The sequence below is a fragment of the Atractosteus spatula genome, chromosome 13 (assembly GCF_055471065.1).
Source record: "Atractosteus spatula isolate fAtrSpa1 chromosome 13, fAtrSpa1.hap1, whole genome shotgun sequence".
Taxonomy (NCBI): Eukaryota; Metazoa; Chordata; class Actinopteri; order Semionotiformes; family Lepisosteidae; genus Atractosteus; species Atractosteus spatula.
In genome coordinates, this window is record NC_142718.1 from 40,417,593 (window position 1) to 40,621,592 (window position 204,000).

At 41.1% G+C, this 204,000-nt stretch overlaps 2 protein-coding genes across 2 annotated transcripts; one reads left to right on the plus strand and one right to left on the minus strand.

Moving 5' to 3' along the window:
* The first annotated feature begins 30,763 nt into the window (after window positions 1-30,763).
* mgat5 (alpha-1,6-mannosylglycoprotein 6-beta-N-acetylglucosaminyltransferase) lies at window positions 30,764-133,953 on the plus strand. Its single transcript, XM_088930244.1, has 17 exons — window positions 30,764-30,911; window positions 52,881-53,312; window positions 66,550-66,729; window positions 85,796-85,872; window positions 88,958-89,047; window positions 90,206-90,277; window positions 91,250-91,411; window positions 92,208-92,377; window positions 94,876-95,010; window positions 98,212-98,345; window positions 108,620-108,753; window positions 119,884-120,033; window positions 124,104-124,250; window positions 125,092-125,208; window positions 126,182-126,256; window positions 128,215-128,372; window positions 130,550-133,953. The coding sequence occupies exons 2-17, from the start codon at window positions 53,072-53,074 to the stop codon at window positions 130,746-130,748; spliced, it is 2,241 nt and encodes a 746-aa protein (XP_088786370.1). The 5' UTR covers window positions 30,764-30,911; window positions 52,881-53,071; the 3' UTR covers window positions 130,749-133,953.
* Window positions 133,884-203,325, minus strand: LOC148822431 (transmembrane protein 163a). The gene is made up of 8 exons (XM_088930245.1): window positions 202,595-203,325; window positions 196,158-196,277; window positions 162,307-162,350; window positions 161,188-161,279; window positions 150,640-150,736; window positions 143,401-143,512; window positions 139,364-139,505; window positions 133,884-138,116 (listed from the first exon to the last, which is right to left on the minus strand). Exons 1-8 carry the CDS (start codon window positions 202,794-202,796, stop codon window positions 138,056-138,058), a joined length of 870 nt encoding a protein of 289 aa, XP_088786371.1. The 5' UTR covers window positions 202,797-203,325; the 3' UTR covers window positions 133,884-138,055.
* Window positions 203,326-204,000: the final 675 nt, after the last annotated feature.

The window sequence follows — 204,000 nt, forward strand, 5'->3', positions numbered from 1 at the left end:
CCCTCCAGCGGCAAACACACACTCTCTTCGATCGGCGCCCTCCACCCCGACACAATTCCACCGTGAGCTACTAACAAGCCGATTAGTCAATTTAAGAAACTTTGTGATCAATTAGGACTGAAAGCGCTCTTCAGCTTCGGAGGGCCGGAGCTCTCTGGATGGAACAGGTGACGTGCTCGAGTCATCAACAGCTCACAGGTGCTGCCAATCTTGAAAAGCAGGTGGACACCCCTGCTCTAGGTTAATTGAAGTGTAGAAATTGTCCCTCTGTGCTCTTGAATGTGCCCTGCAATGGAATGACATCCTGTCCAACCTGCCATGTATTATGGAAGAGGTTATCATGACCCTTACAAGCAATGAGCAGGTTTCTGATGATGGACTCATTGCACAGCAGGAAAATCTGAAACCCACTTTTCGGGAAGCTGTATTTTTATTACCTCTAGCACACAGAATAGCAAATGTACTCAGCCTTTTTCAAGACATATTTTCTATTTTACTTTTAAATTGGTTTTTTTTTTTACTTCTAAACAATACTTATTTTCAGAATAAAAAATGACAGGGCTAGTAAAAATACAAGCTTGCTATAATTATTTTCACAGTTGTCACCAGTATTGTTTTTTAAGCATATTGTAAGCAATCAGTTGTTAAAATGTTAAAATGTGTTGTAGCTACATCACGTAGCTGATTTTGGGTGGAGCACCTCAAATGAAACTTCCTCCGTGTCCAAAATGAAAGACACTTGTGAGATATTTATACAATTAGTGTCATGCAATGGATTGTGAGTAAAGTAGTTACATTTCAGTCAAGAAAGACACCAATTAAAAAACTCTTTCACAGACTGAAAGAAGAAAAACTATTTTACCAAATTGAATGATTAATTATTAAAATATATTGATTACGTCCATTGATCTGAGATCTCTTACTAGATCAATACTGACCTTAAAGAAAAATGTTTGCTCATAACAGTCCACACACCTTAGGATCATGAACCACCAGCTGGAATAGTCCGGGATCCCTGCTGTTCTACAACTAAAAATAAATGAGAGCAACCAATCCAGACTCGAGCTTAGAGTCTGTTGTTATTACTGTTATTATATGCTCAGCAGTCCAAGCTAGGTTCATTAATGTCCTGTGTAAAACGTTATGACTATTTTTCAGCAGTGTGAAAGAATATAGCAGTTGCAGAGAGTGTCTATGATGGTACAAAGACAGGGCAAAGTTCCGTGTCCTGTGACTTACAGCAGCTGAATACAAGTGTTGTCAATGAAGGCCTGTGCTCAGAGTACATACAGATGGGGAAAACAAGAACTGGGGTCAGTTATTTGTGACTAAGTGGTTGTGTTGAAAACTGTGGTTTTGACAAAAATAGAAAGCCTTTTGGATCAGAATATCCAACTAAAGAGAAGGTAAAGCCAGTGTCCTTTCCTTTCTGTGAGTAGGTTTGTAGTTTGATAGCTGAGAATATAATAAGATGTGGACATGTGGCAGTCTGGTGGATTTGGTAGTAAGCAATTAATTGATCTCATCCAGCTGTTCCTTGAGAGGAACCAGGGTTTCAGGTTTTACAGCGTGGCTGGGCAGCTTGTTCCAAATACCCACAACCTGTGGCAAAGGAGTGCCTCCTCTTCTTGGTTTTAAATGCACTTACTGTACATGCCGTTTCCAGGAGTGCCCTGTGGTTCATATTTCATTGTTTGGACTGACTCGAGAGGAATTTGAATATTGTAAAAAGACCCCTTATTGGTAGGATGGCACAGCTGTACAGTATACGGCTCAGTTAGGATTCAGACAGGTGTAGTTAGTCCTCCAAAAGAAGGAGTAAAGCTTTCCCTATGGTATTACTGGCCTGTTTTCACGAGCTATGACACGTGGTTGGGAGTTTTTCAGAAATCTTATTGGTGATGAAACACTGGAACCTTTTTTACACAGTAAAGCACAAACTTGTCCATGTGATGGACACGCCAGAAAGAGCACTGCTGTGGAGAGCAGCAGCTTCACAGCATGTACGGACAAGGCTCTTGTACATCTTCCATTTCTAAATGATTGTTAAATACAGGACTTATTGTAGAACAGGAATTACTATAGAATAGAAAAAGCCATACAGGTATCATGTAGTAAAAGTCCTATTGCTATTTTTTCATCGTTTTGTCTTTGACACATACCTGAACAGTGTTGCTGTACACTCCTTCCATGTTTTCAATTATGTAAACTCTTGTCCAACATATAATTTAGCTGGGAAATAGTGTCGCCCAGATCTGTCTCGCTTTCGTTAAGAGTAAAAACAGCTCCCACTCATTTTCTTACATTAGCAATAAATGTCATTTATAAACTGTTATCAAAACATCTGTTGGCCTACGTCAGTGCAGAAGAATGACATTTACTAGCTTTCCGTGATCTTACCTTTATTATACTGATCTTGACCCTCTGTAAAGAGGAAAAATAGAAAATCTAGTAATTACTTCTTTCAGCATTAAAGCTTAAAAAGCATTATTAGAAAAATATTTTTTTCGGTGACTTGTAAAGTCAAAAGATTTATTTTCTATGTGTGGGCACTTTTGAAATCCAGACTGTCACTAATTTTTGCAGCTGCAATATAAAACAGACTTCAAACTTTCCTGCTTTTTCACTTCCAGAGCCTGAAAGGGGGCTGCTCCATCATGTTACAGTCCCAGGGTGCCAGATTGCGGGGTGCTGCAGACAAGCCTCCGGAGTGGCATTCAGCCAGGCCTCTGGGGTGAATCACTGCACTCTTACTAAATGGGTTTTGAAATGCAGGTCATGAAGGGATGTCGACGATAAAGTTCAACTTTCTCTGAGCTGCCTTAAGTCTCGCAATCATTGACATAATTTCCTAAATTTAAAAATGTAAATACCATATGCAAGCCTTGGCTCCCTCGATAGGTCTTCAGCATCCCTCGTCCACCCCTGCTCCTCCTGTGCAGCTGTCCCTTGGTCACCCCTCTCTCTGCAGGGGGTCCCGGCCCCCTTGTTTTACAGCCAGGGGCCCAGTGCTCAGCCAAGCTGGTCAAGCCGAATCTGACCATGATTAAACTCTCAATAAATACCTTTCAATACACTTAATTCTCAGGTGCTGCTATTCCCTGTGAGCAGGGCCCAGAGGTCCAACCTGCAGCATGGTGCTGCCTTGACACTCGCTGTACTGGGGCATTGGTTTCAAAGGGAACAGCAACACCTACTGGTCGAACGTGTATGTGACAAGAAGCCCGGCGGACAGGGAAGGAACACAAGGGGTGGGAGATGGACCCCATGCGCCAAGCTCCTCTGCCAGGCACAGCTGGGCTCTGCTGTTTCCAGAGGAGCAGACTTCAGCAGACTCCCCACTCCTTCATCCACCCACTGGCTCTGGGTTCCGAATCCTCCGCCACTCTGGGATTCCGACATCCTGCCAGGTAGTTCTGCGAGATCAAAACTGCGAAGATAATTGCGTTTCCAGCTTTGATCAATGCGCTCTCCTTACTCCAATGTAAATTCATGAAAGTGCTCCAAAACAGCTGTTGAATGAGCAAATGTCTTTAGGGGGTGTTTTGTTTTTCCTCCTTTTTTATTACTGCCTGGCTTCATTTTTGCTTTTTTATTGTTATTAATTTAATTTTATTTTTGTGTAATCAGGATATTCAACTATGATTAACATTTTTCTCAGACTCATTTATTTTTTGTCAAGATGAACACGTGTGTGCCTGTCGAGAGGGAACTAAAGGTCAGCATGTCCAGCAAACTGTCCCATTAGTTTAAACATATCAAGAACTTAAATGTTACTAAAGGATAAATCGGTCCATATTGATAATACTGAAAGCTGTGCAAACAGATTTATTACACCTAACTAAATACTGTTAAAGCAATAACAAAAGAAATCATATTTGTGTAAGAATAAAAAATGGAAAAAGTGGAGTAATATGTTATTGCAAGAGATTTTTTCTTGTCCAAATAGAAAAGCCGTGAGTTGTCTTGAAACCATACAGTGCCCTTTCTCAAAATCTGTCTAAAATGTTTTTAGAAAGGGTGCGTCTGACTGCAGTGTTCAGGGGTTTACAAATGCTGTGGAAAGTAATTGCATTTTGAGTTTGAAAACAAGTTTCCCTTGAAATGGTTGGTTGGATTTCATTGTCTTGCAGTTGGATTATAATGAAATGATTTGATGCAATCTGGTGTTGAAGAGAGGAATGTGATGAAAAAAGTCTCCAAGGGCCCAGTTCCCTTCTCAAACTCTTACATTGATACTATGTAACTACTGTTACATACTACTACTGTTGATCTTTTAGAAATACATTTCAGGTCATTTGCAAAAGCCTTTGATTCATACTGGATTGCATTTAAAGCAAAAAAATGTTTTCATTGTCTCTCTGATCTCATCTCATCGGCTGTGAGAAACTAACCTCTTTCCACTGTTTTTTTTCCCCTCGGGTTTCTACTCAGTTTATATCTGAATTCCTGACACCTCGAGAGCAGGCTGGAGGTGTTGGGTTATTTAAGGAATATCTTAGTGCTTTGTGGATTCCATGTTGAATGGTGTGGGCTTAAATGGCTCATTTCTGAAAATAAAAAAAAAATACTTTGAAATGCAAAGGTTTCAAAGTGTACATGTTTTACGTGCTCTGGTGTAGATATGGAGAGAACAGACAGCAGTTGTATGAGATACACCCTGAGTCTGTTTATTTATCCTTCTTTCAGAATAGGTGTTCCAGGTCAAGCTTTGCACAGTGGAATTTTAATTTGCTCATTTGATGAAGCTAAGAGACTGAAATGAATTGAATTAGAAAATAAGAACAGGGACAGAGAGAGTACTGCATTTCTCAGCATCCCTGCTTAATTCTCTTTTTCTTTTTGAATTGAATTATTTTGAAAAAAGTGTGCTTCTGTCATTCTAAATTAGAATTTTGCTTTACAAAAAAGATTTCCAATATGTAAAATACATTAATAAAATACATAGTTAGCAGGAGGTAATACAGTATTTAAAAATGCTTTAGACATAATTCGGTGTTCTCCTTTTTAAGCGTTTGTCTTTTACAAACATTAATCTTACCTCAAAAACTATAGTCCAAATGGAGCTGATTATTAATTCTTTTGTTTTTTTTCAGGTGTTGTGACCAAACTCTGGTGTGTCATTAGTTTTCAGTATATTAAAAGTAGTCCTAAAAGGCAGTTCTTACCTGCGCTGGTAATAGGGACTGCTATGTCTGCTGGATTTTATTTAAATGGGCCCACAATCACCTATAACTTATTTGCATGCTTGTTTAGACTATATGGTGTTATTGAACAGGAGTACAGGTCAGATCCTGATCTTGCACTTCCACTGGCCTGTGTATGAATCTCCCAGGCTGCACCAGGCCCTGCACACATCTTTTCTAGCACTCGGCGTTTCACTTCATTGCAGATGGACCTGTTTCACATTTGGTGCTGCCGGGATCTTACCTTTATCGTGTCCATCTCTTACAAGCGAGGACCGGATTCCCTCTCTTGCCTCTTTAGCCTTTTCAACCTCAACCCTCCGCCACCAATAAGCGGTTCTTGTACTGCCACCTGTGCTTTTCTTTCACTCATTCCTGATGTTGTTAAGCCTTCCAGAAATCCCAAACAACTACGGCAGTTCGCTCGCCCCCTTTTTTTATTTTCTTTTTTTTCTAAGTTTATGCTTGAGCATTCAACTCACCACACCTGTGGCCCCACCCTATTTCTGCTCCACACTCCCCTGTCCTTCTTTTCGCTGTCCACTGCAGGAGCCCCCAGTCTCTGACTCCCTCTCTGCCCCCTGGCTGCAAGCGCATGGTGTCAGTCTGCGCCAGGTCCAGGCATCCTCATTCATCCCCACGGTGTTCCTAGCTCTTGGGCCTAGGCTGTTACAGTCCTGAGTTCCCTCCCCCATTTGCCCCCTCCCCCATTAGGGTGGGGTCCAACTGGTCTGTGTCAGCCCTCGACTCTTCTCCCTTCCTGGCTGCCCCATAGCCGGGGTTTTTTTTGGGCTGGTTTCCTTCTCTTTTTGGGGGTTTAGGGAATTTTTCTGGGGGATGCGACAGAGCTGATTTCCACTGAGCAGTGCCGTTTCCACAACCAGACGAGTTAAAGGCAACATGTTAAGTATTTCTTTATATTTATCAGCTAATTTCGTCATTACTAGAACCTGGCCCAACAACTGAATGGCTTACTTGTTTCTGCACCAAAAGTGTGGGAGTAGCCCATCAGCATACAGGACTTTAGGCAATTTCTCCTCAGCTTGCTTATCTTTATTTCTGACTAAACAGCCGTCAGCAGCTGATTCATTTGTGTCGAGCAGGGCACAACAGGGCGGAATGTGTGTCAGGCACTACCTTTCCCTTTCTACTTACTGTACGTGCAATTGGTTACAGCTCGGCTAACACACCTGAATGAGGATAGGTGTCACGGTCTTCGTCCCTGCTCTAGGGGGCGCTCCTACCCTTTTTTTATTTATGTTTAGTTTAAGTACCTTCACCTGCGTCTTGTCCCCCTTTTTGTTATTTAATCCCAGCGTCTCCGTGGTTCAGCTCAGCTCTGGAAGACGGATGTCTGAAGGCCCACCTATCCGCTGGGTTCAGGAGTGGCCCCAGGGCAAGGCCTCATCCCCAGACGTCCTGACCTCTGAGTCCGGGGCTTGGAGCGCCAAGTCCCGTTATGTTTTTATCTTCTGTGTTCCTGATCCCGGTTCCCCGTTCCAGTTGTTAACTGTCTTTGTCTCAGATGGACCTCCTGGCATTGGACATTGGCCTGCGCCCGAACTACCCCATTGGACGTCCCTTGGATTTGAAACCTGCTCCCTGTCCCCAAGCTCCGGATCGCCACTGTCCCCACCCCCTGTCTCTCGACCCCACCTTCCCCGATGTGCTTCTCCAGACACTTCCGGATTATACCGTCTCGCACAGGGTCTTTTACAACACACTTCGCAGGAGTCAGACCTGGCTCTCGTGACAAGAGGTCTCAGTAATCGACCCAGGAGAGATACCAGTTACAGTTACGAGTCCCGATTATAAGAGCTGAAAGAAAATAAAAAAAAAACTAAAATAGAAAATGGAAAGCAATTTCCCTGCAGTTCAGAACTTGGCTGGATCAGAAACCAAAAGACATAGTGGTTCCCCTGGACCAGCATTTCGTAGCCCTCTCTCTGTGTGGGAAGAGTGTGACACAGACACACTGGACTGCAGCCTTCTGTGTGTATGAGGAGTGTTGAACATTCCACTTACATAACAAAATTTTATATAATTTATACAGTGACAAATGTTTTCACGCCATCAACAATTAATCATTCAGCTCACTGTGTGTTTCGTCTTCCCGTGTGAGCTAGTAAGTCAATTCAATCAGAAATGAAAACATATTAGCAGAGCGATGTGTTTTGTGTTACAGTAGCTCTGCAACTATTGAAAGTAAAATGACAAATCCTTCTAAGCTTCAAAGCGCTTGTTTTTAATCTCTTAAGTTAATTCTCATTACATGATTGTCGTGTTTCTTGTACTGTTACATATCTTTTGTTGGAGAGAAGAAAGGAGCGAAAAAGAAACTTCATCTCCTAGGGAAATTCTGAGGAGAGAAAACTGCAGCTTCATTAACACAAGTACATACAGAACTCTCTTTACATCACTGATGAAAGTATGCTGTTTTTCAAAGAAAGCTTGGAACCTGCATTTCTGAGATCAATGAGTTAAGTAACTGTCAAATAAAATGGAAAATTTTAGGAAAGACATGCAGCGAAAAAAACACCTTTCAATTTCAAGGTTTTCTTCATTCTTCAGCGTTTCTTTTGAGCACCTGCCTAAAAGGAAAATGATTAGATTTTTCTAAACAGGTCCAGTATCAAGCAATAGTGCTATCATCAGCTTTTAGTTTTTTTCATCATTTTACAGTTGAAGTAAAGTGTCAAGCTCACCCCTGTTTACTTAAACACAATCTGCTTATAGGTGTGAAAGGTAATGCCTTCAACAGATCAAAACACAGAAATGAATTGCTCTCATCCACAGAGCATGAACTAAACAAGAACATGATTGCGTTTACACACAATAGTTAATTTGTGAGCAATGTTGCCTTCTAGATTAGTATATTGCATTAAACTGTATATGCAATAATGTTGTCCCATGCAAAGTAGCATTGAGTTTAACAACAGCAACACACTCCTCTTTTTGAAAAAAAAAATAAATGAAAGGAGCATATGTTCTGGCTTTTGTATACATGAGGTACAACATCGTGTTGGCAAGCATTCCCAGGTTAACTGCGTATTGTTGTCTACTGTGACAAGTAGAAATTACACGGCTTTCTAAACATATTATTCTTGATGTACTGTAAGGCTGCATGTACTGTACATGGGTTCTAGCCTACTGTTTAAACATTGAACGGAATGCATTCACGATGACTTGATTGTAAGACTTACACCAACTGTTACTGTTGGGAACAGTCAAGGCCAAGCCAACAATGTACAAACATCTGTATATAACAGGTTGTGCCGTCCTGTAATTATTATTCTGTTTGTTTGGCATTCCCCCATCTCTTTACCTTCATGTCTGTGCAACCGGACACACAAATACTGTTTCTTCTCTCTTCAAAATTCACTTCTCCGGAATTTGGCTATGTTCAGATGTATTTGATGTCAGCATACTGTAGTCTAAAAGCTTTGAGGTTTTTGTGCTTAAAGATTTAACGACTGACCGGCAATCACAGTAACAGTAAGACTGCGGTAGGAACTAAGTCTGACTGTATAAGTCTCAGATAAACAAGATCTATTTTTTTCTCCGTAGTATACAGAGTAACAGAAATAAACATTCTTTACATGCTAAATCAGCAGCTCCATGTGAGTCATGAGCAGTGACTCAGCCCTGTCTTATCCGGTCAGTGGATTTGTAGTGCTTATCAGACCCCACTGCTGCCTCTCAAAACAGCAAAGAGACGCAGCAGAACGGTAACAAGGTCAGCTGCTCTTTGTAGCCGTCCTAAAAAAGCGACACAGTAACTGAAAACCTCGTCATCTAATTAAATATGCAGCTTGATTTTTATCCTGTTTCAGATCTGTCTTGCCTCCTTTTCGCAGTTTTTTCTAGATTTTGTTAAAAAGCAATAGACTATAATGTGTCACTGCTGCTTCTCACCTTCCTCAATAAGAAAATAATAAATGAATCCTGTGCAATCCTTAGCCACATATTGTAAGAACGCCCACTAGAGAAGATAATCACAATGATTTCACTAATCAAGATCAAGCGAATACGATTACAATAATTCATTAACACAAATCCTTATGCAAACTGCCCTTGATAATGTTTGTCATTCATTATTATGAATGGCACTGCATTGCATTATTCCAAAATTATATTCACCACGCACTTCAAACTCAGAAGTTAAAGGCATTTCATTATGAATTTCATTTCTACACTACACAATCTGCTCACATGTGGTGTCGGCAATTGTAAACGTACTGTACAGGCCATAAAGTGCAGACAGTGCACTTCAGAGAAAAACAATCATTACTGTGTGCCTTGTGTGGCAAAGTTTTGTTAAAGCTGTAATTAATTTATGAACTCTTAAAAAAATCACCAACACCTACATGTTTTTCCATTATTGGAACATGATCATTTAAGCAATTAGACAAGAACAAGAAATCAGCTTAAGTAAATGTTTTCACTCTTGCCAGCTGAACACTTTTTGACCAGAATATGTCTCTCAATGTGTTTCTGAAAGAGGAAGCATGACTTTCTTGGATAATCTCCTGGATGTCTTTTTGGATAACAGATTTTTTGTTTTTTGTTTTTTGCCACTATTAAAATATTTCTGGCACAAATTACAAAGTAATCAGAGATCGTTTCCACTGCCATCGTTTTAAAGGTGATGTTAAGGTACAATTATTATTTTATTAAAACATTTAGGGCACGTTCTCAAAATATTTTATTCCTTTAAGACATTATAAATCCTTCACTTTAAATATGTTGCTTACACAAATTATTTTATCTTTTATGTTGATACTGTTACAAATAGGAGGGATAGGAAAACAGAGCAATAGACATAAACCTGCCTGCCCTCTGCAACAGAAAAGAGTTAAATCTCTGTCTCTGTACATCCCATGCTACAAGATGAATGGGATGAATATCTCCCAATTCTAAAAATGCATTCACTATTCAGGAGAGGCTGTTTTTAACCTAAGGATTCTGTGTACATGAAATCAGAGTTTCACAAAGGTGACAGAATGGTGAGCTCTCTTAACAAGGTTTAAATACTTAACTCGAATCTGGTCTCAAAGGGTGATTGGAACAAGGACTCCTCCCGCCTGGCACTGTCTCTTCTCTCCCTCCCTTGTGTTTTACTGTCCTTTCTCCTGTGCCCTCTCCCCACCTGCCTGCTTTATATCCTGCTCCTTTGACTGTTGAATCATTTATCCAGAACTTAATTAACCATGTTAAACCAAATGATTCCTTTAATCAGTTTGTCTCATGCCCAGTGCAACTCAGTAAACATCTCAGTTCCTTTCTTGCTATGGACCTCCTGAAAGTTTTAAATGTTGACGCTAGCCAGGTGTTAACTCTTGATTCTTAAGACACCTCAATAGCCACTTGAATTTCACATCACAGTTCTTGACCCCCAGTGATGCATTAATGATTATAATACAGTACACAAAGTACCCAATGAAACTGATCTTGTATTTACAGTCCAGCCGATATGAACTATGTGCTGCCCAAGACATACTAAAGCACAGGTCACAATGGGGATAAATGCAATACTATCTCAAATAAACAAGATTTTTTTTTTTGTTCGTGGCACAAACAAGCTTGTGTTGTATTCCATTTTTTCAGGTGGGCTGGAGTAAATGAAACGAGGACAGGGGCAGTTATCCATCAGTTAAGGATCCTGGATTTCAGTGCACTGACGGGATGCAGGTGATTCAAACCTCTTTTGAATACGAAGCGCACCACAAGAATGTTTCTTGGATCACCTCCTGTGCTTAACTCGTCTGCCTCACGAAGACTGGCCTATTATCCAGGGCTGCAGATTTAAACTGAAGGAGGGACACAAAAAGGCTAGGTTTAATGTTTCCGTTGTTTTCCTGCTTCTACTGAAAGGAGATCTAATTTAAGAGGATTTCAGATTATTTACCTCTTTGGATATGGGCAGACAATTAAAACAGTTGGGGAACTGCTGAAACATGTTAATCGCAGTCACGTTCCCGGACTCCTACAGCTCAATAGCACAATTTTTATTTAGAGGCGATTTGCTAATTGATTACGCATGGCATGTTTGTTGTACCGTGGAACACAAAATTAGTCTCCGTTTAATTACTTACAGCTGCACCAATTAATGAATACAAACGGTGACCGCTTCCTTTGTGATGAGTTCAATTTCAGGAGACGCTTTTCTGCCGTACTCCACTGCTGCTAAAAATGACACAGAGGTCGCAGAAGTGTACATGAAAAAAATTCAGATGTGCCAAGCAGAGGTGACCAACCCTGGACTCGGAGGTTTGTGTTCCAGTTTTCTGGTTGGTAGCAGATTTGGAAACTTGTTTTCAGCTGTTAAAATGCCAAATGTGAATTGTAATTGGTGTCAACTCTGTAACAAATAATGAGTTTCAGAACTGTCTTTGTTGGTGTTGGTGTGTGCTGCCAGAAATGTGACCAACTGGAGCTCTGTTGAAGGAAAACGCTCAATAAGGGCATGTTTGATAGTGTCACAATCTGCTAGTTTCTCACAGAGACAGGTGGGGGTTCACCAATTGATCAACTAGTAAGAGCTGTCAAGTCATAAATGACATCAAGCTACACTATTGTTTAGATTAGTCTTTCCGGTTCTAAGAGCATTCTAATCTATGGCAGTGTGAGAAGGAGATCATTATATTGGTAAGAGAACTGGAGGAGGGTCCATGTTTTGAGAAATACGAGCAAGCATGTTTCTGAAACCGAAACCCTGAAACCCTTACTAGGAAGTAGATAATCTTCTGGAGCCGGATGTCAACAAGTGTCTCTTCAGAATGTCACTGCTGCTTCACAGCTCTTGCCTCCTTCGCTTTAGAGTTTGACTCTGGACGGTGTGGAGCTTGCACGCTCCCTGCACGTCCAGCAGGCCTTTCTCCTGGTTCTCTGGTTTCCTTTTACAATCTACAGACATGCTGACAAGGCTGTCTGGTGTGTCCGAATTGCACCACGTGCCTGTGTCAAGTGTGTACATAGCTGGCTGTCCTGTTCAGGATGTACTCCCGCACTGTAACAGGTGGCCCTGACCTGTTTCAGGATTAAGGGACTTTCTGATGATGGATGGAGGTATCACTTTGTAGGGAAGAAAAGTATGGGAGCTGTTTGATAAAACCTTTTCAGCCCAGTTCTTTTGATCTCTTGCCTTGGAACAGCAAGACCTCCTATTCGTACCTCTGAACGTCTTTCTGTTCCTTTCAAACAGAGCAGGAAGAATTGTGCCAATCAGCCTCAGTTGTGCACCTGTGTTGTGAAGCATTAACCCCTATCCTGGGGAAACATGAGAACAGCGCTCATGTAACAGGCCAGCACCCTTATCACTCATAATGACTTGAATAATATGCAATGAAATATAATAATATTTCCACTCTGTGTGGATATTATTAAGATGGGAACATATATCTTGTTTTATGTAGAAATGTGAATTTCCTTACACATACTGTACATGCTCCTCAAATGACGAATTTAATTGCTGCCTAAATTCAGGTTTATGCAAGTCTGGTCTCTTCCAGAACATTTCAAGACAAGCCATTATTATGAAAAGTACATGTCGAAGAACATCTTTGACATGATGCATTAATTCTGTTGCAAAATGCCTTCCTGATTAAATTATTTATAAATTGTAAAATGTCATTTTTAAAGAGAAAGCTTTGTAAATTTTTTCCTTCAGATTTTGAATATTGAATATATCATCCTAATCAGTTCTGCATGTGTGCTGGGTATGTGTTTAGATGTCTTCACATAATTAAACAAAATGAAAATCATACAAAAAGAAAACTAGCAAGCTGAGCTCTCTAGTAATTATGTGTTGACACCAAAACCACAAGGTATCATTTTATGTCAGCATGTTCCCTGCCATTCTGTGCTGTGACTGAACTTAAACCCCTGTTTCTTTTACTTGCATAAAATCTCTCAGTTCTAATTACTATGGTATTTCTAGCTGACACCCACAAAAAGCAGAAATGAGAACAGACAACATGTTTTTGTGGGTTTCCTGTACTCGCTCTCTTGTTATTGAGACTTTTGAATCAGATGTGATTATCTGACTCAATCTACAGCGAAGCATGAACAGGAATCACAAAAATATCCAGCTGCTACTCATGATTAATGTGTCTTTTTTAAATTACTCTAATATGTCAATTACCCACAACCCTCAACCACACAAACGCCAACAAACACCCTTACTTTTTAATCCAGCGCTCTGCCCTTGTTCATTTCATAAGATTCTTTACATAGCCAGGGGCATACAAATGTGCAGCAATTAACAAGCAGAATCTTCATTCTGTGTAAAACATGACAGAAACTGTATATCTACAGTGGTAGCAGAACAACTGGTCTGCTACCTGACCAAAGTCATTGGTCAAGGGACAAGGGTTCAACAAGAAGAAGCCACTGTTTAAAGAGGCTACTCTGAGAAAGCAGATTCAGAATGCAATGAAGTAATCACACAGACATTTTTGAATACTTTGAGTCAAGCAATTAGGCCTGGCAGGGTGGAAATAGAACAAGGTAAACCAGAGGATTAAGAGGACTTACTGTAACTACACAAATGGACCCAATTCATATCAAGGAACTAGTAATAGGTTTATTCCATGCTGAAAAAAAGAAGAAAGAGAACACAACGTTTCAGCCGTGTAACACCTGAAGAAGGCTCCACGGCCGAAACGTTGTGTTCTCTTTCTTCTTTTTTTCAGCATGGAATAAACCTATTACTTGTTCCTTTGCAGCCTACGCATGCTGACGCAGCTCCCCACCTCAATTAATATCAAGATTAGCATTTTAAAGCTGTTTTTTTTTTCTCTGAAGCAAAAATAAATTATTGTAATTCCATGAAAAGATGAAGTAAATTCTTCTACAGTAAATATCAGTTACTCTTCTTAGCAGAATAAAGTAGTCTTATCAACACTGTTAAGCTGACGTGCTTTCTTTCATGAGAGCCTAGACAATGTTAATTTTATCATTTGTAATAGAATAAACACAGCAAAGCAAGAGTTCAAAAACCCATTTCAAACAAGAGTTAATGGTGGTAATTTAGCCTTCTCAATGCAATGCTCACGGATTGCATCTGCATGACTCATTGATTCCTGTTAAACTTCCAGCAGCCCCACAATGAAGTAATGGATGAACTCAAATTAAAAGTAAAAGATGAGCACAAAAAGCTTTGCTTTTCACACAAGACATTTTTTTTCATGACAGTGGCACAAGGTGTGCAGTCAGCCCTGACATTTGTTTGTTTGAATCAGGAATTCAGAATACTATTACCATTCTCATTTCAAAGATGGCGATTAATTGTGTTTTGCATGGCTCCATCAGGAAGTAGATAATTTAGGCTGACAAGCACATTCTTTAACTGAACTGAGATTTTTCCGTTCACTAATGAAGTTCAGGTAGTGCTTTTCCTAACGCCTTGATTCTGGCCACGTGTCTGTGTGTATGTAATGGCCCAGCTCTAAGACTAGTGCTAAACTACTCCAGCTCAGAATGAGGCAACGTGAGAGGCACCAGGTCTCAGTGCACCACAGTCAGCTTGAACCCTCAGCTAACTGCAGGCCCAGGCAAAAGGCGAATCTCTATCAGGGTGATGTACAGTAAGTAGAATATTCATGGTTTCATCTACACACACCCCCCGAATAAGCTCATTTTCCTGATCTTTCCTAATACTGTTTTCAGAAGAGCATATTGAAGATCTGCACTCCCGTACAAAACATCTGCCCTTCCTGTGGTTGCTATCAACAAATGTGCAAAGACTCCTGTGGGCTGTGGGCACTACAATACAGTACTCTTCTCATAACCCATTCATAACCCATGTAAGGAGCTGAGACATGAAAAAAATAACGTATACATTTTTATGCATGCTATAAAAAAGAAGATCCTCAAAAAAGCCCAAACCGATCAGTCTGCAGATAGTTCAGTCTCTGCTATTGAGCTCCGCCCATTAGCTGCTGTACCAGAAGATGGACACTGGTTGTTGTCTTGCCAGTTCACTGAAACGGACACCCTGTCTTCTTTCAGGAAACGGCTGGGTGAGACAGGAGATCAATCAGCCATTAGCAACGGGCCAAATGGCCCTCCTGTCGTTCACAGCCTCTCGCTGTCACGATCGTCATCCCTCTTCCAGAGGGCGCTCCTGTCCTTTTGTGTTTTAGTTTCGTTATCACGCGCACCCGCCCCCTGTTTGCCGATTACTGTTTAAGTGTGGCGAGTCCGTGGCTCTCGGATCAGTATCTGGAAGACAGACGCCTGGAAGCCAGCCTACCAGCAGGTCCAGGAGTGACCCGATGGCATGGGCTTCAGAACGGCGTCCTGACCATCTGGGTCCGGGGCTCTGAGCGCCTGGCCTCGTCATCCTTTTAACCTCTGTGTTCCCGATCGAGTTCCCCCTTCCAGGGGATTTTAATCGTCCTTGTCTTGGATGGACCTCCCGGTTCTGGATTATGGACTGCGCCCGTTTTTGGACGGTGTTGGACTTGTTTGCCTGCGCCATGCCCCCAGAGCACCTGATCACAGCCGCCACGCCCCCCTGTCTGTCAACCCGTTCTGCTCCTGCCATGTTTCCCCTGATGTCCAACTCCAGTCACTTCCAGGTTTTACCGTCTGCGTAGGGTCCTAAACAACACATTGGGGAGTCAGAACCAGCTCCCCGTACACTGGTGTTTTTCATTCACCAGTTAAGAAGCACAGCCATCTGATTCAGTGGCTGTATGCCAGCAGCACTATCTCTCTCAGCTCCCTGCGCTCTTATTAAACACTTAAACTGGCTGCAGGATTTAATTTCTTGCATTTTATGTGAACCTGCATGTTGTCAGTATTTCTGTTAAAGGCACCTTATGATTGAAGGATTCTTCAATCCTGGGGGTGTTTGGGGGGGGGGGGGGGACACAGACCAATGCACTTGACCTCATATTCATCACCCATATGACATCATAATACAACATGTCATCCCTCATATTATATAAGAATATGCAGCATCACTCATATGACATCATAATATATACAGTATATGTACCGTTAATTATATTATATAATAATATTTAATCACTCATATTATACTGATATCTTCACCTGAATGACCAATGCCCTGTGGCAGTGGAAATGGCAATAAAAACTGTTTGCTGATTTTTAAGTGATTTTTTTTTTCTTGGCTCAAAATAACCAAAGTCCCAAATTTATTTCTACTCCTTGTTTCCATAGTAACACTCCTCTAATCTCCTGGCATTCAGAGCTTGTTGTTAAAACTGGTTTTAGAGGTACTTAGTTTTAGTTTTTTTACATACAGTAAGTAAAAAAAAGAGATGGATTTGTCAACAATTATTGCTGTATTTACTCCTACAACCTGGTGCTGCATTTAACAGTTTATAACCATAATTGGTTGTATAACCAAAATGGAGTTACGTAAGTATTAATTTGAGAGGCATAATTACTTATGGGAATGTTAAATTCATTATATGATTCATATGAAAGACTGAATTAACACAAAAAGCATTCAATAAACAAAGGCAGTTTTCATGCCTTTCAAAGATTTTTTTAACTTTTTTGAAAAAACACCAAATGTTAATTGTTCATTATAGGTTGTGAGCACGTTTCTCTCATCAGTTTTTTCATAAAAGAAAACTAATAAATAAAAATGAATATAAACTTATAAATAAGGTAAAATCACATAATACTGTCAGCCTGTTGTGAGAAGTCGCCAGTGGGCTGGTGTATCATGTCCTGAAAAACACAGAAACAGGGGATGAGGGACTCAGTGCTGCTCTTGTGTGCAAGTCTAATGTAATGAGGATAAACTACAGTGCATGCTCTTAGATCTAACTCAGCACTTATTACAAAGAACACGCCAAAGAGCTGCTCTGCTGCAAGAGAAGTTCAAAGAAAAGGCAGTTATACCAGGAAATCAACTCATTTGGAGCCTAATGGTACAGCAGAAACCAGAGGGTGGGCAAACCTTTACAAGTTACAGAATTGCTAAGAATCTGGAAGCCCTGGTTTGAACACATTGGACAAAAGGTCAAGAAAAAGGAGATCAGGTGTTTCTAACTCACAGTTACAGAAAGAAAATAAAGCTTGAAAATGATATTCCACATAGGTACAGTATATTGAGCTTTCTTCCAGGGCTCCGGAGAGGGAAGAAATATTAATTGAACTAGCATTTTTAGAATTGGGAACAGGAGCTAATACACGGTTATAATATTGTGCAGCATTCTCACCTCCTAATAGCCATCACAGTTGTCTAAAATTATTTATTTTCCATATAAAGAAAAACTATTTTATTTAACATATAATTACAATCACAATCATTTTCATAGAAAATAAACTTCTATTAGCAGGCTTTATAGTTTGATTTTTTCTTTCTTTTAAGACTTAAACTGTGCCTAAAATCCCAAGCCTACAGACATTCGTCATTTAACGATCTTATGAGGTGGATGATCCGTAATTAATGCTCTGTTTGAACTGGCACACTTTCATTAACTTGGCAGTCTTGAAAATAATAAGAAATAACAGTGAGAAAAGATAAGCTTTCCCTTTCTGTCAGCAGAGATTTTCTTTTTGAGCACTAATGAAACTTGGGCCCTTATTAGTTCACGCAAAAGGTTACTGAAAATTAAAAGTTCCCGAAAGTGGGACCTTGAAAATCCCAGTAGAAAGACTTAATTACAAAACTGATGCAAGATAATGTAATATAAACCAACTAATTCATTATTTGCATTTATAGAGCGCTTTTTACCCCAGAGGGTCTCAAGGCATGTCCCATATAAAAATCATTTCTTATGTTCTTATTGGCAATGAACGTTGATTTTGAAAGAGCTCATCAGTGAGGGTGAAAACAGCTTTTCGGTTTTTATGGTTTAGTGTTTTCCCATCTTGACTTCGGCCATTAAGACCGTGAGAAAGTGACCTACAGTACAGTAAGTGCAAGCCTCCCTGTAGCTCTTGTCCTGTGTGAGCATCAGCGATAGACTTGAAGGTCAAGTAGCTCTAATTTAAAGCAAGCAATAAATATACTCTGGCAAGCTAGAATGAAGCACAGGGATTGTAGGGAGACAAGCTTAGAATAAAGTATTAAAAATGTCCAACTTAAAAAGTTATTCTTTACTTTCATTGCAAATATTAAAAATGAAATTGTGTTAGCTTTGTTCAGAAATCTAAATGTGAGGGAGAGGTGAATCCTATATTAAAGCTAATGTGGGACTTACTGTGTTTTGTATTGCAGTAACAACGAGTGTCTGTATCTTGTTTGTCCTAATCCTATGGTGTCCTGTATTAAAGAAATTGAGCTGGCAGGACCGAAATGCATTGTATGCGCTTTGTGTTCTCTACAGAGGCACGCTTACAGGATCTTCATTTAAAGATGATCACATTGCATTTCGAGCAAAATTCCAATGAAAAATATTACATTTCTACATTTATCAGCCTTGATACCAGAACAGTTTTAGAAGGCTAACATTCTTGTTATGCATTACTTATACACTGTCATTTACAAAAATAGTATAAAGTGCTTATATAGTCAAATACAGAAGATCACAAAGTCAATTAAACATGAAGTCTCTAGCATTAGCTACAGTAAAAGATTTCATTATTCTCAGTATGGTTGCCTTTAAGAAGACATATCAATGCAATGAAAAAAAAACCTGATTCACAGAAAGTCACATTAGACTGATTGTAGAGTTGTTGCTTGTCATTATGAATTTATTTTAGTGTATCTAAAAAAAACACATTGAAATAAGGTATTTGAATAGTCTGCCATACAGAAACGTTGAATGCAGTTTTTTCTATTACAGATTAGACAGTATGATAAAAAGTGAAATTAATTATGAAGGTTCTGTCAATACAACTGTTGTAGTCCCTGAGGCTCAGTTTGACTTCTTCACCTCTTGGGAGTCATGTACAATCAGAGAAAGTGGTACTAAGTGAAATCCCTTCCTTATACTGTAGCACTTTTCATGTATATTATCTTCAGAATTGAACAGTTACTCTGCAGAGACAGCTCAGAGGCTTGGAGAGGCAGAGCAATCACAATTCTAACGACCTTCCACAAACTCCCTGTGTTGTTATGTGTTAAAAGGTCCTTCATATCCAGAGCACTACAGAAAACTTTCTTCCTGAGTGGACTGATTCTACCACCAGCATTTCTAGTATATGAAAAGCAGATTTCTATACTATATAAAAGCCTGCTCTTTTGTTTCAGTTGACAATATTCATGCATGCAGGAATCCCACTTAGTAAAATGTGCACCTGCTTCTACTAAAGAGCTGTGTTTGTGTTGTGAGTTTATGTTTGAGTAGCTGGGGGGTAGCACCTGATATGGAGAAACAAAAAGTTACCAAAAAGCTTAATATTCAGGATGAAGATGTTCTGCTTTCAGACAATAACTACAACAACTTTTACATTACCTAAAACTGTGAATGTTCCCACACAATCAATTTGAACATTTCGGTGTTTCAAAAATGTAGAAAGGTAATTGAGCACAAGCATGGCATCAGGGGAGACATCTGGCTAGCTCTTGTTCTGAATCAAATCCCCACACCGGTGTGCCCTGACAGCAGTCTTCCCATTCCTACCAGCGACCATAGCACTTGGCATGTCGGCTCTGTTAGCAATAATGAGACCACTAATGGCTTCAATTGCATTACAAAACAAAAACAGCAGAAAACCAGTTGTTCGTTGTGTGAAACAAATTCACATGTACCACTTTATATAATAATGTCAGGTGTTCTCGATGTTTTCATCCATCCAAATAATAAAAGTCCATCAATCAACAGTGTACAAATACAATATTAACCAATATTCTGCCTGGCCTTTCACGAACTTGACTGAGTAGTCCAAAGTGGATTTTTTATTTTTAGCAGACACTGACTGCAAAAAGTTTTCTTACCACCCTTTAAAAGCACAGCGTTCATTTGATGAAAGTGTGAGAATCAGGAGGCCTTGTTAAAACATGTGATGTTGGATGTTGTGGTGCAAGAGTCTGGCTTCTTCCTCCTTTACCTTCAGAACAAAATGTGTCTGGACTCCTAGCTCTCCAAATCCCCAGGTTTTAGTTCTGATGTTCATGTGAATGCCAGAGATTTTCTAAAGTGCTGATACTGGGCCAAGAACCTTCTGTTCTGTACAATAACATTGCCCAGTCCCTTCATATATATATATTCCAAATGCAGAGAAGCTTAAGAGAAATTGGATCAAGCAGATGTTTTTTTCAATTAATCTATTTACAGAGTTTATTTATTGTGTTCATGCCTTTTCATCCTGTAAGACTATTTCACTGTTCCCAATACAGTATATAGGATGTGAAAAGCCACTCAGATTGTTACAGAGAGGAAGGCGTGGAATGTGTGCTAACCACTGATAAGTGCATAGAAGATCCTACTCATGGAGAAGTCATGTAACAGAATATCCTACCCTAAACTGAAAATCCAGCTTCTTAAATGTTTCCAATTTTCGGTACATTGGTATGTTAAGTTCTGGCATGATTAACAGATAGAGGGCAAAACCTAAAGGATTTTTGGTGGATATGCTGTATCTACAGAAAATGTTTTTCATGGGAGCTCTAACAGCAAGTATCAGAAGAAAGTAAAAGCCAACGTGCAGAATGAATAACCTAAAAATCTATTTTTTATAACTACATTGAAATAAACTGAAGTTATAAAAATGTATCCAAACATTCTGAGAAATCTGCAGTGACAGTACAGAACATAGTATAAAATATTCCATCAAAGGCTCTCCTGTGAATGTTTGTCTTCAACTATCCTCAAAGCGATTTGCTTTTTCAAACATTTTTCTTTATTTATGTGGCTCTTGTAAATCAGAAGTTCATTGTTTCTGGATTTAAATTTCCTTTTTACTTATCACTATGCCTCGACAGGTTTTGCTGGCTTTGTTAAAACTCATAATTGGGCAATATTAATGCATGGGGTTTTGTTAAGCTGCTGAAGTGGCTACAGCCTGTAAATAAATAGGTTTTCCTGATGCTCTGCTATGTTTGGTATTTTCACCCTTTCACACTTAACAAGTTGTCAGTTAAAATGAGGGACATATCAACAAGTCACTGCCCCCAATAATAAATTCAGCTTCATCAATCAATATATGTATAACAGAAGGATAAACATATTAAGAACGTAGGATTTAATTACAAACAAGAAGAGGTCATTCAGCACATTTAGCGTGTTTGATAGTTAATTGTCCAAAGGATCTCATCCAGCCATTTCTTGAAAGAACCAGGGTATCAGCTTCAACAACATGGCTGGGTACCTTGTCCCACACTCCCATGAAACTGTCTCTCTTCCAGATAACACCGTTGTGAGCAGACACGCACACCAACACTACTGTTTTGAGAGCCAGCATCATGATGAAACAGGGAGCTGCGCCATTCAATGAGCAGAGTTCTGCTTCTGCTCAGGGTTAGAATGCGTCAAGCCTGTGGGCCTTACCTGATGTTTTGTTTTAGGATTATTTTCCCATTAAGTAATGAATGTAATCAGATTAAAACTAAGGCCAGCCTTTGCCTGGATCAGCTTTAGAGTGATGTGTGGCTTTTGCTCTAAATAAGAGGGATATGGACCTGAAAGTCATTGTTTTCACAAAAAGTGAAGTAGTAGCATTAAAAGCAACCTGTAACAACACGCTCAGAAATCTGTCTCCTTGGTCGATTCCTTAGAAACAAAGAGTACGCCTCTTGTTTGTGTTTTTTTTCTTTCTGTTGCAAGCGTGAACCGTTTTTATAGACCAAATAAATATCCAGTGTGGTGAAGACTGTTTGTTCTATCTGGAACCCGATATTTGAAAAGAGTTAATGATCATTTACAGTGGCGTTGCTGTGCTTGGCCTTATGTGAGGCACTAACTGCTACACCTTGTATCAACAGATATTACAGACAGAAAGTAGTGCTGAAATGAAAAAAAAAATTAAAGAAATTCCGCTTTAATAAATAAGGCCTTCTAATTCATCTAATAGTCTACCACTCAGCATATTTGCTTTAGAAATGCGTGGATGGTTAATCGATCAAAAAAAACCCCAGAGGCTTAATTTATCCTTGGTACCCAACGTTTAAATACCAGCAATGCATAATTCTGTAAACAAATAAATATTTAATACTACACTCATTAAATACATGTGGAGCAAGCTGAGTTATAACTAAACAAAACTGGTTTCAGATCTTCAAAATATTTATCTCTTAAGGACAACTTAAGGGGTGCAGTGAAAAAAAATATAAATTGTGTCTTAAATCTAGGAAAAGGAAAGTTATCAAATCAAAAGACATCTGATCTTATCGTACATCAGACCTTCCCTTTGTAAGGATACCAGGTGTGGAGTGCTTCATGAAGATGGATCTCTACTTCTCTTTAATCATCTGCAGTGGGCAGTTTGGTTAGGTGTGCTTTATACTTAGAGCAGAGCTCTCAGATTCAGTTCCCAAAGCACCTACTGTAGTGGTTGCTAGTGTTTGATCTGACATGTTTTCAGTCACATAACTCTTGGCTCAGAGTTTTACAGAACTTCCACGCTCCGCATGCTGAGGAACCCGAGGTTAGTTAAATTATAACAGTTGGTATTTTAAAAACTGAGGGAGCAGAGGACTAGTGATGGTCCTGCAATTTAATGAATCAGATGACTGACAATAAAATCTAAGTAGAGCCCAGAGAGTTGGGTTTTTTTTTACACAGCACAATAATGACCCAAGCTGATCACAGGTTAGATAACATTCTAAATTTGAATCTGTTCTTTCAGGGATATTTTACTTCTGACCTTCTCCCTTGGTCATTGTGGCACACTGAAACTGAAATAGGAGCGACTATCATCTTCTAAGATTAAAAGAGACTAGGGTGATAACTATGGTGTGCATCTTTATTCCATTTTTAATTGATTTTATTGGGAATTAAGTCTACCTGATATTTAAAAGTATCTCATGTATCATCTTAACTTGGTATTAAGGTAGAAAATATTCAATATACTAATATTTTTATCTAATATACCTAACAGACATCTGCCTAGCTCGGCTGACAGAAAATAACTTTTCCTTGATCCCCTTTTACATACAAGAGCTCACTGCCCCAGGCCTGTTATTAAATCAGGGGTGCATTGAGTGGGAACTATCTGTGGTTGTGCTCATTCTCATTAAAACTCTGGGCTCTTTCAAATATTACAGATACCTGTGAAACAGACACTTTCAAAATAAAGTGTTCAATAATTTCAAAGTGAAATTAAGGACTTTGATCCTTCCTCCTGTTACTGTTCAAACACTGAAAGTAGTTTTATAATAATAGTGCATAATCTTCAGTTTTTCCAGATTTGTGCCATTATAAGTTATTACAGATGGAAAGTACCCACACTATATACAACTCATTTAGATGTTCATTATTTTAAAAAGTGTGAGTGGGGAGCTGTCAGCTTGCGCTATCTGAAAAGGAACAAGTAAAGATTAATCCTACACTGAAATACTTTTTCTCTACTTTTCAGTGTGAAATTAACCTTTACTTGTTCCATTATTTAAATAAAATCATTACTGTCGTTCATTCATCAAACAAAACATGACTTGTCTTTTTATAGGAGCTCCAATGAACATCGACACCTGGCGTAAAACTTCTGAAGCAGTATTCTGCATGTATCTGTGACCCTCTAGATGAGCCTATCTGTGATCTTTCTGTCACTGGTTCGTCAGTCCGCGTTTCATATTTTAAGATATGGTTCTGTTAAGGGAGGCATTTAAAGTGCAAGTCTGACCTTATGTCTCAATTTCTGTTAAACTGAATTCTCAGTTTTCTTCTAACCCTGTTTTTTTATCCTCCTCTATCTCTATAATTGCTCGTTCAGCAATGTTCCCGCATAACTATTCCATCTATTATGAGGAAGCCAGTCATCCTGGTGAATGTCTCAGCAAGCCAGGAGCCGTCCCAGAATGCTCTGGGCAAGCATCAAAGCACATGATCTCCCTCTGGATGGGTCGCTCGTCCATCACAGGGCCACAGGGAGAGGGAGAGCTCAGAGTAACCCATCAAATGAGCCAGCATGTCTTGGAAGATGGGAAGAACACGGAGCACGTGGTAAAATCCAAGTGAACCTGAAAAGAGCATGCAAATTCCACACCGGCAGATTCAAAAGCTGGAATCAAACCCAAGACTCTGGAGCTGTGAAGCAGTAGTGCCACCATACCCCCCTGGTTCACTTTGAACAAATAAAAGCAAGAGTGGAAATAGACATATACTGTATGTGAATGTTTCTACAGTACCTTGTGTATAAATCCAGTTATGTCACACAAACAAGACCTCTTCACACTTGGACTCTCATTCCAGGTGTGACTTGATAAATGATGTGCTGGCACAAAAGCCACAGCATGCTCATGAAAGCGAAAACAATCTTAGTTTATTCCATAATAATGCCTCCCTGGCACACTGTGTACAGCCCTTGAAGGTTTTGCCTCTGTTTTGATCTAATGTTTTTCTTCTAAATTGGAGCAATTTTAGCCTAATTTCCAGTAACCCTGTCTTTCCGCTGCCTGCTCTCCAGGTGATGTAGATTTGTTTCAAAGTGCTGAAATAAGACGGAATAGGATGCATTCAAGTATGACTGCTACATATGTCTTCAGACATTCACTTTCATCAGCTGGTTACGTAATTTGCATTGTAATGAGGATTTTGTATTAATCAGAGATCTGTCAACCCCTTATTCACGAGTCCCGGAGGAAGGCAAGTTCTCCGCAATGAGAGTGGTGCGGCATGCTGTGCTTGCAGTACTATAGACACAATATACACGGTCCATTTTGAACAAGTGCACAGCTTCAGAATCAAACTACTGTATATGCAGAAGTATTTGGGGATAAATGGTTAAGGTGATGCACACGGGGGATATTCACAGGCACCACATCTGTCACCTTGGAGGAAACAGCCTGGTGGCTCCGAGTCTTCCATTAAAAAAAGAATCTGACTTTTGCTGCGCAGCAGTGGTTTGAGGTTTGGAACTCTGGAAGAGTAACTGGAAGGCTGTGGATTCAAATCCCAGATGCCACACCGCTGTTGCACCCTGGAGCAAGGTACTTCTTTAAAATATCCCGGGACATCTCAAGACGCCACAGAGGAGCGGGACTGGGCTCTTTCTTTCTGTAGGACAGCCCAGGCAGCATGCTGAGTCTTTTCTTAATGGAGCATTGTGTGGCACATATCACCACAAAGACGCATGGGTATCAGGTTAGTTCAGTATTACAAACCTTAGCACTACTTCGATACCCAACGACCTCGTGGGGCACCATTAAAACACATCAGTATTTTTAAATGAAGAAATTGACTGGGAAGACCAATGACCTAATGTTTCTCTTCAGTGCTCTTCAGCTTCATTTTTCAGGATGCAGGTGTCCATGTTTTCCACTAGATGGCAACATAGTCTCATATAAAAGAGTATCCTCTGCTCTTGTTACAGGCTTTCCACACAGCCAGCGACAGGACAGCAACATGTTACACGTAAGGGACGTTACTCTGTGTTACAGTCACTGATGTTTTAGCCTGTGGTGTAGAGTAGTTACTCTAAAACTCCGATCCAGATAGTCCTTTTAACAGAGCTCTGGTTCTTAAGCCCTGAACAGTACTCAGACTGTGGGCTCAGATGATCTCTAGTTTAATTTAACAAATAATGGGTTTAATTGGTTTCTTACTTTTTGATCTATTTCTCTGTGAAAAGTTCTTAACAGGTGATCGATTAATGGCATCCACACAGCTTGGAATGGCACTGAATCAAAAGCTCTCAAAATTAAACATTGTTGTTTAGTTTTGACTCAGTCCGAATGCTCACAGATGCTTTCCAGCCCTGAAGAACGGGGGTTCTGAAACCCAGAATCTGATACAATGACAATGCATAATTACACACCCTATCCAAGATCAGAACAGTTTGCCGTATTTTGGAGTTTGGAATATGGGAAATATATGTTTGAATGTCGGCTAGCCTAAAGTGGTCACGAGCTCTGCTGCAATGAAAACAACCGGACACAGGGGTCATGAAAGTTTGCTGTTTGACATTCGCTGTTTTGGCCAACCTTCTGCATAGCCTGTGGATATTCTTCCTCCAAAACGCTTTCTTGCTCTTCCACTTTATTGCAACATAGGTTGGTAAAGTGTTTCGGGAGTAACCCTTGTTTGTGTGGGTTTATACTTAAGAATTAAAAATGACAAAAATACTACACTGGTGTTCTCTCATAAAACATTCTGGAACAGTGGGTCACTAATCCCACAAGGGGGCGCCATACCTATTCGGTGATGAGTGCCGTGATGCTGGGAGCATCACACTCACACTCACTCCCCGCCCTCACACTCACTCTCACTCCCTGCCCTCACACTCACACTCACTCCCCGCCCTCACACTCACACTCACTCCCCGCCCTCACACTCACTCTCACTCCCCGCCCTCACACTTACTCTCACTCCCTGCCCTCACTCTCACTCCCTGCCCTCACACTCACTCTCACTCCCTGCCCTCACTCTCACTCCCCGCCCTCACACTCACTCTCACTCCCTGCCCTCACACTCACTCTCACATTCACACTCACTCTCACTCCCTGCCCTCACTCTCACTCCCTGCCCTCACACTCACTCTCACTCCCTGCCCTCACTCTCACTCCCTGCCCTCACACTCACACTCACTCCTTGCCCTCACACTCACTCCCTGCCCTCACTCTCACTCCCTGCCCTCACACTCACTCCCCGCCCTCACACTCACTCTCACTCCCTGCCCTCACTCTCACTCCCTGCTCTCACTCTCACTCCCTGCCCTCACACTCACACACTCCTTGCCCTCACCCTCACTCTCACTCCCCGCCCTCACACTCACTCTCACTCCCTGCCCTCACACTCACTCCTTGCCCTCACACTCACTCTCACTCCCTGCCCTCACTCTCACTCCCTGCCCTCACACTCACTCTCACATTCACACTCACTCTCACTCCCTGCCCTCACTCTCACTCCCTGCCCTCACACTCACTCTCACTCCCTGCCCTCACTCTCACTCCCCGCCCTCACACTCACACTCACTCCCCACCCTCACACTCACTCTCACTCCCTGCCCTCACACTCACTCCCCGCCCTCACACTCACTCTCACTCCCTGCCCTCACACTCACTCCCTGCCCTCACCCTCACTCTCACTCCCCGCCCTCACACTCACTCTCACTCCCTGCCCTCACACTCACTCCTTGCCCTCACACTCACTCCCTGCCCTCACTCTCACTCCCTGCCCTCACACTCACTCTCACATTCACACTCACTCTCACTCCCTGCCCTCACTCTCACTCCCTGCCCTCACACTCACTCTCACATTCGCTCTCACTGCCTGCCCTCACACTCACTCTCACTCCCTGCCCTCACACTTACTCCCTGCTCTCACATTCACTCTCTGCCCTCACTCTCACTCCCTGCCCTCACTCTCTCACTCCCTGCCCTCACTCTCACTCCCTGCTCTCACTCTCACTCCTTGCCCTCACTCTCACTTTCACTCCCTGCTCTCACACTCACTCCCTGCCCTCACTCTCACTCCCTGCCCTCACTCTCACTCCCTGCCCTCACACTCACTCTCACACTCACTCTCACAGACACCCGGGGGAACGAGTGACACTGATGAATATACCAAGAGATAAGGATCCCAAAATCCTCCATAATCAAGAAACACGGGTCTATCTGTTTTTATCTCAACCATAGGCGGTTTTGTTTTTGCAATTGAGTGCTAACAAGCGATGGGGAGAGAAGGAATATTCCCAAAGAATAATATACCGTACCTATTCAAAACTCATTATATTATCACCCTTGATCATTTCAATCATTATTTAATTCCTCAGGTGGCAGGGTTGTGCGGTGGTCAGCTGTGCTGGGGTCCTGCGTTCAGTTCTGGACCTGGGTGCTCTCTGTGTGGAGCTTGTATGTTCTTCTGGGGTTCCTCCATGTGCACTGGACTCCTCCCACAGTCCAGAGTCACGCTTGGTAATGCAGGGGGTGTAAAGAGTCACAGCGCAGCCCAGTGACGGTCTGAGCTGAGTTTAATCTGAGATGAAAACAGCCGTTTCCAGAGAACACCGAAGGACACAAGGTGTGTTTCCCACAGTGCCCTGAATAACAACAGTGTCACAGAATGTTTTATAGTCCACGTCCAGCCACAGACATCCTGTGTTATTACCATGAGTGGGTGTTTGAGTGACCATTACCAAAACGCTTCCACTTATGGTCCAGTGGTTATCCCTGATAACGTGATCACCCGCCTTCCGGGTACTCCCGAGATGTCACGTACAACGGCAGGTCTGTTTAAAATTCACTCAGACCTGGTCAAGGATAATGACCCCAGGCCAGAGTCAGATTTCTACACAGGGTGATTGACTCCTGGGAAAAGTGGCCCGGGTGTGAGTGTGTGCTTGTGCCTGTGTGTGCGCCGCGCGAGGGACTGGCATCCTGGTGTTGCTGGGCAGGACAGGCTCAGACCCCTGCGTACTGGATAAAGTGGTTTAGCAAAATGACACTCTGTAGTTTCAGCAGTAGACTTGTCTTTGGTGGTTTTTAATTGTAGAAACAAACGTGTCCCCGGTGTCTTGCAGTGACCTGTTTCCCTCACTTAGAAGGGCAGCACCTCGGCTCTGACTGTGAGCCGCTTCAGGACTCTTTCCAGCTCCTGGTCCCACTTCAAGGTGCCTGCTTATGCTTACAGGACTGCGGTGCCTTGTACAAGAAATCAGATTCTTGCACAGTTTTCACATTTTGCTGCTTTGAAACTTGCAGTCATTACAATTTCAAGCAGCAGGTAATATTTGTTAAGCAGTATATACAATTTACCACCCGCATTCAAGCCAGACATGTTCAGAAAAAGAAGCAGACAGATAATTCATATAACAGAAAAGGTCATGACTGGATACTGTAGATATCCACACATTTTGCTGTAGCAAGCCTAGCCTAGAATTTAGATGTACAAAACTACCTTGGCAAGCCCAAACGTTAAATTGATTATTGGACATTGTGCAATCTCCAAGCTACCTGAGAGATATTGAGCAAATATGCCAAGAACAGACAAATATAACCAGTCTGGTAAGACAAGTTGGTAGAGACCTAGCCAGTAATTCCTTCCAATGGAGCTTATTACCGAATATTGAAGTAACGAGTCTGCATGCTTATGCAATCAAGATATTTCAGTTTTGTTGTCTTTTTTTTTTTTACTTTTACTGTAACTTACTCTTCGAAATCTTCAAATCTTCAAACTCTTCCGTTTGAGCATTCAGGTTTTGAGTCATGTTTAGAAAATGGGTATGCATACTTCTAAATTTCAGACAAGGAGACACCCTAAGAAGGGCCTGATTTTTTTTTGGTAAGACACAGTAGAACTGCCTGTAAACCTTTTACTACGAATCGGACCATAGGACTATCAATTTTAGTCCAGTCCCTTCACAGGCTTGCTGTTCAGGCAGTATGACATACAGTACCTTCCAGAGGTCTCACGGTGCCACAACGTTTTAAACAGCAGTTTCAATTTATGTTTCACATATTAATGTGGAAGACGAAGTTTTGCTCCGATGGCGAGCGAACCACGCCATCTGCAAGGAAACCTCTCCGAAACACTTCTTCGGATGCGGGTGAGAAACACGGCGTTTCTCTCCACAGGCTGTCGGGTTTGTAGCGCATGAAAAACGTGCAGCCCTGACCGCCACTCATCAGTGACCTTTGCAAAACGATCGCAAGGGCTTCCTTCATGGTCAGAGGTGGTAACGTTTGCGCCATTGAATACAGAAGGAAATTAATATTTTACATTAAGGGTTAGAAAACAAACACGAGAACACAGCCAAAGTAAAGGAAATGCTAATGCAATGTAACTAATACTAATATATCAGTATTACTTATACTAATGTAATAATACTAGCTAAAACTGTGAATAAATTACAGTATTAAAATGCTCGGCAGAGGGCAATACACAACCGTGTCCAGTGTCACAGTAGATATACAACAGGGGAGGTGGCGTGAAAGAGAAGAACACTATTATCGTCAGGTTTTTTTGTTTTAAAAAAAACCAATTCTGTAATTTGTTGTTGTTTTTCTTTTTGTCCTCCGGAGAAAATGACTTCACCCGTGTTTTGGATCGGAAGTTTGCATTAGGGTCCTCGGTGATGAAAAGCGCTTCGACAAACAGAACCGACGGTTTTTCTCCCCGCTGAAGTTGCGGACCATCTGTGACAGGGACTACCGCAACCGGCCACCTAACCCTCCCACGGCTGCCCCGTGTGGATACCAACAACAGCGACGACCGCGGCGTTTCCGTCACTTTCCTATTGTTTTTTTTTCTAGTGACGCAAAACGCTAACGAAAAAGAACAACAACCAACCACTGCGACTGGACGATTAAATCATCGTTTATTCCGGTGCGTTTATTAAACGCGTATTATTCCCACACAGGTACTGCCGTGGTCTGTTTCTGTGGCCAAAAAAAAAAGCGTGAAGATTTAGCAGCAGCAGCAGCAGCAGCAGCAGCAGCGGCGGATGGTCTCCACCGGGGGAGCCCCCGCTGTCGTTTCGTTTTTGTGCGCGGGTGGCACCACCGCGACGGTCCCTAGCCGGTTTCCGTGTGTCACCGCGGCTGCTGCGGAGAGGGCGGCCGCTCGGTCTAGCGGAGCAGGAGCCTCTCTAACTTCCTTCGGCGTGTTTTTGTTTTGTGTGTGTGTGTGTGGGGGGGCCTCCGGGCTCCGGGATCCGGACGGGCGTGGGGTTTCAGGACTGAACCTGCTTGCCGGACAGGTAGGTCCCGGTTGTCGGACGGCTGTCCTTTCCTCTCTCCCCCCTTACTCCCACCACCTCTCCCTAACCCTGGCTCCGTGAATAGGAGAGACGCAGTGTTTGCGCCCACCCCGTTCATACAGCCCCGTCGGTGCGCTGCGGGGCTCTCAATTGAAGGCAGGGAATTCACTACGACGAGATCCACGCCGGATGCCGTCTTATTTTTTTTTAACTATTATTTGTTTTGTTTTTTTAAAAAAGGGCAGACGTTAACAGGAGGGCGGTCTGGTTGGGATTGAGCGGTCTGTGTGTCCGCCTGGGCGTCTGTGATCTCCTTGGCTGTCTAGCTGTTGGCTCTGCTAATCCTTGAGCGCTAGTTTCACCTCAGCCGCGATGTTGCCATTGAAGTGACGGGGGTGTGTGTGTGTGTGATACAGTGTGTCACACCGGCCGATTGAAGGTCGGTGTTACTTAATAACATCTCGGCGATCATTTCACCCCGGTCCGAGGGGACGGTCTGCTCCTTGTGCGCGATGCGTGCTGCACCTGTGCTCATGTCCAAAAAAAAAAGCCGTAAGTGTGAAAATAAAGTGATATACGGTTCGTTGTTTTTTTTTTAATTTTACCGACCGACAGCCGGCGTGTGTCATGCAGCGAGAGAAACCTCTCCCCGTCTTTACTTTGTGTAGCGAACCCGTCGTCTACTGAACGTTGGTCTCCCCCTTCCTCATCGGTAACTTCAAAACTTTTCACGCTGAAAGATGAGCTTTTCGGTATTGTCTTTCCGCCCTCCCCGTGGGACATGTCCGCGGTGCATCCAGGGTTCGGGGTGAGCAGAGGCCTCGCTAACCGGGGTTGCTGAGTTTATTCCGGTTGTTGTTCAGGTTTTTATGGAGAATCGTTGTTTATAAATACGGGGATAATAGAAAAATAAATTATGTCAAATAATTCAGAAGACACGTGTTGTCAGATTTGGTGATCAATGACGTGCGTTTTGGGTGCTTTGTGGATGTAGTGCACGAAGGCTAATTAATAGTGTTTGAGATGTATAGGTAGATTTATGTGTGAATAGTTATACATGTGTGGGTGTGTATGTACTGTAGAGTGTCTGTGTACTGTCCTGTGAGTAGTAAGACTTTACCTTCGTGTTCTGAATCCAGCGAGTTTTATTTTAATTTTTTTTCTGGCCTTGCTTGCCAGGGTGGGATTTACCTTACAGATCTTTTTCGGGTTGTAGCTTCACTTGTTGAGTAATTCTGCTCTGGAAAGCGGAATATGGGAAGACCTTACCATACCCCTGACTGAGGTCTCGCCCTCCAGCTCCCCAGCACCAGGGCCTGCTACATAGCTCTGTTGCTTAACACTCTGTGGGATAAGAAGACAGCAGTTGTCTTCAAAGGGAGACCAAACCTGTATCATGTGCTGAATTCCTTTGCAGGTTTCTGGGTGCCGAAATGCAGACTTTCTAGATACAGATGTAGAATGTAGCCATGTCAAAACTTAAGCAGTATCGCCATAAGAGGTGGCAAGCCTCAGCACTTAAAACACTTAAAAAAAAATGATAAAATATCGATTTTGTTTTATTTATTAGGGCAGCCTTCTGCTTATTTGCAAATGACAGGAACCGTTCCCTTAACTCTGGATTGCACTGTGGGTGGGGGAAAAACAAGCATTTGCCTATTTAAAACTTGAGTCGGTCAAATGTCATTGAAAAGGTTTCCTGTTAGATGTCAAAGCATGATCGTGCTAAAGGCGTTTGAACCAACGAAGGCCTTTAAACCACAGTATAAGAAAGTTTTGTTAGGGTTGTAATAGTTTCCGAATTTGCTTTGTTTGACAGCGACATGTCAATATCATGGCAGTAAATAAGTGCTTGTGTTTTAAAATATTTTTGCTATAACTTATTCACACACATTTGCTGTTGAACTAGATTAAATTAGTTTATTCCATCCGTCCTTTTTGTCAGACTGCTTCTTCCATTTCAGAGTCACAGGTGACTGGTTTAACAAAGTGAAAGGTACAGCACTATTAAACAGGATCCTAAACTCTGATTGTGAAGGCTGTTGCTGTTATAGGACCCTTGTGCTTGGTAGTGTAGAGGTAAGTTGTCTCTGAGTTCCAATTTCATGACAGAACTCTGTTCCAGTGATCCTGATTCACTGTATGATCATGACCTTTTACTGTATATCACTTGGTTTAAGGCTGACATCCAGACATTTCTAAGGAGGCCTACATTTGCCTCATAGTTGATCAGTTTGTTTGATTTGTTTGAGGCATAGTTGTATCGTTAGAAATCATTCACTTCATTTATAGTATGTTCTGTATACTATATTTGGGCAGCATGGTGGCACACTGATAAGCATTGCTTCCTTGCAGTGCTGGGGTCCTGCGTTCAGCTCAGGCCCTGGGGTGCTCTCGGCGTGGAGTTTCGGTTCTCCTCCCGTGCTCACGTGGGTTTGCTCCCACTGTCCTGAGACGTAGTGGTACTGTAGGTCAGTTTGTTTCTGGAAAAACTGGCACGGGTGGGAGCGTGCTTGTGTTTTCTCTGTGATGGACTGGCATCCCATCATGGGTGGATCCTGTCCTGCTTGATGGGATAGGTTCCGGCTCGCCCACAACGCGGCGTGATTAAAGAGGCTGGAATATGGCTGGCTGGATGGATAATATTATTTTATCAGTTTAGTTTGCATAAAGATCTCCATTTATTACCGGTTTCATTATTGCAGTAGCTAACTGCTGAATAGTGAAAATATAAGGCATGAATGTATTTTACTGTTTCTGATTTATTTAAAATTAAGGTGTACTTTACGAGTCTGACATAAGTACAGTAGACATGCTTTGTTTTATTAAGATAGAAATAGTGAAAATATAAGGCATGAATGTATTTTACTGTTTCTGATTTATTTAAAATTAAGGTGTACTTTACGAGTCTGACATAAGTACAGTAGACATGCTTTGTTTTATTAAGATAGAAACAGTTGGTCTTATCAGGGAGGTGACTAGGACTGCCTGGGTTCAGAAATTGAATTTCTGAGTCTTAATGATTATTGCTCTTTTGTGCTGTGTGCTGATGAGTCTTCGAGTGCCAGAGAGTTTATATTTAAAAAACGCATCTCTTCCTCTTCTAGATGTAAAGGTGGGGAAAAAAAGAATTTGTTTTTATGTAAAAAAGCCGGGCTGAGCTGAAATGAGTTGCATTGAAACACAAGTAGTCTGCAGGTGATGTGGAAACTCAAAGTGGGCGATGCATCACGCGTTACTGGTTTTATTGTTTCACTCTCAGCTGTGCCTCTGCTTTCAAGGAAGTTCACATTGCTTTTTTTCTAAAATGTTTTTTTTTCTTTTGTGAAGAACTTATAATAGCAGAGTTGTGCATTGCCATTTTCATGTCCATTCGACACTTGCACAATACAGAAGTGCATGTTTTTATGAAGAAAAAGCCTTTTTATAAAAATAATTTTTTTTGTGTTCAGCAGGAAGATGTTTCTCAAGGTTGGGCTTCACTCGTTCGATTTTGTACTCCCTCTCCCTGTAACAGGAAACTGTTGTGCTCGTTTCGTAAGAGGAGTTTGTTCACAGTAAATAGGTGCCCAGTACTGCGGGAGCAGACATGATACTTTTATTTGCGGAAGGGTGTTAACATTACAGCAGTTTTTTTTATGAATTCATATTTGTCAGCTTTATTTAGAATTTTTTCCAGTGTTATTTGTCACTTTCATTCAATTGTCACTTTCCTGAAATGTGCTGAACAGTTAACCTTCAGATAATCTTCACCTAGACCCTCTGGGCTGATAATGTAGTGTGTTTTATGACATTTTAAAACAATGTTAGGTGATTTATTGACCAGTTAAAATGGTGACTTTCTCCTGGTAGTCATCCTCTTAATCAAGGCTTTTTGACTCTGCGCAATGGAAAGGGAAAGGCATACAGTTCCTTAATGCCTGAGTTGTGTACCACCACTGTTTGCAGTGAATTAATTTTGTGCCAAACAGATGTCAAATGCTGTAAGAGAGGAGTGACAGTATGATTAAATCTGTAGCAGTATAAGACATGAGAGGCCATTGGGAATGTTGTTGGAGTACCTGGAAATGTGCTGCAGAGTTATTTGAGAACTCAGAGCATATTTGAGAATATTTATTCAATGAAAGGACCTGTAAAAAACAGTTACAATTGGTACTTAAAAATGAATGCATTTTGGCAAATATTTGGAAGTCTACAGTTAATGAACATATCTTTGTTTTTATTGCATTAAAGACTTAAACAGTATGCAGATATCATGGTCACAGCGCACATATATATAAACACCCTGGTGGCAAGGTACTTTTTACAGGGATTAAAAAATGAAATTGTCTAATTATGTTTCCCAATTTTAGTCTGAGAACCAAAAAACATCAGAGCAGTGCCGTGCGAGAGTAACTGAAGGATGTAGCTGAGAGATCACAGGTGCTGTCTAAGCAAATGAGTATTGAGCAAGTGCTGAAAAGTGGTCAGGGAACTAGCAGATTGGTTTAGACAAAGAGAGGTGATAATGAGGGTGTTTAATTGGACAGGTGTAGCAATAGGGAGCCAGTGGAAAGACTGCAGTATTGTAAAATAGCATGAGAAAAGCAAGGAACAAAAATGACAAGGTACTCGGCAACATTTTAGATGAGCTTGATAGGTGGATAGCATTGGTAGGGATAGGGTTTTTGTAAACTCTATGTGGGAGGAAATGAAAGAACCCAGGGGGGACATTTAGCGAGAAAACAGTAGGGGACCCAGGAATGAGCCGTGGGGAACACCAGTGGAGAGATCGTAAGAAGTGCAGTGCACTCGTTGCATGTAGATGTGACAGGTATGGTCAGCTAGGAAGCAGAACCAGAAAGGAGCACAGCCAAATTCCCTGCAAGTTTTGAGGAAGAAATGGTGAGAGGCTTCTGTGTAAAAGGAAGACTGGATTTCAAGTCCAAACACTCATTGACTTTCTTTTATGAGTCATTTCGCTGGAGATTTTGTTTTCATTTTTTACAGTTTCACAGTATTTGCACTAGAGGTCTTAAATCCAGTTTCCTCTAAAATGTTTGAATTAACTATGTTCAGTAAAGAGTCTATTTTATCTTCTAAAGAATGTTCCAAAACACAACGTGTTAATTGTGAATGGTCCAAGTCACCTAAGAAATAGAAATAAACCTGCACAAGACATGCCTTTACATGCTTGCTTTCTAAAGTGGTCTTAAGAGGAATGGGCAATTGAAATACTCCATCTGATAGATGTAGCTACAGCACATAGAGGAACAATTTCAATGTCTTTGGGAGAGAAATCCGAAAGGAATGTATTGTGCCTTTAGGAATCAAATAGAAAAAATAATTTTTACTAAATTCCAGGATTCAAAACATATTACAGGCTTTGTTGTGAAATAAACCACAGATACTTGTCTCATTGTGTATTGTGTGTGCCCTGTGATTTAACAACAAAACAGAAATATTTTGACACATCTCTCTTTGTTCTGAAAGTACACACACACTGTACATGGCACAGTGGTATAAACAAAAACAAACCTGTGTCTGTTAAAAGAGAGGCTTAGTTTGATTATTGTTTTTTCAAAATGTCCTGTTTTGAGGGATCAGGTTTATTCTTGCGTCCGAGTGCATTGTAGCTGCGAGTCTCCAACTCGCACTGACACTTCTTGACTTCTCATCGTACAGTAGCTGTTGTCTGCTGTGAGGCCTCAAGGAGTAAATTCTTGCTTTGAAAGAATCGACAGCGATGGCTTAACTCATAATGTGGCAGTGTAATTACACTACTGGGGTGCAGCTTTGATCCACTTTTTATTTCATAAAGAAGTCTTTCAAGTTCTTGATCTACAGCATCAAGGGGATTATAAATCTGCTTGAGAGGAGTTTTACTCCAGTGGCACGTTCATCTGGCAAGAAATCGTTTGGCTGCATCGCTAGGCACGGAGAAAGATGATGGAGGGAATGGCGCAGTGAGGTTGATGGATGCTCTCCAAGGCAGCAGAACACTAAGTCATTCAGTGATTAAAAGAGTCGAAGCATTTCTGTCTAGTTGACACGGCTGTGTTAAATAGTGCTTGAAGCTCTAAAAAGGAGTAAAAACGCGGTGCCTTCTGGTCCCTTTGGTTACCTTTCAGAGGTTTCTCTGACTGCGCTCAGCAATGAAACAGAACTCTGGCGGATGCTCTGCTCACCGTGCTGAGCTGAGTCAGTGGACAGCAGCGAGAGAGAGAATCTGTTTAGAAAAATGGTAGCGAAGCATGTGTGATTTGTGATTCTGATTACATTTGGAGAGACGAGACCTACTGTACTGTGCAGGTCGATCGATCTGCTTGGCGGCCAACACTCCTGTGCGTGAAATATGGACACCAGCACAAGGAGGGCCTGGTTTTCACTTCCTATCCTTCTACCTAAAAAGGATTTCATTTTTGCTGTGCCATTTGCTTAGGGCAGAAGACATTCAGGGCTGCCCTGTGGTTTAGTCTGGCAAGTGATTGAATCAGTAACCCACTCAAAATCTTCCTAAAATTACAGGTGTTTCTGGTTCAGAGCAGCTTCCAGAATGGGTTGTCCCAGATCAGTAATACATGCTGATTCGAAAAGGAAGGGAAATAATTATGGGTTATTTATTGCCTACAATCCACTGTGTAAATAATGATTACAGTAGTTATTGAATGAGTCAGTATTCTTTTATGCAGAAGGTCATGTTTAATTTTGAGTAATTGTTCCTAATGTGGAATTAAAATGCTCAGTTCCCACCTGAAAGCGTATTCACTAGTATTAGCATTACTATATACATATCAGTCAGTACCTGTCTTGTTAATTAATTATTTAACTTTAGCATCAAGATGCTAATACGACAGTGAAATTTCTGAATTGCTTCAAGAGGTCAAGTCATGAGCCTGGTTCTCTTCAATTGCTGATAAAGGACATGATCACATAACACCTTGCCTGGGATTGAGTCTAGGTGGGGGGGGAGTCCATCTTGTGCTTCAAGGTTTCATGCCTCCACAGTGTCCCAGCTTGTGTCCTGTGCCTGTCAGGGTGTGCTGTGTGAAGGCTCGTCAGGATGGCCCAGGGATTAAGAGGTTAATTGTAATGGGCAGGTGGATGTCTGTTGTAACTTGAACTATCACCCCTGTATTTACATAGAAGCACAGGTACTGAAGACAGGGGAAAAAGCAGTAAATCTGTACAAAGTGGAGGAAAATTAACCTAAACTGTCAGAAGTACTAGAATAAACAAGTGTTTTGGGCAAGTGTGTGATCTGACACATTCCAAGTATTCAGTGTGCTTGAAAAGATTTTAGTTCAGTTTATATTCAGTTTCATTACACAAAAGGTTGTGATTTATTTTGTTAAGAATGTACAGTAGTTGCAATGACAGTACAGTCTATTCATTTTTGAAAGATACGAGGGTTTGCGTTCTTAGGCATTTAGTTGTTGTTGTTTTTTATACTCCAAGTCTTCTTAAGCCATTTAATAGAATGGTGTTTATGAAGCTTTGGGCTGCTGGCTTTTGAAAATGGCAGTATTGGTATCAGCCTGGAGACATCAATGTTGTTCAACCTCTGGCAAGTACTTTGTTTCTGTAGATTGCAGGGCCGTTAGGTTGTAAAGTCTTGGATCAACAATGTGCAGTCTTATGTAGCCACTGTCACTAGACCACAGGATTGCTGTTGAAATTCACATGGAAATTAGAACAACCGAAATAACCTCTGCTTTCTTTTCCAAACCTCAGAACCGATCTAAACAATACTTACATAATCAATGCATCAAAAACGGGTTAATTATAACACTGACAAAGCAATGAGGGAAATTTACTGCCATTCTGCAAATGATGGGTTTAAAAGTAAAGGCATTACATCCACTGTACAATACTTCAGCATGTCCAATCATGTAATTAAAATAGTTCAATCTAAAACAAAAGGACTATGAAAAATGCTGATGTAGAGTCAGAGACTTGAGTCCCTGATAGTAATTCACAGGAGACAAAGCCACATGGATCTCTCCGAAGGCGAACTCGGAAGATATGGCAGTGCTGGGGAAGGGTGGGTGGGGCTCCTGACTCCCACCAGGAAGGGCAGCTCCTGGGTGAGGCTGCTGCAGTTGTATCCATGAAGACTTCGCTCGAATCAGCCCTCCTGATTAAATGAGTCTCCAGGTCATCATTGTAAATGGTAGATTCTCAGCCTATTTACCGAGTCAAATCCTATAGCTACAGTATATCTATATCTGCATTGTGAGGTTTCAGGTTTGAAGCCAGGTTAGTCAGACTCTCCTGAGTCAGTAGAGTATGTCTTTGGTGGTCAGTTATGCATGTCCCACGTTACTGGAACTCTGTCCTGTTCCTTTTTTGCTGTTGCTTGGATAATGCTGTGTTTTTAGTAGCTTTTCTTCTCAATTAATCTAATTAAACAATTTGAATGAGTTATAGTCATTGCAATTAATATAAGAAGCTATTAATCACTCTCACTTGGTGATTGTTTTAACTCATGTTTATCAATGGTACAATGGGTTTTTCTCTTTAAATAGCAATCTTACAGGTCTTAAATTTGTTAGAGTTTGTTGTAAATGGTTTAAATGTGACATGGCTTTCTATACTTTGCAACCGTTCTTTACTTTGGAATTAATTAAAAGGGTACTGCACGTCGCTCAGCATACCATGAATGGTTTCTTGAAATGAAAGCTTTTTCTTGGCTTTGAAGAACCAGACACATCTCCTTTCTGTGCTTATAATAACACGCACGTTTAAATTGTGTGTTCCTCAAAATTAAAGGCATCATTTAAAAGTACACTTAAATACGTTTCAGCATGCGCTCATCATAAGGTACACACAACACAACCAGCCCTGTAATCTTGGAGGCAGAGATTTGCCTGTAAAACATTTGCAGTGAAACAGATAAACCATCAGCGCTGTTATTTTTCTGCTGTTCTTCAAACCAGGGAGACTGCAAACAAGACCTGCAGCATGGTGTTTCTCCAGATTACTAAATACGCCTGTAGAGTTAATGAATATGAAGTGTGTCGTGTTTTTAGATAAGCTGACAATCAGTGCAGTAAATAAGTTGGTTTGTTTTGCATTTGCCTTACCTTTGGGATTACATTTTTTCTCCCCATAGTAAAAATTAAAAGCTACTTTTACTGGCTCTGGGGATTTTAAGCAGAAGGCTTCTCTGTTACAGTAGGGATAACTGGCCTGTTGTGGCAGCCAAGTGTTCATAGAGACATCGCTTTTCCGATACCTTGATGTGCCTCTCGGAGTGAAGGAAAATTCACCAGGCATTGGATTGTTCCCACTAATGGGGAACGTGAGCTGGGTCTAGACTGCTGTGAGACAGGTTAGTTTTCCCTGCAGCTGATGTGTCATTTCAGTGGTCATCCTGCTGCGTGCGAGAGAACCCGCAGGGTCCCACACTGGCTGCCTGCGCTTGGCTGAGAGCCAGGGGTGTGAGGCTGCAGTCTGTGGGATTATGCCTCCAGGTCAGGAGTACCTGCAGCCCTCCTCGCTGGCGATAGGCGCTTCTGATCTTGGGTTTTTGAAATGAAGTGATCACCAGGAGCATTGCAGCGAACTATTTCTGCTCCGCTGAATACTGAAGCAGATCGCCAACACTGTCCTGTCCTGCCTTAAGCATGTTCGTTCTGAGAAAATGAAGAGCTGACCTCACACTGAGATCAATTATTTATTTACGTTGTGTAACAAACGTCTGTGTAAATGTATCCCAGTATCAGGGCTTTTCATTATGTGGTCAAAGCAGCCGGAGGCTGCATAACGTCTGATCTATATTTTAAATTTACAGCCTGGTCAGAAGGATATATACTGTGTATCATGGCCTGACGGTGGGTGTTATACTGTAGGTAGCCATTATAACAGTCAATTCTAGTATAATTTAACTATGATGGGTCAAACAGATGCTGGGTTACATAAGGCAACTTAAAGATCATTTGTTTTTTAAAATTACTTGCTTATTTGATAAATACTTGAAAAGTGATCCTAATCTTTAAAAAAAGCCATTTAGAGTAGATGTCTCCCCAGACTGGACACCTGGGCTTGTCAGGTATGTTTGTATACTGTATATTGCTCTTGTATAGTGGATTTGTCCAGGCTGATTGTCCTCCTTCAGAGTACCAACAGCACTTCATTTGCAGGGGAGAACGGAACTGGCCTTTTCTTTACAGCTGTGTACTCCTGTTGCTGTCTGTGAGCAGGATCTGTAAGAACAGTTCAGCTGCCATTAGAGCTACTGTACTTACAGTAAATAACCGTCAGGACTGTGGATTAAAGAGCCACTGTAAAAATACGTATAAATCCTGTAACTGAAATATTTAAAGCAGTAATATCACAGAGGTACAGTATTCATTGCATTTTTGTTTGCAAGCTGCTCACATGTAGCTGTGGTTAAGACAAAGCAACACAATTCAGGTGCTCTTCTCCTGCTTCTTGCTTCGGTGTGCGCAGCGCAGTAGTCGATGGACCATGCTGAAGGCGCGTTGTGTTGTGTAGCACAAACTCTTCCCCTCGAGGAAATCCGCATGTGGGGTTAATAGGGTTCACACGGAGCCTGTGACAGATTAATAGCTAAATTCCCAGGGCTCGGTTCACTGGGCACAAGCCCTACAGGGAAACTGTTTCACAATGGCAACCATCATAAAAGCTGAGAAAAGTCAGTGTGATGTGAAATAATAGTCCCCTTTGGAAAAGAGAAGGAGAAGAAATAACAGTTCCTCTTAGACAGTATTAGGGGTTGTTAAGTAATTGAGAGCCTAATATTTAAACTGAACAAAAGCACCTAAAATGCAGGATTAGATTAGTTTGTAAATTCTGAAAGGGAAAAATGTTTTCCCAGTGATGTAGTTTTAGATGAAGTCAATTGAAGGCAATGATGACATTCTTAGAGGGGGGAAAAAAGGCAGGGGGATTTCAGATTCCTTCCTAATGGGCGTTAATGCTGTGCTTTTCCTGTTAGTGCTGCTGATCTCCAGTAAATGGGGGCTGTGTGGTGAGCGTGGTAGACAGGCAGACGTGACAGTCACGTGTCTGAAGCGCGCCCACAGATATTAGAGCTTGGTGCAGTGCGCGGCACTTCTCAGACCTCTGTGGTCTTCCCCTCGGCACATACTCAGCCCTGTACGCGAGAAGAGAGCAGGTCTGTTAGACAGGGCTGAAAGTTGTACAGGTTAAAAAAAGTACAGGTTTTAAAAACATACTGTGCAAAGCACAGTAAAGTGAACATAGACTCCACAAAGAACTGTATGGTTCAGAGAGTGACTTTTGAAAAAAAGATTTCTCCAGCAGATTTCTCAGCCAGCTCTTTAAAGGTCAGTGCCCACTTTAGCGTCCCTCTCACTCACTGATGAGTCGGGTGATCAGCTGTGCAAGTACTGTAGGTACAGGGTAAATTGACTCAATAAGTCCCACTATGATTAAAAGTAACCAGAAACTATTTTACCAAACTAAATGTGTTACTGAAATGAAAAATGATTGGATTTTAAGCAGCTTCTGCTTTGATCTTGCATAATATGGGAGGGAGCTGTCTTTTGAGTGATATCACTTTAGACGTTTTTACTGCTTTCATTGAGGAGTGAACAAAACACAAAAATACATTAATGGTGTTACTCTGTTTAAACAATGGAGCCACTGTTAGCCTATCCTTTCTGTTGTTTGAAAACAAAAACAAGCTTCTGTGCTGGTTACCTGAAATAGAAGTATACCAGGAACCTTTCACATTTATGATTTTCTGCATGAATGTCTTAAGAATGTTTCTTGGCAACTTTGCTGATAAAGGATGTTTAAAGAAAACTGCACTCGAGTGCAAACTATATTGTGTGTACATAGCATGAGTGTGCTAACTAGGCAGTGCTCCCAGGGGATGCCTCTTGTTGCCAGGTCATCCTTTCTGTGTGTGTTTGTGAGACGGTGATGATGGTACAGCAAGCTGCTGGCCACCATCTTGGCCTTCTTGTTGGGCTCAGGCCAACATCCAAAAGAGAGGAAATTTTGTCTTTGGTGTCACCATAGAAAACGGCAAAAAAATTAACACAACATGAAATAAATGCACATTAAAAACAAACAATAGACCTAGACATGCAAAGTTGAGGAGTTTTCATGTTGTTAATTAAATATTTAAGGACTGATAGCTGTACTATTACACAATGAAATGGAGCTGGCAGCCCTAATAAAACCAATGTTCAAACTTTGTTTACTTTCATCTCAAATCCCATGATATTACGGGTGTTTTATTGCATGAAGCTTCATGATATCGTTCCAACGATCAGTGGAATATAAAACAATAACAAGAAAAACGTAGGCCGCTTTTTTCCCCTGGAATTTTCTTGTAATATGTCACAATGAAATATTGCACCACTAGAAAACCGATGTTTATAGAACAGTTGGTTTCTTCTTTAAATTGAGTGTGAGTAAAAAACGAATGTGCAAGGAATTCTGAACACTGTTGCCTCACTGGTTTTCCTATATTCACTGCAGTGGGTGCAGGGTGGATGTTGAGCTTTAGAAACTAAGTTGCAACAGTACGTACCTGAAGGACTACAAGTCTGTGAAGAAGAGATTAAAGCAGAGTGTAAGTGGGTAAGCAATTAAAAAATGATAGAAGTGTAGAATTTAAATCAAGCGATGCTATGTTGAAATTCTGTAACACAGTAGTTAGGCCTTATTTACATTATTGTGTACAATTTTGGTAATTGTGTTATAGAAAAAATATTGCTCCTGTGATACCAGTCCAGAGAAGAGCGTGTGATAACCCTTGCCCGGGTTTTGTCAAACCCCTGAGACAGTGTCAGTACAAGGCAAAGAATCTAAAAGTGGAAACTTTTTTGCTTTTCTTACAAAATGGAAGAAAGTAAATGTAAACCATAGGGGATCAATGAGTTTTTCAGAGGATAAGAAAAATGACTCTGAGATTGTTAAAACTGTTTGAGGGGCCTTTGAATGTCAGCTGTGGGCATAGCAGAATATATCTATTAACGAAATCAAATGTGGTTTAACAGTTGTGCGTATATCTCAAACTCAAAATGCAAGTCTTCTTGAACTCTAGCTGGTAGAAACAGTTCCGAAGCTAAGTGTTTCCGGTAGAGATGCTCTGGAAAAAGATGCTTTTGAATGTGTTAGTGTTCGATATAACCTGTAGTGAAGGGGGCTTTATGGTTTTTTTAACTCTTTTCAGAGCAGTTAAGAAATTCAGTTCAAATTCAAAAGTGATTCTAAAAGGTGGTTGTTCTGTTAAACATCTCAGTTTTTGGAATCTTTAATTCTGTAAGTACAGTATAGGTGCACATGACAAAATTATGTCAACATGATGCATATGAATGCAAATATAGAGACCTTGAAGATATCTTGCTGTCTGCTGTGTGCTTTGCTTGTTTTTGCAACGATGTTAGATGGATGTCTTTGATCACCTCAGGAGAGATCTGCAGTTTCAGTCTCATTTTAGTAAATACAAAGGGCACACAGCACCAAAAAATGGCAGGTTTGTTAAGGCTCACAGATTGGTCATTAAGCTGATCCTTCGTTCTGGTTGTGTATCTCTCTCACATCTTTCAGTAGATTGGCATTGCTCATTTTTTGTCTGCATTAAACCTGAAATGCTAAGGAAAATATAATCAGAAGCTCCATCTTAAATATCTTATACCCCTGAGAGCTTCATTGCCATTACTTTATATCATATTCTATATCCGAGAGAAGCTTAATGAAACTGCTCTTTTTCCAAGCAGTTTACCTACTTACAGGATTTGTTTGTCTGTCTTGGATGGCATTTTTTATTTGCACATCTTTCCTAATCATCAGACAAATACAGCAGCGTTTGTATTTGTCACAGACACAATAATTGCCTTTCCCTGAACTAACAGAATAAATAAACGCCCATGTACTGACTGGATGTCCTCTTGTTGTGTTGTGGGAAAATGTTTGTGCACCCTTTTATTTTTTCCATGAATAAATTATTTGCATCTATTGTCTTTTTTCCTGCAGTTGTTCTTAAAAAAAGATGTATACACTGTGGTCTGTTTAATCAGTGTTGTAAAGAAAATATCTTAGTCCATATTTGTGCCAAATCTGCAATGTGATGTTGAATGGATAATATTTTATGTTCCATTGTTTGGAGTCTGTGTTGGTAAGAAGCTGTGTACATCTTAAACTCTGTAGCTGGGAAAACCCATTTAGGGGTCTGGTGATCTGGTGATCGTGTATTTATAACATATTACATATTTAATAATCTCCCATCTTCATGAGTTGATTACTTATGAGTAGTGTTACTAGTGAAATGACAGTGATAGGAAGTTAGGTAGAAATAGGGAGGAGGCAGTTCAGCATTGTCTTTAAATCTAGTTACTGCTTTTAATCTGTACTCTTTTTTTGTAATTACTTCTCTTGTCAAAAAGTCCTTTTTTCTCCTGCAAATTGCAAAATTGCAGTAATTTAGTTTGACGTAAAATCTTGATCAGTAATGTTAAGAGTGTCAAAGCCACTATGATTATGCCTGATTTGTGCTTGAAGAAAAATATATTCTATAAAAAGAAACATGACCCATTTATGTAGGAGTGCAAGTGAAGATAAGCCTTTTCTACAGATCCTGATTCTCTTTACATATTGAGGCACGTGTTCTAAAGAATTTATGTAACAGCAGGCCAGAGCTTTATTCTGTGCATTTGCCCTTTATTTTCATATGATATCCCTAAACAATTTCTCATAATGCTGCGGGTTTAGATAGCTTTTTTTCACATTAATAGTAATATTACGATGTCACTCTTCTGAATACCACATTATGGGTCTCTGCAAGATTTTTTCAGTAGATGTATCATTGATATATCCCTAGTTTCTTTAGGTTTTTGACCACTCTAAATTATTGGTGTTCGTATTTGTGGAATTCCTCATTGCTAGGGCCCTTTTGTCAGGAAGTGAATACTGTAGAATGTACTTCAAAATGCACTCATTACTCACTCAGTTGGCAGGTACGCTAATAAGCAGCCTTTTCTATTTTCAACTGTTTTTCTGTTTTAAACTATAAAGTTGATTATCAACTGGCAATCGGAAGTCTTTGCCCCTGCAGATTAATACTGTTTCATGATTGAGGAGAGACTTAAGTTCTGATTTGCCCTGTGGGAAAATGTGGGAAAAGTGCATTTAATTTAATATAGAATGAGCAGTGTACTTCCTTTCTGCCCATATTATTTTTAGGAAAATTCTAAAATATACATGCCTGTGATAGTGAGTGATCTTCATAAACTAATATCTTCATAAATAATAATAATTATAATTTCTCTTAATCAAATTTCCCCCAGCAAATTACAATGTTTTTTTTAAAGATAAGCCACTCCCCTTAGCAGTAGAGTGGAGAACTGGAAGCAGTCTGGGTCTTCAGTCCATGTCTTTAAGTCTCTTTAAAAATGCTATTTGAATTGTTCACCTTGTTGGCATGTATAGAAGAGTAAATCTTAAGGCCAAGGTTTCTGAAGTGTTTGACCAATGATGTGCTCAGAGGGAGGCTGGCTTTCTTAATGGCAGGAACGCAGACTTGGGCCAATTGAGTTCATGGCCTGATAAAGCACCAAAATCATTAACAATAGTTAGCAGCTCTGGCAAGGGTTGAGAGACACGATCTACATATAACAGTATACATTTGCATGGAGCAATATGCAGAGTTGAGTATTATTAACTGCAACAGGAGCAGAAGTAGTGGATTGATAACTGTCAGAGCTACAGAGCCATTGGTGAAGAGTCAGTGCATAAAATGATCTTATTGATGAAACCTAATCTCAGGCGTGTAGAACTCAGACCTGACTCGAGCCAGTAAGCAGCAGCACAGAGCAGTATTCCTATAGCAGAGTACTGAGGTGACCCATTCCAAAACTAGAATATGGGGACTGACCTTTGCTAGTAGACCCTCCTCTTGCATCCCCACCCTTTGTCGAACCCCTTGACAACGCCACCCCTTACATTCATCAAAATACTCCCCGATAGATTAGCCCTTTGGGTCTGGCCGGCTCCTCTGTCCCCCTGTAGAACAGGGGCTTCTTCCCCTCCTGTGCACCCTTTCAGTGTCAGAGCTGAGCCCACGCTGCAAAGGTTTCATCCTGATCGATCCTCTGCCTTGATGACTCCCTGCACCCTGTGCACTGAAGCTTTTACCGTTTAGCTGAGCATGTTCAGGCTCTCGTTTTGTGCTCATTGCTCGCCCAGGAGACCGTCCGGATTCGATACGAGCTGGCGACTAGCTGCCACCTGGCCATTCAGGTGCTCCGCCCTTGCCCCAGGCGCAGAGCTCACTGCCGTCCCCTCCGCTCGTGGGAGCTGCCCCTGCTGATCTGTAGGCTGCTGCCTCCAGTTCTGGGCTTTCTTCTTGCTTTGGAGAAGAAATGGGGAGCGGGTCCAGTTTCCTTCCCTCCGCTGCCATCCCCAGAGCCCGCAGAAACAAACAAACCAGCCTACCAAGATAAAAAGACCCAGGGTGCAAGAGCAATGTGAAAGGGTTTGTGTCAGGAGCATGGGCGTCAGTCTGCCACAGCGGAAGCTCGTCACGTGGTCTCCCTGGGTGGACATCTTGACACATCCAGTCCAGGGAGATGGAAGAGCACGGGTGACCACAGGAGGGGGACTTGAGGATTCATGACAAGCTTGTGGTGTAGAACTGAAGTTCAGAATGAAGTGTGTTGAGCTGTGAGCAAACTTACTCTTTTAACAGTTCATCCACCAAACTCATTTTCCTGGAAGGCTAAAGAAGGACGAATTGGTTTCGGACACTTTCAGAGTTGTGTTGTTGTAAGCGCTCCCGGTAGGTGTACTGTCTAGGCTGAGGTAAGCTGCAGTAAGCGTTGTTTTGTCACCGTGGTGAAAATGCTGCTGCAGTGTTTTGCCGTGGTGCTGATAACCAAGGAGGTGTTTTCAGGAGCAGTGTTGACTGTGACCTGCCGAAGATGCTCAGGATCGGCTCTTGTCTGCATTCCTGTCAAAACAACAGAATGACAGTCTCTCGTGGCATGAAGTGGAATTCATTAGCAGTGCTAGTGTCTTCGGAATTGATTCTGCCTTTCATATTTTACATGTTTCCTTCAGGTTTGCTTGCTGGTTGGGGTTGGGTAATGGAGTGGGGGTGAAATTAGATGAGACCGTGTACCAGGTTTCACTGTTTTTCTCTGAGCACTTAATCTTCGCCAGCCAGACCATTTTTAGTCATGTTGTATATTTCTTTTACTTTTACATCTCACCTCCAGCTGTATTTTATCATAGAATTACATATTCACTTAATGAACTTGCACCTTTCCAGAGTATAGAAATGGTTCTTATTTTGTTTCACTCCAGAAGTCTCATGAAGAGCAGGCAGTTTGAAAGATGGGATAGGTGACATATTAGACCTGGAAGACCACAATAATCTCAAAGATACAATAAAAAAGTTCTATCCCATTGTTTAAATTGAACGTGTTTTGGATGTTTATTCTTGATTTTTGTCTACACAGTGCACCTTTTTTGACTTCTATCTCAGACATGACCGTACAGCAGAACTTTCCCAGGCCACTGAAGTCAATGTCACTAGTTTTATATAATCAACCATGTCATTTTCCTGAAGGCTTGAATTGCACTCCACAACTTCCTCCTGTTCCTGGGTTTGTTGTAGGTGCTTGCCTGGTCTGTTCTTTCTGTTTGTTCATTCTAATTATTGGATTAGAAAGCTGATAAAAGAGAGCAGAAGAAAATGCGGTGTCTCAGATGAATTATTCTCTTTGTGTCTGTACTTCAGCTCATGAGAATAGACACTGAAATGAGAGGGAGTGTAATGGTTTCAGACTACATCTGAAAAGGGGTAATTGCTTCAGTTACAGACTCAAGCTGTACAGTAGCAACTTGCTCTGAGCTCTTGGTTATGAAGAGAAGGATTTTGATGATTTACGATTGTTTCCCGAGACTCTTCTGGTAATGAACTTTGTTGCTTCCTTCCCCTCAGGGAAGTATAAAAAAATACGAAAATTTCATTCCAGAGGTTTTTGTACTCTTTGGACGATGCACAGTACTAGTTTAGCTCTGAGGATGAAGTTTCTTTAGTGTGTGATAATTACAGCTGATCAGGAGTGTCTCTGGTTTAAGTCTGTTGCATCCTGCTCCTGTGTGGCAGTGGACAGTCATGTGCTGTGCACAAAATTAAACATTAATGCATTAATGTAAGGTTGTTTAGAGGTATTAAATGAAGAGGCTTTTAAATTATTCAGATCTGCAAATGTTGTTCAGCACCTAGGTGTGAAGATCCTGGAGGTCTGGTTGCAGTAAAGCATCATGGGGAAATGTAAGGGAAATGCCAAGTTGTGAACAGCTATTATAAGTTAAGAAATTTAGGCTAATTCTTTTAAAAACAGCCATGTTACAGACAACAGCAAAACAAACTTGATCTTGGTATGTTCTTTGGAAATTGTCAGGGAAGTCGGACAAAACAATTTGATACAGTATTATTATCCTGTTTTTTTAGCTTTATACATTTGATAGAGCTATCATGCCACTCAGTCTATAAGGCTATAATGCTTTTTGTGCAGTCTTTAAATGCTAGCAGTAAAAAAAACATGCCAGTGTTGTGATGTGGGTGTTATAGCACTGCGGCTTGACAATTTATATGTCATTACCTCCCATATCTATATCATATAAAACATGATCTCTGTCTCTTGTGGACTTTTAAGTCAAGGCGGCGTATAACACTGTAGTCCAGTTATGGAAATCCAAAGCACCAGTGATATGAGAGCATTTATACAGCACTTTTCATCCCATATCAGACTACTTTACTCATTCAGTAGGAAGGGACCTATTTTACCCACCTCTGTAGTGCCCCCACCTGGGTGATGGGTATCAAATATTATGCACCAGCAGCCTCACTATACAGCAGATCAGCTGGAATAGTGAGAAATTGCTTCACAAAGTAGAACACACAACCCAAGTCTTGAGGGATTAGTCATTGTCCTGGAGAAAGGGATGAGCTGAAGGCTGGAGTCTCACTGTTGCAGGATGAGATGTCATCTTGACATCATGACAGCAGGTTGGATTGGCTACAGTCGCTGTCTTGGCAGCAGAAAGGAACCAGGTGAAGCCTCTTAAAAAAGATTGATTAATTGCTGAGAGACGATTTGTTCCAAAAGGTTTAACCGATGATCTCAAAGTCTTTCAAGCTGAAGGATTGTGCTGTATAAACATGCTTTTTTCTCAATTAAAAATATGTGAAAGGAAGAAAGCTTGTCTCTCTCTCTGCTGAATGCATAAAGGGGAGACTGGTGCTGCATGAGAAAGGGTTTTGCAGAAATGAATTAGTCTTAGTCCCTTTCAGGGTTTCAGGGTTGACCCCAGAAACATGAATACAGGGTACATATTTTAGTGGCTAAAGAATTATTAACATAAGTTAACAAATGCAGACAGTATTCTTTCAGAGTTATAAATTAAGCAATAGTTCTTGGCTCAATTCCCAAGCTCTTTTGAGTAACCTCAAGGATGAGACTGGCAGCAGTTACAGTAGGACTGGTGTCCAGGAGCATTAGTAACTGAGCTGACAGACAAGACATGTAGTTACCCTGTGAACAAAAGCTGAAGAAAGATGTTGAAAAAGCAAGCCACAAGCATGCCCCAGTTCTTTAGACTCCTTCCACCAGAGCCAGAGAGTGTGTGCTCTGCAGTCGACACTGTCTAATCAAGGGCAGTGTTAATTGTGAAGGCCAGATATTCCCAATTTCCTTATAAATGCGAAACAGTCTTTTTTTTCTGTTGAGAATTTCCTGGTTGGTTTGGCAATTTGTGGGTTTACCATCGTTCAGACTGAGACATTTCCTCCAGGAGTGAAGTGCAGTTGTTTCGCTATCTGGGTGATGGTTTCGGGGAGGAGGCTGGGAGGGCGCCGGGTTAACTGTTTGAAACAGGAGAGCAGTTGGTGTTGGCTTGTCGGCACTTCTCAGGAAATTAGAGAGACCGCTACGTGGGTGTGACTGAGAGTTCGCAAGTGTTATTTCTTCATCTAACTTAGCTGGATAAGTACAATGAATAAAACTCTACACAGCTCTTCCCCTGATGTTGTGTGTTTGGTTCAGTTAGGTACAAATGGCAAATGTACATTGTTTTCACCAGATTAACAATACTGGGCTTTTCTTTTCCCCCGTTTCATAGGTTGGGCCAAGAATTCTATGAAAGCAAATTATTTTTAAAGTGAAGAGAACTATTTTTCAAATATCATTAATTCTACAACCCTGAGGCATGATTCCATTTCAATACCCATCTTTTTCATTTTTGCTTTTGCTGATGTCACTCTTTATTTCTCTCCTGAGCTTCACCACAGATCACAGGTGAACAGATATGTGCAATACCCGTGCCTCAGGAAAGGGAGGTGCAGCCACTCGTGCTGAAGAACATGTCACGGGTTTGCATAAAATAAGCTTTTATATGTTTTTATCTTGCAATCTGTTGTCTACCGTCTTAATTTAGGTTAGAACTCTCTTGCTCGTAAAGGGAAATGCCCTGTCCTCACATTGCCCTGCTTCTGCTTGGTGATAAGGTGAAAGGTATTTCCTGCTTTTGTGCTGAACAAAAGCAGAACGTAGTGCTGTAGCTCCCCAGCGATGTGATACTGCTGTCTACAGGATATTCAGATCATATCATTTGCTTTGGGAAAGGAACATTAAGATGCGATTATTTTCTCAGAAATGGAGACGGAAAAACAAGTTCTTGGGCAGGACGGTATCGTCACATGGTGCAGCGCGTGTCAGCTGCTGATTTTGACGACTTGCGCAGACATTCTCTGTGCATGCGGGCCACATGTCGGATTCGCCATTCCGAGGAAACAGTAGGATTTCAAGTTTTCTGTGTACACACTTACAATTTCCAGCTAACCATAAGCAGTCCCGCTCCTCAGCTTTCCATCTCTGCTGCAATGTTTTCAGTTTTAAGAAACCACTGAAGGAAATAACTTTCATGACTTAAAATAATATGTCTTTTACTAGGTTTTACCAGATGGAGCCTTTCTAAATGTTGGCCTGTTAGTGCTCTCCCTTGAGTTCAGCAACATTTTACTTTTTACTTTTCCTTTCTAAATGGTGGACTGTTCTTAACAGGCTGTTTTTTTGTTTATAATAGCTTCCAGGGCTCCAACAGCACTGTAGATAATTCTGTGGAGAAAGCATGCCTGAGCAGGTGGGAGGCTGGCAAGGATTTTAAAAGAAAGGCCCAGATTTGCAGAGCAGAAAGGGTGTACTAGGAATTCCATAGCTTCTTCCTGATAAAAGTATTAGCCACAGCATTTCCGTGACCGTCGGTTCTGGGCACTCCGCTCAAAGTGCTTCACGGGTCTTCGGGACTCCCTTCCACCACCACCAGTGTGCGGCCCCACCTGGATGAGGGGCAAATATACTCCCCACACACCAGCTCTCAGCGGGGAGGAGAGCAGAGTGATGAGGCCAGTTCAGAGATGGGGATTATTAGGAGGCCATGATTGGTAAAGGCCAATTAGAAATGTGTCCAGGACACCAGGGTAACACCCCTACTCTTTCCGTGAAACGTCCTGGATTTTAAATGACCACAGAGAGTCAGGACCTCGGTTTTACATCTCATCTGAAGGACAGTGCCTTTTTACAGTGTAGTGTCCCCGTCACTATACTGGGGCATCAGGACCCACACAGACTGCAGGGTGAGCGCCCCCTGCTGGCCCCACTAACACCTCTTCCAGCAGCAGCCTTAGTTTTTCCCAGGAGGTCTCCAGGTACTGACCAGGCTCACACTGCTGGGCTTCAGTGGGGCTGCCAGCTGCGAGTTGCAGAGTGAAATGGCTGCTGGCTTATTCAAGCAGAGGGCTGCGCTGCATCTTCGAATTATATTTTGTGTACAGGAAGTAGCTTCCTGCTATTCGGAGATGAGTGTTTGTTCTAATTTCTTTTTTTTGGTGTGCTGGTCTAGCTTAATCACAGGTGTCTTATTGATTTGCTTAACTAGACTCATTATTAAGATGTTTTTCCCCCGCTCTCTTTTCTTCAGCAGAATGAAGACTTGGAGGCGATCTGAGTGCCAGATGGGGCGGACTGCGAATTCCGTGATTCAGTGAGAAACCCTCGTGGCGAGAAGCACTGTCGATCCTGCAGGACACGCGAGATATGAGCTGGCACGCCTCTCCGGCGCCCTGTCCATTTTAACTTTTCCGTGTCTTTGCACCTGCTCGACTCTCAGCCATGGGCTCTGTGTACTTGTGGAAGCTGTCCTCCCAGAAGCTGGGGTTTTTCCTGGTGACTTTCGGCTTCATCTGGGGCATGATGCTCCTGCACTTCACCATCCAGCAGCGCACGCAGCACGAGAGCAGCACCGTGCTCCGGGAGCAGATCCTGGACCTCAGCAAGCGCTACATCAAGGCCCTGGCGGAGGAAAACCAGAACGTGGTCGACGGGCCCTACGTTGGGACGATGACCGCGTACGGTGAGCGGTTTCATGCTCGTTTTTTATTTGATTTGATTTTGTTAGCAGGTGTTTACAAGGTTAGTATCATTAACGTAAGGTTGGTGCCTGCGAACATTAATGAAAACCAGATGGATTGCATTTAGAGTGGGGTGTATTGTTATTCAGTATCTGTTTTTGGCTGATGCTTTTATATTTTTGTTTCCTTTTATGATTTATGCCCATTTATACAGCCGAATATTTTACTGCATCAATCTTAGTGAAGTCCCTTGCTCCAGGGTACAACAGCCCTGCCTCAGGTTTAAACCTGCGGCTGTTAGGTTACCAGTCCACAACCCTAACCACAACCTCGCAAGAAGACAGTCCAGTGGTAGGTATTAGAAGTCAGTCAAAGTGGGTATTTGTCTTTATCTGGCAAATGATTCTCATCCAACACAGCTAACATCGGAGTCCGGGGACATCATTCCTGCTCACTTACAGTGCCTTGCGAAAGTATTCGGCCCCCTTGAACTTTTCAACCTTTTGCCACATTTCAGGCTTCAAACATAAAGATATAAATTTTTTATTTTATGTGAAGAATCACCAACAAGTGGGACACAATTGTGAAGTGGAACGAAATCTATTGGATTTTTGAAACTTTTTTAACTAATAAAAAAATGAAAAGTGGGGCGTGCAAAATTATTCGGCCCCCTTGCGTTAATACTTTGTAGAGCCACCTTTTGCTGCGATTACAGCTGCAAGTCGCTTGGGGTATGTCTCTATCAGTTTTGCACATCGAGAGACTGAAATTCTTGCCCATTCTTCCTTGCAAAACAGCTCGAGCTCAGTGAGGTTGGATGGAGAGCGTTTGTGAACAGCAGTTTTCAGCTCTTTCCACAGATTCTCGATTGGATTCAGGTCTGGACTTTGACTTGGCCATTCAAACACCTGGATACGTTTATTTGTGAACCATTCCTTTGTAGATTTTGCTGTATGTTTGGGATCATTGTCTTGTTGGAAGATAAATCTCCGTCCCAGTTTCAGGTCTTTTGCAGACTCCAACAGGTTTTCATCCAGAATGGTCCTGTATTTGGCTGCATCCATCTTCCCCTCAATTTTAACCATCTTCCCTGTCCCTGCTGAAGAAAAGCAGGCCCAAACCATGATGCTGCCACCACCATGTTTGACAGTGGGGATGGTGTGTTGAGGGTGATGAGCTGTGTTGCTTTTTACGCCAAACATATCGTTTTGCATTGTGGCCAAAAAGTTCGATTTTGGTTTCATCTGACCAGAGCACCTTCTTCCACATGTTTGGGGTGTCTCCCAGGTGGCTTGTGGCAAACTTTAGACGAGACTTTTTATGGATATCTTTGAGAAATGGCTTTCTTCTTGCCACTCTTCCATAAAGGCCAGATTTGTGCAGTGTAAGACTGATTGTTGTCCTATGGACAGACTCTCCCACCTCAGCTGTAGTTCTCTGCAGTTCATCCAGAGTGATCATGGGCCTCTTGGCTGCATCTCTGATCAGTCTTCTCCTTGTCTGAGCTGAAAGTTTAGAGGGACGGCCAGGTCTTGGTAGATTTGCAGTGGTCTGATACTCATTCCATTTCAAGATGATCGCTTGCACAGTGCTCCTTGGGATGTTTGAAGCTTGGGAAATCTTTTTGTATCCAAATCCGGCTTTAAACTTCTCCACAACAGTATTACGGACCTGCCTGGTGTGTTCCTTGGTCTTCATGATGCTCTCTGCGCTTTCAACAGAACCTTGAGACTATCACAGAGCAGGTGCATTTATACAGAGACTTGATTACACACAGGTGGATTCTATTTATCACCATCAGTCATTTAGGACAACATTGGATCATTCAGAGATCCTCGCTGAACTTCTGGAGTAAGTTTGCTGCACTGAAAGTAAAGGGGCCGAATAATTTTGCACGCCCCACTTTTCATTTTTTTATTAGTTAAAAAAGTTTCAAAAATCCAATAGATTTCGTTCCACTTCACAATTGTGTCCCACTTGTTGGTGATTCTTCACATAAAATAAAAAATTTATATCTTTATGTTTGAAGCCTGAAATGTGGCAAAAGGTTGAAAAGTTCAAGGGGGCCGAATACTTTCGCAAGGCACTGTATTTATTAGTGAGGTATACTGCAGCAGTCTTTGTGATATACCTTGCTCGGGGGTACAACAGCAGCAAGGCCGTACTCAGGATTCGAACCCTCTGCCTTCAGGGTTACCACAGGCTGCTGCCTCAATTGCACAGTTCTGCCCACTCTGTGCAGGCTGTCATCCACTTTATGATGGCATCTGCATGATATTGTTCTGGCCTTTCATCCAGACAGAGGATTTATGAGACACACACCCCTCAAGGAGAAGAAATTCCTGCCAGTCAGTGTCATCACCTTCTCCTAAGGGACAGATTGTTTTTCCGTTTGGATAAATGCCTCTCAAGGACACAGAAGAGACCTGGAATGTGTGGTGCACCTTAGAGACTCATGTAATTCATTTTCTTGCCCTTGTTCAGCATACTTATTAAGAGGCACTTCAGTCGTCTATAATCAGAGTGGGTTTATGCCGACGAAAGCAAAGCGCTGTTCTGCTCCTGTACAGTTGTTTTCACATTTTGTAAGAACAGTTGGAAAGCTCCGCAGTTCATGAGAAACTGAACGGGCAGGTCTGTATCTTTCCATAATGAAATGAAAATAGCAATTCACTCGAAAGAATCCCCGAGCAAATCGGGCATTTCAAATTAATATTTCATGGAGATACAAACACCTGAATCTGACTTGAATAAAAAATGCAATTGTTGCTCTTTTAGAGCAGTTTGAAGGTAACTGGGAGAATGATTAGAAAATGCAACCTAGTACTTGTTAACAATGTTAATTGAACAAATGTAGGATGCTGATGCTTCAAAGCAAAACACAGTGACCAGGCAAGATTAAGTACTCCGAGGGCTGTACTCTTGCGAAACACTCTTGATGCCTTGACGGAGCTCATGGGACTGTCATGTCTTCTGCATGTGACCTCTGCTGCAAGTTTTATTGAATTTAAATTCTAGCCAGGTAAGCTAAAGGCTTAGACGCAGACCTGCTGCTTGAACCCCCACAGGGCCCAAAATACAACTGCAGGGGAGGCACTTGTCAAGCCGCCCTTGAGTGTATTTTAAAATGCCTTGGGGTCTTGGAGGCCTGCATTCAGAAAATTCTATTTCAGTACTTACAGATGCTAAACTTTGTAAAAAAAAAAACAACCTTAGCTTATCTTTCAGTCTCTGAAAATGACCAAAAAGTTAATTTTGCTGCCGAAATGCTTTGTCAGATGTTCCACACAGTACCGGTGAATAAATTGTAGGTCATTTTGGTCTTTGCCAATGACAATGACTTCCAAGATCTCTTTATTTAAGGCCATCAGAGACCAGCTATTAAATGTTTGATGTACTTTGGAGAAGTAGTTAGAACTGAGAAAAGGAGGCTCCTCTGTGCACAAAGCCTTGCTCTGGATCAAGCTGTCCTGCTATGTGGTCAAAGCAGATATCATGGTTTCTTTGAAGAAATGGCTGGATTAGGGCCTTGGATACATAAGCTACTGGCAACCAAATGAGCTAAATAAGACTTAATGGTCTCCTCTTGATTGTAATCTTTCTTATGCTCCCATCAGCACATTCTTAAATTATGCTAATAGTATACTCACAATGATACTTGGAGAAAGCCTACACAAGGGACTAGGAACTCCTAGTTCTCCTGCATTCCTTGGAGCAGAGTGAGGGTATGCATAAAATAATACAAAAAAGAGCCGGGTGGTTCCTATTGAGACTGCAAGTCCTAGAATGGGCAAAGACTGTCATCCATTTCTGCCAGAATCCATTTATCACTCTGAAGAGGAACCGAGAGGGAGAATTACCTGTAAGGAGTTTATGATTACAAAAAGTTAGAGAGTGGAGATGCGATGTTTAAAGTACATCTTATAATTAATTAAATTATCAGCCTTTTTACTGATATAGTTATCTCTGTTTTTAGATTTGAGTATATTTAAACCCAGTTCTAGCACGGATGCATCTGTTTCTGGGATTATTACACTTCAGGAAATAAATGACACTCATCTGGAATGAAAACAGACAGCATTAATTTCTTCCATATGTGCACTGTAGTTCTTTTCATCCCAGTGGATCCTGAAGCACTTTATTTACACTTCTATTTTTATAATTACTGTACTGTCCAAAAGTGTTGGGATAGCAATTTTAGTTTCTGATCATGATAATTAAAATGAATGATAAGTATAATTACATTTTTTGTGTTACATCACGCATAACAGTATTTGAAAATATTGGAACAAGAACACCACCTTCTCTGTGAAGCATGGTGGAGGTAGTGACATGCAAGGCTACATGAGTTTTATTTTGTTTTCTAATGTGATGAGCCCTGATGAAAATGAAGGGGATCTGTACATCCTCTTGGCCAGCATGTGTCGAAGTCCAGCGTGATGGACTGTGTTCAACAAAGACATTTGAGCACTGTTGACTGGACACACTCTGTTAAGGTGTTATACTCATTAATTAAAATATGATGCAACATAGTGTGACATTTAGTACTGTTGATTTAAAGTGATTTTTTTTCCAATCTGTTTTGTTCCTTCTGTGCAAGTGTAGACGGCATGTTTGAGTTTCTGGCTGTTTCCTCTGTGCATTCGCTGACGGGCTGCAACGTTGCCCATGCAAGAAAGTTTCACAAACGTCTTTCTTTAACACAGCTGTTTGAAACTGTTAATCCCAAGGTGAAGGCCATCTTATTTCCTGTAGCCACAAACTGTACTGCCATGGTGGGATCGCATGCTTTCAGCAAAATTACTATCCCTGAACACAATTCCTTCGTTAAAGCCTGACAGTGAAATATCTGGAGCAGTCAGGTAGGAAAATATAGGGTCCATCTTTTTCCCCATCAAGTTTACCATCCTTTATATGATATTTTCATTAAAATAAATGGCACTGTCATCTCTGTTTCATGAAGTTTTTCATCCCTTTAATTTTTTCACTTAGTGTAGTTTGTCAGATTTTAAACATTATATTTGACATTCATCCAGCTTTAACCTAAAGAAACAGAGAATCGCTACACATTTACTGATGTGGTCATACATCACCGATAGCACGGCTCTGTCTTAAGCTTTTATTCGACAGTGGTGTTTCATTTGCTGCATTGCAGGTTTTTTAATGTACTGCGCTTTGCTTTGCTCAGACGGGGAAAATCGGCAACAGGACACTGCTAACAATTACAGAATCTGTTCCTCCGAGGAGTGTTATCGTCATCTTCTTGCAGTCGGAATAATTGCAAAAAATATAAAAGCTAACTGCAGCATAGGAATCGATAACCAATTAATGCAGTTGATAACCAGGTCTGCTTCCCTATCAGAATCTGGCATAGGCAGGTAACTTGTATATAATATATATATTATATAATATAGTATTATATGGTTTTGATAGAGTAGTTTACTTGATTTAATCTCTTCTGTTTGTATAAAAAATTGCTTTGCACTTTGGGTTTGAAAAGAAAGGCCAAGATTAGTTAAATGCTTTTCCATTTCGTTCATGTGGGAAGTCACTCGCTGTTGAATAGTTTAGTATTATCATACGGATGGCCTTTGATTACTGCAGACTCAGTCATCCATCTACTTTCTGATTTAACCCACAAAAAATAAGAATTTTAAACAGTGTGTCTCTCTGCCATTTTGGACTTCACGGGGCTGTTGAAAACACATGGGCTCATGAGAATGAAGCACTTAAGATCGACCTGTCGGCTTCAGTAAAATCTGGCATACCATATACAGTGGAGAGCACGGAAATGAGTTTTAGTTAAAAATTACTGCAGGAGACTTTGCAGTAGTCTAGTTATCTCCACAAACTGTGCTCCTGGCGCCAAGTGGAGAGGGCATTGATTTATTGCATTTGTGGTCAAGTGCTAAAACAAGACAGTGAAATCCAATGTACAGTATGACCACATTATTAGAATTAGAATGATAATTATTGATCATCATTGCTATTCATACTGTAAATATACCTGTTCTGTTAACTGAGAAAGCTCATTAAGAACACGAGATTATTGATTATAGGTAGAGTGAAGAGCCCAGATGGTTGGGATTTAACTAACAGGGTGATACTGTTTTAACAGACTGTATTGTATTCATGGATAACATAGAAAATGCTGTAAATCAAGATAAATATAGGCTACACATAGCCCATATAAACTAAAAATACAGAGATATCGCACAAGAAGAATGTAGTAAAAAGGACTCTTGTAATTGGAAAACATCTGTTCAAGAGTTTTGTAGAAACCTTTAACAAGGGGGTTGGTTGCTTATCTTTGCAAGTCTTTGTCAGAGCAGTGTCATTCCCAGCATTTTCGATCGGAAGAAATCAAGTCTTTCCCTCCTCTTGTGATCACTAGCGGCAACAGGCTTGCTTCATTGTTTCCTGATCGGGAATAATGATATAATTAACGAACTGCAATTATCCAGGCTTTAGTTACAGTGCGAATTATCTAGTGAAAACCATGAAATTAGTTTATTCAAGAGAAATTGAAGTGTTTAGAAGAAATTCTGTGTTGAGCCATGAGAAATGTGCTTTTTAGTGATGCTGGAAAAATACAGTAAGTAGCTTATAAAACAATTATATTTCTAAACTTGGCTCTGCTTATACTGCAAAGCAAGGAATATCTAATACAATTAATACAATACAATAAATCATATTGTATTTTATAGTCATTTTCACATGAAATAAAGCAGTGCAGCAGTATAGTAATTTATTTTATTTTGAAGAACTACCTTACTTGTGAGATGTAAGAACCCCAAGGCCTTGTATCATGGTCTGTTATCTGATCTAATTGTAGTATGATAGGAAATGCTCTATGCTTCTCCAATCTGCGGAGGAGTGGCTCATTAACTGAGCTCGCCACAGGCTTCCTTTCCACTGTTAGAGTTCCTGTCTCGGTGTTTCATTTCCACAACATTAAAAGCCCAGGCCTTGCGCAGGCATGTTCGTGGAGTTTTTGTGGAGGTGGGGGTCTCCCAATTTTATTTTGACTCTGAGGGCCCAAGGACTCAAGATCTGTTTTATGACATCCCCTCCACTACTTAAAAAACTCACCCATGACCAGAAGTCAGACCATCAGCACACAATCCACAGCCTCTGCTTTGCAAACTACTGAACCTTCTATTTTTAACCAGAAAAAATAAAAGATATCTCTAGAGACTGTGGCCTTGATGCATTAAATACTTTTATGATATTTCAGCTATAAGATGTTAAAAGTTAACTCTTTTATATGTTGCATATTTTACAATTTTATATGTTGCATATTTTAATCAGGAGGAATCACAGGTTCAAATATTCTCAAACAATGGTAGGAAAAGATCAGATTGTTCTTGATATGAAATGGATAGATAAACATAAAACCCAGCTACAGACTGTTGTGGAAGAACAGAAAGTAAGAAAGCTAATAGTGCAACAAAAAAGGCACAGTCAGACAGCATCGTTGTACCTGGATATCTAAACTCTATCCTGTTTTCAGTTTGTGTGTGGAAATAAATTCTTCTGCCTATTTCCAGTTATATTGAACCCAGAAATGTGTGGTACTGTAAGATGCACAGCGCTAATAAAGACACTGATCAAGCTTGAATTCAGAAGCATAAAAATATGGATTTCTTGGGATTAGAAAATGAATGATTCCCCATCGTCACTTTCATTCAGCGCAAGTCACTAGTGTTAGGATTTGTTCAAGCTACGGTGATGAGCTATAGTACTGGAATAATGTTGTAAATTATCAACTTTCCACAAAACATGTAGTATATTGCAGCCGAGACTGAGAACCACTACAAGAGATATAAAAAAATTAAGGCATTTTAATAACGATATATTCTAGAAAAGTTTAAAGAAATTTGACAACATGCTTGGTGTGAAAATGTTCTGCCAGCCATCTCTTAGTGTACATTTGTGGTTTAATGCTGCTTAGTTGTCCATAGGAGTCTCTGAAGAAATATTACATAGAGATAGTTGGAGCTTGATCTTATTATCTGCAGTCTTACAACATTTTTTTTCTTGGATGCACCATTAATGTTATTCGTCATCTTATTGGGGAAACTTGCCTGAGCTCATTAAATGTGATAACAATACAATATTTTAGGAGGTCCAGTATATCTGTATGCATTCTTATTTTATGTGGCTTTTAGTCCGAGACCCACTGGCCAGCTAACACAAGCCCTTGTTAACAGCAATTCCACATTTCTCTCAAAAGCTTTGATTTGGTTATGGAGTAACTAGGTTTTTACAGCGCTGCTGAAAGGGTGCAGTGTGGTTATTTCACATATTCAAACATTGTTGCACCACAGAACTGTACTTCTGACATTTCCATTGTGTCTGTTTTTAGAAGATCTTGCTTGGGGGATGCTTTTCCCACTTTATTAAGATGTGTATCAGAATCCCAAGCTAACAAGGGAATGGTGATTTAAATGGTTTCTGTCTTAATGTTGTTTAAACAGTGCTTGCGTCCCATGAGGTCTTCAGAGTTGCATTATTGTAGGTTTTCAGTAGTAAGCTGAAAATGTCTTATGATGATGCTACAACGTGACTTGGTTAGACTGCTAAGATCTTCTTGTCTACCATATCACTAAAATAAATTGTACGGCAAGGCTCTATGGCCTGGGGTTTGCATGTTCAACTCAAGTGATTAGGCCACTCGCACGCTGTGATGAGGAGCTCACGGGAGATGGCACACGCTTACCCCAAGGGTCCCCTTGAGTGGGTGAGGTGAAGGCGGCAGGAGGAAGCTTTGATTAATGTGCACATGTGAACAAGTGAACAAATGAACCACTGTAGCTGGTTGAGCGAGTGTGAATCTGCAGTGTTATCAGTAATAATGTGTTTCTGATAACAATTGTCTGCTGCCTCTGAGGCATAAAGTGGTGCAATTTACTTTTCATCCTCATGTTGGAAAGAGAAACGGATGAACTGACAGTGTCTCCTTCACAAACCTGAATGGTGCAGGATATTGAAGTGTTGAGTGTGGTCAGTGGTATGAAGGAAGAGATGCAATGGGAAATCTATATTTATATACAAATACATCATGCATGAATTGAGTATTTCTGTTCATGCATTTGACGTGTGATGTCCAGGCAAGCATGGACTATTTTAAAATTTTGGAAGTAACTTCATGATTCTGTTTTAGCGACACAGGAAATGGTCATTAGTGCACAGTACAGTACATAGGTTGTCTCAGATTTGTTTTGAATGATGTGCAGTGTATTCACACACCAGCCTGGCTTGTTTATAGCTCATTCATTTACCGCATAGAATCTGAAAGGATAATGTGGCTACTCTGAAAGGGATTTGGCACTACCTGTTCGGTGCCTCAGAAATGCCCAGAAGAACGGTGATTGCCAAGTATCGGTCAGTCCATTTAGAGAGGACACAATGTGTCAGCACTAGACGCTGTGCTGATTCCATCATAGAGTACCTCAGTATTCTCTCTGTGCCGCTGTTCCAGATTTAAAGCCTCTGTGGTTACAGTGTAGTTCATATACTGTAGGCCATTATGTGTCTTAACTAAAAATGCGATGTGAATTCCTGTGAAATTTAACCCACATTGACAATAACGCCATTCTTCAATACTGTGAGCCTCAGTGACTGCTGTAATTGGTACCCATTGATGCCCTTAGTTAGCAGAAGCTTTCCTAGTAGCACTGTAGTGCACTCCTCTGCTACTGTACGATGCTAATGATTTGTACTGTGGTACGTGTTCATTCAGGAACATTTAAATCTTTCAGTACGTTTTGCTAGGTTCTGTGCTTTATCTAAGTATCGGTGTAAGTCGTGCTTGTGTAATTTCACTGGTCTAGGTTAATATGTTTACTACACATAACCATTCACCTGATTTTCATTTTTATCTATTTCAGATGCGTAGGTTGCCTGTCTCAAACACTAACTACCTTTTCCCTTTAAAAGAAGCATTTACCTGAGTCTGTGCCACCAGCCTTTCTAGTTTTTGTAACCAGTTTTTTAGATTTCAGCAGGAATGCGAGTGCACTGGAAGTGGATCCCCATGAGAGAGAGTGTCAGTAGGTTGTACAAAGAGCAGATGTAGGGAAGCAACATGTCTGTGTCCTGTTTGCCACATCCTGTAGAGCATCTCTCCCGTTTAATAGAGGCTGTGGGTGGGTCTGAACTCCCTCTCACTGATGACATTAGTTTGTGCCCTGGCAGTATCTTGACATTTCCAACTCATTTCTGCTGTTTCCGCTTGCTGCTCCATGCAACTGTGTAGGTTCCCATGATGACTGCTTCATACAATATCTCTTACATTTCCTCTTTCAATGACTTTGTTTGCTTTACTTGTCAGTGAGGAATTCTGATCACATTTCTGAATTGGGAATTAAAAGTTCAGAATGAAACAATAGGGCGTCGTAGTATACATAACATATATACATAAACAGTGTTTTGCTCCTTATCTTGGAGCTTGTGATGTTTGGTGTACATCATGTTTTAACTTCAGTTGTTCATCTGTATTGAAATTTCCATAAAACTGTATAAGTGCATTTGAATAGACATCTTTATTTTTTCAGAAGGTTCACCTTTAATTGTATTTATTTGCATTTCCTCGGTGGAGGCACACTGTGGAACTAGTCATAGGTGAAAAGCAAAGGTGCATGAGTTAGATAGAGGAGACCTTACAGGCACATTATTACCTGCAATAGTAGGTGGGTGGCTGTGGTACCAATTACTGTAGGCATGCTTAATGCAGAGAAGAGTGTAGTATATCAAGAGGTGCATTTACCATCATATCATCAAAACACTGGACTGTAGCAATAAGGTTCAATTGAGAAATGCTTAAATGTTAAAAAAAACTGCAGAAGCTAGTACTTCAGTATACTGTATGAAATTTACAGCACCAACCCTAGCATTTAAAGTACGCACTCGAGCATAAAACATTCATCACAGAAAATACGTGCATTTTAAGGCTCTCTGTGAGTGCATAATGTTTAAAATGTGCTGTACGGGGACCTATTATAGGAAAGGCACTGAATATGGTATTGACCCGACTTGGTGATTAGAATATTAGCCAAAAAATATAACATGTTGGTGAACTTTGCAGTAACACGTTTTCCATTGCGAGCATATTTGTAGCATATTTCCCATCTTCTAGGACGAAGTTCAGCATCTGTATTTAACGGGATCGTCAGGCCAAATACATTTTAAAGCAATGATCTGCACAGTACCACAGAAGCTAATTAACTACTTTTTGGTATTTTAATATTTTAAGTGCCTGGTGCAATAGCTAAAAATGAATCATTGTGGAGTTGTAACATTTCTTTGAATGTGGATGAAGAACCGGAATATTATTTTAGCTGGTTTTAATATTTGTGTACATGATGAATGCAGCATGACTTTGAGGTGAAAAACAAAGTGAATAAAGTTGATGATAAAAGTCAGACCTATGTAAGGTCATAGGAAGCTGTAATTGTTAATTGTTATGGTATGTTACCTCATTCCAGTAATATACTGTACACGGTGTATCACCTTGAGGTCATTGCGGTTCATGGTTGTTGCACTCATCACAATGCAAAGAGGGCATCAAGTAAATTGAGTTCCCATGCTGAATAAACTGCATTCCAGATACTCACGCTGTCAGGTGTATTGGTGTATGCCAGTCAGATTTAATCCTTTATCTTATCGGGTAAATCATGCAAGAATAAATTCTCATTTACAATTTGCAATGATTTTCCCATTTAACCCCTATACTGAAGTGTGTTGTTGTCCCACCTGCCATGAGTCCAGAGCCCACAGCTTGTACTCCACATTTGATTATGATTATAGTACTTGTTCCCCCTTTTCCATTCTGCTGTAAATTTATTGACAAATATGTTCACTGAGGTAGCAGCAAATTCTTTTGCCAACCTCTCAAACTTGAAAAGTGCACAACTACTTTTACATTTTGCTATATGCAGGCTTCTGAGCAAAAATCTTTATACTGTACGAGCCACTTACGTTGTGCGCTCCAAAGTCATGACGCCTGGTCACATACAGTCTAGCAGAACAGCAGGGGAGTTGTAAAGTGTAATCTCCTGAAATCTGAAGTTTAGTTAAGGAAGCTGATTATAAGGCAGAGTACTAACATAAACCCTTTCTACTTGAATGTCACATAATAACTCACTTAGGGGAGGTAATATTCTTGCATCTCTACTACAACTAAACTGTTGCAATCTTCTCCTCAGCATGTTTTAATGTCCATGTATATTTTATGAAGATGTGCATTTAACTTCTCTGTCTCATCAAAGAGTGATTTGGGCTTTGCAGTCCCTTTGGGCAGAAGGTATCATTAATTGGACTTTATCCAGGAATGTGAGAGTTTTGGAGAACAATTGCACATCTCCTAGGGGAGGAGAGCACAGATAATCTCAGCTGGGGTTTGGTGCCAGGGGAGGAGGGAATTGATGCTAATGTGTTCTCTGAAGGTTGTCTTTGCCACCAATGCATGCAACATCTCCTGTACTAGTATTTGTTTAAACATGGGGGGGGGGGATCTCTGTTTGAAGTAATAGAAAAACATGAATTGAAACAAGAATATTCTTTAATGTAATTTTTTAAGGGGTTTTACATTGCTAGTGGAAAAACGCTCTGCAGTATGTACGCAAAACAATTTCATGATTAATGTTCTTTTGTTGAAACATTAATCGGTTTGCTGCAAAGGAACAAGTCCGGGTTGATTTCGCACTGGAAAGCAGGCAGAGTGAGTGTTTCAGCTGTTGAGCCTCACAGCCGAAGGAGGGTGTGGACGTGACCTTTACTTGTTCCTTTGCTGCCAATGCTGATGTAGGTCTTCACTGGACATCTTCACGCACCAGTTTGACCAGAATACCTACTGTAGTAGCAAAACCCACAAAGGTTTGAAACACCATGCTCTTGTGTGTGAATCTCCATTTCGTCATCTTAAAAAAGGGTTCCTAACTTTTTACAGTCAACTATGTAAAGCAAATGAGTAAATTTAACAATTATTTTAATGATTCAAAATCACTTTTTTTCCTAAATGCACTTCAGTTTAAGTCAATAACAATAGTTATTATATAAAAATGAAATGGGATTGTCTACACCTACAGTGAGTTATAATTACTGCTTAAGAACATCAGCAGTTCACATCTTCCTTGTTACAATGTCCAGTCTAAAACTAAAAGAGGCCGATTAAATGCTGATCATGTCAGGCTGACGGTTTCTTTTGTGCTTCCTCTTGTTGTTGTTTTCTTCAAGATTTGAAGAAGACCTTGGCTGTTCTCCTGGACAACATCTTGCTCCGGCTGGGCAAGCTTGAGGCCAAGGTGGAGAACATCGTTTACAACGGCACGGGGGGCAACCTGACGAACGGCACCTCCGCCGCCGGAGCCGGAGCCGGAGCCGGCGCTGGGAACGCAGAGAAGGTGAACGTGGCAGGTAGGTGCTGCGTCTCGCCTCCGACAAACAGCCCCAGGACTCTTTCCATGCAGCTAAGGGCATATACAGTAGGTTTTATTCCACTAATGAACATTTCTGTTACTTCATTGCGCTGTGGTAGTTCCAGAAGCAGTTCCAGAAAAGTGGGATGTGTACAGTATATTGCTAGAAAACCTGCAATTGTGAAGGCTCGAATTATCAGCTCAAATACCGTGTAGATACAGTACGTCTTTCAGCCTGTTAGCAATGCAACAGTAATTGAAGCAGACATACACACACACACCTGGTGTGTGGATTTAGAGTCATTTCTTTCACTGTAGGTAAAAGCCAAGCGTCTCTAAAGCTTAAATGTAGAATTCCGCGTTCTGAAGTGGTGTCTCTGTAGGTGCCCTTTTTATTTTTGCAGTTGCTTCAATGTACAGTAATTGCTTTCCTTTGACTCTGTTTTGATTGTTGCATTTCACACAGTTTCAGATGGATCTGTCTCCCATAGTGTCTGTGGCTCTGTCTGGGGTTTGTAGGCATCAGTGACCTACTGTATAGCAGGGCAGCTTGCAAGCAAAGATAAAGACTAAGGGAGCTGGCTCCAGCTGTGCTCAGATCAGCTATTATTAGTTTTAGTCCAAGCCTGGGAAAAACATGTTGGAAAAAATAGTTATTAAAACAGGGTATGTCCTTTCAAATTCTAAATAAAAGTAAAATGACGTACGGCTCTTTGTTCATTAAGATATGATAGATGACCTTTAGGTCCCAATTCATGTGGAGTTTGCATATTCTCTTCGTGTGTGCTGGGTTTTCTCCCGGTGCTCCGGTTCCCTTCCAGCTTCCAAACACATCCTGGTTGGGTTATTTGGTGTTTTTAAGTTGTCTGTGTGTGTGGTGACCTGCACAGGGTAGCACCATAGGTTTCTGAGATAGGATTCAGGCTGCCACAGCCATCACCAGGAATAAAGGGCTTTCTGAGAGTGGAGAGGTGGATTCCATATTTGAGCATAATTTACCAAACTTCTGGTCAACTTCTGTTTAAGATTATTAACCTGCAGGAACAGTATGACACAGCATCGTGGGTTTTTTATGAATTTATGCCTGATAATATAAATCTTGATTTGTTTGTTGTGTTCATTATGACAGATTTGCAAGTCTGCTTAATAAGTTACTAGATTAAGGTAGGTTAGCCACATAATAATTCATAAAAGATCTCTGTTTCCTCTGTTTTTTTAAACTTGTGTGTGATTATAATATTTCACAGCTTACGTTGGAAGGTTCAGATTAAAATTAATCTGTGAGTCAGCAGTAAAAGTTGATGAAATGCATTTTTTTTAAACTATTGTCAATCTCAGAAAGCTACAGTATTGAATGTTGACAGATTTTTTAAAATCAGAATTAGCCCAAGTAATGTGCTGTAATTTCTTGTAAGCTTTTGAAGTTAATATCCCCTAAACTCTTCTGGTATTTGCCGCAAGGCTTCCAGAACATGAATTAGTGGCTAGACTAGTATTTTGGATCTGAGTTAGAGTAAGATGGGGCAAAGTACCAGCCCTACAGCGAGTTCCTCCTTGCTGTATGACATGTTCGTTCTTGCCACTTCCAGCGGTTCCATAGATCAAAATTGGTAGATTGCAATACAAAACCCTCGCCTTCACTGGTAGGCCAGAATCAGGTTATGACAGGCGCTTTGAATCCGTCTTCCAACGTTAAGTCCAAGTGTCTAATGAGAGACAGAAATTATAGTCAGTGGCTTTTTATATTAGCTTCTAACAAGTTAGGCCCTGCCAGCTCGTAGTCATCAATCCTCTCAGAGCAAGCAGCTGGTTCTGAGCTCTACAAGGTAATAATTCAAACAGCAGCTGCTCAGCTGTTGGGTCTGCTCTATACTTCGACGAGGAGCTTGCAAACACCAGACTTGGATCTTAGCACCGCTCACAGCTCCTGCATTTCAGCCAGGATTTTAAGAGGAGTGGCTACATTTCGACCACTCGTAATGTTGCAACTTTCTTCACTGATTCTGAAGCACAGGAGGGAGGATTTGGGAGAGAAAAGGGTTATGAGTAGACACACTTGATTATTTGTCTCATCTGTACCGTGCACAGAGCTGATTGAAAATCATGATTTCTTTTTGTATTTGCATTCTTTTTTTTCCCTTTATTGTAATTTTTACAGTGTTGTGTATTTAGGAGTGCTTCACTTGTCTTTTTTTTTCTGCCATTATTAGGTAAATTATTTTATCAGTGTGCTGTATTTATAACAGTACAATAATTGTTAAGACTACTTAGAAATGTTAGAAATTCCTTTTTTTTTTAACGGCGATTCTTGAATATTATTCATTGTCTGAGTGAATATGTTTGAGGGGGATCTGTGACTCCTGAACAAATAGCAGAGACGTGTTGTCTGTTGGTGGGATTATATCAAAATACACCTAGCGCAGAAATGTTTTTCTTACCAGCAGAGCTTGGCATGATGTTGATTACCAGTGTGTGTTTGTAGCCTGCACATCATTTGAATATTAAACGGTATGCATGCCTATGGCGTCTCTTTCCTCCAGGCCTCTACCCACTCTGTCAGCCCAGGCATGTGACGAAAGAGCAGGTTTGCTGCCTCACCACTTCTGTGTTTTACAGACGTCGAGGTGCTATATGGTGTTTTATCTCCCCCATTTTTGCAATCTGAGTTGTATGAGTAATGAATAGTATTTGCGTTTAAAAAGCCCCCCTAAGAAATCCTGGAGCCCTGTGCTGTGAGAGAGCTAATGTTATCAAATTTCTTTGCTGTACATTTGAAGCACTGTGGCTTGAGTGTGTCCTGACCTGAATACTGGCTGCAGTTGGAATGATTGATAATTTTAAGGTGAAGGAAATGAAATTCCTTTGTGTTCAGAGGCTTGAAACACACCACTTAATTCCTCTACATTGAGATGGATTGTTTTCCATAAAAGCTGTTAATGTCTGGAGATGTGAAAAATAAAAGCTCCAGAGAGAGAGGGAGAGAACCTCTCAGCAATGCCAGCTGAGCACGAACAAGCCTAAGCTCCTGTTCCTGCCTTCATTGTTTACCCCCCTCCCTTCTCCACATGACTTCACTTGCAGCAGCTCCTGGTGGGGCATTCTCAGCCCCGTGCTCACAGCCAGGCCACATCCCTGTTGGACGAGGGCTGGTGTTTTTGAGTGCTGCCTTTTGCACGCCTGAAGAGATTACACTCCTATGATTGGTGAATCTTCCTGAAGATGTGATATGACTGGATGGTGACCACTGCAGCTGTAGGTTTCCCCGCATAAAGCTGTCTCCCTCTCAGTAGATTGGAAAGACAGAAGAAATTACACATCAAAGGCATGAAGGAGGAAGTGGTTTGGGCGGTGTCTCAGGCTCTACTGACTGCTAATGACAGACAGTTTTGAAGATAATTTAAAAAAATATTCAGCTTTCTATCAATTTTCTCAATCCAATGTTACTGTAACTTAATACTGTATCTTGGAGTGTTGTAAAGACCTTCATGAAAGATCTCTATAATCTTAAATCAACCCTAGTGAGTGAACACAAATGTCTTTTGTCCACAGTATTAGCATGGGAGGGATTGCACACTGTGCTAAATCAGAGTGACTTCTTGATGTGATAGAGCTGCCGTTTCATTTGTTGCTGGAATAGAATGTGTTAGACTTTCTTATCTCTTGGTCAGTCATTTGATTCAGTCTATGATGTGAGCTCTTCTACAAGTCTGCTGTTGGTTTTTCTGTTCCATGCTGACGATGGTCTCCTCTCTTGACGGAGGAACTCAGGGTGAAGGCAGAGCTTGTTCTAGCAGTACTGTGTATGGACATGTACGTAGAAGAATAAATCATGATTTTCTTTCAGAACAGGGTTAGTACCAAATACAAGGACAAAGGTACAGAGTAAAAGGAAGGGGAAAAAAGCCTTAAACTCCATTTAAAATGTAAACAGTACTTTAGTATTAAGATGGGCCTTTGTCCATTGAGGAACCTGAACAAGCACCTCACAACTTAAACCTCAAACAACAGTTTATTTTGTGGTAATATATGTTATAAGCAGTGCCTACATTAAGCATGTGTACTTTTAAAATGTCAAAATATTTTGTTGAGAATGTTTCCTTTCATTTAAATAGGATTAGAAAGGTTTCATCCTGCCGAAAACACTACATTTTAAATTACTGTAGTTATTACTGCAGTGTGCATTTTTGCTCTTTTATAAAAAGGGATTCCGACAAATGCTTTGAACTGTTACACACAGGCACCAAGCAGTGCCATGCCTTTGTGACTGTGCCTTAGTTTACAGTAGTCAGGCAAGGCAGCCTCATCATGGTCTCGGGTGGTTTCGGGTGGCTCTCCTGCCCGACACACCAGCACACACTGCTCTATTGTACAGAGAGGCGGTGAAGGAGGTTTGTGGCTCGCTGACTGACAGACAAGTCTGTAATGTGAGAATGCTGGATTGCAACCAAAGGTCATTTCAGAGGATTTAATCTCCTTGAAAGAACTCGGTATCTGTAAGGTACTATCTAACCTTTTATTTGAAAGCACTTGATGTGGATTAAGGCCTATTGATCTGAAGAAAGCCCGGCAGGTTGTGTCCGGTGGAGAGCAGAATGTTAACATCGCACTGCCCACGGTCGCCAGATCAACAACAGTGATGCTGGGGCTGGTGCTCAGCTGGAGACCATCTGTTTAAGTTTGAATCTAATACATATTTTAATCTGTCTCAACATTCAGTGTGGTTGCCTGGTTTGGTAACCTTAATACGTATGCTGTAATAAACAGACTGAGCAAGGTTGTGAAGGTAGCCAGCAAAATTATTGGTGTACAACAACTACAACATTCAGACATCTACGTCAAACAAATAGTGCAGAAGGCCAATATAATCACTGACTGTCATCAGTCTACCATCAGAGTACCCCCTGCACACTGAATTTGTACTCCTTCCATCTGGCCGTTGATTAAGACTGCCTAGATTCAACAAAGTCATCCTTTATTCCCACAGCTATCGACCAGTTTGGACTTTTGACTGTACATTTACCTTATCTGTACACAGTATAGATTTATTTTCTTTCTCACCATACACCTATTAAATGTATTGTGTAAAGTATTATGTCTGTTAAATGTATTGTGTTATGACTTTACCTGCCTGTAAAGCACATTTCCCATCTGGGACAATAAAGTAAGTACAGTATGTACATTAAAAATAAATACCGTGTTGTAAGGTCTGATAAACTAATTTTGTCACGCATTGTTGAGAGCAAAGTGATAAGCTTAGTTCTTTTCTGCTTGATACTTCATTTCTTCACTGATTTGTGGTGGATGCTGCTCGCTGAAAGAGCTGGCACATTCCCCCTGCCCCACTCCGGTGGAAGATGCTGGCATCATCCTGTAAATCAGCCGTGCAGAGGACTGCAGGTGGAAGGGTGGTCAGTAGTGGTGAATGCTCTGCGAGATGTTCAGCGATACACGGCAAGACTCTGGAACGAAACCTTAATGCAAAGCTCTCCGGGGGTATTAAGGTTAATCGGAATTAAGGTACTTAATTCCGATTGCTGTTGTTAGATGCCCTCATGTAGTTTGTGGTAGTAAAGGAGAATTGGTTAAGGAGTAAGAAAACCCTGGGGCAGCTTTCTGCACTCCCAGAAATCAAATTTTTTAATAGACTTTCTTTTCACTTTTTGCAGTCACTTGTGTTTAAGCATGAACACGATCAACAAGAGATCTAGTCTTAAAACTAGTAAAGACCACTACTTAAAAAAACTCGCAAAACAATTCAAGTGGATTTCACCAGTCCTCTGAAATGTTAGAAATACTAAAAGCTGAGGGATGCATGTGTACTGACATCCAAGGGGTGAGTGTAGTACAAGGTCTGAGAGTATTAAACTCTTCCTGTGCTGTACCACTGCTGATTAAGGATGTTTCTGTAACCTGCCTCCATCAGGAGGCCATGGGGTTGAGGTGGTGTTTCAGATCATCAAGTGCACAAAAACTGTTGAGTGAAATGAACACATAAAAGAGAATGAAGAAAGGGTTAGACAGAAAGAGACAATATTCTGCATATTACTGGAACGGCACATTGAGGTAGCTTTTATACTGTATGTGTCCCTGAGATTAACAGTGCAGAAGCTTGCGGCTTCATGAACATTGTGAAATGAGCAGTAGATAATGAAAGAATTATCGGGATGTGTGGCAAAGGTGTGTTTGCATGTATTATAAGTAAAGGTGCCTGTGTAGGTTTGAAGATGTGCGTGTGTGGGGTAAAATGGTCTTCCCATGCTTTTAATCTCTGTTGCTTCCTTCTTTCAACACGTCAAGGAACTGGCTGAGCCATACACGTTTAAATATTTTGACTGTGAGCGGTTAGTCCAGCCCTGTTGCTGTAAGTGATGCCTACGTTGAAATTGTTTTAGTTAGTCGAGGGTTAGAGAATGTGCAAGAATGTTTGATGTTTTTAGTATTTTGAAAGCTTTTGAAAGCAGAGCGCACTGGATATGTGCAGATCTCATGCACCGTTTTACACTTCAGTGCTGCAGTGTATATTTGGGGGGAGTGTATTGTTTTATGCATATCTTTTATGGCACTTATGAAGTTCAGAAGACAAGATGTCCTTCAAATTTCTCTTTTTTTTAAGAGATTTTTGTCTGATTGTGGGTGATCGTATTTCATGATGTTGAAGCAGTTTTCTGAGTGGGATTTGATGTTTTTCTGGTCGAACACCTGCTACCATGCATTTTATTTTCCCTCTTCATTTTCCAGTTATATTCTGTGTTGCAGCTGTTGTCTGGAATCATGGGTCCACAGATTTCAGGGAGCAAAGAGACAACGTGTGCTTCGGTTTACTGCCGTTATCATGTTACCTTGAGCCAAAACCCCTTGCGTAATTTGAAAATGTTATTTAAAAAAATGGACACGTTATTAATACCAATTGGGTAGAAGTGCACCAGAAAAGACACCTGAGCGACAAGTCCCAAATAAACCTTCTGCTTAATATTTTATTCCAAACCTAAGTGTTCACATTGAAGGCTTTAAATGGGGGGGAAAGGCTGCAGTGAAAGTCTGCAAAAACTAAAGAGAAGAAACTGAGACATGCTGAGTTCGTAGGTGCTCAGGCATGTGAAGTCTGTGGTTTTTCGCAGCAGTTACTACCACGAGCCGTTCTGGGTAAGTCTTTAACAACTCGTCAAACACGTTGGAGCCATTTTTGTTCATTTTTCACGGCAGATTTGCTCAAGCTCTCTCAAGCTGCCTGGGGATCACTTACAGTATGAGCAGTTTGAGCAGTTTGTAAGTATTTCCAGACATTCTCAATAGCATTCAAGTCTGTGACTGGACCACTCAAGGAACTCCCTTTCTTACTCTTAAGCTACTGCAGTGTAGCTTTGGCCTTGTGATTTGGATCATTGTCCTAAGACAAGGGGAATTTCTGTCACAAATGTAGATCTGAAGCAGGTTATCCTCTTAATATTTGCTGGTGCAAATGGTGATCTTGACAAGCTTATGAGAGAAGCAGAACTCTAACATAATGCTGCCATAACCATGACATAAAGGATGTTGTAGACTGAGTGATGCTCTATGTTGAATTTGCGTCAGATGTGACACTTTGCATGTAGACCAAGAAGTTCCTATTTTTGTCTTATTTGATGATAAGACCTTTTACCACGTTTACAGTATCTCTGGGGTTCTTTGACCTCATGAAGGATTTGAAATGCTTTTTTTTTCCCAATTCTTTAAAAAAAAACCTTTGTCGAGTGACCTGGATATTGTTGACTCGTGCAAATTCTCTCATTCACTGAGAGAATTCACTGAACTCTTCAACTTTTTATCCTTTTCAAAGTCGCCATTGGCTTCATAATGGCATCCCTAACTAGTTATTGTGAGGGGACAGACTGATCTAGACAGTGTCTTGGGTGTCCTTCACTACTCAATGATCAACTTCACCGTATTCAAAGAGATATTAAGGGTCTTTGAAAAGTTTTCATACCCTTCTCTCGACGTGTGATTTTATATATCTTTATCCCTGAGTTGTTTTTAAAGGTTCTTGGTCTGCCTGAGGGTTTGCTTGAAGTTCACTACCTGACTGAGGAACCTTACAGGTCACGTTAGAAAAGTTACAGTGCGGGGAGACCGTTTGCAACACCTAGCCTGTTTGAGAGGTGATGGTTCATTTGAGGCTCTCAGCCAGCCATGTCTTCAGAGAACCCAGGGTTCAGATTAAACAACATGACTAGCAGCTTATTTCACACTCCCACAACCTTTATATAGATACAGTGTAGGTGCCCTTGTCCTGAAATCATGTGAACCACTGTTACGGCACAAAGGCCGGTTAACTAGCCGTTTAGGCACGTTTTTGCACCTAAATTAATTTAGATCTGCCACAGTGCAAGTCTGAACAGCAATCAAGACTTTTCCATCTGTCTCGTCTCTGAAGTTTCCTTTTTCCTTTTCGTTTTTTGGTTTGAAGGTGCAAAGCAGGTTGTGTATGTGACACCTATTATTTGATTTGCTACTTCAGAGTGTTGTGACTGCAGACTCTAAAGCAAAAACAATTGTGAAAACCGTGCCAGGATCTGAATGCTTCTGCAAGGCAGTGAGTGAGGCGTTCACTTGGATGGCTGGCTGGCGAGGGCAGCTAGAGGGGTGCCCATCTCACCTGCTCTTGAAGATCTGGCTGTGGAACCAGTTGCAAGAGACCAGTGTTTTTAAACCAACACCATAGTGGTGTGCTGAGGAAATATTTAATAATCAGCCATGGATTATTTTATTAATCTGTAGAGACTAAATAGTGTTTATCATCTTGCTACTTGTAGAATTCCTGTCTGGGTAATTCATCTGATCTCTGGTTTCAAGTAGCTCTTGTGAGTTTAGTACTTAGACTAGTCTGCCATAAATTTCATAATGTACAAGTAACTACAGCATGTTGAACAATTGCAGATTTAAAATCTTCTCTGGGGTTCACAGAGCGTTTGTTTTTTATGATGCTTTCTTCTATTTTATGTGAAGTTGTGTACTTTATTGATGGTCCCTTAGTACGTGGTTCTTGGACAGCAGCAAATCTTCTCCTGTAATTGTAAAAACAACTGTGGTTTTTTGCAAAAGTCAGTGGGTTTCAAGTAAAAAAAAGTATTTTAGCACACAAAAATAGAGAGTAAATGGTTTTACTTTTGAAACTGAAAAGTTTGTTAAAGAATCTTTCTCAAAAACTACTGAAACATACATCTAATGCTAGAAGGTAAACCTGCTAAAAGGCAGCACTATAATATCTATGTCCAAATTCCTTGTACAGGACTTTTACAAACAAAAGCTCCAGTGCAGCTTTAACATTAACCATGAAGGTAAGACATGTACTTGAGAATAGACGTACAGAAAAGAATTAGAATAGAGAAAAGGTGAGTTTGTTACAGCTGTACACAGGAAGGAAATAACAGCTGCTGGCAATGTGGCATTTAATGCAAGTTTTACAGTATATTACTGTTGAACTGGATTGCACGTCTTCCTGGGATGTTGTCTAATTTTATGACACTAAGGCAAAAATAGGAGGCTTGTTCTGCCTATAGCTAACTACAAGAACATTTTAAAGGGGATGTAATATACAAAATCTGTGTGTTAATGTGTGTAACTGAATACCCCCAAAAATCTATACATTAAAATGATCGCAAGAGCTCGATTACCTATTCTTGCTGTATTCTAGCTCTATACCCCTGCTGTCAATTGTAGACTGATCTTCCATGACGTTCTGAAAGCACAAAGCAGTCCTCGGGATACTTCGCTTAATTTTAAACACTTTTAATTTAAAATGATTTTTTTATTAACTAGAACTTTAAAAAGTATATATGAATGATACATTTTTATTTTTTAACACTGATTCATCTTCCCTGTGAGCTCTGTGACAAGGGAAAGTGCCCAAAGAGCTCCATAGAAATGAGCGTTTGATAACTAATCTGATTACATCTCAAATCTAATTGCATCATTGAATAGTTGAGTAGTAAGAAGAAATAAAAAGTGTTTTATGGACAGTGTTTAAAAGGAGGGTTCCAGTGCCTTTGTCTGCCACCAGGCATTTACAAGTAATGTGAGGTCTTACCAGTGAGGCTTGGATTATCCATTAAGTTTATGCATTAAATTTGGGTAACTGCAATAATCCATTATAAAATTGTAGTTATCTGTTATCTGTGAGGCTGGTCGGAAGGACTGAAAAACATGACAGACACACCATTGTTGTGCCCTGTTAACCATGAATATGAATGTCCACACTCCACGTGTGCCGACCGATAACAGGTGTAGTTTTACTTCAGCTCAGTTTGTTCTCTGCCTTGTTTGCTGATAACGGACGCATTAACTCCAATGTGAAAAATAGCAGTGGGATTTAAATGATTTTTGAGAGCTGCAGTATTTATCCTGTGTCTGCTGCCATTCAGGCCATTAGCATAAAATTTGTAGTATGAGAGTGTTGCAGTTTCTCTTCATCCAGAACCTTAATTGTGTTGTGAAGCCGGCAGTCCTTATCCATTACTCTGTTTTCACAAGCATAGTGTTCTCGCCTCTTACATTAGAGCTTTATTTAGCAAGAAGAGAAATTGAATTGCTTTTGCATGAGTCTATATATGCTGTGAGTATGTCAGTGCTGGCGTGGAAAATAAGATTGTGTAGTTTGAGACTAATGGCATTCTTGAGCTATGCCAATATAACACACAGAAATCAGAAGCTTTTCTAGCCTCTCTGAGATTCATAGGACTATGCAGGAATGCAGAACCTTTGCAAACCTAGGATTATTTGCTAAACACTGCCCCACCCATTAAAAAGTGTCTTTATTGGTTTTACCTAATTTTGTGCGAGTTCTATGTACATTGAATTTCTTTTTGTAATCATTATTTAAAACCAATTACAGGTTCATGGAACAGAAATAGTAAGCATATTGTTTTTTAATATCCAAAGCATTAGTTAATTAAAACATACGTTACACAATTTGATTGTAATCCATAAAGCTTTTAACTTTGTATTTTTCCTAGTAACAATACTTAAGGCACAAATTGCTATGACAGTCTTTGGTTAAAACGTTACTTATCTGGTTTCAAGGTACGACAGTACCTAGTTACTTACACTTAACTGCTTTTTTGTTAACAGTTATAAAAACTAAAGCCTAACTAAAGTTTTATTCTGTGGCTTTTGAAAATTGATTTGTTACTATGCTTTTCTATTCTGTGACTCTGTTACACATTTTGTTACCTGAAATCATGTGATCCAGGGTTTTGAACATACAGTACAGTAATTGTAGGTTACATATTTAGTATGTTGAATGTCATGAAAACCACTCACATACAAGATTATATTTTTTATGATTATTTTAAATTTGGTGGTGTAGATTATTTGCAGAATAGGCTTGTTTTCATGTCTGTTTTCATTAGTAAATGAATGAGTCAGTCTTGATCACGTTTATGTTGTATATGTGAGAGCAAAGTACTCACAGCATTACAGTACAGAAACACCATGTCCATACCCTTCTCCCAAGCTAAAGTACTTTTCCAGGCCATCTTTATTTGGACTGATGCTGAATTGGTAATTTTCCGGTCTTATTAATGCACGCCTGAAGGTCTCTGCTTGGATGCCTCATGCCCAGGATTGGAAAGCGATACTGGAAATGAGATGTGAATGGCCCGGGCCACCTGAGGTTGTGCTATTTGCAAGGCCATTGAGCTGTATTTGCTTTGGGAGTGGCAGAGCTGTGAGGAAATAATAATTGAGGTTCTAGGTGTAGCACAGAGCAGCACTGGAGACATTCAGGAGCAGAATCTGCTCAGGTAGAGCTTGAAAAAGAGCAATTATCTGGCCTTCTGTGAGATTTTCACATCCCCCTAATGATGTTCTAACAGGCTTTATTGTCATCACCTTATGTAAAGGACTAAGTACTTTAATTTTTTTGTTGTTTGGTCTTGATGAGATTCACAGAGTTCAAATGTTTTGCTTTGGTATGATTTTGCTGAGTAACTGAGAATGTCAAAGGATTGCTTTACTCTCCTGGAAGCAGAGATCTAGTGTTCAGGTATAAAAAGAGGTATTACAGCTTTATTATTCAGCAGTCTATACCGACTCAGCCTTACACATGTGTACACAGGTGACAATCTGATCTGTCAGAGCTGAGGAGCTGCATTCAATTTCATGCTATCCATTGCTAATTGTGGTGGCTTTTATATTATTTTCTTATGGTGTTGTTGTGAGATCAGATAATATGTGTTTTTATTAGGTGGTCATTTAGGGATATGTGGTTTCAGCAGCTTCTCTTGCAGGCTGACATGTTTTGTCTTGCTCTCTTAAACCACACACCCGTTTTAGCAGAGAGAGAGACTTTGGTAGACCCCTCTATTTCTTTCAAGTCTGTGCTTTCTCTGTTGTGAGTAATCCTCCTTTTATCTCACCCCCCACCCCACCTCTCTCACCTCCTCCTTTAATCACCACTCTGGGTACAGCTCTCAATTCTCCATCGGAGTTCGGCCCAGCCCTCTCGGAAACGCACAAGGCGACAAGGTTACCCCAAACAGAACAAAAGAAAAATGAAGAAATCCACCATCTGCCATTTTTTTAGTATACTAGAACCATTGTTAAAGACCGGGCAGCGTATCTTCTTCTCAGTTTGCACTTTCCATGACCCCCATGCGAGCCGAGCAGTGCAGGCGAAGCGGTTCTCTCTCCGCACCTGTGCTGCTCTGGGCTTTGGACCTTCCTAGGGAACCTGGCGAAGGCAGTAACAGCTGTGGCCCTGGCCATAGCCTCAGTCCGTGTCCAGTAAACTCCCAGGGGAGATGTCTGGCTTTGAGAATTCACACCTCCTCCTTCAGGGTCAGCTCTTCTGGCTCTGGCTCTGGCTCTGGGTCCTTGAAGAGCTGCTCGTGGTGTAGTTGTCTCTCTTCTTTTCATGGCAAACGCCACGAGCTTTATGATAAGTCGGAGTGAGCAAAGGAACAAGATTATTCCACGCTGCAAGACAGTGGTTTCTGGATTTTGGGATACCCTCCCCCCCCCCCTCTAATTTTTAGTCCAAGCTTCAGTTCTATTTCACATTTATGAATTGGACCAATGTCAAATAGACATCTTCTTCTGGGACAGGATCTGTAGTTGACTCAGAACTTGTCAAATCTAAACTGCAGGAAAACATTCCTGAGCAACTCATTCTAAACAGTAAGTCAGACGCTCCTGATTGCGTTGTTAGATTATCATCTGAATCTAATAATTACATTGAGTTAGCCTCATTCTTTCTAAACATTCCATGCTGAGCTTTGCCTCCTTTGTGTTCAGTTTAAGCTTTGTAGTTTTGTGTCACCAGAATTTCATTATAAAGTCTTTTTCCTTGCAGTATTTACTAAATTGCAATGAAATACATCTGATGTATTGTTCCCATACTGGAGTGGAGCACATCATGTGTTTTTTTCATGCCATCCAGTCAGTCTTTATCCTCTATTTCACACAGTCTGGTTGTCCAAATGCCCAGAAACCTGAAGCAGGACGTTACAGTCTCCATCTGTGTGGCAGAGGATGGTACTTAACATGGCAGAGGATTAAGCACTGGATTTTATAAAGTCCAATTTAATCGAGGAGGTGTAGCTGTGAAAAATAAAAAATGTCATAAAATTATCAGTAAGGAACATTTGTAGCTTGGGCCAAGCACACTACAATAAAATGAAAGCTGTTAATCTGACCTTCCAGTTTCTAGGATGTTGAGAAAATCTACCCCTTTCAGGCATCAAGCTCAGCCATTAGGAGTTAGGTAATCTTTACAATCTACAGTCCTTTCATTTTCTGTGTTTGTGCATTTTTTTATGGCGCTATGCATGATCTGGTTTGATATTCCTTTTTTTATGTACATAACAAGAGCCGACTCCTGTAGAGTTTTGGATGACTGATTAATCATTTATCATTTATCTTGTGGTAGTCATACAGTTTTAAAATTCTCTGTGTCCCACCACAGCCCACCTTAGTCCCTCTTATAGAGCACCTGGGTACAAGTGGTTTAAATGTTTAATCCTCCACTCTAGCCAGGCCTCTATGTTCTGATGGATCCCAGAGCTATAGATAGATGGGTTTCTGTTTTGCTGAGTAGCGATTGGAAATCCTGTCTGAACCTCTTTATCTTGAATCCGTTGTCACTGTAAAAAAGGCACTGTATCTCATTGCTTTCATAACCTTTTTTTTCCCACTTCTGCTGCTGCCAAATCACAAGATCATTCTTTTTGCGCAGTAATGTCTTCCTGATGTATTGTTAGCAGGAAGTCCCTACAACTGCCCTTACAATGTGCAGTGATGTGAAAGCATTTTTTTGTCCTGATCTGAAACATAGGCACCCCTACTCAACAACCACTCAGAAAAATGCTGTATAATAGACTATTTCATTGCTAAAACTTGGGTGTAAGTACTGGCCTATTTGGTTGAATAAATATCGGTTCTAAAGGTAAAATATTCTATATGGCACTCTATATAAGAGATAAGATCGAAATCACTATATTGGCCATATACAATTTTTTGTGTTAGGAATTTGTCTTTTCGCATTCCCCAACTTGCTCTCCATGAGACACACAGACAGGGAGAGAAGCTTGGGGTCAGAGCGCAGGGTCAGCCATTTATACGGCGCCCCTGGAGCAGTTGGGGTGAAGGGCCTTGCTCAGGGGCCCAATGGAGTAGGATTCCTCTGCCAGCCACGGGATTTGAACCGGCAACCTTCCAGCCACAGGCGCAGATTCTGAGCCACAGAGCCACCGCACAGTCACCATATAAATATTTCACATTTTAAGATGCTTCCAGGCTGAAGATATATTGACTATATTTTTAATGCCCTATTGTGATGAGTCATCCTCTGAGATATAATAAACCTTTGAATTGATTGAAAGAATTGATAAATGATCAAGTTGATAAATTTAGCCTGTATCGGTTAAAAGCATGTTCTTAAAAGAACACAAACCTTGCAAACAGGTTTACATTTCTTTTCACTGTAAACTTTGAACTGAGGTATCTCATTAAAGAAGAGCTATATACTGTATAAATTAAAATTTTGGTTCATACTTTCTCATTGTTACAGGGAAATGCAACTATTGTTCATCTTGTAAGTAACTCCAATAGAGGAATTCTGTGCAATCTCAGCCTTCAGCTGTTAGGGTGAATCATTTAGTCTTCGCTGCAGGGCATTAAAAATGGCTCAAGTCAAAAAGGCTCCTTTCACTACATTTTATTGTGGCTTAAGTGCCATTCTGTGGCTTAAAACTATCCATCATTTGCTGACTTTACCCTCTGATTTTGACAGGGGACTAATGAAGGTTGTTGTTGATTCTGTAATGTGTCCTGTAGCTCCAGAAGTCAAATACTCTTTCTTTAATTGCAGCTGTAAAAACTACAAATCAGAAAATGGAACTTTAAAGCTTATTTTCAGTGATTCAACAATAATGTCACAGTTTATATATGTGTAGTGTCACTGTGCATAATGCACACCTTGTGCACCAATATGCTTTGAGACAAGATGGAATTTTAAAATTGCCTTTAAGTTGAAAGACCTTATTGTATAGCATTAGGCACCATGCCTTTGCAGAGATGAACATCGGTGATTGATGCCTATGTGCTGTCAAAGTGCAATGATTATCAGCTGTTCACCTATTCCTGCCACACATCTAACTGTGAGGTTAGTGGAAGAATGTTACTGATGAGTTTAAAAGCATCATTTTGGGTCATGTGTTAGAGTAACAACATCCAGTTCTGTTATTGTAGAAGAAAACATAACATCTGAAATCTTAAAATTTACAAAAGCGTTATATGTTCATTTTTTCAGTTACAGTATACAGTATCTCTGCAGAGTTATTAATGCTGCATTTAATCATGAAAAGACTCCCTTTTGTTACTCATTGGCAAAAATAGTAACAGCTGATCATTATTGCACATGCACTGTACACGCCATGAAGCATCAGCTGTCACGTCAGCAAGGGCATAATGCTGAATTTACACATGGCCACGGGCAGCTTTAAAATCTGGTGCTTACCAAGTCATATTAACATTTTATAGATAAGGTGTTATGCAATTGGCAACATTGCACCTCATTAGTCCCCATTTTAACCAGTAATAAACTGTTTTTCTATAGAATAGAAATAAAGTTTCCTTTGAATCTGAAGGTGCAATTCAGTGACTCCCAGGTTTTATGTGATGTAGTCGGACATAATCATTGTTACCCTAACAGCCTTGTTCTCATGATATTATGTATCATTATTTAGCAACTTATTTCTTTTCTTATTCCTTTGTATCTGACTGATGTTCATGTAAGTACCGCACCAGTTAAGAGGTCCAAATGATTGTTGTTCAACTTAACCAAGGCAAGAAATAACCATGGATCTCTTGGGCTTCTGTCTGCTAGGCTCGTAGTGTGAGAGATGCATCACTCCTCCTCTCTCTGTTCTGTAGAACAGTGGGACTCAAGTGGGACCTTGTATTACTGATGATTTATTTGGTATTGCAAATTATATTTGTCATTCAAAGCAACATATTTTCATGCATTCAAAGGTACAGTACAAGAGTGGTGTCTCACCTGGATTCAAACCCACAACCTTCACGTTACGAGTCCACATTGCTGCCCTACTACAGTACCTTGTGCAGAGTCAGTATGCCACTTTGGAGGGTATTAAAAAGTAATTGTGCATTTTAAATAAATAAAGAATGCACAAAAAGGGGATTTATGATTTTAATTGAAAAGCACGTCTAATGCCAATTTGACATCCAGTTTAGTATTTGTCTGGTATTTTCTATTTAAGACAGAATGGAAAGTTAGAAGAACGTTATGAAGAGGATTCTTTCTGTAATTAAAATATAAATGACTTAGTCCTCAGATGTCAAAGCTGCCTTTTCTAGCAAAATAAGTAGCTTAGTCATGGATGTGCTGATGCAGATCAGGTATGCAAATTGTTTTGTTCGGCAAAAACATTAGAGCAAGTGCAGACAGCACACAGCATACAGTCAAACATGGGTTTGTTGTGTGTAAATATGCAATTAGCATTTCTTTCTTTGTACCACATGAGAAAGTTGTATGTTTTGCTTGTAAAACAGCAGTGAAGTTGCCAAATATATGTGTATGCATGTACTGTATGTGGGATTAGAAAGGAAACTTCTTTCAGGTTTGAGAACTACACTGAGTCATTTTCCTCAAATATCCTAAAGCTTGTCATTATTTGTGATCTCAGTGCCATTCTATATATTAATGATTGACTACAATACTAAAGGGAAATTCTGAGTGTCCTACAGTACTATTGGATAGAAAACAAATCTGTTAAACTAGTGAACAGTAACATAATTACTGTGGGAGAGAGATAATTTTGTTAAATCCTGGCTCAAGATGGTTTCACAGAGGCAGTTGGCAATAAAACCCTTATTTTTCTCAACCTCCTGACATGTGCCATTAAAATATTTCTGGATGAAGAAGCTTAATGATCCAGGATTCATTTTGAAGTTGTTACACTCAAATATTCAATACAGTAAAATATGGTCTAGTAATTATCATGCCAATGGATCTTGCAGCTTCTCACAAGACAATGCTCACCTGGCATACGGTGAGTATCGGTGTACTCACAGCAAAAGCATTCATTCACTTCAACCACTTTCTGCATCTTAAAAAGCACAGCCTTCTCCCCTTTTCAGAAACGGATTATGCTAACATCCCTAGCTGTCTTCAGTAATGCTGCAAGCGCACATCTGGAAGAGAAGAAAAACTATCCACTCCACTGGTGCAAGACCAGGCACATTTAAAACACCAGTTTAACCTGTGGTGCAGAAAAACAACTTATTGTCTTGTTAACGTAATGCGTTTGCAAAAGCTCCCAACAGTGAGCAGCATTGAACACTGTAGGCTAATTGAGTTAGGTTAGTAAATCTGCCTCCCCTGTAGTTCATGAATCTTTTAATAGGTGCTGTATCTGCCATGCGTATCAAGCTTGCCGCAGTTCTCCATATGGACTCATACTGAAGAACAGTACCTTGTTTTAGCATTAACCAGCACAGCAGACTGTGTGTATCAATCAATAATTCAGGATGTGATAACCACAAAAATATTTATTCTGGGACATACTATAAACAAGCTGCAGCAATCTGTTTGTAAAAGAATAGTAGCCTCTGTTCAGAGCAGTTTTAACAGCACCTTCTTTGTTTGACAGAGCTGTAAATGTAGGGCTTACCATCTAACACACAAGTTGCAGTGATTTATTTTTCTCCACAAAGATTACAGTGTTTCAGAGACCCTGTGAAAAAATCTGCAGAGTAGGGTGATGAGCAAGGGTTTTGAGTTTATCTTTTACACAGAAGTCCCTTTTTAACATTAACTTTTTAAATACAGTGACATGGAAGATTACCAATAGTTGGTCATGTAATTGAGAAAAGGTCTGTCTTTACTGTAATTAATTTGCCTCACTTGTTACATTTAAAGTGTAATACTGAATTTGTAACTCAATTTATCACTTTTCAGCTCTAGTACAGTCAATTTTAATTGCATAAGTAATGCATTTCACTTTTTTGACATTCAAACGCCTTCTTCTGTTCTGGGGTGAATGCATATTCATAGTTTGTGCTGTGAAGGTTAGAAGAGGCTGTTTCGATACTGTACGTGTGCCTGTGCAGATCCCTTGCGTTACAAGGGACAGTCTCAGACATTCTGGGTTTCTGGATCATTCTGAGAAGTGCGTTCCAGTAGGTCACTCGGAAGGATACGCCTTGATCGGCCCACAGCTGTCTGACTCCAGCAGCAGGTCGGCAGGACAAGGAGGCAGGGGCCCATCTCCTCGGACAAGTCTTGGAAAAGACTTTAATCTGAATGAGAGGCTAGACTTCTTTGACCTGCCGAGAGGAGCCAGCTCAGTCAAGTGTAAGAGGAATTGAGGTTCCTCATTCCTCTCTGTCGCTTGTGGATTTGCATGCTGTATACAGTAGATTTTTTACGTATGTTTGTTTGTTTGGGTTTTTTTGCAGTTTTTTTGCCACTTGCAGGATGTATTTTGCTGATAATGCAGTGCCAGTCTAAATGCTGTCTGTTGTTACGGAGAGTGTCAGCTGACTGCAGTGATTTGTTTACCCCTCAGACCTGCTCAATGGGGCCCAGGAGACCTGCGAACTCCCTCCTATGGACGGCTTCCCTCACTGTGAGGGCAAGTTGAAGGTACGTAGTTAAAAAACAGAACCAACAAAAAGAAAAGGCCAGCAGGCTGAGGCTCATCTGTGCCGAGGGCAGACTGTTTATATATCGATCAGGCCACACTCTAGTCTGCAGCTCTCTCGTTTTAAATTAGTGGGTGTTTAGGTTCATTCACAAAGATAAAGGTCTAAAAACAATTTGGCCAAACGCTGATCGATACAGATACTAAGAAAATAAAAGTAACACAAAGCATGTGTTCAAAGCATAATGGGCAATTTCATATCAATTCAACATTTTTGTCAATTGTTTTGTTCTTTAAACAATAATTATTTTTGTAACATGGTAAGAAAGTTACTTTCCCTTTAGCCTTATTTCAGGTTTTCCTGCTTTGGGCGGTATTTATAAACTGGTTGCTGTTTTAGTTACGCTAGTACTTCCCGAGTTGCGTTTGTATTTTGAGCACTTTGGTCAGTGTTGATGATGATGATTACAGTTTCAGACGCAGCCTAAACAGTACAGTCCATCTCTTTAAATCACCACTGCAGACATTCTTCTTCACAGACCAGCCATTTCCCTCGCATTGCAAACTTCAAAGTAGAAATGTCAAAATTGCAAGTGCAGTCCTGTGCTGTTTCTCCGCTGCTACCAGGTTGACCAGAGCTCAGAGCTGTTTTGAAGTCATTTTTCTTTGTTCTGGAAGTGTGAAGATCTCATTCACAGTTCTGTATTGTACAGTACGCCCAGGGGACTGGACAAATTATTTCCATTTGTACTTCCACATACTAAAACCTCTAGTTGTTGAGGCTGCATATTTTTAAGAGATTTTTAAGCTGGAAGGATGGGGAATAGTGCCATCTAAATATAATCTGAATATAATACAATACAGTGCCATGACACACTTATTTCTAGCAGGAGCAGATAATCCTGGGGCTATCAAGAGATCTTCAGCTGTTTTGTAACTTGTAAGAATTCAAATCCCAAAATAGACAGGTTTTCTTTTTTCTCCATTTTCTGAAGAGAGATTCTTCTCCTAAAGAGAAGTTTCTTTGGCTTGCATTTCGGTTTGTTGTGTCTAGATCCCCTCTGTTTAGTTCTGAGGAAAGTTAGTAAGCTGTGTGATGCAGATAAGCGATTGCACAAATAGTTATTTGCATACTGTTGATCAACTTGGGACACTAAAATCATTCATAAGTTATTTTTTACTGTTGTGAATGTGAAATGGTGAATCATTTTCTTATTAATATTATTTATATTTTTATTTGCTTAGCAGGCAAATGCCTTAACCCAGGGCAGCTGACAGCATACAGAGAGCTTGCAGTATGTGCAAGTACAATTAAACCAAAAAAAATATAAAGTAACAATTTCCTGGCAGGACAAAGTTAAATAGAACTAAGTTGTAACGGTTTAATACAAAGTGGTGATGTAGGAACTTTGTATTTATTGTGTTCACAGTAGATAAGAGCAGTTGGCAAATGATCATTTAAGAGTTTTAAGAGTTACTGAAGGATGTAGCCGATGATCGCTGGTGCTGTCTAAACAGAAGACCCTTGAGCAGGGTGCCGAAGGGTGTTCAGGGCAGCCAGCAGCTCCGATTACTGTAGGTAGGTCATTCCACTGCTGAGGGGAGTTTGTGGAGAAAGAACAGGCTGTGGAATTGCGAGCATAGAGAGTCGGACGCCTAGCGGAAGAGCAGGAGCACAGAGAGCAAAGATGGGCTTGGGAGGGTCCTTTAAGACTAGCAGGAGAAAGCGGCCGAAACAGCAGCTGGCACGAACAAGATGCTCTCAACCACAGAGAGCCGGTGGGGAGAACAGAGGGATGTAAAGCAGCACAAGAAAATGGAGGAGGACAAAGACGGAGCAGGATTCTGGATGAGTTAGATAGACAAATAGCGTTGAAAGGGAGGTTCTCCAAGCGGGAGATATACAAGTCTTGGTCGGAGAGTACCAGGGCCTGCGCTAGGAGTTACGTGCAAGAGCTGGAGAGGAAGGAGTGGATTCAGTGAGTACTGCTCAGGATGAAGTGTCTGGAAAACTCCAGAGAAATTGTGTGCTGGGGAGAGAGAGGTCCAGAGTGGCACTGGGCTGCTTAACAGAGGATGGGACAGGGTGGTGGAGTCGAGAGATAGAGAAGGAGGAGAAGAAAAGCAGTTTGGGTCTCAGAGTGCATGCAGGAGATGGCTGTGAGAAAGCTGATGTACTGTATGGCAGGAGACATGGGTGTGAGACAGAGGAGAGGAGATGAAGATTTCAGCATCATCAGCCTAGAAAAGAAATGAAAATCTATCTGAGGAGATAGAAGGGACCAGGGAGAGGGTGTGGAGAGAGAAGAACATAGGACCCAGGAAATAGTCCTGGAGGACACCAGGGGACAGAGCATAAGTAGCAGAGATCAATCCTTAATCGGAGTTCTTGTCGGAGTGATCAGTGAAGCTTGAGAACAATCCCGGTGTGCTCAGTGCCAAGACTCCCAAGCTGAGTGAGTGTTGATAGGACAGCAGAGGGATCCACAGTGTCAGAGATGGAGGAGAAAGGGAAATGATGAGGGATTGAGACAGAAGAAGGGAAGGCAGCACTATCTGACAGCGAAGGAGTGTCTCAAAACATTAAAACCCTTTCAGGTCACATCTCCTTTTAATAGATGTTGCGTAACCCAAGTGTTTCCTGATAAAGTGTGTTTTTGTCTCCAGCTGACTGTCAGATGGAGGGGTGTAAATACAGTGATGTGTCGGGAGCAAGTGACACAAAAATTGCTGAATTTGTATTTTTTGTGTTGCTTACAAATCTGGAGGAAAAAAAACTTGAAGAAACAGAATGCCAAGACATTGATTTGACTGTCACTTCTGTACACTTCTATATTATATACACCGCAGTGCGAGATCATGGAAAACATTATAGCTTTTTATACTATTAAGTACTCCTGGGCGTACTTTGGTTAAATGCAAATCCATAGTACATCATCATTAAAAAAAGCATTCTATTTTAAAGATGAGTTTTTTTGTGGCTTTGTTTTTCTTGCTTCCAAAACGTGTTTTTTTTTTCTGATTAGCTTTGGCGAGAGTTGAAGGTAGTTGCTCATAATTAATGGATGTGCTTTATCCATAATGCAGTGGATGAAGGACATGTGGCGGTCGGACCCTTGCTACGCCAGCTACGGTGTGGATGGTTCCCTGTGCTCCTTCTTCATTTACCTCAGCGAGGTGAGAGAAGCCCAGTATCTCTGTTTTTTGTCAAAAAATGAGCACGGAGGCCACGATTAGTCAAAGTGTTTACTTCACCGTCACGTGCATTATTGATATGTTGCGACATGAAATGCATTAAGTCTGTCAATTCCATCGCATACGTAAATTAAAAAATACGATGTGAAATATTAATCTTCAGACGCCCGTTTAGCTGCATGTACAGTGCATGGAACGGTACCATTAAGAAAACTGTCGGACGCAAACGTGAGCCTAAGCTTGGGTTTTTCTCTGAAGGCATCCAGACCTGGTACCTAAAGTACATAAATACAAAATCCATCATTACCAGCTTGTGAATTTGAAACATTTCCTCCAGCCACAGAAAGGAAGCAGGAAAAAAAAATCTTCAGTTGTGGTTCAGTTTGCTTGTGCACTCCCTCTGGAAGTGTCGTGTCACTGTACATATATTTTCATTTCTGAGTTTCTCATGCAGCTCTATATATCATTCATATCTGTTGAACATGCCATTGACCCCGGGCAGGAACTGGGTTAACAAGCTGAACGTACTTAATCTCCTGATTAATGCCCAGGAGCAAAGGCTGAATGCGTAAAATGAGTGAATAGTTGCGCAAGATGAAGTGTTAATAACTAGGATTTATGAGTTGTGTGTTAGCTGCCAAAGACAAGTTGAAAACGCCGCCTCGGAGAGAAATGTGTTACAGTGGGCAGAAGCTGACCACTGAGGATGTGGCCGGTGTGACCAATGAAATGACAGATGAAACGTGTTCACACCTTTGTTCTTTATATTTGTATTTATAATGAAAACAGTACTCCGAAAGGGAGGTCCTCCTGCCTGCAGAGGAAGGGTCTGGTTTAAAAACCCCGAACAGTCCTTGGAATTAAGAGATCGTTTTTGCGAAGTTTTGCATTGCTGTTCATGCTGTGCATTGCTCTTTCATGTTGCTTTTCTGTACCTGATCCTCTGGTATAATAGAACGAAAATATTGTACCCTCTCAAGTGACATTGCATTTAATGGGGTTTTTTGCTGATTCAACTTTAAATAAAAATCTCCAATAAGATATTTTCTGTTTTCAGAGGGCATTTTAGGTGAGCTAGTTTCTGTAAAGCAGGTGCAGATCTTGCTCCAGTGAAACTCTGTTGGTCTGTCTTGCTGCCAGGTTGAAAACTGGTGTCCCCGCCTTCCTTGGAGAGCCAGGAACCCCAGTGAAGAGGCTGACAGGAAAGGGCAGGTGAGTTGCCTTTGTGTTTGTGCTGAAGTACCAGCAGCCTACTTCGAATGGGCAGTAGAGAGCACATCACTGATTCCAGCCTCTCCCCTTGGCTGAAGCGGCACTGATTGCATACTGAGAGCAATACAGGCCTGAGATGGACCTGCCATTCAGGGAAATTGTTAGCTGTCAGAGGGCTGTATATGTCAGCGTGTGAAATTGCACTTTCCACAGAATGAGCAGACGGCTCTTAGTGCCCCCTTTTTTATGGTCTGTTTTTCAAGCGTCCTTCACAACGGTAAATCCCTTGGGTTTGGAAGGCAAATTGTAAAATTTAAACCTTAATTAAAGCGGCTCCCAGTCAACAATGTCTGGGCTGCTGTTTTCTGAAACGGATATCGCTGCCTCTCCCAGTGCTGGTGTAATTAGTGCTGTAGAAAGGTGCTGCTGACTGATGTCAGATGGAGTGCCAGCGTCTGCCACCTGAGCTTCCTGACATACTATCGCTCTGCTTTGTATGAGTCCTCTGCTCTGTAGATATGAATAATGCAATAAATATAAATCATGTGTGTGTATATATATATATCTTCCCCTGAATTTTTGGGCAGTGACTTAATAATTCTTTTAGGGAGTTTTTCCTAATATAAAATTTCAAAGACACTGTGTGAGACAATTCATGCTATTGATGTCTGTAGGTGTCAGACAATTAGCAATGATTTTCTATCATCAGGAAGGATGGAGATTTGATATTTGTGCATTCTTTTCCAATTATTTTGATGTTAATGAGTGCTTGCATTAGTCCTTCCCAATGAAAGCATGGTAATAGCTCTTGGAACGATTACCATATGAAAAACCGCTCATTTCAGAGCTGGCACCTGTAATTTGTTTTAGTAATGTCTAATATTCATAAGACTACAGGGACCGGGGCTTTCTGTGAGTAAAGTCTCCAGAGGAACACGTGGCAGGACGGGGCTCTTGTGCTCTCCCCCGCAGACTGAAATCCGCACGGATTTCGAAGAGCTCTACAGAGTGATGTCCCGACGGGAGGAGTTTCGCTGGATGATGCTGAGGATAAAGCGGATGGCGGAGCCGTGGGTGGGAGCCATCAAGTCCCTGGCGGAGAAGCAGAACCTGGAGAAGCGGAAACGCAAGAAGGTTTGGCGTCCGCTGTCTGAATGACATAATCATCATCATCATCATCAGATCGACAGCTTTGATAACTGAGAGGAACTGGATTCTGAAGACATTTTCTAGATCCTGGTTAAAATGCCAGATCTGCTCAGGAGAGCAGCAGGGTGGGGCACGGTGGCCCTCGCAATGCTGGGGCCAGTTGGGGTTCAGTTCCAGACCTGGGGCGCTAGGGGGTGCATGTTGAGTTAATAAGACCAGCCGCAGGGTGACAAGCTAAAGCAGGACTGAGATATTAATAGGCAAACACATGGAGTGAGACTCTGAGATCCTGAAACTGTCACCAAGAGCATGGACACTGCTTGAAGTAATCTGTATTTTTATACGTTACATCGGTGTCTCAGAATAATTCATGGAAGAAATTAATATACCATTGGTTTGAACTACTCTTTGCTATCTGTGCCTGTTGCTGGTAGGAAAGAAGCCAAAACTGACACTTTTTCCTTTTAAAGTAGAAAAGCCTTTCGTGATGTCCCAGCTGGAAAAGCAGTCGCTCCCGTCTCGCTTGAAGTTAGCTTTCATGTTGCTGCAGTAGGCTCTCTCTTCGCCACACTTCAGTGCCCTGCTGGTAGGGCATGGATAAGGGCAGGAAGCCGGTGCTTTCGGATTCATGGCTAATGCTGCCTTTGTCCTTGGGGAACGAATGCCTTCTAATAACTCAGAAAGATGCTAAAATAGTTACAGCAATTTCTGTCACAAGTTCACTTTCAAGAGCGTGTGAATGTGTGTACTATACGTATCTGTGTGTTTAATTTTCTCCCAGATACTGGTCCATCTTGGCCTCCTGACAAAGGAATCAGGATTCAAAATTGCAGAGAATGCCTTCAGCGGAGGCCCCCTGGGCGAGCTGGTGCAGTGGAGTGACTTAATTACGACTCTGTATCTTCTGGGCCATGACATCAGGATTTCAGCCTCACTAGCTGAACTCAAAGAGTAAGAATATCGTTTCCACTTAATCCTCTGCACACACTAACTACAGAAGTCATTAAAGTGGCAGAAGGGATAGAGGAATAAATCTGAAGGTTTAAATAAATAAAAGAATAGACCCCATTTTTATTAAGTTGCTTAATGTAGCATTTCCGTGTCACACAGTCAAACACAGAGCAGAACAATCACTTGACACTGCAGGGTTTTATCTTTTTTCAGGAAAAAAGGTTTGTTCAGTGTTAGCCTGCACAGGTCCTTTGTTTTGCTTTTCTTTTCAAAGCCTGGATTAATGACAGGCCTCTTGGGAGCAGAGCAGAGCCACAATTAAATATCAAGACAGTGGTGTAAGATGATGTGCTGGAAAACCCGTCATGCTCCTGACATCCTGTCTGTGTGTGAACTGCTCTGGTTCTGCAGCCTGCAGTCACAGATGGCACTGATGTGAGTGAGTGCTCTCTACCCAAACTGCACTTACCTGGCACACCAACAGAAGCCAGTTTTTACAGTCAGTGCATCAACAATTTTATTTTCACAGCAAAAAAAAGCCTGGTTCCAACCCATGACGTCACAGATGCATCTTTGTGTTATAGCTGGGATGCGGTGATTTTAAGCTTCATCTGCATCTTTATTCTGTCTACAGAATGGATTCAAATAATTGGGGAATTGTATAAATGGTTGCTGTTGCCTGTTTAAATTAATGAGTAAGTAATTTCCAACAGCTCCAAATTATTATTTTGTATGTGAGCTGCAAGATTCTTTAGGCAAATGTGCTGGTTTAGTGGAATACATAGTTTTAGGGGTTTTGTTTGTACCCAATACTTTATAAAACACCTGTAAAGTGATAGCTTTTTGAAATATGTCTTGGTTGGACTGGTTTTAATCTCTCCTAAAGAAAATGAAAGCAGAAAAATCCAGTCTGTGAGTCAGTAACTTGCAGTAGCTTTACACTACCATGCTGCCCTTTTTTGTAGCATGCAAATGCAAAAAAGCTTTTAGCTTTATGGATCTGCAGAGGGAACAAACCATTTTAAGAATGAGAACAAAGTGAATCCAGAAGTTTTTGGTTGGTGATATGTGATGAATTAGCTACTGCTGCTTTCCCTATTGGCTGTGCTAGGACGTTTACCTTGCTATGTTGAACCTTGAAAGATTTTTAAATTACAAGATTTGGTTTCTTCCCATACAAACTTAGCTGAGTTTGTATGAGCTCAGTCAGAGATTTTATAGTAGTCGATGCTCATAACATGAATATATTTTAATTAATGTCTAAGACATCCAGGATGTTTGCATTATAAATGTGTGACTCACATCACCATGTTTTGTGCAGAAACCCCCCTTAATTGGTCAGTTTCTGCAAATTGCCACAGTAAAACTGAACCAAGCAAAGAGCAGAAGTCAATGAATTTTGCTGTCACAGGGTATCCTGTTGTTTTGGTGCCAAGGTACTGGTTTGATTTTACTCCAAGAACTATCCTGTTTCCTTCTTGGATGTCTGTGTCGTTTTCATTCCACACCCTGTATATTTGAAAAGGCAAGGACAAAGAAGTTCTTAATGAGACTGTGCTTCACAAAAATATTCTCAGAATCTCTCTGCTTTTCAGACAGGTATGCTTTAGGAATAATCATTTCCTTGTGAAAGAGAATACTTACGTGTTATTACTGTATATCCACAAGGATGTATCTCAAAAGGCTTTTGCATCTGAAGAGATGTACAGTAGCAGTCATACTGTGACCTTACTTCCTATATTTATACATTATGCAAAGCCTGTTTTTTTACAGTTCTGTGCCATTCCAGTTTGTTTTCTTCCTGCACTTATGTATCTTCAGCTTTGCAATTTTCTTAGAAAAATACAAACCTACTGTTCAGGTTGAAAGCAGTGTCCTAGATGTCACCAGTTGAGGTCTGAGCTCTGTCACTGGGATTCTGCTGCTCAATGCAGTGGCCAGGCTCTGCTCACCTCAGGTGGACTCATGTCAGACAAGGCACCCTTGCATCACTGTGAGCATGCAGAGTGGTGTTTGTGAGAACTGCATTTCTCCTCCGGTGGTAACTCTCCTGTAGTCACTGCAGAGCTTATGGCATGAAGCAGGTGGCTTGGACAGTGCAAAGATCTGGGGAAAGTGTGCATGTTCTTTATCACCTCTCCGCTGGCGCAAACATTTTAATAGCAAAGCTTAAAATATTGCACAGAATTGACAAGTTACTTTTGCTCACTTGCAAGAACGGATTAATATCCCTGATAATTTACATGTCTGAAAATAGAAAAAAATCCATTGTCAGTGTAATAGAGAGCAAGGAACAGATTGTATTGGTGTACAAAAGCTCTTATTGTGGCCTCTATGTGGCAATGGCAGAATGAGTAACAGTGTGAAGTCTGTCAGCCTTGAAGACTTAATGTTTCTTACCTTCCCTGCATGCACATGCAGGTTTGTCCTTCGAGTCATTGTTTAGTTTGCTTCCTTGTGCTCCTTTTCATGAACGTCTTGTGTTGTTCCCACTCCAGGATAATGAGGAAGGTGGTTGGCAACAAGTCTGGCTGTCCCACCCAAGGCGATAAAGTGGTGGAGCTGATTTACATCGACATCGTGGGGCTGACTCAGTTCAAGAAAACGCTCGGACCATCCTGGGTGCACTACCAGTACGTTTCCAGCTTGTTTCTTTAGGAGTTGTGGAGTATACATAAGGGCCACAGCCCTGGTGCTGAAATGAATATCTGCGTGGTTCTTTCACAAAGTCTTTGAGTTCCACTTTGTCTGAAGTTCGATTGTTTATTTTATCCTTCAAGGTACCCCTCTTGGCGTTTCTTTTATCCTGCACCTCTTCTGTAGATTTGCTTCTGCTTTTCAGTACTCCCTCTTCTCCTTTGTGTTTTGTAGTTGTTATTCTGCCTAGGTATGACATGTTTCATTACTGAGCCATCAACACCCAAATTTATTTTTGCATAACGCCTGACTTCACCCAAGCACTGTCTGACTTGCCGAACTGATTAGATGATGTTATCAGTTGGGTGCATCATATTCTTTTACACCTGAATTCTTAACAAGACAAGAAGTTGTGCTGATTGTCCTTATTAAGCCCGCAATAGTGTCAAGGCTTTGTTTAAATTGATGGTGCTGGAAGCAGTCCGTGTGCTCAGGTCAGGAGTCTGGGTGTCATCTGTGTATTTACATTTCAAGCTCATGTTCTGTGCGTTACAAAGATATCTTTTTTCAGCTTTGAATGTCGCTCGTGTCCATTCAGGTGTCCAGACCTGATGTGTAAAATGCTAATGCATGCTTTTATCTGTTCCAGTCTTGATTATTGTAATGCAGTGCTCGCTGTTGTGTCTAAACATGTTCTAAGGTTGTGGCAGTTTCCAAAATAAGCTTCCTGAATCTTAATAAAACCAAAGTGCGTGAGCGGTGATCTCCTGTCTTAGCTTCATTGCACTGTCTCCCTGAGGTTTTTGGGGAAAAAAATCCAAATGCTGCTCACCTTCAAGGACTTGAGTGGTGTGTCTACTGAGTGTACCTGTGAACTGCTGATCTCCCCACACTGCATGCCGTTTGAGATCAGAAACTGGCACATCTAGATATTACTTTACAAAATGTTTGTAAAATGGAGTGAAACAACATCTGAGACTGATGTATGATGAACTGGGATTGGAATTAAAATGGCAGTCTTTGTTAATGCAGTGATCCCATTTCAATCCTGTTGTTGCAGGCCTCCAGACATCATTATGACTCCCGGCATCTGGTTTAAGAGAAACCGGTGGCCTGTTTCTCATAGAAAAAACTTATTTCATTTTCCTGAAACGTCAGTGGATGTATTCAATTTCTAACTTTTGTGCATATGGTAGTTTATTTAGCTGCAAGATGTCAACAGCAGATTTATTACATTTTATTCATCCTCCACTGTCAAATATGTCCTCAGGTATTGCCTTAGGATTGTAGTATAATTGTTGTTTTTCTATCTGTGCTAAAGATTTATTTTTAAAAAATGAATTTCTGGAATTTACTTTCAAGCTTAAAAAGCCATCTATGAAAATGTCATATTTATTTTGGAATCCATGGTAAAGCCTGTTACAAACAGAACAGAATTCTTTCATGAAATTAATGAAAGAAAAGAAGCATTGTTCATTCTGATCAATTTTTGTGCCTGAAGTTGGCTTTTCACATCGCCTTGGTTTCATGTTTCTACATGTTGGTAGACTGAGGATGAAATGATTTGAGACAATAAGGGTTTCATTCCCTGTCTAATGTGCCATGTGGAATGTTGAATGCATTATTCTGAGAATCAAAGCTGTCAGCTATGTTAGTCATTTTAAATATAATGAGACCAGCTGCAGTACTGCTCACTTCCCGTGTCCTGAGATAGAAATCATATCCTCTAAACACACATTTCCCCGAGGCCTTAATATGCCTATTGGGAAATAAATCGAATGATATCATATATTGATCTGACATTGTGAGTTACAAAAGTACCCTTCCAGTGTCTGGCTGTGTGTTCACATGACCTTCAGATCATCTTAATTATGGAAGGTCAACTTAATTTTTAAATTACTCTGAATCAATGTTATACAGCTTTTACCAAGCAGCTGAGTAATAAAATGTGAATGATTAGATTACATGAAACCATTTCCAGGCAATACTGCTTTTGGTAAAAAGTTGGGAACGAAATATAGGATTAAAAATGCAGACAGGAAAGCAGGCTCAAATTTCCAATTGTTTTACACATGTACTGTACCATTACAAGAGCTTGTTTGACTTGTCATTACAAGTACATTGCCCATGCATACCTAGCATTTAGTCTGAACAGGTTCGTGCAGTACTAAGGTTGAATGTGCCTGCCTTTCTTCTGAATCCACATTTCTCCGATTCTAATTATACTGAAGTGGAATTTTATCTAAATAAAATACATTTTTGTCATACAACAGAAAAACCAAGTGTGTGTTTTCCGCACTGCAACCATACACAGCGAATTCAGAATTGTTGTATGACGGTGATCTGCCAGTTTTGGAACAAGTCTGGTTCGATCTGATTTGACATGCACTGAAAATTACTTTGAGCAATATTAAACAGTTAATCCTCTGTGTAGCCAGATGCAAAGTACATTGTCCCAAAGCCCATGAATACTTCAAAGACACTTATGAACCTCTAATACTACCCCAGAACGTTACAGTTCTTAAAAAATGGGTGTTTGCCATGTCATTTATAGGAGGTAAAGGAACAAGTAATAGGTTTATTCCATGCTGAAAAAAAGAAGAAAGAGAACACAACGTTTCAGCCGTGGAGCCTTCTTCAGATGTGTCACACCTGAAGAAGGCTCCACGGCCGAAATGTTGTGTTCTCTTTCTTCTTTTTTTCAGCATGGAATAAACCTATTACTTGTTCCTTTGCAGCCTACGCATGCTGACTCAGCTACCCACCTGAACATTTATAGGAGGTGTTGAAATTGAATGCAAATGATTAACAGCTCATCATTACTACAGGAGCTTTGACACTCGATAGATGACATTTTCCGATGACGGGTGAAAAGGGATCCTGGATCCTGTTTTTGAGGATCTTTAAGAATTTTCCGAAAATCAAAACACTGGCTTGAGTCAAAGCCTCTTGATATCAGTACCCTAAAACTGACTCAGACGCACCGTAGACTTTCTCTAGAAGATGAAACGATGAGCACCCTCTCCTGGAATTTGAAAGCATTTTTTCTCTGTTTCTATTTTGTTTTGTTTTGTTTTTCCACAGAGTGATGCATTTTTTTCCAGTATGTGATACAGCAAGCCTTGAGAGTAAATTGCTAATGCACAATATCTGACTGTTTTTGTTGTTGTCGTCGTCTTGGGTTTTCTGTGGTTTAGGTGCATGCTCCGGGTGTTGGATTCCTTTGGCACCGAACCCGAGTTCAACCATGCGCACTACGCCCAGTCCAAGGGACATAAAACCCCCTGGGGGAAGTGGAACCTCAACCCCCAGCAGTTCAACACCATGTTCCGTGAGTTCATCTTTGCTACTCATGTGTCTGTAAGAGAGGTACTGCAGCCCTATGAAAACAATCTCTGGTTTGACATTTATTTTTCAGTCATGGAGCAGAAAAAATACCCAAAGTCTCAGTTTCAGTGACCTACAAACGCTGGTGGGTTGTAGTACTTTCATGGTTTGGATCATGTCAGTAACCCCTTTGTCTTTCAAAGCAATCTGACAGTGAGGTCAGGTGACTCAGACAGGTGCTAGCATTTGCAGGCCAGTGGGATTTCTGGATTATCATTCACCATATTCTGGGTCATAATTTTCAGGGGTATAGAGACTCCTAGAATACACTTGAATCATCAAAATCTGCTGCCTGATTGAAAAAATAAAAGACACTGCAGTGACAAAACAAGAGAAAAATGTAGAGCAGTGGTTTGTAACAATTGCTCTTGCTCAGTTTTTTCCGATAGAAAAGCATTTGACATCATGTGATTCTTTGATTATTATTTGATTATAATTATTGATGTTGATATGAAATTATTGATAATTTTTGGAATTAAGATTACATGCTATGGTTCTTCCCAGTCTGGTGTAATCTTGCTTTGGTGTAGCTGCTACTGACTTCCCCATTCATGAATTCACATGCTGCCTGGGGGGAAATGAGCAGGGAAAAGTGCCTCAGTTTCTCTTATGGTCTGTCCTTTGTGAATTTAAGAGATGCTCAGGAATTAATTGTTCACAAACCACTCGTCATGGTCAGGAATCATTGTATTTGTTTGGTTTGTACAGTACTTGGTCTGAGTGTTAGGGAATAGAGGATCTTGATGTTTATTAGCATGTTTTACAGACATAGTTAACTTAATTACAGAGGAAAACAAATAACGTTTGTCTACTATTTGTTACCATTTTAATTGTTAATTAATAATTGGTAATTGCTTCCCTGCATCATGTAGAGGTGGTTATAAAGGAGACAACAAAGCAGACTTCTGAGAATATTCTTTCAGGGAACCATTCTCTGTGCATTGACATTGCTTTAGTTACTAGAATCCTAAATAGGTTTGCATATACTGTATGTGCGAAGGTGCTGTCAGGGGCAGAAGTGCTCATATGAATGGTGATGTGATTTCAGGCTGTAATAGTTGCTTCAGGGCACAGTTAAAGCTGGTAAGGCTGTCAGATGCAATGTCAGTGACTGCATCTTTTATCACCTCGGCTGGTTGTTTTCTTCACACCATTAGGGGAAAAGGACATGGGAATGATCATTTCCATCATTATCCTCCGAACCATCATCTAACCAGGTGACAACGTTTGGTACAGAGAAAACCCAGTACAAGCACAGCATCTATGCAGCCCAGAAAGTTAAAAGATTTCTGAATTTATGGGTCTATACATATGCCAGATACCATGATGTAATTGATGAAACCCAGTTGATAAACAGTTCAAAACAGTAATGAAAAGCTCTTTTGTTTTCAGTCAAGTGAATTTCCATTGAGGAAAAAGTAACAATGAACTTTAGATGTGCAACCACAGAACAGAAGAGAAGCAGACGTTCAGGACTAGACAACACTGCGGGCGCTGTTGAGGGCTTGTGGATTGTGTGCTTCATAGAATTACTATCAAAACGCTGGTGCAGATGTGACAGAGCTTTTATTACAGGCGGCCTGCATAATTGTGAGAGCATCTAGCAATCTCTGTGGAGCACGTGCAGCATAATCTTTTAGCAAGGAGGCAGTTTCATTAGCTCCCAGAGGAACCTTCCACACACTTCAGTCACAAACTGGGGTCGCTGTCTTCTGACAGTCATTCATATCCCTGGAGGTTACTAGGCCCTCTTCTGTCACCTCAGCACTGTTGACTCCTTCAACACAGCACCTGGCTTCGCTATCAGTGTGTCTGTTTTGACTGATTCAGTCTGCTTAGTTTTTTTATCCATATGCTATTCAGAAATGGAAGAAAAAAAGGTGCCTGAAATCAGGAGATTTGCATGGTGTTATGGTTACAGTTGAATGGAAGAATTTCACTGAACCAGCAGTGGAAAAGAGATTTTCCATACTGAGCTTGTTTGCCTAAAGTAACACTCTTCAGTACCTTTCCATACTCTTCATTAAAGAACAGACTTGCAGGGGTCCAATTTCACAAAATCTTGGCGTCTTGAGGTTTAAATTAAAGCCAACTTCACCTCTGCTGAAGCACTTAGTCTATGGTAATTAACATTGCTTAACACGCTGTAAGGAACAGAACAGTGATCATTACATGTGACCACGAGTAAGATTTTCCTCCACTGTCTTCCAGTAACCATATTGAACATTGCAATTCTTAAGTCTGGTGTTTATACCTGGCTGCTTTTGGTCTTCAAAAAGCACAACCAGCTGCTTCTATTTCAGCGTCAGTGTGTGAGAGATAGTACCACTGTACTGTATGTTAGAGCTCTCTGGTTTGCAACAGCAAATTAAAAGCTGCATGTCCCCCAGGTTTGTAGCACAGGGCTTGGGGGTACTGGCTTGATGTTGTCTTTTTCCCTCTCCTGTCTCGGCAGATCTGTGACGGGCAGCGATTAGCATGCTGCCCAGGCTGTGTATCATCTTGCCAACACAGGCCCTCTGGTCTTCCTTTTAATTGTGGAGCCACTGATTGTTTCACTTTGGTCTGTTTTGATACACACGATCTCCTCCACAGGACCAAATGGAAATATTTAATTAAAATGTAAAAAAAAACATCACTGATAGAAGTGGAAGATTCTTTTTTGTGAAGGTGTTAATGAGCTTTTAAATTATATCTTTTGCATGATTGCTTTGAGATAAACGTTTGGGTAAGTAAGCACTCCTGCTTATAACTTCTCTGCTTAATTGTTTGATTTCAAAATGCTATACATGCGGCGCATTTAAACAGGATGGGATGGGTTTTGTCAAGGTGAGAATCTCCCCAATGTTATTTGAAACATATGTCTTAGTTTGCTCACTAGTGGGAAGATTTCATGTCTGCTGCGGTGTCTCGTCTTCATGAGATACAGCAAGGCATCTTATGATGTATTTGAAACCAAATTCTCTAGGAACTTTCCAGAGCTTGGTGATGTCATCACCACAGTTAAATGCTTTGATATAATAAAGCCACTGTAGATGTAAGTAAAGGTTAATTCCATGCTGAAAAGAGTAGAAAAAAAGACACAAAGTGTCTCTTCTCTTTTCAGCATGGAATAAACCTTTACTTGTTCCTTTGCAGTCTACGCATGCTGATGCAGCGGCCTACTTGAACCACTATAGATGTCATTCCTCAGAGCTACGGTGCTGAAATCTGACGTCAAGCACAAATTTTGGATTTGGATCCTGTGTCCCTATGGAATTCAGCTTGAGTTCTTCCAGTTTTTGCTCATACTAATTTACCATCCTGCGTTTGATGATATGAAGTACAACTTTACTTACATGGTTAATCAAGATGATTGTTCTGTAGTTCTTCTGTTTAGGACTTTTCCTGATCTTTCACAAATGGTCCCATATATTGAAGTTTTAAAGTCAGTGAGCTTTAACCCATTCACCCATGTTGATGAAAAGTTTACCAAGCTTCCTCAGGTGTTCAGTGAGCTGCCCTGCTTCTACAGTTCCGAGAAATTCTTTAGGGATGTTGTCCTGAACAGGTACCTGATTTCTGGTGCAGTATGACTGTGAGCAATTCAGAGGTGAGGACTGGCAATATGTCATCGGCATGGACATCACTGAGGTCTAGAGCTGAAGCTGACATTGTTGTTCCAGCTATGTGTAAGACCTCCATCTCTCCTGGACTCTTCCCAGTAGAGCTTCTCGCCAGTCTTCTCAGTGCATGCTCGCAAACAGCTTTTCTAAACATCTGGAGACACTTACGGGCAACACTGCTCTGTCTTTCGGGCAGCTCTCTTTCAATCATGTTGTATATAATTTCAAAACACACTGTCTTATCATTGATGTAAGTTTTCTTCTTCTGTTCATGAGCTTCCCTGGGTTCTCTTTGTTGTCTGGATGTGTTCTTCTTGGGTTTCAGAATTCATCTGCTTTTGATGAGGCTGTCTCGAGTTTCTTTTCTCACCTCACTGTGGATCTCAGAGAGGCTTGTCTTCCCGTGGCCTTCTGTAGCTTGATCTGTATCTGTTTCTGTGGCTGTGTTTCTTGTCAGGGTATTCTGCAGGTTCTGTGCCTGCTGCCACTGTGGTTCTCTCTGTTACCTGGTAATTCTGTGGTCTGCTCAGGATGTGACGAGCATGGGTGTTGATGAACTATATCTTTGTCTGACCAGAATAAACTTAGACCAGTTTATTTATATTTTGGAGCTCTGTGTTGGAAAAGCCAACACTGTTGGCAGTATTCTACCAGCCTAGTGACATTCTCCTGTCTCATGCCAATGCCATGCTATGGCATCAGAATCTCTCAATCGTTAGGAGGAATAATTTGCTAGTATTTTGTCAGCTTGTTGTTGGGCTCTCAGGCTACACATTTTACATTTTATAATTCCTTTTTGGTCAGACGTTTTTAATTTTAAACCAATTTTAATAATAAATGGAGCTTATTTTTTCCTTCTTTCAGAATAAAGGACATTTACTTTGTTCTGTTGTTTTGCTTCTGTTTGATGTGAAGAAGTGATAAGAGCTGAGAATGTCTGTGCCATGGGAAAGGTTTCTGTTGATTTAGAAGACTGGTGAACTTGGTGAGATGAGCAGTATGTATTATTTAGTACAGAATTGCATTTCAATGGCTTGAGTACACATGTGGAGCACGTGCTTTTAATGAGAATAGAGAAAGAGTCTTGAGTTCCATTTTAATTAAACTCAAATGTAATCCAGCCTTGTACGGGGTACTTTGATTAAGCATTCCTGGTCTTTACTCACAGAAAAGATTATTGGTCTTGTTTTGTGGTTGTAGGAAATATCTCATGCGGTTCTACAGCTTTAACTTAGAATATACTGTGTGAGAATATACATATTGACCTTTTATTTGGTGTCTCCTTCAGGTAAAAACAGCTCTTCACAAAGAAATGCCTTCAAATTGAAACCAGTGTTTAGATCTGTCAGGTTTGCAATTGTAGTATACAGATTTGTTAGGGATAATTACAGGTATATGTAAACACTGAAGCACTAAAAAAAGTAGTTTAAAAACATTACTTTTAACATTTTTGAGTAGCTGTAAAATAACTTCAGCTTGAGTTAAGTAACCTTAAATTATGCAGCTCATCGATTAAAAAGTGTCAGATTAGATCATTAATATTTATCATCAATATTCAGACATCTATGTCGAACAGTCTTATCTTCTAACATTAATAAATAAGGCTTTCACAGTAAAAATTAAAATAAATGGCAGGAATCTAATTTTTCTTTGGTTTAACACAGGTTGTGTCAGACCCCACTGAGTGTGAGACATTCACACATAAGTGTATCAATATTATTTTCCAAAAATTAATTCAAATACATTTTTTTATTTTCCAAATTCCTTTTACCATTAAGCACTGCTGGCAACTACTGTAGATTCACACTCCATGCGCACTACGGTTTACAGGACATAAATAAGTCACTGACTGACCATTTGGCAACATGATTGAAGTTTGGTTGGAGCATACTGTATGACCCCCGCTGATGTGCAGGGACGGGGTGGTGCAGGGCACAGCTCAGCCTCTCGGGGATTGAGTGCAGGCTTGTCTGAACTTAAACCGGCATCAATCCAGACTTCACAAAGAAAGAAAACAAAACGCTGTCTCCCGCCTCTGTCGCTAAATCTCCTCTGGACAGTCTGGCAGATGTGAAAAAGAGGGTAATTGAATACAGCCAAGGAGAGAGACCATCTCTTCAGGCTTTGCAGTGATGAGTCCAGAGGAGACTCTGAAGTACAGTGCAACGTTCAGAGGCTCATCCAACAGAAAAAATATCTTTCCTAAGCTTAACAGACAGGGACTCTTTTAAAAGAATAATTGAGATTTTCCCCTTCATCTTCCATAGTAAATTTAATATCCTTTGATTTACTGTACAAAGTATGCAGGATCTGTTCAAATTAACCGTTTGTCATGTGTTGAACAGGAGGTCAGAGCCTGAATTAAGTCTCCTTTCACTGCTGGAGGCTTATTAGTTTTTTCTTTCTTTAACCACATTGCTAATATTCCTAAGGAAGAAATAAAAGTTTATTTCCCCTTAGATCACTGTAGAGAAATGAAGAGAGCCGGTTTGTGTAGCTTGTGCTTTTGCCACCTCTGAAGAAAAAGCTAATAAATTCTGATGCCAAGAGGGTATAATAGCAACAGACAGTGCAGGGGGGTAGGCTCAGAGAGGCAATCTTAATCCCAGTTAATAATAACATTAATCATCGTCATATGGACGTTTTTCTCAGGGATATTTGTTCTATTTCTAACTTAAAATTATGTATATGTACTGTAATAGCTGACAAAAAACTAATAATGGTTTGTACCTCAGAACTCCAAATATTGCGTTTTGTGAATTCACTTCAGTTTCCTTTATCCCCAGAACACTTTGTGGAAGAGCTACATATTTCCTGTTCAAATGTCCTAAAAATGGAAGTGCTTTTTTCTGTTTTTACTTTCACTGTGCAGTATGTTAATATTTTTAGTAAAATGTTCCTTGAGTCCAAGCTCCAGTCCGAAGGCGCCGCTGTCTGGAATTGAATCCAGGACATGAGCTGTGAGGCGACAGCACTGACTGCTGCTGGCCTCCTGTTTGTATTGCTTTTTAATATGTCTGCTGTGACTGTGTATGTTTTGTAGCTGTAATCCTGTATCAACATTACTGGATTTTTTCAGCTGTCGTATAGTAACTCTTTTGAAAGTTGTTTTCCATTTTGCAGGGTTGCTTCAGTATCTGAAAATTGCTGTTTTCTGTAGATCCTTAGCAGCGAGGGAAATGAAGTGCTGGCTGTTTTGCGAGTGTGCATGCGTGTTTTTATCTTCGTGAGAGAGATGCTTCTGAAGGGTTTCTAATTTTGGGAATGTTTTCAGATCCAAGGGACTTATCTTGCGTTGTTAGAAGGCAGGTTGCAGAGCGCCATGGATGAAACTAGAGGTGTGAAAAAAGGCAACTGAAATCAAAAATGAGAAAATCAGAACGTGAGGCTAAACTTTCTGCAGGTTAAACTTTTCAGTGAGTTAGAATAATTGTAAAGTTCATTCTCAGGAAGATATTAGTCGTGCAAAACAGCCATTTCTATGTACGTTTTTAGAAGATGTACTTTTATGTGTTATATTAACAGTTTTTTAACTAGCACCAACTCTGCCATCTGTTGCTTCAGACCTCTTAACTGACAGAATCTGAGAGTTTTAGATCATTAAATGTTATTGTAACCATTCACACTTCGGTTTGAGTTTTACTTTTAGAAGTGAATGTAATGGGTTTACAAACTTTAGGGAAATTGTTAAAAGTTCATTGAACTTTCCTGACTGTGCCATTAAAATTAATTTTGTAGCCTTAGGCTTTTAAAGCACGAGCCAGCAGCAAAGTGAGCTCTGTGGCCTTTCATGTTTGAAATTAATGCAGAGATGCAGGGATATCACCACAAATTAAAACGCATTAATATGTGAAATAATTATTGTTTACTGAACAGGTGTTGTTACTTAAGTATCACAGGGCAGCTTTGAACTGAGATGAGACTCACCTGAAATTATTTTTTTTTAAATTTTGTACTATTTTTGCATTTCATAAACCAAAGTACTGTACATGCTCAGAGGCACCCCAGTAATATTTTCATGTTGATTCACCAACATCATTCAGACAATTGGAGCCTTCATCGGTGTTCATTGTTTTATACACCTTGCTCAAGTAAGTAAACTGGAGTCTGGATTGCATCTAGGATTACTGCTCTTTTTCCTGCTGGCGGAAATGTCACCAGAGAATGTGCTGTTGGGCTCCAGTCATTAACACGTTGCCCTGATTCACACAGACTCTTAGCCAAGAGCCGTTGAAGAGCTTTTCAGACTGACCGTGGGGAGGGGAAGATAAGGTTTTGATGAAGGGCTTGTTGTGCGCCCTCCTCACATGACCTCTCGCAGGTCTTTCATGTTGCCTGTTCACTCAGTAGTTTATCATTAGCCATCAGCTCTTAGCTTGCCATCCTCCTTCAAAACCAGTATAGGGAAGCACACCTGTTTGCCATTTTATTCATTATCCACAAGTATTGTTATTCACAATTGTGTGTGAACTGTTATTTTTTGCATTAGCATTTGCGTATTACCCTGACTCTGGTTCTATACCCTGACTGACCTCAGGTGTAAATGGAGTCTTACCTGTCCATCCAGAGGAGCTCAGGGTGTTTAAACTGGCATTCAAGACGCAGCTGTCAGTCTCTGTCTTTGTCTGTAACACGTGCTGTAACACGGCTTGGCTTGGTTTTAAAGAACCGATAAGAGTGAATTCCCTGACAAAACTGCCATTTGGGTTACTTTTTTGTATGATTTTTCTAAAATATTTTTTTCCTTGTGCAAGAGAAGACAATAGTTTTGCTCTTTATTTTTGCATATGCCTTAATTTTTATAATTGGTGAGACCCCACCCAGACATATTGCTAGGCAGTTTAGTCACGAGTCTGTGCCATATTATTTAAGTGTCTTTTTTCCCCACAAAGACCAGAAAGTAACTTTTCTATTTTCTGTGCTTTTTAGAAAGCTCTTAGGCTGGTGAGAGCTGATTTGGCCTTTATTGTAGCCCAGTGCATCAGTTCTTTACCTGTGGAATCAGGTGTCTTTGTCCCTCATTGTTTTTATAACTGTACTGCCACGCTGGCAGAAGAAAGAAAAAACTCATTGACTTACCGGATCCCTTTTTAATGACGACAGCAGCTAAGGGATAAACAAGCACTGAGGAATTTAATTAAGTCTGTTTTTTTTAGTGAAGGGGCGTCCCTCTTCTTTTAGAAAAAAAAGTAGTGCAAATGATACTTCAGAGTAAATGGCTTTATTTGCTTTTGCAGCCTCATCAGTGCTATTATGTACTGTATATTCTTTGTTTTGTTTACTTTAACTTTAATGACGTGATGAAACTTCATACATTGGTATATGTCTCAAGCAGTGTTTATATTATTTTTATGTAATGTCCTAGACTAAGAACAGCAAGTGCAAGTGAACTGTTGTAACATTGCACACTCTCAAATTCAAATACATGAAATGAACCTATTCTTAGGTAAGTACAGTAACAAACCCAAATGTAGAATATTTTATTAAGTCCATAGTATTTTGAAGCTTCTAAGTCTTTCAATCAGCCCTTTCAGCATTTTTCTTGCTGTGCAGTACATGGGAAGATAATCCAGATGCTACTGTAACTGCACATTCCAGATTTTCTCTTTTACATCGTCTTCCTTGAAGCCTCAAGAACTTTTATGTGCTGTATAACCTATAGTACCTTTATACGGATTCTGCTCCTGATTGCTGTTGTTTTAGCCCGAAAAAACATATAACCTGTTCCACTTGCAGCAAGTCTCATTTTGTGTTCCAGTGAGCAGCGACAGGGTCCTCACTTTGCCAATTTTGGACATTATAGAGTTGTTGTTTTTTTAATCTGGAGAGGCTTCTGCCAAAGGGGATTATACAGTACCTTGTTTGTTATAATTCGGTGGAAAGTCTTGTTGTACTGGTGATTGCATTTAAATCTGTCAGAGCTGTTTATCGTTTATGCTTGAAAATCTCTCCTTTCTCTGCACCCTCCTGTGCACATATGCTCATCTTTGATGGCTTTTTTCGTGCACCCTGTTCCGAACTCGGATTTAGACAAGTCATAGATGGAACAATCCAGATGGGAGCCCGGGATAACTTTGCACAGGAGTGACTTTTTTTTTTCTTTATGGACGTCAAACTCATAATGTTGCCAAAATAGCAGCTGGGTACGAAAAAGCTTTCAACCCATAAACAATAAGCTTGATTTAGATAGAGTGGCATTGGGTGCCAGTGCCTTTAAGACATCATAATTCCTGTTGATCTCCCAGAATAAAATTTCGGGTTGCCAGTGAAGAGCTAAAAAATTAGATCAATTTTAATAGGCCTGTGGTAGGTTTTATGTGTTATTGAATTTGCTTAGAAAATGCAGAAATCTGCTTTTGTCTCGGGCTTTGTTTAGAGGCAGATGGCATTCCGGCAAAGCAGAGCCAAGAAAGAGCTGCCCATTGAATGTTTTGGCCTGGGGTTCCCTCAGTGGCGATCCAGAATTTGGCAAGGAAAAAATGGAATGGATTCTGTTACAAGCTGTGTCACACATTCACAGCTTTTCAAAGAGTTCTGTGAACCACAATAGATGATTAAAAACCGTCTACTGTATCATGTCATGCTAAGCATTTACTTCTCCTTTTTTCCCCAGCGCACACACCCGATAACAGCTTTCTTGGGTTTGTTGTGGAGCAGCATCTTAACGCCAGTGATATCAAGCATATTGATGACATCAAAAGACAGAACCAGTCTCTTGTGTATGGAAAAGTAGATAACTTCTGGAAAGTAAGTGCATTTCTCTTTGACCTTGTGAAGTGTACGAGCAGTGAAGTTACCTTTGTGCATTTTATGTGTAGAATTGCCAAACCGGAGTTTTATCATTTTAGCCTCTGTATCATGCCTCTGTCCTCTGTCACGCGGGGACAGTCCAGCTCTTTTCTTATCAGAGGAATCACTGTAATAATTATTCTCATGATGTTCTGCAATAGTTAACAAATTGTTAATGAAAATTGGGGGGGGGGGGGGGGGGGAAAGCAAAGAAAAATTATTTTGCAAGCAATAATAATGTCTGTTTAAGATGATCAAAGTTTATATAAATTTGCTCAGCTGCTGGGCAATCATTTTTGTACATTTTCTGCGTGTACAGCCGACCACTGTCATAGTCCCTTGGGATTCAAGAATGTGCTGCTCAATTTCAACACCTTAGAAGGACTGTATCCATCTTGCTGTGGATCCCACTCAAATACTTCCTTTAATTAATAGTGTAAGACAATCGACAACAGGTCTCTGTTGCAAGGATGAGGTGAAGAAATTAGTTAAATTTTTTTCCCAGAATTAAGGTACAGTGATTTTATCACTTTATTTCACACTCTTGAGGAAAGGTTTTTTTTTAATTATAATTCTAGCAGTTTTCTGCTAAAAATTCAGTGACAGCTTTGGTCCTTGCTTTTGAAGTTTAGCAACGAAAGGCTTCAAGGTGATTAGGGTGAAATGGCTCTTCTTATATTTTTAATTTCACTGCTCTTGTGGAGGTGGAAGGTCTGGTGTAATTCAAGAGATAAGGGTACTAAGTCATAGAGTCGCCCTAGAGGAAAACTTCTAATTACAAGGATATTTGCATCAAAATATAATATTGCCACAATGCTGAGTCATGCATGTATTGATCACCATGAAGATATCAGTGAAGTGGAGGCACAGAAGTTACAAAGATCTTCATCGGTTCAGCTAACAGGTTTCTGCATCATACAAACCCTTGTTTTCAAAGTGTGATACATGTTCATTCTGATACAGTGAAAGATCCTAGCTGCTATCTAGCCTTTGTATTTAAAAAGTGAAGCTGTATTTTGTCGTTTGCTCTAAGCACTGTGGAATTAATTCTGTACAAGACAAATATTCGAATAGACTGATAAGCTGTCAGTATGCAGCATATGCATAACAATAAAACAATTCTTGAATGAATCTGAATCAAAACATTGATGTAATGAGTGTCATAGGATTGTTTTCTTCGGGGGCTCAGTGCTTCCTGTCTGCTTAGGTGTATTATCTGCAGGAAACTGAATTGGGTTTAAGGTAAGTTTGGAGATAGTTGACCTTGTACTTTGACTTGATTAAGCTGTTATTGGATTTAAGGAATGCCTTTTACAAGGTGCCTGAGCTCCTCCCGTGATTTTGCTGAGGTGAAATACATGATTAACTAACCCTGTCCCTGGAAAGATTATCAGAATTTTCTAATATAAAGAAAGAGACAGATTTATGTGCTGTGGGATGTAGACTTAACATTTTCATGAAGGATGTCCTCAGAGCTTTTCCAGCTTCTGTTTTCCATTCCTTCTGAAGATTAAAGCTCTCAGGCAGATTGTGTTCAAGGTTCAGGAAGCCTGCATGTAAAATTCATTCAAATCATTGCATTCCCTATAGTGATGTGCTAAAATGCTTTGAAAACTGTGCCCTTACAAGTTATGTTTCAGGAGATGCTTTTTTTAGAATTTTTTAGACTTGCATTTGTAGTTAAAGTTAAACAGCAAGTAGCAGAGTCCAGGAACCTCTGCAGTTAGGCATATACTGTACATTCCCATGCATTGATCCAACTTTCCATTACATTTCCATTGTTATCGTCTGGCAGCATTTTAAGAATAAATACAAAGTCAAGGGCTCTGTGTTTCCTAGATCTTTGAAAGCTGTCCTCGCACAGACCCTTAAAAACACAGTTCAGTTCCTTGACCAATGGAATATGTGTGTTTAAAATGCACGTTTGAGGACAATAAATGGCAGCATTACTAACCTGAAGGATTGTTTTTCACTTTCTTGTCCGTTTTGTTGAGTCATCTCATTAGGTTATTTTATTCTATTTCTGTGATCCAAAATTGAAGCTGGTTTAAACTGAAGGAGAATGGGTGATATTTTGAAATGAGGACATCAACATCTATACTTTTTTCAAACCTCCTTGAGGTGAGAAAATCCTTCCTGTATGTAAGCTTGGTTTAATCAGCATTTTTCACTATCACCACTATGATTTCTGAAGGGAGATTTGGGAACAGTTTAGATTTAGACTCATGACCTGGGTGGACTGATGCAGAGCTTATTTTGATGGCACATTCAAGCAGCAAATTGTGAGCTAACAATGGACTCATGGCCGCAGTCCTCTGACTCCATCAGTGCAGGATTCGTGAAAGGGGCAAGAGAGGAGCTCTGCAGCTTGTCTGTGTAATGTGTGTACAGTACAGTAGCTCTGCTCAGCTCCTGCTGGGATACGATCACGGTCACTCGCAGGTTTAGAGCATATATAGAGCCACTCCTTCCTCTGCAGTAGCAGAAGTCTACAGTACCTGGGTTTCAAGGGGGTGGTGCCAGTTCTGTATCGTGCTCACTCCATTTTAGCCCTGTTCCATATGCAAAACCTGGCAAATGGATTTTCTTATGTCAAGGTTTTGGAGGCCATGCATGCATTTTGGTGATAATCCTTACCAATAACAGTGCTGAAGCATGTGGAAGTGCTTCGTGAGTTATCAGATTCCATTTTAACGGGCAGTTGAGATAACAGAACGAAGAGAGAGGAGATTCATTGTCCTAATAGGGAGCTGTTGCTGGCCTGAGGAGTGTGATGCAATAAAGTGAAACCCTTCTCACTGCAGATGCATTTCACATCACAGAGTATTAGGCTGAAGGGAGACTGCTTAGAACATTATTTAATCCAGTGACAACAGTGTGCAATATAAAATAGTGCAGAATAAAGGTTTTAAAAAAAAGGGCTGTGGTTTTGTTATCTCGGGACATTTCACCACTGAGTTCTTCAGATCCGTGCTCCTGAAGAATGACATTGACAGGACATGGAGACTAACGACAGTGGCTCGCACCATCAAATCTCATGTTTAAAACATGGCTGAAGCTTTAGCTTAACATGGGTCAAGCATTGGTCTGTCGGACATTGCAGCTTTCATCTGATTTACAGCACTGTCAACACTTATCATAACGGCACCATCTAGGGACACTAATCAACAAAAGAAGATTAATTTACCTCATGAGCGACATTCAGTCTAATTATGGGATTGTATCTGCAAATAAATGGACCATCTGTCTTCTTTTTGTTTGGCCTAGATGTTCAGGCACAACGTTAAAATGATTTTTTTTTTCATATAATCAGCAGAATTTGAGTTTCAGTTTTACAGGCTGAAGGATTGTGACCTGCTAAAATAACCAGTTTTATAATGACCTATAGCTGGATTAGAGAGACCTACATTATTATTAGTTATTGTACGGTAGAACTGCTATCTTATTGAGTATAAACTATATTAATTTTTAGAAATCATAAAATTTTTGGTTTTATCTGCTAAAATTACATGGAAAAAATATACAAAGAGAACAAAGTAGACTTTCAGGGAGATGTTACTAATTTTCTAAAATGACAAAAAATGGTTTAAAAATAAGAGTTCTGTCCACACCTGTCTTGATTCCATCATATGTTCTCGTGTGGATAAGGAGCTGAAGTCCCATCTTAATTCTTTCAGCTGCCATTGTTTCAATATGAAGGATGAATGCAGTTCTTTTTGTTAAACATGATTTCTCAGATGAGGTGTTCTTCTAAACCTGTCATAGAGAACACCTCTCATGAGGCAACAGGCTTACAGTGCACTTCAGAAATCCAGTCCATCCAGATCTGCTCTTTCCTATAAAACAGAATGACAAAGCTCATCTTGTGGAATTATGGTCAAGCAGCTTAAGATCTTAAGTATCTTAACTGGCGTCATATTGTACCGGTAAGATCACATATTAGAAGCTTTTAGGTTAAATGAATCAACTTGCTTGTCTTATAATGTCTGCAACACAGGCAGTGAATAAAGGTATTGGTAAATGAGTGAAGAGATGCTGCCTTTGTTGGATAGTTCAAGGTTAATTATTATACAGCTTGTTCTTTTTCCACGGTTTAGAGTTTCTCACTGTAGCCTTTAAGGATCTGACAGCAATGTGTGCGTAACAGTGCATTTCGCAGGTTGGATGAGGTCCTCTTATTCATTCAGTAGCCTGCAAACATGAAAACTGTGCCACGCTGTACATCAGCTGCTCGCTGCAGGGAATTATGAAAGGGAGGCCCAGCAGAGAGTTTTGCCTTGCTGGTCTGGTGCCTTTTGATCATTCAAAATAAGAATAGCCTGTGATGGAAAAAAGTGTGGTAGGAGATCAGGCTTATCCTGGAAATATATTTTATTATTCATTGAGGTCCCATTTAGGAGACCCTCCACATCCGGCTGAAATAAGAATAGGAGCATTGGCAGTTCCTTTCATCTTTTAAAAGAAACCTCTGTATGAGGGTTTGTAGTGATACTAATATTTGTGTATTATGATATACATAGTTTCTGTAGGTGGGTAGGGAGGAAGATAATATGGGCCGCTACAGTCTGCCACCTGACTTAAGTAAAAGGCAAGTCTTTATTGGTTTGTATATGTGCAGCTCTTAGTTCTGGGTTTGGTGTTGTTCCTGCTAATTTCACCCCCTGGCTGCTTTCATTTCCATTGAGAGAAGAGAGGATAAGAAACGTACAGGCCTGAGTGCCGGGTCTCAGTTAGTCCCCAATGTGAACATACAAGAGCACCTGGTCCACGTTGAGGGGCATCGTCACGCACAGAAGGACAGATTTCCTGCGTGAGCAGCGCCGCTGGAGGAAGGAGGCAGCCAGGATGCCACACGGGCCTTTCCACGTTCCAGTTTCCATGGCGACGATACTGTGCGCCAAACTGGGCTGACCAGACGAAGATGAGAACAGGCTGTGTTTTCGGATGCAGGCAGCCGGCTGGATGTGTTTGTGTGCGAGACCAGGAGAAAAGTCTCTTACCCTGTGATCACTGCAAGCTTTTCTGTCACACAGGCTGCCCTTTGAGATGGTAATTTGTGTTGCTGGCCGACAAGTGAGCTATTTTCAAAACCGCGGCTGTGTGATCTGTGCAGAGACCAGGTTAATAATCCTTGCTGGCAAGACATGACTGTGTTGGGGCATTAACCGTCAGCTGTAATTTTTTTAATCCAGCTCTAGCTCTGACAGCACTGGCAGTGTTCAACATGTTTTGTGCATAGAGATTTTAATCATCAGTTGTCTGCTAGCAGATTGATGAGAAACACAAGCAATCGTGAATAGGAAGGGAAATGACATGCATCAGAGCAGACTGGTTAACAGTTTGCTTTTTTTAGTATTGAACCCCCCTCCCCCTAACCTAGTAACTCCCTAAGTTACTAGGTTACTTAAGAATGTTGTTTTTTAACAGAGTTGATGTTGCATTTGAATTTTGTTTCAGTGCTCTGTGCATTTTTAAGTGATCTGAGGTCGTATTTTACACCTCAGTACAAATGCTAAGAAGTGAACACGGTGACAGCGTGCACACAACCCTTCTGCCATGACCTCCCATGTTTTCTAAGCCAGTAGCTCTTTAAGGTTATTTAAAGGAAATTGTAAAATGGGGGGTTCTCATTGATTTCCGCCTCACACCCTTCAAACGTATTTGTTTTTTGTCATCGTCTCTTAGAAGGTGAATTTGCTGTTCGTTTTGCTAACTGTCACATTGCTTTGATTCTGGCCTGGGTAGGACAGGGCTCGTGTGTCACTTTGGGGCGAGGCCCCAGAATCTGCAGGCTCTGCCCTGCTGCGGTCCTCTGATGGTGTGCCAGTGACAGGTCTCTGTGGCACAGCAGTGTGAAGGTGTCCATTTCCACCCCAGGCAATTCCTGCTGTACAGCGTCACCTTATTTCCCACTGCCACTCGGGAGACAAGCGGCAGGTCATGTATTCATACTTGGGATTTTTAGGCTGTAGGAGTCAGTCTGCACTCCACACAGACACTATTTCTTGATGAGCCCTACCCAGGGGTCTTCTTCACTTGATCGTCTCTTGACAAAAACTCTTGGAGCTTGCACAGCTTAACAGTATATACTCTAGCTAGCTGTGATAGCTCGTTGTGATTTGAGAATGCCTTACTAACTTTCAGCAGTATTACTTACCCTTGAAGCCATTCTGTGAATCACTAAGGAGAGCACAGTTCTCATCTTACAGTGTGAGAATCCAGTCCAAATTTTTAAAGCAAAAGCTTCAGATACTGTAGGCATTGGTGTGGCACAGTCCCAATGAGTGAGTTCATCCACAAAGCCCAGTCTTATTGAATATGTTTCCTTAAAATATTCTGTTGTTTCACCCTAAATCCAGGAGTAATGTTTGGCACTGTCTCTTTGGTTCACTTCTTTGAATGTGCTGGGTTTCTTCAGAAATTTCACGGCAGTAGCTACTGCATGCCACCTTGTGTTTTCAGTCGGGACACTGCAGGTTCTGCCAGCGTTCATGGCTTGAAGCACTTGTCAAACTTTCCTTCTTTACATCTCCCTGTATTTCTTTCTCAGCATGCTGGAGGCCTTGTGTAACAGCAGTGGGCAGATTAATAAAGCTTAGGGTGCCTTGTCTCAAGAAGTATACAGTATCTTTTAGACTGTAGATCTAAGCCACTTGAATCTTGTTTTTTATTTGCACACACCTTGGCAGGTACATGTTAAGCCCCAGTACTTTCTGCCTCACTCATGAAGCCCTCCTGTAGGTTTTGCTCTTGTGAAGAAGAGCGTCTGTTTCTCCCTCTCGTACCTTATCTCTTACACTTGTCCTCTAAGAACACCTTCAGGGTGGTGTGTGTGGGTCTGAAGGTTTTTTTTTGTGTAACAGTCTGGATTTTCTTTTGTTCCACCATTAGCAAACGGATGCAGTTGCAGTGCTCTGTAAAAATTGAACAGTCTCTTCTGTGCGCCTATCTAGAGATCTTCATGTACGTACAGTACTTCTTTACCTTGTATGTACAGTAGCTTGCTAGTACAGTGTGTTTAAGGAAGAAAATCAGCTTCTCTGTTAGTTTTCCCTCTCCTCTGTTGACTCTACATACTGTATGCCTAAGGTATCAGAACAGATTAGCGATGACAGATCTCAGAATCTCCAGTAATTACGTGGCACAAACAAAACTTTATGTACATATTCTACAAGCTCAGTAGGCAATCCTTATATTTACATTATGTTGTGTCTTCACTATAGTATATGTATAAAGGAATTTGAGTACAACTATTTAAGCTATGGCACAATATTAGTGAAGTACAAATGCAGACTTCCTCTTACAGGGATACAAAAATAAATTGGAACATTAATTTTAACACTTCTGGGTGCTGTTAAACTCAAAACAATGACAAAGTAAGTCAAATGGCTGTCAGTTACAGTAATGTAGTACAGAAATATGTAAAATAGCACATGCAGGTGTGTCACAAATGTTTTCACTTTAATCTAACTGTGTGTAACATTAAAAATATTACTTACCCAGCATCCCAAACTCTATGGGAATTTGTATATTACGTTGTTCATTAGGACCTTCCTTGAAGCAGAAATCTGAATAAGGCACAGGAATTTGCATTATATTTTTCTGAAATTTTATAATAATTCCTTACACTTACATAGTGTTATTCTGGATTCTCCTCTCAAAGTGCTTTACAGGCAATGGGGATCCCCTCCACCACTACCGGTGTGCAGCCCCACCTGGATGACGCGACAGCAGCCATAGTGCACCAGTACACTCACCATAAGTCTATTTATAGTGGGGAGGAGAGGAGAGTGATGAAGCCAGTTCAGAGATGGGGATTATTAGGAGGCCATGATTGGGAAATGCCAGGGAAAAATTTGGCCAGGACACCCCTACTCTTTTTGAGAAACGCCTTGGGATATTTAATGACTACGAAGAGTCAGGACCTTAATTCTACATCTCATCCAAAGGATGGCACCGTATGTGGGCTACAGTGTAATGTCCTCGTGGTTAATGTAATTTCAGACTTCAGACTTTGATCTTTGACTTAACTTTTGAAAAAACATGACTTAAAAAAAGACTTTAAGACTTTAAAGAACCTGAGCACTTGATTGCATGTTGATTTCAAGAGCTAGTTGCATGTGCTGTGCTGCCCATACTTTTTAAGAAGCTTATGAAGGGTGAGGCTTATCCAAACAACAATTGTCTGTAAGACATCTCTGTGTTGAGAAATGAAGTCATAGTACTGTAGGTATTTGAATGACAACTTTTAGAAAGTTTTAAAGACTGGCTACTTTAAATCTGAAAATTTGCCTAAATGAAAACACCTAGTTGGTGTCTTCTGTAATGATAGTTGTACCAGAACTGTTGAAAACAGGGGCATTACATAGGAGTCTTTGTTACGGTTTGAGATATTTACTGGTGTTAAAACCACTTTTTTAAAAGTGTAACAGACTGTATCAACTGTAGTGATTGAATCTCACAGTACAAGGTTCTGTGCAGATGTTTTTTTGGGCAATCCCTTCCTACAGTATAGTCTGTGTTTCATTACAACTGCTGTTTGTTTTTCCATGACATGCTTTTCATTTTCAAAGATTTTAATAATTTGTTACTCTCTCATCTGTGTAAACTGTCATTTGGTTGCTCTTTTTCATCATGCAACTTTAATTTAAATTACACATGTTTTTTTTGGTATTGCAAGTTTCTGTGTCAATATTGCCCCACTGTGGGTTGGATGTTCTAGACATATTGTGGAACAGAGCCTTTTCAGAGGTGAGGTGTTGAATATTTAACATTCAACTGTGAACAAAGCTTACTCTTCTTAGTAATATATCAGTGCCTGTTGTGCCTTTTTTGGGGGGTTGGGATGTTTTACAGTAAATTGTGCCACAGAGAACTGATACTGATACTGGAAGGAAAAAACAAGAGGACAAGGGGATAAATTTTACAAAAATACTTATCTGTAGGATCAGAAAAAAAGTGAAATCCTTCAGATGTCAACAAAAATCATAGGTTTTATTAACCACGCATACTGTTTTTAACGCGAAGCTCTTTAGCTCTTCAGCTCTTCTTATTTTTCTGAGATCATTTTGTACAGTTTTATTTTGGAAAATTAATCCCTGCTCAAAATCTCTATTTCTCCAGTGAAAATGAGTCATGACTATACCTTGCCAGATTTTAAAACAATTTAGAGTTTAATTTTCTATGCACAAATAGATTACAAAATTTCTTTATTTTGACTGATAAACACGTTGTGCTTATTCCTGGATTCTTGTGTTGTCTGAATTCTTCTGAAAGATGTGTGGTACACAACAGCAAGTACACTTTTTTTCCCTAAAATGGTACAGAATGCAAAACCCTTCATTAAAATGTAAAACAACAGTGCCTCAATATATCTTTATCCAAATATTGAAAACCAGGCAACACTTAAAACGGATTATTCCCTTAATTTTTTAATATGATATCACATTAACTCTCTTGTGGTTTAAATTACTCCTGACAACTAACAAGAAATATAAGTTTCTATTATTTCATCTGAAGAAAACTGAAACTGTTTTGTTTCATATTGTAATTTCATAAACAATCTTTTAAAATGACAAAGTATCCTTCTTTTCTGTAATGTTCTTAAAGTTAATTAAATACAAAATGTAAAGCAAACAGCCCTGCTTCAGTTTACAGTTTACAACCCTTTAGCAGTATACAGTACAATGTAGCAAGGGCGATACTCCTTCATTTATTATTATTACTTATTCTACTTCTTGTTTTACATCTCTCTTTTTATGTATCTGTGCTGCAGGAAACTTTTTAATGGTGATAAACTGGTTATGGGTTTGTAAATATATCAATTATTTTATTTTCTAACACATGACAGATCCAATTCTCACACAATGAGCAGTGGCCTTTTGTTCAGCAGGTTATCTGTGGGTCGCTCAGATATTGTCATGTATTACATAATGTCAGGTCTGATAATGAGCCGTCTGTGGGCACTTTAAATAGATAGACATGGGTTCTGTGGGAAGCTAACCGGTAGGTTATCACGGGTATGAGGAAGTAGACAGCTGTGTAGAATGAGACTATGGTGGGGTCTTGTAAACCTGCCGTGCCAAGGTGCCAGTCTTTTGGTGCTGTATGTGTCACATCACGCCCTTTGGGTTTCTGATGGGCAGTGCAAGTAGGGTGCTTCAGAGGTGCTTTTTATGGGAGGTCTGGCTGTATACAGTACACTGTATTTCCAATACATTGATACATGGAAATACATGTTATAATCCCTTTAAAGTGTTTCCACTATCATGCATTATAAAGGAAGCATCTTTAGGTATTAGGGTGCTTTTTTGCATACAAGCAGTCACTATGAATTAAGGGAATTTGAATATTAATTAACTGAGTGTTTCACAATGGTAGGAAGTAGAATTACTAAACAGATTTCTAATTCCGCTTTTACATGTATAAAGGTAACGTTCTAGTCCATAGTCATATTGAAGTATTCTTATGTTTGAGTGAAAGTCAGCACTGTGATTAGTTTACTTTCTTTGCAGCAGATTGGGGTCAAAGTTTCAGATTTTACTGTGACTTAGACCTGCTGGATTCACAGCCTGTTCATGTTGGCCTGAGATATAGAAATCTTCTTAGGAGGCTTTTTACCATTCTTTGTTTTAATCGGTAAAGAACATGTGCTTGACCAAAAGGTTCATGTATTGTTAGGTTTGCATGTTTTAACAAGTTTATTTTAAAATGTTTTTGTTGATCATTGATCACTATTTGCAAATAAAGGGATGAGGGGATATTAGTTGAATGGATCACACCTGCTGCTTCCATACACAACCTCAGCCAGGGGTCGTACTGCCACACACACTCCTCAGCCCCTGGGACCCTGTGTATGTGTCCCACTGCCTGCCCAGCATGGCTGTAGCAGGAGATGCACCTGTTCCTCAGCTAACCAGTGACTCTGGAGGCAAACACTGCTGATAAAGGCATGTCCGTTTTGGGGAAGCCATTTCTAAATCAGATTGCAGTGCACAGTTTGTTATGGTTTGTGACGGCCTCTCCCTCTCACTGTAATGCCTTTCACTTTCGTAGCCCATCTCTTCACTGTGTCCTTGCTTGTTGTAGGACAAGAAGACCTACTTGGACATCATCCACAGCTATACAGAAGTCCATGGCACGGTTCACGGGACGAGCACGGTGCATCTTCCCAGCTACGTGAAGAACCATGGGATTCTGAGCGGCCGAGACCTGCAGTTCCTCCTGAGGGAGACGAAGGTGAGAGTCGGGATCGATGCAGAGCTGCCGTCACGATACAGGAGATTGTCAGTGTGCCTGAAAGTGTGATCTAACCTCTCAGTCACACTGCTGTGGGGAAGCAGGCAGGAGGTTCTGCTCACAGGACAGGCTGTAGAAATGGTCTGGACCTAAATAAGACCCGTGGTGGTCATTCTGATGGTGTTCCCCATTAAGCTGCCTGTCGTTTTATACTTGGAATGGTAAAAAGCTACAGAACCAATCTCTCCAAGCGTAGTATCACTGGCCAGCCAAGACTTTAACAGCTTGTGTAGAGATTGTTTTCTCTGGAAAGATCCTTTATGATTCCGGGTGCATTGGTTTAACCTGGAATTTGTCACATCTTCCTCTTGGGAGATGCATGAAATTAGTCGACCCATGATATTGCTTAGGGTGGTGTTCCTCTTGTCTTCCACGCTATGAAGCAGTTTAGAAAGAAAGCTTTGTCTGGGCACAGAATAGTTTGCATCAGCACAAGATTGCATGACTGGCTATCTGGTGACTGAAACAAGCAGCAATTATTTTCACCCGGTAGTCCGAATCTATAGCTTTTGATTCATGAAGGCCTATTGGTAGTTTATAATAAGGCAAACATTTGCCTAAATTTGATAGAGCTTAACATTATAATTAAGTTTATTAAAAATTCACTGGAGTGAACATGACATTTCTACAGGAGCAGACGTTCCATTTTCTGTAACACTTTCCATTACAGATGTGTTTTTTTTAATGCTGTCACTTTTTAGAAGTCTTTATTGGTGTACGAAAAACATTACAAGGTTTTGGAAGTTTTACTCCTTTTGAGTGTTTTTTCAACCACAAATGTTATTTTACTTGCTCAAAATAATTTACTTTAGGAAGCATAGCTCAAAGCAATTGGAACATTAAACATTCAGACTATAAAAAGTATTAAATTAAGTTTAATGAGCCATGGTGTGGTTTATAGTGTTGTTGGAAATTACAGAAGGAGATATACTGTTAGTGTATGTAGTTTTGCATATTACTGTATAAATGTTGTAACAAATATGCTTAGACATTGTACAGATTTGATATTCTGTGGAAGCTCATTTGGTAGCAAATGAAAAAATCCTGCAACGAGAGGTTTTGCAGAAGTCTCATAAGTTTTGCTTAACCTCTCTGAAGTTTGGTTGGAGATTGTTGACAGACAGCAGTACCCAAGCCACAGCTCAGATTCAAGACAGGATTTTGATGGGACCACTCAAGAAGACATTATCAAGGGGGTGAACACTTTTGCAAAGCGTTGTATATGATTTACAGGTGTAAACATGCCTATCATTTTTGGAGGAAAAATCTGTAAAGTGTGAATTTTTTAATCTCGCTCCTGAAAAAAACAGAAGCATCATGGAAGGCAGAGCTTGAATGACAGTGAATTATCGAGTTTTTTTGTTATTCTCGTAGGCTTGAGGTGTAGGCAGTTTTAATATTTCTAATAGTTGTGGTAAACATTGAATTGTTTTGACAAGGTTTGTAAAAGAAGGTGGAGAAGAGAAAATTACAAACTAGTGCAAATCTGTTTTTTTTTCAAGACTATAATTTCAGAGCTCAGTACAGTACAGCCTGTCCTGTACATTATTGGATGGGCAATTATAAACTTCATCTTCACACTGCAAAAGAGCACATTACAGTAACAAAACCATGGTGCACAAGGTATATTGGGGATGAAAGAGTATTGTGGAATAGAAAACTGTACACCGCACTACTCCTAAATTTTAAGTACAGGATCATGGTATAATGGCTTGGATCGTTACAAAGTATTCCAAACCTCACTGATGCTCTTGAGCTGTTTGTGAGTAGCCAGGACATAATGTGCTTGTCCAGATATCATTTACAGAGCTTTTTTTAATGCTTAAGAGAAAACCCGAGGTGCTCTGGGCACATTTATATTCTGTACAGAATCTCTTCTAGCAGTAGAGCTTGGCTAAGCTTCAACACAAGGTCCTGGATGTGTTTGGCGTGCAGAGTAAAAGCAGAACTGGATTCGGTCGGGCCATGTCACAGCTCAAAGCCAGATGGCCCTCTTTGATATGTCTCGTTGCCATGACCACATGATCCGTCCTCAACATGATGCCCTTTTCTCTTTCAGGTGCTGCATTCAGTACCAGAAAGATCTGCCTTTTCTGTCTTTGGCCTTTGAACACTCGCTCCGACAAACCTGCCGCTGAGAAGCAACTGTTTCGAGTGTGTCTTGGTGTTTTAGCATCTTGTGCCCTCAGCTAGCTTGCTGTGTCAAAAATAGAAAGTCCCAGAGCCCTTTCTGATTTCCCTGAGGGCTCCTCTGCAGCAGTTTCTCATCCTGTGCAGAATTATTTCTGTCTGTCAATCCGCAATTCACTCAGTGAGTTTTGAAAGCCAAATCGCACTTTCTCATCCGCTGCGGTGTTTTAAATAGCTCAGACAATGAGGTGTATTGATGGATTACTGCTGTCTGGTGGATTTTGGCATATGAGAATAAAAGACATTATATTGTCTCTTATTATATGTTGAGCCTTAGCGTGGGAGTCCTCAGTTCTTTTCTGTTCATCCCTTATCATTAGAGTGCTCCCATTAATGTTTCCTCCGTTAAAGTGTGATAACCTATCTGAGAACGCTTTGCACCTACTGTACGTATACACCTCTGACAGTTTTTCACATTTCACTTCATGCCACAGACCTCGAAACCAGCACACTAACAGACCCTTTTTAATTCATTCAATCATCAATCAATCACTCTCTCCAATTGAGAATATTAAGTATTCCGGATGTAGAAACTGGATTCATCTACTGCAAGTTTTCTAACAATTAGATGTTTGGAGGGGCATATTGTAGTTTTTGATAGTTGTTGTATAATGGTATCGCCTTCGGTGTCTGTCAATGCAAAACAGCAGATAACAGGTAATCTGAAAGTGCTGTAGGCTGTACTCTTAAAAAAACACAGCAAAATATTTTGCTTTTTAATTATAAAACTGTTTTTTATCATTTTTGAAGGTGTTTGTTTTTCTGTATCTGTATAAAGTTTAATCCACGTTCTATGGTGTCCTTGTGCTAAAGGAATGATAAACGTATCTCTACTGCCACCTGCTGTCTAAACAAAGGCTTTGCATCACAGATGCTTTGAAAATGCAGCCCCTGCCAACCAGCAGATGAAAACAGGCAGAGAAGCATACTTGCGCCCTTACTTCACAATCTGATCAATTACAGTATCTCCTGATTTGCCTAACTGCATGTGGTATTATATAATCAAACTGCTGAATCACGCCTTACAGAGCCTGAAAATGAAAGGGTCTGTTGTTGGATGTGTTTTTGTGAAGTGACCTTCTGTTCATTTGGTTGGTTCCTCCATAGCCTTCTCTCCAGCTAGCCACAGAAGGACTATTGTGAGCAGTGCCTTACAGCCAGCCCCTTTTATTTTTGCATAAACCTAATGTGCCCTCTCTGTGGGCTAAAACAAGCAGCTAATTGTGATGCACTTGAAGCTTTTAAAAAAGAAACGTTTAGCTCAGTACTTGTTACAGCATGGTGGTAAGCCACTAAAAGAAAGTTGTTGGTTTTTTTACTCCTTAGGCTGAATGGGATGTTTTTTCCCCCAGAAAATTTATCTTATTTATCTATTAAAAACTGAAACATTTGTTTCATAAAATAGAAAAATGTTCCATTTATCTTTAGTGAAGAGTAAAGCTGATATTTCTGTAAAGAAGAAGAAGACTTTATGGCTAAAATGTGCCTAATACTAACTGATACTATATAAAACAGTGACGTATACAGTGGTTTTGAGGTAAGATAACATGGCAATGAAAAACAAAATATTTTTTCCAACAGTGGTTCTTTTTAAATAAGCAGTTGAATGTCCTGTCAAAAAGAAAACTGAGACAAAAGCATGTGCCCAAAAGCTGACTTTATGTTGCAGACGGCTTCTGTAATAAATTTGCACACCTCAGTAGATGTGAAACTGACCGCGGTTTGCTTTTGCCCACAAAACCTTCCTAAACACGTTCCACCACTGCCATGCAGTAATTAATGCAGGTGAACTGTAATGGGATGTTCTTGTTGTCTTCCAGCTCTTTGTTGGGCTGTCCTTTCCCTATGAAGGCCCAGCTCCCCTGGAAGCCATTGCTAATGGCTGTGCTTTCCTGAATCCAAAGTTTAATCCTCCAAAGAGCAGCAAAAACACGGACTTCTTCAAAGGCAAGCCCACTCTGAGAGAGGTGAGTGTCGGTCTGTGGAGTATTGCAGTCTCTTGTCTCCGGAGGAGGTTAGGCCAGTGTCAGGAGTGCTTCAGAGCTGCTTAGAACAGCAGCAAACATGCCTGCCCACTGCAGGAGCCCCAGCGTTTACTTCATCGTGGAAATGCAAGAGCGTGAGACAGTTTGCCCCATTGAACTCGTTTGTCCCATTGAACTTTCATCCAGCTGTTTGCTCAGAAACACGTGGCATCTTACAGTATAAGATCAGAAGTTTTAGTAGGAATAGGTTTTCTGTTGGGTCAAGTCTGTTAATTGGAAGGTGTTGACGATCCAATGTATATTTTTCTTTGTGTTTTCAAAATGGTTACGATGAGCTTGAAAACCTAGGCGAGCCATTTTTGTGTTGGACTGTATTGTTAGATAAAATATATCTCTTTTTCTTTTCTACACTGGGCTTATACTTTACAAGACTTTGCATAAAAAAGAAAATGAAACAATTTGGGATTCAAGCCAGCAGGAGCCATGGGAGGCTTCTATGAAATAACATTGAAAGTCTCCCATTGAATCCTGGCTCTCTGCCAGCAAGCACTGACAAATTGTGCCAAATTGTTAAGAAATATGGTCATATTCATCATGAGCTTTTTATTGATGGCTAGGCTGAGGGTTTTGCTGGTGTGCTAAATGAGATTTGTCTTGGCCTCCTCCAGTGTTGATGAGCCCAGTCTTGGCATTTGATATGACATTTTAGCACACCGTGGCTTGTTTTGTATGTGGGAGTGTTACAGGTAAGGTACAGGCAATTCACAAGAAAATATACAACAATGAAGATGACCTAAATTAGTGAAATGTGTTTTTCTTATAGTTAACATCTCAGCATCCCTATGCAGAGGTGTATATCGGCCGGCCTCACGTCTGGACTGTTAATATAGATGACTCTGAAGAGGTGGAGCGAGCGATCCGGGCGATTCTCAGCCAGAAGGTACAGATACGCGTGTTCCTGGTGCACGTCTGTTTGATCATTCCGTCATCGTAAACAATAGAGCCGTATGAGTAGTACCGAAACGTGATGTCTAATATTAAGTAGATTGAAATAAAGCTGTTGATCTTTAACATACTAAGAGTTTTATAATAGAGCTTGAAGTGCTAAATTCCAAACTACAGGTAATTAATAATTTATAGCACTTATTTAGCAGTGCTGATTAACAAAACTGGGTCACGATTTGCAGGCTGCGTGACTGGTGCGATACTAAGTACAGACATCAGGATGTGTTCCCCACAGTATAGCTGAAGAATATGAACAGTGAAACATGATTCTCGGTGCCTTCCGCTCACTGCCCTAAGAGAATGACCAGTGACAGTGGAGAGTGCGTTCCATTGTATTGAAAGCACAATGACTTCACTCCATGAATGAATCCTGGCTCAGGAACACTGGAGTTCTTCATGTGCTTGTGTAACCCTCCCTTCAAGGTGCTCCTCAGCGCCAAGAGGCACAGACACACAGTTGTGGTATCAGGTTCCTCAGACTGTCAGTGGAAGGAGAGAGTCTTGGATTATCTGGACATTTTAAACTCGATGAGGAGCTCAAGTTTGTAGTGACAAGTGTAGTCTTATAACAAGCAATTTATAAAATGAGATCAAAAAGAAAAAGTTTTAAAAATGAAGCACTTTATTTGTCCACGTGAAGTAATTTACAGGCTTTATAAACCGTACCATTTAACCCTTCAATGGAATATATTCTGCCTGTGTACATTGTTGGTTCTGTTATTCTTTCTGATCTCTGAAGAAATGTTCCTGTTATGTAGTGAGGTGTAAATTATTATTTTTAGGAACAAGAAATAGGTTTATTCCATGCTGAAAAGAGAAGAAAGAAAACCCAATGTTTTGGCCGTGGAGCCTTCTTCAGGTGTGACGGTGTAATAAAAATATGATTTTTATCTTGATTTCTTGCACAGATTGAGCCTTATCTGCCCTATGAGTTCACCTGCGAGGGGATGCTACAGCGAGTCAATGCCTACATCGAGCACCAGGTATCATTCAGTTTCTTTCCCTGTTTGAAGTGTGAAGCGGTCTAATTATTTCCCTTTAACTCTTTGCTGAAAAATACAAATAAATAGGTTTGAACATGTATTTTCTCACAGTGGCCACAAGCACGCCAGTTAAAAACGTGATCGAAAATCAAACGCATTCTAGCCGATTTGGTAGTTAGTGCCTAATCAATTCACTGATCTCATCCGGTCATTTCCTGAAAGAAACCAGGGTGTCAGTTTCAACAGCGAGGCTCCCATCAGCCTCTGAGTAAAAGAAATGCCAGCTTATCTCAGTTATCGATCAGCAGGTTCTGCTTTTCTCTGTGGCTCATTTCTCTGCGCGTTTAATGAGGCGATTTCTCTGTTCATGTAAATAAGGAGTTGTGGAGCACTGCCTTCACTCGCCTCTTGCTAAAGGAAGTCTCATTAGTGTGACCATTTGTTCAGACATACAGATTTCTATTTCAGACATACTGCTGGTCCAGTGACCTGGCTCGGTAGTCAGTTCAGTCCGAGGATACCCGTCTGTAACAAGCAGGGGAAGGTTGTTCTCCTCACAGGCCGTAGTTCAGTTATAGCCAGTGTTCAGGCTTTTTTACCAGTGCTTGACACAAAGGGCACATTTTATCTCGTGCTCCTTTTCGCCGTCTGTTGGCTTTGTACTGTGCAGCTCTCACGAGTCTGCTCGGGACCCAAGGGTCAGGAGGTACCCTTCCTAGACTGGGGGTTTGTTGTAGAGTGATCGCACTCAGGACATGGGAAACTGTATGTTTTACATTACAGCAAAGGCAGTGAGGGGAGAGGGCACATTCTCAAACACAGATGTCATTCATCTTCTGCCGTGAGCCCATGTGAAACGTTTTCTTGGCTCCCCGGCAGTTATTCTCCCATGATAAATGAGTCCAGCGTTATAAGGGATCACTGTGACACTTGTGCTTTGAGGGCACTGCACATTCCCAAATAGAAAACTTCAGCTACGTGCAGCGTTTTGTTCAAAGTTTAGACATCCCTTTATAAAGATCCCTTTAGACATCCAACTCATCCACTCAGACAACACACAGTTATATTGTTAGCTTTTCTGTCAATGCCCATTTTGTATTTTTCACACCATGTATTGGAGACCTACATCATTAATGCTAACCTGTTTTTTTTCTGTTCTATTTCTAAATTATCTTAATTATGATTCATTATGGGGTTTGATACTGTAGGTGTTAAAGTAGGAAGAGTACAAAGGTGAAGAGGACACTTATGAGATGAATAATCTCATTACTGTATCTCTAATAATGTTTCCATCCTTCTGTGATCAGTGTCTGTTAAATGCAGCTTTTTATGCCCAGAATTTTGTTTGTTGTACCTTACACTTATTATAATTTGTAGGCTCTGTAATTCTGTATTAATTATCCATTCACTATCGGAAAGTTGCTTATCTTGTCAAGGGTCGTGAAAACCCAAACCTGTCCAAGCAAGAGGGGGTACAGAGCAAGCATGTATACTCTGGGCACAGGGCTGAGACACAGACACAGTTTAGAGACCTCAGCCCACCTACACAACATGTCTCTGGGAAGTTAGAGGGAACTGGAGCACCAGCTGAAAACCCATGCAAACACCAAGGGCGGAGTAACTGCACCCAGGAGGTGTCCCAGTCCAGAACTGAACGCAGGACCCGAGAGCTGTGAGGAAGCAGTGCTGTCACCCTGTCCTCTCCTAATCACACTGCTCGCTTGTCAGTGAGCCTTGGAAGTACCTGGTGTGGATTGGCAGTGTCAAACATCGCACTGTAACACAGCAGAGCCTTTTACAGAAGGCATCCACGACTCTGCACGGCCCTCGGGATAGGCAGCGTATGAGTCGGCTCCCAGGCCCATCCCAGTGTGAGCAGTTTGGCCTGGGCAGTGCAGGGCCCGAAGGAGACGGCTCTGCCGTGAGCTTGAAGCCCTCTGTCTTGTGCCACTCTGCAGGATTTCTGTCACGGCCAGGTGATGTGGCCTCCTCTGAGCGCGCTGCAGGTGAAGTTCGCTGACCCGGGGAAGTCCTGCAAGCAGGTGTGCCAGGAGGAGCAGCTGATCTGCGAGCCCTCCTTCTTCCAGCACCTCAATAAGGACAAGGACCTTGTGAGGTGAGTGCGGTCTGTCCATCCGCAGGGCGAGAGGTTACAGGCTTGGAGACCAGGTCAACAATTGCCTCATTGTCAGAAAACTCCTTATTGAATCCTGATAAAATGATGTGTTCTCCTAAACCACAAGAAGCTTGCAAATTGTGCACCTGTGTCACTTTCACCAAATTAGTGTTGTTTCAACTGCTGTCTATACGCGTTGGGGATTTCTGTATTTTTCTATACATTGTGTCACCTCCCAGAAATTAAAGGTGCGATCATTAATAAGAAAAATAACACCAAATGGCATAGAATTGCAAATTCTGAAGAGAAATGTGTGTCTAAATCTGTAAAGCTAGATTTTAATTAGAAGGTGGATTGGCATTGAATAGACATGTTTGGCAGTCTGAGGAAAGCTCGATGTAGTCTAAAGCTTTTAATATATTTTTAAACCGAATTCTGTGTTTTTGAAGATGGTCAGTGGTTTTCCAGCCCAGTATGGGCTGATAGCCATGTCTATCAGCTGTGACCCAGTTCAAACTCATCTATCAACAGAATGGGAATAGTTAACAGAAAGGATGAGCGCACTGTTAAATCCTGTAAGGAATCTGGATCTTTATTTAGTTATGAGTTCCATCAGTTTAAATGCTTTCCCAGCTGCAGCCTTCTGTTAGCTGAAAGCAGTTGTAATATCACCTTCTGCCCAGCAGAGGTCACACCGAATCTTCTGTGTGTACTCATACTCAAATGAAAGGGACAGATGCCTGGTGACACAGCTGAGATCTGCACTCATACAGGAATAATCTCCTGCTCACGGTGTTTAGAGTGTGGATACTTTTATAGTACAGGAGTGCTGTATCCCTTAAATACAAGCCTTAGCAGTAGGCTTGGCCAAAACTCACTTTCACTCGCTCTCAACCTCTCACCCTGGAGCTGAAGAAGCAGCACATCACGAGCAAGATCCACCTTCTAACACGGGTGAGAAAGCAAAGAGCTTTCAGCTATTTAAAACACCAGTTAACGCATCTCCTATAGTTAGGAATAATCTCACTGATCAAGCAGATCACACAGTTTCTTTGTTTCCCTGGTGCAGTGAGATGGCAGAGCAAAGATGAGGCACAAACCTTAAAGACAAATGAGTGTTTATTTACAACACTTAAATTAACATTTCAGACTTTCTAAATCCTGTGAATCCCTGAGTCCTGGCCTCCCGTATCTCCTCAAAGGTGGACCCACGCCTAGGCACACTAAGCCACAAAGCAGCTTAGGGAGGTAATACTGGTTTTTACACAACAAAAGACCCTCCACAGGACAGTCTGATGTCTGAAACTGGGTCTGAACTGAGAACTGCTTTCTCTAAACCAAATAATACATTTCAGAGATAGAAACACTCCCTGATGGGTCCTTAAAGGAAATAAAAGGAGTTCGCTCAAACACCTTTGAGGTTTCAGTCCAGAAAGAGTGTCCTTAATTGCTGATTTTTGGTATGGAAGAAGGTGGTATTTGCTCATAGGCTCTTGCTTCTTCAGCACAGAGGGTGAGTTTTAGCAAACCCTTCTGCTGATACACTGGTCTAGCCAGTCATCTCTCAGCCTTTTATTTTACTATGTTGTTGAGCATCATTCAAAGAGGTCTGTGCACAGTTCTCTCCCACTCTTAAGTTAGAGGTTCAGCATATAATACATCTCTGAGGAGCATCAGTTCCAACTTTCTGCTCCTAACCCAGGATAGCTGACAGTCAGACCATCCCATGTTCCAGTTCTGCCTTAATGACAGGCTTTTTATTTATCGGTAGTTGTGTAGATAACCATACAAACACCCAACTGGACACGAGGCTCTCTGACCTGCATGGTTTTCATAGGTTGGGCAGGTCCAGCCCTGGAGTACTGTGTTTGCTTCTGGTTTGCATTCTGTCTCAAACCTTCATTGACTCAGTTGCTGATGGAAAGGTGCCTCTGAAATCTGCCAGAATCCAGCATGGTAGGATCAGTGTAGCCCACCACTACTCTACCTGTAGTACAGCCACTCACTTGCCTAATGAAGCCAACCTGCCGTTTCTGCTCATGCTTCACTGGCCTGGTGCAGAATCAAAAGGCTAGGCTACAAACCATCGTGGTTTAACTAGTATACCCCCAGCACACAATGCTATTGAAATCTTCTGTTCTGATCTTCATCTTGTATTTTTTTAAAATTTTCTTCAGGTATGGAATCGAATGCCAGACAGTGGAGTCGACAAACGACATAGTTGTGCCAGCTTACGACGAAGGGAGGAAGCACTGTGTGTTTCAGGGGGACCTGCTGCTTTTCAGCTGTGCTGGAGCCCATCCAAGCCTTAAACGGGTCTGTCCTTGTAGGGATTACATGAAAGGACAGGTTGCTCTCTGCCAGGACTGTCTATAGCATCTGCCCCGTGCCATGGAGCAGGGAGAGAAGGCACACCCACAGAGGCCAATATGTAGACCTGCTGTGCCACGGTGAACCCTTGGGAGAAGACGCACTGCTGGAGCCACACCATCAGCGAAGTGCATCTCTTTCCTGTCCTTCCCCAACACGGAGAACATCCGTTCTTCTGAAAGCTAGTTGTAGACGCAACAGGTTGTTTGTTTTTTCCCCCCGCCCCCCATCATCCGAGTTCCCCGGCCAAAAATTGAGAAGGAAAAACAAGTCTGTCTGAAAACAAATCTGAAGCGTCTTAGAGAGGTAGAGGTAGAAGAGCTCTGGGCGAGAGATGCACAGGGACGCTGACAAAACCGTGCGTTGTGCTTTTAATGAGGCTCGGGCGACAGAGCTTTGAAAAACTCAGATTGGTCTGAAATACTTGAATACAGCGCGCGGGAAGAGGGCGAGAGTATAAGACTCTTTCTACCACCACGTTGGACTGGTAGTGGTGCTCAATCATTCACAGAGGTGAAATACTCGGCAGTCCTTTATACTGTCTGGGGATCCATTTCTGTAACCAAATTCTTCATTGCAACGGGGGACCAATGGACAAGATGTCACATTTAACAAATGGATAATGTTCGTGCCAGAGCTCGGCTCTTCCAACGACATCTCCTGTTCCGGATAAAATTTACAATGGTGAACGATCCCCACCATTAGTAGATAGTAGGTTTGCGCTAGTTTGTCCTCAGTTAATAGTGAAAATAACAATCTAGAAAAGAATGTTAACTGTATGTGTCAGTGTATCAGAGTTCTGTTATATACTATAAATGTACTGCCTTCTATGACCAGTTGCAGTCCTTGATAGAAGAGGGGGTGTTTGCAGTCCTGTTCTAGATTTATTAGGAAGCTCTGAAGGTGTGCTTACTAAATGCTAATTGCAGTGCGCATTGAATTATTGTGGTTGTATCCACATTTGTCGTTTCACCTCTATATAAACCACATTGTAGACAGCTGTCCCTAGATTGAGCAGCTGCTGGGCTGACTGAAGCACCAGGTGACGGCAAGCTCAGCCTCTTTCACATTGACCCACCCATCATCATTTAAACGGAAGAGAAAAAAAATTAAAAAGCTCTTAAAATGTCCAGTCAGATTGTTTTGCGGAGTGGATAATGTTACTGAGCCTGTGCTTCATAATATATTTGAACATTTTCATTTCCATGTTGCTGTGTGACAGCAAATTCAGAATGCAGCTTGAAGGAAAGACTTTGCCTTATAGATCCTGCAGGTGGGATGGGACTTGGTGCTGACTCTCTGCTTTCACACCACCAAGAACCTGCGGTTTGGCACAGCAGAAGTTTTAGCATCAGAAATATTCTATCGTAAAACATGTAGTACTAGAAGACTACTGAAGATACAGCCAAGGATACTGGCTTCGGCCCAAATAGTTTAGACTCTATCCTGTTGCAGAGATGTTCAATGTTAGATTTCTGAAAATCTGGTTTCAAATTAGTGTGTAGAGGAAAACAAAAACATTTTAAAATGTTGTGGGGAAAAAAATGCACTACCATATATATTTTCTGCAACAGTCGGAAAGGTATAAATACACTGTATATTGTTCCTTTGAGGTTTTCTTTTTTTATTTATTTTGGATACAGAACTTTATTGCTTTAACTGTATGATTGAAAAACGTAGTGTGCTTATTTTTTTATTTATGAAAGATAAGGGAGAGTTGTTTGAAAAGATCTATTATTTAACAATAATTTAACAGAGTTCAAGGAAATAAGGTAGTTTATATATCTAAGTATAAAATATATTCAAGTGGGGTGAGAGTGATCATTTGTCCAAAGCAAAGCACTTGTGTCGGTCGTGCTGGTGTCTGTGCAGCTTCCTTGTGTTGGCAAAGTGTAGGTGATGCTGTTTCTTGTTCACTGACGTTCAGCTGAGGTAAAGGCCAAGGTGGCCCAGCAATGACATATCCGTGTGAACGCAGGTAGAGGCGTACACATAACGTAGTCTAACGGGGTCAGGGGCCTGTTATTGAATTAGTTGAGTGCACCAAAGGCAGGTGGTTTTGAAATGAAGGCCTCTGTTTTTAAAAGGGGCTGTGATAAGATATTTACAGGGGGTTCTTCCCAAAGCTCTTTTCTTTAGAGCAGAATCTGAACTGGAGCTAAATATTTCTAATGAATGTCCTTTCCAGCCTTGGCAACCAGCATCAGCTGGGACCCACCCACATGTGGGGAGTAAAACGCAGGAGTGCTTGACTTGGGTTGCCACCCAGATTGAGATGTACTGACACCCGTGTTTCTGCTGTGGTATGAATCTCAAATACAAGGTGTATCTTGCCAGTCCTCATATCAGTACCTTTTTGGTGATTTTAATGGGAAAAAAATGATACAGGAGGGATATACCTGATGTTATTCTACATGCCAGCAAGAACCTCATTTTTTAATTATATATGCAATTCAATTTGCACATTTGTAAATACAGATTATTCATATTTCGTTTGAGTTTGCTACTGTACATTTTAGTTCTAATTGTCATTATAATGCTGAAAGTTTGTAAATATGAGGTAGAAATATCTGCAGCCAAGATACTGTTATAAAAAAGTACATGACGTGCCTTTAATGGTTAGTAGACTTGCTTTTTTGTCCACAGAGCTTCAAAAACTACTGCCTGAGTACATTTTGTGAAATAGTTTGGTAAGGTCAAGAGTATGCATTAATTTAAGAGACTATTAGAGAACAAACCATCATTTGTGACCAATGCTCTTGTAATGAACAAACTAACAGGAGCAGTTATGTAGAATAATAATTGTTGGAAAAGAATGACAGTTCACTTGTTTTTTTAGATTAGATTATTCTGAGCATGTCATCAGTGCTGCGTTTTTTTGGTTTGGAACATTAGCACCAAAATCAATTGTTTTTGAATTGTTTGTTTAATCATCAGCAGGGATGGTGAGGGACTCTTAATTTAACAGAAATTGCAAAACCTGTTTATGGAACTAATAATCAAATATCCATCACTGCATTTTCAGAATTGACTTTTTTTATTCTTAACCTGGATTGTCACAGTTATTTGTGTTGTTTGTAACTGATAGAAAAGGATGGTTAGTCATATAAAGTTATGTAAAATAAAGACAGACAAAAGATGTGTTTTCACTGTTTTTGATGAATAATGCAGGATAAATCTTTATTTTTCAATAAACCTTTTCTGTGACAAAGATGTCTTACTGCAGCATTTGTGTGCTTTATAAATACACAGGCTGTATACATCATCAGTAGTACCAATGCAGTAGTCACATACATTTCACATCACACTTAACGTTACAGACCAAGTGAACGCAAATCAAGTTGTGCACTACACTTTACCAGTGTGTCCCTGTCAACCACTGTCCGTAGAGGAGGAGCCATGGGGACACGTGGAGTGTTCGTGACTCAGCCAGAGGTGGGATATGTACAGTATACGTGACACGCCTTCATCCCAGCCTCATGATCTGCACAGCAGCTGGAAGGTGCTTGTGTGTATCCCCTGTCCTCTTTTTCCTTGCTTTCCCGAAAATGAGAAGCTAATCGGGCATCTGTCTTCCATACAGTAGGACCTTAAAAAATGAACAATGCTTGATTGCCGGGAAATACCAATTCATTTACGAGAAAACCACTGCTACAAAAAATATCTCCTGCTACAGTACATATTAAATAGTTACCATTAGTGTTTTGGGAATAGCACACCACTCCATAGAGTTCCAACCATTCATAAAAATCATGTCGCAAATGTCCATTAGCCATGAGACCCCAATTAAGCAAGGGTATATTTATACCATTATTTCGGTGCATGATAACATTGCCTACAAGATTTTTCATTTAGGTCTTTTAATACTCATTGTTTAATGCAAAAAATAAAAGATGACTTCATGCTGAAAAGGTTTCTGATAAAAACAGTAAATGCTGCAATTCTGATGAACGAGGCGCAGTAGTTACATCAGCGCTTCTACAGTTACGTCTGGACAAACGTGTCTTTGTGAAACTTTACATTGCACTAGTTAACTCAGAATTAGCCTTCCAAGAACATAATGTCTACCTCCTATATTTTATAATTATATTTAATAATTTCACAAGTACTACAGACTTTGAAGCCGCTTTGTTTCAATATTAAAATACCTCACAGATACACCAATTTATGTACATAGTGTTTAGATTTTTTTTAGATGCTTCTGGGACTGTGCAAAATGTGCTTTTTTTTTGTTTCCACAGCCAGGGCTGGTGGGGAATGCTACAGGTCCCTGGGCCTTGTAGAACCGATGCCTTTCCCAGGATTAGGAGGGATCATGGCTGGCAGCGGATCTGCTATGATGACATAAATTGAGGATTTTTCAATTCAAACACAAGGACTCAAAAGGGAGAATGTGAGATGGGCTATAAATACATGCCATGAAGCTGTTAAATACCTTAACGGAAATCATAGTTCAGCTCCAAAAAAGATTGTCAGGATTCAGGGATGATTCAGGGACTGTTCTTGTTCTTGGTTCTTGTGCTGTAAATACAGACTTTCCTCTGATTTTTACCTCACAGGGGGGCTCCAGTCATTCTGAGAGCTGCACTCGATTTGCTTTTATGACTTTCAAATTCTGTAGAAACACAGTGCGAGGCTTGACGATAATTTGGAAAGAAGAGTTTAAAAAGGTTGAGAGGACTGGAAGAAAATAGTGCTTTAAGTTTACATTCATTTATTTAAAAAATATAGAATTTAGTACAGAGTAAAATGGGATGGTCAGCTCAAAAGTATTTTCATGTTTCACCAGACTTAATGAAATTCTACAGCTTAGGTCCAAAGTTTACAATATACCCACAACAGGTAAAAAGACTAATATCAGACCTAATCAGTGATTTGCTAAGGCTATAGTCATTAATAAATGAAGGTTTCTTATGATTGTTCAGCTAATTTTACAAGCCTTCTCACCTGGACACTCCCAGCATTAACATACTATAATTTCTATTTACAATATTTATTTACAATAGCTGCTGGTATCCCTGTAGAGAAAATAAAACAACAAAATAAATAATGTATTGTGCACTTAGATGACTGAAGCTGCAGTATAATTTTGACTTTGGCCTTGCTGCCAAAGACTGAAGCATGACTTCACTATACAGTATGTTGGTGTGTTGTAAATACATCCCGACAGACTACCAGAAATATAAGATCCTGCCTTAGAGTCTGTGCTTCAGCGTGTTTTATACAATCAGCCTGAATGCAATTCTGTTTGTGCACATTTACCCAGATACAATTTCCTGCAACAGCCAGCTGTGAGCCAAGGCAGAGAGAGAGGGCTGCTATCGAGATGCTCTGCCAGCGACTGTGCTTGGGCAAGCCAGGGCTCTTGGGGTGCTGCTTGTTTATGCTGGCATGTTTTAAAAGGCAATTCGTCCTTTTTTTACAAAATAGTATTTAAGAAAATATGAGGGGGGAAAAGCAGCGGCTAAGATCACATTTTCTATACTAAGAGAAAAACAAGAATCCTCTCGACAGCCCTGAACTCTAGCCAGTACCTTGGGTGAAAAAAGGTGATCTCATTTCACCTAGTTCCTGATCTTTCCTTTGGCAGTCAAAATTAATGTTTTGTTTGCCAATTGCACATCGGGACTTGGTATACTTCACCTTGGAAATCAAGAAAACATCACCAAAAACATGAAGGAAACAAGATCAATTCTAAACATTTACCAGGAGGCAACATTTATATATATATATCAATTCAATAAATGGCACTAATTCAGTCTCATTTAAAACTTTTTAACCAAGCTTCTAGTTCTCAAGGCACCATAAAGACGTATAGGAAACAAAATATTTTTATCCGCAATTCTTCTTTTCTATTCTGCTAAGTGAAAATAGAGAAAGCCGAGACAGAAAGATTAACCAACGACTGAGTCCTTCCCACCAGCGACTGCCTGTCTTCAGTCCTGGGCAAAGTTACTTTTAAAGAGTAATCCATTACAGCTACAGATTACTAGTGTAAGGTATTACACAAGCATTGCTTCTTAGAATTAAATAGACGTTTGGGGAAAATCTTTATAATAAGTCATCAGTGATCTATAGAATTTATGGGGAGTAATAACGCATTACTTCTTAAAGGTGCTTTTCCTCAGTGTATTCATTTTGAAATGTAATCTCCTTCACAAGCAACTTGTAGTGGTAGGGGATTATGGTTTAAAAGTAACTCTACCCAAGACTGTGTCCATCTGATGCTAAGCAGCCCACTGAGGCTGCAGCCCAGATGAGGCACCTCCTGCTCGCAGGCGTGTCCGCTGACTGACTGGGTGTGAGTACGAGCCAATCGCATCTGCTTCTGCACAGCTTCTCGTCCCGTATTAGAAAAATCTGTGTATGTGTACATCGTGTACACTGGATGTGTGGCTTCCTACTGGCAGAAGGTAGGTCAGAGCAGCGTTTGTGCTGATTTTATTGACTTGAGTTCTTAGGAACAAAGGCTCTGTTTCCTGACTCCATCCTGCTTCACCTCAGTGAGAGACTGGCACGTAAAACCTTGTCCCCTTTCGGCAATTTTTTTCTCTGATGTTGTTCGACTTGTGTGATATTTTCAGACTAGTGTTTCTTCTCTTTTTCTTTTGTGTAACGCGCAGACTTTAATTTTTGTTTAATTATACACCTTTCAAATTAGTAATAAGGTCTTTCGAAACATGTACTGTAGGTACAGAATATGAAAGGATGTCCGTGACTGAACGAGGCTTGAGCCGCTGTGGTGGGCCTGCCTGGATCCTGCTCTTCTGCCATGAATTCCCCTACAAGCCGGCTCCTGCGGGGCTGGTCTGCGCTGCCGCTACTTAACCCAGGAGGAAAAAAGCACCTGAATATGTACTGCCACATGTTTCATAAACGTTTTCTAACCAAAGTCACTACAAACAACCTATGATTCTAAAACACTGCTAGAGAGTACTATCCTGATATCTTGCAACTGAAAATAACGTATACAGTACACCACCCTGTACAGCAATGAGAGTCCAGCCAGCTCTTGTGGACTGTGAAGTATTCAGCTACTGGTGGGTAAAGACGGCTAGCGTGGGGCTGCTGTGATGGTAAGACCCTTGGCCGTCCTCCTGGAGGAGGCAGGGAAAGAGGCCCTCCGGGGTTGGTCTGTCTCTTTCCCTGCCTCCTTGGCTCTTCCGCCCCGTTCACACCCGAGATCCGAAAGCAATGGGAAGGTGTCGAAGCGAAGCTCGTCGGAATGTACACACCACCGGCTCCCGCTCGTTTCTGCTTGTTGGCTCTCTGAGGCGGGAGGGCTCCGCTCACACTCCCAGTGCCCGAGGAGCTCATTCGAACCGCTCGTAGTGACGCGTCTGCCTCACGCGGGGGACCATGTCCACGAGCAGCCTGCGGCACAAAGGAGAGAAAGGCCAATTCCTCCAGCTGCGCCGCTCCAGTCGGAGGAGCTGCCTCAGGAGACAGCTGGCCGGACTGTTAAACCCCACTACTAGTGACTAAACCAGCCGTCCCTAACCTTGGTCAGCAGAGACCGCTGCGTCTTCTTGCTGTTGCTGCAGTCCGAGTTCCTAAGCACAGGCTATCTGACTCTTTTCGTTTACTTTTCTCTCCTCAGTAGTCTTGGTTTTTAAGCGGTCGCAGTCCTCTACCAATTCAGCACTCAGCTGGATCAGGGGTGTTAGCTACAATGTAGCCCGCTGAACCTCTGACACTACCACATGTGTCTGTTCATTGTGAATTTATCAGCTATTAACAGCAAAGCAGTCATAAATAAAGGTAAGGAAGCTGAGGAGAGACTACTAAAGTTCTCTGAACTGCTGAACTGATACAAATCATGAGCTTAAAGCAGGAGATGAAACTGTACGCAGAAACAAGTAAACCACAAGTCCAAACAAGCCAACAGATGAACTGCAGTCATCAGTTAGCACTGGCAATTGGACCGAGGGCTCAGCTGGATCTTGAAAAGACTGGGCAAAACTGCTTCCTCTTTCAGAACAGAACTGTCTTATGTTTTTAAACGGTTCACAAACCAAAAGAGCTGTTTTTACTGAGGGTTCGCCCTGCAACAATGACTGCTCCGTGCCCCTGCTGGAAGTCCTATCTCACTGCTGTTCCTGTTCGAGCTCACTGCACTTCCTTAATGAGCATTCTTTTAATTCGACAAATACTTGTTTATCCTCCTGGTCCCATGTGGCTCATAAGGCTGCCAAAATGCACTGTCTTTTGCAATTCAAAAAACCCATCTGGCGTGTCGCATAACAGCTGTAGACGAAAAAGCCAGTTGGGTACAGGATTACTGGGTGTCATCCAGCGACAGCAATAAGAGACCGACTCCCTTCAAAATACTCGGCAGAAGACCCACATTTCTAAGATGATGAGCACCACGGCCAAGGTTCACCTGTGCTGGATTCTTCTGAAGCACATATTCCAAAATGACTTCACGCAGGCCTTTGTGATAGCTGTCTGATCGCAGAAAGAGGCCAAATCCACATGTATTAGGAAGAAGAATTTCAAGTCATTCACGATTAGGTTTAAGATGTTTTCTTTGTAAACCGTGCGTCATGTCACAATACAGAACTCTGCTGTTCCAATCCATTTATACCCCCCCCCCCCCAAAAAAAAAGATGGAAACTTACTTTACTCCATAGGCGAAAATGATGAGGCCAATAAGAATTCCTATTGTTCCATCCAGATACCAGATTCTGGGGTGATGCCGGAACACTTCTGCGCTGATTAGAATGGAGAAGCCCATGATTCCTCCAACGAGAGAGTTGAACCCTAGAGAGGAGGGTGTTAAGAAGGCATGATCGTAAGAACATAAGAAAGGTTACAAATGAGAGGAAGGTACTCGGTTCTTCTAGCCTGTTTGGTAGTTAGCTAGTTAATTGCTCCCAGGATCTCATCCAGCTGCGTCTTGAAAGAAACCAGGATTTCGGCTTCAAGAACACAGCTGGCACACACTTCCACACTTTGTGTGAAGTAGTGCCTCCTGTACTTAGTCTTAAAGACACTTCTATATAGTTTCCATTTGTGTGCTACAGTTGTGTTTTACTGTTTATTCCGACGATGTCCGCTGAATTGACTTTATCAGTACCGTTGATGATTTTGAATATTGGAATCGAGTCATAAGAACATAACACTGCTTACACGTGACAGGAGAGGATTTGAACTATCAAGCCCGTTTGATAGTTCATGGCTAACATTGATTTGTCAATGTTTTTATGTTTTTTTCAGGAGTGAAAAGTCTTTTATATAGCGCTTTTCTGGATACCCCACTAAAAGCGCTTTACAGGTAATGGGGATCCCCTCCACCACCACCAGTGTGCAACACACCTACTTTTTTTGTGAAACACCCTGGGATTTCTAATGACCACAGAGAGTTTTACTCTTATCCAAAGACAGGCTTTTCAGTATAGTGTCCCCGTCACTACACTGGGGCATTAGGACCCACACAGACCACAGGGTGAGCGCCCCCTGCTGGCCCCACTAACACCTCTTCCAGCAGCAGCCTTAGCTTTCCTAGGAGTCTCCCATCCAGGTACTGGCCAGGCTCACAGCCACTGAGCTTCAGTGGTGTGATATGGCTGCTGGCTGTGAAAACAGGCCTGCAATGATGATCTGTGTGACGTAGTTCAACACACCATGTAAAAGTGCAATGTATGTCTCATTCATATGTCTCATATATCCCACTCTACATGATATTGTTGAGCTACATGTTGAAAAGCCAGTGTACTGATCCCTTTATTGATTCTCACATTCAAAGTCCTATTTCTATAATAAATGGTATGCTAATGATTTCTTTCCGGATTTGTAACAGACACGCGTTCCATAATCTGAGAACAGAAATTCAACCATCTTCACAATCTGTCCATGGAAAACCTGCTGCAGGTCCACACTTGTTTTTGACCAATTAGACGTCAATCTGGCAAAGAAAGAAAGAGGAAAAACAACTTTTGGGTTCTGTGGGGGAGGGTGTCAAAAGGAAATAGCAGCTTGCAGAAATGACAGCCCTAGTTTTCGCTATACTGCCATCTGCTTTCAAATACTGCATATCGGAAATTAATTTGACTCTTTTTGCCTATCTGCAAATAGTGGTACTTTCAGAAATTAGCTATATAAATATAGAAAAACTCTTGATGTCTGTTCCTTTTTAACAATATTTTAAAATAGAATGTATATTATAAAATTAAAAACAATTAGTCACAACTGTAGTGTTTCCTTCCACTAAGAGTTTCACCTGGGTGATTTGACGTCAGAGCTTATGTGATATTTCAGCTTTGATGGGATCTCTAATGGCGACAGAGGAAAACTGCACGTCGAAGGAGCAGCAGATTCTGGCTGGTGTTTCCGCTCCAAAGCTGTGATGCACTGGTGTACCGCCAGCCCGTTTTGTACAATTGTTTTTTTGTTTTTGTTGTTTAGTGCTCCAGAAGAAAGGGCTGGTTTTCATTCTTGAAAGCCATGGGGAGGCTACACTGAAATCTCTCCTGGCTCAGAAGCACGTGAGTGTCCACGCAATTCTTAACATCCACTTCCTGACACTGTCTGACCTCTGCTGGCCTCCAGACTCACAGAATCCAGGTCAATAAGGAAAGAGAAGCAGTCACTGAAAACAGGGGATTTAAAATCTCTCCTCCATCTTCCATTGGTTGTATGAAATGTATGTGATTACAGAGCAGAGAACAGAGAGGAGAGCGAAGGATGATATTGGTACAAAATAACTAAGGTGCATAGCAATTTAACATTTGATGATAATGAGCAACAGAACATCACAGCTCAAACAGAGGATGTCGCTGCTTCGTTAAAGTACATTTTTGATGTTATTATAATTAAAATATTCTGACACTAACATTATGATAAGAATCATATTTCACAAAACCACTGTGAAAACAAAGTCATGTTTCTGGTCCAGCAATTGACATAATGAAATATTACCGGAATTGACAATTATGCAGAGAACATATCATTAGTATTTGTTCTTAATTCAGTCTCCTCCCTAGCCCCTCTCTTAATCATTCTTCCCCACTTTTAGAAACCTGGTGTCCCATTGGTGCAGCTCAAGCCCACTGAACTATAGAGATGGTCTCAAGATAAGCGAGTTCCTTTCACATCACTGCCAGGTTGGCCTGCGCTCAGATCAACACGGGACCTTGCTGGGCAACTGGGCTGATCAACAAATCGGGGAACACGCGCTAAAGCAGTCATCACTTTCCGTTTACTGCCGGCGATCAATCTGCTCGGCCTCATCCAGCCTCCCCTTCGGATTCAAAGGTCAGACGTCACACTCCTGCACAGGCTGAGCATCCATCCTCAAACTGCCGAAGTACATGGGCCTTCACGATCCTGTCGGAGATCCCTTTGTCTTGTTGCAGCTCCGTGCCGAATTCGCAAAGCCCTTTTCTGCACGTTGTACATCTCCGTCTCACTACAGGACCTCCGACAGGACCCCGCCCACACGTTTGTGTCAGGGCATTAAAAACGTGTCACGCATCCGAAAGGTTTATCTTTTTGCTGGATGTCTTTACCGCTAAATAAGGGGTTTGCTTGTTCCTCTCTCTATATAATAGGAGGCACAAGATAAAACTGATCTGATTGCCATCTTTTGTTAATAAATATCAGGTTGAGGAAGCAAATAGCCTTAATACTACTGTAGGTGAACAGAACAGTCATGTCATTGCCATGTGTTAGTTATCCTATAATGAAACTATTTTGTGTAAAATAGACTTATGTGTGAAGTATATATAAGTTACATAATTTACCTCCAGTACCAAAAACCCATGATTATGTACTGTATTCCCCTGCTACTGCAGATAGAGCACAAAGCTAGGTGGATTTGAAGGAAAAGGATTATAAGGTAACTAAAGTAATAAAAGTGAACACATTTACAACAACATACAAGCTAGTGGTGGAACTGTGTTCAACATCCTAAAGAAGAAGTATAAGAAGAAAGAATAAATAAATACAGTATGTGAGCAGGTGTAAGTGGGACACAAAAGACAATGTGTCTCTTGCCATTCTTTAGTGGGAAGACATGATCTCAGACATCTCTCTAGGGACCAGTTTTTAATCGAGCCATCCGAAAGTGTAATCCTCTCTGTCATTGTACCTGCCAGCCTGCTTCACACCCCGAACGCAGTCCCTGCATCTTAACGAAAGACCATCCATTAACAGAGCTTAGAATTCACGATCGATGCAAAGAGCAACACGCTCCAGTTGCACCTGACTGCCACCAGCCCAGTCCCCACTCTTCATCAGGAGCGTGCAGCAGGAGTCCTCAGGGGAAGAAGGCTGCTTGTGATTATAGATTATTGGATTTCTACTCCTTGAGTGGAGACGATGGGATCAGGTGAATTAAATGGTTATCAGAGCTGTCTCAGCATGCAGCCAGAGTCACCGAAACTGCCCCGATCACCCTTTGCTTTTCATTATTTTAAAGATTTTTAGCGCAAGGGCTCAATATGGACCTCTTCCCTCATTGTTTGATTGTTTCTGATCCGAATAGCCCTGGCTGACAAGGAGTTTATAGTGCGATGCTGCAAGTCAGATCACATGCACACAGTGTGCATGATGAGGTGGTCAGCAAGACAGTATTTCGGTCGTGAATGACATTTTGTTTTTCTTCCTTCCCAAAGAGAAAATATTAAAGACCATCCCTTTCTTTTCAGTCGCTTACCATCTGTAATCAAGGCTCTGCTGGTGAGCACTTTGCCCAGCATGAACTTCAACACAGCCAGAATGACACACAGGATTCCACTCAGGATGGACACGCTGAAGAGGAAGTTGTCCTGGTGAAGGGAGAAGGGAGAAGGGAAAGGCTTGTAAGTTGTAAATACAGGAAGCGCAGAAAGGGGTTTTTGAGTCATGACAAGCTCTTGTCTTTCCAGTGCTGTAATTTCAAAAGAGAAATCATGAAACGTAGTACTCACTCACCGGATTTTTAAGTCAGTCCAGATACTGTATGTACCGGGTGTATAGAAATGTATACACCGCCCATTCTTATACTGGATTTTCCTTTTAAATCTTAATCGTTGATATTTACTGCACACTGTAAAGCCTGTAGTTCACCATCCCCATTAGAAGCCTGTTTGAAGGTCAAATGTATAAGCTCAGTGCAGAAAAACATATTATGTCTTTGGAAAACAAGAAATGCTGAGGATCTCAAAAAGATAAAAAGAACTTAAATGTTGACCATGAGCCCCATATCTGAAACCTAATTTTAACTCTAACCCTAATCCCAATTCAGCCAAAGAATCTAATACAAACCTCTATGCTTTATAAAACAAACTATTCCTAACAATAACAAAAACATTCTAACCCAGCACTACCTAATGATTATCTTTGAGCTTAATCCTAATAAATCATGCACTTCTGCAGCATGGCTCTGATTTTCACTTAATTCTTAGGTCTACTGCACTGTATTGTTAGCTACTGCACCACTTCAAAATGTCAGAAACACAAATAAACACACAAGCTGTATTCCCTGCTGGTGTAAATACAGCAACCAGTCATTTCCTTATCATTGAACACAACATGTGCTTCTACCACACTGCGCTGTCTCCTGCAATTGATGACTGACACATGCAGTTTGAGCAAATGAATAGTTTTGTAAAGCAGATGTCTGGAAGACAGAATGAGGAACAGGGCAATTGAAGTGTCAGGCTGTCCAAGGAGCTGCTTTAGATGCCATGGAAATTGTCGTTTTTGTGTCTCCTGATCTGCCCTAATATCTGACACAACTGGCGATGCACTGTAGGTCAATTATTTTGAAAAGAAAAGTCTAGGTCTGGCTCAACACCAGATGTCCTGGACACTGAATATACTTATCTCATACAGGAGGCTCTTTGATCTTCATTACCACCTAATGAACAGTGTCACAGTGTCCTTGATATTGAATCTTGACAACTTCCAGAAGCCCAATGAGCAGAGTGTACAATTACTGTATAACAGGGAAGCAACATCAGAGTTTTTGTTGACAAGAGTTATTACCTCCAATAAAATTAAGCAAGATGGAATATGATCAGGGTGGCACAGTGGTTTAGCATTGCTGTCTCGCAGACCCGGGACCATGTTCAAATCCAGATCTGGGGTCCTGTCTGTGTGGAGTTGATATGTTCTCCCTGTGTTTATATGTGTGGATTTCCTACAGGAGCTCCAGCTTCCTCCCGCAGTCCAGAGACATACTGGGAGGTTAATTGGCATCTGGGAAATTGGCCCTGGTGTGAGTGTGTGTGGTCTGTGTATCTGCCCTGCAGGGTACCCCTCCCTACACCCGTTGCTTGCTGTGGGATAAACTGGTCACAACATGATTGACTGGAATATAATTGCTTTGAAATAAGAATGGTCAACCCCTGATCTAAAAGAAATTAGCATCAATTTACATAGACTTTATTGTGTGGTACGCAGGATCTGTTATGAACCATGTAAGCATCCTGCAAACATACTTTATTAAGAACCATAAAACTATCTGGATTTTGAGTAGGGAGCTGCGTCGACATGCATAGGCTGCACAGGAACAAGTAAAGGTTTATTCCATGCTGAAAAGAGAAGAAAAGAGACCCAAAGAAGGCTCCACAGCCAAAATGTTCTTCAGCATGGAATAAACCTTGACCTCTTCCTATTTGTATTTCACCTAGTCTGTATCAGGGAGTGTTAAAACCCACTGTTACTTCTGTGTAATACACATATGGAACAGGGAGAGAGACTACCCGAATAACAAGGAGGAGTCCACTGCAGTATCATCCTCATCTCAAAGGGAGAGACATGGAAATGCAGTTGGCTTCTGTTCTCTGAGACACATTTGACTTCAATCCAAGCGATCTCTGCCATATTGCAGTCAGACACCACTAGGTGGGTCTCTAGTTAATCGCATCAGGGATACAAGGAGTCTAAGAGCCATGCAGAATACAGCTGATAATTCCGAACAATTCCGAACAATCACTTTGTAAAAATAAATTTTAATAGATTTCTGTCTAAGAACTGTCTTTCAGCATGCATTTAGTACTATAAAAATGTTGTTGTTTTTTTGCTGTGGTAAGTGAAGCTGATATTTTCTGAAGACCTTCAGACCAGTCAGATTGAAAGCCTGAGACTCCTCTGGATGCAGGACCACACAGTAGGAGATGCCCTGATTAATACCATACCAGGGCCCCTGGCAGCCCTACACCTCTGTGACTTCCTCTGGAGAACTATTGCATTAGCAAGTCATACTACAAGGGACACTCCAGAAAAAACTGTCCATAATACTGATCAACTGATGACTGACTGACTGACTGACTAACTCATTAATTAACTTAAATGAAAATCACTCATTAACCAGTTATTCACAGGTTCATTCCACCTGGATACACTTGAAAAATAAAACAGTTCTCTCCAAACATCCATCCATCAGAATGAAGCAGTATCACTAACTCAATTATTTGTTAATATTCAGGTATTAACAACTTGATCAGTATGTAAGAGAAGTTTTCAATGTCTTTAACAGGTGTCTGTGCCAAACAGGGCGGCCAAGAGACGCACTCTGTGCTAATGAGGCCCAGCCAGCAGAGGCACGGTGATGTGGGAGACGCAGGGCACCAGCCTCCTGCACCAGCTGCCTTGACTCCTCTGCCCGGGGGTCTGTCAGCAACTCTGCAGGGGTCCCCAGCAGGCCGGCGCAGAGAAGAGGGGGCTGATGAGGAAGCTGGGATCTTGGAGCTCCTGGTACCCTGGAGCGTGTTGTAGCACATAAACATGCTTCAGCTTGTGCTGGAGGGGGACACCTGCCAAACAGCTGCCGTCTGTACAGAGTGCTGGACTGCATTTGTATAAATCCTATCTCGAGTCACACACTGGATTGATGCAGTGTAATACGCTTTGATCAAGACTCACCACTACTGCAGTTTTACTTTCTAATAATAAATACTGTGTTAGACCTCATTTATCTGTATCACTCATGCAAGAACTGAAATACCACCAATTGAGAAGTTGGATTCTTTTGTAAGAAATATTGTAGAAATATGGATTTAGAATTGGTTGGATCAAGAACAGTTTGTGATGGATATACATACATCCCCAAGAAAAGGCCAAAAGAAAGACAAAAGAAAACTCACCTTCTGTATTAATTTACTTTGGATTGTCTTTGAACTAAGAAATAATAAAAAAGGAGAAACCAGCAACAAAGTAAAAAGACACTTATTTTCTTTATTATGGTAAAAAAACTGATTGTGAGCATAAACTAAGACTTTTAATGAATTAAATAGTTTAAAAATGCTTAATATTTTGCACTCAAATGTTTACCAATAACTCTCTACACCAACAATAACTCAATAATTGTTAGAAATCCTTCATTAGTAAAAAGACAAATAAATATCCACCACTGCTCCACTTCCTTCCATGATGACTTACATAAATCTGCCTGGATAAACATTAGTTGTGTTTCTTTACATAACACAAAAATCAACATTGTTGGTTTCCAATTAGTTTGCCCAATTAAAATGCTGAGTATCTGTTTCTTTTTTAAAATAGTATTCATTAACTTCAGAACATTCACAGATGCACTGTACTGACGTAGGAAGAGAAATTGTTTGAGAAGAGGGGGTACCTTTTTCTACGGTAAGGCTGTGGGAGTCTGAAACAAGCTAATGAGCCACGTTGTCAGCTGATACCCTGACTGCTTTGACACACAGCTCAGATCAATTCGCATGGACAGCATCCAAACCAAATAGATGGAACAGCTGACCTCTGCTCATTTGTCATTTTTACAACCTTAGCAATATTAACAAAAACAGAAAAAGAATTTCAGTTCAAAATCTTCCCTGAAAACATTTTTTTTCCAAAATACATTCAAGTACATTAAATTACTGCGTGTGCAGAACAGAAACATGCATTCACACAATTTAAAAATATACAGGCCAGAAGCAGTGAAAAAGTCAATATCAATTAATGGAGTTAAAAAGTTCTAACAAATAAGGAATTAACTATGAAGACCAGCATTCTGCTTACTAACCGCTTATAGAAGAATCTGGTTGCCAAAAAATATAATTTAAAAGTGCATAGAGCACAAGTCCCATTATTCTGTACCCCAGTTCACCCTACCGCACTCTAGTCTACTGTACCCCAGTTCACCCTACCACACTCTAGTCTACTGTACCCCACTTCACCCTACCACACTCTAATCTACTGTACCCCACTTCACCCTACCGCACTCTAGTCTACTGTACCCCACTTCACCCTACCACACTCTAGTCTACTGTACCCCACTTCAACCTACCGCACTTATAGAAGAATCTGGTTGCCAAAAAATATAATTTAAAAGTGCATAGAGCACAAGTCCCATTATTCTGTACCCCAGTTCACCCTACCGCACTCTAGTCTACTGTACCCCACCTCACCCTACCGCACTCTAGTCTACTGTACCCCACCTCACCCTACCACACTCTAGTCTACTGTACCCCACTTCACCCTACCACACTCTAATCTCCTGTACCCCACCACACCCTACCACACTCTAGTCTACTGTACCCCACTTCACCCTACCACACTCTAATCTACTGTACCCCACCTCACCCTACCACACTCTAGTCTACTGTACCCCACTTCACCCTACCACACTCTAGTCTACTGTACCCCACTTCACCCTACCGCACTCTAGTCTACTGTACCCCACTTCACCCTACCACACTCTAATCTCCTGTACCCCACCACACCCTACCACACTCTAGTCTACTGTACCCCACTTCACCCTACCACACTCTAATCTACTGTACCCCACCTCACCCTACCACACTCTAGTCTACTGTACCCCACTTCACCCTACCACACTCTAGTCTACTGTACCCCACTTCACCCTACCGCACTCTAGTCTACTGTACCCCACTTCACCCTACCACACTCTAATCTACTGTACCCCACCTCACCCTACCACACTCTAGTCTACTGTACCCCACCTCACCCTACCACACTCTAATCTACTGTACCCCACCTCACCCTACCACACTCTAGTCTACTGTACCCCACCTCACCCTACCGCACTCTAATCTACTGTACCCCACCTCACCCTACCACACTCTAGTCTACTGTACCCCACCTCACCCTACCGCACTCTAATCTACTGTACATCACTGCACTCTGATCTTTTCTGTTGACAAACATCTTCTCCATTGGAGTGCAGCATGATTTCCTGATCCTCGTGTTTGGTAGTTTATGCAAGACATTAATACAGCCCAGCTCATAAGAGGAAACTGATGTACAGTATAAGGTACATTTCACTAGCTCCTGCAGTCTCCACTCTGTTCTCAGTAAATCAATGGCCTGTTTTCACAAATGTCAGTCAAATTCTATGGCAGCACATATTGTCATGTGTCTGTTTGAGTGAAAAGATGCACCTTTAGCGAAATAGTAAGTGAATGAAAAGGTCTCTTTTCTAATAATACCAGAGAATAAATACCAAGGAAACAGGATCACCATTAAAATTTTATTAAAACAAAATCTGGCACATTCCTTTGACACAAATGGTTTGGAAGAATTCTGAGGCGGCTATTTTTAGATGGAGCTTGTACTGTATGCACTAGAATTTCTTAATAGGCTCTCGCCGGACTGCAGATTCTCTAGAGCAAAGAACTGCGGCTTTGATTAAAAGACAGAGTCGCAGGCTGGAGTTTCAAAGCTGCTAATGGTCTTTTTATTCTGAAGGGTTCTTTTACTGCATTACTCAAGCACACCATCTTGGCTGGCATTTCATTTAAGTGCACACTGTTCTGTTTTCTGGGTCTCTCGTAAGACTAAATATTTGTTTTTAACACATTTTCTATACCACCGGAGGAAGCAGCTGGAAAGCATTCTACAGAAGAGCATCACAATACAAGACATAAGACAGGCATGTTATGAATAACCGTAGAAAGAGAAGAAAAGCAGATATTTTACATCGAACCACATATCACAAAAGTTATGAAGACAAACGATCTGACATTTAACTTAGAGCTTGTGATGTTAACCTGCCGATATCTAACCAAGAACTGAAGAGAAATGCTAAATAGCCCATTCTTTATGATTAACTTCAGAACATTTCTCCATACTAACGGCTCTGTGAGCATTTTTATCAAACTGAAAAATGAATGTAAGATGTTTTATTGCATGGCTACGTTGTCATCTAATTTCAGTAAAAGATAAGTTTTATCTACCATATACTTAAAAAGAGGTTAAACAATGCTTTTTGTCTGATGTAGTTCGAGCTTAGTGAACTCCTCAGAAAAGTCACATTTGCCTGGCAACAGTGCAGAGACTATTTTGAGAACACGGCTACCTGTATTACCCCTTTACTTCACGCGCTTCTGCCTCAAGCGTTTCATAGGATCAGTTAAAAATGATAAAAAGTTACGAGGTAAAAAAAAATAGCACAAGTCTCCTTAATCGTCTCAGGTTTCAAGTTACATTGTAAATTCCCACTTCTGAAAGTGTCGTGTGTTCACAACCTCACACCTGTTAGTTCTGAAAATTGAATTTTCCCTCACTCACAGTAGCCTCTCAGAAAAGGAATAAAATAATGAGCTATTTTAAGAACTTGTCTTCAGTTTCTTTTTGATTAAAGAACTTTCAGATTACAAACTATAGAACAGACTAGATGGGCTTAATGGCTGTCTTCCTTCATAACCGTTCTTATGTTCTTATCGAAAAATAAACTGGGCCAGTGTATTCATGAGCAGCATTGTCCCTGGCAGTTTAATAGTTCTGCTCTTTGACTTGTTCACATCCAAACTTCACCAGAGGTTTAGTCAGGTGCGGTTGTTTCAGCTCCTACTCATGTCATTGAGAACAGCTAAGCTAAAGCTAAGGACACTCATCCAGAAGCTCTTTAGCACTGTCTAAAAAAAACAGAAATGTGCTGTTTTGTGGCTCAGTCGAGATGCCCTCAGCCCAGTCCCAGAAGTTCACTCACCACTTCTGGGAGCAGATGTGTTGCCAGGTCATGAATGGCTTTTCCCAAGATGCACATGGAGGACAGAATGAACACAACTCCGAGGATCACACAGGCTCTGTGGAAAAAAGATAAATACTTATAAAACAGAAAATCTAAGAAAAATACACACACATGATGCTCCAAAAATTTCAGGATTTAAATTTTTATGCCCGAGTATATATAGGAGTGACTATGCTCAGGAGAAAATCCCACAACAGAAACCATGCATTGGCAAAATGGACCGTTGATCTCTCTAGTCTCAGGCCAGGAGCCAACTAGTGGAAGATGCCGTTGAACTGGTTTCACATGACCTCAGCTGGCTTCTTCAAGCCTCTTCTGGTTCACAAATACACTGCCGGACTGAGGGAAACTAATGATCCAGACCAGCTGAAAGCCATCCCCAGGGAAACACTGGAACAAGTGAGGTATTCTCTGTAGACAACCCTGCCAGCACAGGCATCTCAGAGTCAGCAGCCCTTCAATGTGCAGAGGCTTTTCCGCCAAGGAGCTCACTTTCTGGACATACATTTTTGTCACAAGAGCGAACAAAAATAAGATATCATAGCAAAAATAGTTGGCCTTTAAACCCTCCATTAAGTGATACATCATTACATTACAAAAAATAGCCTACATTATGTATTACTTTATTTTATGCATGTATGCTTTTAGAAAAATAATGTGTACAGATTTTTGGCAAACCTTTGGCCATTTTGATTAATCGATCATGCATGACTGGCTGTGACTGTAATTGTTTCACAAGCACTAAATCACCTCATTGGTGAGACAACTGAGCACAGGTGATGGGGTGATTTAACTTGTCGAATGTCAACCCTGAATGTCAAACAAGAAAGAAAAACACAGAAAGAACCCACTTGCACCGCCCACCAAAGAGAGCAATGCTTTTACACCATTGGTATGTTGGAGCAACACCACAGCAGGTTTTCTGTTGACCACCATGATGGACATCAGCAACAGTGATACAAAGATGCAGAAGCTTTACACTGATCATGTGCTGGGACCACACTATCTGCTCATTCTGCAGGCTCACCCTGATGTGACAATGTTCCACCAGGACAGCACATGCCCTCCTGTGTCGTGTACCAATGCCTTTGTTACAGATGAGAATGCAGAAGTTACAGTATGTCATGGACATTCTACTTGCCAGACTTGAAACCCACTGAACAACAGAAGAGTGACCTGAGATGACGTGTGGCACTTTGGGGCTCAGAGTCAGTGAACATGTTAGATATTGTGCAAGCTCTATGAGGGGAATGGGACAAGACCACATCTGTACATTGGAGTAAAGTATTGGAGTGAACATCTTGTATCACAAAGGAACAAGTAAAGGTTTATTCCATGCTGAAAAAAGAAGAAAAGAAACACAACATTTCGGCTGTGGAGCCTTCTTCGGGTGTGTACCTACTTGAATCATCTTGTATTGCATCTAACAGCGGACACAAATGCTACTAGCCTGTGACCCAGAAGATCCAGTTGAACAAACCTGTTGATAGGTTAAATAATTATAATTATAAATAATTATAACATGAATGAAAACGAGCGTTTCACAGTTTTTTGTGTTTTAGGTTTTTGTAAATCCTCCTCTGCCAGAGATTACACTTCTTGTAGTCCTGGCACTTCCAAGAGGAGATTTTTGACATCCACTCCAGGCAGACTTGCTATAGAACCTTTGGTATCTTTTTTGAACTGCCTCCTTGATAACATATGTTCAGTCGGATTGAGGTCTGGAGATTGAAAACGCCAGTAGAAACGCCATTCTGTGTTCAGTTAAGCATTCCTCTGTTGATTTGGACGTATGTTTTTGATCATTGTTATGCTGCAATGCCTGTTTTTGGACAAGCTTGAGCTTCTTGGTGGAGGGAACCAGCTGTCTGGTCAAAATGGCCTGATATAACACTGATGATCATGTCCAAATATCTCAGTTTTTCCATTTTCATTTTAACTGATCTTAAGACATAGTCCCAATTATCACGGATATGCAGTACAGAAAATTCACAAATGTTGCTCACTCTCAAAAAAGGCTCCTTCCTTGCAAACTGGCCATGAATGCTACTTTGTGCATGTGGCTTCAGGTGGCATTTTTCCAGAACTAGCACTGTCCTGAAGATGACAGAATATGTTGGAGATCTTCAGCTGTTGTCTTTTTATCTACGGTTGCCTCCCAAACCACTTGCTTCACAGCCATGTTGGCAAGATATACTGTGTCCGCTTCCTGACAGTTTTTCCAGTATACCCATAGTCCTAAATTTCTTAAAATAAACCTTATTGGAAAGCAATAATGTCAGCCTTTGTGGATTCTTTCATAGCCATCCCCAACCTATGGGCTTTTTGTGAGCTCTCAAACCTTCTTCTGTGTGTTACCTGCTTTCATGCCCCAAGGAAACAGGAACCTTTTGTATGCCTCTATGTGGTTCCACTGAACTTCCAAAGTACAGAACAAAAGCAACACATACTGTAGAGCTGCACATTAATGGGACTAGTCATTTCTGGAATTCCAAAAAATATTTATATCAAATATGACTGCTGTGTGCAATGCTGTAACAATTACAGCACCACCTTTTGAGATTTCTTTCATGTTTGTATTTCATTGGGGGCATGAATAAAAATCAACTGTATATATTGTAGATACAGGCAGTTGTCTTAACATCAAATTTCAAATTGGATTTTATCGTTATGAACTTCACAGATCTGGAGCTAAAAGTACCTTGCTTTCTTCTTTTGCTAAGCTGTGAGGAGGATGCTACCTGAATAAGTATCAGGCTTTCTGGTTTTCCTTTGAGATGCCACAGGAAAGGCAGGTGTGAATTGTCAGTGCTACGCTTCAGGAAGGTGTCAGATTTGAAGAGTGGCCACAGCTGCCACCTTTCCTTCACTTCCAAAGCGGATCACTCAGACATAAATCTCACGTCACAGATATCAGTCTGCCAGCTGGGGGCACAACTCCTGGCAGGTCTGATGGTAAACACCCTTCTTGCGATGGACAGAGTTAAGAAAATATCTTGTATTGAAGACAGGGCGGTTTGCCATGGTTCAGGCTTCTCTTTCTTCTCGTCAACAGCTCTCCCGGAGCAACTGACAGCCACAGGGTTTGAATGAAAGGGTTCTGGTTTGAAGGATGTTCATTTTTTATTGTTTGAATGTCGTGAACCACTTAAATAATTCATTTTCAATGCTTCTACATGAACAAGTTAAACATCAGTATTTTTATGAATAAGCAATGTTAAGATGAAGCTAAAATATGGGACTTGTTCTAGCTGGTCTTTAATTAAACAAGCTGTACTTTGAGTTTCTCCTTAAGGGTATGAATCCAGAAATGTGTCTTAGTCTCAAAGGATCCTTTTTTAAGATCATCAGTAAAGAAATAGGACAGAGCAATTTCTTCACAACAGCATTTTTTCACGAATGTGTTATTGCTTATGCAGTTTTATTTTTAGAATTCCTAGTGCCTTTACTCTGTTAACATTAATAATAGAAACCCATCCCTGCCCCCTGCATTCTAAATATTGTCACAGCATCTTTAGTGTGTGTGTCCATAAAAAATTTCCCTCAGGGGACAATACAATCTTATCTTTAGTGATTTACAGTAAGTATGACAAAATTACCCTACTGTTGACACACTGTGCTCTGACATTGACAATGTAAATACACACAAAATTGATAATTTTCCAAAAATACATTATTCCAATACTTGAATTATTTAATTCAATTTAATTACATTATTTCAATAATTTTATTGAATACTTGAAATACAGTTTGCTAGATAATGAACTAGATGCAAACTATTTATCCAGCTTCTAACCACTTCTTCCAATTCAGGGTCGTGGGGGAGCCAGAGTGTATCCCAGCAAGCAACAAGGCAGGATACACCCTGGACAGGACGCCAGTCCATCGCAAGACACACAGACACAAACACACAGCCTCACAACAGGGCCAATTTTCCCAGAAGCCAATTAACCCACCAGCATGTCTTTGCACTGTGGGAGGAAACTGGAGCACCTGGAGGAAACCCACACAAACATGGGGAGAAGTTGTACTCCACACAGGAATATTGACTTAGTTAGGGCTCCTGACCAATGAAAGAATACTTATTTTCAATACTCTGTGTGCATACATAAAGAAATGCATGATATAAATAATATAAAAAGCTAAAAATGTAATAGTTAAGGGTTGCCCATGTGTATAAAATCTGGAAAGATTCATTGTTTAGGTTACAAATACCATATTTTAATGATGTTAATGACTAAAACAATATTTTTTAAAAAATCAACTGTAGTACTACAGTGAATGAGGAACATCACTGGACAGTAACCCTGGAACCAAGACGTTTTGCTAAATCAAAGAAAAATCGATCAATGAGCAATACATTTCAATATTCAAGCAAACTGTAAGTAAAAACAACTCGTAAACGTCCTTTATTTATTTAAAGATGAACTTTTTCATTCTTCTTGGTATCTGTGGACGAGTTGGTGGACACTGCTGTGTAGCAACCAGGACCAGAACTTTAGTTTCTGAAGACGTCTAAGGAGCTTCTTCTACACACATAAGAATGTGGGGAAAAAAACGTATCTGTGCCCTGGCGTAATTCAAAGAGCAAATCATGGCAGCAGGGAACAAAACCGAGAGAGGTCTATTTGCGCAAATTCCAGCATTGCAAAAATGTTCCAGGAACACGAGCAGGTGGGGAAGGAAATGACAGGCAAGCGGCGCTCTGAAAGACAGAGCACGCGGCCCTGGAAGAGAACGGCGCGCATGTCAAGCAGCCCTCTCGCTTTCGCAGGCGCACATCCCTGGAGGAAAGGCAGGGATGTAGCTAGGCAACTGGGAGAGCGAGGAGGCCAGCAGCCGGAGCTGTGGAGCTCGCTCCTCAGCGCTCGGGAGGCGCACGCGGCTCAGACAGCATCAACATGCAACACACGCCTCTGTGGCAAAGGGGTGTCAACCCCCCCCCCCCCCAGGACTCCAGGGCTCCTGCGCCGCAGGGATCTTCTTCTTGACAGGAGACAGGGAATGGTTTTATGACATATTGTTGGAAAAACAGTTTTTCTCAGCCGTGGTGTGGTAACTGCATTTCGGAGTTACAAAGAGCTTGAGCCCACACTTGGCATTTTAGGTGAATGTTATGGAAAAGCTGTGATGTGGGGGCATGTGTTCAATGCCCAGGAGTTTTTGACTCAGTAACTAAGAAAGGTTACAAATGACTGGAAGCCGTTCATGTGGCCTCTTTGGTAGATAGTAACTAATTGATCCAAGGATCTCATCCAAGAAGCCAAAGTGCCAGCTTGAACAGCATGAGCTGGGTAGCTTGTTCCCTACTCCCACAACCCTTTGGGTAAAGAAGTGCCTCCTGTTCTCGGTACAGAATGCATAGATTGCACTTGTGGCCTGTGGAATCATGTTTCACTTCACTCTGAAGAAATCAGCTGGGTTGATTCTGTCGATGGCTTTGCGATTTTTGAATAGTTGCATCAGTTACCCTCATAGTCTTCCCTGCTCATGGCTGGAAAAGTTAAGTTCCTTCAGCCTGTCAGTGTAGGACATTCCCCTGAGCCCCAGAATGTATTTGACTGCAATTATTGTGTACACAGTATGCAGGCCTTACTTGTGCATTGTTCAATCTTAACATAACATCCCTTTCATTTCAACATTGTTTGTTCAGCATTGTTTTCCCAAGCTTGAATTTTGTCCATTTGCTTTTTAAATTCATTTGCTCCCTCTACAATGTTTTAATAATCCTGTTATTTCAGTATTATCGATAAACACGGCAAGTTTACTAACTACTCCAGAGTCTAGAGCATCAGTTGAAACTAGGAAGAGCAGTGGTCCCAGTACAGATCCCTGTGGTACTTCACTAATTGCATCCTTCCGAAGTGGACTCACCCCTCATCTGTGCTTTCCAATTTCTGTTTATTACCCAATTCCCAATCCAAACACACACATTTCTCTGAATGCCTACCCCTGTAATTGAATTAATCTTTATGAAGATCTTTATCAAAAAACCTTCTGAAAAACTAAATCCACCATATCATATGCTCTGTGTGTGTCTGTGTGAACTCTAGCACGCTGGTAAGGCGAGGTCTACCTTTTCTACCTCTTCAAACTGAAGACTTCTACAGGTAAGATCGATTACAGCAAATGTCATGCAAAAACACGAGATGGTGTTCAGAGCTGGTAGCGATTACAGCTGCAAGCGTTATTGGGTCAGGTCTTAATCATTTTTCACACCAGCTTGGTGTAATGTTTTGCCCATTCTTGGACAGTAGTGTCGATTAAGTGGTGCAAACCCCGTGTGGGAAATGATTTTTTCTATACAGCCTCCTTTGTGGAGTGACTGGGGTATTGTGGACTCCTGGACATTTAGTCCCTTCTCAGCCACTGAGCTCTGGAACTCTTTCACAGTCACTGCTGGCCTCATGGTGGCATGCCTAACCCCCTTTCCCAGCTGCTCAGTTTGGGGCATAGCCTGATCTAGACAGTGCCTTCTTAATGATGGACTTCACCTTGTAAAAAAAGAGATGTTAAGGGCCTTTGAAATGTTTTTATACTCTTCTCCCGATCTGTGCCTTTATACATATTTATCCCCATGTTTTTTCGAAAGTTTCCTTTTCTTTATTGTTTAAGCTTGGTTTGAAATTCACTACCTGGTTGAGAGATATTAAAGAGACAGGTGTATTTATTCTGAAATGATATAATCCGCTATAATTATATACAGAGGCCACTCAACTAATTATGGCTCACTAAGTTACTTTTGTGCACCTAAATTTGCAACAACAAAGGGTTTGAATTCTTAGTAATTATTAATTGTTCATTTTCTTTCATACTATTTCCTTCCTTTTTTTTTTGAATGTGCGGAGTTGATTGCGTGTATAACAAATATTAATCACAACTTTAAAGTTTCAGAGGGCAAGTTTTAAAGCAAAAATGTGAAAACATTTGAGAGATACTGAAGACACATATTTCCAGCAATATACAATTCTAAACCTTAAGATTGCTCTGGTTTTGCAAGTCCTATACATTTGTGTCAGTTTACAAGCAAAATCCAGAAAAACAGTGCATTTCTTTAGTCCTCAAAACACGCTGACTAAATTAATATCTGCAAGAAAGCCAACACTCTGACACTTGTGACTTAATTGAGGTGTAATATGTTTTTCCCCATTACCTCTGAATAAATCTTGCTGGGGCTGTATGTCGAACAGTAATTAGATGTCTGTGTCTTATTTTTAACACTCTCCTTGGAGAGCAGCTCCTGGACTGACAACCCGAGTGAGCAAGAAGATTAATGAAAACGTGGTGTCATTTATCACTGTGATACACAGAGGTACCAAGAGGAGCCACTGAGAAAATGAGAACCAAACTGGGAATGCACATATAAACACTTTTGGCTATGTTCTTCTCAATCAGCAGCTTATTCTTGTTGAGATCAGAGGGCACTTTGTCTTACACAAAGGCTTGTGGAAGTATGGAACGAGCTCCCCAGCCAAGTGGTCTTTTCTCACAATGGCCGCAAGCCCTGAACCACAAACCAGATGTGCTGTTCTATTCCTGTTGTCTGTACCTTTCTTACGTTATTATGGAATTACAAGAATCACAAAAACAATCCAACAAATATAAAAATCCAACAATGTCTCGTAGAATAGTGATAGTCACCTAGGCATCATTCCTTTATTTTGTATGTCATTTTTGAATCAGGATATAAACAAACATTATTAATGAAATGATACAAAATTCAGTAGGAGCACACTTAATCACCATTTATTTCAGTAACACCTCCTTTTGTCTGAGGCTCTGTTAGACAAACAGCACGTCTTTAAGAACAGGTTTGTCTTCCCTGACGGCTGAACAAGTAGCAGTGCACACACCAAGAGGATCATAAAGTCCAGCAGAGCATGTGAAGTAACAAATATTTACATCCTGCTTCAAGTTCTGGTTTCCATTCACTGGCAAGCAATTAATGAAGGCTGTCAAAATGCTACATAACCAGGGAGACTGGTCTTCACTCTGATACTGTGGACTCCAGCACAGAAACACAGAAACAGGACAAATATCTTTATAACCAGGGCATCTGCCCATGTCCCTTCGCTGCCAGCTCTACATCAGAAATACAAACGTCACCCCAGCCTCTCCCCATCTAAAGACAGGGGCAACACAGGACCTGTCATGGATTATTTTATGAATTATTAATTATTTAGTTAGCAGGTACAGTAAGACAACATATGACTCAAGTAACTCATTTTTGCAATTAAAGAAAGAAACCCCCATCTAACGCTCCTGTCCAGGCTTTTTTCTAAAAAATGTTGACCATATTTTCATTCACACAGGTGCAGAATACAAGCAGCAATACAGTAAAGTGTCTGTTCATACTGCAGGTGGCAATAGACAGAGTACCTAAAGTAAGACCATCTCATGGAGTGTAGGCAGCTTAAAGGAAGTCATCCTGACAATGTTTCAAATTAAAATGTCCTGAAGAATTATATATTTATTTTTTCCTGTATGGTTTATAAAGACACTGTGACTCTTAAAATCGCTTCTGTCCTTGTCATTAATAGGTTTCAGGAAGTGGTTGAAAGTATCTATGAATGGTTATACTGTAGCTTGAGGTGCTCTCTGTACGTGTAGAGTATGAATGTTGAAATATGAACAACAGTGTAAATTCACAATGAGATGAAGGATGAGATTAATAAAACTGAGATTCTTAAATATTTTTGCAGGGATGCAAGGAGCGACAGTGCAGGGCAGTGAAGGTTTGAGATGAGTTTAACTGTAACAAAAACCTCCACTTCCAGCCACTAACACACACGAGGTGTATTTCCCACAAAGCCCCGAACTGCAACAGTGTTATAGAGGGTTTGATAGTCTGGAGTCCAGCCATGTTATTACCATGAATGGGGGTTTAAGAGTCCACATTCTATTTATGGTCCAGTGGCTATTCTTGAAGATGTTGTCTATTTCAGTTGTGTCATGTACAACAGCAGGTGTCTGTTCAAAATTCTCACCTAGCAAGGTCAGGAGAGCAGGTCAATGACCCCAGGCCAGAGCCAGATATCTACAATTTACAATTTACACTTTGAAATTAAAACTCATTATTTTACATTTGATATTTCTAGCATTTTTAAACTCAGAATTTTCTATTTTTTTTTATTCGCCCAGGTGAGTGAGGTCTCAGCTCACAGCGAAGACTCCTCTACCAGAAGAGAAAGTCGATGCCCTGGAATCCATCCAGATCTACTAGCTCTACTAAGGGCTTGATATCTCACCTGTGACCAGTCTTATGCCCATCTGTTCTCAGAGGGGAAGAATGAACACATTCACCAGGCCCCTCCTGGGCTCGCAGTGAACCCCACGAGTGGGCAAGAGATCCCACACAGACTCAACCCAGCCCATCTCCCCACTGTCACAGCGTGTCCGGTGAGCAACGCAGTAAGACCAGGGCTTCACTGCACTCCAGCACCTGTATCAGCAGAGTTACAGCTCACATTTACAGTATGTAACTCATATTAAATGTGCTGCAAGGGACGCATTGGTTTAGGAGCTTAAAACTAGCTCCTGCTTTAGGGAAAACAGACAGCGCCTGCACTCGGGAAGAACAACACACAGGTGTGTACCAGTGACCGAAACCACGAGCTGATACTGTATATGTGCTCAATAAAATACGTAAAAAGAGCAGTCACAAAGATTCAAACCCAAGATTGCCAAGGTTTTGCACTTCATGTCTGAACAAGAAAATAATGATGATAAGCTTAAATAATCTTAGCTTAATCTTCAAATGAATCTGCCTGGGTTTGACTGAGTGTTGTTTAGGAAGTGCAAGATGATTTGCTGAAAAGCATCACAGCCCTGAAGCCTCAGTGAAAAAAGGGAACAGGGGTTTCAGCTCTTCAGCCGTTCCTATTTGTCTCCTCCGAGCTCTGAAACATGAGGAGAGGCCTTCTGGGACGTCGCCTTGTGTCTGTGCTGCCAGACAAGAGGAGCAGCAGAGACGGGAGTGTTGCAGTGGTCCCACAAGGATGATACAGATCAGATCTCTGCTCCTGTGTTTTTGTGTTCGCTCCTTTTCGGAGTGCATCCAGCCACAGCCTCTTTTATACCCACCCAACAATAGCCACCTGCCCCATTCAGGAGTCCTGCTGCATTTTAAAAGAGGGGGCAGATAAAGTAAACTATTTCAGTCAGTGCGCTGCCTTTATCTCTCTCACTCAGGAAGAAAAGAAAGGCTGCTCTTGCTGGATTCCTTCTATTAAGTACACCGTAAGCCCAATCCACAAAAGACTATTCATTACCCAAATTCTGACAAACACAGAGGCCTCTAGAGGAATCGTATCTAATGCAATGTGAGCTCAAAACACAGATTCCAATCTCAGAAGTCACTGGCTAATTATTTTATCAATCTTATTAGAAGCAAATACACAGCATCTCGCTGACAAGCGTGCATGTTAAGAGCGGCAGCAGGGACAGCCCCAGAGGGTGTGGAGAGAGGAGCTGTCTGTAAGGCGCGGAGCTCAGTTTTGGACTCACATGTATTCCCTGTGAGCCGAGTGCACAGCTGCAGCGTTGCTGTAGCGCCAGAGCACAATGATCGAGGACAGAACATCCAGCGTAGCATCGAACTGAAAGAGAGGAACATACACGTTATGAGCTTCAGGATGGAGACCCCTGGCCTGCAGCTCCCAGGCTTTGACCAGCACATCCCAATCGCACAGGTTCGGGCAGAGAGCAGAGGAACAGGGAGAGGTTCATTCCACGCCGACAGGGAAAGACGAGCCACCTGAAGAGGACTCCACAGCCAGAACATAGTGTTTCTTTTCTTTATCTTTCAGCTTATAATGAGCCTTTACCTGTTCCACTACAATTGCACAGCTGCCTGACGGCCGCCGGTCGCTGTTGACATCACTGATTAAACGCCCTCACGCATCATAGTGATACGGAGGCGAGGGACCAGTGAAGCAGGCCTCAGCGCCCATCGGAGGGCACAGAATGGGATCATCTTAGGGCCACCAGAACAGAGTGTTAGTTTGCTCTAGCCTTTGTCATGCAGTTGAAAATAAAGGATAAAGAGCAGTAACATAATATGGAAAGGCATGCAAAACCACAAAGAATAAGACAGGATGCGATGAGGCTTGCTTTGTTCTGCTTGGATAATAATGACTTGAAGAAGCTTGCCCTGTACTCAGTGCTTGCTGAGGAGTATTTGATCTTTCTCAGAAGAATGCAATGATCTCGGGGAGTTTTAGAGAGAAGACAGCTCACTAGTAAGATTGTTCTTTTATGAGTCCATTACCTACTGAATCATATGTAAGCCCTACTGACAGCAGCAGCATAGCATAAAACTCAAACATAAAACCATTAATCCAATGGTACTTATAAAATGTTTTCACCAGAACTCCGGTCATTCTATGTACACAAAACCAAATCTTAACTGAACGTAAATGAAGCTTAGCATCTCCATCCACCTCAAGAGAAGCACAGCTATTAATAAAACTGTGCCTTGCTCATTTAGCTCAGTGATCTCTGCTCTTGAAAGACTCAAGCAGATTTCACAATAAATATCCACCCCGGTGTTGTGAGGCTTCACATTAGCACTGTAATGTTCTGCAATTCACCCTCTGCAGTTTGTTTTTAATTAGCATTACTTACAGCAAATGCAAAGGCAGAAGCACTGTACCTCATTATGGAAACAGCTGCAAATCAAAGAGAGAAAAAAATCAGCATCATACACACACATGAAATTAACAGTTTGCTTTTGAACGATAGTCGCTGGCTTCCTTTAGTAAAATATTACCGTTGTAGGAAACATTGCAAGCAGTCTCAAGATTTAAAAATATATTAAAAATGTGTGTTACACTAGTAGTAGAAACTAGCAGAAACAGGACTATATAAACATCAGTAATTTCTCAGGGATTCAGGATTTGTGTTTTTTTTTCGTGAGTGTTAATGAGTGAATAATTGAGGCTGCTGATACTCAAGGAAATTCAGGTAGAGATTAAAAACCACAGGAGATCTGGATCTGTCCTTAAAAACCTGTTAGAAGCACCTGCACTTAAAAACTAACGAGACCCAGAATTACTCAAACATCTTTCTTCGCCGTGTTTAAAAGCACTATGACCACCTCTTTCCCCCCCAAAACTAAGGCACGCCTGCACTTTCAGATAGGGGCTGGCTGAAGGCAATTTATAAAACAGTCATCTTTGTGAAACTGCTATTTGACTGTGGAGGATACTTCTACTGCCCAATTAGGGTGGTGTATGCTGAATAAAGATGACAAGCTGCTAATGATGTTGTCTGCTCTTTCAGCACATGTCCTGTGAATTCTGACAAATAATTCCCAGAGGTCTGCCTTAAGGAACAACCTTAAGAGTGGTTATGCTTGACAGGAACACATTTCAAATTAAAGAGTCGAGATCCAACCTAAATACAAATTGTTCAAATGAAAAGAAACTACAGAACTTTCCAGAAAAGGTCAGAAATGTCAGACATCCTTTGAAACATCAAAATATAAACTAATTATATATCCATACACCCTTAGAGCAGTTTTTAATCACAGGCTCATAGTTTTCTATTATCTATTCTAGGTGTATTGTTAAAGGATTCAGCTTTCAAAACCTTTGGTTCAGTTTATAAGTGATTAGTTTTAGCCATTTTAGGACTTGTAACCAATAGGACTTAAGCATAACAAAAAACTAGCACTAATTGTGAGGGTGTTTGATACATCAGTATGTCCACTTGTCTCTGTTCTTCTCAAATTGATTGCCAATTAAGAGGTTTTGCATCAGAATAAGTGAACATATTTTTCATTAGCAAGTTGAGGGAGAGAAGGCATTAAATTCATAAAGGGTCAGCATGCGTAGGCTGCACAGGAACAGGTAAAGGTTTATTCCATCCTGAAAGGAAAAGAAAAGAGTCACACCTGAAGAAGGCTCCACAGCCAAAACGTTGTGCCTATTTTCTCTCCCTTTCAGCAGCAGGGAGTAAACCTCTACCTGTTCCTGGTGATTAAGGGCCCAGCTAAAGCAGAACCAGCAGACAGGGGGGTCCCTCAGGACCAGGAGCAGCAGCCCTGCCTTACAGCATGCAAACACACGCTGCAGGTCCAGCTGCCAGGGGGCAGTGGGGTACATTGGGTGAAGAATAAGCCAGCCGGCCCTCCCCATGGAGCTGGGCTACATATACATGCCACAGAGAAACAAAATGTCACAGAGCTGCACATACCATCTGAGCTGGTTTAAAAAGAGTCAGTAAATCCAGAACATTTATCTGTGCCAGACGTGTATATACAGTAGTAGTTCAGGTGGGTAGCTGCGTCAGCATGCGTAGGCTGCAAAGGAACAAGTAATAGGTTTATTCCATGCTGAAAAAAAGAAGAAAGAGAACACAACGTTTCGGCCGTGGAGCCTTCTTCAGGTGTGAGGTGTGCTCACACCTGAAGAAGGCTCCATGGCCGAAATGTTGTGTTCTCTTTCTTCTTTTTTTCAGCATGGAATAAACCTATTACTTGTTCCTGTGTATATACAGTATATTTAACACTAGTGCTTGTTATGGCCAATAAAGTTACTGGCACACTGGTTTGTTCCCAGTATAAGTGCTGAGATAACGGTCTCTTTGTATTTTATCCTCAAAGCAACAATTTTAAGCCATCTCTAGATTTAGTTCTTCCTACCATAATAACATCACCCAAACAAAATTGCATTGTCTCTGCTGCAAGCATTTTTTTTATTAATTCATACTCTACAAACATTATTCTTTCCAAAACAATTTCGTATTTAAAACGGATCAGATTTCATATTTTTGTGTCCGCGAGACCCAGTCCGCAGAACCCACCCACAAAGCTGTGTTTATTGAGCACTGCGTTTTGACATGGTGTCACTGGCCTTGGGGATCTACCCTAAGAGGTTTCCCTGCCTCCCTGCGACAGTCCCTGCGGTCTGAGCTTACAGACGCCGCGAGCAAGAGAAGGCCATTCGGCTCAACAAGCCCATTTGGGAGGTAGTTGTTAATTTATCCCTTGGATCACAACTTCATTCCCACACCCAGAGCTCAGCCCAGGCCTCGCTGGATGAAAAATAATAACGATGCACTGGCTGGGAATCGAACCCGGGCTTCCCGAGGGGTAGGCAAGAACTCCACCACCGAACCACCAATACCCCCTTAAACACAAGAGTGCCACCTCTCCCCCGAGCAGTAACTGAGCCCAGAACGCAGCGGGGAAAGTGCCGAATCCTAACCTCTAGACAACCAGGGAGAGCCCAGTCCTGCCAGTGAGTCTTCCAGCAGTAAGACAGCAAAAGACTCATGCTGTATGTGGGAGGAACTGGTATATCTCTGCCCGAGAGTCTGAGAGACAGGCACCTTGACAGCAGAGCAGCTCCCACATCATTTATTCTGAAACAATAGCCAAAGCCCTTTCTTGCACAGCAATTAAGAACTGCGCCCACAGTCTTGAAGGATTAGATTGCTTCTGGACATTTACAAGATTGTCGGATATTGTGCGTGACGGGCTGGGTGAGAACAGATGTCTGGCGTGCGAAGGCATCAGCGCTTTCTGTTGTTAATGAAATCTTTAGCAAGTTGTTAGATCAGTGATAAACAGACCTTCCCTGTCAGCTGCAGTCAGTCGCAGGGCAGAGTCCCCCTGACTGAGCCTCACCTGCCAGTCATGTGCACTCCAATTACACACACACACACACACACACACACACACACACACACACACACACACACACACACACACACACACACAGCTAGAAACGACTACACCAACATTAAAGCACAAGCGCACCAGCGCTCTGGTGAACGTGTGGCCTGCAGGCGAACCTCGATGGGCCTGGTGACTGCACGGGCGACCCCCATTGCTCTGTGGGGCCAACACTCCAGGCCGGTGCCGCACCAATCCAGAACTCCCCTCGGCCAGCTGGCCCTAATTAATGCCCATTACCCAATTACCAGACCACACCCCTTCCCTCACTGCTTAACCCCTCTGCTCACCCTGTTCACCGCTCGGTAGTGGGAATCTGTCCACCTCCTGAGCTCTCGTTACCGACACCCTTCGCCATCTTGCGCTCTCGGACCTCACCTCTCAGACCCCTTTCGTCTCGCCCTTCTTGGTTTCGTTTGCCTAGCTCTCCTCTCTGGACTCGACTACGCCTGGACCGATCGACTGCTCTCCTGCCTCGCCCTTCTCGGACCCCATCAGAGACCTGCACGGGGGGGGGGGGTTGTCATACTCGCCGTAACAGCCAGAGAGCCACTCATCCTGGGAAGGGATGGCAGAACCTGAAGCACAGGCCACAAAGGAAGGAGCCCACGCTGGGCAGGATACCAGTCCGTCACAGATGCACAGACGGACTGGGACAAACTCAAGACTCCATTTATCCCCCCCCAGACCCAAGAAGCACAGAAAGCCGGATGTATGCATGCAAGACAGAACCTCTCTCAAAGCATTTGGCACCCCTGTACATTTATTTTTCTCTCTAAAATTATTTTTGCTTTATATTGCTTTGCAAAACTCTTTGTTCCTAGCGAAACTAATCACAAAATAACTAGATTCTAAAAAGATAGTGGCCCGACTGTCCTCTTCCTTGAAAACAGGCCATTCATGAGGCCAAATGGAATATGAGGCTGGTCAGCAATGGACCTCTGTTGGCAGTTCAATGGCTCCCAGCTCTTGCTGACCCAGGGCTGGCTGTCTGCCCCTCAGAAAGTCACATTTTCACTCAGCCAACGTTCACCTGTCATAAGGGATCCTGATTCACCACATACTGTGAAAGGAAAAAATGTAGCTGTAGTGTTCATCCTTCATAGTAGTCCTTAAAGTCTGGACACCTGCTTCCACCCATTTTCAACCCACTTTGTCCAATACAGAGCTGCAGCCTGTCCCAGCAAGCAACAGGCACAAGGCAGGGTACACCCTGGACAGGACGCCAGCGCAGGGCAGAGATCAGCTTAAATTATTAGAAACCATTTTTGTGCATTATGAGTTTAATTTTTTAATCATGAATAAAAGAGCTACCCCACAGGAAGCTGTTTGAAGCATTATAAAAAAGGTCTCGCTCTTCGTTATGTTGCCATCTGTTTGGCAAACCTGGGGGGTAAACTTTCCCTCCCATGTGTCAGTGTGCACAGCACGCTGTCTTCCTTCGATCACAAATTTTGCTTATTCTTCCCTTTTAAGAACTCTCCGGCTTCCATTCTCAAAAGAAACGCTAATAGTCAATTCAGCAACAGCTCTGTTAATTAGCGTCTGATAGATGTGTTCAGTCCTTGCCGAGACGCATCCAAAATCTCTATTAAAGCACCAGCCCATCCACTCTCTCCGGCTTAAGAGCCCGTATGACAGCAAAGGCACTGTGACAATACTACCTCAGCACACAGACTGTGATTGTGTTCACACATTCCACCAGCTACTGCACATTATTAAAATTTTTTTCAATAAATAAACATGGTTACTGTGTTTTACACCTCCGCCTTTGTAAAAAAGAGGATGAGGTTTAAGACAAATTGAGGAAAAGATGAAAGAGATGGCCTACCCCATTTTAAAAAACGTGCTCAAAATCAAGCTCAGCAGTGCAACCGATACCATTGCAAAGTGAAAACACGTTAAATGTGATATACAAAGTGCTAATATTAGCTAAATCCTTTTTTCATCAAGTGTCAAGAACGTATGTATGCACCTTATGACAGTAATGTCCAAGGTCAATGATTTCTTAAAAACCTGAGACATTTTTATTCTATTGTCACTGTCCTGTTTTTTATTCATCCCACTATAGAAGCTCAGATTATACAAAATAATATTATAACCATTCAGAACAGGTGTGAGCAACATGACTACATGGCAGTTGGTAGCAAAACAGCTTTGAATCAGGAAAACCTGTACACTCTTCCAGCCATCTGCGATCAGAAAACCTCTTATTCCTGGAGAGCCTATGCAACACTGATACATGTGCAACATCTCAGAATTTACCAAAAGCTTTGCAAAAGCCTTGGGGTGTTTTTCAATGTTTGAGTTAGTGCAGGGCAGAACATCATGAAAGATCTGATAATAGGTGAATTCCAAAACACACTGTATGAGCACCAGCAACAGTGTTTGAAAAAGCACAAGTTTAATGTTGTCCTTTTGGTTTTTAAATCACACTTTATACGTGCCACAATTCAATTAATTAGTACTGTAGGACACCTTGGAAATATTAATCTATCATTAAAATCACTCTGATTCCCTTAGCTTATTCTCTATTCCGCATACCCTAAGACAAAACAAATGTGATTCCCAGGAGGATTAAATGCAACGAGTATAAAACACATCTAGGCTATTGAGCTGTTTTAACTATTTAATTCTGCTCAGAACAGAACACAGTATTTGGCTGCACAAGAGCAGGAAGTTCATAGAGACCTACAGTCTCATTTTTCCTAAAATGCTTACAGTGGCACTGCTTGAATGACCATTGGTAATTCCAGTGTGGGAGAGTATGAAATAAAAAGAAGACAAATACACAGAATTTTAACCAAGAATGTACCTGACATTTCTTTACTAGGATAACCTATAGTTAAGCAGGTTTTTTTTTTTTACTCTCATAAAAAATAAATTGGAATTAATGAAAATGGCCGACAAGACAAAATACACAGATGCTAAACAAATATCCGTGAACTGTGTTAATTTATATTCAGAAAACCCAAACAGATTCACAGTTTGTACAGTGCTTCCTCTCTAACTGGCCTTGCAAAAAGCCTAATTTGTATCCTGGTAATAAATCTCACGAGCTCCTCAAATGTTCTGCAGCAGCTAGCAGCTACAGAGCACAACCATCCCTTAAAGCCCCTCGTGCATAAACAGGAATTGCCTGGTAGGAAAACCTAAATAAATTAATGATGGCGTTTTGTAACAGCAACTGGATATTCCTGTCATATGCTCATTAAAAGCTTGTCTCTTTTTTTCAACCAGTTTCGCAAAAGACCTCTCTTAATGAATCAAAACAGACTCAAAACAAAGATTTCTTCTATTCTACCAGAACATCGATGCACAATTCTCATCCTAATGGGACACAATCAAGCAGGCTACATACTGTAGGTCTCTTTAAGTTAGCAACATCTTATGACTTGGGAAAGGGGTTAAATTGGTTTAATTACGCAGTTAATTAGTCCAATTATATAATTATGAGCTCAGGTGCCATACAATCCAGATGTCACAGCTGCCCATGAGTTGTACACATTATATGTGCTGTACAGTGAAATAAATACTCTGGAATTGTATCATTATGTCTGCTATGAGTTGATTTTAGAACAGAAGCAAACAGAACTTCCTATTGTCAGAGAAGCCCGGAAGGTCAGGCAAATCGCAACGAAAACCACACAGCAAAGTACTTGAGAACTATTAGATGATCTTGTCTGCTGCCAATCAACAACACACATCTGATGGAATAAAATCAGGAAATTCTTTCTCAATTAGCATTTATAACACAGTTTGCCATGTGTCTGAGGAGCCCAGAGTCAGTACAGATCAGGAGATGAAGAGGTCTGTGCCTGTTTAATTAAATCAATTGATGCTTTATTAACCCATTTTCATGGAATAAGTCACACTTTTGTCATTTCCGAGAAGGTACAGACACATTCTCCATGATCCTCACCCCCTTAAGAAGGCTGTGACCAATTCTTATCTCATTAACCAGTCTAAACTGCCCTACAGCGAAGACGCAGGACTTAAAACATCCTGATTGTGCTTCAGAATTAGTTTCATAGACAACTCGAGTCACATCAAATAACAAGGAAAAGTGTTTTTCAAGGATTCATCTGACATTTTCTTTGATTATGATCGTCCATGCCGAATTGCTGTAGTACATCATGAACTCCATTTTTACAGTAGATGAACATGACTTGTCATCCACATGATCTGAAGTGAAAATGTGAGAATTCTGAGATGTGATAATGTATGATAATGTGATAATGTTTCTTTATTAGCCCTATACAATTTCTTGCATTAGGAATTCGTCTTTTCGCATACCCCAGCTTTTCTCCATGAGACACAGACACAGACAAGGAGAGAAGCTTGGGGTCAGAGCGCAGGGTCAGCCATTGTACGGCGCCCCTGGAGCAGTTGGGGCTAAGGGCCTTGCTCAGGGGCCCAACGGAGTAGGATTCCTCTGCCGGCTGAACCGGGATTTGAACCGGCAACCTTCCAGGCACAGGCGCAGATCCTTAGCCACAGAGCTACCGCTCCGCCCCCCATGTAAACATGGAGTAGTAATAATAGGAATATCACTAATGTTTGAAGTGTTGCACAGTAGTGTGGCGGTTGGCACATTTGACACGGTCTTGACTCTCAGACCCTGGGTCTGATTCTGGCCCTGAGCTGCCTTCTGTCTGGAGTCTGCATGTTCTCCCACTAATTGGGAACGTGAGCTGGGTTTAGACCGTCGTGAGACAGGTTAGTTTTACCCTACTGATGATGTGTTGTTGCAATAGTAATCCCATGGCCATGGGATTTTGTCCAGGAGCTCTGGTTTCTTCCCAAAGTCCAAAAACCAAGATGTCAAGCTTGACAGGTCTCTCAGAATTCCCCTACCGCCTATGTGTGTGTGTGCCCTCCAAGGGAATGGCATCCATCCAGATTGTACCCTGCCTAGCACCCACTGTCCGCTGGGTGGGGCTCTGACTCTCTGCAACCCTACACTGTAGGGTTATCATGATCATGAGCAGCCCCCAGTAATGTACAGAACCCAGACACAATTCTTGGGTGGCTACACCATCAGATTTTCTAGACCATTTTTCATCTGCGCCTAGTAATTATACTCCTGATTTAATTGATGGCAGCCTCCATAAGTGCTTCATTTCAGCAAAATACTGCTCCACATTTCCTCGGGATTTAGAAACATTCAGAGTTTTAATAAAATTAAGCACGGCACGTCCTCTTTTATTTAACACAAAAATTCTGCACTTTTTCAAACGTCTCCAACTACACATGAATTTCAAAGAAAAGGAAAACATCTGATCTTTTGGATGCTAGTGGAGTCATCTTTGAAAACTTTTCCTTTAAGAATTCACAGTTACTTTCCAAAAGACCTTGTTTCCTTTCTGGAACAGAAAGTTTTGAAAATCACCTGATAAATTGTCGCTAAAAATACTGGTGTCTGCACTTTAGGTGTGATATACCTGAAAGGATTTTATTCTTAGATTTTAACTTGTTAAAGTTATTATTTGCATTCAGTTGCTAAGCTAGATTATTTTTTTTAGTTTATTCAAAACTTTACTAATGGAGTAAAAAAAGTAAGTAACTAGCCTAAAAGTCTACACCTGCATTTTTCATAAATCATACATTCATTGTTAAATTCATTATTGAAGTACAGCAAATTACTTATCTTTTAGCACTGATGTATGCAAATATGCAATTACCAAGAAGTTAAAGAGGATCTAAACAATTAATTAACCCTTATTTTCCGTGTCACTGTAAAGCAGAAGGTAATCTTGTGATGCAAATTCATGAGAAATAAATTAGTCCTAATCTGCAGTGTACATCAAAACTAACTGCAGCTTCATGACCTTAGAGAAATGAAAATCTGTGATGAGATTATGTTTCCTAGAAATCTAACAAAACTAGATTAGAAGAGACTGTCACGTCAGCATGACAGCATGTTGCTTTCTTTCAAATGCTTCCTCATGACATTTGTCATGAGAAAGCATGCGTCGTTTGCATAAGTATATAGTATCAGTTTTCTTGGCATTTTTCATTAATCCATCGGGAAAACACTAATTTCTGGGCGTGCAATTTAATTCTGGAACAGAGAACAACATGCACTGCATTACCCACTGACTGACTTTAATGGGCAATGTCAGTATTGATCACACAAGTTGAAACACTTTGGAATGAGCTGCACAACATTCATCAATTTGTGATAGCTCTAGAGGTATGTAACAAAGATTATCGCTACAGAGTCTGCTGACATGATGCTTTTAAATATCAGTAGAAATTATGATAATGCATTCTGCAAATAACTATACTATTTAAGAATGAAATATACTAAATCAATGTGCTGACAGAGCACTGCGAATAAAAAGGCAGAAAGACAGCCATTTGACTGAGCAGGTTATCAATGTGTTCAGAGGTAAAAGAAAATACTTAAATAATATGTATCTAATATTTCTTAGTTCACAGAAAGGTAATCTCTCTCTGCTTTACAAAGTAACATACATCAGTGTGTTACAATGCTTTTTGCACAGGGAACCCTGGAGAAAATGATGCTCACAAAAAGCACTCGCTCCGAGTGGGTCAGCTGGGAAAGGTACTCAGACCAGCCACAGGCTAAACCTGCAACAGGACCCTGGCTTACTGCGACTGGCTTGGCATCTGTCAGGGGAGCGTCCGTCGAGCTCCATGCAAAATGTTGTGTTAGACAGTGTGCACTCCGCAGAACCTCTGCTAATTTGCTCAGTATTTCATGACATTAAAAAACAAGATCTGAAGCAGAACAGGCGAGATTTGCAGCCTGGGAATGTGTCCAGACGCTCACATGGCTCAAGAACAGGGCCACAGCTGGGGACCCCAGTCTTCTGGCTTTTAATCACAGGTGAAATTAAGTTTTCCTTTACTGTACGTCAACCACACTGTAGAGAACTAAGCTGCCCCAGAGACAGCTTGTGAGCCACGTCCAGCCTTCATAGGTCTTAAGATAGGCAACCATTCATAATATGTCGATTGATATTACTATGATTAGAAGTGGTATTAGCAATATCATCATGTTAAACATTGTCTTGCTTAAGGGGAAACAACACTGCTGGCCCATCATTCAAGGAGGTTTGAGGAAATGTGACATCACATCAAAAGCCCCTTCCTCATCATGAATATTTGCACCCTGTGCACAGAGAGATGGTAATTGCTGAAAATGAGATATTGCAATACAAACCCGGTCATTTACTCTGTGGCTAACAGCATCTGCAGCTACACAATTGTGAACAACCAGTCTGTGATTAATTCTTTTACAGAATTAATTAAAATCCAAGGAACCATCAACTACCAACACATTATTATTCTCTCTTTTCTATAATCATAACCCATTCGGCCAGATTTCAAACAGCAGTGAGACTATTTCTTTCAGTTTCCCCTACTGTCTGTTATGCTTAATAATTTAGGCTCATTCAGATGCACATTTATAATCGCTGTATAATTATTTACAGTGATTCAATCAATGTATAATTAATTTGCACAGGAAATTCTCCACTAGTTAAATCACCCTCCCCCTTTCCCCTCGTTCGGAGTTGCTTATGGTCAGCCTGGGATTTGGGAAAAATGTTAAAATGCAAACGAAATTGCATGTAAAACAAAAATAAAGACAAGTTGTTGTTGCCTGTTGTTGTTGTTCTTAATGGACAGGAGAGGTTTCCAATTGAAGAAACAAGAGTCCTGTATTGCGGGTAAGCCCACTGTAGGCAATGATGTTTCTTGAGGAGCTATAGTTCCTCTCTGTCCTCTGCTGGCATTTACACAGAAATCTCCAGCCTGTAGGTCCTGCTTCACTGCCATGTCTACCCGGCACACCGAATATCACAGGGCTGTACAGTAAACCAGATGATTTCCCTTGGATGCCTCCCACACAAGACACTGGTGTAAGAAGGATTGATGTTCATTTCTAACAGGAGATTCTGCTCAGAGTGTAAAAATACAATATTTGTAAATTGTTTCTCTCATTCAAACTATCTCATGAAATTTCAGGTGACAAGACTGCCTACATCTACTGATGCTTCTGCAGCTGCTCTTTTTATGACGCTTCCTTGGGTTTAAATACCACAAACGCTCTGGGTTCTGCAACCCAATTCTGTTACATTGTGAATATTTTAACTCTACCAATGTGTTGGACAGGGGTTCAGAAGATTGAGCAGCAACAGCTGACAAATAAACGTCGACCCTGACTTGTCCAACTCCAACCTCCTCAAAGACACCAGCAAAATCAATCCTGGACTCCCACAGGAAACACAAATCATAGAATTCTCCCTCTCTACTTCATAATAATTTATTGTACAAGTTTCATTTTTAACACAGAAAAAGCCTTCTTCAGAATAAGCACATCTGACACAGTACAGATCTTATTTCAAATAATATTAATTTCACCTGAATTTACCAATTAATCAATCAAGTAGATCATTTTTGCACCCATACAGTACAGATAACTATCCACTGGACATCACCCTACCATAGCTGTGCAGAAAAAACAGACAGTAACAGATGTGCAAGAAATATCTCATAGAATGTATGGAATACCCTTCCCACATATCAATGGATCTGTTTTTCAAGATCCTATTATCAGAACACATCTCTAATTTCTCATCAGGGAGGAGTACATCCTAGGAGCACAGAGTGAAATGCCAAAGCCAGCAAATGTAATGGTCAGACCACAGATCTGAGACTGTGCCCTATGCCAAATGGCCAGCACTTGTGTGAGGGGAGGCAGGAGGTTACATGCTCTTGAAAACCCAGGTGAGTAATGTCACAACAACAGGTTATAACACACTGTTGCCCAAAGCACAGCAAAAACAACACTAAAGTCTTGCTGAGATTCATTAAACCAATTTATTAGCTTTAGAATCTTTATGGAATATTATCCCTCTGAGCCTCTGGCAATACATTTTGTTCTGCCGCTATGCATCAGACATGCTTAAAATTCATTATCCAGGATTAATGAGAAAATTAAAAAGGTGTTAATTTTTTATGCATTTGCAAAGCCTGGTGGAAAGCAATAAAGACACAGGAACAATGATCTGTAGAATCGGTGCCATTTTGTGTCGGTTTCAATGCTCAAAGAAAAAGCAGGCAAGCATGCATTCTGCACTCCCTGGGTCTTGTGTGTTTGTTCATGTTGCAGCTGATGTAAAACCAGTGCTCGAGTCTGAAAGGAAGGCTGCCCTGCACTTCTTAATCTGTGGTGATTTATTGAGGTCATAACAAGCAACAACTGCAGCTCTCACCTACTTCAGTTTGTTAAGCCCCTTTGAGAATTGATTAAACTACAGTCTTGGTCAGAATTTCATCTTCCCTGGAATTCAACACAGGCTGCTGCAATCTACTCCCTTAAAACTACCGACTCTGGAAACCAGATCAGGGCTGTCGATTAGAAAAGGCTACTTTGCTTCACTACTCTCATCCAGAGACACAAATGGAAATTAAGGTGGAGTGTATCTAGAATTAAGAATTGGAGAAAGCGTTTAGGATTGGTCGAAACACCAGAGGCTAACGTAGGATACACAGTTAAGGGGGAAAATAAAATATAGGTAGCGAAGAAGAGCTAAAGAAACGTCTTAGCCAGCTCACTGTCTAGAGGGGAGACCTCTGGTGTATCACAATTGTGACTTACTGCATTTCAACTTTCAATAATGTTTGATTCCAGGTAGAAAATGTGTGCGGTTGTGAGCCTACATCTTTCTTGTTTGTATAATTTTATGAACATGTAATACCATTGGCTGGGGTGGGATTTGCTCTGAGCCAGTTTCACTGCACTTGATGGAATCATTGTTCTTTTACTTGTTTAAATTTCTGTAGTGTAGCAGTTCTGTAGAGAGAATTTGACTTGGCTAGACTTTTCCAGTGCTTTTCGATGCATGCTGTCCCTGTTCACAGTCTCCAGAACTGCTGGCTGTTTCTGGCTGACAGCTTCATCTGTATATGGGCAGCTGTCCTTGAGAAGTTTTGATAATTTAATCTCGGTCCTCTTAGTTTCCCAGCGAATTGGTCTAATACAGTACGTGCACTGGTTAGCAATAGCTGAGGGTCACTTAACACTCATGTGCAGGCTTCTAACTCTCCAGTGCAGCTCCCTGTACCTGCCTGGACCTTCAATGTGGAGCTGTCACTATCCACAGCCCACTATAGTTCCTTCCTGCACTGCTCACACCATACATATTTAACACTGCAAAATACAATATTCGCACCATGCGAGCTGAGGGTCTCATACTCAGTTTCATTGAGCACATATTCTAACTACGGGCTTTTTGTTTACAAAATAAAGTCCTCATTGCACCACTGTTCCAGGGAAACAAAGAAACCATGTGATCCACTTGGCGGGGGGTAATTCAAGACTATAGGAGGCGTATATGTGCTGTTTCAACTTGGTGACAGGATTAATGTTACATTAATACTACACCCTGTTTCTTTACAACATGTATCACATTCAATAAATGAGCCGTTACTAACACAATGCACATACTGTATAGAGCCCAATGTACTCAGTTGTACTTTCCTTGAGCTTTTGTGTGAGAAGCAACTAAATAATTTACTGATTTTGCTCTTCAATAACACCACAAAATCCACACCAAATCCTGATAATGAGCTGGCTCGACAATGCTCCTCCCCCTATTCGGTGTCCGATATTGTTGTGGCAGTGCGGTTTTCATGTAAGAATACTTTTCTTGTATTTCACTGCCCAGTCTTCTGCTGTGATGTGATGCACAGTCGACAGTGTTATTTCAAAGGTTTTGGTTACCAGGCAACAGGAGAAGCAGTAACACTATTGACAGAGGCTGTTTTATTCCAACTCGAGCTCTGCAGGCAGCTGACAAGAGTGTACGTTTTTGTTTCACAGGTAATCAGGAAGCAACATCAGTTCCTCCTTTTATTAACCACAGATGTATTTCCCTACAAACCTTCTACAATTACAGTGAATTCATGTAGCATTCATTTCTTTGTAATATTTGAGAATGCAGCTTTTTTCCAATACTTTTCTTAAATGCTAGAGTACAACTCTGGGGGTGGGCATAGACAAGGGCAACAAATGAATGGCTTAGCAACAGTGAACACATTATTTGCTTTAAATCTTGTCATTATTTTTTTTAAACTCTCAGCAACCATTAGGTGCCTCATTTTCACTTTACATTTCCCAGTTTAGTCATACCAGATAAAACCGATCAACTAATTGAGAGTAAAGTGGTAAATTCAAAGCCACTCAAGATTTCCACCTGTGATAAAATAAGCACTGACTTTAGAAATGTAGTTGCTACTACAACACTAAGCCACAGAGGCTTCAAGCTCCCTCTCTCTCTCCCTCTGCGCAGACCATCAGAAGGTTTGCAAACGAGAGGAGGTCATTCAGTCATTCATCTACCTCATTCTGTAGTCCCCATCTGAAGATCTCATCCACTCGTTTCCTGAAAGAAACCCATAGGAATCAGCTTCCGACACATGGATGTGTTCCTGACTCCCAGTATACTCTCTATGTGAAGAAGTGCCTCCTCTTCAGTTCAGATGCACTTGCCCCGAGTTTCCACATCTGTCCTCTGGTCCACTATTTCACTGATTGATTCTGAGGAAGTACCCTAAGCTGACCCTGCCAACACCTACGGCAGTCTGAAGATTTGACTCGTGTCTTGTCGTCATGCTCAAGACTAACAAAAATCAGTTTTTCAGTCTGTCATGGTAGGGCTTTCTTTTATTCCAGTGCATTATCTGGTTACAATCCACTGGACTGATTCGATTACATTTTGTTATGTGGTAACACAGCTGTACAGAACATTTTTTTTTAATGAGGTCTTGTTCATGCAATTAACAAAGCAATCCAATGCAATTCATTTAACACAGCATTCCCTGATTTCATTTCTAACTATGAATGCTAATACTCTTGACCTTTTCTTTCTTCCCTATGTTGTCTATTTAGATTAAAATGATGTATCAGCATAAGCACTCAGCTCTTTCATAAGCAGATCCTTCAAGCAAGGTGTTTCTCCATTTTATTCTTATAGTTTAAGTTTCTGCTACATGCATGAAACACTCTAAACTACATTTTGCATCTACTACGGTGCTTTTTGATCCTCCTATTTCAGTATCATCTGCAGTTATGTAAAAATCCAAATCATTGATATAAATTAAACAGGAGCAGGGGATCTCCTTGTGATATGAATTTCACATAATTTCAGTATTCATCCCCCTCAGTCCTTCCTCTCCACCCTCCATCATCTTCATCTTCCTCTCTCCTTTCCTCCCCGTCTCTCAGAGCCCATTCTGCTCATTCCTGCGACAGAATCTTATCCACAGTCCCAGAGGGCACTGGAGCCAAATGCTACTGCTATCTGTTATCGGAGGGAATGATTTCTGGCACTCGCTCATCCACATTTTCAGCTCCAGCACAACTCTTTATGAAATCACAGAAATCTAATTCTAGCCTCAGCCTCTGGGGATCACAGGTATTAAATGTGAAATTATACTCCTCTGCAGAGTTATGCAGTGCAGCCTGATACTCCAATAAAAGCGTTGATATCATACATCTTTGTGGCTCTTTAATATTGAAGCACAATAAGAATCTCTTTACCTCCCAAGGAGCGTCTATCTTCACCAGCTCGATAATTTCTTTGGATGGGCTTATTTGCACTGGAGGAAGGGTCTAAAGCAGATTCTGTGAATTATGGATCTCACCCCTTCCTCAGTCATATTTCCAGTGAATGATAAATACTGTACGTTCTCTTCCAAACAATTGAACAGGTTCATGAAGACAGTAACTACATCCAGGCTGGCTTGATGGATCCTTTTCTGCCGGGACCTGAGGGGCTTCTTATGTTCCTCTGGCCAGAGGCTCTCAGGCAGCCTCAGATCCCTTCTGCCCCCCAACATCACCGCTGCTGCAGGGGGAAAGAAAAAGGCCCAGCAAGATACCAAAGAGGCTACTTTAAAAAAAAGCAGGGTGCGGTGTCTCTGTGGCACAGGATCTACGCCTGTGGCTGAAAGGTTGCCGTTTCAAAACCCATGGCTGGCAGAGGAATCCTACTCTGTTGGGCCCCTGAGCAAGGCGCTTAACCCCAACTGCTCCGTGTACAAGGCTGACCCTGCGCTCTGACCCCAAGCTTCTCTCCCTGCCTGTGTCTCTCATGGAGAGCAAGCCGCGGTATGCGAAAAGACAAATTCCTAATACAATTGTATGAGGCCAATAAAGTGAGCTTATCTCTCTTATCTTATCGCTTCAGCCTGCAGGGAGAGGACTTTCTCTGAACAGGAGGCGCTGTCGTTTTCCTTGCGTTCCTCGACCTCGCAGCCCTGAGGCGTTAACCCCTCCAAAATGACCTTCCACGAACACATGTAGCACAGACGGAAAGTATTAGAGGGGGCATGAAAAGCAGCAATGCTACTCTGAGCAAGGGGAAGCGTCAGTCAGAACAAGGGACCCAGAACTAAAGACCTGAATGACAGAAAGCTGGTAAGGACGCTGGCCCTCAGATCTGTCTCAATACAGAGTAATAAGAATAATTGCTTTCACACTCTCGTTTCATGCCCCACTCTTAGTTGCTTTGGGAGCAGGCATTTATGCTTTCACAGCACTGTCCTGCCTAATCAGCTCCCCATACTTTAATACGTGAATCTGCGTCGAGGGCTCCCACAGTCCAGCGTGACTCGTATGCATCGCTGCACCCTAAAAAGGGCCAATGCGTTTTTATGTCCAAAACCTGTCTCAGAATCTAACCACTCAAGAAAGTGAGCAGCAAGCCCACACTGCGCCGCAGAGCACAAGCAAGCCTGCGCTGACGCCGCTGGAAGACGCCACAGGAAGCTGAAGGATGCAGGCTCAGGAAGGACAGACTCAAGGTGCGAAGAAAACTAAGCAAGTTTTCTCGTGAAGAGCGGGTCCCTAAGCTGTAAAAAAAGCATCTTGGCTGAGCCAGAGATTGACAAGGTTCATGGCTTTGCAGTCATTCCTCCTGTCTTCAATATACAACTGCACTCCCTAAATACACCGTATTAGGTAGATTAGAGCCCTCATTGATCTTTCTTCCTGGATACATGCACGATTCCTCTGGTCAAGAGATGAGCAAGAGCTGTTCAACTAATTTCGTTTTCAGGAGCAGGAATGCTCCCGATTCCTGTTTTCAGGATGAAAAACTACATGAGCTGGATGTACACTGTTGCTCCCATGCCACCAAGACCAGAAATCATTTGAATCCATTCTCTGCATTTTCAAGGAAAGGAAGGAAAAACTCCTTCTTTCATTCACTGATTGCGAAAACTGACAAAGGATTCCCACGGAAAATTTCCAATTAGAAACGCCAAGATATGCAAGACGCTCCCACACCAAAGATAATGCCTTTAAATTTTATTTAAAATAACAGGAATTCAGGACTACCAAGTGACCAGTGTCGTGTATATTTTTAAAGTCTAAGCAAGACTTCTATTTAAAAAAAATCTCTAGGTCTGTAAGATCCAAACACAACCAAAAGAATGTTATCTTATGCCAGCCTGCTGAAAGAGGAGAGTGTTTTTTAAAGAAACGACTTGAGGTCATTGTCATTCTCTGACTGGTGGAAAAAGTGGCCTGACACAATTAAGCTGCAAACAATACCAACAGCAAAATCTCATTATATCTAAATACATTTCTGATGGTAAAGACCTAGCTCAGATCAGGTTACAGCCCAGGGAGAGAGCACCTCAGACACTGACGATGGCCGGCCCCCTGCAGCTCCCTGCCAGTAAGGAGCCCGGCTCTCGTTACAAAGTGAAGAACCGCCATGTCCTCTAGGCAGAAAGGTTATGACAGAAACGTGATACAGAAAAAGTGCACCATTTTTTCTAGAGATGGGAAAAGTCACGGTGCAGGGAAACAGAACGAGCCCTCCACAATGTATCAGCTGCTGAACATGAAGATGGTGAAACTGTAGCCCTGGGCTGTGCAAGAAATAAGCGGGCTGTGTTATCTAGCCCCGTCTTCATAGTATACTGATAGAAGAAACCACAAAATGATTTGACAATAAATAGGTGCTTTTTTTAGGTCACGTCAAAGCGGTTTAGGAATATAGCCGAATCAAGCAAACGAGTACTGTAGATTTGATTTGGATACAATAAGAACACCTGATCAGAACAGTTCTCCAGTCTTCTCACCCAGCCAGCCCTGCTGTTCAACTTGTCTCACGGCTCTCTGTCTGCCGAGCAGTCTCTCTCCCTTCTCTAAAGCTTTATTTTCAGATGAATCACTCTCCACTGCTGCCGTACAAAAGTCGCATCAATTATGCAGAGAATCCGTCTTTCCCCACAAGAAAGGCACGAGCCTGCCGCACCATGAACATTGTCTCAGCAAATTAAAAAGCCCGCAGATTAGGAGGCGTGGTAAACAGACAGAAAAGAATAAAATATCTAGATATATCTCCTGAGACTCCAAGAGCAGACAATACCAGTGTTAATGTAAAACATCATTCCCAAATGTGTTAATTGACACATTGTGTTTGGTGTAATATATATCATATTCAACAGATGTAACATATATGTAAATAAAATGAGCTCAAAAGAAATACTGTATATAGTTAGAAAGGGAGATACTGAAAACTTAAATGCTATGAGTTCCAATAGTCATTTGTTGCTTTTTTAATGACTCTCAGGACATATACTGGCCGTTGTGATGTATATACTTATACTTATTTTATGCATTTGTGATTTCACAAGCTTTAAGAATAAATACACTTCTTAATTTAGGATGAATTACTACTCACTTTAGCACAATTTGAAGTGGTTAGCAACAGGCAGCCTAACAGAGTGTGTGAGAGTACGTGCTGCTCATACCCAGGTGCGTGCTGGGATGGATTGTCACCTGGGTGACACTCAGGCATCGGGATGATCTCTCTCTCAGCATCATCCAGACACCAACCGTCTCCCATCGTCTCACACTTACTAGAGGATAACATCTAGAACATGTCCATTATCTCTTAGTCTTTCTTTTCTTTCATTCTGTAGAAACATCTAACATAAAATCAGGAAAAACCTTACAAGCAAGCAACTGTGTGAAAAAATCAAATTCAGGGCAGAGGATTTGTAAAGAAAACATTGTTTAAATCAGTTTAAAAAAACAGAAAACAAAATTGTTAACTTTTAACATTCAGTTTACCTCCCATGATCTAGAGAGTAAGGACACCACCATGATGTTTGCTTACAGAACTCCGTCGACACCGTTCACTTTACATCTACATCTTTCAAACGGCACTGTGGGGGGAAAACAAAAATAAATGCAACCTAAATCAAAATGAAAAAGGCTGAAGTTAGAAAATCTAGAAGACGATCAGTGAATACGCAGATCTGGCTGGCTGGCTGCGTCAGTCAGTCTCTCAATGGGCTCGTGTTTGTGCTGGGTGAGGAACAATGCTCGCGTTTTTTTTTACTCAGCAACTGCACAGATTCAGCTTCCTTTTCCTATAGGCCAATCCAGAGACTCCCAGGCAACCTGGAAACTAGAGATTTCATCACTACATTTCGACGCACTCACACTCCTACGCATCGCGATCAAATATTTATGATGTCTGACTCATGCAGAAATCACATATGGGATATCTATTTTTATCAAATGTCACCCGTCAATACAGCACCCTAGAGATGGACTTTTTCCAAACGAGCTCTGAAACCTCTTGAAGATTTAGGTTTAGATGAAGTTCTGAGCACAAGTCTTTCTTTTAAGCTGCTCCCCAATTCTCTCAACCCCAATAACATGAGAATGGTTACAAATGAGAACAGGCTATCTCATCTGTTTGGCGGGTTAGGAGATGGTAGTCTCATCCAAACATTTCTAAAAAGAAGATACTTCAACAGCTGGGCTGGATAGCTTGTCCCACACTCCCACAACACCTGGAGTAAAGACGAGCCTCCTGTTCTCGGTGTTAAACGCACTCGGTCAGTTTCCATGCATGTCCTCCGGCTCATGTTTCACTGTTGTACTCTAACAGTCTAACTTATTTGCTACAAAAAGGTCAGGGTGTAAGTTAGGCTAAGATCAAGTGAACAAGGACATCACATGCTGACTCTATAACCTCTGCCAACATTGGCATCTATATAGCTCACTCACACACACAACCATTGAGGCCCTGAGTAGTGGTTCCTAACCTAAGATTACTGTAGGTGCTGGCTTCAAGGCAATAATATAATGATCTATTGACTAGAGAGAACTGCCAGTGAAAGGAACAGAACTTCTCAAGCAATTTGAACTTGATGCTTACGGTACAGTCTATTCCTCTTCTATCCCTTTACATTTCTTATTAAAAATGAAAAGCCATAACAATCTCAAAACCTTAGTTTAACATAAAATAATGCTTCCCCTTTGTGGATAAAATCTGACATGAGTCACACCTGCAGGTCATTAATTACCGAACATCTCCGCTCAAGCCTGCAGTTAAGACACTTTGAAAGAAAAAAAAAAGACTGAGCACAAGTTCAATAAAGAACGAGGATTGCTCTCCCATTAATTAAGGAGCTAGGTGTGCTGTTATGCATTGATTTCCTTCAGACTGAGTGCAAATTAATCTGCAGTTTTTTAGAGAGGACAACACGTCACTGTGAAGCTGTTAATTGGCTGTGGCTGAAGCAGTGTGGAGTCTTGGGAATTTATATTTAGCTAGCTTGTGCACAGAAATTTGCTCCGATCCGCAGATGAAACTGTTGCCTCATCCATAAACACCACAGGACACATCACCATACTGTGGTTCAATTTGCTTAGAGGAGTAGGATCTCGAACCTGCTGCTTCAACAATGACATTAAAGTCTTCATAACCTTTGAGATGCATTTTAGATCATAAACGGTCATATCCTATAAGCCATACTGCTACAACTGTCAACATACTGTGCGTTTTGGCCTGTATCAATTCCCAAAACATAAGATGGCCATAGAAGAATGAATCCATACCAAACTGTGTTAGTTTACATGACTAGGTATCTAAATTCGAGACACGTTAGCCAATAAAACACGTTTATTTAAGTGGAATCAGAGTTGTCTTCTACAAAACTGAAATATTTAGGCAAATGAGGACGAAACACAATTCTCTGATTCAGAAGACAGACAAAGAAATTCATGAAAAAAGACTACCTTCCTCTTTTTCTGCTGTTGTTTTCCTCTCTCACATGCGGTGTAGAGCATGTGTAACCCCTCAGGACATGTCTGTGTTCAAACGCGAGGCAATATCTCAGAATTCGGAGATATATTGCTGCAATATTGTATCAAACCCATTAATGTTTAAATGAAGATTAAGTGTAAACTGCTATCCCAAGCCTGCTACTACCGTACATCTGCACATCGCTTCTAATTCTGTCATGATCATTAATAAGGAACACAAAATAACACGTTTCTTTCAAAAGATTCGATTAGTTTCTGAGATTTCATCTTCAGGTAAAGATGGTATAATAAACGTGTTAATGAAAAATCACTCATTCGGGATCCTAGGAATGCTTAATGAGCGAAAATGTTTTTGATTCACGACATCTGCCTAGCAGACAAAAGGTTATTTTGTTCCTTTATGTTGTCTTATTCTGTAAATGCCCTACTCTACATTGAAATAACCCTACTTTACCCAAAGTAACCCTAGTTTGAAGTCAAGATTCCTTTCAATCTAGCCTGTATTCAGGTCAATCAGAGAAGACCAACAATTTTCAAGTCAGTGGCATTCTCCACCTACGGCTAACACTGTCAGATGCAACCCGACTCTCATTATGTCATGTCTTGACATAAACCTGGAATCTGAAATACTTATTTTTACGTAACAATTCTTACTTACACAAGACCAGCACATGGTCTTTACAACATGTGAAAAGCTCTCATTAACCATTAAAGTGTATTTTAAGTTGTAGGCAGCTTTAGAGTCCACTTAAATGAAAGAAGATCCATGATAATCTCTTTCATTAAACCTGAAAGCCACACAATTTTCAGGATTACAAAAGATATCACTGTATCAGAAGAATCAGCAATTGTAAAATATTAATACAGAAATGCTCTAGTGGCAACTTTATCATTTATCTGCAAGCAATGGAGCCTTGACACTCTAGTAAGAATGTCAGTAGGTGTGTCTATCATTAACATCATCACAAACTGAGCCACATGCATTGCATGGTATTTTGAAACTCAATTGGGCAGAATATCAGTACAGTACATCTGCCATATCAGCCCAAATGAATGGCTCCCCGGTAACAATCATCCCTTTGCATTCAGGATAACTGCAAGCCGTTCTTTTCACAACACCAATCTCCTTTCCACTGCGACTAGCAGGCTCCACAGAGGTCTGCCTTCACCGCAGCCCTGACCCCGGCGTCATCTCCGCCTCGGAAGCTTCACCGAATATTCCTTGTTAAGGCAAAACAGGTTTTCTTCGCGAGATAGACGACAGATAGAACAGGATGGAATATGCTTCCGAAGGTAATGGGCCTGTTCAAACAAGCGCATGGTGAAGCCTGGGCACTGGGGACTGGTGCACATATAAAAAACGGCCTTGTGAGAAAGGTGACAGAGCACTGACAATCGCCAGCGGCCACCAGGTGGCATGCAGTGCATTCCTAACGTGTAACAGTGCCTGCACACCCCTGCAGAGCTGCGGCCTCCAGTGTGTACCATTACCACCTATAGGAGTGCATTCCTCAGGCTCCTATCTGTAGGTGGACCACTTGACATTACTCAAGATAAGATATATACAAGATCACTTTATTGGCCTTATACAATTTCTTGTGTTAGGAATTTGTCTTTTCACAGACCCCAGCTTGCTCTCCATCAGGCACAAAGGCAGGGAGAGAGAAGCTTGGGGTCAGAGTGCAGGGTCAGCCATTTATACGGCGCCCCTGGAGCAGCTGGGGTTAAGGGCCTTGCTCAGGGGCCCAACGGAGTAGGATTCCTCTGCCAGCCACGGGATTTGAACCGGCAACCTTCACCAGTCACCGTCATTCCTCCTTCACCGCAGCAACACCAGCTGAGGGAACTGCGTCACAGCGTGCCTTTGCCCTTAAACAGAAAACCACTGGTCACGGTTCTCCACGCTCGAGACAGGCGTACACATAAATATCGTCTTAAAAACGCCGGGAAAAAGAAAGAAGTTCAAACGCTCTTAAAATCTGCAAATTCAGAAACTAGTACTATATGAAAATGATAACTATAAAGACTGTTATAAAGGTGATTTCAAAATGATAATCATGTTTGAGTAATAACTCTGGTTATACCACAGTTTTCTGCAAACATAAAAGTAGAATCCATCCCTGGACTTCATGAGATTTCAATTTTTAATTAAAAAAGGTCACATCCTAAGGTTACAGTCCACCTTCAGCTTCATCTTAAGTGTAAAAAAGTAGCATTAAAAATTTCAGCTATGAATAATCCATCCACAACACCGATAGTCCTCCTTTTCAAAATGATCAATTCCATCTACAAACACAGGACTCGCATTGTTTTGTGATTTTCAGGCATTCCTCCGGAGTGAGACGTCCTGTCAGACTGCGGGGGTGTGGAGTGTGATCTCCACCAGCTAAATCCAGCTGAACAACGAGAAGTCGTCTGGAATTTCAATGGCAAATTTGTAATTCAGTTTTTTTTTTCCACAGGTCTCTGTTCACCTACTTGGGGTTTATAAGCAGCTGATATAAGAGGCGTTTGATAATAAATGTGTGCTGAAGCAAACTAGAACATGGAATCAAAAATAGGAAAAAAACTCCTCCTTACATTCTTCATTTTATAAAAAATCAGTGAGGAACAAGTCTAAGCAGATTTTTAGATAAATATGTCCTCACCACTCCTTTAACAAAACAAATATTCAACAGATATTATTTATCCCTGTTAAATAGTTTCAACTAATACTGCAGTAATTCATTTCAAAATGTTGATTTTTTAGCACTAAAGTACACAGTGAAGTATAATTTGTTTGTCTAAACGTAATTATCCTTAGGATGTCCTTACTGTAGGATCTGGGATTTTCACATGGATATACTGTAAGTCAATGAACCACTTTTATTTTAAACAGTTCAATAGGGCTTGAAAGTCAGTTGTGTTAAAGAACTGGTCAGGGGATGAATGCTTAACATATCTGCTTTCACTCCCAACTCACTGCTTTTTTAAAACAAAATATTATCATTTAAGGAGTGCAGTTTTGATCTCCATTTTAATATTTTGAAGGAAACACTTAGTAAAGTAAATCATTCACCTTATTACAACTGAAAAACAACATTTCCTTTTTTTTATTAAAATCTCTCCTCGAGGAAAGTAAATGCCACTTGTGCAAAAAAAATCAAATCAACAGCATATGATTAATTCAGAACAAACATGTTCAGTAAAAAGAGACACAGCTTTCTCACAGATCAGCTAGTATGTCCTGTAATCAGTTTTCTTGGTGTGTTACCAGCTCAGATAGTGATGAAATTTAATTTCTACTGCATTTTTCTTGTAGTTCCTAAGGGAACAAAAACCTTATATTCACTCATTTACAAATCAGAGCCCATAAATACGGATGAATACAACCCTTTGGAAGGAACATCACATGCCCAAGATCACGGGAGAAAAGAGTCTCACTGAAATGAGTAAGCATTATAACCAAAAAAAAACACACAAAACTCTCTAATGTCCTTACGGTCTCTTGTTTTGTCTGTGTTAATTAATGATGTCACAGTTATTATTGATTTAAAGAGTGAAGCAAAATGACATCTTGGACTGCACAAAAAAAAGTCTTGCAAATAAAAACTGCTTCATTAAACAGTTCACTTCTCCATTTAGATACAGTTTTGCAGCTCTCCTTCTGCAGCTAATATAGGAATGTAATACGACTCCGAACTGAGTTTAAACGTACAGACAAATGAAATGTAGATAGCAGAAATGTAGATTTCTAATGAAATTCATTAAAAAAATGAATAATAAAGCAACACCGTGCCTTTTAATGTAAAAGAATTGCAATTACTAGTGTTTAGGGTGTTTGTGTTCAACAGCCCAGGTTCCAACAGCACTGAGCTTCACTATGTAACAGTCTCTCTCTCTCTGTTAGCTCTGTGGATCAGCTCTTTCCTGTACAAGAACATACAGCAAGGAAGGCTGCAAACAAGAGGGCTCCTCTAGCTTGTTTGGGAGTTTGTAGTCCACTGATCATAAGTATCGGTATCGGTTTCAACATCATGGCTGGGTAACTTGTTCCACTCTCCCACAACCCTTTGGGTGAAGCAGTGTCTCTGGTTCTCAGTTTTAAAAAACCACTTCCTGGCAGTTCCCCTTTGATTTGTGGTTCACTGTTCATTCTGAAGTAATCTGCTCAGTTGAGTTTGTTAATGCTTTTAGAATCTAAATCACAAGCGAGATGCCCTATAACAAAGAACCCAAAATTTGAACCTGCACCTGAGCTCACCCCTCCCTGAACAGATTGGTTATTTCGTCTCAGGAGCTACAGGTGGGACTTTCAAGATTAGAGTGGCATGTGCCCTTTGAATGTCCATTCTTGATATTTTATCCTTCCACAACGGAAACTAAGAAAAAACACCAACACAAAATCACTCTGTAGAAGGTTAAGTTGGGCCACTCTGTGTTTTTTTTTTTAATGAAACACATCTTAAATGAATAAGAGAAGTCTGATTGAAAATCTTGTGTTATTTCCTGTTTAATCAGTGTTGAGGTTTTTTTCCCCTTCTGAGAAGTACAGAGGTGAATCTTGCACTTCTAAAATAAAAGTCTGCAGATCGGTATTTCCTAGAGCACATTCATCAACCAAAGAAGGGAAACATGTGTTTTGGAAATTTCCAATTCGGAAAGCACTCCGAACTGAAATGCATTCACAATCCATTTAACACAACAGCCTGCCTGTAGGTCCAGAGAGGCTGGCTGTGCCACTGCTTTAAGACTCGCTGTAATGACTTGCTTTGTGTTCTGCAACTGCCAGCAGTGGAATATTACCGTTATTCAGAAATGCCAGTGGAATGAAAAATGGCATTAATATCTTCCTTCACAATCACTAAGATCTCATTTAAGCTTGACAAGCCAAGTAATGCTTCCTGGGAGACCTGTGTTCTTTGCCATGCAGTTTAGACTGTCGTGGGGAGATCTTGCTTGATTGAAAAGCAAAGCATATGTGCTAAAAATACAAAAAATCCTAAAAATATACCCCCGTGAAGAGGCATTACATGTACTGGGAGTTTCCAGTCATTCCCTTTTTGTGTTGTTTTCTAACAGCAAAGCCTGTCATAGTCAGGACATTCACCAAGGACTTATTTTTATTTTCATTCAACACCCAGGCCAAGCAGATTGATTCAACAACAACAATTGATTCAACAATAAGCCAACATTCACTATAGTGGTGCTGACTTTAATTGTGTTGCCCCCTGACTCAGCAGGAGTATAACTTGGGCACTGCTTGTGTAATGAACACTGCCCCTAGCATTTCTGCTGCACCATGACATGGCAGTATGATGGGGCTGAGACAGACAGGATACTGGTCACTGCAACCAAATTAAAAACAGCTAATATGTATCAATGGACTTAATTTTAGACTTTTATTATGAAATGTGCATGGTCAAAGCTTAACACTAATCTAAGCAGAGTCTGCAGACCTATTATTTTAGTAGTGTGGTTGCTAGAAAAATCATATCTGTCCATTCAGCATGGTATAATCAAACCTGAAACTGTTAAGTCAAGTCTAAGTGCTTTTAAATGTAGTTTTTAACTGGTCGTGTATAAATGTCTGCACCTTTTTTGTATCCCATAGTCACAATAACTGTTTTTTTTTTTACTGGAAGAGGAGGCATTTTGTCCCACAAAAGGCATTAGAAGCCTAAAATGCGCCACTCGGCCACATTGTAGAAAACTATAACCCTGAATCCAATCATTAAATAACTGGGTCCCCAGATCAATCAGCCACCCATAACTCAATGAGCTGGGTGTTTGTAAGTTACAGACAATTTGGAAATCAAATATTCGTAATTCCTTTTAATATCACGACTTCTGACAAAACCCGTCAGACAAGCTAAAAGAAGCCTGGAATTAGGAAAGGAGGGGCCTTACAACAGTTATCTTTGGCCTTCAGACCACAAATGCAAGCTGTTTTCTTTTTCATTATTTCTATCTGGCTTCCACTTGAGGAGGGAACATAACAGGCAAGCACTGAAGAAGCAAAAGCGTCCACACGGCACACATTGCAGAAAGAGCTGTAGAGCAGATGAATACTGTATGTTTCTGCTTTAGCTTTAAGAACGATGAAACCCCTCACCAAGCATTTTGGCTTTGCTTGTCTGTCGTCTTTTTATAAACACAATACAATATTCATACTAAGAGCCTGAGGTACAGCGAGTCTCAGCAATAATTTCAAATGAAAGTGGTGTTCCTGTCTAAAACAGAGTGTGCCCCTTGCTTCCTGCTGAATTAAATTCACTATTCGGCCATGCGGTGATGGAGAGTTCGTCTGTTCTTTAGGTTCCTCTATTCAATAAAAGCATGGCATGTAGCGTTTTAAGCTGATTATAAAAGGCAAGAGATGGATGAAACTGGAGGCAAGTAACAGCTGCCACCCAAGCTACTGCAATATTAAATGTCCAAATTCACCAGGTATCTGAATCCTTTAAAAAAAGGAATAAATCCTTGATAACACTGCAACATTTCTACAATTTCCAGCGCTTTACAGAGGGTGTCTGACATAAATAATATTAAATGATTTCAGGTTTTATCACACTCGGATGACTCCTGGTACCAAGTTAAAAAGCAGACAATGTCCCATTAGGTACAGTACGTCACATACCGACAAATCAGAGGACTTTTTTTCGTGTTTGACTTGCATCTTCAGGGAAAAATCAGCATCATGCTTTCAAAAAACATGGGGTGGCAGGAGAAGTGGGCACAGAATGACAAATCCTCTCTAGGTTATTGCCAGCAGGATCCAACATCCTTCCAGAGCGGTTGGATCAAAGCCAGTTGCTGCACTGGGAAGATTCCAGACTCAGCATTTTCCACAAACCTGCACGCTATCCTAGCTGTTGAAATCACAGAATCTGTTTAAAAGGAAACAACCTCTCAAAAGAAGAATTCTTTTTCACAGTTTTACAGGGATAAATGCTGTGGTGAAATGAGAGAAGATTTGACAGTGACGCATGGCTGTTTTACTCTGCGACTGTCTGCTTTGTCAGGAAGGGTACACAAGGAGAGCTGCCACAATGTCTCCTAACTATCCTTGGAATGCACATCCCATGGAACCTGGCAGAGGTGAGGAGAGACCTGTATTCTTTACGGCTTATTCATACAAAGCACATTCCCAGCACTGATCGGGAAGACACCAACACTGCTGAAAGCCCATGCTCCTGCTCTAGCTTCTCTAAAACAGATAAACACAATTTTATTAAACAAACACACTCCATCTATTATGCATTATCATTCACAACCTCTTTATAAAGCAAGTATTTAAAAGCCTCCTTTAACAAAATCTTCTGCTAATGATTGTTGGCAATCCCTGCACTCTCAGAAAATGAACCTCATGGTCTGTCAGAAACATTGATATACAGTATCTAAACAAAATAAGATCTTCATAAGGTCACCTCAATAAAAAAAATACAGTTTGATTTTTTTTCTCGTGGAAACTAAACATAAATGAGATATATGCTTGGAGAAGGTCTATTCATTTTCCACACACACTACCGAACTGTAGATTAGTACTGCAGAGAACCAATATAACAATGTGTTATAATACCTTAATCTACATGTCCAACATGCTTAAAATAACCTGAAAACATGTTAAGTGTTATATAGACAAACCGAGACCAAGCCCAGATACAAGCAGTAAACAATGTTGTAATTTAATCAGCGGCACATGAAACACATCTCATCTTAATTGCTTTATGTTATTACTATAGTCATGATCATTAATCCCATTAACATCATAACTGAATTTACACTATAATGTTGTTATGATCCAACAAGTCATTCAGTTTTTAAACTTTGTCTCATCCTTTTATTTCATCTTTTGCTTTACTTATTTAACCAGCAGAAACTGGACCTCTCTTTCGAACTGGAGCGCTGTCAGGGCGGTGAACCATCCGCTCGTGTCAGATTCACAAGGAAGCTACGTACCAGCTTCCATTCATTGCGACGCTAAACCTGTTCACTGAAATTAAGGGCGAATAATTCAGGAAGACTGGGGTAGCACCTTCGCTACCAACAGAAAATCAATTTGTGACAGTTTTAGAAAACAAATGTCATTAAATGTCACAGGAAAAGATGTCTCCGAGATATTTAGTTATACACCCGTTTGTGCTATTGGCTAAGAAACTGTGCACTGCAAAATTGAATACAGTGGCAGGGGCAGCAGCGTTGACATTGAAATTGCTCGATCTACTGTTGGGTGCTGGCACTGACTGCTCAGCTGAGCCCCGGTACTCTCCCCAGGCTGTGCCTCCTGTCCACCACAGCCTCCACCTGCCTTATTAACACCCGGGCACACATGAAAGGCGTGCAGCCCGTCTGTGGCACTGCTGTGGAGGGTCAGGCCTGCACAGTGTGTGCATCCTGCTCTTGTGCCACTGCCTACTAAAGGAACACAGCGCAGCTAAAGACACTGGTGCTTGGGCACAACACGCTTGGTGCAAAGGTATGACATGCTCAAGGGAAAGCCCTATGCCGACAGGCTAAAGGAACTGAACCTTCTTAGTCCAGAAGAGAGAAGACAACAAGGGAGCCTGATACAAGTATTCAGTGTCACATGGCGTGCTTTATCACAGCTGTGGAATCACATCAGGATAGCCCTGATAGTAATGGCACTGCTACCTAATGGTAACTCAAACCCTTGTGTTTTTCACAATGCATGTCATTTGATCTCGGATTGTACCCTCCATTCCAGGCGCTCGATGGCTGATGTCTATGACCTGCACCCGGGCTTGTCTGGAGGAGAGCTCCGCGCTGACGTCGATTTAACTAAATCCCATCCGCTACACACTTTACACAGTCTTTCCACGTTAGGAAACACAGTTGCCACTGCACATTGCAAAAATATTATGCCTTGACTCTTAGAATCCAAACTCTTTTCAGTCCCATTAAAGAAAATCCATTAAATGTTTTTTTTGCAAGTACACAATACCATACTATGTATGACCATCGACGAGAAAGCAAACCAGCAGACTGGACATGCAGCAAAAGAAAATATTTCAAATTCTCACATTAATAACACATACAACTGTATCATGAGATACAGTATTTTTGCTGCATTTTTCCATTCTGTTTTTCATGTTTCTCCAACACTTTTTCCCATTACTGGGAAACATATTGATATTTTCTTTTTTTTTTCTTAGAGGCCTTTTGTAATTTGTCGTCAATGCGCCTTAAAAATGGTTTCTCTTTACTGAGATAAACAGATAAACAGATATTGAGTGCTCAAAAACATTCCCTACCTTGGGTTTTATATTTGCCACTTGAAACCACTGATTCAATCCACCCACCCTGCGTTTGTCAGAAAGCTGCATATTCCTGGCAATGTTTGTAGCGACAATTTGCTTCAAAATCACCTGGCAGAAAGCAAACACAATCGCACATAGACACCTTCATTACAAATAAAAGCCCACAATTTTCGTTCTGTGGTTAAATGATCAAGAAGGAATTGCTGGATAACAATATCTGATTATGAAATGTCCTGTAGGTCATTTTAAGCTATATTAAGTTTTGTCTTAGATTATCTTATTCAATTTCTATTGCACTATGATCTATTCTTATGTTACCTTATTTTGCAACTTTAATTTTGTGATTTTTATCCCCCCCCCCCCCCGGTGAGCTCATAGAAAAGACATTTCATTGCCAGCAACTGTTACCGTTACAAAAATTAATTACACACAATAACAATTCATCGGCGGTGGGTCTGGGAAGAAATCACATCCTCTGAAAGCTGAGAGCTACAGGAGCTTCTCTGAACTGCGAGTGAAGGCATTAAGCACACTCATGAACTCATCCGTGATGCTGATTTTTAATTACCAATATCATGGAGTATATATAGTATATGTGAAGCCTGTTTAACATTGCTGAAACCTGACAACACCCCTGAGGTTTATCCTGACTTCTGTGAATCTGAGGCACACCTGGACACGTCTGGAGAAGCAGCTGCATACGAGGTAATTAACATGAAAAGGGAAAAATAAAAGACCAAAATGTCAGAATCGCTATTGAGCAAAATGAGTCCCAAAGGAATTATAGCAATTCTACATTATGTATATAGTGCCTTGCGAAAGTATTCAGACCCTTGCATTTTCAAATTCTGTTACAGGAAAACTTGAATTAATGACACTTTGAAACAGAAATTAATGTCTTATGCAAACAACCTCCACATGTAAAAACCCCCAAAAAACAGAAAACCTGAAATAAAAAATGGAAAAGTCATGACTGAATTAGTCTTCAAACCCTTTGCCGTGTCAAACCTAAATTAATTTAGGAGCACTCAATTACCTTAACAAGCTACACAATTAGTTGAGTGGCCTCTAACTGTGTGCATTCACATAATTTCAGAATAAATACACCTGTCTTCAGTCAGGTAGTGAATGTTAAGAAAAGATTGCATCAAGACAAAAGAGCTTTCAGAGCAACTCAGGAATACAGTCGTAGAAAGACACTGGTCAAGAGAAAGATATAAAGTTTCCAATCACTTAAGCAAAAATGTTCTAGCTACAAATAAAAACACATCAGGTGAACATGTTGTATGATGGTGCTTTAATGCTGAAACATCGAAAAGAGACACTGTTTCCAGTCAGAGAGACAACAGATTTGCACTAGAGATTAACGTATGCAACTCACGTTCGCCAAATCTTTTTGAGCTTGGTTCAAGAGATGTTTTAACAGAGGAAAGAAAAAATTCAGAGGGCAAACTTGCGGATGTCCTTAGGCGTATCATGGGGGACCTAGTGAGGAATATTCTTAAGCAATATTAATATTAATTCCTTGCCAGTTCAGCCACTCCAAAAGGCTACAGCTCCATAACAGCGTCTCACTCTCCCTACTGAGCTCCGACCTTGTCCGGTGGCAGTAATTGCTTGCTTTCACTTATTCATGAATCGACCAAGCCACAACTCTCTTGGGGCACCAGAAAAAACACTAGGGAAGACAAAAATCATTTTTTCCAAACTGGAACTGTCAAAACGATGAACAGGGTGGAATAATCTAAAGCAAACATGGCAACAGTGCAAGGAAATATTTTTACACTGCACATCCTTTAAGAAAGGAAGACAATGAGAGAGATTACCATTTAAGAGACAGGCACATGTTTATAGAAACGTGTTTTTAAGAATAGATCTGATAAAGTGCCGAGTCCTTTGATTTGCTCAATGCTGTAGCATTATTCAGCAACAAGAAACATTCACAAGCTATACAATCTTCACGTCCAGCTTCACAGATCTGAAGGGGCAGAAGCAATGAGGATGTCTGACCATCTTTGCTCTGCCTGTGCCACAAGGCTGCTGTATTTCACTGGCCCAGACCTCTTCAACAGTGGAGCACAGTAACAGTGATTGGTCTTCATGTGGCTCGCAGCATACAGGCCCTTGTCAACATTTACCATGGTGAACATGCTCACATGCTTTATATTTTACCATGCTTGATCACTGATTTGTTCTTCTCATGCAAAGTTTCCAAGTTTTGCATTTACCCTGACTTCACTGGGCCTTACTACACCATACTCTGCTTTTACCATGATCACTTCAGGCCTTACGACATTATACTCTGGTTTTACCATGATCACACTGGGCTTTACCACAGTGTACTCTACCTTTACTGCCATGGTCAATCAGTAAGATGGCTATAAAATACCTCTATTTGTAAAGGATAATAATCTGCAAATTTCAATGTAAATATAAGCACTAAAAGAGCAACTTTCTTTTAAACAATTAACTTAAAACATGAATAAAAATACAGTTACCATCACAACATGGCTTCTCTTATCTCTACACACTCTGAATGTTTACACTGCCTAAAAATATTCTTTGTCTCAAAGAAAAAAACAAAATGTAATATTGTGTTTTCACTTTTTTTACTTAATTACATAATGTTACTTCTTGGCATTCAAATACGTGCTGGCAGTTCAGCGTCTGGGAAAACCCCCAGAGCTTATTTTAATTTGATGCCTTCTTATGTGCCAAGATCTGACCTGAATCAAGGGGCTCTGTGAGAGAAATTACTTTTCTCAAGAGAAGTAAGCACAAAACCACAGAGGTGATGTCTTCAGACTTCTTGAACTTTTAGGACTTCAGAGTTAAGCAGGTGTTGTGGCAATAGTTTATTGGAGGGAGGAGGGGAGCGTTCTTCAAAGTGCTAAAAGATCATTCCCACGTTTTTCACTACAGCATTCCAGACCTTCTTGTGAGAGAGAAAATGTTTTCAATTTTCTCCACAGGATTGGCAGTGCTGGTTATTTTGTAGTTTTGTAGTTCAACATTACACCTTTCAGCGTAGGGTCCTAGGAATTTGTGATCTAACAGTGGAAATTCATTCTAAAAAAATACAGACCAGCTGTAGGGAAACCACTTGTGTGTCTAACCTCTTCCCACGCGGATGGGAGTTTATCAATGAAAATGAGCTCTCCTTGCGACTGTGTACAGTACGTCTTGGAAAAAACATGCTCTGTTTGGAATCCGCTACATTAGAGTGAGGAATTTTAAGCCTGATTACACCATGAAAAGTTCCCTAACCTGGAAGTTTTGGAGATGACTTGCCAACCTCTTTCCAACATTTGATCACAGCAAACATCGAAAACTGAACTGCGCTGTTTTTAAGAAAAGTCTCCCCCCCCCCCCCCCCAATACATGGTGCACACATGCAAAACTGGCGATTGGGAGCACTCACTGAAGGCAGCCACAGCCAGGACTAAAGTGACGACAATGGAAATCCAGGACACCCATAAGGCCTTCTTGCGGTAGCTCTGGGCTTCGTGGGGCTTCAGTCGAGTGCTGCTTTCCAGCAAACCTGCCGAGGGCAATGAAAGTCATTAGCGTGCTGCAGCGCTGTACCGTGTGCGCATCCGTAATTACAATTCATCCAATTAGCCACTTTTGTGCTCACCAGAAGAAAGCTTTGCTTAAGCAGAATTATTAGATATACCCACCAGATGCAATCTGGTGTGTTCATTGTTCTTGCGTCTGGCATTAGCTATTAAACTGATGTGCTGCCATTGCTAACCTGAGTGTCTTTCAAGACACAAGGAGTAGATGGGATTTTGAACTTGGCTAGTTACTGTACAACCAATTAGCATATTTATCTCCATATTATATCTGCATATACGTTTTTAAATATTGTTATAAAAATATATCAGTGATTTCATTTGCCTTTGCAAACAAAACTTTCGTTAAGCACTAGATGGACATGAATTGCAATAACCATATTATTAATGTTGATTAATTTATAAATTTCAAGATTTCGATCGGTCACTAGGCAGGCGGGCAATTTCTGGAATTTAATGTGCGTTTTAATTACTTTCTCGCTTCGTTCTGCCAGCTTGACACGTCTGCATTTTATAAACGTGACTCTAAAAAGTGCGTCGGCGCTGTCTGGAATTTACTGAAGACGAGTACCTCGCCTCAAGCTGGTTTTGTTTTTGCATATTTTAGTTGTTGAAGGGGGCGTTTTCGGCAGCTTTGTAAATGACAAACAACTAAATGTTAATAACAATTTATCATTTCCTTCATTTCATATGATAAAAACGGGTTTCTATTTCGTATCACCAAGGGATATGCATCTTAAACATTCAGAAAAAAAATCACACTGTAAAATTTTACATTTAAAAATCCTCTCAGATTTTCGTCGTGTTTATTTTATTCTGTTCATCCACATTTGGAAAAACACGCTCTGCTCCAAACTCGGCCCCGCTGTCCGTTAGGGAACAATAATGTTTCGGGCGGAAAGACTGGACTCGGGCAGCTTGCTTACAGCTCTGTAAGTAGGACTCGTCTCAGGAGAGACCAGCAACGGGACTCCCATCAGCAGAGAGAGGAGCTGAAGTGCGAGATGCCAGCGGGAGAAAGTAAAAATGTTAAGTAACTTAGAACCGCCGTCATTCCAAGACAGGGCATGAAATATAGACCCTCGACTGCTCAGACAAAAATCTACTGAAGGCAAAATCCAAGAACTGTGCCATTGGAGACGTCTTTCCTCACGTATTCCTTTGTGCCTCTCCAGCCGGGAGGGGGCACTATTCAAAAGACAGAACCAGACAACAGCAGGTGTGTTTGAAGGATTGTTATAGTAATTAATCAGCCTTTATGCTGTTGTACAGTCTCGCAGTCCTTAAACCGAACCCAGGACAAAAATGCGATGCGAAGCGAGAGTCAACAGTCCCTAAACGTGACGTAGGATGTCTGGTTGAAGGATATGCTAATCAAAACCATTTTTTTTTACCCGATAGATTAAAAATTCGTTTCAAAATTGCTTCTTTGTCTTGAACATGTTGTCCGACCAATAAAAACGCATTCTTAGGATTCGTAAGGTTTTCTTACCATTCTGTAAAAAGAGGAGGAATGCATCCGTACACACCAGGATATAAATAAATATGTGGATTTGATATATTAGATCATTTCTCCATCTACGTGATCCTTTAAAAAAACAGATGTGCGCATTCTCGGATATCACCGTACTCTTGCTTACATACTGACTCCTTAATAATGGAATAGTCAGTAATTATACTTAAACAGCTCTTTCCATCCCAGCGCTCACCTGCGTGACCTGCAGCTGCTCCACTCCACAGCAGGTTAGGGGGAGGAGTGAAACGTTGCTTCACTAATTGAATTAATTGGGAATTTCAGGGAGGCCAGATTGTACAAACCTGAAGAGGCATTTAGCCTTAACACCGAGATTAACCCCTTTAGTCTTTCAAGCAATGCCATCTAATCCAGAAGATAACCCTCACAGCACAATGTTCCCAGTCAGCATTCTGGGGTACTGGTGCCACCTACTGGTCCACCAACACATTACATTTTTTTCTCAAAACACTGGTATGCAAGTAAATCCCTTGATTAAGAACCCTATGTATCTTATCTTAAATCATCATAGAAAGGACTTAATAAATGCTCAATATTTATTTAAAAGGGTACCCTCTCTTTCATGCACAGAGAATTGCAAACTCTGATAAAAGAAAGAATTGCTCACTGCAATATTTGACATAAGATGGCCCAAGTGCCTGTTAAGCCACCTCACTGGTAAAGCTTTACATATCTGTAGCCTATAGGAGGAAGCACAGGCGAGAGGAAACTGTTTCTTCTGCATGTTCAAACGCCTCTGCTTTAAGAACAATTCCATCAACAGATGGCATCAAAGCCATGCCTCTTGCCGTTTCCCAAGGATATTCAAATTCTTCTGCGGAGATTTTGAAAACCGCACAGGCTTTGACAGAGGCGAGGAGGAGAGGGGACGCTGTCGCGATGACTGGATGACTGAAGAAATATGACCTTGATCTCCTTCGCTCTCATGTACCTTGTTAAGCACGCCTCAGATTGCTTGTTCAGAGCATCAGACTTCATTATTTTCTGCTTCGCAGTGCCACAGCTTCCCCCAGCTTCTGCCCAGGGATGTTGTCTTGAGTCTTGCAGCATCCACAGCTAAAACTAAGCCCTGAGCAGTCCTGTTCTTTTGCTTCCAGACAGCACTGAGTACCACTGCAGGCTACATTTTTTAGGAATTTTTAATTCAGAGGCAATTAGGACATAACGATGAAAGGTCTGTTTTGTTTCAGAGCGCACCATTGAAACATTACACAAGTTTAAGGAGTAAGACCCCAGGGCAGTATCAAATCGTCTTCCTGTAAATAAAGTCAGGAACATACAGTATATTTCATCTAGACCCAACCAGGAACACATGAGAGGAACACTCAGGAACATAAGATAAAAATATGAGAATATTTAGTGAACTAATCACTGGGTGAGTCGTATTAAAGTCTGCGGATGCTGGCTGGCATGGTTTTGCATACTCTGCCCCTGATCTGCTCTGTAGTGGCGCTTCTACTGTAGCTCAGTGAACAGCCACCACTGCGTTTCAGCAATGGAAGTAACAGGCTCCCTCCTGCATGGAAAGCACTGGAAAAGGACTCTGTAAATCCAAGGCAAAATAAAAAAGGTGGGGCTGGTTTTGGTTGCGGTGCCCCCTGACTGTGGAATTCCTAACCTCTTTTCAATCAGTGCTGCAGCCTGAACTGGAGTTTTTAAAATCACCCTTGAACACATTTACATAACACAGCCTTTTCTGAATCCAATTAGTCTCTAGTCCAATAATCTTTAGTCATTTTGTAGGCGTCGGTATGTTTTCTGTTCCTTATTATTCCTTTTGTAAATATTCCATATTTTTTTATTTGATTTTTAAGGTGCTTGGAGGTTGCTTTGTAAAAAAAGCTGGTAGAGCTTTAGCTCCCAGTGTTACCTCTGTAACAGTGGCCTTGGCTGCTCACGAAGCTGGGAAATAACAGCATCTCATCAGGGAAGCAGGACTGGAAAGGACAGTAAGGAGCTGAGAAGCGCTGTGGTTCGGGCTCGGTGGCTCATGTGTACTCTCTGGTCTGTCTGGGCTGCCCGACAGGTGAACAGGACCTGGCTCAGGTGATGCCAGACGGGTACAGCTGTGTGACTGCATGTGGGGTTACTGTCTCTGGATGGTGTCAGCTACACAAGAACCACAATGTCTTTACTCGGGCACATCTAATTAAAAACACCAGGCTGATTTACTACTACTACCCTGCCTTATCCCTTGTGCTTGAGTGCACCCACATGTGTACTGTGCACATACAGTACACATATATGACAGTTCACAGCACTGGGAAAACATGAACGGGGGTAATGCTTTAAAGCATCACTTTAAATCATCAGATTTACCGTCAAGGCAGGCTCGCCTGCAGACTCTCACAGCTTTAAAGGAAAGTGCAAGCTGCATCTGAAGAATTCTTCAGAGAGTCACACCCAGTTCCTGCAGGCAGTGTGGGTACTGCCAACATTTTTGAAGAAGCATATCAGAGCTGTTTTCTAGCAGGCACAGGGATTTTGTTGACTTAGATATGGTGTACAAAATTTCCTCCACTGGAGCTAGCCAGTACTGATGTGCATAGTCAGCACAGACATTGTCTTCCTGGAAAACACATGGATGAGAGCAAAGGGCAAGATGGGATGCTTGAGCCTGATGCAGTTGAGTTCTGCAATTCCTAGTGATGCTACCCCACAACACCCCTTTTCAAGACCACATAGCAATCATGAGGAATCATCCACTGATCATGCACTGCCACATCACTCCACACCCCAGAACCGCCATCCTGGAGGACGTTATACTGTACGTGCTCACTGGACCACAGTCCTTTGCTGAGGTTGTCAACTCGAGACCACAACTGAAACCCAGGATGTGACCTGTGATCGCTGTTAAATACACAGCGTGCCAGCAGGGTGGTTACAGAGTCTTGCAGTTTCCTTCAAGACAAATACCTCAGTAACTGCTCCTCCATATAACCACTTGGTCACAGATGGGATCATGTGAAAAGCACAAGGAAAAACTGGGTGAGATCCAGAGGACAATTCCGTTCCTTTTGGATTATGAGACTTTACCACCATCTGGCATATAGGGCACTGCACAATGGTTTTGTTCAAAAAGCAATCTACAATATTTTGCAAATATTGTACAGTTTCATGAGAAAATATTCTATTTTAAATACCAAAGACAATTTAGGCAGTGGAGGATGGAGGCTCACTTTGGGTACTTGTTTGTTTGGGGTGGAGTTCAGACATTAAATATTTACACAGATTTGCAGCTGCCCCAGCTGACTGCCAGCTTAGTCGAAACTGAATGCAAATCCCATTAAAATTGTGTCACGACAATGTGTAAAAATCGCATTTGCCCCCAGACTGCTTGAGGTGTCCATGATCTTCCTAGGAAGAGGCTATAACAGCCAATCACCGATGCTACTGCGTGGAAATCCAGCGAGTAACAGGACATTAGGATAAATTGTGAGCACTTATTAAGGAAATAAATGACTCCTTTCAGCCCAGCCTCTGTGCTTTCAGCCTCTTGCTCTGCACTTGTCTTCATGCAATGCAACAGCACAGTCCAAACAGCATTCATTTTTAGATTCATGACACTATCACACAAGGATGTTCCCAGATAGGTTCTGTATCTCAGCCTAATTTGTCGGGTTTCTTCTATGTGCTTCCTACCTCATTAACTCTCTACCTGTCACTTCTGTCATCTTTAAAACGGAACCCTAACAAGCCTGCTTCACATATTGGAGACAGCACAGAGACTGGCTGCACCCTCTCTGAAGACCTGCAGCCCGGGAGGGGTTATTCAAGCTCAGGAGCCCCGAGGAAGGGGACTGCTGAACCCAGAGTGAGGCATTTCACTAAACAGCTCAGCCCAGATATCAGCAGTCTGTGGCAGGGCCACATAGCCCCCCACACAATCATAATTAATACACATCTACTACTGAAATCTACTGAATTTCTTTCCATTGTGTGGAATATAAACTGATCGGACAGAGATCGGCCTGGGAGATTACAATTTTGTATAGCTATTTGCACCGTGATTTATGGATGTAACGTCCCAGGACTCACTCGCTGCCTTTTTTTTCAAATGACGTTCCATCAGACCATTCCACAGAGACACCCCCTGAACGGTGCGCTTGAAAATCGATTTGCTATTGATGTCCATTAAGTGTGGACCTGACAGCTACTCATAAAAGCAGAAAGTTAGTCGATCAATATACAGTAGCATCCGAAAAGGCACAACCTTGGCATTGCAGTAATCAATAAAACTGCCCAGATACAGAACCCAGTTCTTTTCAAACATTTAGGGTGCTGACACTAATGTACTGTATGAACGGTTTCTAAATAACTCACGACATGATTTATTGTACGTATGAACGCTTGCGTGTTTGCAGAGATAATCACCTGACAACATTTGGTGAGTCAAAGTTAGCTACAGTTATAATTCAGTTATCCCTTTGCACACAAAGTTGCTCGGGCGGGTTTTTGAAACGAAAGTTCAATTGCAATTGATCTATTGCGGGATAATGTGCGTTTTTCCTTTTCATACAAACAAAAACTGCTGAAATGTTAACCAGCCGTTCGCTCCTTATGCAGCCAAGCATAACATATTCCATATATACCTGGGTCTAAATAATTCAAAGCACTTTTCAAGCGCCATCAATTCCGTTGTTTGTCCCTTATCTGTATTAAATCTCTGAACACGAACAATATGCTGGAGTTATATCTGGACCAACTGTTATTGTCACACCAATTCATTGGTTTGTTTAAGCGGTTTACCTCGGTTCTCCACTCCGTCACGGAACTGCACGCTTTCGCTTATTTTCATCTGCTGATCCAGGTCCATGTTGAACGAGTCTCCCCGGCTTCCTCGCTTGGGTGGGTGCAGGTCTGTGGGGGCACACTGTCCGTTTTGAGCTGCGGGATTCACGACGGCGGCTTCCGGAGCAGTACAGAGATCTGGAGCCGAAGAGTCGGTCATCGTTAGGAGTTTAAGTCAAAACAAACAGCCGCTCAAAATATGTCGCACCAGAGCGAGAAGAGTATTCCTCCACAGCGAATGGAGAGAGTCGTAGAGTGGGCTTTTTACAGACGAGAAATCAGCGCAGTCGTCCCCGCATCAGCATCAGACCGACTCCTCCAGCACAGACTTGCTAACTAGAGAACAAGGACTGCAACAAGCAGGCTCTAATTAAAAATCCAGGGTCGTTAACGAGACCTCTGCACTGGGGGTGCGCTGGTTCCGAGGGCAGAAGCCTTAAAGGGAGCAAGGCAGCGAGTGGCCGGCGAGAGTTGCGCTCAGACGAGCTGCTGCTGTTTTCTTCAACGCGATGCGCTGTGCTACCGTCCCAGGTGGCGAGAGTGCCGATGACTTATCTGTGTGCGGCGTCAATCACGTACTGTAGCTACCCAACACGCGGAATAAATAAAAAAAAAACCGTGAGAAAAATTAAAATCTCAAACGCATAAAAACCCGACGCCTAGGTATTTTTTTAACTGTTTCACACAATGAACATTTTCTTTCTCGCTTTTTCTCAACGTCGTGTTTCAACTTTTGGGTTGCAACTGCGAGATTCGCATACAGTACGTAGCCTTCTGTTAACCTTCAAAACAAGGACTTGGTTTTTGAAAAGTTGCAACAACAACAAAAAAACATTTGTAACACAAACATGTGTACGTTTCGCCATGGATATTTAACCTTGACATTTTTTAATGTATCATATTGTTGCCTTTAAAATGTAGTAATTCAGTAACTTTAATTCAGTAGTTCTTAACAGTTTTCCTGTACGCTGTGCTAGTCTGGCTGTAAATACAGCATTCATATAGGTTACACTGATATTCTGAAAAGGCACTTTTGACCTCAACTCAAGAATGCAGCTTTCATTGTTTTGCGAATGATTGTCTTGGGTCCACGTGTAACGTCAAAGTTATTTACTATACGTACAGTATGTGACACGAATAGCCCCAGTCTTCAAAACCTCAGTTTATGAAAAAGCTCATCTATTTCTAAAAGGTAACTTAGATGAAGCGAGGCACTCTTCCGCTGAAAAGTACATTTCAGATTACATCCTTGCTTTATTACATTTATGAAGAAATATCAAGAGAGACATGGGTCTTAAGGTGACGCATACTGTATACAGCATATAATATTACTTCTATACCACCACGGTTCAGAAAGTATACTA

Bases quoted from the DNA above. Each gene is read 5' to 3' on its own strand.
- mgat5 (XM_088930244.1), top strand. From the start codon at position 53,072: ATGGGCTCTGTGTACTTGTGGAAGCTGTCCTCCCAGAAGCTGGGGTTT. The intron at 53,313-66,549 runs GTGAGCGGTTTC...GTTTTCTTCAAG, and splicing joins TGGGACGATGACCGCGTACG to ATTTGAAGAAGACCTTGGCT. The intron at 85,873-88,957 runs GTACGTAGTTAA...TCCATAATGCAG, and splicing joins ACTGTGAGGGCAAGTTGAAG to TGGATGAAGGACATGTGGCG.
- LOC148822431 (XM_088930245.1), bottom strand. From the start codon at position 202,796: ATGACCGACTCTTCGGCTCCAGATCTCTGTACTGCTCCGGAAGCCGCC. The intron at 150,737-161,187 runs GTGAGTCCAAAA...TTTTTTCCACAG, and splicing joins TCGGCTCACAGGGAATACAT to AGCCTGTGTGATCCTCGGAG. The intron at 143,513-150,639 runs GTGAGTGAACTT...TCCCTTCACCAG, and splicing joins CACATCTGCTCCCAGAAGTG to GACAACTTCCTCTTCAGCGT.